Raw genomic sequence first — 288,358 nt, 5'->3', positions numbered from 1 at the left:
GCGATATCTCGCAACTGGTTAAAGTAACAAGAGAGTTTAATAAGACAAATTTGCACGGTTTGAGTCTGCTACAAAATGCGTGTAAATTTTTTTAATCGTGACCTTTTTGAATTATGAATCATCATCGTTTCTCTGAATGGTTACACATATTTTCTTTTACATATTTACATAGTAGGAGTCATTTGCAATTAAAATCAGATTTAGTAAAAATTACTATTATTGTTTACGAGATAATCGGCATCTTAAATGTTAAAAAAATAAATTGGATTGTATTTTTTAATTTGGTCTGGAATGTCAAAGAGGTTAAAAAAGTACACAAACAATGTTTTTTATGAAACATTTATTAACATATAATTGTTCGACCATCATGTTCGATACAGCATCCAAACTGTAAACGATAATAGCAATTTTTTACTAAATATGATTTTTAATGCAAATGACTCCTATTATATAAATATAATAAAAGAAAATATGCATGTGTATTTAAAAAAACGATGGTGATATTTATAACTCGAAAAGGTCACGAAGGAAAAAAAAATTACATGCACTTTATAGCAGACTCAAAACCGTGCAAATTTGTCTTATTAAACTTTGTTGTAACTTCAATTACGAGATATTTACCTCGACATCTGTGCACAGACATCCTGTATATATTTTTTTCAGTTTTTATATTTATTACTTCAAAATTGTCTTAGTAATTGTAAATAATATAAAATTTATAAGAGAAAACAATTTTAAACTTTAGAAATCTAATATAATTTAAATTTGATTGCAGGTTTAGAAAGTGCTTCAACGGTTAGAAATATTTCAAAATTCTTCCAATCATGCCGATGGAATTTTTAGACCGATTACCGGTTCCAAACCTCCGGTTATACACCACTATAAGTTTCGCCATATTATCCTGCTCTATATATTATGCAAGTCAAATAATCAAGGATCCAGCTTGGAGAACGAATCACACGCACATCGATGCTATAACCAGAGACGAAGCCCATCCGAGAAGTCTTGGCATGCATTTCAAAGAACTTCTAGAATGTATGGTGGATGAACCTGTCTGTATCTGGGTATGCTTATTCGAAATTACTGAATTCGAAAACATATGTATTGAAATGTCAAAGATTTTGATATTGCGCACATTAAATCTTCCACGTGCTTCCGTTTGAATTTTTCATATTTTTCTAAAATTTTATGATAACCATTAGTTTTTAACCCTTTGAGTCACAGCGAGTCACCCAGAGACCCACCTTTTTTTCGTAGTTTTTTATTGTTTTAACTACTTTTTTATCAACAAATACCGGATTTTTTGTTTCTACAGAGTTTCTAGAACATCAATAAGTGTAAAAAAAAAATATGAACAGTCATTAATTGTTAATTGCAAAAATACCATATATAAACAAACAGTCAAAATTAGTACTTTTTTGTGAAAAAATGCATTTTCTACTAATCTATTATGACAATAAGTACGGTAATTTTTTTATAATCTTAGTACACTCTAAAGTATTTTTCAGAATTTTTTTAGAATTTTCCACCGTGTTGTTTTTGTTAAATCCTCCTTTTTTTGATAAAAAATATATAAAAAACAATATTTTCTGTCCTAAATTGAAAGTAACAGTTGTATTCTTTTTTAAATTTTTTCTCTGAAGGTTTTTTTAGATCGCAGAATCTGAATCTAAAGGAAAAAAAATTTAATTTCCAAAATTTAATATATCCAATATGACGGATGTAAAATTTCGTCTGCCATATTGGATCCGTCATCTTGAATTTTGAAAATCTGACAACGGATTCGTAATCAGCGACGAATATATATATATAAATAATAATAATAAAAAAAGGATAATAATTAAGTATAATATATTTCTAAATTCTATCAATATCTGAAATATATATACTTCTAAATTTTATCAACACATACACACACACACACACATACATTATGTATATATGTAGAATATACGGGGTGAAGAAAAAGTATGGAAACCCTGAAAAATCTCAAAAAATTAAGTTTTACAGAAAAAAAATTTAAAGTAAGGTCGAGGAAAGATCCGGTTAACCAAGGCAAGATCATTTTTTATTTATTTTATATTTTATATTACAAGTATCATGACAAACTTTAAAATATCTCAGGAAATTTTTAACTAAAAGAAGTTTTATATATTTTTGGAAAGTTATCGAGATAGGATACAAGAATATGCAATTAAAAATAAATTCCATTTAAGAAATTGAAGGTGATCTTTACGTGACCTTCAAGCGAATATTCAACATCAAATCAATGACACGATCTTATGTCCCTTTTGAAACCATACAACTTTTGTCTGAAACATTTTTCGGTAAAACTTCTGTAAAACCTGTATACTCTAGAAAAAAATTTTATAGTACGGTTATTTATATCACTTAAAAATCTTTCCTAAAAATTGTGAGATCTTGTAGTATCTCCAGTATATCTCCAGATTTTACTTGTAATAGTAAAATGACGAAGCGTTAACTATATCGTGAAAATGCAGAAAATTATGACGATTACTCAAACGAAGGTTTATGTAACGAGAAATCTAATAATAGTTTTACATGATGTAAAGATTCGATCGCGTGCGGTCTAAATCAAATGAATACGTCTACTGATTTCTATTTGAAAAAAAAATCAATATTTCCCGGTTGTTACGACAATTTAAATACTTTACTTTTCTCTTTCTATATCATATGGATATGGCATTACGTGTTCTTGTTACAGGTGCAAAATTATGCAACTATCGCGATTATGTCTAGCTATTGTATTTGGAACGAACAGATATCCTAATTGAGTTATGCGTTATAATATATTTACGCTAGGAAACTTATAACACAAAACTCGTGTTCCGCGTCCGCATTCGTGTTCTATAAATGTAATAATTCGCCTTTATGTGTTACGCGCGACATAATAGAAGAAAAAGTAAATAATAGACTTTAAGATTGAAGGATCTCGCGTTATTACATTTATTATTTGATTGTGAAAATATAATTTAGTAATTAGGTGAATTTAGTAATTATTTGAATGAACATAAGTATCTGAGAATTATCCTATTTATTGTAAAATCTTGTGTTTAATAATATTAATCATTTTATTGTGTGAAATTATTTGCGCGAAAAGAGAAAGTAGGCAGTCAGCACATTATACAACATTATATAACAATATGTAATTTTTCAATATTTTTTAATTTGTAATATATGTTAAAAAAGCTAAATATATATTTTATAAATTTAAAAAAAGTATTTTATATTATCAGCAAGATAAAATTGAAGAAGTATTTATATATATTTAAAAAAGTCTATATTTTTCAACATGATAATATTAAAAACATGTGTATGTTTTTAAAATTTTATTTAGTTTAATATTAAATGAGAATAACAAAATAATAATTGATATAATTTTATCAAATTCTTTTTTTATCTTACAATGTCTCTCGATCTTGTATATCAAAATATTCTAACAATTTGCCCCTCGCATATTTCGAAACATTTGGCAGACATTGAAATAGTAAACATTTGAACCTAAAATTAGATGGCCTTTTTGCTAGTTGGCAACGATTAAATAATATAGTTATTTCGACTATTTATCTCATCTGTGTGTAACATATACTATGTCAAAAAATATCTGCGAATTAAAATTCTAAATGCATAATTTATTTTTTTTTATTACTCAAAGAGCATAAATACAATATTTATATATACGAAATACGAAATATTTATAATATAATATAATAATAATTATTTGAATATATGTTATAACGAATCATAAAGATTTATTATAACTATCACAATAAATATTTAAGAAATATTTACAAAATATTACTACAAAACATTAATTTTTTTTATTTATAAATATATTTGTAAATTTATAAATATTTTATCTATATTTTAATAATATGCTGAATACAGTTTTTATAATTTTTTAATCTTAATGTATGTATAAAATATGTATAAATATTTATAAAATATTTACATCATATTTTTAAAAAATAAATAGTAATAATATGAATATTTATTAGAAATATTGTGTGGGTATGCATAAAAATTAAAGTTGATTATCAATGCTAAAAAAACAAAGATTCATATTACAATTAATATTTATTCTATAATTCTATTAATTGTAATATGAACCTTTGTTTTTTTAGCATTGATAATCAACTTTAATTTTTATGCATACCCACACAATATTTCTAATAAATATTCATATTATTACTATTTATTTTTAAAAAATATGATGTAAATATTTTATAAATATTTATACATATTTTATATATACATTAAGATTAAAAAATCATAAAAACTGTATTCAGCATATTATTAAAATATAGATAAAATATTTTTATCAAAAAATTTTTAATATTTTTGAATCATCTTGAAGAATATATATATATATATATATATATATATAAGAACGATTTTTTAAGAAAATTATAATCTACTTTATGTTTTTTTTTATTTTGTAAATATTTCTAATAAATGATATATTTTCATGTTTATATTATATATTTTATAATTTTTTTTTTATCCATAGACTTTGATCAACATGGCTTATTGTGTGTTGATTCTTCTTGGCAAATCTATTCAGAAGCTAGTGTTTGGTGAACTACGTGTCTCGGAAAGGCAACATCTAAAGGACAAATTTTGGAATTTCGTCTTTTACAAATTTATTTTTGTTTTTGGCGTTTTGAACGTACAATACATGGACGAAGTCGTACTTTGGTGGGCATGGTTTACGGCGCTTGGCTTCCTGAGTCTTCTTAGTCAACTCTGCAAGGACCGATTTGAATACGTAAGTATAATAATAAAAATTAAATTGTGCAATAGAGATTAAAATATAAAAATTAAATAAAAATAAATTTACTTATAAAATGTTTTGTCAAAAATATTTAGGAATTAACAGTTGATAAACTGCTATCATATGTTTCAAGAAATAACGTTCAATTTCTTATTTGTGTATTTCAGCTATCCTTTTCACCCACCACACCAGGATGGAGTCATGCACGACTTTTGGGATTGTTGGCAGCAATTCTTGCACTAGCTTCCTTCATGCTTTTATTGTGCACTGCTGCAGCCTTTTTCTTCATATCTTTCAATACTTTTGCTTTTATGTCGGCTGAGGTAAGTTACTATAATGCATTAATCATTTCTTGTTAATCATCAAAATATTATTTAATTTTCAATTTTATTTATTTATACTAATCTAAAAAATATTAGATTAAATAAATAAAATAAGTTAAAATATAATATTTAGAAATGATTAAACTTAGAATTACATATTGATAGAAATATAAAAAATGTTAAATGCAAATTATATCAGCAATTGTTTTAATTGTTTGCGATTTAAGAATCTTTCACATGTATTTTAAAATAAGTTTAAGAGAGAAACGCAAAATTTATTACATAAAGACATAACTTAATATTTGATTTTAATCTTATCTTGTTATGTATAATAATAATTATTTATTCTGACCTTTGACAGTGCATCCTGCTTGGAGTACGTACTATTCATGTGATGTTACGTTATGTGATTCATTTATACGATACACGTGGTGCTGGCACTTCAGCGCAACGCTCTTGGGATAAACGTGGTCCTTTGACCTACTATACAGATTTGACTTCGGAATTGATTGTATTGGCAGTCGACTTTCTTCATCACAGTCACATGCTTTTGTGGAGTAACATCTTTCTGAGTATGGCATCGCTAGTGATTTGCATGCAACTTAGATATCTATTTTATGAGATACAACGGAGAATCACTAAGCACAGGAATTATTTAGCTGTTCTAAATCATATGGAGCAAAAGTATGTAATACATTTATATTAAAGTTATACTATATATTTATATATTTTATATATTTATAAATATATATTTTATTTTAAATATATTTATATTATAATATTAGTGTGATTATATTATTGTTAACTTTATCACAGCATTGATAGAACTATTTAAAGTAAAACTCAAACATTACATAAAACTTACTTAAACATTAAAATTTCCTGAAATAAGAAAAAATATAATTTTCTTTAAAGTAATTTATAATTTTATATGTTAAAATAATTTCTTCATTTTTAGTTATCCAATGGCTTCGCAAGATGAATTAGCCGAGAATTCTGATAATTGCGCGATATGTTGGGAAAAGATGGAAAGCGCTCGTAAGTTACCCTGCGCACACTTGTTTCACAACTCGTGTTTACAATCCTGGTTAGAACAGGATACATCATGTCCCACTTGTCGATTGGCCTTGAGTATGCAGGCAAATCACAGGGAGAATACTCCGGAAATACCACCTGAACCGCAGACACCTACGAGAAGAAACGGAAATCATTTCTTTCTTTTCCTCGACGGCTCAAGATATGTATCTTGGTTGCCCAGTTTTTCCGTTGAAGTCTCACACAACAGACTACGTGGTAACATCTCGACATTGGCACATACTAATTCCCAGATGGATGCTATGGCAAGACAGGTACTTTTTTCATAAAACTTAAGTTTTGAGTTATATAAAACTTATATGAATTTTTAAAAAATTTTATTTTATATATATTTATATATAAAATAGTATTTATACATATTATTATTATTTATATACATAATTTATTTATAATTTATTTATATATATATTATTCATATATTTTACAAAAAAATTTTATAGTCTTATAAAAAATTGTTTATTATTCTAATTCGTAAAAAAGAATATAATATATAAGCTATATTAGAGTAAGCTATACAGGGTGTTAAACTGAGTAGAAAAGTCCTCTACCATTTTTCGATTTTCGAAATAATTATTGAGAAATTAATTAACAAATATTGACAAATCTGGGCGAATACAAGTGCGCGGCGAGAAGGCCTATCCTAATCCTACGCGGTTAGGTTACTAGGCGCTCATTGAATGATAGAAGGAGCGGTTTACGACTGGAAATGGATGCGTATGAGTAGCGCGCCTAGTAACCGCGTAGCGGTGGGACGTGGGACGGCCTTCTCGCCGCGCGCGCTTTACTCGCGCGGATTCGCCGATCTTTTTTAATTAATTTCTCGATAATTATTTCGAAAATCGAAAAATGGTAGAGGACTTTTCTACTCAGTTTGACCTGCTCTACCTGTATATGAGCGGTGAGGCGGTTATTACCGGACATTCTGTATAACAGAAATAATAAAAAAGAAAAAACATTCATTGTTAGGTTCAGCAACTTTTCCCTCATTATCCTCGCAATGTGATCCTGGAAGATCTTAGAATGACCCGATCAATTGAATGGACAGTTGAAAATATACTCGATGGAGTATTAACTATACCACATCATTTAATCGAAGAACCACAAGCAGAATCCGTCCTACAGACGCAAACAAGCGTGACGAATATTATGCCCAGTTCTTCGATCCAAAATTCATCAGATCCTAGATTCGATATTCCATTTGCTGATAGGTAATGGAGATAAAAAATTCAGTGCATGAAAAATATTGTATATCCTATTCATCTCTATTTATTTATTTATTTAATGGCTTTTGTTAGAAATTTAAAAAAATATTAATCTTTTCTCGAGATATTAAATTGATATAGTTTGACAAATATAATATAAATTATATTCATTTGAAATGCATATATTGGAGATCAGGAACTTTAAGTAAGAAGTCAAGAAAGTCTAGAAAGAGATACAAAATTTTTTATGCTAATAATCTAGTTATCATTTCTTTTGGTAGAATTAATATTTATATATTCTGTTATTACTCTTGTAGTGGAGAAGAACCTTCGAATCTTGGTGGACGTTTCTCGAAATCATCTGCTGAGAGAGAACTTATTCTTCAACGGCGAAAAGAGCATATGCGATTAACAGCACGTAGAAGATATCTAGAGAAGCATCGGAAATCCGAAACTGAATCGATAAATTCATAGATAACTGAATACTGAAGATATAATCTTAGATATAATAAGCAGCCGTAAGATCTATTTATATTATTTTGAGTTCACAGAGAGTTTCTCATAGGTGATGTGAAATTGGAAGGCTGCATATTTTTTTTTCGAATATTCGAGACAAGATTGTAGACAACATATATACTCTTTGCTGATGACTGATCATTTAATACAGTAAGGGTATATCGAAAAATTTTTGCGTTCTTTAAAATTTCGAAAAAAAACAGCAAATTAAAAGTATAGACAGTCAAGAGATTAGGCATGACAATTTTGCTAAGAATATCGAGAGGTTGTGAATGATATACTCATGAATGATTATTAACGAGCATTGTGCTAACCACTCAATGCCATTGAATCTACGATGAGTCGAATAAATTATATTAGAAGACGAAGGATTAAGATTTTTACGCATACGCAATCTTACTTAAACATCACACCATTGGTGAAACTTACTAATGCCTACAGTGATGTAAAATTGTGTGTATGTATATATATATATATATACCGGGTGGACCATTTTAATCCATCCATCCGAATATCTCGAAAACCAAGCCCGGGAGAGAAAAATGTTTCAGACAAAAGTTGTATGGTTTCGAGAGGGCCATAAGATGGTACCATTGGTTTGATCTTGAAAAGTCATTTGAAGGTCACATGAAGGTCACTTCAAGTTTTTTAAATGGAACACCCTATATTATTGCATATTCTTGTAGCTCATCTCGAGAGCTTTCCAAAACACTTATGACAAAGTATTTTTCATTAAGTATTTTTTGAGTTATAAGGCTTCAAAGTTGCAGTATTTTGACATAAAATACAAGATATCTCATAAAATAATCATTTTTTTATTATCTTACTCTAATACTTTTATGCACAGAATAACGAGACGAATCAATTGGCATAATTAAAACACATAATTATGTTAAAGTAAAAATCTGAATTTGCAACTAACAGTTACACAATTTTACTTTAACATAATTATGTGTTTTCTTTACACCAATTGATTCGTCTCATTATTCTGTGCATAAAAGTATTAGAGTAAGATAATCAAAAAATGAATATTTTACGAGATATCTTGTATTTTATGTCAAAATACTGCAACTTTGAAGCCTTATAACTCAAAAAATACTTAATGAAAAATACTTTGTCATAAGTGTTTTGGAAAGCTCTCGAGATGAGCTACAAGAATATGCAATAATATAGGGTGTTCCATTTAAAAAACGTGAAGTGACCTTCACGTGACCTTCAAATGACTCTTCAAGGTCAAACCAATGGTACGATCTTATGGCCCCTTCGAAACCATATAACTTTTGTCTGAAACATTTTTCTTTCCCGGGATTGGTTTTCGAGATATTCGACTGGATGGATTAAAATGGTCCACCCTGTATATATATATAATATATACAGATTAGGAAATAAATTGTTAGAAGATACAGTTAATCTTGTTAGGGGCTCTTTGATAAAGCTTATTGAAATTGCATTGTCGTCCACTTTCGAACAGATTAAAATCTTCGTTTTAGATTATTTTACTTTTCTTCTACAATACTCCTTGTATAATTTTTAAGATAACAGTAAACAACTTATATATACGAATACATCAGAGTATATATATTCTCTAATTGTAATAATTATACCAAATCTTAATTTAATGTATGTATTTAGTGCCATAAGTGAATTAAAGTGTGAGATGTGCCAATTTAATAAGTATTGATTTAGTTATGCTCAGTATAACTTTAACAATTGTTTGAAGAAGAAAAAAGAATTTTATACATATACAGGATGTCCCATTTTAATTGATCACCCTTCAAAACTTTTTTATTTTTTATTTTAGAAAAAAATATTTTAGACAAAAGTTGTATGGTTTTGAAGGGGCTATAAGATGGTGTCATTAGTTTGACATTGGATAGACAAATTGTGTGATGCTAATGTCGGTGTTACAGTAACTTTGAAAATTTATATAAAAAAAATTTTTTTAATGAAAAAATATTCTATTATAGTGTTTTGGGAAGTACTCGAAGTAAACTATAAGAATATGCAATAATATATAGAATGTTCTATTTGAGAAATTGAAGATGACCTGCACGTGACCTACAAACGACTATCCAAGGTCAAATCAATTGCACTATCTTATGGCCCCCTTAAAACCATATAATTTTTGTTTGAAAAATGTTTTTCTAAAATGAAAAATATAAAAAGTTTTTGTCAAATGGGACACCCTGTATATATATAATTCTTTCAAAAATCTTGGATATATATATATATATTTTTTTTTTCAAGAATGTTTCCTCAAAATTTGACTGTACTTTTTAATTACATCCTGTATTATATCTCTAAGTAAAGAATTTCTTATCCTTTGTATTTTTCTTATATAAATCATGATTATTGTGCACTTATTGTGAACATGTACCTATATATATATATATATATATATATATATATATATAAAATGTATAATAATCATGATTTATATAAAAAAAAGTACAAAGAGTAAAAGAATTCTTTATTTGAAGATATAATCATCTGTCCTGCATTTATGCTTGTAATTAAAAGTCGATGAATAAGAAGTATATATACTTGTTTGATTATAAAATTCTTTATTTAAAAAAATAATAGAAATTTATTAATTTGTCAAATATTTCATACACAATACTAACACAAACACACACATACACACACACACACACACACACACACACACACATGTATATATATATATATATATATATATATATATATATATATATATATATATATATATATGCAGGGTATTCCAGAGTTTAATCGACTTAAACTTCTAGAATGTATTCTAGAAATTATTCTATTGTGAGCAAAAAAAGCTTAGGTATACTATAGACCAACTCTGCTTAGTTATCAAGATATGAAGAATTTAATTCTTGTCAATAACTTAAAGTTTTGATTTTCAACGGCCCTTGATTCTGGGTCAGAGCCGTTACAGATATTTTAGTTCAAAATATCAGTTTTTATTAGATACATAATTTGTGACCTGAAATATTTATTTGACATTGAAATATTGGCATACATAGTTATTATTACTACAAATTTCTGAATACATTTAGTAGACTGTTAAAAAGGTGTCAAGTAAAATCACATTATTTTTAAAACATGACCTCGATTTTAGCTTTAGAGAATAATATTCGTGTAAAATTATAAATGTTTAATATTTTTTATTTCAATATTAGTAAAACTGCCTATCTCGATAACTGAACCCAATTGATCTATAATGTACATAAACGTTTTTGCTTAGAAGGCCTTCTAACACATTCTAGAAATTGTTAGTTAAATCCCGGGACTGTATATATACCACAGACTTCTATGAAGTCTGATGTATACACAGAGTGAATTAATAAAGGTGTTTAAAGCTAATATTTCTGAAACTCTGAACGAGATATGAAATTCTTATTTTTTATCGTACTGTTTCGGACTTTTAATTTACAAACACCTTAAGACCAGACCCAATAAGAATTTTCTGCCATTTTATATTGTTTTTTCATTGTAACTTTGGTATGACTTTGACTATTGGGTCATTTTATTTGTCAAAAAACGAGTTAAAATCGTACGTAATAAAAAATATATGTAGATTGTTAAAAAAAGGTATTTTTTAAATAACTAAGTTTCACAATTATTAATAGCTTGTAATACTTTTAGTGATTCACTTTGTGTATATATATACATATATATATATATATATATATATATATATATATATATATATATATATATATATGTTAAAATTAATTTATTTAAATTGTACTTTTTTTTTAATTTTGCTTACTTTAATCATTATATTTTGATCTAAAATTAATATTTTCTAAAGTATATATAACTGCAATCTTTACACAAGATAATGTGAGAATTATAATAACGAATTGTAAAACTTGTATAATGCGGAATAGAGTTTGAGAAGTTTATTTAGTTTATTTGGCAATGAATATTTTCGCGGGGTATTTAATTGAGTATATTAAAATCGACGTAAAATTTCGTATAGCTCAGATTTTTTTTCATAGAGACACTCAACAATAATAATTGTAACATTTATTCACTGAGAAAAAATGTGACATTTGCACAAAAAGTTCTTTACTGATATTACATATGTCTACTATCAGAAATATTAAACTCGTTAAAATTATATATTGATTTTATTTTTATCGTTGTAGCAATATATGAAATATCCTAATAGTATAATTTATTGATTTATAGTAGTATGGTCCAAGATATAAACGATACCAATTACGAAAAATAAATAATTTGTCACAACTTGTTTAATACAACTAAAAACTATTCTTCATTGCTTTTGCATCATGAAAAAAATTTATTTCAATTGAAAAAATTTATAAAACTTCATCAATTTTCGAGCACTCTAATAATGAGAGTGATTTCTTTTGGACGTTACTCTTAATTTTATTAACGTTTACACATACACATAATACACATGTGTTTTCGATTAAAAATTTATATATATACATATAAAATTTTAATGAGTTTATGAAGTATTTTTATATTTTAGGATTATTAGTTTATTAATGCAAGATTAATAATATCTGCAATTTCAGTTTCTAATTCGTGATTATGATAGAATTTGACACAAAGATTTATGTATATTCACTCACATATACACATATGCATTCAAAACATATATCGAAAATATTTGTAGGATATAAATATGTAGTGTTCTACAACTTGCAACCCTAATTTTAATATAATAGATTTCTTCTGAAAGTCCCAATATTATATATCTTCATAATTATCTTTTGAATTAAAAATGTTTATCTTTCAAAATTTATCGAAAATATAGATTTTAATGTTTTGTTATCTATTCATTTCTCTGAAGTTTATAAAGTCTTTTTTTCATTAATTTATGATTATAATTCATAAATTATAAACTGGATATTTTTACTAAGAGAAAATCGGCATCAGATTCATCGGGATATTTTCAAAAATTAAGGTTGTGAATTGTGGACCACTTTATCTGTATAATATTCGTACATTATAAAAATTAGTGCAAATCTGCACCTAACAAATGAAAAAAAACTTATTTTATTAATATCAGCGTGGATATTTATTATTGTATTAGAACTTTATGTGGTATTCTCATCAAGCTATTTATTTGATCAATCTTTAAATAGATATATATAAGTAGGAAATAAGTGATAAACCATTGTAAGATAAATTTTTGTTTGAGGCAATTTTTTGCATATAAAAAGTATATAAAAAGTATAGCATATTCTTGTATAAAATTTACCAATTTTGTTATAAATCTCTTACAATATTATATTAATAATAATTACTTTTTTCAAAGTACTTTTTCAAATTATTTTGATTTATAACTAAATCTTTTATTCAAAAGAAAAATTAAATTTTATTTGCCTCAATATGTAAATAAAATATGTGGGAAATTAGAAATGAATATTTTCATAACTGAAGCAGCTTAATTGGATTTTATTACTTTTAAGGGACATATAGCAACTAGCTGGGTGAGAAAGGGTACTAAAAAACAGTCCAATAATGCTTTTCTAAGTATCAAAACGTTACATCTAGTACATTATGAATTTTTTCTTATAGAATCTTTGTAAATATGAGCATGAGAGGAGTCCTATATCTTCTCTATAGTAATATTTATCTTTCACTTGGTATTGTACACAATCGATAAGATAAATAAAGTGTATCATAGATTGTTGTAGTTATATTGTTGACCTATTCTAGATAATATATACAAATTTCTATATAATTGTTAGAGCATACAATAATAAAAATTATATTTTATTATATGCTAAAATAAAAAATTCACATGTTATAATAATGAAACAAATAAATGGCCAGTAAGTTACAAAAATACTACTTTAAAAATATAAAAAAACTAATCTTTAATTTTATAAAGGTAATAGCATAATATTCTCTAAAAAATATATATATGTTCATATAAATTCTAATGTATATAAAATAATGTACAAAATGTATAAAAAAAATTAGAAATTGCAATATAAGTAAAATAAATGTGATTTCATATAAATGTAAGTAAAAAATGTAGAATAAAGTTTTTTCATAATGTAGAAATAGCAAGGCTTTGTTTCAAGAAAATTGACCTTGTATGGAAAAATTTTATTCTGCACTTTTAACGATTTGCATGAGAAATTATTTCTATTTTACTTGTACAGTTTCTGATATATCCTGTATAGACAAAATATAGGATTCATCTATAATTTTTTTATACATATATTTTAATAAACAGAACAATGAAAACATAAAATAATTGATTGTTATTTTTGTGTTAAAAAAAAAGAGGAAACTAAATAATTATTTTCATTAGTTTTATTAAACAATTATGAATTATAATCACAAATACAAAAAAGCATGCTTCTATATATCAGAAATATAATTTAGCCTTTAACATCATATGTAATATGTTGATTTGCCTTAATAACATATTATATCCATTTATATATCCTTTCATCCAATAAAATTCATTATAACAATATGTAAAATAATATGTGCAAAAATAAAGTCTGCGAATCCTCTTTCTGGGCTTATACCATGAAATTGACTTCTATTTTGTGGGTTAACTTGCAATCGAAGGCAAACTGAAACAAAATATATACACACATATATCATTTACTTACAAAATATATATAAAGAGATTGTTAGTTTATATAATTATTTTATATATAAGATAACAGATTATGTGCGATCTAGAGGTTATGAGCTTCAAATTTATTTTTATTAATACTAAAATAAGTTGAATACTATAAAATGCTACAAAATAAAAATTTTTAATAAAATATATTTTATATATCCTTAGAGTATATATATATATATATATATATATATATATATATATATATATATATATATATATATATATATATATATATATATATATACATATAGAACAAAAATTTCGTATATGTTAAATATATATCATTAAAAATTTCCAATTTCTGAAGTATGTAAAAAAATGTAAACAGCAAATAAAATGATGCAAGTAGTAAATAACATTATAATTACCTCCTAGAATGAAACAAGATACACAGGATATGAAACCACTAAGAAAACTGTTGAAAGGAAATGTGCCGACAAGGCAACAATAAATGAATTGAATAACACCCGTAAGAAACACATACAATAAATACGCATCGATTATTTTGAGTTTCTTAGGCGTATTTTTCGCATAATCTAACGAAAATTTATGTAAGACTGTTAACGCTGTCATATTCGTCGATTTCTTCGTATAAGATGTTCGGAAATAATCTGCAATTTTCTTTCCGGACACGCGTAACAAATACCGGTGATACTAGATGACACGTATTATCAGAGAGAAGCCAGAAATCTGAAAGCTGAGAGAGGCGCATGCGCATTGACATGCGTATATTTGACGTAATGCGTCAATGCGCACGCGGCACGTCGCTGTTTTTCGAGAGATGCTTTTTCTTTGAAGTATACTACTGCCACCTGCATATATTTGATAGTTGGCAGAACTGTATGGATGAATTCACTTTTTGCTGACATGGTAAAATGACGACCGGTTGCGGTTTATCCATGCTGATCCACAAAAATACGAAATTATGGATTTATTAGCATGTTTTATTACATACATATTATTAACTGCATGTGATCTTTTTTACTTTAGTATATATTATAGAGTACAAATATATATATATATGTATATATACGTAAGCTTAAATATACATTTTTTCCTGTTTATTAATATTTTAAAGAACTAAACACACTACCCAAGTAGCACATATTCGTTTCAAAAACGTTTCACAAATGTTTCTGCAAAACGTTTTAGAACCGGCTTTTAAAAACGTTTCTGATTGGTTAAAATGTCCATTTAAAAAACGTTAAGGGAAACGTCATTTTCTAACAAAAAAAACGTTTGAGAAATTGTCAAAATACGGTTTTTTTTCTTTATTTGTAAAAAATTTATTTATTCACAAATTCAATAAAATAATGCATATATGGATATAATCCATCTATTTTCATTATGTTCTGAATCTCTTGTCGAGATTACATCAGAAGTCAAACTGATAAAAAAGACAAAATTTAAATTATACTTTTAGTACCTGTTCTTTTAAGCATGTTATGAAAACTTGAATACGAGTTATAGTTAAGTTTAAACACGCCACGTAGCGGCAAACAAAGGAATACGTATATTATAAAATAGATCTTTTTTGTCTTGTCGAAAAGATGATCAAAAAGACATCTTTTCGTCGACTAAAATTTATTATGACTTTTAGAAGATATATTTTAAAAAATTACTTTTTTTGTAGGTAGAAAGATATTCTTTTAGACATCTTTTAGCCTTGTCAGAAAGATAACTTAAAAAAGACATCTTTTCGTCATCTTTTAATTTTTTGTGCTATCTGGGGATTGTCTTAATAAGTACAGTCTTAATAATGTGTATATATATAATTTTGAATTAAAAAATTAATTTTTCTCCTATTTATAGAAACGTAAAAAATACGGTTCTTAAACCATAATTTTAAAAATGTTTCTGTTGAAACGTTTCTTATTGGTGCTTGACGGTTAAAAAATATTGGATACGTTTAGAAAACGTTTAGAAAACGAACATGCTACCTGAGTATGTTACAAATCACTTTAAAATAAATTGTAGCTATATACCACTCAAAGAAGTTCAATTTGCAAAATAGTTTTTCTTCGCCAGCCAATTATATTATTACAAAAAAAAAAATATACTATCTATACAGGGTGTCCCATTTTAATTCCTCCAGTGAAATATCTCGAAAAGTAAGCGTTGTTGGAAAAAAAGTTTCGAACAAAAGTTGTACGGTTTCGAGGGGGCCATAAGATGATACCATTGGTTTGACCTTAAATTTTTATTTGAAGGTCATGTGAAGGTCACGTCGATTTTTTTTAATGGAACACCCTATATTATTGCATATTCTTGTAGCTCATTTCGAGAGCTTTCCAAAACACTTATGATAAAGTATTTTTCATTAAGTATTTTTTGAGTTATAAGGCTTCAAAGTTGCAGTATTTTGACATAAAATACAAGATATCTCATAAAATAATCATTTTTTTATTATCTTACTCTAATACTTTTATGCACAGAATAACGAGACGAATCAATTGGCATAATTAAAACACATAATTATGTTAAAGTAAAAATCTGAATTTGCAACTAACAGTTACACAATTTTACTTTAACATAATTATGTGTTTTCTTTACACCAATTGATTCGTCTCATTATTCTGTGCATAAAAGTATTAGGGTAAGATAATCGAAAAATGAATATTTTACGAGATATCTTGCATTTTATGTCAAAATATTGCAACTTTGAAGCTTTAAAATTGGTGATCGTAGGCAATGGAGAGCTGGTATGTTTGTTAAACAAAAAACTAAAGAATAAAAATATAATTTGAAGAAAACATAATTGAGGTATTTAATAATATAAAGAAAACATTTTAAGTTTTTTACATATAATGCGAGAAAGTAAACATTGATTGACAAAAATTACAGTACGTACGTTTCGGCTTGTTTTCAAGCTATCTTCAGCGTTAAACATTACAAAGTGATTTGAAAAAGATTTCTCTTATGAACTAAAGTAAGTATTGGATAGTACATATTCGTGTTTTTAATCTAATAGTTCAAATCTATTATGGAACGCGTAACGTATTTGTTTTTATTTTTGTTGGGTGTGGTACGCTCACCGTTAATTTTCGAATTTTGTGGTCCATTGTTCGTTTGTCGATTTGGAAGTCCACCCTAGGATGTTGGTGCAATTGAAATTATTTCCATGGATTTGTATCTATAAATTTCACCATTCAAACAATCAGTGTAAATGTTGCGTATATGTTGAATCAGTTGATTATTGTAATTATATTTGATGTACTTCAAGGACGTGTGTTTCAAGTCAACGATCTTTCTCAAACAATGGATATGAGAAAGAATAGAACAATTTTTAGAACGTTAATTATAAATTAATGGTATCATTATGTAATGATCATGTCGAAATGAGAGTGTGAGTCATATTAAGTGTTATGTGTTAAAATTATAAATAATAGTTGAGAATTATGAGTCATTAAATGTCAAAGAGTTAAGATGTAGTCCGTGAATCTAAACAATTCGCATTAAGTGTGTATTGGTTGTAATAATCTAAATTATTATACATTAAATAACTTATAATTTTTTAGGAAATCTCGCCAGACGTGATGTCAATATAAATAGTTCGTCTTAAAAATAATAACGTCTTGTCGCAATTACGGTTGACTTGTAAATGGTAGAAAACATGAACAGTTCTAATATGTTTGTTTGTTTCTGTGTATGACTTTCAGTTTTGGTAGATTGTTAATAACATCGTTATACATCTCGAGGAGGCATTCCGTATCTGTTTGCAGATTAATGCTATTACGTTATCTTTTTATATGAAGCATTTCAGAGATTATTCTTTTATTATAACAGTTTCTTTGTTAAGGATTTTGACGTCATCCCATTTAAATTCGTGATTGTGACTAAATCTATGCTCCGTGATGACAGACCGATTATTAATGTTGCAGTTAATATTTCTTTTGTGTTTTTTGATTCATGTTGATAACTTCCTGCTCGTCTGTCCGACATACGAAGCATCACAGTCACCACAATCAATTTTATAAATGACGTTGGTATTGGAATTTTTAGGGATGGTATCTTTGTGTGCTTTAACAATGGAATTTGAAGCTTTATAAATCGAAAAGTACTTCACAATAAAACATTTGATTATAGTGTTTTGGAAAGCTCTCGAGATAAGCTACAAGAATATGCAATAATATATAGGGTGTTCCATTTAAAAAATATCAATGTGACCTTCACATGAAAATTTAAGGTCAAACCAATGGTACCATCTTATAGCCCTCTCGAAACCCTACAACTTTTGTTAGAAACTTTTTTTCCGGCAACGTTTACTTTTCGAGATATTTCACTGGAGGAATTAAAAAAGGACCCTGTATATAAATTATCTAATAAATCGCAATATACATGCATGAGAGAGAGGAAAGAGAGAGAGAGAGAGAGAGAGAGAGAAACTTTTTTGAAATAAATTGGTTTAAATTTGATAATAATATATCATCGGCTTTCACTACATGTGCTGATATCTCTTATAACTCAGTAAAATAGCATTTTTTTAAGGAAATAATTGAATAAATGCTACAATTTCGTGGAGAGGTGAGTTATGGGGTGCTTTTTGACATATCAAAATTCCCCATGGATGGAAACTACGGAAAGCTCACAGTGGTGACAAAAAGATCCAAAAAATCGGTTTTTCGTAAATAAGTCGAAAAGTATCAAGTTACAAGCAAAAACATACACATCAAATTTGTAGCTAATAAAATTCCGCACAATTTGATTTTTTATAGAACTTCGTACGACCAATAGAAGCCGAGATTTTTTAAAAATATGAATCATTTTGCGACGCGACGAAAACGCGCCTGCGCGTCGTGCATTTTTCGTTAATATCTCGAAAATGGCTACTTGGATCGCAAAATTGTTTAGATGAAAGTTATAGAGCACTAAACGGTGAATAAATTGCATTGTTTTTCATTCCTGTGCAATCGATATTTGCGGAGATATTTAAAAATTTTTTAAGTGCGCTGTTAGTGGCTAAAACTACAATTTTTGTGTGAAAAAGTCGATTATAACTCAAAAAGTACTGATCGTACGCATATAGCATGTATCATTAGAGTAATAGGGAATAAAATTTTGAAACTTTTCATGTATATTTGAATTTATTTTGGTAATGAGTGTATGAGATAAAGGCAAGAAAGTTGCAAAATTTGAATTTTCAAAGATATTTTGCAAAATAATTTACTTCCAGTTAGCTGTAGGCTATAATAACATATACATTAATTAAAGACAATTAAATTATCTTTAAAATGAGCTGTGACAGACCCTTCTACGATAAATTGTTTATGAGTTATAGGTGTTTAAAGATAAAGGGCAATATACATTTTTATTAAAAATTACAGTTATAGTGCAAAAACGTATGCGTAACAATTTTTTAAAAATTAGTTTCAACCTGTTTTTATTAGTTTATATACATATGAAAATGATCCAGCTGCGTGGGTCCATCACGAGATGTGTTTTACTAAAAAAACAGGCATTGGAAAAGTGCTGTTTTTCCGATAAATTATGCTAAAATTGCATTTTCATTCCTTTTCTTGTTTATATCTTCATTTCTGTCAATTTTACGAAGAAAATGCACAGGACCTAAATTGAAGGTAACAAAATTTCCTACAATTTACACTAACAGCGCACTCAAAAAATTTTGGGACTTTTGATATGTCTAAAAGCACTCCAAAACACACCTATCCACGAAATTGCAGCATTTGTTCAATTTTTTCCTCTAAATCGTGAAATATCGAGCCATTTTACTGGGCTATTAGCATCTCATAGACCACAGTAATGGGTCATCTACAATGGCCGTAGAACGTAAGGTCGCAAGCAAATTGACCAATGACAGTCAAGCATTTTCGAAAATGCTTGACTGTCATTGGTCAATTTGCTTGCAACCTTACGTTCTACGGCTATTGTAGACGTGGCTTAAGATATCTGTTTACGACCTTGGAAATTGTTGACATAACTTTACGTGCTTTTTATAATATTTTATATTTTATCAGTTTTCGATGGTCTCTCGGCAGTGTAAGATTGTGTCTTTGTAAAAGATGTATACTTTTAATATAATAGCACACAAACGTCGATTTTTGCAGTCAATATTTACAAAAGATTGTAATTATAGCATATACAAGGTAAATTGTAGAAATAGAAATATATGTCTTTAATGCAAATATGTAATAATAAGTATAATATAAAAATAAAAAATAAAAATAAAAATATACATATGGTCAAAGAATAATAATGTATCAAAAATACAAACACATAAGCACAGTTTATTTCTTCAAAATTATTATTGGCGATTTTGATATTGATGATTTCAAATGTATAATATATAATATTGTTGTGCGTTGAACGCTTATATCGTTTATTATCACAAATGCAATAAAATTTTATTACATCTACACATTTCATAGAACTCTATAGTTAATGTTTTTTTATAATTAAAACTAACATTGAGTGGAATTGTATAAAATGTCCGATTAAAATTGATTGGAAAATCCGTTTAAAAAGTAACAAAGGGATTTTACCGATCTCTTAAATCGGAAAAAAAACCGATGAAGGTCGAAATGACCGATCAAAAATATCCGATCAGAAAGTTCCGATTAGAAATATATTCGATTTAAAATATCCGTTTCTTACTTTTTGACACGGATAGTCTGATTACATCATATTCGATTAATAGACCTTACTCCTGATTGGAATTTTCCTATTAAATAATCAATGAATATTTTCAAAAAATCCGTTCAAATTACACTGATAATTGACACCAACATTGATGAGCTGATAAAATAGAGTATAGAGCTGAACAGAAAAATGCATATTAATTTATATAATAATTAATATGCATTTTTCTGTTCAGCTCTATACTCTATTCTATCAGCTCATCAATGTTGGTGTCAATTATCAGTGTAATTTGAACGGATTTTTTGAAAGTATTCGTTGATATTTAATAGGAAAATTCTGATCAGGAGTAAAGTCTATTAATCAAATTAGAAAATCGACGAATAAGTGTGCGTCTTGTTCGGAGATTTTCTTAATTAAATCTTAAAAATTACGAAAAAAGCAAAAATCGTGAACAAATAGAGTAAAACTTTTCTGTTTCGTTGAAAACACCCTAATTAACTCATGAGTGCTGTCGTGCTAATAATCAGACACTCTGTATACATAATACATATTATATTACAGGAATATTAAGGAAAATTCAAGAACAGATCTAATATTAGAACTGTGTTCATTCTTTTCTGTAGGCTCACTTCTCAAGAAAAAATAATTGACACTTGTATACACAGCACACACTGTTCACTGCGTTATACTGCCCAACGCTGTTTAGACAATGAGTACAGGCTCGTGCACGCTTGGTCCGCTTGATCGTATACGACTGTTAGCACGACCAATCACAGTCGAATTACCGGTACGCGCACATATATTTTCGAATACGTTCTGAACGGATAAATTGTATTTCATCGGATATAACATTTTATCGGACAATATTTTTTTGAATATTATTCGATTTCATTGTTTCTTACATTTCATCGGATATATTTTAATCGGATATAGTACATTAGATCGGACATTCAGCATGATCCGATAAAATGCCTTGTTTTTATCCGATCAAATGCAATGTTCGATCATATTGTATATTAATTTAAACGGATAAATAAATCATGGCTCATTTTCCGTTTAATTTGATTGGAAATTACATTTCATTGGATAAAGACATCTATTATTTCATCGGATAGTCACAAATTCATTCAAAATCGGTCGGATAAGACGTTTGAACGGTTTTTTCCGATTAAAAATGTTGGAAATTTTTCTCAGTGTAGTAATAGTAACGAAAACTGAAACTAATTTTTAACGGAAATTCTTATTATTATTGTTAGTAGTTATTATTAGTATTTATGATACTTTAAGTACAATCGAAACGATGTGCGTTTGTTTAGATTTATTTATGATATATTAAAAAAATGTAAATAAAGTTGAATTTTCTAAGTAAATCATGACAGAATATATGTATATGTATATAAAGAATAAATTAATAGAATCATGGCACACACAATTATATAAAATAAATATAAACAAAATAAAATATGCAATGATTGAATTTCAAAACGCAGAAATAATACTTGTATTGAATTACATACTGTGGGAGTTTAATTTGAATTCAAAGCGGTGTTACATTAAAGCTGAAATGCATATTATTATAAGTTTGTGAATTAATAATATAAATAGTTTAAAAAGTTTATTTACGATTAGACATAAAATTATTGGTATATTGATGTAAAGACATCATAACATTATCTTAGATATAATTTAGTGAGATAAAAACATGTCTGAAAAATTTTATCCTTCACAATACGAATTATTTATTAAGAGCAGAATGTAAATTAATAGATTTAGATTATGCAAAGATTAGAAAGTATTGCAAAATATCTTTATATAAAATATAATTTGAAATATCTTTATCAAAGGATATATTTGATATTTATTTATTTAATAATGCTTCTTTGTAATTATTTAAATTATACTAGTAAATTATACCAATTTTAAAATTATTTAAATTATATTATATATATGTATATATATGTTTTATGTTCAATCTCTTTAGAGGCGGAAAAAATTGTTTTATCTCTTTTTGTAAATTATATTTTTCTAAAATATATATTTATAATTATTAGATACAACAAAAAGTTGAAGAATCCTTGAAATCTCTGAAAAAAATTATGTACATACACATATATGACATTGCGTATTAAGATTTATTATTTGTGGAAAGATTTTAGACACTAAAATTTAATGTACATATATGTATATCGATGTGATCCTTGTGTGATCTTGAAAAGGTTAAAATTTAATGTACACATATGTATGTCGATATGATCCTTGTGTGATTTTGAGAAGGTTAAAATTAAAAGAGATATATTTACAAATTAGAACTTGTAATATAAAAGAGAGTTGTGTAATACAAAATTTAGTAAATTATAATATTATAATTTATAGTAATTTTTTTATGCCAAATATTGAAAGTTATTATTACTACTTATAAGATTATTATTTCTAACATTATAATAGTAATAAATAAAAATTAGAATTTCAACTATATAATTGTTTTTTTACTAATTATGGTTGGTCCTTTTTCTCAGTGAAAATTTTTTTTATACTTGCTTGAATTTGTTTATTTGAATTAAAAATCGTAATATACTGAAAACGGTGTAAAAAAATTCGGAAATTTTGCAGGAGGTATATGTTTATTTATCAATAACAAATATGACAATGTTAATTCTTACTATTTTATTTAATATATGTAGTATATTAATATTTAGTATACTATGTCTATATATGTTATAAAGTAATATTTTGTTTTAATTATATTAAAAGTTTGAAATAAAATCACATTAAATTATAATACAAGAATAAATATTTATTCATAGTTGATTATTACTAAATTGGTCGATTATTGATAATTAATATTGAAATAATTTATTTTAGATAAATGATTAATTAAAAAAAATTACGAAAAAGTTGATGTGGGACAATGAGTTTTAAAAATTCAAAAAGCAAAGTACAAATATAAAAAAGTAAAAGTCCAGAGAAGAGCGTAGGTAATCGGATGTAATTATGAAGACGAAGAAAAACCGCAAGAGCAGGAAGGATCATTAAACCAGTGGACAAGAAAAATAGTGCTGACAGTCACAATACTCATAATGACGAAATTGATGAAAGCAATCAGGAAACTCAAGAATGGAGTAATGAAAAACCAGAGTCCGATCTTCCAGCAACAACTGAAGTTCAAAATAAAGAAACGAGAAAGTTCAGGAAGGATCTTCTTAGCGAAAACCGCAAATCGTGAATTCAAGAAATGTATCGTAATTAATAATTGTAAGTATTTTATTTCTGCAATTGCATATTATGAATTAATTATGATATCACTAAAGTAAAATTTTTAATAACAAAAATGGTTTTTTCTTTTTTTAGTGTAGCTTTATCTATAGTAAATGTACTGATGATAACAACGGTGGGATGTATAGTAAATAAATGAAGCTACTTATCCCAGGGAAAGGAAATTATTTTTGTCGGCCACCTTGGAAGCATTTTGATGACTTCGTAACTTCTCTTCATTTTGCGGATGTGAGTCATTGTTCCTAAAGACATCGCGATTTCCAAATCTACGGCCATTCATGTGATTGCAACTACTACAGCTATCTCGGCCGTGACACCGGAACTACATCGCGAGTCACTAAATTGAATTTTATAATATATGCTTTTGCCTGCCAATGCGTTGAGGATACGCTGGACTATATATTGGAAGAGACACTGGACTATTGTAAGTGAAAAACGTAGAAAAGATATTAATATTTAATATTTTTATAATTAGATAGATATTTAGATTATCTTCTTTCTTCGTTATTGCGTAGAAAGTAATAAGTCATATGTATAGACAGTGTCAAAAATTTATTGAAGTTTTACTTATAAAGTAACAGTGGTATATGCTCTGAGAGTAAAACTTTTAGACTTGACTGTACGACGAAGACAGGCTGTTCCTAACTTTTTCTTCTCTGTCGACACGCTTCAGACAGTTCAGTGCCCAGTGCCTTTTCCAATATGTATATATTCTTCTTCCTCATTTTCGTCTTTGTTACTTTCTTTCTTCTTTTCAAGTGTATACATTTTCTTCCAACAAGAAATTCCAAATCTTCACCTTCACTGGCCTTTCGTAGAACTTATACTAACAATAAGATTTTGCTCGGTTGCTACGCAAAGCTTTCCATTCATTCAGAATAAGTTCGCATGTTCTTCTCCTTGACCGGTTTCTTTTCGCGTCTGCGGTCCGTTTCTTTATTTTTAACTTTAGTTGCTGGAAGATCGGACTCTGCTTTTTCATTACTTCATTCTTGAGTTTCCTGATTGCTTTCATTATGAGTATTGTAACTGTCAGCACTATTTTTCTTGTCCACTGGTTTAATACCAGTTTTATTAAAATCGGACTGGCGATTTAATTCGTCCGCCGCAATTATCGAAATTTACGTTTATATGGGTCACTACATTTGCGATCCATACCATGCATACCATTACGGTTACGGCTCTTCATAGTCAAAGCGTTGAAACTTGCTCGAATTCCTGAATTCATGCGGTTTGGGATTTTCACTAATTGTAAGAAGAAACCTTATAAATTTTCCTTGTTTTTATGGTTTTCTTCTTTGTGATTACATCCGTGATTATGCTCTTCTCTGGATTTAGTTGAAAACGTTACATTGCGATCACTACTTGTTCTTGATTGAGCTGATTTTTCTCTTGATTCCTTTTAGGATCCTGCATTTTGAACTCTCTCTCTATGGTTGCTGATCGTTCTAATCACACGACTCTTTGGCGTCTTGTTGTTGGCGAATTTTTGGCTCTGCTGCTGCTGTTACTGCTTGCTTTTATTTTTATTTTCAGAAATTCTTTCCTTCTTTTTTGTTTCCTTCTTTAGTTTTCTAATTTGTAATACCTCGAGAGAAGTCTCGCTTTCGTCGAGCGCAAGCAGCAACTTATTCGTGACTGTAATGTATTTGTTTTCCATCTTGGAAGGTGAATGCGCGTTGCACGACTTTGAAACATAGAAATGTAAAAGATATTCATTTGAATGAGTATCTTTATGTCGTCAAGGATTTTGTAGAGATTCAGCTACTTTCGAGCCTTTTTATAAGTTCAGACATTTACTATATTATCCAATATTTACTAATTTTTGTATTTCTATGTAAACGTGAAAGAATTGAACAATATAATTGACTATATAAACTTGTTTCTTTAATATTACAAAGGAACTTAATTGTTAAATATAATTACTGATTAATGTGTCGAAATATGCTATCTCTCTCCTTTAAATTATATTTTAATTTGTGTGTGTATATAATCTTTTATATCTGTAATATTATTTTTAATATTTTATTAATTTTCATATATTGAATTTATTATTAATGTGTGGATTAATAAATATGTGGATTAATGCATATTTACATATATATATATATATATATATATATAATGTACAGTGTTTTCCGTTATCTAAATAAAATTATCTAGATTTTTATCTAGATGACTTTATTGTTTATTTTATCTTTTATCTATATAATTAAAGTATATGACATTTTTATCTATATCTCAGATTAAAAAAAATAGTATCTTTTATAAAATATCTAAGATAATGTAATCAGTGCCATTTTTCTCATTCTCTGCGTTCGATCATATCATATCTACAAAATATAACATATATATAACACTATATATCATATATCTATAAATTATAATACAACATTACCATCATCCGCGCCAGTGGAGCGTCTTTTCAGTTGCGGGCAACAGATATTTGTACCTCGAAGAAATCGTTTATCCGATAATATGTTCGAAAAACTATTGTTTTTAAAAAATAAAAATTTGTAATTTAACTCTAAACCTTTAATGTATTGAACTGAAATATATGCTTATATTTTTTATAGTTTTCTGAAGTGTATTATTTTTATATAAATTGTAATTTTGAATATTATCTTAAAAGTATCTAGATAAAACACTCAACTAATTTATCTTTTATCTAGATATATTTAAATTAAGCTTATCTTTATCTTATCTCAGATACAGACGCATATATTTTATCTTATCTATATCTAGATTATTTTAAATTATCTAAGCGCAATACTGATAATATATAAAAATTTTTAAATTATAAGAATTTTACTAATTTTAATAAAAATATTTCAATAATAATATATGTATTGTTGTTTATAATATGGACTAAAATGAAAAAAAACATTACACACAACTAATGAAATATAGTACATCCATAATGTTTTCAGACTTTTGATTCACAATTATGATTCTAGCACGATTATGCACCAACTGATCGGTTTACCATGGCACCGAAAAGTGAATTTAGCCATGTAGTTCCGTCGGCTCTAAAATGGATCTAGGTGACGTTGCTGAAAAGTTTTGTGTACTAAACTATAATAATACTGAAATAGGCGCCAGCTATCTATAAGCCTTTGTTTGAAAATGAGCCGAGAGGGAGGATATAATATCTATTACTTTTTTTCTTGTACTTTCTGCGCCTGCTCAGTTCCCCTTGATTTTTCTTGATATCATTTAATTAAAAATAAATTTTTACATTGACTTTTTTTGAAAATTTTTGAGCACTGAACTATAGTAGTACAACTTATAGCTTAAAAACACTGAACTCTAAGGACTCTAGCACAATGAAAAATATAAGGAACAGGAAAGAGATATTAATGATTAGAATTAAGAAACGAGGAATAAAGAACAGTTCCTTATTCTTTTATTGTGCATGGCACCACCTTTTTATAAAGGTTGAAATGCACTATTCCTAAATTCTTATTCCTTATCTCTAATATCTATTCTTCAGTTCCTTATATGTTTCATTGTGCTAGAGCCCTAATAATACTGCTGTAAGTTAAGCAATAAGTTCCCAGTAAACACAAAGCAACAGAGTAATGTAACATCAATGTTATAATTTCCCACTCAACAATATAAATGTTATTATGTACAAAGCATGTTATATTGCAATTACATTGTTGAGTGGGAAATTATAACATTGATGTTACATTACTGTTGCTTTGTGTTTACTGGGTTGTGTTACGAATTTTTTGATAAGCCTGTACAGCAACTATCTCTCTTGGCGCGCGATAGTACTGCTGGCGCCTATTCCAGTATTATTATAGTTTAGTGTATTCACGGGAAATTTCCAGCAAAGAACATATATACAAAATGTCATACGATTGACTATTAAATAGAAATATTTTTTCGGGACTTTAAAAAATCTCTATTCTATAATCAATTGAGTGACATTGTGTCCATCTACGTTTTCTTGTTGTAAAGCTTCCTTTATTGTTTTAGGAATGAATATATAATTAATTCTTACAAAGAAACTGAAAAAAAGAAAAGTTAGACTTAATAAAATTCTAAATATGTTCAAAATTGTATAAAAACCGATATTGGCGCTGTGTGTTAACGCGCGTTTTGATTAGCTGTTGTCTTCTGCAAAAGTTTTTTGGTAGCCATATTGCTAAGATAGTTTCTACATCTATTCTTCTTCCTATAGTGACTGGGTCGCGAAACTCACAATTAAAAATTTTTTTTTTATAATTAAATGAGTTTTTTAAGTATTAATAAGGTAGTTACAGCCAAAACTGAAAAGGTGTATCAGATATGTCAAGTGTCTTTGAAATATTTTCAAGATATGTATGTTTAAGTTTTTGTAGAAATCATTGATGACTTTACATTAACTTTGAATACTTATCAAATATTTGCTCTATAATCTCTGAGGTTCTTCATAGAGTTGGTTCAAAGATCTCTTGTTTCCTTCAGCACATATAAAAACGTAATAAAACATTAATTTAAAAAAAAAATTGACCAATTCGCGAGCGTATAAACGCGAAGAGACAGCCCAATAATGCGCGATTGCAAGGCTTGCGAAACGTTAAGATTAATAATCAAGTTTAATTATACATGGTGTCTGTCCGTAAATGTCCGAACAAATTCCACTATCTGAACTGCTTATTGTCAGACTCTTGCCTAATGCCATTTTGCACGGTATTAAAGTAATACGACTCCAGAGGGAGCAAATGGTCCGGCGTCTAAGTTCGAATAATCTCTCACAGCTAGTTCATCGCGACTGGCTGCTGCCTATAGATGCAGCACTCATACTGCCAGAACCGAGAAATCCGTACTGCGGATAGCTACAGCGTGACTCTAGAGCGATGCAATATTTCATAATTTATGTAAAATAATATCAAAGTATGAAGTAATTTGTAAATTATTCAATTTTTAGCCACTATATCCTTATAACTATTTATGGAAAATATTGTGAGAAATTGATTTATAGTATAAAAAAATTAGAATGGTACTATTTTAAAAAATAAAGATGTATATCCTGCTTATAACTCGAAAAGGTCACGAGTAAAAAAAATTTTTTACATACATTTTGTAATAGACTCAATGCCGTACAAATTGTTCTTATTAAACTTTCTTGTAATTTTTACCAATTGCGAGATATTTGTTCAGACATTTATGACCAGATTTTGTACATTGTAAACTATTTAAACTTTTTAGATTTGATTTTAACATTTTTTTGTACCATTAATTTATATATATCTCTTTTTTAAAACCATAAAAAAAATGATTTTGTAATTAAGGATTCTATTTTTGTAAAAATTTTAAACATACTGTTTTTGTTATGATTTCAGCACTTTTTCCTGTGATTAATTTATTATATATTTATTTTTTTTATGTGTATGTGTCATTTTCGTAATTTTTTTTTTAATTAAAGAACTTTCATTTTTAAAACGATTCTATTTCTGTAGAGAATTATTATATTTAGTTAAAAGAAAAAGATGATACTTGATATCTTTTTTTTACATTTTTAATATTTTTTTTAGACAGATCTCACATATTTTAACAAAGTAGATAATACATTTATTTATAGTTTTTATAATTTAAATGTACTCTTTATATTTTTAGTAATTTTTTCATGTATATATTTATGTTTTTTAATTTTTCTTGTAAAAAACTCTGTTATATTTTGGCTGGAGAAATTACATTTTTGTACTTTTAGCTTAATTAAAAAAGTTATGTATTATGACATTTAAAAAATTTTTGATGTTTTTGAGGCAAATTTTAAATATTTTTGCAAAATCTATCAGATTTTATATATTTCGCAATTTTTTTCATTCAAATGGCAATATGTTATATACAAACAGTATTATTTGTGATTTTATTTTGCATATGTGCAATGATACAATTTTTAGTATTACAGTCGAACCTCTTATTCTACGACATTTTTGGTCCGGAATCTTCCCCTTAAACCTCTGATCCTACAACAAAAATTTGAGAGTGGGGGTATAATTCCCCTTTCGCGGTCGTAGCATGAGAGGATTTTTTGTCGTAGGATAAGAGGATTCGTAGCATAAGAGGGTCGTAGGATAAGAGGTCCGACTGTACATACTTTTCGAATCACGGATATGCAATTAATATATATATATTAAAAGTTCTTAGTTCAGTATATTATAGAAGTCTATGTTTTGATTAAATGTACTATAACAATTGATATTCGAAAAAAAGAAAAGACATTGCCGATGAATGGAAACGTGTGTTACTGTACCGAACGAAAGAGTGAGGTAAAAAGCGAAGCTCGGTCTTATGGAAAAGATTGCTTATCCCGTTGTCGAAAATGCAGAAATCCCAATCATGCATGAAACGGTTCAACTTCAAAGTCAAGTTGCTTTTCTGTTGAGATATTAGTCCTTCTTCTGTCCCTAAGTGCTCGCTCACATTCAAAGAATTTTGACAGCAAGGTAAAAATTTTTTCGAACTTTATAATTTATAATAATCTATATGCTGCAAGCTATCCAGAATGAATAATATTGTGGAGCAAGTATGATATTTATATTTTATTTTTTTTTTATTTACGTATCATAATAGGATTTATTTTACTAATTGCTTAAGATTTTTACGTTATTGTACTATTAATTCCTTTTATATATAATATATACATAATTGTATTAAAATATTATATTTATACATTTAGAATTTTTTTAGTGAAAATTTAATTAAATTTAATTAAAATTAAATTAAATTAAATTTAATTAAAATTTAATTAAAATTAATTCTCGTTAACTTATTATTTAAATTAAAATGTAAATAACTATAGCATAAAATTTGTTGTCATAAAATACTTATATTTAGTTTAAATCATTTTTTCTGGAAAACTTTACAACCTAATATAGAAATAACAAAAGAATAATATAATTCTTTTCTTGTAATTAATATTTGAAGAATTATTTTTTCCAATTTGGAGATGAAAAGATACTCAGCACCTTTCACATGCAAATTATGTAATAATTTTGTAACATAAAAATTATTTTACATATAAATTATCTATAGATATCTATTTCTTGACAATTTCGTACGGCAATTTAGTGAACACTAGGTCGAAATAATTAAACGATGTTAACGTGACCAGCAATGTCGGCAAATCGACATAGGAATGTAATCAAGTATGTACAATTTGACATCATGAAATGTTCAATCATTATCTCTCGCATGTACTGTCGGCCTCGTCTTAAATAAATTATTATAGATTCTCTCGACTCCGCGGGTTATATCGTAGAGAAGGTCCTTCAGGCTGGTTGCTACCTTGGAGCACAACCTGACAAGTGGTGTCCTGACAAGCAGCCTGTTGCGTGACCCGAGCGATCAATATCTGTGCAACACCCGCTGCTCGTGTCTTCGGATAAACTGACGCGCCTCTCGTACGGGGCCGCACCACATTTCCTTTCCTCTCTGTTTAATCTTTTTGAGCTTGAAGAAGTTCACCGTTTCGTATTACACGCTGGGCTGGCAGACGATGTGAAAAATAAGCCGACACTGTCAACGCTTGATAAAAATTTTTATAAAAATTCAAATTAGACAAAGTAGGTCACAAAATCGTGCTTTTGTTATTTTTTTGGAAAATACATATGCATTTTTTCTTAAAGACAGCTAAAGGAGAACATAAAAATAATATAAAGTATTTTTTCGAGTAACAAATTTTTTATTATGTGTACAATTTTTTATCTATATTTCCTTTAATTTAGAAATTTCATGACTAGTCAAGGACAAATTTTCTATTTAAGCAAAAATTGAATTAATTATTACTTTCATATTTAATGCCATTAATTAATTTTTTAACAGAATTATCTGATCAGGTTTTTGTCTTTTTTATTATAGATTAATTTCAATCTGCATTTTTATAAAAGTAATTACATGATATAAAAATTATTTATTTAGAGAAGTTTATTATACATAGATATAAAAGAATAAAAAGTAAATAGGTACGATTTACCATTTTGCATAACACAGAGATTATTTAGCAAAGATTAAAAATGATTAGGATTGAAAGATTAAAAGTGATTTCGATATCAAATTTCTTCATAAAGTTAAATATAGATAACTAGCAGTTTTTCTATTTTGCTGTTTATTCGTATTGTTGTTCAAAGCTTTCACTTTAATTTCTTTCTTGTCAGAATTCAAGGAGTTTAAGAAGTTGGAAAGGAGTGCTTTTTATATTATATATAGAGAGCATACTTTATCGTTGTAAAATAGCGAAAACAATATTCTCTGGTAAAAATTTTTATTATATAAAAAGCAATCAAAAAGATATAATAAAAGAGAAACGTAACAGTTATAACGTCCCTCGTATACTATGCCAAAAGAACCGTTCCCTAATTCACGTGTACCTTTTTAATTTTTTAATTATATATTATTTTAAGAAAAAAATGGAGATATAGATATTTGATAAAGGTTATCTTTCGAAATTAACGATGGCGCTTATTGTGTAGCGTCTCGCTCGTTAACGTCATTTGCAAGGCATACACACAAAGAGAGATAATAGAATGAATAGATATGAGAATAATATTCTTTCTCTTTTTTAAATATAGAAGAATTAAGAAAACTGTAAACACACAAATACAGTTTACATAATTTTCAAACATTCTTATAATTTATTTATTATATTGTTTTATTATTAATTTATTATTATATTAAATTATACGCAATATATATGTATAAAAGAGTATGATGTATTTACAAATATTCTGGACTTTAAATAAGTTAAAAATCTTTTTTTCTCGACAGAGATTCATATATTTTTAAATTTTTATTATAAGTATATATAATTATAAATAAAGATTATATTTATAAAAATATAAATCCAAAATCTTTGTTATAAGTTATATAATATAATCCGCTTTAATATATAATTATAATTTAATATTTAATTAAAATCTGTTCTTAAAATCTGTTTTATGTAATTTTAATTTTGTATTGTTATATAATTAAACTGTATATGCGTATGAATGCGAATGTAATAAATACGTATAAATTAAAGAATAAGTAGGAATAAATGAATAATTTTAATTTGTTATGTTTTTTTTAGATAGACAGAATACTATATATACAAAGATATATATATAATAAACACATAACAAAACAGTAACTAATTAATTATAAATTTATAGAATTTTTTTCAGTTCATTGATGATTGATACAAATGTTATCTTATAAATATTAAGGCTTTCTCTCTCAAGTTATATTTATAAATTTTGATCTATATGATTTAAATGTCAGAAAGATATGGTCAATGCTAAATACATTTTGTGGATCACGATATATATTTAGCAGGTTTATTTGTTACATTCGTACCTCGTGCGCCAGTTTGCCGTTCTATTTATAGTATAACTCAAATGTCATCTACAAAGGCTGTCATTCAGGTGCCGAACAACCAATTTTATGATTTTTTTATTAATTTATATACAGTTTCTATTTCATAAAAGTTTATGTATCATAAACTTCAAAATTAAATATGAAATTTTATATTAGATGTGAAACCTGAGTTTTAAACACAAAAACAATATGGTTTTATTAGATATTGATTACAAAAATGCAAAAAAAGTGATTTAGAATTAGTCAAGGAATTAGGAAATGAAAGAATTGATAAGATATTGCTGTGCTATGTACAAAAAATTAAAATAGAATATAAAATATGCATAAAAATTAAAATACATATTTGATTCCACCTTGAAATCTATTATACAATATTTCTATTTATTTTGTTGCAGCTGATGCGCACACGCACGCATATATATGCCTATGAAATTATACATATGTACATATCTTTTAAAAATGGATTAAAATATTTTAGTGATTTATATTTTATTTTAAAGAAAATTTTAATTTTAATTTAATTTTATTTGATTCTATTTAAGTAGTATTAATTTATTTTGATCACATGCTCTTTATTTTTTTTATTATATTATTTTGACAATGTAATGTAATTATTATGTTTGATCTAATTATATTTGGTTTATCGCAAAATTGACGCTATTATAGAAACCTGTTATTCAAGCTTCTTTAAGTCATTTTTTATAATTTTTAAATTTTAATTTGTCATTTTGTGATATATAATATGACAATCTTATATAAAACTTTTTATTTCTGCGTTTCAAGTGGATGGTATTATTTATTTCAGAAAAATATATTCATTATTAGAAATATTTTTCTCTCTTTCTCTCTCTTCTTTCGCGCGAAAAAACTATACTACGCCTATCCTATTGAGTTGTCGCACATTGAAATTATTTATACGACCGTGCATTAGACGAATTGACAATTTGGTCATACGTATTGCCATCTGTATTCATATCCTAATTTACATAGTGACAGGAAGTTCTAATAGCTCGCGATCGTTGTTTAGGCAAATGACAGGAACAGATGGCTAGCTACGCCAAGAAGTGAGATCGTATCGAACTTTTTCGATGGAGGCCTTTATCCACAATCCCGGAAAAGACCCCTGGATTCTTAAGGGGTTGGTCTCTTTGCCCTAGAAACGAACGCAAAGAAGCTACCGGCGTAACCTGTACGAGGGTGGACTGAGTTGCTGCCAGCAGGTGGCAGGTTCGCCGCGTATCGATTTCTTACGAATCTACCCGGGCTCGGAATCGCTGGGATGTTTCACGCAAGCGGCTCGACGAATCTACGTGATCGCACCCGCTAACAGATGAAGGAAGGTCTTAGGATAGACGTATGTATGATATCGGTTAAGAAGACAAGGAACTTTTCAAAAACGCCATACTCGCATGCTATTGTTATTGAAGAAATAAGAACGCGGGAATGGCGATTCTCTTTTGTCTACATTACGTAAGAAATATATGATGACAAAGTATTAGCACTATACCTATTGTCAACGACGTGGATACAACATATTTTTGGAGCGCTTGCTCAACATGAGTTTTCTTATTTTTCATGACACACTTAATGTTTTTTTCTTTCTCTCTCTTTCTTTCCCTCCTTCTCTTTATAACATTTATTCTAATATACTACCATTCGCTGTATATTTGAAGCTTGTGACGTAATAAAATCGCAATTTTTTTGAAGTACTTCTTTGGAAATATTTGCAAGAGCTCTGAGGAGAGTGATATGACTTCTTACATCAATCGGACTTTATAGTCAGACAATCCTTTCATAGAAAGAAAGCATAAGAAGTCAAGTCAGTTGAATTGGAAGTAAATTACTCTAAACGAAAGATGTTTTTCTTTTTTATTCTATATTTAAAAATGTTGGATCCACTTAATTTTATTTGATCTTTAGGAATTTTCTCTACTATGTCTGTTTGAAAATTGAAGAAAAGTTTCACAATTCCAAAATACATACATGTAATGAATTTTTCATAGCGCATATGTTTTTTATTATTTTGTAACATTATATTCATTCTTTTATATGTAAGATTATATATTTTTTTTTACATCTCTATAAAATTTTGATTTTTTGATAATTCTATCTTATAATTATCTTTTCTGTGGAATTATGGACAATCAATTTATGTAAGAAAAAAATATATAATCTTTAAAAAAAAGAGATAATATTTAAATATATAAAAAAATGCACGAACTATCAAAAATGTACATGTATCATATTTCTTTCTAAAAACTGTAAAACTTTTGTTGGGAACATTTTTCGGTAATTACACACACATAACAGTGAAAACTTAGATCATAAAGTTAAGTGCCCCACTTGTATAGCTTTTTATGCTTCATATTTTGTTTCTCATAGATTAATGTTTCTTTTACAACTTTTCTAATACAACACAAAAACAATTAGAATAAAGAGAGGTGTAATTTTCGATAACATGAATTTACAAAGTTTCTGTAGAACATCGATCGTTTAATTAACGAACATATTTTATATGTTAAAAAAATACCTAATATACATACAAGTCTTGTATAAATTATAAATAAGACTGCTAAAAATACTTTATAATATTCTTCACTATATTCTAATTATTTATTACAATAAGAGCCTTTTTCTTAAAAGTAAAAAGTTTTTTGAATGCATATGTTTATCTATGAGAAAACATATTTAAATCAATATTTAGTTTTTTGTTTATTGCATTTATTATTTATCTCATACATATTTCATCTCTTTCCTTTCTTTAATTATTTTTATTCCATTTTGTAATTATTTTTATTGTTATATTATATTATTCAAACACTCATATCAACATAGATCGTTGTTCTTTGATATAAATTCCCACGTATTTGAAATAAGAATAGTAAAACATAAATAAGAAAACAAACTTTTTCAATCACACTTTCTTAACTGTTCAATAAAAAAAATAAAGATTCTTGTTGACACAACCATCCTAAAAATTGCATCTTAGGCGCTGTAGTTGCAGTATAATTGCGGCTGCAGATGAAAGGTCAGGGTGCGCCGATCTTCATCAAAGTCGATTTGTGTGCAAATAAAGAAGGGCCAGCGTAGAGAACGCCGAATAAAAGTTGCTTGAGTCTAGTGACGTAAACAATGACCTGCATTGGCCCTGGTTATTTTCGTTTAACCTGCTTTGTAATTTCCGATTCTATCCCTGTCCTTCGTTGTGTTCTCGCATCTTGTTTCGCGAAAAATATTTTGCCCAATCAACGACGATTGCATTCAATTTATGACATATCATTACACCTGATTTTGATGTGTGCTGACTTTTTTTTATGTGAGTACAAAGTTTAGTCTTGATTACCGGTTATCTGTTATGTGTTGATCACACCTGTGTATCAATATTGTTGGAAAACATTCTAATAACTAGAAGATGTATATATATGTGTATATTTTTTAGGAATATAAAAATAATAAGAATAATATTGAAGAACGAAGGTCTCAAATAAACAAAATTATAGTAAGAGTATAAAAAAGAGTCTACAAAAAAGGAAATATAAGATAAGAAATACGCAATAAAAAAATTACTTTATTTTGGAAAAATGATAGATTAAATAATAGATCTAAAATAATCTTTTTAATTCTAAAATTTGAAAATATAGAAGCTTTAATTTAAAGTAATAGTAAATAATAGTAAGTATAGAAACTTACACTTATACTGTTAGTTATATATGTATACAATTATATTCTGTATTTTTATGATTACAAAGAAAGAATCTTTTTTTTCTGTGCTGGATACATTTTATTGGCCATATTATTATTAATAATTTTAATGCTTTTTAAAGATTTTGAGCATTTTTAGAAAGCAATAAAAAAATATAATAGGTTTCTTATAATAGGTGCCAAGTATTTATATCAATCGAAATGGTAAAAAATCTGAATTTATGTGCGCTAATATATTATATATTATTATCATATATTACTGTTTGACAAAAAATTTTTGCAAAAATTGATAAGTTAGTTTTATTTATAAGTAAAACATATATTTTCTCTAAAAAATTTTTCTAAAAATTTGTTCTCTAAAATTAAAGTATTACATCAACATTTAGAGACAATTCAGATTAACATTAAATAATGTAGGATGATATTGCAGATAAAAAGTGCTTTTTAAAACTTTATAATTAATAATTTTATCTTTAAAATGCATTTAAAAAATTTTTTTACAATTATTTTTAAGTAAATTGTCAAAATCTTAAAAAAAATGTGCACATACACATATCTATATTTTTATAGCTTTTATAATTGATTGTTTAAAAATAAGGAGGATTCTATAGTCAGGATTTGATTAAATTTGATAAATAATAGTTTGTAATGTTACACGCTAATTACTTAAAGTAAACCATTTGAAAAATTAAAATATAATTTAATAAATAAAATAATATTTGAAATTAAAAATTTAAAATTGTGTTAAATGGATTCAATATTAGCTTCGTTCAATAGAGACAACAATTGAACGTCTGACTCATGTTAATCAAGTATACTAATTTTATGAATAAGATAAAATCTAACAAAAACTTACAATCTTATAATTTTTTATTTATTATTTTATATACGTTACAACATATTTCGTGAATGTATTATAGTAATCAATTCGTAATCAATGACTCTTTCACTAAATCTATAAAATTCAATATACATACTTTTACAATTACTATATTTATATTATTCCAAAAATTATGTGTGTGTGTGTGTGGATCAAAATTTTTAAATTAGATAGTTCCCCAATTTAATAAAATTTGGAAATAAATATAAAAAAATTTCTTTTTTATATCACAAATATTTATTGAACAATATTGTATAATAAAATTTGCATTCTTCTGACACACACACACACACACGCACGCACGCACGCACGCACGCACGCACGCACGCACGCACGCACGCACGCACGCACGCACGCACGCACGCACGCACGCACGCACGCACGCACATATATATATGTGTGTGTATATAGAAAATATATCTTACTTAAAATAGATATCAAGTATAATTCTCACTTGAGAGATATCTTTTATGAAGCTTGCATTTTTCAGACAATATTTCGCGTATTACTTTATCGCGAAAGTGCATAGAATTCATGGTAGTGTGGCAATTCATCATACAGTTGCTTATCCATTTGCGCACTAGAATTTACTGATCGTGTTAACCATAGTAGTCAATGCAGTATTCATAAGCGGACTACAAAGAGAATATATGGAACATACTGACATTGCGAAATTGTGGACTACAAAGGTAAAATGAAAATATCGATTAATGCCTAGATTATAAGCAAGCTATATAAGTTGCTCATTAATATTAAAAGTTCAGATCAATTAGAGAGTGAGGTACGTTGTTTTTGTATTTCTGATAAAATACATATATTTCAAAACAGCTTTCAAAAGATAATTATTCCTTAGCTCTGTATTTTCATTTTTTTATGAAACCCGCGGACACACTATTTCAAATGTTAAGTAAAATTTTAAATTGTTTTATTTTAAATTGTATTATTAATATTTCTAATTTGTTTTCTGGTTTTAAGAGATTTACATATAGTTCCTATCATAATGTGGACAATAATAATAATATAATCAAATTAATTTATTAATTCATGCTATTTTTCTAATACTGTAACTAGGTTACATCAAAAATATTTAGTATTATTTTAATTAAAACATTAATTTAAAAAAAGGTACTAAAATTGACATATAAATCTTTTTCTTTCTCAACTGATATATCCTTATTTTTCAGCAATTAATTATGCTACACTTATTACAACTAATATAAATTTTAGTCTAATTCATTCATTTGAAAATAATTCGTGCATTACTTATTCATTATTTCTTTTTTGCTAAATTGATTTTGTGTCGTATAAATTCTTGAAAAGTGTTGTTTTAAAGATTAATTGAACAAAGGAACCTTGCGAATCCGACAATTCTGATTTTAATGAAACTTATATGTAAAAGAGATAAATAAGAGATAAATAAAATTTTTTAGTTGATAATAAAAAACGATTCTAAGAGATAAAATGATCTCTTATATATACCAGTTTTCGGATTTTCTTACTATATCTTAAACTATTCAGGATATCAAAAAATGTTTTAGGTAAAACTCTTGTTTAGAGGAGGATGCTCCAATGACCTTGACCTTGACATATGTTGTCAAAGTCATCATCCTGAGTAATCTTTAAAAGGTTTTAGCCGTCGCTTGTTAATTGTTAAAAAGTTATAAACAAGAAAAGTTTCATAAATAGGACATAATTTTTTCATATGTATATTTAATAAAGCGTACTTTTAATGGATCTATTTATTTAAATGTGATACATTAAATGCGCTTCTCCCCCTGCACCACCACCTGAAAAAAACTAACCTAACCCAACTTTTGTCTGAGGCATAAAATAGATTTTGTTTTGTTACACAGGTTGGGTTGGGTTAGTTTTTCGGGATGTGAGTGCAGAGGGAGGGGCTCCGCCCCTTCCCCGCCCACGTATTTAATGTATGTTTAAATAAATAGATTCATTAAATAAATAGATCCACGAGTGACTTTCTTCTTACACAAAAAATTCCATAAAGAATGAAAATTGTATGTTATATTAAGAAATTCGTGTAAACACATGTTGAAAATTCAGAAAATCGATAATTTTCCAACCGTCTGATATAGAAGTCTATGGCTGACTCTTCGATTCATACAATTTGCTATATGTTAGATATGTTATATTTCTGTACAGCAGATCGTATATTTACTTCTCAAATGTATACGGTGTCGAAAATCTATAGTCTTTTAAAATAAAACTTTTTTTGTTTATAATTTTTTAACAAATAACGAGCAAGGGCTAAAACTTTTTGAAGGTTACTTAGGGTAATAACTTAACAACATATATCAAAGTCAAGGTCACTGGAGCATTCTCTTCTAAACGGGAGTTTGTCCATGTTTTGTTGTAAGAATATTTCTATTTAACTGTAGCAATAAAATTTTGAAAAAAATGAAAAAAATTTTTTTGAAGCATATAATATGTTTGCAAATTATTACACTTTTACTTGCAAACTCAAAAGTTTTGATTTTAATGAAACTTTGCATAAATATAAAAAAAAATAAATGTATAAATTTTGAAATTTTCGGTTGTCTAAAAAATAATTTTAATGAGCGCAAGTAATTAGTTTCTTATGTTTCTTTTGCTTTTTTCAATATATATTAAGAATTATTTGAAATATCTTTATATTTAAAATAATCAAAAAGTGTTTTATACAAAAGATGTTTTATTACGTGAGACTGCGAGAACACTTTTATTTAATCACGATTATAACAAAATTTTGAAGAAAGTATTTTAAATTTTATTGAGGTGTTCTTTAAAAGATGTTCTTACGATAAACTGTATAAAACATTTTTTGATTTTTTTACAAACTAGGAAAAAGGACAGAGATAGTACGATTGTTCTTTTTGACAAAAAAAAACATTGCAGCACTATCTATCGTTATATAAAGCAACTAATTTATTGCTCTTTTCTTTATTCTTCTGCACATATTTATATATACAAATTTTTTCTTAAGCTATTGTATATTTTTACTTCTTACAATGTTATTTTATCGTATATTCTGCATACCTTACACGATCTTGTTTTGTATCAATTACTTTTATACAAAGTCAATATTGCTGCGAATTGATGGCTCTGGATGCTATAATGGGAAAAACAAAGAAAAAGATATTTATATTAAAAATTTTTTTAATATTTTGATAAATTTGATTGTTTATTCTATATTAATTCATATTCTTTTATTGTTAAAAAGAGTTTAGAAATCTATACAGTCATATACATAACTTAAAAAAAAATTGCATTTGGTCGATAAAACAGATAATTTGTAAGATCTATAACTGCGCAGAATGTAGTCGTAAGTCGAGTTCGAATGAGACAGAATTTTTGATCCTTAAATGCGTGTCTGTATCGAGCGTGACGAATCAACAGATTGGCGAGTGCATCCTGTACGACAAGATGCGAGCATCTTCTACTTGCGATCAGAGTAACTTATAAATGGATCATCGTGCAATTGTCGGCGGAAGACGCTTGTTATCCCCTCAACACCGAACCAGCCAATCGTTATTATTTTAAGTCACGATCATTGTTGGTTTAATATCTCTAACTACAGTGATCTAATGGGTGATTTTTTTTATTCTAGCGTATTTTGTTCTCTTTTAAAAATGACAAAATATACTGTATATAGATAATAATTATTATACATATAAAATGTATATTAAGTATCAATAAAACAGATTAGAAAGATTTGTTTGTAAAATTAAATAAAAACGATAAATAAAAGATATATTCAGATTTTATGTGACACGTATATATAATACATATAAATATATAGTAGTAAATATTTAAGACTATTAGCATAAGTGAACGCGAATTTTATAAAAAGCTAAAATGTAAACAATAAATCACAGTGATATAATTCAAATTTTTCGTAAATATTTTAATTGGAATAAATTCTTTCCTTCAAAAAGAATTATCAGTTTTATAAAATAAAAATTTATTACTTATCAAGAAAACATTAATAGTTTCTATAAATAAGTAATTAAACTATCAAATATATTGTATATAGGAATCTTGAAATATATACCGCGCAAATGCCATACATGCTAGATGTATATAAATAACGGAGGAGTGGGGATAACAGTACAGTCATGTAACAATGTGTATCTGTCTTTCCGGCAGTGTATTGGAAAATAATGTATGAATGAAACAATACTGCGCGCTACGACCCTGAATTTTACAGTTTAGGAGTGAAGAAGGGACAACCTAACCTCACTATTACATCCAGAGGGCGCTATTATATTTAAGACTTTCGTTCCCTAAGCTTATTTTAAAAATACCCTATAAATATAAAATTAATGCACACGTTGTAGTTTACAAATTTAGTATCAAATAAAATATGTATACAGAAAGAGAGGGGCGGAGAGAAAGGAAAAAGGGAGAGAGAGAGAAAAAAAGAAGAAGAGAGACATTATGTACGCGCATTTAACTATTGTTTTTCTCGGAAAACCTGGCCTTTTAGAAATGAATTGACCGAACTGCAATGGGTTACTTATTCCAATTGCACCTACGCGTGTAGGCACGCGTGTATATCGCCTATTTATATGCGCAGATCTGATATGAAGTATAGGGGGGCAAGCAGTGGTCTGGGAACCGGCGGTTTTATTGATGTGAGATTTAACACATAGTACACACCCACGGTTTCTACCGACCCCTCCGTACTATTATTTGACTTTATTATAACTGTGCGTCGGAATAATTTCGACTTGACTACGTCAGACATTTTATTGAAACTCCTGGATATGACATAAACTTAAAACATGAAAATTTTTTTTTTAATTTGATTTAATTTGAGCGTTTAACTCAAGTCTCCTTTAAACTTGCACTAAATCTTATTTCTTCATATAATCTAAAGTAAATTTCTTAAATTTTGCTTGGACTTCACTATGTTTGTAACTTTTTGTACATCATATTTTGATTATATTTGCTGTAAATTATTTTATTTTATTTTACAAATTACATATTAATTTATTTTTTATTTTATATATTTATTTTTAATATTTGTTTTTAATGCGACAAAATGTGCATTTTTATATGAATTAGGAGATATTTTTTATAAAATACTTTTATTAGAAAAACGCTTTCTTTTATTGAATATTTCGCAATTATTATTTAAATGTTTAATCTAATTAATATGCCTAAGTATTTAACCTAATTTATATATTTTTTTACCTTATATTTTTATGCTTCTATGCTCTTATATTTATATAAATTTATAACTCTTATATTTACTATTTATAATAGAGAATATTTTAATCCTTGTTAAAATTAGATTAAAAATATATTAGAAATTATTCGAAATTAAGAGACATATTTTGCTTTTCATATATATATATATATATATATATATATATATATATATATATATATATATATATATACACACACATAATGTATAAATAGTGAGTACCTCTGTGTAAGGGAAATTTATTGAGAAAGATAAGCAACTAAATCTGGAAATTAATTATTGATAAGTTATTAGTGGAATACGGTCTGTCTTTGGCTTACGCTCGAAGTAAATCGCAGCTGCTATAATTTTGATGAAAATGGTTACACAAAATCCATTTAAGCATAATTGGTGATATTTATTAGATTAATAAAAGATAAAATCTTGCAAACAATAAGAAGTACACATTCCGTAAAATTAAAGAGTATTTTTTTATTAATTTGAAGTATTCTTTAACAAATATATAAACATGTTTACGAATTAATAAAATTACAAATGCTCGATTGGATAGAAAAATTCATATTTAGAAAATAATTATCACGTCTATTATAATTGAGCTTAATGAAATTTTTTCTATGACAGATATATGATAGTAATATAGCTAACAGATTTTTTAAATTGAAATTCTGTAATACGAGACGGAACACTGCTATAAATTTGGCCGGTATGTTCTACCTTATCAGCAAAATCGGCAAGCGATTCACGTTCGACGTGTAATACCCAATCGATCCAATGGGCACGTCCGCGATTACGTGATACTTGATATTCCATTAAAGAACACAGATATGTACATCTTTATATAACGCACGGTTGCAATTGCAATTTTCTTTGTGTCTTACGTCAAAATTAATCGAACCTTGTTGAATGTTATCTTTATGAAATTCATTTGATTTTAATTTTCTTTTCATATAATAAACTTTCTAAAGTAAAACTATTAATTTATTATTAGTTTGGTGCAACGATTTTGTGTTATTTTTATTCTTATTTTATTTCTCACATTTTCTCGCAGTTGGAAAATGTCTGATATTTCTGCTTCTATGGTAAGAATATCCGATAGTTGGAAGGGCGTTAATAATTCTGCGTTTGACGATTTGCAGAAAAAAAAGAGATTCAGGAGATACAGTTTGATCGAACTCCTTTTGACTGAAAAGGAGTAATAAAATATCCACTCTAAATCTATCTATCGAGGCGGGAATCTATCGTGCGCACCAATTAATTGTGGTAAAAACGCCGCGCCGTAAAGATGCCTTTCAAAGACGCGTTTCAGATTGAATTGAAAGGTTCACGAGATTGTAATCGTCGTAATTTTTGATGAATCATGAGCTATTTCACACCCTGTAACCGCACTTATGCTAAAATTCGATCTAATTTTTACATCAAAGGACAAAAGATGGGATAAAAAGGAAATGAAAAGCTTGACGTGATAAGGAAGAATGTTACTAGCTCTTATATTAAAATGGAGAAATTAGGACATTTATATATGTCGGAAACTTTTGATATTTTTTAAATATCCTCGTATTCACTAATTTAAGCACAATATTATAATAACATGTAATAAAACTCGAAATTAAAAAGATGTGTAATTGGTTAAAATATAAGTATTCCTCTAATAAGTTGAATATTTTTCTGTTTATATTTTGCTGGCAATATTTTTATTTATATATAAAAAGTAATATCAGCTGGCCAATAAATTATTTATCTAAAAATAAATTAATTAATATATTTCTGTATATTAGAATTACATCTGTATATAGGGCTTAATTTAATAGATTTTGCGGTTGCGTGAGCAGTGAGTACATTTGTTTATTTATTGAATTGATTTATTGTATCTATTAATTTTGTTAAAGAGATTTGTTCTTGTTTGGCTAATTCTATTTTTAATGCATAAAAACTTTATTTTTCTCATATGAATAAATTACATTGGTTGACATGTGAAATGCGGATTTCTTAAGTCATTTTCTATAGATTTTTGGCCGCTGGATTCGAATCTGGCAGTGAAATTGTTTTATCGCATCTGATTTTTGAACAAAATTAAAGTTATAGATGCAAAAAATCTTTGTTTTTGACAAAGTATAAGTAATGAATCCGATGTGTTAATTGGTAAATATTGACATTAACGGGTCCAGCTCCAATGACCTTGATCTTGATATATGTTGTCGAGGTCATAACCCTGAGTAACATCCAAAAAGTTTTAGTCATTGGTCGTTGTTTATTAAAAAGTTATAAACAAAAGAATTTTTACGAATTATATACAATTTTTGGTACTATAATACAATACATTTTAGAAAGCGCATTTTTAACGTATCTAGTTATTTAAATGTGATATATTGAATGTGTAGGCAAGGGAGGGGCGGAGCCTATCCACCTGATAAAACTTAACTCAACCCAACCTTTGTCTGAGGCATAAAATAGATGCTCCTGAAGTAATGCAATTGCACGTTCTGGGAGTTCTCCCTAAATGCCAGGGTTGGCCACTCAAGGAGATTTTAGTGGTATTCCCTTCCGTATAATGGCGGAAGAGCAAGTCCCACATACCCCGGCCCACAGTCACCGGGCTGGGGATGCGTAAAAGCATTTCCTTCTTGTAAAAAAAAAAGGCATAAAATAGATTTTGTTTTGGGTAATTATACAAAATAACGGACCACCTCCCGATGTCAGTGACCTTGACATATATTATCAAGGTCGTGACCCTGAGTAACCTAACCTAATTTGAATAAGGTTTTGAAGGTTTTAGCTGGTGCTCGTTGTTTATTAAAGAGTTATTAACAAGAAATGTATAATAAACAATATATAATTTTCAGACACCGTGTGTCCATGCTTTTGCATTATATTGTTATATTGTATTGCTGAGAATAGTAAGTCGTCTTTGTTTATTTTTTTTACTAAAATTTTACTTCTATGTTCGTGACATTTCTTGTAAACTTGAAATTCTTTTGAGGACAATAATGCATCGTACTTTCAATGGATTAATTTAAATGTGATACATTGAATGCGTGAACGGGGGAGCGACTCCGCCCCTCTCCCTGCACTCCCACTTCACAAAAAAAAAACTAACTCAATTTAACCTGTATCTGAAGTATACAGGGTGTCCCATAACTCGCGAACCACTTGTCAGGTGCAGATAGAGAAGGTTAAATTGAGTAAAAAAGTTATCTACCATTTTGCAATTTTTGCAATAGTTAATGCGATATTAATTATAAGAGATCAACCAATCGGCGCCCGGCAAGAGCGCGCGGTATGAAGAAGCCTTCCACTGTTACTTGATACTAGACGCGCTGACGATGTGTTATGTGTTATGTGACTATGTGTGTGACTCTTCAGGTTGTCAATGCAGAGCGTTCCTCCCACCGCTTTGTCGGCGCGCCTAGTATCAAATAATAATAGGAAGCTTTTTCGTGCCGCGCGCTCTTGCCGGGCGCCGATTGGCTGATCTTTTATAATTAATATCGCATTAATTATTGCGAAAATTGCAAAATGGTAGATAACTTTTTTACTCAATTTAACCTACTCTACCTGCACCTGACGGGTGGTTCGCGAGTTATGGGACACTGTAGATTTTGCTTCGTAACACAGGTTGGGTTGGGATAGTTTTTTGTGGGGAGTGCAGGGAGAGGGGCAGAGCACCTCTCCCGCCTACGCGTTTACTGTAAAGGCACTATACATTGTTAAATGTTACTTCACTTTCGACAAGAACGAAAAATTACATCTCATTTTTTAAACTTTTTTTTGTTAATAACTTTTTAATAAACAACGAGCATCAGCTAAAACCTTCAGAACCTAACTTACCTTGATAATATATCAAGATCATTGACATCGGGAGGTGGTCCGTTATTCTGTATAATTACCTTGTTTTGTAACACAGATTAGATTGGATTAATTTTTTCGGGATGGAAACGCATATTCAATATATCCATTTAAATAAATAGATCCATTAAAAATACGCTTCATTAAATATACATGATGTGAGGAAATTGTCTTATTTATGAAATTTCTTTTGATAATAACTTTTTAATAAACAACGACCGACGGCTAAAACTTTTTGGATGTTACTCGGGATCATGACTTTGACAACATATGTCAAGGTTAAACTTATTGGGGCTAGATTCGTTAATGTCAATATTTACCAAAAAAAAATCTTGAAATGAAGGTTAAACAATATACTTTAAGCAAACTCATAGTTAATCCATAATTATCTATCGAGCTACAACATTTCTTTGTGGTGGATTTCCGCGCGTCTCACCACTCCTGACAATATACATATTTGCAGTTGTCAAAAACCATTACAGTTGTGTGACATAATTTTGTAGACATTTCTGTCAATTGTATATAAAAAAATGAATTTAAAAAAAATATACTCAGTATTAGTTATAAAATATAGTTATTACTTTTCCGCACAATTTTTTTTACCATAATAACATTGTTACCTTTATGCTCCAACCGCCAATTATTACTAATATCTTTTAATTTCAAGGAGCGTTTCTCTTTTTTTTTAAAAAAAATCCATAACTTATTTAAACTTCATTTAAGAAAAAAATATGTAAATAATTTTTTTTAATCAAGAAATCTCTTTAAAATTTTCTTAAATTAAAAAAAAACTTAACAATGGAAAGCATTTTCAGGATAGTTTTAAATATATTTAGAGCATTCTAGAAGATTTATAAAACGTTTTGAATTTTTGTACAAATATTATAAATATAAAAATTTCATGTGCACGATTATTTTCAGTTATATAAGGTTTAATTTAATTTAAAAATATAAATATATATTAATTATTTACAAATGTCTCCTAAAAGTTCTGTAATGGATAATCATTGAAGGTACATACATTCGATATCGTATTATCTAAGATATGTTTAGAATGAAACATTTGACACTTTTTTTGAATATTATAATGTCTAATTACAAATATTTGTATAATATAATTTTATGGAAACATTCCAAATAACGGTCAAAATGACCTCAAAATATGGCATTTTTAGTTATTTAGGCTCTATGATGTCTGGATATATAAAACCGAAATTAATGTATTAAAAATAACGGAACGTAATTTTAATTTATATTTTACTTTCAGAATTTGCTCCTTAAAACGTACAAAAAATATCCCTAACAAATTCTACAAAAATCCTTAGACTGTTCCACAGTATCTCCCTGGATTTCCCAGAAGCTAATACTTAGCTATCATTTTCTTTTCCTTAGGATATTCAGAAGAAATCCAAGGATTAAAATAGAATTCCTCAGGATTCTACATGTATGTCCAGCATGTTCTCAGGACAGTTTTGTGCTATCTAGGTTACGAGATATTTTAGACTTTAATTTGAGATAATTTTACATAAACTACGAAATATCTTGTAAAAATATTTATTGATTATCTTATCTTAATACTTTTATGTACAAAATAATGAGAGAAATTAATTGTTGTAAAGAAAATACATAGTTGTCTTGAAAAAAGAATGTAATTTTTTGTGTTCGCTACAAATTTATTAACAATAACTGTAGGTGTTTTCTTTACATCAATTAGTCTCTCTTATTATTTTGTGCATAAAAATATTGAAATAATCGAAAAATGAATATTTTAGGCGATATTTTATAGTTTATGTGAAATTATGTCAAATTAAAATATAAAATATTTTGTAAATTTTTTTGTGTATCAATTTTTAAAATGGAATTACCCTGATTTTTTTATATAAATCGATTTCTCGCAATATTCTATGTAAAAAGTTATTGTATAATATAATAATAGCAAAAAATTAAATATAAACTATTTAATATTAAAATTTTATAGTATGTAAAATTATGTCGAATTAAACTATAAAATATATATCTTAAACAGATATATATTTTATAGTTTAATTCGACATAATTTTACTTACTATAAACTATGAAATAATAAAATCTCATAAAATATTCATTTTCCCTCATCTTATCTTACCTCAATATTTTTATGCACAGAATAATGAGAAGAATTAATTGTACAAAAGAATTAATTATATTTTACAAGATATTTCGCAGTTTATGTAAAATTATGTGGAATTAAAGTATAAAAGACTTCATAAACTATTCAATTTTTTTTCTATTATACTTTTGTAACTTTTTACGTAGAGTATTGAGAGAAATCGATTTATGTAAAAAAATTAGGCTGACTTTCACATAAACTTGACACATACATCCAAGTTCAAATTAATATCTTCTTTTGAGACAAACAACATATCTTCCATATTTTTAGAGATATTTACCTTGGGCGTTTGAAATAAATTATATATACATAAATAAATAATACATTATATAAAATTAAAATATGACAATTATATATATTTATTATATATAAATATAAATTATTAAATATAAATTAAACATAAATTCTAATATATAAATTATTTATTAATAGTTTATAGTTATTGCTGTATGATTGCGAAGAAAAAAGTTCACTATGGGTAACGAGCATCATAAGTCATAAGGCGGATATGGATGGAGCGTGTATAATGATATGGAGATATTTCTAGCTTATTTTAAAAAAATACTTTTTTTGGAATACAACTTTATTATATATGATTGAATTTATATATATATATATATATATATATATATATATATATATATATATATATATATATATATATATATACAGGATGTCCCATTTTAATTCCTCCAGTGAAATATCTCGAAAAAAATGGAAAATTCGAAAAAATGTTTCAAACAAAAGTTGTATGGTTTCTAGTGTCACGTGAAGGTCATTTTGAATTTCTTAAATGGAACACCCTATATATTTTTGCATATTCTTGTAGCTTATCTCAAGAGTTTTTCAAAACACTATAATAAAATGTTTTTTCATTAAACACTTTACGAGTTATTAAGGCTTCAAAGTTGCAATATTTTGACATAAAATACAAGATATCTCGTAAAATATTTATTTTTCGATTATCTTACTCTAATACTTTTATGCACAGAATAACGAGACAAATCAATTGGCGTAATTAAAACACATAATTATGTTAAAGTAAAAATGTGTAACTGCTAGTTGCAAATTCAGATTTTTTCTTAAAGATAACTATGTGTTTTCTTTACACCAATTGATTCGTCTCATTATTCTGTGCATAAAAGTATTAGGGTAAGATAATCGAGAAATGAATGTTTTACGAAATATCTTGTATTTTATGTCAAAATATTGCAACTTTGAAGCCTTATAACTCGAAAAGTGTTTAATAAAAAAACATTTTATCAAGGTGTTTTGAAAAGCTCTCGAAGTCAGCTACAAGAATATGTAACAAAAAATAGGGGATGCCATTTAAAAAAATTGAGGTGACCTTTACGTGACCTTCAAATGACTCTTCAAGGTCAGACCAATGGTACTTTCTTATGGCCCCCTCGAAACCATACAACTTTTGTCGGAAACATTTTTCTCTCCCAGGCTTGGTTTTCGAGATATTCGACTGGAGGAATTAAAATGGGACATCCTGTATATATAATAAACATATTTATTATATATGATTGAATTTAGTGTTAAATATGCTTTTAGTTTTACTAGAAAAAATTTTTAAATTTTCAAAAATTATTGGGAAAGGAAGACTTAAAAAAATATATTTTCAAAAAATGTGATTACATTTATATAAAGTACATTATAACTATAAAATTATATTAAATTTATTTAAACATTTTAAAATATATTTTACAGTTTTGACGATATTCTCAGAAATATAAAAATCGATTTTTTTGTGTGCTTTACTCTTTCCAGGATCAATATCAGCACAAATAAAAAATATTTTTCTCTTGAATCTAAATTAGTTTAATTTAAATTACAACATATCCAAAGCTCATTAAAATCAGAGAGCAATCAATTTTGATCAGAACAGATTGAGTCCTTTATAAAGAAGTATATTAAGCCGTTTATTTTTTTAAATAAGTAATTTATTGGAAAGATTATATTACTTTTTATATAAAAATAAAAATATCTCTAATAAAATATAAACAAAAAAATATTCAACTTCTTTTTTTAAACAACTTACGGATATTTTTAATCTCGATTTTTATTACATATGTATGATGTTATTATATATTGTGCTTGAATTATTGAATACAAGGATATTAGATGTGATAAGTCAATTTCATTGTCAGATTCGAATTCAGAGGCCAAAAATCTATGAGAAATGACTTGAGGAACTTAATCCATCTAACATGTCGACTAGTGTAATTTACTCATATGAGAAAAATAACATTTTTGTACATTAAGAATAAAGTTAGCAAAACAAGAAAAAATCTTTTTGACGTGATGTTCAAAAATAATAGATACAATAATTCAATGAATAAACAAATGCACTCACACAATCGTAAAATCTATAAAGTAATAACCCAGTTACATAATTTTATTTTATAACTGCGTGTAACGTAATACGTACGTATTATTATAAAAGTATCCATCATTGCGAATCGAACTAGCAGTTTAATATATGTTCCATTCTGTCAGTAATTACAGTTCAGTGCGAATAAGTATAGATACGTACATATATTATGTATGTATTAATTCTAAAAATAATGGTTGTTATTGTTAATGGTTATTATGGTTATTAATGTTGTTTTTACATATTTATTTTTTCTTTAATTAAAGGATTTGTTTTTTTATTAAAATAATATCTTTCTTATTAAGTTATCATAAATTATGTATGATAAAACAAGGTAACATTGTGTAAAAAAGACGAATAAATTATAATAATACTGCATACATATAAAATTGAAGTAGAAGAATTTTCATACATTTAATGTAAATTAACCCTTTGAGTCACGAATTTTTCTAATTGTCAATATTTTATCATTGTCAAAATTTGGTATATAAGGGTTTTTGGAGTCTCTGATTACGAATCCGTTGTCAGATTTTCAAAATTCAAGATGGCGGATCCAATATGGCAGACGAAATTTTACTTCCGCCATATTGGATCCCTATATTAAATTTTGGAAATTAAATTTTTTTTTTCCTTTAGATTCAGATTCTGCAATCTAAAAAAACCTTCAGAGAAAAAATTTAAAAAAGAATTCAATTGTTACTTTCAATTTAGAACAGAAAATATTGTTTTTTATATATTTTTTATCAAAAAAAGGAGGATTTAACAAAAACAACACGGTGGAAAATTCTAAAAAAATTCTGAAAAATACTTTAGAGTGTACTAAGATTATAAAAAAATTGCCGTATTTATTGTCATAATAGATTAGTAGAAAATGCATTTTTTCGTAAAAAAGTACTAATTTTGACTGTTAGTTTATATATTTTTGCAATTAACAATTAATAACTGTTCATATTTTTTTACATTTATTGATGTTCTAGAGACTCTGTAGAAACAAAAAATCTGATATTTGTTGATAAAAAAGTAGTTAAAACAATAAAAAACTACGAAAAAAAGGTGGGTCTCTGGGTGACTCGCTGTGACTCAAAGGGTTAAAAAACATTATATATAATAAAACGCCTATTGAAAATAATACTATAAACATAAGGTATGTTTTTACAAAATACATATATTGTGTAATATTTAAATACAAAATTAATTTGCATTTGTTAATAAATTATTACAAAATGACTAACAATGAAAATATATGTGTTAGCAATAAAAATTGAACTTTTTATTACCCAAAGAGAGACTTCCCTTTTTTTCCCCCTTTTTCTTTTTCTTCCTCTTTCTTTTTCTCTTTCCTCCTTTATTTTTTCTCTCTTTTCTCCTTCTAATTTATTCTATTGTTTCTTTATTTTTTTCTCTAATCTCTTTTCTTTCTCTTATTTTTTTCTTTTTGTCTCTTTTTCTTTTTGATTTTCCCCTCTTTCTCTGCCTCATTTCCCCCTTTTCTCTCTTTCCCTCTCTTTCTCTCTTTTTTTCTTCGGCAAAATCTCCAGGAAATCCATATGATCATAGATGAGGTCATTAAATATTCCGTGCGCGTTCTACCAGATCTTCTCGTTAATAACATCACGCATCTTGAACATCTTTCCGTACTCACTGCAGCTGCGTGCCTATATACGGGTAGAGCGCAAATCTAGTCGAGTTTCATGTAATACTCGCGCATAAAATATTTTATTGTAATACAACGTACTTTTAGCTGTACATTACGTCAAAGAATATTTACAACCCCTATAATTATAGTATTACTTACAATCCGTTCTCTTTATATTGTATATTACTTGTATATTATATATGTACACTACGCAAAGAAATTAAAGGACCACTTTCTTCTATATAAAAAAAGTCAATTTTTAAGTAGTTACAACTTCCATAAAAATAATCGGAATAAGATCAATAAAAAAGTGTTTCAAAGCTTAAACTTTCTAGTTTTAGAATCTTTAAATAAATTTCGGTAAATATCCTGTTTAGGGGAGGATGCTCCGATGTCCTTGATCTTGACATATGTTGTCAAGGTCATCACTCTCAGTAACGCTTAAAAGGTTTTAGCTGTCGCTCATTGTTTACTAAAAAGTTACAAAAATTTTTTTAAATTGACATTTTTTACAATTATTTTATCAAATACTGAAAATTAAAAAAAAATGTTTCAAATAAAAGTTGTAGGTCTCTTCAAAATACACGTTTTATATCCTATCCATTTTCATTATACGAGTGATAGTTTTCGAGAAAAACAACGACAAAGACTATAAACCTTATACAATATTAATTATAACATAATATATAATATAGTTTCACTGTATCCGCGCATACACTTTCCTACCCACACAACAAATGGATAGGGTTAGGTTATTTATTTTTGGAAGTGGAGCCCCCCGTAGGGGGACGGAACCCACTATGCCCGCAGATTTTACAATATAAAATTTCTTTGCGTAGTGTACATATATAATATACAATATAAAATAATATACAATATAAAGAGAACGGATTGTAAGTAATACTATAATTAAAGGGGTCGTAAATATTCTTTGACGTAATGTATAGCTAAAAGTACGTTATATTACAATGAAATATTTTGTGCTAGCATTTTTTTAAATTCGGTATTCTTGGACAAACTTTTGAAAAACTAATTTTGTAACGAATAGAAAGAATTAAAATTTATTTTAAAATTATAAAACTAGAAACTTCAAACTTTGAAACGCTTTTTTATTGATCTTATTCCGATTATTTTTAAGCAAGTTGCAATTACTTGAAAATTGGCTTTATTTATATTGAGGAAAGTGCCCTTTAATTTTTTTTGCGTAGTGTATGTATATTTATTAACGGTGAATGAAATTATCTCTAAAACATAAGAGAATATTATATAAAAGAAAAGAAAATATATAATATAACCTGATATATAATTATCTTTATGCAAAATATTTTACTTAAAATTGTAGCGCTAATTAATTTGCGTGTTTGTCTTTTATTATAACTGGATATTTCTTATTGTTAGACTATTTGACAAAAGTTATTTTTAAATAATAGTTATAAAGGTTAGTAATGTAATTAAAATTTAAATTTAGAAAGAGAAAGAGAGATAGAGAGAGAGAGAGAAATCATCTCTAGTTTCCGAAACAAAAAATTATATTTTATAGTTATACATATATTTTATATTCACACATAGTTATATTTATATACTGAGTGTTTTTTTACAGAATTCTGACTCTAATATTTTGTTGTTTTGATAATAGGAAAAATTTCTTTTTTTGATGTTTCTTGTTTCTTTAACAGACTTTAAAGTTGAGATTATTGGTATTTAAATAGAAAAACATTTATTTCCATTATTTTTATATTTGTCATCAAGAGGAGTTTAGCGATCTCTAATAATATTACTTTTAAATGATCTTAAATATGAGGAATTACATACATATCAGAAAAATGGAAAAGTCAAAAATTGATGTGTCTTTTAGCATTAAAATTTATTTTCAAAATAAATATTAAATAATATTCAAAATGAAACGATACAAAGAAAAATCTGTGCTTCTATTAAAAAATGACATTAAAATTTCTTAAAAAAGAGATCTGAAGAAAACACTTTTTCTACCATTATAATTGTCTCTTCAAACAGTTATAAATCTAGCAACTTTGGACAATTTTTTCATATTATCAAAAACAATGGTAATATTGCAGGTTGTCAAGATACACGTAAGAAAAATACTGTATATATAAAATGATTTATTAATTTTGACGATGTTGAAATTTTGGATGAGGAGCTGTTTTTTGGAAAAAGATTGATATCAGAGATTATTCACATAAAACGCTAAAAGAATGCTTTAAACAATGCAGAATTGAATATAATTATGCAGTATTCTACACAATTGTGTAAAAATATGTATAATTATAGATGACACGGTATAAAACGTTATGTATATTTATATATAAATGGATTGATACACAATGCCTGCAACATTTTATATATAATTATATAAAATGGACAAATTTCATATATAAATTTGTATAATTAGATACGATCATTTTTGTTTGATTATACATATATATAAAAATTTTTTATCGGTGATAACAGTTTCATTGTCTCAGTGAAAACATAAAGAAGTTTTGAAGATCAATTTTACTTTTTTATTGATGTAACAATCTCTTGTAGAGGATTTCATAGATTAATAAATTATAAGGAAAAAAAGTATTAGAATACACGCGTATTGTGTCTCATTTTCAATTTAGTTACCAAAGTCAAAACATAAAAAGTAACAGAACAGAAATTTATATTAGTTTATTTAATGCTATGTTTTTATTTAAAAAATCGAAATTATGATCAGAAAATTCACATGAATACAATCTTTAAATTGCTGAGTCACATATTCGTCTTATCATTTTTAGAATTATTGTCAGATTTATTGTTTAGATTTAAAATCATTATAATACATGTGCACATGCACAATGAAATATATACTTTAAATAAAAACTCTTTAGCTTTTATTTGATGTATGTACGTTCGCATTTGCGTATCAGCTAAGTAAATGTCTTTATTTGAAATAAAAATTATTTTAAATTATTTAATTAAAAATAAATAATTTATAGAGAAATATATTTTACTGTACAAAATAGAATAGTTTATTATATACTTAAAATAGAATATTTTGTTTTATTAACTTATTTTCTTTTACGAAGCAATAATTGATTATGCAGTTTAACTCCTACTAATATTTTTTTAAAATACTTTTTTTGAAAATGTAATTTTTTTATCAATAAAACACTACCTTTTTAATAAATATAAATTTAAATATAATTTAATAGCTATTATACATTATTAATATTTCTTTTAACAACTTATCTTGTAAAATATTATTTTCTATGAAAAATAGACATTTATTGTAATAATATAAATGTTATGAATAATGTAAATAATTAAATAAAATGTTTATATGCATCAATTGGATAAAGTTTTATAATATGTAATTTATTTACTTCAATTAAATACTTTGCAATATAGTAACTATACATATGGTACAGTGTTATATCCTTTAGTTTCATATAATAAAAATCCAAGTAATATAAAATTATTTATTTATTAACAAGTATGGTCTTGATAGTGTACTATTAATAAGAATTTCAGATTAGATAAATAATACATTAATAATTAAATAGGATATGTAATTAATTATTATTAAATATTTAATAAATTTTCCAGGAATTTTTAAAAATGTACAGAGTGTCCCATTTTAATTCAGCCCCTCACGAAAACTTTTCTATTTTTGATTGTAGAAAAAATGACACACTATGACACATATGACTAAAAGTTGTTTGGTTTGATGGTGGACAGAAGATGCTGCTATTGATTTGATCTGTTAAGTATATAACTCGTAACTTCTTATGCAGAATATTGCGAGAAATCAGTTTAAATAAAAAATTAAGATGGTTCCATTAAAAAAAAAATATGGTTGACCTTGACACGTATACTCAAAGTTAAATCAATAGAATCATTTTATGTTTCCTCATCGAACAACTTTTATCTGAAACATTTTTTTCTACAATCAAAATTAAAAAGTTTAGAGAGAAAAGAGTAAATTAAAATGGGATACTCTGTATATTAACTGCATATTTGAACATTTTTAGTTTTTAAAGGAAATAAGTGATATATCTTTGTGCAGAGAAAATTATCGTAATACGAAAATAAAAATTTGAATGTATAATGTCGTGTACAAACATTATTATTCAACTATATCATATACAGGAAAAACATAATCAATTGAGAATTTAAATATTGAATCAATTTTCTTTGCCTTAAGCTACGTAATATAAAACAACGCGCAATATGTTTAACAAAGTTAAAATGATTTTAGAAATTTCAAATATTTTTAGCAAAAAAAGCTATAATGCTTTCCTTGAAACTAACAATAAGTAGATACATAAAAGAAAAGATTCGCTATCTTATTTTCACTTGGAAATAGAATTAGTCAAGCCGAGTAAGCAAAAAAAACCTGACACAGAGTAGATAATACAATTCTTTTAGTGGACATTATCCAAATGTAATAAAGAAAATATTTTCTTTTAGAAATATACGTGATTTACAAAAGTAATAAATAATTTTTTATATTAATTTTCAATATTAAACTAAATTAATGATTATGTGGTGCTGCAGAGGCTAATATTTGAAATTAGATTTAAGACTTGATCTTGAAATTACATGATTATTTTTTTTAATTGTAAGTCTTGATAAATATTTCATTTGGAATTTAGTGATTTAGATGTTAAAGCTATTAAACTTTTTTTCTTTATATTATTAACTTGTTTTTATAAATGCATGTAGCATCCAGGAGCGCAATTTAATACATAAATATCTAATTAATTAAAATTTTTATTAATCATTTAAAATCTTTACTAATTTAAAAGCGAGAAGTAAATCTATCGGAAAAGTTAACTCACAATCAGCGATTATTTTGATTTTTATATAGGTATATAGAATATATAGACTTGAATTATATGCACTTTGAATCATATTGTGGATTCTTCTTGTTTCTACGATTTCAAAATATTGTGTTTTTATTTGTGATTGTGTTCAGTTTTTTAGTATGTTATTCATGTTTCTTTGTTGACGGGAAAAATATAATACTTTTAATTCAAAGAGCACTTATGGCGGCATAACTATAAAAGTCTCCAGGCTTGTCTTATCATTTATATATTAGATATTAAAAAAAGTATATGATAAACAAAAACATATACATTTAAATATGTTTTAAACATATAAGATATAATTTTTATATGAAAGTTTTTTATTATTTTTTTAAGATTTATATTAAAATTACTATAATAAATAAAGAAACTTTAAATACTAGTTTTTTTATTGTAAGTACTACAAAAAATTAAATACATATATTTGTATTGGGATACTTTTTAATAGTAAAAAACAGAATTCTTTGGAATAATTCAGTATATTATAATTGAAAACAGAAAAGTTATTTCTAATCGCAATTAAAACAACGATGTTATGGTTGTCGCATAAAGACTATAATATCGATTAGGACTAAAACGAAATTCCGCGTAATCCCTTTCCAGATAATTGCTTCTCCTTGCTCTCGTAGCTGTAATCTCCGGATAATAATTACGTTATTTAGGATTTATGGTAAATTACTCCAATCAAAAAGAGGACAAATCCTTCAGGGTACAGAATAACATTTCTTAAAATAATAAAAATTAAATTTATACATATGTATACAGGGTGTCCCATTTTAATTCCTCCAGTGAAATATCTCGAAAAATATGGAAAATTCGAAAAAATGTTTCAGACAAAAATTGTATGGATTCTAGGGGGACACAAGATGGTGCCATTAGTTTGACCTTGAAGAGTCACATGAAGGTCACGTGAAGGTCATTTTGAATTTCTTAAATGGAACATCCTATATATTTTTGCATATTCTTGTAGCTTATCTTGAGAGCTTTCCAAAACACTATGATGAAATGTTTTTTCATTAAGTTATCTTTAAGAAAAAATCTGAATTTGTAACTAGCAGTTACACATTTTTACTTTAACATAATTATGTGTTTTAATTACGCCAATTGATTTGTCTCGTTATTCTGTGCACAAAGTATTAGGATAAGATAATCAAAAAATAAATATTTTACGAGATATCTTGTATTTTATATAAAAATATTGCAACTTTGAAGCCTGAACTCGAAAAATGTTTAATGAAAAAACATTTTATCATAGTGTTTTGGAAAGCTCTCAAGATAAGCTACAAGAATATGTACAGAATGTAATAAATTTTATGTAAAATAAATTTAAGAAAAATTTATTAACAAAAATATAATAAAAATTATATAATAACAATACGTATAATAAATAATAAAATACGTATGCACGCACGCATGCATATATATATATATTTGTGTATTTATATACATATAAATTAATTGTACAACAATTATTAAATTGTTAAATAAGAAAAAATATAAATTTTTTTACAAAGTCCAACAAATTTTTTTTTTAATACAAAACAAGATTAACCACTTATAGTTGACACAATAAATTCTTTTTAAGAGTTGAAAGTAACAACATATTTAATTTTTTTATAATAAAACTTCTCCAACAATTTTATATTATAGCTATAATATGATAAATTCATTAAAATAACCCATTTTTATAAATTCCTCGAAATTGTGATGTAATGAAATAATTTATAAACCGGAATCATATTTAGTATAAAATACTACAAAAAGATATTAGTCTTGTGTTTTTTTTGTTGTGTTAAATAGTGTAATCACAAATAAATCATGTCGTTTCTGTCAAAACTAAGATTGCTGTGAGATGAATAAAAATAAATAACTTGTAATAAAAAGCAGTTTTATTAATCTTATTATATAAAAATAATTCATAAAAATAAGAATATTAAATGAACATAATTGGAAAATATTATGTATTCTACTTTACCAGAAAAATATTCTTTTTAATAATTTTTACATTTTTTAGATCTTTTTATTAAATATTATCGTTATAATTCTAAATATATAATTTTATATTTGATTTTTATTAAAAAGAATTAATGACAGTAATAAAAGAAATGTTCCCTCTTTTACATCTATTAAATTACATAACTCTTTGTAAAATTGTAAATTATGTAACACTTAATATGATGTGTAAAAATGTAATAAAAATGTAAAACGGTACAATATAATTGCGATCAATTCTTATGCTATGTAGAAACGTGAGAATAATTTTTACGTTTATTAATTGTAATAAAGATACTACAAAATTAAAACATAAAAATAAAAAAATATGTTAATAAATTTTTATAAAATAATATAGTGGTTTATAAACCTTTATTTTACCTTAAGTTATATTTTAAATTTTATGTTTAAATATAACAAATATGAGAGAAAGAGTTTCCTATGTGTATTATTAATTTATGTGCATGTAGTTCTATAAAAATTAATTTTACAATCATATATAAGTGATATATTTAAATCAATAAATAAATGATAAATATAAAATATAATGAAATAAAAAATATAAGAATAATACAAAAATTAATAATTCCAAAATTGATTCTTATCTCTGTATTTGTTATTGATATTAATTAGAAATTAATTTTTATTACGAAAATTTTATGCATGAAAGTTTTTTTATGTTTTTCTCTTTTTCTAAACTGAACGATACAAAGCTTGTCAGTGCTTTATAAAAATAGGAAAAAGTATTAACGATTATTTTAAGCATTCAGCTTTTTTTTGTGTATTGAATCATTAAAAACCAAAAATTAAAGCTAAAATAGAGACAAATAAAATGTGAACAAAGAAGAAAGAGAAAGAAGAAAAAAGGGAAAGAAGCGACAAATAAAAAAGGAAGAAGAAGAGAAAAAAGAGAAGGAAGAAAAACGGATCAGTATAAGTAAAACAGAAAGAGAAAAAAGGAAAAATAAAAAAAAAGATAGAAAAAAATGAGAATGAATAAAAAAAAGAGAAAAAGGAGTAAACAGAAAAAGAGGAAGTTTAAGAAGAGAAAAAGTGGAGAAGAAAAGATAGACAAAAAATTAGAAATAAAAAGAAAAATAGAGTAGAAAAAGAGAAAGAGAAAAAGAAAAAGAAAAAAAGAAGGAGAACAAAGAGAGAAAAGGAAAGAGAAGAAAAGAAGAGATAACAAGAAAGTCAATAAGAATAGGAAAATAAAAGGAAGAAGAAAAAGCAAAGAGAAGTAGAAAAATAAAAAAGAGAAGAAAGAAAGAAAAAAGAGAAGAATGCAGAAAAAAGAGGAAAAAATAAATAATGTAAAGAAAAAAAGAATTAAACAGGAAAAAGAAAAAGTTTAGAAAGAGAAAATGTATAGAGAGAAGGAGGAAAAGATAGAAAAAAATTAAAACTAAAAAGAAAAATAGAGAAGAATAAGAGAAGGAGAAAGAGAGTGAGGGGAGAAAGAAAGCGGGAGAAAGATGAAAAGGAGATAAAAAAGGGAAGATAATAAAGAAAATTAAAAAAATAAAATGAAAAAAGATAAGACAAAAGAGAAAAAAACAAAAAAGAGAAAAAAGAAAGAAAGAAGAGATAAGAAGAGAACAAGAAAATGATTAAGATAAGAAAGTTAAAGGAAGAAGAAGAAATAAGAGAAGTAAGGAAACAAAAAAGAGAAGAAGGAAGACAAAAGAGAAGAAAGGAAGTAGGAAAGAAAATTGGAGATTGAGAAAGCGAAAACGAGAGGAAAGTCCGTAGCAAGCAAGGACAATGTTTGAAGATTGAGTCGCTTGTAGGTACGAGCGCACGGCTTATGCGCGAGGCGTACGCCACCACCACCATCAGCATCGCCACCACCACGGTTAGGACTGCCACCACCATCAGAACCACCTCCACTTCTACCTTCTCGATCAGTCGACCCCGTGCAACGCGGCACGCCGGTTGCCGCGTGATAACTGTGTGTACTACGTACGTAGTGTTCTCTTTGTGGCAGCCCGCCGGAATCGTAAAAAGGTCGAAATTGTAATTTCTAAGGGTTGTCACATCAAGTGGCAAAAGGAAAGGACAGGAGTACGTCACAGAGAGTGACGTAGGAGTCATCTCTGGAACGACACTTTGGAGGGAGGGGGTGAAAAGAGGGTCGAGTTAGCGGAAGCGATTTTGAGAGGTAAACCTCCATATATCCGGTGCGTGTATATATTGCGCACGGAAGTGTGTATATAGGACTGAAAATCAAGATGAGTTTATAGAATGGGCAGAAAAGAAGGGAAGAAAAAAGAAAGAAAAGATAGATCGCGACAGGGATGATCGCGTTAAAGAGTGAAAGTTGGCCGTTTGAAAAGTCGTCATTGATGAAGAAATAGCTTATTGCTATTACTGTGACTTTATGATAAAAAGGGATAACACTTTCTATAAAATAGTGTTTAAAAATTAAGCTACTAAGTCGAGAGTGATTATTTGACAAAATGAGGCTCTGAGAAATAGTTATCATATACTTACTGTGACGATAAGAAACTAAAAGTATATATAAAAGAGTACTACTCAATTATTTTATCCTCAGAACGTGGCTTCATGTTCAGTAAAATGTTCTTAATAAGACACCAAGATGTTACATGTTAAAGAATAAGACAGAAATATGAAACATATTTGATAAAAATTTGATGTATCAAGATGTAATTTTTTAATAGAAAAACGCAATAGGCGGGAAATGTAAAACAATCAAAAAAGGGGTATTCTTTGCAAAAGTAAATAAAAAATAAAGATGAAAATTTTGAGGCTTTATCTTTGCGAAAATTGAAAAATTTTGGAAAAATTAGAAAATTAATAACATATTTATATTTCTTTAGAGTTTAATAATTTTGTATTACATATTGTCAAATTTTTTCTCGATAACGATTACTAACACAAACATATAAAAATATAAATTATTACAAATTATATTTTATATAAATATAAAAATACAACAATATCCATTTAATAAAAATTTACAATAATTTAATTTATTAAAGAAGAGAGAGGAGAGAGAAGACAAAGACAGGAGCGAGAGAGAAAGGAAAGAGAGAAGAGAGTTATAATTTGTAAAATATCAAATTAAGTTTTATTTTTTAGATAATAAAAATTTTTTATCAGATTTTAATGGTAACTATCAATAAGTTTTATATTATGCAATATAATCTTAAAATCTTGATATTTTATTTCAATAGAGTTCATTGAAATAAAATGCTAATCAACTCTATTTTTTTTATAGTTAATAAAAAATTAATTTTTGCCATTTGTTAGAAACATGACAAGAGTTATTATTTTATAAAGAATATAACAAACCGATAATATCTATATTAAATCAATCAATTACAAAAAAAACATATCTCACATCTCGTTCAAGAAATGCTAATAAAAAAAATCAAATTAGATGTAATCAAGAAAGATCAAATTTTCGAAAATAAAGTCTATCATCATTAACAGTAAATAAAATATTAAACATAGAATATATTAAAGTCAGTTGAATATTGTTCTCTCTCTCTCTCTCTCTCTTTCCCTTAAGAGAGGAAACTATATATTTATTAACTATTTATAATTAAAAATTGACACAATCGACTTTTTGGTTAAAATGGATTCCAGAGTCTAAAAAATGCTGCAAAACTATATTCTTTCAAACAAAAGATTTTTTTCTTGTTATTCAATCTTGATGACATAACGGATTTCAGAAATAAGTTGCTAGAAATGTTAAATTTTATTTTCTAAATAATATAGCGTGTGGTGAGTGTTCAATAGCTAATAATGCTGACGCAGAATCTCATCTTCGGTTCATGAAGCTTTAATGATGATTCGTCGCGGACTGCATTATTGCAATCGACACTGTGCAGTATTCTGGCATTGTGGTTTATGACGGATACTACAATCGGAAGTAGAAACTGTTTCGCAAAATACGCGAAATTATTGTGCGATGCAAACAGTTACATAAATGCGATAGTCGGACAATTGTAAATAGGAATGTAATTACTAATATTAGTGTAATTTACGTGATTAGTGTTGAATCGTGTATGGCCGATTTTATACAAACGTCATTTAAAAGTTAAACATTAGTTATGAACATTATTTTTTTTCTTTTTTGACCGTAGCTCGAAAAACAAGGAGGAAAAAACTTGACAAATTAAGAATGTAGATTAATTGATTTTGGGAAAACTGAGTTTTAATTACGAAAGAAAGCAATTTTTTGCAACGTACACGGTGATAATGATTATTTTATTGTGAGAAATATTTTTAAATATGTAAAAAAAAAATATATATATAACAACAATTGTAATTCATAAAAATAATTTTATATCTCATAGGCATGAAATGATTATTTATAATTTAGAGTGTATTTAGGAAGTAATTATATATATTATAAAGTTAATAATATTCATATTTCCGCGTGAAAGGAATAAATTTACATAGTAATTATGACTTATAATCATATAAGAAATAATTTTACAGTCATAATAGTCATAATACGTCATAATAATGATTTTACTTCAATAATTAATCTAACTAGAATAATCATATTCTTCTTATTTTATTTACGCGTTATACTATTTCTTATTACAAACAGTAATTATTTCTCATAATAAGTTAATATATTTATTGTGAAATATATTTTCCTTTTTTTTTTCTCCTTAAATAGGGTTAGAAGTATCGGGAAGAGATGAGTTAGTATTTCTCCTACTGGCAGTCTTTCACTCGCTAACTTGTTGAGTCTCTCTCTTGGCAGATACAGTGCCCATGGGAAACGCTTTATGACAATTCTAAATCTTTTATGTGGATATTATTTTTTTTCAATGACCTATAAAAGTTTTGTACCAAAAAGAAGTATTCGTTGTAATGTACTGTAGCGTCATAGTGTATAATGTATATTTATTTTTTATGAAAAATTATAATTGAAATTGATATTTTAAACAATTTGAATCTCTTAATATTTATGTCTTGATAGCTATCAATAAAAAATAATAAAAATTAGAAAAATTTATGAAGAAATTAACTCGGTAAAATATCGATCGTATAATTTTCAGACCAAATGCGAATTAGCAGTACTATTGTGAAAGAAATGATTTTTTAGCGAAATAGGGAGACCACTTTGAAGGAATAAAGTTTTTTACGCAAACTGTAATTTTTTAACGCTACAATTAAAAATGATCTATTCTTATTGTTTTGTAATAATAATTACATCAAGTCTCATTTAATGTTACTAAAGTAATTATGTAAAAAAATGAGCCATATTTTTATTTTATTTTATTTGGCGTTTTGAGTTATTGCGCAAAAGCTAATAAATGCAAAGACTGAAGTAAATGTTGGTGCACAAATATTGTAGCTTTATGAAGATTTGTATTCTAATGTCGGTCTCAAGCAAATTAAAATTTTATTAAATTATATTTATCTATTAGTAATATTAACGGATTGTAAAAATTATTCTTTCTTTTTAAATCAATATTAAATATTTATATAAGATGGTAAAAACATGTAGAGTGTTTTATAGTTTTCCACAGTGTAACAAAGTTTGCCTCTGTTAAAAAGCAACACGCAAAGTGCATTGAATGCAACTTGTGCAAGATTAACGATTCACCTAAGGGAACTCTATCCTTCAAAATCGTCTTACTCTTCGCCAAAGAATCACTTTCTACTCCTATCTGCTCCAATGTTCCCGATACGCTATATACATGAAAGGAAACTTCTTTCCTATGTATCTTCCTAGACGACAACGATATTGGGATAGGCGATTCCTGAAGCGTTCAAAATCTTGATAAACTAAATGTGTGCTGAGTGAAAACTCGACGAGCTTATCTTCTTAGCGCAAAGGACGCTCAGTAGATTACTGCCTGCAAATAATGATGATTAAATAATTGAACTCTCACAGTGCTACTGCTAGTGACTACACGAATCCTGTTCATGAAATTAGGATTTGTCGATCAAGTCAATCGTGATCGATTAAATATCTGAAACAAGCAAAACGATCGTTTCTTATCGAGTAAAAGGATATTCAATTTGACCATGAGTTTTTGGATGAATTGTCCGTCCTTGTTGCTGTTGCTGTTAGGCCTAAGCTTGCACAGTGCATGCATCACGCGAGCGAATGGCGCCGGTCAGCATAATGGTGGCCAGGAGAATGGTCATGACGATCCTTTGTTGGTGGAGACTACGAGCGGCTTGATGCGTGGTTTCTCCCGTACGGTGCTTGATCGCGAGGTCCACGTATTCTACGGGGTACCATTCGCGAAACCTCCGATCGGGCCGTTGCGGTTTCGCAAGCCGTTGCCGATTGAACCCTGGCACGGAATCCTGAATGCTACGACATTGCCCAATAGTTGCTACCAGGAGCGTTACGAGTATTTCCCCGGTTTCGAGGGCGAGGAAATGTGGAATCCAAACACTAATATTTCGGAGGATTGTCTCTATCTAAACATCTGGGTGCCACAGAAGATGCGTCTGCGTCACAAACCGGAGTCACAGGATAACGCCGGTAATAATGGCATGGCAATATTGGTGTGGATCTATGGTGGTGGCTTCATGAGTGGTACCGCTACTTTGGATGTTTATGACGCCGACCTCATGGCAGCAGCCGGCAATGCAATAATCGCATCGATGCAATATCGCGTCGGTGCTTTCGGCTTTTTGTACCTCAATCAGCATTTTACCAACAGCGAGGAGGCACCGGGTAATATGGGCCTTTGGGATCAAGCTTTGGCTCTCAAGTGGCTTCGCGAAAATGCTCGCGCCTTCGGTGGCGATCCCGATCTGATTACGATCTTCGGCGAATCCGCAGGTGGCAGCTCAGTATCTCTACACCTGATCTCACCAGTTACGCAGGGTCTAGTACGCCGGGGAATCCTCCAGAGTGGCACTCTGAATGCCCCATGGAGTTACATGACTGGCGAAAAGGCGAATGAGGTGGCTCGAGTATTGGTAGACGATTGCGGATGTAATTCAACGATGCTGCAGGAAAACCCGGCACGAGTTATGGCTTGCATGAGGTCGGTAGACGCAAAAACTCTCTCCGTGCAACAGTGGAACAGTTATTGGGGTATCCTCGGCTTTCCGTCAGCGCCCACTATTGATGGCGTCTTTCTACCCAAGGATCCGTTAGACTTGGTCAGGGAGGCGGATTTCAAAGACACTGAAATCCTGATTGGAAATAACGAAAACGAAGGTAGGGACATCAATGTGTATGTACGTATGTATGTAAGAGAGTGTTGTTTTACGGTGGCATTTATTGCGACTCTATTTATGGTCAGTGGCGCAGTTAAGCCACCAGCATATTCTATGGCTGGCTTTTTGTGAATGAGAATATGTGTCTTGGCTTTACATGGCGTGCTTTGGATTACTATCAAAAGATGTGAAATAAGAGACTTATTAGATTTTTTGGTTATGATTATTTTTGTATGTTGAGAATTTAATTCGCGCACTCATTCAGTTTAGGATCTAAAAATATGAATATATGAAAATAAAGTAAAGATTATAGATTTATATGTTGATGATTACAGATATATGTATACGTTTGTTTATCATACCCTTCATTTAGTAGAAAAAAGCATTTTTCTGCATAACATGTATATATATATATATATATATATATATATATATATATACAAGATTATATTATAATTATTATATATAAAATTTTGTTAATACGCACATTTGAAATATATTTGATTGAGTTACATTCATTACAATTATAAGTCAATTTTATAATTATTTATCATTGATGATGTATTTTACTTTTAGCGTTATATATTTTTTTAGAAATAAATTTCTAAATACAATTTTTTCAAAGAGCTTTTTTATAAGTTGACTGAAAAATTTATATATATTTCTAAAATTTAATTAAAATAAATATTATTAATTTCTTTGTATTATTTAATTTTTTCACAGTAAAAATTAAAATTTGCTTTAATTTTTTAAAGAAAAAATAGATTTTGAAATTTATTAAAATTAATCGTAAAAATTCGATGCAAGATATACGTTGAATTATTATTACGTGGATCTAACAGAATATTCTTATATCTATAAAAATAATTAAAATATATGTATTCAAATTATTTAAGCTGTTATACTGTTAAATGCTTTCCCTAGTTAATTGTATCTCACGTTTATTGTAGTTAACCAACTGTTTTATTCATTGTTTTCTGTCAAAGTTGGTTTATGATTCAATTAGTTTGCGGTTATTTGCGGAATCACGAATTTGCTCATCTACTGCATACGTGCTTTTCGCAATAATCTTGTGACCTTAAAATAGTAGGAAAAATATATCTGTGTTTGTTTACATGTATGCACAACATTTATCTATCTGACATCTATTTACATTATATTAATGATTATCTACAGTGTGGTTATTTAGATTAAGTATATCAAGAAATGTGTTGTTGCCGAAGATTATCAAAGAATAAAAACATTTTTTTCGCTCAATGATAAACTCGGATTACTGAAAATAAAGCTACGTAATGATAAAAGTTATCAAATTAGTACGTGGTTCTGGTATACATTGATTAAGTGATCAATATGAAATGCGCGGAATGTATGTATGTAGTTTGATATTCGGATGCTCTTTTGTCGATATCTGAGAAGAAATATTATTTTTCATTAGTACGTAGATATTCTGTTCGTATATACTAATGATATTCATTTAATGAAAACTCCATGAATTCGTTACTAAATCACACTAATACATTTCGTATTGAAACTCAAGTATGTGATTTATAATTACAAATGCGGAGAGGATGATTTGATAAAATTTCAGTTTACTGAATAAATATAGACAAGCCAGGCGAAGTCAATAGAAACTTAAGAAATTATGTTCAATACAAAATTTTGATAGAGATTAATTTTCCAAACAATGAGACTGATGTTTTTGTTCTATATAACCATAAAACTTTAATGAAACATTTATCAAAAGAGGAGAATGGTTGAATATAAATTTTATGCATGTGACATATGTAATTCAATGACATATAAATCAAAAAATTAGATTGATTAAAATAGTTTTTTTTTTCAAACAAAATTATAATTTATTTTTCGCGGATCTCTTCACGCTTACGTTAAATATAAATTTCAACTTTAATTAAATTTAAATTACATCTGAAAGATTTAGGTATTATATTAGTATTAGGTATTATTTCTATTTTTATTAATTTTAATTTTTAATTCTTATTATTTTTATTTTCATTTTTAATTACTTATTCTTATTATCCTTTTTTTCCATACATAACAATTATCATTCAGCTCTTGATGCTTATCTTTTTCCCAATTACTTTTGAATTTATGTAGAACTAGATTAATACACGATTGTATTTAGGTATTATAGTTAATACATAATTAAAAAAAAATAATATGTAATATATTGTAAAATATAAAATATAAAAATAAAAAATAGAAATAAAAAATTTATGTAGACAATATTAATAGGAAATTACTCAATTTAATTTATAATTGCTTCAAAAAAGACTTTTCTTTTGTGAAAATTAAAGAATATTATGCATGTAATTTTTTTATTTTTAATATTAAATATTGATTAGCGATTAAACATTAAATACAATTTTATAAAAAAAAGTTTATCAATTACTTACTTTTCAACTTTTTTTATAAGTTTATAATTATTTGTATAATTAATATAACTTTATATATATGTACATTTTATTAATACTGAATAAAAGTTTAGTTAGAATGTAAATTATGGGTCTACATTGTAAAGTATAAAGAAATATGTTCATTTAATTCTCATGATAAATCGTTCAATTAATTCTGAAACAGTTTCGCATGTCAAATGATGTAAATTGAACGTATATTACAATTATTCACTCCACGTCTCTTGTCGTTTTTTGCCCTTTCTCTCTTATATTTGCTTATATTTTGTCCTTTATAATCTGATAAAAAGTGTTACGCGATGTCTTTCTTGCAATATATAGTGTACCTCAAAATCTGATCATTATTAATAGATAATTTAGTGTCTTCTTTTTTATCAATTAATAAATCATGATACTTCGTAATTTTATGATTTTTATCATTATTTAATTGTTTGCATTATATTGGCTTAGTGAGCCTTTAGTGGATTATCTCTCATTACCCTATTCTAGTTTTTGTTAACTGTTTTAACATTGGTTATTGGTACTTGAACACAGAGTAAAATCCTTGTAAAACAATAAAAATATATATATTAATATACTATTAATATAATATAATATAATATAATTAATATTAATATAATATTAATATATATATATATATATATATATATATATATATATATATATATATATATTAAAATGAAATTATATAAAATATAAATGCTACTTTTCTTTAAAAGTTTTAAAAATACAAGTTTTAATATTATATATATGTATGTTATTTAAATTAAAATAATTATACACATTAAATAATTACATTTTTTACCATTGACATTATTATAAGCATTATCTCTTGTGTTTCTTACAATAATTTTTTTATCAATTGTATCTTGTATGTTTTGTGCAAGGTAACACGTTATACAAAATAAAATTTAGTCAGTTTATGCTTTTTTATTTAATTGATTAAGTATCAAAAGGATTAATAACTATTGCGTCTTGCGTGCTTTTTTATAACATAATAGTTTAGTGTATCATCGCATAAGCGATGTTTTATTAACAATAGGAATAGACATTCACACACATCTGTCGTATATCTTCACTCTCATCGTACGAATGTTACTGTCGATTTAATGGCCATATTGCTTCCCACGCAGGATCGTTATCTTATGTTTGATTATCCAGGCGCTTTCTGTTGCTGGCGCATCTATCGAACATGCAAATGCCTATACCGAGATGATAAATCGGTATTGTCTGCAGAGGCCGCGCACAAACGCATACATGTTTATATATAGCGCGAGTTTAATTCAAAATATAGCCAAGGCTGCTCACTAAATCAGTTCATTCAATTTTGCTATTGACAGTCAGTCAGTACAGGATGCGACTGACCATTTCTATCTATTTGTATTTATAGTCATTTTAGAAAGCGAGAGAGAGAGAGAGAGAGAAAGAGAGATTAAATTAACAATTAGCGATAATTTTTAGAAACTACTAAAAATGAATAAGAAAGAGAGAGAGAGAGAGAGCCAAGGATAGAGTGCCAGAGCTATTGTTGAAATTGGATTGAATTCCGCATGTGTCACCAAATATCGGCAACAGGTCCCTAGCAATGGCAGAACGAGGATAGGATTTGTTGAATGGAAAGGAGGAGAAGTGTAATTTTTGCCGGGGGTCGGAACTCGATCACGAGCACGAAGAGATTTAATTAAGGATATTCTAGTGAATGATTGGTGCGATGCTACATTGAATTGTTATATCGTATGGGAAAATCCATATTTTCCGCGACACATTGCGTGAAACGTCACCACAATCACATTATTTAAGCACACTGACTCGCGACGTTTCGTTTATTTTCAAATTTTATTGAAAAATGATTAATATCATACATATATTTTATATAAAATAAAATAAAATTATTTATATAAATAATATACATAATTAATATATTTAATAATTTGAATTTTTACTGTAATGATCGTTTTAATTTATATAATAATTAAATTATGTAACAGGGAATTGCAGAGTAATAATTAACTTTTTATTGGTATTTATTTAAACAAAATACTTTGCATCAAGATCAAGGAAATGTGAATTATGAAGAAATATTATGCAATGATAAATATTTTGTTGGAATTAGTAGGGCACGGTGAATAATTTAATCTTTCACGTATAAGACAAAAATTAAGAAATTATTTTATCAATTTAAATTTCGAAAAGGATGACAAAATCTTTCTTGTTTTATGAATTTTAAATGGACTTTACTTTAACAGAGTTATAATCTGACGTTTAATTATCATGGTAGTTAATACCAAAGAATAAAAGTTTTCGAGAGACAGGTTTTTGAGAATAGTTTTTCATAAAATTTTCTTTAAGGGAAAATATTTGTATTACATATATGTCGAAGAATCTATTATTATACAAAATATATTTCGCCAATTTAGCAAAATCGATTTCAAAGCAGATTAAACAACGTTCGATCTAAATCAGAGGCTGTTCGCACTTTCCGATCCTTTACAACGATATCTCAGAGACGAAAGTGATGAACCCGATCATTAATAGCTGTTTCACGCTCGAATGGATCAGGGCAATTAAGTATCCAGTCCACCCTCATCCCTTCTCACCTCTTCGCTTCGTCCTATATTAAACCGAAATCAGGAATATTCTCTTTTTAACAGAATATACAGTCAGGATTATAACTTGATAATAATTTATTCTCAAATACTATGGAAAAAGTTTGCTATAAAATTGTGTATGTCGTATAATTTATCAAAAAATATAAATAAAGAATAGGCAGCTGCTTTTAAAATATAATATAAATATTTTCGATTTTTAAAATATATGTATATATTTACTTATTTATATTTAATAAATCGAAAATATTTATATTTTAAAATTCCTTGAGTCCTTTTTTTTAAACATATTTAGTATAATTATATATATATATATATATATATATATATATATATATATATATATATATATATACATATACATATACATACATATATATATATATATATATATATATATATATATATATATATACTTATATTTATAAATATACATATAATTACATTTATTACAAACACAATTTACTTTGTAACTATCGATTTATTTGAATAATTACTTAACACATATTTTGTTAACTACATTTTTATTAATATCATTTTATCAATATGTTAATTTATCAGAAAATAGCTCATGGCTACCAGCAGTAACTTGATATTATTCTACAATATATGAATATTTCGAATAATTGGAAGAAGGAAAATTGTAAAAAATTTACTTTGCTACCAATATCGCAAGCAATATTTTTCATTAATTAAGATATCGATGAATGTTATTGACACTGTACTAAATACCGTTGTAAAATACATTTGTATATCCTTTTCATTCTCTTAATTATTAACATCCATTTTAATTATCTGATATTTCTGTTTCCCGTGTAATTTGGGGAACGTGAAATGACAGGTATCATCGAATATATGAATAATACATTGACTTTATGAAAGCGAAATGTTATTATCGTGCACTAGTAGAAGAAATAAAATATCAGTAATTTACGATAAAACTCAATGTTAATTGTGGCAATGTAATAACTTCGACATTTGTTGCGTCAAGTAATGCAATTCTTCTTCTTCTTAACCAATTGGATTTTTACGTAAAACTTCTCACTTGCACTTTACATGCTGCTTGACACTTACACAACTCATAACTGTATTTTGGCGCCCAAGTTAGCTAATTGTAAGTGACATTTACATGTGTTACGTGATAGCTTCTAAATTTATGTTTTAAGTGCTCATATGTAAAACACTATTTCGCGAATTTACATTTGGGTCAAATCTCGATGATTTTGTTATGTATTAACCATCGATGAAAGTAAAACACACCAGTACATTATTGTAAAATATAAAAGATATGGCAAAAAAAACGAGTTTAAAAAAAAAAGTAAATTGGTATTTTTTTCCATAGCTTGCTCGAAGTTTAAAATGTATTAACAAATTTCATTAAAAAAACATTTATTTTTACAAAGAATTGTGTTTATCAAATGCATCTTTACAATCAATATCCAATGCAAAATATACGTATTTTATCAGATTGACAATCAACGCAATTTAATATTAAGAATAAACATAAAATAAATGCAAAATTCGGAAAATTGCGTTACATTGTGTGTTCCAAATCAAAAGATTGTAACATCCGTAGTAATGCATGGCATTTCTCAATAATGTCAAATTTGATAGTTAGATTCCTGCCACTGTATTCTCATTGTCAGTAACAAATACATGATTTGACATTTTGCACGTTTTATTTTTATCGAACATTTTCTGTTCTTGTGTGTTTCTCTTTAAAAGCATAAATAATTAAAAAGAAGCTCGAAGTAGTTTTAAGCTCAAGTTAACGATATTTACAAAAATAGTAGCGGTCTCGTTCTGACGCTGACGTTATTTTTAATTTTTTAAACGCAAAAACTCACAAGAGATATCGACGTTTAAATCTTTTAATTCCGAAATAACTTTATCTTCTATTTTAGCATTTTTGTAATTGAACGGAATTATTTTCTGTGATAACTTTGATATAATCTCAAACTGTCGTTTTATAATCCAAATATAATGTACTTATGTGGAACGTCAACTGTAAAATATGATCTATGGATTTATTGATTATGGACCTTTTAATTTAAAGTTTAAGTGAGAATGAAATAAAAATAGTAGAAAATTTTTACAATATATATGACATGTTTATTTATAAAAAATTAGAAATTTTTGTTATATATTTATATATAAAACTATATTTGTATGATAGGTTTAATATAAAAATATAAAATAAATAACACAATATTTTTGTTATTTTTTTTTAATCAACTTTTTCAAACTATTATATAAAATACAGAGTCAATAAATTACTATCTATTTTAATAACAATGCAATAAGTTATACTTAAGTATTAATTCTTTTTTTATATGTATCGAATGCGAATTTTAATTACTGGAAAAAAATAATATATTTTTATAATAATAAGCTTTTAAACATTTAATCAGTTTTATAAATTATTATATATGTTTTAACGAATTATTATATAGATCATAATTCAACGAAAATTAATAATAAATAAAAAATCATAAAAGTATACATTTTTTATAAAAATATCTTAGTATAAACTTTTGTTATTTATTACAAATATTTTTAAATGCTATGATGGTACTATTCAATATTGGTTAAAGATTTTTAGATTTAAATGTTTATTTTAACGATAATTTCATTGACATTGATTTTTGATCTCCCGAGATATAAAAAATTGTACGTGAAAGATTAATCAATACGGTGTAACTAGATATATTATTCTCAATAAAATAGAAAAAAAGAGTTTCCCGTTCACGCGAAAAAAAAGAATGAAGTCGATAATTGGTAAAACAAAAGGAGTTTAGTGTGATAAAGTGACATATATCCGTTGCATAATAATAAAGTTAAAGTGATTTTGTCTGTGTGTGTATTGTTCACTTGTGTAATTTTTTAATGGTAATTTATTGGTTAACGCTTAATAACTTAGCTACAATTGCACATGGCATTGTGTGTATTTTTTCTACTCATGCACAGTTAGTTATTTAACTTTTGCACTGCTTCGCGTTAGATTAATCGTGCAATGGAATTTGTTCCGTGTTTTTTTCTCGTGCAAACGAGTTTCGATCGATTCAAACCAATTTCTATCCGTCCAATTGCAGCCGCTAATAGTTAATACCGCACACGTTTAAATTAGCATTTGATTCAATATAATTAATAGTGTTGTCTTTAATGAAATAATAAGTTAGATAAAAAATTTTTTTATATCAAGAACAGTTTCTATTTAACTTGTGCCGATATATTGTTTTATTTTGTTTTACGTCGTTATCATTCATGAGATGAAGTAATAAGTAGCATCAAGTAATAAGAGTATTTGGTGAACTTTCGAATTAATTAAGATATTTGATAATAATTATTATTTCACTTTTTAATAATATACTCACGCTGATATACAAGATGAACCAATAAGAATGAGCACTTTTAATATCTTTGAAATTAGTTATCGACTAAAAAAGAATTTTTCCAACAAAGATTGCACATTAGAAAGGAAACTATCATATAATGATAACATTTTTTCTATGTCAACTTTTTTAAAGTACATACTTTAGTACAGCTTTATTTCTCTAGTTTACATATTCTTTGGAAGATTTGGGAGACATATTAAAAAATCTTAAATTAAGAGTTTAGGTTTAGGTTATCTTAGATCAGGTTAGGTCAAATTAAGATCTTCTAATTATGTATTAGTATCAAAAAATAAAAAAGTGCACATAATTAGTGTCTGAAAGTGAAAAATAATATTTTTTTTTGGAAAATTCATTCTTAATCGCTGATTGACCTGTATTTGTTTGTAATTTACACTGAATTTTTATATATGTAGATAGAGAATTGTTTCAAAGATGTGAAGATTGAATTTTTTCAAACGGATTTATATTTTTAAACTACATAAATAATAACATATTTTTAATTCAAATTATAAACTAATAATTTTAAAATAAACGTTTAAACAGATAAATTGATATGAAGATGGCAACAATAGATCAATATAAATTGTATTATTATATTATATTATTAAATTTATATTATATTATTTATTATTCCGAATATGATCATTTTCCTTATTTCTTTTATTTCAATAAAATATTTAATTAAAAATGACTTAATATAAATTATATAAATACTAAATATCTGATGTATGCACAAATTTTTTAATCTATCTCTCTCGGAAAAATAGATAGCGTAAAATTAAGAATTGTCATGAGAAATTCATATAATTCCGCAAACACACATCGTGTTTTATTGAATATTTTATAGGAAGTATAACAACGTTTTATTGGTTATGATGTTTATCATAATTTGGTCTTCCTCTCGTAAAATATTGTACAAAATATCGAAGCAGACGCCTATGTGTTTTCACTATTATTACACTTTGTTAATTATTTGGCTACTACTGAAAGCTTGTCGTTTACATACACACGGTATGTAACGGATAATTAAACAGGTCATAACGGATATTCTGGAAAACAGTACGACCTTAGTTAATACTCTTTTGCGCGCCTTTTAAGTTGGCTTCTTTACGTATTTTGTAATTTTAATTACACTGAAAGTATATCGCGGTTAATTACACCAAGGTTTCGAGTTCCCTACCTATGAACCACGTTAACAAATAAAAAAAAGTTTTCCTTTTAAAAGCAAGAGATCTCTTGTATAAAACTCTTTTTGTCTCAAATGTGTTTGCAATATGACGTGAATATTTAATGTAAAAATAATTACACTAAACGTATGGATTTTTTGTTCATGACAATTTTACGGTGAAAAAAGGGACATGTAACACACATACATAAAATAAAATAAAAATTTATAAATTTATTATTTAATATTAATAATAATAATAAAAATAATAAAAAAATAAATAAAAAAGATATATCTTATATGATTGATAAAAGAGAAAAAGGGAAGAGAAAAATGCGTTTTTTACTGCATATTATAATACATTAATCTTAATACATTAAAAAAATAAGAATAAAGAGTAAGTGGATCTATTAAACTTGATACTGTATACATATTTGATTAGAATTTATGTCATAAATTTTGAATGCAAATTTTTGAAAGGATTTGTATTCGCTGTACACGCAAAATTAATAATTTTGCCAGACAACGCGGTACGCATATTTTTCTAAATCCTCTCACCGGTCCACAACTTTGTTAACGCGCGGCTCTATTGTAAACGGAGCGGAGTATTTTTATGTAGTACAATTTTCTCTCTGCATTCCATGCCGCTGGAGCTGGTCACAGGGATGATCCGATCGAGCATGTCGGCGTCGAAAAAAATTCAAATTGTTTCTGGTGACTCGTCACCAGCTGCGCGTGCTGGTTGCTGAATCGATCAAAAACCTGAAAACAGGAAGAACTAAAAACGCATCGCTATTGGCAATGTAAAAAAAAAAAAAAATAGCACTCTATTTCTTCAAAGGCCAATTCTTGATACAGTACACGCGAAGTTAATTCTTGAACCTTTCTGACTATACCCTCGTGTTTGAAGCAAATAATATTAGCTTTCTTTTTTTGGTAATTGGATACGAAAAAAGGAGGTCAGAAGGATTATTTGTAGATTTGATATAGATTTGCGACGATGACAATATATATAAACATGCGACGATATACATATGGTCGCTTATGACCTCGATTATTTACTTTACCTTTGTTCCAAGGTTTTGTCAGTTTTATGTCATGTCTATTTGAACTGGAGAAGCAAACATTCCTAATTATTCGATTTTCTTACTTTTGTATAATTTTTTTACTTAAAGCAACAATAAATCATTCTCAATTTGTTGCTTAAATAAACTTTTCATTGACACTAATTACTCGATAAAGATTTATAATAAGAAATGAGAATTATTTAAAAAATAAGAGTAATCTTAAAATATGTTTTTAAATATTGATTTAAAAATCTAAATCAAATAGATACGTAAAATTTATTTTTCATCTAAATAATTATACAAAAAAAATAATATTTAAGATAATTATGATATTATCTTGCATATGTGTATGAGTATTATTCTCTGTTTTGAATATATTAATTCTGCGTGTCATATTTGTTTTTATTGCACGTGATTTTAGATATAAGTTCAACTATCTATGAAATTTTTGAAATGTTGTTTTTTAATGATATAATAAGTAATTTTGGAAAATTTATTTAAATTATTAATAAATATGCAATTTATCTTGATCTATCTTAATTCACAAAATTATTATCAATAAAAAATATTTTTTTCCAAAAAGCTTTTAAAAACGATAAAACTTAAAAAATCATGTTGCTTTAATTACGAAATAAAAATGTGTATAGTATTTTTATGTACCATATTTCTAATAATTTACATTTATATATATTTTTATGTTTTTTATATTGTGTGAATATAAATCGAAAATAAAATAAATATAAAAAAATTTTCAAAAGGAAAATTTCAGTCTTCTTGAACAGTCCTTTTATGCGTTTTGTTAAAACGGCAAGCTTCCGTATGCTATTCTAGAAGAGCGCTCCTTATTTTGTTACGTTTCTACTTTGGATTTTCTATTTTGTTTTATTCGTCTGATAACTCAACTTTCTACGCTGCTTTTCTTATTCTGTTCTTGTTCTACGGTAGTCTGGACCCCTAATCATCATTCTAACATGGTTTAACATTCATGTAAAAATTGCAGAAACAATCTTTTATATAAATATAATTTTGCTTGTGACTGCGTTGAATTGTTGAAAAACGTCATCATCAATTTAAAAATATTATGCAAAATATTTGTACATAGTATGTATAAATATCTACAATATTATATTAAAAAGAAAATGTTATTTAAAGACACGCAATTATTTATTTATAGTTTATTATATATTTAGTTTATAGTCTATTATAGTCTATTATACAGTTTTTATTCATATACAGATAGTTTTCTAGTCTATTTATAGTCTGTTATATAGTTTTTATTCTTTTTTACACACACAAAATTATAATATAATATAAATAAAATACTTAGACACAAACAAACAAAATCTGTTTTATTTTTAGCAACTAGAACTTAGCTTCAACTAAATTTTATTTACATCTTATATAATACTATTGAACTATATATAAAACTATTGGAAAAAAGTGTTTTCTTATAAAATATATAAAATAGAGAGTACTATAAATAACTAGAAAAACTTCCAGAATAATTTAATAACGTGTATCATATTTTTGCTTTATTGCATAACTTTTTTATGATTTAAGCTTTTTTCGTTATATGTAATAATAATTTTGAATTATTTTATGTAATTACGTAATTACATAAAATAATGTGCTTTTCAAATAGAATTGATAGAAACCCAGGAACTGAGAAACAAAAAAATTGTGTATTATAATATTACATTTAATGGATGAGATAAATGTCCTCTTTCTCTCTCTCTCTCTCTCTCTCTCTCTCTCTCTCTCTCTCTCTCTCTCTCTCTCTCTCTCTCTCTCTCTCTCTCTCTCTCTCTCCTTCTCTCTCTCTCTCTCTCTCTCTCTCTCTTTATACTCTATATTTATAATAATAGGTTTTTAACAATTATTTCTTTCTGATGTAATATTCTGTAAATAATTACTTTATTATACATTAACGTTTACACCGAACAATTGCTGAAGTTATTTTTAAATTCATTTTTATATACAACTTCAATTGGTGTTACATTTTCCAAGAGACTAATTAATGTACTTATATTAGAATATATATATATATGCAGATTGTCTTGGATTAACACATATAATAGAGATATCTGAAAGCGAAATATTTCATGGCAGAAGAGACAGCTCATATCTCTTGTCGTATCTTACATTGATCTTTTTCTTTTACTCTCGTTTCCGTCCACTCGTCCTTTAGGTTGACTCTGCACGTATCTCGTTCTACTTACGCTCAAGACGTCGCATCTCATGTGAGCGCACCTCGCGTCAAATCCACAAGAGGTACTTTGTGGATCAAGTCTGACAACTTCTTTCGTACACAGTATTTGGAAGTTACATCACAGAGGTTAATTATTTCACACATCAACATCAGAGCAATCTGGCTATATTTACCTAGTCCAATTATCTTTATTTTATTAATCATCAATTTTTTTATTAATTATTTAATAAAATAATTTATAAACATTTTTATAATATTTATAATTTTAATATTATAATTATATATAATATTTATAATAATTTATAAAAATAATGTATAAATATTTAATAAAATAATTTAATAATATAATTTGTTATTATTATTTTTAATATAAAGCATATATATATATATATATATATATATATATATATATATATATATAAGATCTCGGGTTCAAATCCGACTAGAAATTTCGAATTTTTATTCGATTTAATTTGATCGCCACCTCTCGGATGGGAATGGCAACCCACTGAAGAGTATCTTGCCACTAAAAATCCCTCTATCTAGGCCGTTCGGAACCACAGACTTCTATATATAACTAGACCGCTAACTCCGGCAAAATACATAACACCGAAAAGTATGTACAAAACTTATGTGCATGCGTCATCATTGGTGGTATGACAGTCACGCTGATTGGTTGAATTTAAAGCAATATCACTCGTAGAAACGAGTTTTCTATAGCAGCCATATTACATATCTATCCCTTCCTTTTCTATCCCACCAATGTTGTACATATTTTTCAGGGTCACTTTTTAGGTCTAGTATATAAGGAAGTTAGTGGTTTAGTTATATATAGAAGTCTGTGTTCGGAATCGGCATTAAAAAGTAGGTCCCTATGACTGCAGATAAGACGCTCTCTGCGGTCATATGCTAAAGGGAACAGAATGGGCTGCGGAAGGAGGTGTGGAAAAAGGTTGGAAGAGGTTGGTGTACCTTAAAAACACCCCGGCTAATCCCGAGAGAAGTCCGGTATAGGTCCTTAGTCTATATATATGTATATTTAACAAATATTTTCTAAAACTTTATATTTGTCTGTTTACATATAAACATAATGAATGTAAACTGCGTGTATCTGATCAAGCATGACGCCAAAATTGGAAAGAGAAAAAGGTTGGTCTAATATTTTCTTTTAACAGATTCTTATAAATTAAGTCCGTTTATGTACCATTGTACACTGATTCTAGTCAAGATAATTCGAAAACTTCAATGTTAATGAGACTTTAGTCTAGTTTTCTCTAACAAAGTTTCTAATATAAATATCGAGTTATCTCTTATTCTGTTTTATTCCGAAAAGGAGATCTTTAAGGATGAAAGCATCTTTCAAAGGATAATGAATGCTCGTATAATAGTGAGTTAAATTACATCTTTCGAAGTCATGCTACCACGATTGATGTTCACAGGTTTTGGAATGTGTTACGTACTCGAATGTAGGGAACATGTGCTTGAAATTTGATACGCATTCTAAAAAGATACTTTGAATCAGAATTTTGCAATACTGTAATGTGATTCTATGCAGCGATTTTAACAAATATAAAAAGTTTCTTTTGAAAGTTTTTTAGATATTTAATATTTTTAATATATTAGTAATTAAATAATTAAACTAAACAATTAAATAATCTTTAATAAATATTATTTAAATAATATTAATTAAATATTTTCCATCTTATAATACTTTTTTAATACTTTTTTTATATAGTGAATGAGTTCTTATATATTATAAATGTTATGACATTTAAAATGAGTGAAGAAAATAAGATACGCTCTGATTTTTTGGCTTAGCACACACAGACGAGATAACGTTACAAAATAATTTATATAATATGTAAATCATGTCCGTTGAGTATAAACCTTATGGCTTTATGGCTTGCCCAACTGAGTTGAATTTGCTGTAAACACAACACTCATAAATACAAGAGTATGATTGTTACTGTCATGGGATTGCCAAGTTTTTAAAGTAAATCCGTTTAGCAATAATAAATGAATTATTTTCTATATATTTCTTATAAGAAAAAACATTTATTTTATATAATTTATTTTACATAATTAATTACTTTATTCTCTGGCATATAATTATTTAATAAAGATAAAAGATACAATAATAAAAATAATAATTATTTAGTAAAAATTATTATTCAAAAATTATAGTCAAAAATAAACATCTTTAAAATTAAATCCGTGCACATCCATTTATATACACGAATGGTTTGAAAAGTTTCTGATCTAATCAAGCAAAAAACGTCTTTTCGGAGCAAAATAAAATTTATTTTTCAATGTAATCTCCTTTTAACTCGATACACTTATTTCAATATTTTCTAGATCTTACCTCTCTTAAATCTTTTATACCTTCGGCAAAAAAAAACTTTTGTCCAAACTAGAAAAATAGTCATTCACAGCACTTTGCACTTCAGAATTCGATGAAAATTTCTTCCCATTGACCCATTTTTTCAAATTCGAGAACAAGAAGTCGTACGAGGCCAAATCTCCGAGAGAGGATGGGGGGAATTTTAAGATATTTTATAAATTTAAAAGTTAATTTTCTTTTTTTTCTTTATTATGTATATAAACTAATGAAAAGATTATCTATTTTTATGTTATGGACATTACGCAAATTTATATAATCTACATATATTGAATGGCCAAGTTGAAGCAAATAACTCTCATGGAATAAATTATTATCCAAGATAGTAATTTAAATTAAACAAGAAACAAGGTTTTATTAAACGAGAGAGTAATTAAAATATACCATTAATCTCTTACTTATATAAACAAATATAAATAAATTAATAACTTAATTTTTTTATTTTTTATTTAATAATAATGAAATAAGTAATAAATAAAAATATTTTTTAAATTGCTAATAAAATGTTAAAAAAGTAATTTATGTGAAAAAGAAATTATATATTTTTTTTAAATAAAAATAATCAATAACTTAATATTTATTTTTCTAAGATTTTAAAACTATAGAATTATTATATAATGTATAATATAAAAAATATTTAATTTTCTTGCCATGTAATAAAATAATTCATTATATTTACATATCTTGTGCGCAAATCATATCCATGATATTTGCGAATATTTCATCCAAATCATACTTAAATCTCTTTTAGTAAGCATATTACATATTAATTCATAATTAAATCCTTATTAAAAAATAAGCAATAATGAATTAATAAAAAAATATTAATTTTAAATACGCACACCTATATGCACGCACATCTTTCTATTGATTATAAGATATAATAATTTTACATTTTGAAAAAGTTTGAAACATTAATAATGACAAATATATGTTATTTTAAAACGATTTAATACATGTGAAAGGATTTACAAAAATATGTTAAAAAATATAAAAAAAAAGATCGGGTAAAAATTTATGCGCAATTGTTTCTTGATAAGGATCAGAAAAATGGTTTTGAATTTTTGTCTGCCTTTCCGCTTTCTTCTGGAGGGTAATATCAGCTTTCAGATACACACGGCTCTGAATGATTTGCACACGGTGGTCACGCGGAATTTTAAATAACTGAAGAAAGGTTCTTTCGCGGGTCATGCCCGCGATTCACCGAGGGCATGCATACTTTAGAAGCTGGGAAGGTGCGAAGGTATAAAAGAGACTACCTGCCCTTTCGTGGACTTTAAATTATGATTCTCTGCCTTCTTGTCTTCCTGAAATGAAGATACATTTAACTTATATTAATGCCATTGTTTTTTCCTAGAGAATATGACCGGGACACTTCTGTCAGAAGTGATGGGTGTGGGTTTATATTTAAAAGAAATATTGTCCTTTTTTTAAAAATCGTATTTTTAATTTGACAGTAAAAATTATAACAGAATTTTTTCCGGCGTGAGGATTTCTATTTAATTTAGAAGGATTTACAGCTTTAGATTTCAAAAAAATTTGCTTCAATTATTATAGGGTAACGTCTAATTTAAACCAGTTTTCAATTTTTTTATAACTTGCGGAAGCTTAATAGAAATTGATCAAAAACTTATTGGGATTTATCTTTCATCTGTTTGTAATATTCTATATATTTTTGAAATTCTTTTATACAATAATATATACTGCGGATACATTTTTTTAAAACCTCTGCAAGTGATACAATTTTGGCAACCAGTTGCCTAGTTTCCTAAATTATACGATGTTTTCTTTGTTGTACCGATATTATTTATTTAAAAAGTGTGAGAGAATAAAAATAAAATACAAACAATTTAAGTAAATATGTGTTTTACTGAAATCACAATTTATATAAAAACCAAAAAATATTTTAATTAAAAATTAATTATTAAAATTACAAAACTAAAATATTTTTTATATTAAAAACTTAACTAACAAATTAATTTATAGCTGAAATTACAGTTTCTATAGAATCGCAGTTTTCTTTACAAAACTAAAAATATATTTTAATAAAAAAAAAAATAATTAAAAAAATTTAAGTATTTTTATAATTTTTTAACTAATTATAAGACACCAAAAGACAACTATTCAACAACAATCTGTTTTTTAATTAAAACAAAAAATATAAATAACACAAAAAAACAAATGAACTGCTTTCTCTCTTTTTCTCTTTCTGTGGGCTTTAAGGACAAAAATCACAGATGTAGTCTTTTTTAGAAACAATATTAGCACAAGATTTGTGTACCTACTTTTGACTCATTCTAAAAAAAAAAAAGAAATTCCTAAATTGTACCGATATAATATACCAATAAGTGATATGATTTAAGAGATCAGTCGTATTTTTCAAATTAATAAAATATAATAGAGTGAGGTTATATTCAAACTGTGTCATGCAAATATATCAATTTTAACGTAGTTTAATAATGACAACCAGTTCAATCAATGGATCTATTATAACTTACTAAATGTCTTATGTTAAAGTGGGTAAAACTTATTTCTAAAACTACAAAAACCTTTACTTGCTCTTTTTAACAGGATGCTTTTGTAGACAAACATTTACCTCCCTCTACTAACTTTATGAGATTAGACGAATCTCGCATAATACACGGATGACACTAGACCTTTGGATTTTATAAAATATAAAGATGGTACAATTTAGGAGTCGGTACGATATCGGCGATTTTCCCCTATTTAATATTAAAATTTAGGGACAGAAAATTGTTTATCTATTCTTTGAAAATTTTTTTTTATTCTTCGACATATACATATATATAGTATTTGAAGATTAATGTGCTTGTATTGTGTATTAACCCTTTGAGTCACGAATTTTTCTAATTGTCAGTATTTTATAAAATTTGGTATATAAGGGTTTTTGGGGTCGCTGATTACGAATCTGTTGTCAGGTTTTCAAAATTCAAGATGGCGGATCCAATATGGCAGACGAAATTTTACTCTGCTATATTAGATCCTTATATTAAATTTTTTTTCCTTTAGATTTAGATTCTGCGATCTAAAAAATCTTCAAAGAAAAAAATTTAAAAAGAATACGACTGTTACTTTTAATTTAGAACAGAAAATATTGTTTTTTATATATTTTTAAATAGGGGAAAATCGCCGATATCGTACCGACTCCTAAATTGTACCATCTTTATATTTTATAAAATCCAAAGATCTAGTGTCATCCGTGTATTATGCGAGATTCGTCTAATCTCATAAAGTTAGTAGAGGGAGGTAAATGTTTGTCTACAAAAAAGGAAGATTTAACAAAAACAACACGGTGGAAAATTTTAAAAAAATTCTGAAAAATACTTTAGAGTGTACTAAGATTATAAAAAAATTGCCGTATTTATTGTCATAATAGATTAGTAGAAAATGCATTTTTTCGTAAAAAAGTACTAATTTTGACTGTTTGTTTATATATGGTATTTATGCAATTAACAATTAATGACTGTTCATATTTTTTTTACACTTATTGATGTTCTAGAGACTCTGTAGAAACAACAAATCCGGTATTTGTTGATAAAAATGTAGTTAAAACAATAAAAAACTACGAAAAAAAGGTGGGTCTCTGGGTGACCCGCTGTGACTCAAAGGGTTAAAGGAACTTAATTAGAAAAATAAAAAATGAGCAGCAATAGAGCTGTTTCTTTCATTATACAATTTCTCTTATATTTTTAAAATATTCTTGAAATATAGAATATAAATTAGCAACATTTTAAATGATATGTTTATTTAATTCACTATATAAAGATAAATTAAAATAATATTATACAAAATGAAAAGTAGTTAAAACAATAAAAAACTACGAAAAAAAAGATGGGTCTCTGGGTTACCTGCTGTGATTCAAAGGGTTAAATGTAAACAAAGCAATATATTATTCAAGATGTAAATATATCGAGAATTTGCGTTTCTGGGAGATTCGTTTTAAGAACTACAAAATAGAACATCATTATGGGATTATCGGCTAAACATTAATACGGTTTATTAAGCAACTCGTTGACGCATAAACCTGTGCTCATCGAATGATGTAATTTACATACTCGCGGCAGTACATTATCGTTTATCTACGCTTAATTGAGTTTACGGTGTGAATAACCTATCTATTACGCATTTCTAAAGCAGGGCGAACTCTCAATACGAAACTGTACGTTATGTCTATTCGCGTGCACAAGAGCAAAAATATTTTAACATTACATATGTAGTGCGGCACATAAGGGTAAAAAATTAAGTGACACGTACGTAATTTGTTAATGGATAAAAGTATTTATGAGAATGCGGGTGTACTTTGTTTAATTGTATCGAGAATAATCAAATTATGTGCTTATTTTCTGTCATAAAAAGCATCAACTAAATTTTTTAACAATATTATCAATAAATTTCTCCAAATAATATAAATAAAATTTTTGAATTGTATATAAAGAGATTTATTAATATATATTAATGTAATTATAATTATAATATATAATTATTAATTAATATATTATTTTAAAAAATTCTACACATATTTTGTGACACTATTGGTTTTCTCGTAAGCAAATATAACGAAATTTAACAAGAGATTATATTTATCATCCAAGTTCAAGAAGATATGAGAATTTATCAATAAATTATTCCTTCGAACTTAATTTATTGAATTTAATTTTTTGAGGTTTATTTATTCATTTTTATTAAATGTGTATATTTTTAAGATGTATATGTGAGAACAGGATGTGCCATTTTGGTTTTTCGTAGTCAAGTTTTTTGTATGTGAGAGGGATTTTGAAACATCTGCATGTACCAAACAATATTTAATGTATTTGTAAACCTTTATAAATACACTGCGGATATTGGTTGTCGATATACGGAATAATATACGGATATTAAATAACTTGTACCATATCTGACATTAACTGTCTAATGAATGTGTATTTTTTTAATATTCACAATATTCATTTTCGATATAATCTATTGTCGAAATATTAATAATTATTGTAATAATTATAATTAACACATTTATACGGAAAGCGATCCTATATTGAAGATAGCGAAACCATTAATAATCCAGTTTAATTGATGTTTGACGCTAATTGGCTTCTCCATTGTGATGTGTGTATTTGTGTTCTTAATGCAAATAACCTAATTGTAAGTAAACAAGCCCGATGAAGTAATAGATACAAGAGAGATGAACAGCAACTTCCATTAAGAAATGACATAGCGGGGGCGTTAGATCAGAGATACCAAAGGTACGCCAATCAGGTTGCATCTCATATCTTTTGTATTTTTATTTTCAGCTTGACACATTGCTTGTCTTGAAAAGAAGATAATTAGAACAAATTTTAACAATAAATTTTTTTAAGTAAATTTTTCTTTTTTAATACTATCATTTAAATCCAAAATTAGCAAACTAGTAAATTATTTTAATAATTAATAATTAATTAATTTAATAGTATTTAATATAGATTAATTAATATAATATAAGAATATAATAATTAATATAATATAATAAATAAATATAATTAATATAGTAGTTTTTAACTTTTTCGAAAAAATGAAGAGAGGGAAAATTATTGCTCAGTATAATTGCATTTTACAACGCATCGATTTTGCGTTAAGCATATTTGATATTTGCATGTGATCCGTATATGAAAGAGGCTTTTAATCTAATACTAAGTTGGTATTCAGGATTTAAACGCGTCCATGATTAGTTCTTTAATTATGAGTTCTATAACTTGTTTAGCGGAGGAGTTAAAATGTACCGCACTTCAGATAAGCAATATTTTATAACGTTTCTGCGATATTACATCCTATATACGATATTTCATTTTATATAAAGCTCCTTGGTTTTAAGGCAATATTAATAAATTTCGTTGTGCATCCTTGCGACTAATAACTATAAACTGTAAGCTTTATAGCTTGACATGCTTTGTTTAAACACGATGCTTTATATTATAAAGGCGTTATAAGATTCGGGATTTTATTAGTACTTTTGAGAAACCACTTTTAAAAATCGGTTAACATTAACCATATAAATGCCAAGCTAACGTTTACTTAAAACTAGTATTTTTTAGTCTGTTTTGTTTTACATATTAAACATTAAAATATATAAATTTTATATTTATTTATTTATTTATTTAAAAACATATAGAATTTATATAAAAATATTTAAATTAGATTAATAATATTAATAAAGCAATTAAACTCATCTTTTTATCGAATAGTTACCACAAGTTTTCCCAATTTTAATTAATATTTAATATTAGTGATGCAAGTTATTTTGATATTAGCGTTAGAACTATTTCTAAAACAATTTATCAATTTTTTATATTCTTTTTTCTATATTTACATAAAGTATAATACAATACGTAGTTTAAGGCTAAGAAGAAAAAAAGAGAGAAATATATTTTGGGTTATTCATGTTCAATGATTCAATGACACTACATAAATCAGATAAATATTGCAAGATTTAAAATTAACTTCAAGATATATTATTATTAAATAAATAAATAGAAGTGATAAGAGAGACTACAAAGTACTTAAAAAAAAATAAAAAAATGATGATAATAATAATAATAATATAATGTTATAGATACACAAAAATTCACCCATTAGAATGGCTTAAAATTATAAAAAAAAGGTAAAAGAAATTATTTTAAGGCTTTATTTTAAATATTAAAAGAAAAGAAAGTATTTAAAGAATTTTTATGTAACGGAAAATGGATTGTGTAACTTCGTAGAAAATTTCTAACGAAATTGTTCATCAAGCGCTTGGCTGATAGGAATTTTCATGCAATCTCACGCGACTGTCACGTCGCAAAGGATTTGCTGGTACAGAATAAATTTTAAGTTATGACGTTGTCACCGGTTGTTTTAATAAATTCCATCTAAAGCGTTAAATAACGTTAAATATTTATCTTATTTATAACAGTTGATATGGAAAATAAAATTTTTCTACTTACAAAATTATTGGTAAAGAATAATTTTATATTGATACACATATATTGTAAAAATGAGATGTATTGAACTTCAAATTTCAAATCTTCAACATCATATTAATTTTTTTATGATATTTTACTTTAGAAAAAATGATACCTACAAGGTTAGTATTGATCAATTATCTTTATTAGAGATGGATTAAAAAATGTTATTTTAATATTGATTATTGAGTTATTAAAAAATATTCAGAATAAATTTAAAAAATCTAAAAATGCTTTGGAAATTTTATGAAAACTTTGTGTTTCCTGATTTTTGTTATTTAAAAATAAAATTGCATAAAGGAAGGAATGAGATATTAAAAAGTTGTACATTTCTTAATATACAGGGTGTTCGGTAATAAACTAGCGCTCGTGTGCAGGTAGAGCGCGGTAAACTGAATAGAAAAGTTCTTTACCATTTTGCGATTTTCGCAATAATTATTAAAATATTAATTAAAAATGCTCAGCGAATGAGTGCGCGCTAGACAACTTGTTTTTCGTTGTTGTAGCAACCGCGTGACACTCGCCGCTGATACGCCTAGAACGTACGGTCCATGGTCTCTAGCCGCGCAAAGCGCGCGCTCATTTGCTGAGCATTTTTAATTAATATTTTAATAATTATTGCGAAAATCGCAAAATGGTAGAGGACTTTTCTATTCAGTTTACCGCGCTCTACTTGCACACGAGCGATGGTTCGTTAATTACCAAATATTGAAATATAATTATAGAGATAAAAAATGAGTTCATCAGGATTAAATTAAAATAATAAAACAGAAGCATAAAGTTATTTCTGATAAATGCTGGTTGGAAATTTGAAATTTAATAAAAAATTTTATTAATTTTTTTTATTATAAGTTTATTATGTAGGTAACGTGCGCGCACACATACGCACAAACTTAGAATAGTTTGAACACATACATATATTGCAATTCGTACAGAAAATGTAACTTGGATGTTTAACGCTTTCCTATTACAGAGGCTATTACATACAAACTTCTTTTGCAACGTGGGATACAGTTGCTCAGGCAAGTAACGAATAACTGTCGAGGGGTCGATAGTTGTACGGCTTACCCTACATATATCTCAACCGTCATGTTTTAATCAACCAACCAATAAATTCTCAAGCCAGTTCTCACGGAGTTTAAAGTTGCGGAAGTCGCCTGGAACAGTACGAACTATCAATTGTTCTGCTTGACACGTGTTGCACGTGTACTTGGTTGTGACTGCACGTTTTATGTACGTGTGCACTTAGTTCGTGCGAATAACTTCTTGATTTCCTTTTATCTTTATTACGAATACTTTTATTGCAAAAACATTTCAATCCTCGAAATATTGTATAATTTTGAAATGTTTAATTTTGAAAAGTTAAAAGAAACATGTATATTTTCTCGACTTAATTCTTGATTAAATTAGAGAAAATAAGAAAACCTTACGAATCTGAAATATCTTTATAAAACTTTACACTTGTAGAAGGAGGGAGGGGGGGGGGCAAATAGATGAATTTAGAAATTTTTAGTTGTTGTTCAAAAATTATTTTAAAATTATCTATCACATGCCTTTTAGTTTTTCCTGATACATCTAAAAAATTATTCGAAATATATATCAAAAAATATTTTATAAATATTTTATCGTAAGAACACCTACATTTAATTACGCTAATAAAATTAAAAAAAATACTTTTTTCAAAAGTTTTTTCAAAAATTTATTTTCTTTTTCTTTTAAACTTTTATTAATGTGGTTCAATAGAGATATTCTTACAACGAACTTTTGTATAAAACAAAAATTCCTTATAAGAATATCTCTATTGAACCACATTAATAAAAGTTTAAAAGAAAAAGAAAATAAATTTTTGATCTCAAATAGTTTTCAAGAAAAGCAAGATCTTTTTGTTATCTCAAATAGTTTTCAAGAAAAGCAAAGTCTCGAGAAAAGCAAAAAACTAGTTTATGTATAGAGTAATTTTATCCCTTAAAATCTTTTATCTCTTAAATGCTTTTTGAACAACAACTAAAAATTTTTAGATTTATCTTTATTTATCCTATGTGTGAAATTTCATTAATATCAGAATTTTCGGCTTTGCAAGGTTTCTTTGTAAATTAAAGCATTTTCTATCCAATAAATACATTTATGTCATTTTAGTTTTAAATTGTTTTAAAATGAATAAAATATATATAGCAAACTTATATTGTAAATTTTATCTTTCATGATCTCAATACATTTTCTCTACTTTACATTTTAAAACTACTTTTTTCTGTAAGAAATTTTATTGTAGCCATCTTTCGATCTTAAATCTTTCGCAATTTCGAATGTTACAACATGGTTTTATATGATTCTAAAGAATTGTTTAAATGTATTTTATGATTGGTTATAAACTTACTTATTGACTATGTTTTAAATTTTTATTCTTACTATTGTTCAGAATAAAATATTTCATTTTTATTATCTTTTTCACATTTTTTTTTCTATGCAGTAAATTCATGTAATGATTAGTTCAAAATGAATAAATAAATAAATAAATAAAAATTTCTGTAAAAATTACTAGCGATAACGCAACATAATATCCAGATGATTGTTCAGAGAAACAGAAAGAGAGAGAGAGAGAGAGAGAGAGAGAGAGGGAGAGAGGGAAATAGATATAAAAATATTCATTATTATTACTACATGTTTCTGATGTAGTGACAATTTTTTGATTCAATATCATACTTTTCATACTTCTACATAGTTATTTTCTCGTCGTTAGGCTACCTGCTTGAAAGTTTTGTTATACACGTGTATAGCAAGTGATAGTAAAGACACTTTGCACAAGAGGAAATACGACAGTCAATTTATTATGTACAACGTGAATCATATCTTTGATCGATACTTGCACTGCCAGTACATTCCTGTTGTTATACTCTATAGCCTCACAGTCTTTGAAACTATGTAATGCATTTAAGGTATATATTCCCGCATGGTGTGCTTCGCTAACTTCGTCGTACAAACGGTCAGAGTCTCCTGATGACTTCTACAAGCTTTAAACGGGCCATGAAATCGTCCGAAATAAAAGCTAGGTTTCACATGTTTTGCTCGAGTTTTTTCAGAGACGAAAGCTTACAAAACGTATTAAGTTCTACTTGATTGATTCGATATCGTTTTATCTAAAAGTTGATACTATAGGATATATAAGTGTATTGCTATCAATGCAAACTATAAATTTTTAATTAGTAATAGTTTCTCAAACAAATATTTTGTCTAATTTTTGAAAATTTTATTTGTAAATTTGAAATTTTGATAATTATTTTAAGTTATGTTGTAGTAAACTGTATTACGCTATGTTTTGAATTTTATTAATAAACTTGACGATTGTAATAATATGCGTGCACATATGGTAAAAATACAGTAAAAATTAGAACATTAATTTTCAGACGTAATATCGTTATTTATTAATGTCCCGATCGATTTTGTTATCTGAAGCGGGTAATAAATAGTCTTATACAGAAAAATCTGACATTCTCAAAACTGAATTTATGTGCATTATCCTTTATCTTAACGTCAAAATGTTTCGACAACGACATACACATAAAGAGACAACGCCATACATATAAATAGACATTCGACATCTAGGGATCACTATTATCCCTCATAATATTCGACATAGTGGACATACAAGACATTGAAAACAAAGCTGTACAAAGATAAATGACAATATTTTATTTTATTATATATATGGAGACAATATTCTATTGGATGCATGTGAGAATTCGGTGGAGTTTATTGTTGACATTTTTAATTCGTACTATGAACGAATTTAATACACACGTGAATTGGAGAGTGACTGGAATATTAATTTTCTTGATCTTAAAATCAAAATCCAAAATAATTATCTATTGTTAGATTGTTAATACAAAAATTCATGTTTAGATAGATACCCTTTCGTATTATTCAAACCAACTCATATGCCATAAAATTGACATAAATATAGATACATCGATATAGATACAGATCTAATAAATAGACTATATTTTTGTCAAATTCAATGTTCCATGAAAAAAAATATCACATTTTGTATATATATACATGTATGTATAGCCTATTAGATATTGGGTATCCGTTGGATCTTATTTCCAAATACATAAACAATAAATAAAAAAAAATTTACGAAACTCAACAATCAGATTATTGTGACGGTAAACAACAGAATAAACAATAACAGAAGGTTGTAGCAGTTCCATATATATAAAAAAAACTATCGAAACATGTTTGTGAGGTGTTACAAAAAACCGAGTTTTCAGCGAGTTTCAAGTGTTTTAATCATTTAAATAGTTTTATTAAAATTCATAAAGATATTATGCCGTCTCAATACAAAAACAATATAACTTATAAAATAAATTGTAAGGAGGCATCTTATGTAGGACAGACAAAAAGGTTAAAGACACGTCAAAGAACATATAACATTTAACAACTAAAACTATCCATCACTTTTCAGCACATTGTTCACAACAATCATGCATCAGACATTAATGGACTAGAAAAATGTTTACAGAAGAACAGACCAAAACCAATATTCCAAGCATTTTATTTCAAAAACAATAAAACAAGAAAAAAAGAGTCCTAATATGATAATAATCTTTTAGATGATGTATATTTTCCGTTATTGGAATTGTTTTCAAAAAAATAATTGTGTTATAATTGTCTCTTGCGCAAGTGTTTCTGTCAACAAACAGGTATAAAACAAGATATTATCATAATATCTGCGTACAGTTATCTTCTTCCAAAGAAATCAATATCATTGTTAGGTGATCATAATTATATAAATACATTCAAATTTTTTGTCTGCCTGGAGAAGACATGTTCCAGAATGTAAATCAATATAGGACAGTCATCAATAGGTGAGCTAACTCAGTGCTGTCTTGATGAATAAGAAATAAAGAAATTTGTCATACTTGTGAATAGTTCTAATAGCTGATTAATATTTTGTGATATTTGACTCTGATGTTTTACAACATAACTTTATAATATGACCTATAAGACGACCAGAAAAAAACTAAAGTGGGAAAACCAGCATTCTATCGGAGATTAGAGACATAATAATATAATTACGCATATAACGTCTAACATTAAGCGTAAGAAAATAAATCGATAATGTAAATACTTCTATCCGACCACACGAATTTTATGTTTCTCGTCAACATCTTTATTAATTATAACATAACTGAAGAAGACATAATTTGTCAAAATATTTCATAATTTACGATTTTTGTAACATGTTAATTTGTGTTGATATCACAATTTACTGTAAATGACAAAACAAGCAACGTTTTTTATTGCTCTTACTTGACCTTATATTCACATGTTTTTTAATACAAACGAGCTTACATAATATATATAATTTATTGATGATAATATTGTACATAAAATTATTATATAATTTTTAAATTTTAGTACAAGAAAAATATTTACACTTTTCTTTATTATCTGAAAAAGAAACTATATATATTAAACGCTGCTCTTTTTCAAAATCTAAATTTTTCAAATCTGCATTTCTTTGTATTGTAGATATTATTTATTATATTATATTTTTTAGATCTTTAGAAACACTGAAAAAATTATATAAGAATATATATATATATATATATATATATATAATATATATTTAACTTTATCTTTCTCTTCAATTTATTTTATTTAAATTTTTCTATTTAAAATTTAAAAAAATACTTATTAATATAATGATATTTTTTTTTTTCTTAGAATGTAATTTTATAAAATAAGTGGATGTGTATGTATATATTGTTTATATAGCATGTATGTCAGTGCTTATTCAGTATAACTTGCAGGACACTTCTCATGAAGAAAAGCTAATATTTTCAATTTTCAACTTAAAATATGAAATTAAAATGTACATATATTTGCTGATATATTTAAAAGCATCGTAGTTTGTATTACATTACATTAAAAATTACATATTTAAAAATATACCATAATTTATATACGTCAAATTATATTAATTATTAAAATTTGAAATGTAGTTGATTTCTGTCTGTATTTTTCTCATGTATTTTTAATTAATGCCTAAAAAACTTATTATATATTTTTTTCGTATTTAATTTCAAAATTATGCACATTTATGTTTCATATCCTTTTACTCATATCATTATTATATTAAAATGTTATTATGGAATTATTCCAATGTGCACCTTGATGTAATTTTAAAACTCCTTGAAGTATATGCGAATTGTTGAAGATTTGCTATTGTTTTAAAAAATTTTTATGTTTAGAATTGATTTTTATTTATTTAAAATTTAAATTATTAATTTTAGCCTAAAGCTCTATTCTAGACAGATTGTCTTATAATTATTACATTATCTTTTCTAAATTGCGCGTGTGTAATGACGTTGAACATTGTTGTACGGGGTAATGTCGATAGTCATCTTGTTCCACGCATCTCACAGCTGACAGCGCTGTTATCGGCAGACCTCAATACGTTTAAATGCTATATCCGTGAGCAAGATTCTCACCCTAAATTTTATCATGTCACGCGAGTCCCGTATCGTTGATGGTGATTTAAAAAATACGTCTCAATGTATCTACGGAGTAAAGTACGTGAGCAGCGCGGCAAATGCAAGCTACGTGTTTCGAAACGTAAATGCATTTTCTTGTGAATAATAGTGATTAATAATGTTGTACATTTTTTATAAACGTACGCAAACGATATAATATTTTCTATGCACAATATATACAAATGTATATGTATACAAATGTTAATTCTGAACCTAGCATATTTGTACTTGTTACAGTTCTGAAAGCGTTGTTATACGTTACAATATTAAATATTTATTTTATTTTATACTATTATATAACTATTATACGCGCGAAATAATCTAAATCTCTGCAATATTAAAAATCTTTTTTTTATCAGATTTTTAAATGGCAAAAAAAATAATTTTATTATTTTTGATAATATATTTTTATTAATTATATATTGTATATATATTACTAATATATAATATTATATATTATACTATTATACTATTATATTATCTGTATATATATATGTAATTATTAATTTTATAGATAGTTATAATAATATAATGTTACTATATAATAATAATTATTAAATATAACTATTATTGAATAAATTTCCATTATCAAGAAATACCTAAAACATGAAGAAAACATATGTATTTGGGAAAAATTTTAAATAAAATTCTTTTTCTGGTGACTTTTCCAACTACATCGGGAAAGTATGATTTTTAAATCGATATATCGATTTGATTCCACTTCTTGATAGTCAAACGACAACGAGGTTAATATAGCACCGAGAAATTGAGAGCTTGCGTGGCTCCTTAAAATTCAACTGAAAAGTCTCTGCAAAGCCATGTGCAAGATTTTCCTCCGCCTAACTTCAGCAGTGACATACGATGCATCTTCGATAAGAATCCTCTGCACGCGCTCTTGTGTGCCTTTAGCACGACATACGAGCTCGAAAATTCGATAAGTTGGGATACAAATGAGGAATGGACTCCAGGGAGCTGATGTTGTATTCTCACGATTTGCCCCAGAATTTTTATTAAAGGCAAATAGTCTCGATTTGTGCCGTTCCTTCAGAAGCTCCTTTTTCGCATTAAATGTAGTATGTATTGAGCATAACACGAATTTCTCATAATTGTGTTATAGGGTAAATTAAGGTATGATGGTCATAGGCTGTAATTTTTCTAATAATCGCTATAATAATGCGTTTTTTTAGTCATTATCGATATTTACAATATTGATTATTTTTGATTATGACTAAAAAAGCGCACTATATAACGATTATTAAAAAATATATTATAACCTACTCTGGGTCAATTGTCGCTAACTTTGTGAAAACAAGTATTTTATATTTCCTTTGGACATTTTTAGAAACGTTTAACTTAAAATATAGGGTAAACTCGGGTAAGGCCATAGTTTTTTAAAATGCAAAAAACATACTTTTATTTTTGTTATTTTTTAATAGTGCTTGGCATATTATCTTCACTGAAGCTTAAATTACGTAATATTATCGAAATTAAAAGGAAAATATTTAATAGAAATTTCATATTATCAAAATAGTACGACATAAGCATTGGCCATCTTACTCAACTTTTAAGGAAAAAATGATCATAGTGACGGGAAGATGGCCATAATATTTATAAAAAAATAGTGAAACAAAATAAAAATTATAGGTCATATAACAATTTACATATTTTTATAATATGTCTAACGTCGATTACGATAGCTTAACTGTAATTTATTTGACGTTATAACAGTTTTTAGTGGACAAATGAAAAACTTTGCAGGTAGTAAAAATATGATATAAGATTCACAATATCGTTATTTCGAATAATGTATGCACATAAACTACTGTAAATATCGATTATTTTTGATAATGACTAAAAAAGCGCACTATGTAGCGATTATTGAAAAAATTACAGCCTATGGCCATCTTTGCCGTATGACCATCATATCCTAGTTTACCCTAATATTTAAGGATGTTTAGTACCTACAATCGGAGCAAAAAGTAGTCGAAATTGACGAATATATACTTTTTTCATATATCTTGATATATGATTATTATAAAGATTGCATAAAATCTGATTATTTATTCATAGTTAGAGTGTAGAAATGTATTTTCGAACTTCTGTTGCTTTTTTTCGGAGAATTTTCGTGTTTCTTAAATTATAATAAGAAACTTTTATCATTAACGGTACCTTGATTTCAACATTACAGCATAAAATTTGAATTATAAAAATAAAAGAATTTACTCGTACAGAGTAATTTAAAATGTCAGAATATAAATTATAATAGTGAATAATGACAAAATATAGGAGATTTTTAACTACTTCTTTGATAAATTTAATAATTTGTCATTTCTCCGAGAAGAAAGAAATGTGGCAACATGGTAATTTTTCATAAGTTGGTGCAATTGCAAATTAACATATGAGGCCTAGTCGCTTCTCGCTTACACGTTTGTATATAGAGGCTTTTTCAGATGAAAAGATAGGTTATTTAAAATGTCAAAAAAAGGCTCAGCTGAATGCTATGTTGCCACGTTTTCACAATAAATAATATGTCATTTCAGATAATAGAACGAAATTGAGAAAATTATATTCAATATCTTTTGAACTAGTCAGTACTTGATCAAAATTATGTGATCAAATATTTCCTTTATATTTAAACTATACTCTTGCAAATTTTGATAAATTCCTATTATTATTTTTATCTATTTTAGGTCTTAAATCAACACGATCACAGATTTTTTATAAGATAGAAAATCTGTAATCGTATCAATTTAAGGGCTAAAAAGGACAGAAATAATTATATTTATACTTATTTATATAAATAATTATATTTATAATTATATTAATACTTTTACTTATAATTAGATCCACAAAATAATTATATTTATAAAATATCGACGGGTAAATTCATTAGAAATTAAAATCCTTATAACTTTTGATTGCTTTAGTGAATCAACTCTAGGTTTTTTTATAAGTTTCTGAACATGTATCAGAACAATCTGTACAAATTTTATTAAATTCCTATATTTTTAAAAATAGGTACTAAACATCCTTAATAGTTATATGTACATTATTTATAGCTGTCATAGAGTCTTGTAAATAGTGACTGATAAAAAAAACGCAATTCAACTTTAATCGCATGATTTTTTCTTTATTAACTTGTACAGATCATTTAGTATCTTGCATTTTTTAAAAATTGTATGCGTTTTTTATCTATCGCTCTTATTATTAATTAATATAATATAAAACAACTTAATATAAAACAACTTCAAAGTCAATTAAGAAAAAATATACTATAAAGAGAATTAATATAGATAACTTTAATGTATCTATCCGAGTGTTTGAAATCCAACCGGTATCATTAGAGAACCCATAATCTTTTTCATCGAACCGTTATCCGACCATTGGAAGAAAATATGTTCGGCGATTCCCTTCTCGTTCACGTGACATCAACTTCAAGCTACGCCGGGAGTTAATGCGATCTTTGTGAACAGATGTAACATCGGCTGATCTTTTCAACACTGAGCTAAAATTTCCCGGCAAACTTTCGTCTCACCGTATCAACTTTACCCACCGACACATGATGGATATCCAATAAGAATTCCATTCACCGGTACGCATTTGATAGTTCTTTTCTTTAAGGATAACTCGCGGAACATACGACAATAGATGAGAAACGTTCTCGAGGGATCGAGCAACAACGACACTGCATTCCCGTGACCCTTTCCCGCCAAGTTTTTATATGCGCATACGTGATGCGCGCGGCCCCAGCACGGGTATTCCCCGACGTACACTCGCACAGATCATCCCGCCACTTAGTGAAAAACGTGTACGGGACCACGTGTGTGGAAGGATCGTGGCAGAATGTGTGAGGGGACGTCCTTAAAGGGGATGAAACAACCACCGATGCGTTCTAGTAACCCTAAAATCCCAAGAAGTCGAAATTGTAACTTCTCTAGCTTGCTTGTTAGCGGAAGTCGAGCCATTCGATTTAACCCCCCCCCCCCTCCCCCCCGAGTGGTGGCGAGCTATCGAACATCGTAACTCGTCGCTCCTAGGTTTTTCTCGTTTAATGTCTCTCGGGTAACCGAAATGGATATGTATTACGCGATGTTTTTAAAGAATTGTACAAGATTTGTGCGCATGTATATTGTCGAGATTTTGCACCGTTGGATTTTACATTGCATGTTTTATGAATTTAGCAATTTATGAATGTTTTTATAATTTAGCAATTATCCGTTTATATTGCATTACTTTATTTTATTATTTTTATGTTATATATTGATTTATTTTATAAATAAAATGTAAGAATAAAGAAATTATATGTGTATATATAAAAACTTTTTATTCTTTTAAATTATATATACATACATACATACATATATATATATTTAATTATATATATATATAATTCAAAAGAATAAAAAATGTTTATATTAGAATAAAATTTATATTATTTGTAACTAATAAACTAAAATAGGATTTATATTATTTAAATTACATATACATATATAAATGTTAATTAAATGGATATCACCGTTTGATGCATTTGTTGAAATCGTACAACTTTTATATGAAACATTTTTTCTCAATTGCCTTGTTTTCGAGATATTTTATCAGCCCCATATTTTTCCTCACTCTATATATATATGTAATTATTCATATATGTAATTATTCATACACACAAATAAAAAGTGATATGTTTAATATATGCATTAAAGTTTAGACACATCATATTTTTATTATTTCATTTATATGTATAACCTTAATATTACATAATCTTTATGTATGTATATATAATTAATCATCAATATGATTATTATGAAAATAACATTGAAATTCAATAGCTGGCAGACATCAAAGCAAACCTCCGTTAATTAGAGTTTGAACATTATTTGACAAATGGTTAATTAATATACTATAGACAAAGGTTAAATAACTGTGCCAATATTATTATTAATGGTTTAAATAGTGATTCTCTCTCATGAAAGAGATTCATAAGATACGAATTTAAGAATGATTCATGATTGTGAAAATGTAATTAGACTATATTTAAAATTAATTAGATGTAATATATCAGAGATTATCTATAATTATTTCCTATAATGTTTCGTTCATTATATTCTTAATGGTTATTTAGATTGTCATCTGAAGATAATATAATATAAGAAGATTGAATAATTATTAAGTTATTACATAAATCACCACTGACATTGATGTTATTATTAATTGATATTATCATTATTGCTATAATGCGAAATAATTATTATTAGTAATATTTGCATTGTTAATATTATTGGAAATCCACAATTGTATTGTAATAAATTATTATAATTAACATTAATCGTATTTGTATACATGACATATTTTAGTATATTGTACAACACAGGGTCATCATGCTTTAACGCACAATTTGCGTATAGGGCATATTTGACACATGTGATTCATTTCTATATAATATTCGTGTATTATGACTGTTGATTATTTGAGAAACAAATGATAATTTTTATTAATAAGATATTATTAATTAATAATTAATAGAGAACTAATAATAAAAAATAATTTTTTAAAATAATAATCCTATGTTCTGCTTTGAGATAGAGTTTCTCGAATAATTAACTGATTTGTATTCTTTTAGTGTAAATAATACAATGATAATACAAATAATGAATAATACAACTTTTATCAGTATTTATAGCGCAAATTGATCTGCAATGAGGACGATAAGGCATCTATTTTTTACAAGCAAGAAATCTTTCTTAAAATTAAAAGGTTTTAAATATAAAAGACTCGGAGAGTTTACGAGACAATTACAAAGAGAATCGTATCTCAAAAATTTATCTAGATAATTTTTTATATTTAGTAGTGACATGAGTGGTGACATCATCCCCATACATATTCATTGTCGCTACCAATAGTATAAACAAATACACGTGTGGTGTATATACATACATATATATATAGTATATATAAAGCTCGGTTGGACCAGGTTGTTTTGACGCCGATTTTCGTGTGGTTTACCACATTATAGGTGGCTTGTTACAAATTGTTTTCTTTTGTTTATATTAGATATCGCGTTGGCTTTTCGTGTTTTACTAGAAAATATGATTAGCCTCGTGATAATGATTGCGTATAACATCAACGTTATTTGTTTATTACAAACACTATAATCGGTATGAATTAAATTTCTTTGATGTTTGTAAATTATTATGTTTTATCTCTTTATATATAATCTGTTAGTTTTTATTATATATTAAATTAGACACAAACTGTATAACTTTCTCTGCAATTTATTGTATATTTCTTACGGAATTTATATTAATTTTACAAGTGCATAGATTTTTCTTTCATGTTTGCTTAAAATTAACTTTTTTATAATAAAATGAAATTGTCGAGTATATATAAAAAAATAAGTACATTATTATTATGATTAAATAGTTATTATTGATAGATAAATAATAAGAGTATGTTATTATTACAATAAATTATATTAAATTTATATTATATTTCACCGCGTTTTTCACAAAACTTATTTATTTTATCTCAAACGAGCGTGATTAATATCTGCAAAAATAAATACAAAATAGCCGCAGGAGTGAATTGCGTGATGTGTTTTGCTGTACATTTTGTTTATCTGTAAACCAAAAATTATTTTATCCATAAGCATATTTCCGCTAATTAACAAATGTTCACTTCCTCATTATTTATTCGTTTTCGCATAAGCATATGCGCGAATGCATCAATTATTTGACATAAAATACTCGACATTTGATTAACATTGACCTATGACAACATTCTGATAATTTGTCGTTGGTCGAGGTTTACGACGTCTGTTTACATTATATTACGTATTACACGGAATAAGCATTATAATGAATGATTTGAGAAAAATTATTAAAATATCTTTGCAATTTTTAATAATATTTGCAATAAAAATATTTGAAATAAATAAATAAATATATTAGCATATATTGTATATATGTATATACATATATATATATATATGCTATATAAACTTGTTATTATTAAAAAATAATGACATGTGAATTTGAGGACAAGTACAAGCAATAAAAAAACCTTGTTATTATTCATAGTAAAATATGATACAAATTAACAAACATGTTACAGAAACCGCAAATTATAAAATATTTTGGCGATGACTTATGTCTTCTTCAGCTATGTTATAATTAATAAAGATGTTGACGAGAAACATAAAATTTGTGTGGTCGGATAGAAGTATATTTACATTATCGATCTATTTTCTTACGCTTAATATTAGACGTTGTATGCGTAATTACATTATTATGTCTCTAATCTCCGATAGAATGTTGGTTTGCTTACTTTGGTTTTTTTCTGGTCGTCTTATAGGTCATGTTATAAAGTTATGTTGTAAAACATCAGAGTCAAATATCACAAAATGTTAATCAGCTATTAGAACTATTCACAAATATGACAAATTTCTTTATTTCTTTTTCACCAAGACAGCACTGAGTTAGCTCATCTATTGATTATTGATTTATATTGATTTACATTCTAGAACATGTCTTCTCCAGGCAGACAAAAAATTTGAATGTATTTATATAATTATGATCACCTAACAATGATATTGATTTCTTTGGAAGAAGATAACTGTACGCAGATATTATGATAGTATCTTGTTTTATACCTGTTTGTTGACAGAAATACTTGCGCAAGAGACAATTATAACATAATTATTTTTTTCAAAGCAATTCCAATAATGGAAAATATATATCATCTAAAAGATTATTATCATATTAGGACACTTTTTTTCTTGTTTTATCGTTTTTGAAATAAAATGCTTGGAATATTGGTTTTGGTCTGTTCTTCTGTAAACATTTTCCTAGTCCATTAATCTCTGATGCATGATTGTTGTGAACAATGTGCTGAAAAATGATGGATAGTTTTAGTTGTTAAATGTGTTATATGTTCTTTGACATGTCTTTAACCTTTTTGTCTGTCCTACATAAGATGCCTCCTTACAATTTATTTTATAAATTATATTGTTTTTGTATTGAGACGGCATAATATCTTTATGAATTTTAATAAAACTATTTAAACGACTAAAACATTTGAAACTCGCTGACAACTCGGTTTTTTGTAACACCTCACAAACATGTTTCGATAGTTTTTTTTTATATATATGGAACTGCTACAACCTTCTGTTATTGTTTATTCTGTTGTTTACCGTCACAATAATCTGCTTGTTGAGTTTTATAAATTTTTTTTTATTTATTGTTTATATATTTGGAAATAAGATCCAACGGATACCCAATATCTAATAGGCTATACATACATGTATATATATACAAAATGTGATATTTTTTTCATGGAACATTGAATTTGACAAAAATATAGGTCTATTTATTAGATCTGTATCTATGTTGATGTATCTATATTTATGTCAATTTTATGGCATATGACTTGGTTTGAATAATACGAAAGGGTATCTATCTAAACATGAATTTTTGTATTACCAATCTAACAATAGATAATTATTTTGGATTTTGATTTTAAGATCAAGAAAATTAATACTCCAGTCACTCTGTAATTCATGTGTGTATTAAATTCGTTTGTAGTACAAATTAAAAATGTCAACAATAGACTTCACCGAATTCTCATCTGCACTCAATAGAATATTGTCACCATATCTATAATAAAATAAAATGTTGTCACCTATCTTGTACAGCTTTGGCTTCAATGTCCTGTATATCCACTATGTCGACTGTTATGGGGGATAATAGTGATCCCTAGATGTCGAATGTCTATTTATATGTATGTCGTTGTCTCTTTATGTGTATGTCGTTATCGAAACAGAAATATTTTGACGTTAGGATTAACGAGAATGTACATAAATTCAGTTTTGAGAATGTCAGTGGATTTTTCTGTATAAGACTATTTATTAGTCATTCCAGATAACGCTACATCAATCGGGACATTAATAAACAACGATATTATATCTAATAAAATTAGTGTAAAATTATCTTCTAATTTTAAATTTGAAAAACTGAACAGATGAAATCTATTTTTTATATGTCTACTATTAATCAAAATATTGTATGAAACTAACAATTAAATATAATTGTTTAACGATAAAATTATCACAATATATAATACAATGGAATGGAAATCCTATTTTATGTATTTTAGGGATCTCATACTTTTTGATGATAAATCACCAAAACGGAGACAGTGATGTATTGTTGTGACGTAATGTAATTGTTGTTAAGTAATTTCTTTAAAATCTTATTTAGCTCCAATTTCATTTTTTTGATAGGATTTTTATCTATCATACGTGTTGGGATTACTCAACAAGTCTTTCATTTGTGTAATGTAAATGTCTTTATCTAAATGTATTTATCTACAATAGTATTACCCTTGTCAGCATGCATAAAAATACTATTTTTTACAACATAACTTCTACACACTATGCCCTATTAGATGAGCAGAAAGAAGAGCTAAAATAGTCTCTGTTTCGGGACCAACATTCAAAGCTTATTATCAGAGATTAGAGATAAATAATGTAATGCATACAACGTCTAATAGCGTAAGAAAATAAATCGATAATGTGAGTATTTTAATTCGACCACATGAAGTTTCCGTCAACATCTTTATTAATTATAACACAGCTGAAGAAGGCATAAGTCATTGTCGAAACGTTTCGTAATTTGCGGTTTCTGTAACATGTTTGTTAATTTGTGTTTATATGACATTTTACTATTAATAATTAAAAATATTTAAATGTTGATATTGGTTTGATTTATTGGATTTCTTATTTAACGTAAGAGTTGAGAAATGTTTTATTATTTACTTTTATCTAGCTAATATTTCCCCAGGCAAATCGTGAAAATTCATGCCGACTGTTGCAATGATTATCTAGCAGCTTGAACATTGTGATAATTTTGTTCAATTGAAATGAATCACGTCAAAATCAACACGCGACAATGAACTCTTTGCTCGTACGAGGACTATTATACGACCTCGTAAACGACGGCTTGTAATCTTACCCTTGAAATTCGTAGCATGACGAAACACCGAGTTGTCGAGGGCTGCTTTATTGATAGATCATGGTTAATTGACGTCTTGACTCGATAAGGAAGTGAATCGCCTTAATCTCTTGTAATTTTGCTAATAGTGTCAATTGAGATCGTGCGTAGATAAAGTTGTTCCACAGCACAACAACATGGGCGACGACATCTCTTTCCCTTTCAATTGACCAAAGTTAGGTTAGGTTAGGTTAAGTTGGGTCACGATTTTACAATTTAATATGGGAAATATATTTTCATGACATCTCATTCTGAATTAAAACGTAAGACACGATTACGATAAGACAATATCTGTAAATACGTTTACGAGAAAAAACTTGCGAAGTATTTTTCATTTTAATCGTTTTATTTTTGATTATTTAGAAAATTTAATCTTAGAAATGTGCCATTCTGACAGAATAGGGAGTTTGCATGATTTTGAAAAACAATTGCATTTTATAATTTATATATAGTTTTAAATGTAATTATTTTTTTCGTAATTTTTTAATGCAAATTAATCGAAAAAATTAATAATAAAAATTACATTATTTGAAATTGTCGAATACGATCCAGAAACGACCGAGTCCTCCCGAACGCGATGTGACGTCACAGTGCAATATCTGCATTCGGGGAGACGCTAATAGCGCTAAATAGCGTGAAATAGCGTCTCCTCAAACCTAACCAATATATACAGTGACAACACACTATTTTTATTTATTAAAATATCCAGTTATTGTGAAAATGGGCAAAGGTAACACGTTACAAAACCCGTTATCTCTATGTAAAAGTACAACAATTAAAACGCCCAATAAATTGTTTTTCTTTGTACCTTGAGATCAAGAATGACCGAATATCGCAATACAAAATACAGAAAACAAACGTTTGAAACTATTGCACTGTGACGTCACGCACTCCAACCAATCAAAATCGTTTTCTCACAATTTAGATTTTATTAAATTTTAATTTAATTTTTTAATATCTTTCTATTGATTAAAATTTAAAATTTTCTTATAAATAAATTTATAATAATATATATTTAAATTACATATATAAAAAAATGTATTTTTTTAATGCAAACTCCCTATTAAAATGCACAAAATTATTTATTTATTAATTAGTTAGTTATTTATATTAAAAATGTATTTATTAATAATTATTTATATAAAAATTTAGAATTATTTTATATAAAAATTTATTTATTATTATTTATTTATATAAACATTTTTTATTAATTATTATTTATTTTTATTATATAAACATTATTTTTTATTTTATATTTTATTACGTAAATTTTATATTATATTCTATAAATATTATTTTATGTTATTTTCGAAGATGTATGATACAAAATATACGTCATTGATATGAAATCCTTTTCAGAGTTTTCTCTTTTATATCATTTGCAAAGATGCTATGCAAACTTGCAAGTAATACAAGTACAATATTATTGATAGAACTAGAGTGGAAGAACTTTTTTTTGGCATTTTTCCAATTCCGACAGCGTTTAGGCGTGATCAAGGTCAGCTTTGTGCCTTAAACGTCATGGGGTTATTGGAAAACACGCGAGAGCGTTCCGCTTTACAGTAGATTTCCCTTGGTCTAAGCGAAATCGTTGATTCGGTTGCAGTCACGAAACATGAGAGTGTATTGCACCTGCTCTTCGCTTCAGGCCTGTTGGTTAGATGTATATTCCAGATTGCGCTTTATATTCGTGACCATAATGTTTAGCCTTCTTTTAACATTACATGTGTGAAAGGCTTTTATAATATATAGAAGCGCTGCTTTAAAAAACTAATAAGAATTGCAGACAAATATACAAATTTGCTTATTTTTTTATCGTAAAGAAAATTTTTGTAGTCTGGTTCCATTAATATCGATCATTTAATTGTATTTTGATTGATTTTTTTGCAATCTCTATTATTATTAAAATTATTAAAAATGAAAATATATGTACCTATATTACAGTATATACTCTCTCTCTCTCTCTCTCTCTCTCTCTCTCTCTCTCTCTCTAGCATATTTTTATATACGTGTATATGTATGCATACATACACACACACATATATATATATTTTTTTTTGTCTTTCTTTGAATTAAGAAAATTCATGTTAATTTTTATTTTCTAGAAAAATAAATTATAATACATAAATTTGTTTACTTAATTTTTTAAAAATGACAAGAAATAAAAATTTTTTAAAACAGTTTTTAAGCTAAAATTTCTATTTTTATTTTTTAAATAAAGCTATTTATTTTTTTGTTAAAAATTTTTATTATAGACTTCATAAAGAGTTCGATTTAATATCTCGAAAAAATGGACTTAGTGATTATATATAATTAAATCCGAAATTTGGTGCAATCTGATTATATGTAATATGATTTGTCCATATATAATTAAATCTGAAATTTGACATGATATGATCTGACTAATATATAATAATATGCGAAGTTTAGCGTAATATAATTTTATTCTTATGTAATCATATTCGGCTAGATCTGTTTTCATTGTATAATCAGATCTAGCCAAAAATGATCATATAAAGATATAGTCATGTAAGATCATATCGCACCAAATTTCAGATATTATCATATATGATCATATGAAATTGCATACGTGTATGTTATCAGATCTTTTCATATCTAATTATGTACATTTACATATGATCATATTATACCCATTTTTTCTCGGGATTATATTTCCGGGATTTTGAAATGACTTTTCGTAAAAAAAATTCAAGAAATGTACTATGATAATTAAATTCATGGAAAAATTTTACATTATACATATAATCAAATATAAATATTAAATATGTATACGTTATATAATTATATAATTATATAATAATATATAATATTATATGTATATGTATACATATATATATATATATATAAAATAATAAAAAAATGAAGGAATAATTAAAATTTCTTGAATTACTTTTTTTGAAAAAATAACATTTGAAGAAATTTCAAAAATTTATTCATATATAAAATATGGCAATTATGTGTGAGCAATTTTTTATTTTCATATTTTAATTTAAAAAAAAAACAATGTAAAAATTATTTTTTAACAATTCTAGAATACATAAAAATATTCCACTTTCTCGTTAAATCTGCTGAGTATTAATGTTAGGATTACGTGTAAAGTAGTTACTATACTAAAAAAATTCGTGTAAAGTAATTACTATACTAACGTGAAGATTATATGTAACACTAGTCAAAACAATTATTGTTTTTTTTTGTTAACTCTGATGATTTTTAATTGTAATAATACGTTTTTTTCGTTTATAAATACTTCTGATTTATGATAACTATCTTGTATGTAACTCTATGTAGGTTTATAAAAATATGAGATATCTTTCTGGGATATTTAAATTATATATCTTAACGTATATGTAATTTATATATCCACACTGCAATTCTGTTTTCATTATTACAATGTATAAATTAATAACATAGGTTAATGTTCTATTCTATTTACTGTGCGTTATTATTTGATCAAGTTTTTGCTTAGAAGTATTGATAGCTAAACGGCATTAAAGTTATGAGTATGAGGAAACTGACGATATTGCGAAGAAATTTAAATAAATTTTGATTATATATATATACAATATATATATATATATATATATATATATATATATATAATATATTAATATATATTATCAAATATAAATAAATATACTATATAATATTTTGATATGAACTTTTAGGTTGTCACATAAATTGAGAAAATTATGAAAATTGTATGTTAAATTAACTGCATTTATCAACTAGAACATTAATTTCATTTGCTTTTGATATTCTGCATTCTATTAGCAGTGAAATTATTTTAACAGAATTAAATTTATATTTAACTTTGCCTTAATAAATGTTGACGATCGGTAATAAAATTATCATAACAAGTTTGTCAAATTTTTTTATAAGATTATTTTGAGGTCACATAATATTAAATTGTTAGATTCTTCGTAATTTGCAATAAAGATTTACAACAAAAGGTAATTAAAAAATTTACTTTATAACTAATTTAATAAATATTTTTCTGTAACCAATAAAAATATATTTTTTTATTGGTTTTTCGAAATTGAATATAAAATTGATTTTTTGAAAATTCTATTCAATATAATATTATATATATATATATATATATATATATATATATATATATATATATAGAGAGAGAGAGAGAGAGAGAGAGAGAGAGAGAGAGAAATATGGACCGTCCTGCATAGTATAATAAATATTATATATAGTAAGAAAAAAAATTTAATTAATAATATCATTAATCACAATAATTGTAAAATCAATTGTAAAACTAGAGAACTAATAGAGTGCTGAAAAGAAAACTTTTAAAGTACAATAGAAATCGTAATGTGAGTATCGCGTGCATTTCATTTGAATGAATTATAAAAGCAATTTATCACACACAGAAATAATTATCAGATTTCTATGGATTCTAAATGAAAAGTCAGATTATAAATTTATATATATATAATACAAAATTTAAATTTACATATTTTATTTTAAAATATAATTTTCTTGATGTACATTTTAATGTTTTCTCTAGTATTACTTCAGCTAATTAAAACGTATTTCCACCCAGAGAAAATTTTAACTTAACACAAATCTATTTCTGATTAGAAATTAAAACTAGATTTAGGTTAAATTATAATTTTTTAGGGGGACAAGAGAAGGCAGGGGAAGAAGTTTAGCCTTTCATTTTCATGCATTTATTTAAATATGCAAATAAAGTAATGTGAAATTTATATTTGATAAAGTTTGAATTATCACATTTAACGCTTGTTTGCATCATCAATTTCACTTGTTAATAATTTTTTATCAAAAAACCGCCAAATCATTTTTTAATATTACTCACAATCATTATTTTGAAAACGTAGGTCAAGGTCAAGGTCATATTTTTTTAAGTCTGATTTTCTCTCAAGTTTAAAAATTACTGAACCTAAACGTAAAATACCTATCACAAAAACTATATGAGAACGCCGGCTGATTCCAAGTGCAGACATGAACTCTCTGTAACATGTATCAAGGTCAAATGCTGATCTCTGTGGTAAGTTTTCTGTTGAGAATTGATTTACAAAATTTTTATGTTTTTTTCTTTTTCTTTACAAAAAATTATTAACAAAATAACACAAGAAGTTCTAGCTTTATAAAATATTTAAAAAAAAAGAAAATAATAATAACTATTTGAATAAATTGTTATTATGAATTAGACTTTTAATGCTTTATAAATAGAAATAATTAATTGTATTATAAAAATAAAAAATAAATATTTTACTAGATATGAAAAATTTTCAATTAAAACTTTTAAGATAAACTAGACTTCGAAGAAACTTTAGAATTTAAAATCCAGCATTGTCATCTAATTTGATTTTTGCAAACAAAGTAAATAACTTTTGCTTTAAAGAAGTTTTACAATAACATAAAATTTATGTGAACATTTTTCTACTTCATTATATCAGCAAATAAATCATTTTTGTTTAAACGAACTATATATTTAAAGTAATTTCTTTGACAATACATGATGACCATTTGTTCTTTCTCTCTTTCTCTTTGTTTTATAATGGTTTTATAATGGTTGATATTAAAATCGGATCAAAGAGCGCAGAGAAGTGAGTATGCCAAATGTGAATGATTATATTAGTGATAATTTTACTTCGGTAACAATTTCTGTTGAACAATTATATCTCACAGAGACATAGTACTCACTTTAATTTCCCATTTGATTCATAGAATTTTTTACACTCCATAATTAAATTAGCAATTTTATTTCTGACTCTGTAAATATATTATTACATATTTATTATTTATATTATATTACAAGTATATTATATTACATTACATATTATATTACAAGTATATTATATTACATTACATATTATATTACAAATATTACAATTTCTTATATTTGTCAAAGAATATGCTTGATATACAAATTGTATTTTTAAAACTCTTGATCTGTAATTCGCAAGCAACATTGATAACGTACTTCTTATCTTGCAATTATTCTAGAATATGAGCGAAATTTCATAGGACTATTAGAATAATGTCCATTGAAAAGTTTTCGAAAGATCGTTCAAGATGATCGTTCTAGTGTTCTGTAGGGATTAATATGACAAAGTTTTCGTCATTATCTGTTTGCACCTATGCATTATACCAGAGTCAATTATCACATTGCGTTAAGAAGGTTTTCTCATTGTTTCAGAAAGATAGTAAACATAATGTGACACAATTATGCAATTATAACAGAAACTTACTTCCTTCTAATAGTATTAGAATTGATTTATAGTTTAGTATATATATAAATTTGATTGCGTTCTCTCTTTCGGTTGTGACGTATATTTAATATATTATATATTATATAACATATATTATTTAATATATGTATATTATTGTATATTTAATATGTATATTATATTTTGTATATTTTATTACATATATAATATACATATAATATACAGTAGAAAAAATAAATAAATATTTAGTTTGATAGTAAAGTAAATCTTTTTGATTGAGCGATTAAATTATCATAAATAAAATAATTAGATATAATAGAAAATAATTATATATATATATATATATATATATATATATATATATATATATACATATATATTATATACAGGATGTCCCATTTTAATTCCTCCAGTGAAATATCTCGAAAACCAAGCCCGGGAGAGAAAAATGTTTCAGGCAAAAGTTGTATGGTTTCGAGGGGGCCATAAGATGATACCATTGGTCTGACCTTGAAGAGTCATTTGAAGGTCACGTAAAGGTCACCTTAATTTTTTTAAATGGCACCTCCTATTTTTTGTTACATATTCTTGTAGCTGATTTCGAGAGCTTTCCAAAACACTATGATAAAATGTTTTTTCATTAAACACTTTTTGAGTTAGAAAGCTTCAAAATTGCAATATTTTGCCTTAAAATACAAGATATCTTGTAAAATATTCATTTCTCGATTGTCTTATTCTAATATTTTTATGCACAGAATAATGAGACGAATCAATTGGTGTATGGTAAAGAAAACACATAGTTATCTTTGAGAAAAAATCTGAATTTGCAACTAGCAGTTACACATTTTTACTTTAACATAATTATATGTTTTAATTACGCCAATTGATTTGTCTCGTTATTCTGTGCATAAAAATATTAGAATAAAATAATCGAAAAATGAATATTTTACGAGATATCTTGTATTTTATTTCAAAATATTGCAACTTTGCAGCTTTATAACTCGAAAAGTGTATAAAGAAAAAACATTTTATCATAGTGTTTTGGAAAGCAGATAAGCTACAAGAATATGCAAAAATATATAGGGTGTTCCATTTAAGAAATTCAAAATAACCTTCACGTGACCTTCATGTGACTCTTCAAGGTCAAACTGATGGCACCATCTTATGTGCCCCTAGAAACCATACAACTTTTGTCTGAAACATTTTTTCGAATTTTCTATATTTTTCGAGATATTTCACTGGAGGAATTAAAACACCTTGTATATACATATATATATATATATATATATATGTGTGTATAGTATTACTCACATATTACATTAATTATTTTCAAAATATGAACATATAAGTTGGAAAAGATAAAAAAGGTATTGATTTTTTTCTTTATTTATTATGTAAATTCTTTTTTTTCAATTATTTCTCTCCTTAAATATATCTGTATAGTATCTCTTAAATCTAGTAATTTCTTCCAGAAATATACCGTTTAAACAACAATTTATAATACATGAGTAAGTTACGAGAGTTTTAAGAAAATCTGTACATGCCTCATGAGTAAAGTTGCTGCTTGGGAAACTACGTGAAACGTCGCATGACGATATTCTAAACTTAAAAGGCGTCCATTACTGAAGTTATCATACCAAAAAAATCCTAGATAAACTGTATTACAGTAAATTTAATGTTTTGCATCATATTGCCATAAAAATTCAACGTTTCATTTAAAATACTGCCTTTTATATTTTAAATATTATACTTTAGTGTTTATCTTTTATTTTCATATGAATAAAAGTGTTTTGATAAGAGTTATTGGAGTTATTTTAAGTATTTACTTTTTTTCCTATATAAATATTATTTTATTCCTATATAAATAATATAAAATAAAATATTTTTAGTTAAAATATGTCAAAATGATATTTTAATTTTGTACATATAATGTTTATTTCTAATTTTTATAATAAAAGTCTTGTTAAATTTGTTTTGCTATTTTCTATGCAAACATTATAAAACAAAGATATATTTTAATTTTAAATATGTTGAGATATGATATTTTAATGAAAAATATTATTTTTGTATTTTTCGTTATTGTTATTACATATTATGTTATATAATATATATCCTGTATTTTGCAATCTTATTATTTTTTACAAAAAAGTAAATGCATTATGTACAAAACTATTTTAAGATATTGATAGCTTATTTTATTTAATAAAATTTATATTAAAATATATATTTTGACATTTACAAGTCATTTTTAATTACGAGTAATTGTAAGTCTAACACAAATGTAAATTTTTCAATAACTGTATCTCTCTATTTACGATCAATTTATAAAATAAAAATTGATATCTTATTTTATAAAAATTCTACAAATATATTTATATAAGAAAATACAATACATATATAATATTAGGAGTAAAACTACATTATTTTTCTAAAAAAATTTCTAAAGGAACATCTTGTTAATTTTTTTCTATTAATTTTAACTTTTAAAAAATCTGAAAATAATATATAGGTACTTATGCATTATATTTAAAATATTAAAGTAGAAATAAAAATTTTGAAATGGAATTTTATAGGAATTTACTGCTTCAAATAGATACTGAATTGCGTACAATTTTATAATGTTGCATTAAGAGCGTCGGTTTACAATTCATCGAATTTCCGGTTTAGGCGTGTCGTATATTTGTCGCGGCACAATGTTTCGAAAAAAATCAGCATACTGCGCGCGAAATATTCATACTTCTATTCCACGCATCTCGCAGAATAGAGGGAGTCCATTTATCCATTTATCGCTTCCTCTTTTATCTGCTACGCCGCTTACTTCCGCCGTGTCATAAATTCGTACCTCAAAGAGATACATAAAGCAGCATTCTCCGGATTCGTTTTCACCGAAACCATAAACAAGAATAGCCAGTCATGTATTTTAGTTGCACGCAATTCTCCGATATATCGATTCGAATCAGTATCGATAACCATTCATTGCGTTATTCGCCGCGAAATGAAAATGAATTTTGTAAGCGTAATTCCATGGGCGCGTATTACGAGTTTTGTTATTGCATTTTGCAAGTGAGATTACGCGAATGTGATAATGTCGTTTACAATGAACTTAATCGCGCTTTTAATTTTTAATTCCAATTATAAATTATTAAATTATTGTTTAAATTGTTATAGATTTTTGGGTGCTGAAAACGATGCTGCAAAGTAAATTTTACCAGCACGTCAGATTTCCAAAATAATTGAGATTCAATATGAAAAAAATGACTTTTTTATGATAATTTACATTTTTTATAAAAAAAGTCACTGTTTTCAAGAATTTTAAAATGACGTTACTAATTAATATTAAAACAATAATAAAGAATTTAAGGATGTTTAGTATCTATTTTTAAAAATATAAGAATTTAATAAAATTTGCACAGATTGTTCTGATACATGTTCAGAGACTTATAAAAAAACCTGGAGTTGATTCACTAAAGCAATCAAAAGTTATAAGGATTTTAATTTCCAATGAATTTACCCGTTGATATTATTATAAATATAATTATTTTGTGGATCTAATTATAAGTAAAAGTATTAATATAATTATAAATATAATTATTTATATAAATAAGTATAAATATAATTATTTCTGTCCTTTTTAGCCCTTAAATTGATACCATTACAGATTTTCTATCTTATAAAAAACCTGTGATCGTGTTGATTTTTCAAACTATGAATAAATTACCATGTTGCCACATTTCTTTCTTCTCGGAGAAATGACAAATTATTAAATTCATCAAAGAAATAGTTAAAAATCTTCTATATTTTGTCATTATTCACTATTATAATTTATATTCTGACATTTTAAATTACTCTGTACGAGTAAATTCTTTTATTTTTATAATTCAAATTTTGTGCTGTAATGTTGAAATCGAGGTACCGTCAATGATAAAAGTTTCTCATTATAATTTAAGAAATACGAAAATTCTCCAAAAAAAAGCAACAGAAGTTCGAAAATACATTTCTACACTCTAGCTATGAATAAATAATAAGATTTTATGCAATCTTTATAATAATCATATATTAAGATATATGAGAAAAGTATATATTCGTCAATTTTGACTACTTTTTGCTCCGATTAGGTGTTAAACATCCTTAAAATGTATCAAAAAGGTTTTAATTTTCGAATTTGCACAAACTGGTTCGCCGCAGCCTTAATAAAATATTAACACTGCTGGCAGCATTCTTATTGCAATTATAAATTATTAAATTATTTATTTGTTGTCTTAATAATATATAATTACAAATTCAAATTTCGCAGGTTGAAAGTTGTATGATCTAAAGAAGGACAAATAATGATAAAAATTTGAAGAAAATAGTTTTTTCCAAAGTCATCATTATTTTTTTAAATTGTATGAATTTTTTATAATACTTAATATTATAATATTAAGCAAAATTCTGTATTTAAAAGCCTTCATAATTTGGTTAAAATGTAAGATATCGAAATAAAAAAAATGCATTTTATAAGGAATAAATAATACATTTATAACTTCTGATTAGAATTTTAAAATAACGTTGACCGTTTTTATAAAAAAAATTCAAAATATCAAAAAAGCTCTTTTTTCCACATTTAATCTCAATTATTTTGAAACCTGACTCTGGTGAAAATTGGCTTGTGATATTGCTTTCAGCATCTAAAAATCTACAAAAAACTTAACTTATCTAAGTGCCAAATAATGAAAAAAAATATATTTTTTATAAACTAATTTTGTAATTTTTTTGTAATTTGGCAAATGAAAAGGGGTTCCCGATTCAGCAACTTCGTTTCAATATTTTTCTCGCTTACGTCTTCAGAAAGATAAAATAGCTCCATTAAAAATCTCAAATTTTCTTAGTATTAAAACAATAATAAGAGATTTACAACTTATCAAAAAGATTTTAATTTTCAAATTGTACAAACTTTGTCGCTGTAGTCTTAATAAAATATTATCATTCCTGGCATTACTCTTAGATATTTTGTTATATGAATTTCTATTTAATTCCAATATTTGCTGAGAAAACATGAAATCATCAATTTTTCATGGTGTTCCAAATTACCAACAATATCTCAAATCTGTTGCATTTCCTATAGTTTTCGATGCTCATTACTTCATCGCAAATTCCACAGCTATGTGATTGGATTCCAATTCTAAACAGAAGAATCCCGTGATGCAAATGGAATTGTCCCATGTGATTACTGCATACTTATCTCTTGAACCAAACCAGCGGGAGCGGAAGGTGACATGGTTAAGTTTCACCATCATCATCCATTCCATCGAATGGAAATTATGGTAATGCTCCCGCATGGTCTGCAATGCTAGGTCTTAGGCATGAGTAGAATGATTCAGATTGAGCTCAATGATACCAATCATTGCTCCAATGATGGGTTCACCTTCTGTTAGAATCCTTGTCGGAGGATACCCCTGTTGGTTGAACCTGATTAACCTCTTGATATATCTTGGAGCAAGGAAAATTCGTGCTTCGTACACATTATAAATCAGTTTCATAGAAAAATAATTATTTGCGATCATTCTGGCTCTGATTGTCCGTGAAATTTGAATTTATATTTTACATTGGAAGCCGTATTTATTTCTTGACTTATACCGGGTGACCCATTTTAATCTATCACCCCAAATATTTCTGTTCCTTTGCATTTTACAAGAAAATATTTCAAACAAAAGTTGTATGGTTTCAAGGAGGTCTTAAAATGATACCATCAATTTGACCTTGGATAGTCGTTTGAAGGTCATATAAAGGTCACCTTGAATTTTTTAAATGGGACACCCTATATATTATTGCATATTCTTGTAGCTTATCTCGAGAGCTTTCCGAAACACTATAATAAAATATTTTTTCATTAAATAATTTTCGAGTTATAAGGCATCAAAGTTGCAATATTTTGACATAAAATACAAGATATCTCGTAAAATATTTAAGAAATTTTTTTTGCTTATGTATTCTAATAATAATATGTATGCGCAAAATATGTAGTATATTAGTACAATTTAAAGTATACAGATTAAGAACTTGTGCAGTGACATTTAACATTTATCAAAACAATTATTTAAAAGTTTATTATTTTGGAAACATAATATTTTTTTTAATAAAACCTTAAAAAGTTTGTCTCTCTCTTTCTTTATTCTTTCTTTGATGATAGTGTGCAATGTTGTAATAGTAACTTTGATTATCGTCTTTCTTTCTCTCTCTCTCTCTCTCTCTCTCTCTCTCTCTCTCTCTCTCTCTCTCTTTTCTAATTATATTAAAAACTTTTTAAAAATTTTTGAAACATTTTATTCAATTTCGTGAGTAATTTTATCTAAAATCAACTTATAATATATAAATGGCAGATGGTCCGCAGAATATTCTTTCTCTCTTAAGTTTAATAATTCTGTTATTAAGATTCTTAAGTGTGTTATGTCTTAAAACTCTTGCAAGAGAAAATCGGTTAAAAATTCACAGTTTAATAAGATTGTTACGTAGAATTAAGTTAAGAAAGTAACTTAAAAATTCATAATAAAATATAAAAAGACATACAATTTATATTTAATACACTACAATCTACAACAAAAGCACATAAAATTTAGTTGTTACTTGAAAAATCAAATTAATATGAAAATCAATATTACTCTTGATTTAATAAATCACATAATTTTTGCCTTGTTTATTTTAATTTTTACACTATTTTTTTATTTTTTAAATTTTTATCATTATGTTATGTATAAAATAATAGTAGCTGCTTTTTATTTTATATAATATTACATAATAATTATTTATTACATAAAAAATGATAAATTATAAAATATTTTATATTAATAGAAATAATCACAAACAATACAAACATTATATAATTTATATCCGTCAACGATCTTAGTTGATACATACATAGTTTAAAAAATTAAATTAGAACACGCAGGAAAAAAATATTTGTTACAATTACAGTTTGTTACAGTTTGTTTTCATTACAAACACTAATCGACCGTTTAAATCTGTTTTATTTTCACTCAACTGCGATTAAAGTCGTTTTCAAGTACTAATTCAACTTGCAAATCGAGTATAATTTGTGCAACTTCTATCTTCAACACAAAACACGCTTTTACAAAAAAATATGTAATTAACGAGGTCTTTTCTTAATTGCTTTTCCTTTACTATAAATTGTTATGCACATTTTAAATATACAATCATTAAGCAAATATTAACATAGATTATTCATCCTTATCAGAGCTTTTGAGCACAAGATAAACAAAAGCTATCTGCTATTAAACAATAGCGAACTTATCTATCTGTTTTAATATATTTCTGATTAATCTTAAAATAAATTTGAATAAAAGAATTTATAAAGATAACTTTGGATAAAGCAAACCTATATCAAAGTGATTTAAAATTTGAAATATATTTCTATCTTTTTATATTTTTAAAAAATTATTAATTAAAAAAAAATATTAATTGAAGTAATATTGTTACATAATTATTTAATCACTATTTAAAATAAATGATGTAGTCACAAAACGTATTAATATTACATTTTTTTATAATATCTTTGTAAAATAATAATTTTTTATAACAATAATTTGATATATGTATATTTAATATATATATTTTTTTTAAATAATCTACATTATTAATCTACATTATTTATATAATATATATTTAATATATGTATATTATAATATCTTTTATGTATATAAATTTAAAGTTTCTCTCTCTCTCTCTTTCTCTCTCTTTCTGTAAATTTAAACGTTATATTTTACTTTATGCGAAACATCTTGTATATATGTGTATTTATATATATATATATATATATATATATATATATATTTATATATTAATATAAGGTTATATATAGCAACAAGATTATATGTGACATAATTTTGCAAATATTTTTTATAATAATTTTTCGTGCTTTAGCAAAAAATAGGATGCAAAATGTGCGCAATGCTGCAAAAGCTGAATAATCTAAACCTTTTTTAATCTCATGCAAAAACTCATGTGTTTTAGCAAATGCAATGTGAAACGATAATTAATATTCACGAGTCGAAAATATCGGCTTGAATGATTATCACATTTACCGTAATACATAATTCATATAATTATCCTCTATAATAAAAGATTTATATCCGCAGTTACCTTTGAATTGCGATTAACTTGTGATAGTTGTGCGTTTTCATTAATATGTCATACTATAAATAAATTGTTAATTTCTTAATCAAAGAAAAAATGTGTACTAATAAAAGTGTAATAACTTGAAAAATGGATATAATATATCATATGTAAATATACAATTAGATATAAAAAATCTGGTAACATATGTAATTTTATATTCATATATAATAATATCCGAAATTTGGTGAGATATGATTTTACATAATCATATCTTTATATTATTATATATAAAAACAGATCTAGCCGAATATGGTTATATAAAGATAAGATCATATCACGCCAAATTTCGGATATTATTATATATAATCACACCATATCACACATCAAATTTCAGATTTGATTACACATATATGAAGAAATCATATTACATATGACCAGATCGCGTCAAACTTCGAATTTAATTATATATCGCGCCAAACTTTGGATATTATTAGAAATGATCATATAAAATTATATATATATATATTAGATCTTTCTAAATTAATTATTTATTTATATCTGACTATATTATATATAAAAATGTACAGGAAAAATAATTAAAATAATAATTTTTATATCTTGTTGTCTTAGAAAAAAATGTACAAATTTTAAAATTCGAGAAAAAAATTGTCTATATGTATATAATTGTATTTAAATATATAAATAATTATATAATGAGCAATTCTTTATCATTTTTTCAAATTTTATTTTTTCTTTTAGAAAAAAACAATAAAACTGAGTTTTTTTAATATTTGTAAAATTAAAATAATCTAATAATTATATTTTAATTATTATCTACATATTAAAATTACATTGAGATTATTTAAGTCAAAATATTGAATTAATTTACTTTTAATAATTAATTAATTAAAATTAATTATTAATTTAAAATTTATAAATATGCGTGTAATAGTTTTGTTTATACATATATTATACACAGTATAGTTTTAGTCTATACCAAAACACAAAGCAATTTAAAATAATATATGTACGTTATTAATTTCATCGAGTATTTGTAATTGTAAAGAAAATTAATTCCGCTGCAGTTGTTTTCTTTAAGTATAAATAATGCAGATGAAATCCATTACTCTCTTATATCCCTTTCTCGTCGCGAATAACAGCTGGAAGATCCTTGTGAATTCTGATCCTTATCAATTTTCTGCATTACCAAGGTATCTGATTAAGAAATGCACCCGTACCGCTATGCATCGCTTAGAATCTCTTCGTCGTCAATGATGCTTTCAACCGGGAAAGTACACGCGAAGATATAGAAGAGCTTCGTAATTCATCTCATAGCTTTTATAAACTTAACACTTGTTTTAGTGAGAAGATTATCTGAATATGGAAAGGATGTTTGAGAATTATCTTGTAGAATTCGCGAGTGATTGTTACTTAAGCTCGCGTTTCTTTATCATATCACTTTTAATATATTAGATCTTTCTAAATTTAATTATTTATTTATATCTGACTATACTATATGTAAAAATGTACAGAAAAAATAATTAAAATAATAATTTTTATATCTTTTTTTCTTAGAAAAAAATGTACAAATTTTAAAATTCAAAAAAAAAATTATATGTATATAATTGTATTTAAATTTATAAATAATTATATAATGAGCAATTTTTTATCATTTTTACAAATTTTATTTTTTCTTTTAGAAAAAAACAATAAAACTGAATTTTTTAAATATTTGTAAAATTAAAATACAATAATCTAATAATTATATTTTAATCATTTTTATATACATATTAAAATTATATTGAGATTATTTAAGTCGAAATATTGAATTAATTTACTTTTAATAATTAAAATAAATATAACAATGTAACGCTTCACGGATATATAATTTCATACAATTTCTTTTAATTATAGATAGTACTTAATTAACTTAATAATTTAAATATATTGTCTTATGTATTTTATAAATAAAATTAGATTAAGAGATAAGATTACGATTTTATATCTATTCTATATCTATTGATATAGAAATTTGTATACTTCCGCGAGAGAGAGAGATAGATAGATAGATAGATAGATAGATAAAGAGAGAGAGAGAGAGAGAGAGAGAGAGAGAGAGAGGAGGGGAGGGAGGGAGGAAAAGAGAGGGAGAGAGATAACGAAGATGCTTGCTTATCAGTTGATTATTGATTAAACTCGAGTTCTGGCAACTTGATTAAGCCATGATTCAAGATTTAGCCATGTAATTCTTGCAATTGATTAGTTACTTAACTCGGTTAAGTCCTTAAAGCAAACAGGAACGCGAACTTATTGAGCGCAGTTAAATTGTCCGATGTGATCTTTTCAATTATTGTAAGAAAACTTTTTTTTACAAGCTCGGTTTTTTTTTTTAAGATCAATACATCAATGTGTATTACAAATTTTCGAAGGACGGAAATAAAAATGTGATATAAAAAAAGTACGTTAGTAAGGAAAAGATAAAAAGTCAATTTTTTCAAATATCAATCTTAAATATGTAATTAAAGAGAAATTAATATTATTATTTATTAATAATATTAATTGGCCTTTTTTATATGGAAGAAAGGCCCTTTAATCTTTTTTGTAGTGTATTATTATTAATATTATTTCGTATATTATCAAATTATTTCTACAAAATAATAGATAACTTTTTGATCAGATCACCATAAAATCATCATGATCTGAGTCTGCAGTGATGCCTTAGATTTTAATATATCTTTGAACTTCATTAGTATTCAACTATCGTTTCCGGTTATCGTACATAATCTATTTCTCGTCGCAAGTTTAATGATTCTCTTCCGGATTACGAATCAGTATTATTTCTGATCGATAAGGATGAATATTCTTTTAGATGTCGCAATTTATGAGCATTCATATCCATTCCCATCGGCATTTATCAATTTTTTTTAATTTACCTGTTGCAGAGCTAGTTGTTAATAAAAGTTTCAATAAAAATACTTAAATCTATTGCAAATATTCGAACTATACTTTGTTCTATAATTGCTCTTTATATTATATTTACAACAGGTTTGGATTTTCCTCGAGTTTCGTATTTTCAAGGTATATATTACCATATCTAAATTTTGCGAACTACCGTTGTATATTTTGCTCATTAGCAGTTGCTTTCCCAAATGCCAAATTAATTTAAGTTTAAAGCAGCCACACCTAGCTTTATTGTGTCCCAATTTAAACTCATATGAGAAAAAGTAATTTCAATTCTTTTAAAAATAACATTTTAACTAGAATTCTGAAAAAGGGAAAACTCATTTAAACTTTAACAATTAACAGACAATTAAAAATAACGATAATTTTATCAATTTTAATTGAATTATAGCAGAGTAATTATATGTATAATACAGTATAATTAATCTAGAATTATCTGAAATTCAAAAACTTTATAATTTTATAACAATATAATAAAATTATTAATATATTAATAATGTCATTTATTTCATAAAATTAATGAAAGAATAATCTTTTAATATTTCGTTTTGTTTTATTTTCAATACAATATAATATCATTAATCATGATGTATATATATATATATATATATATATATATATATATATATATATATATATATATATGTAAAAAATACAATTTTTTTTATGAAGAAATAATTATTTAAAAATATAATATATGGTTTTTTAAGCATTAAATTTTTTTTCATTAAATCCTTAGTTTCCAATTTCGATGTATGTACATTATAAAACTAAAAATAATATTACATTTTAAAATATTGACGCAAAAGAAAATAATAGGAGAGAAAGATACTTTAGCGATTTTTTCCATATTAATTAAATAAATAAAAATATGAATAAATTAAAAAATAATTAATTTAATTAATATGTATTTAATAATTTATTTTATTAAAATATTTAATAATATATTTAATTATCTTACTTAATATTTAATAATCTTACTTAAATAATATATATCTTTGTATATTATATTTTAATAAAGCATTATTAAAGAAGAGATTTTTATACAATATAAGAGCGTATCTTTTTATCTTTTTATCCTCCTATTTCTATAATTTTGTTTTTCTGTATCTACTTATTTTATCAATATGTTTCTTAAGATATTCATATAAGCACAATAACAATAAATATATGATTTATATTCACAGAAAAATACAAATATTTAAGCTGCTTTTATAAAGCAGTAATATACTAAAGGTTTCCCTTTTTTATTACAAGATACTGTGCGTGCACTCAAAGAAGCATTGTGTCGAGTGCGAAACACTTTTATCGTCTTCTTTTTTCAGGCTTTTTACAGTTTCATCGTACTCTTCTCTCTCTCTTTCTCTCTCTCTCTCTCTCTCTCTCTCTCTCTCTCTTTCTTTCTCTCTCACTCACTCTTTCTCGCTCACTCTCTCGTGTATGCGCTTGCATGCGTCGCATATTAGCAGATATTCATGTAATGTTATTTGCCGACAGAAACACGTTGTTCCTGTTTGTGAAACGCCGCGCGTAGTTTGTTTCACGCACCAATCGCCTGTTGTGGAAGTTGCTGACTGTAGCGTAGGTTAATGGAAACGACATTTTCGTTGAAAACTTTCAAACTTTTATAAATCTTGTTTGCCTTTTCCCAACAAGACATGGCGTGACATCGCCGAGGTAAATGCATTGCTAAATAATTATGCAAATTTCTACAATGATGTCAGAAAGATGACAGTCTGCGAATAAATTTCTCTCCTCTAATCATTGAAGTACCACTTTTTAGTACGGAAAATTTATTTACGGGAATAATTCTTTCTTGACTTTTAATAAAATCTACAGAGAGCGAGAGAGAGAGAGAGAAAGAGAGAGAGAAAGAGAGAGAGAGAGAGAGAGAGAGAGAGTAGTCAGTTTTTCTATGTACAATATCAAGTTTGCATTATGAATATCGGAAAGTAATCAATCATTTACTATGTTTGCGTAATATCTATTCAATATTACTTTTTGACGGATGATTATGCAAGTTACAATTTGGATAAAAATTATTTAGCTTTGTATATTCAATTTTGAAATAAATTATAATATTGTAACATATTAGATCTCAATATCTGTAACATGTGTAGTACAATAATATGTAAGTAAATTGCATTTACTCCTATTTCTTTTCGACTTTTTATATTTACATTAAATTAATGCACTTATATTGTGTAAAAATTCTCTTCAACAATAATGTTTTATCAGTTTTAAAATTTAATATATGTATAAAGATGCATATTAATTAAATACATTATTAAATATTTTAATAAAATAAATTATTAAATACTTGTTAATTAAATTAGTTAATTCTCAATTTATTTATTTATTGATATATTTATTTATTCAATATTTATTTAATTAATGTAGAAAAAATCATTGAAGTATCTTTCTCTTATATTTTATTCTTTCAAATTTTGTATCGATTTTAAAAAATGTAATATCATTATTTTTATTGACTATAAAAAGAAATATTAGGAGAAAAATTTTATTGCAATGAAAATTTAACATATCTTTCTCTCTCTCTCTCTCTCTCTCTCTCTCTCTCTCTCTCTCTTTCTCTCTCTCTCTCTCTTATTAAAAATAAAAGATTAAAATTTTAAATATCTTTATCTTGAGAGTCTCCATCTTGTTAAAGAACAATATTAATAATTATAAATTTTTATGATTATGTTAAGCTTTTCTCTTTTATTATTTAATTTGTTATATTATATATATATATTTCTATCTATATAATATCTTTTTTATATTTTATTATATCTTGTAATATATAATAAATATAAATTATTTTGAGCTATTTTAATTATTTTAAATTTTAATATAGTTATATTTTATATTTTATATAGTACATAGATATAATTCTCTTGAAATAACAGAATAGTGATGACGCAATTTTCTAAAAATATTGGTCTTGAAATTGGAGATCAATTCACTTATTATTTCCTGACACATTTTAGTGCTGGAAATGCCATTTATAGCTTGCTTGCATTTTGACTCTAATGGCTTAGTGTCGAGTAACAGGCAAGCAAAATGGAATGCTTAATAATACAGACAACCAACATTTTTGCGAAAGTGCTGCCTGTATCTGACAAAATGGTATTCTGAAATTATATGTATGTAGTGTACATTTACGAAGATCGACGGTTGATGTGTTTTTATATAGAACAGATACTCTGGAGTTAGAAAGTACGGAATTTTGATGACTATTTTAGATACATAGTTACTCTTGACTTTCCCTCTCTCTCTTTCTCTCTCGAATATAAAACATAGAATATAAAACAAATCATAGTTATATACATTAAAATAATTATAAATAAACATACTTATAAAATCTTCTCTAAAAATTTTTTTCTAAAAATAAAACAATAATATACGCTAATTATACAAGAAACTAAATATATAAAATTATATGTATAAGAAAGGTATATAAATTTGTATATATGTAACAAGTAAAAAAAAATAAAGCTAACATTGAAAATTCCTTGTAAGAGAAATAATTTAAAATAGTTATTTACAAAATAATTTTCTCTTCAAAAAATGTATTTATAACTCTATAAAAATAACTGCTATTATATATATATATATATATATATATATACAGGTGTCTCATAACTAATGAGCCAACGCTCGTGAGTGGGTAGAGTATAGTGAACTAAACAAAAAAATATTAAGTCATTTTGCGATTTTCGCAATAATTATTAAAATATTAATTAAAAACACTTAGCGAACAATGTTATACATATCTACAAGATCTTCGGTAATAATCGCCCCACCTCTCTAGGGCTGATAGAAGAGGTCAAACTGAACATAAAAATCCTGTATCATTTTCCGATTTTCGCAATAATTATTAAAATATTAATTAAAAACGCTCAGCGTATGAGCGCGCGCCACATATAACGCTTAGCATAACCTAAGTGTTTTTCGCTAAGTGTTTTTAATTAATATTTTAATAATTATTGCGAAAATCGCAAAATGACTTAATACTTTTTTGTTTAGTTCACTGTACTCTAACCATTCACGAGCGTTGGCTCATTAGTTATGAGACACCCTGTATATACTATATATATGAGGTTAATATTTTAATGTAACCTAAATTTTTTTTTTTAATTTAATATGTTAAAGATTTAAAAATTAAAAAATGAATAAGTAAAGAAGCTATAGAAATTTAAATAACATTGAAAATTCTTAAAATGATTTAACAAGTAATTTTCACAAGTCTAGATGCAAGAGAATTAAAATTAATAATTATTATTCGAATTTTCAATGTACTAAACACAATGTACTAATTTTCCACTGAATGGGTTTATTAACGTTATAATTATTTTAGATATAGTTAACTTTTATATATATGTATGCATACATGTATTATACATATGTATTTATGTATGTATTTATGTATGTATATTTATGAATAAATTTGTAGAAATTATTTACAGGAAAAAAACATACAGAAAATATTTCAATCATTTTGAATACATATAAATATTCTATTTTATATAAATGATTTTTCTGTGTCCATAAATTCAACCGAATGTTCTTTCCGCTATGATCATCCTCGCAGAAACATTCTCGATGAGACAAAATGATGCAAATCCCGATGCGAATTTTGTTAAACATATTCAATCTAATAGTTATGGATGGTAATTATTATGGATATTGAGATATGATGGTTACTATGGATATTCGTGTTTACGTGTCTGATTGTAGTCTTGATTGAATGTGCTACGTACTATCAGCTTTGCGGTTCTGGACAATGTATTTAGGGAGAACAAGAATTATCTCCCAGGTCTACTGACTCTGAGAAGCAGCACAGGATTTCATTAAGATAAAACTTATAAGAACAATGAAAATACGTTAATAAATTACGTTAATAAATTACTCTAATTTGATACAAAATACAGGAATATAACACAGATTATCATATTTACTGATGATTCATATATATCATTGAAAAGTTACAAAATCTTTTATTGATATTGAGCCAGTTTTATGACTTCTTAATATGCTGGTATTTATTTTTTAATGTTTAAGTTTGTATCTTATTGTTAATTAAGGCTTTCGAGTAGTCACTGCGGCCATTAGAATCGTGACGTTATAGGCGAGAAATAATACTTTGAGAAACAAAAAGATATTTCGATGAAACAAGACTACAGATCACTTTACCATACTTGTAAAATTGTAAATTTTAAAACTAAACTTTTCCCTTGACAGTTAATAAAATAAGTGCCAAAATAAGACTACTTACATGGGAAAAAAGCGATTTGACAGCTGTCTAAAGAAGTGCAAAATGTTCCTTTCACATAGTATATTCCTTGCTAAGCTTAATTTTCGGAGTATTTTTCAAATGTGCTGAAGTGATTTATAGTGTTGTTTCATTGAAATACCTTTTTATTTAAAAATGGCAGGCAAAAATAATTTAGCTGTCAAAACGCCACTTTCAAACATCAATGCGAGACAAAAAGAGAGAAAGAATGATTCAAACAATGCGAGATAAAAAAAGAGAACATAATGACAGGGTTCTCATTCCTACTGCAGCTATGGTTGTCGCCACCGTCAACTTAGAGTTTCTCGGCGACTACTCGGGAGCCTTAAAACTTATATGGTTTTAAGGATTTCACATTTTGAAAATAATGACATATACATATACATATGGATATGTTTGTGTATATGTTAATAGGCTTGTGTGTACAGTTAAAAGATTTCTTTTATATAATATTAAAAATATAAAGCATTTATCATGCAAGCCATTTTTTGAGATCAACTCAGAAAGTTTTTTTTGAATCTTAAAAAGCGCAAGTTTTATAAAAAAAACTATCTTTGAAATTATCTTTTGAAACTTTCTTCTTTAATCTTTTGGAAAATCGATGGGCAAGCAATCATTGAACTAACTTTATAATGTGAAAATAGTATAATATAAAAATAGCATCAGTATAAGAAGTTTTTTTTCTGATAAGAATAGTGAATTGACATTCATTAAACTGTATATCAGATGTGACATTTCAATTAATGAACTAGTCGATAAGATCCCATTTTTTAAAAATAACTTTTACAATTAAATTATACGAATCAAGAAAAAATAGCAATAGTATAAGAGATATTTTCTGATAAGAATAGTAAATTGACTTTCATTAAAGTTTATTTAACTGTATATCAGATGTGACATTGCGATTAATGAACTAGTCGATGAGATCCTGTTTTTTTACTTAAAAAGTAATTGCATGTTTCTCGCTATTTCCAGTAAATCGATTCAGAGAGAAATTTGCATTAAAAAATCATATTTAAAAGTACGCTTCAGATCAATCAAACTAAATAATAAAGCTAATTTAGCGAACACGTACAAAATTTATCCAATTTTTCCAATTTATTTATTTTCCAATTTTTCAAATTTATCCGAAATTTATTCAATGAATGTAATTTCAGTTGTTCCTGTATTAGAAAGAGAGAATTATGAGTACTTAAGTTTATAATGTTCAAGAAAATTATTCTCAGTTATTCCAGTAACATAAAATTTATATCAGTTTGAGCGCATAGTATGTTCGCGTCTTTTTAATTGTGCGCTGAGTCCTCTCTTTAATTGTTACATTACGTGCCGACTGTAATTTTTATAACATCCCTTAAATCCATGTGTGCGTGTAATTGCTTACTAACGAGTTGACGTATTTTACATGATATATCCTTTAAGTGATTATGAAGTGTATTTCTATATTTTTTGCCAAAATAATTTTATCAAATCAAAAAGATTAACATTGGATGGAATATTGAAAATAACTTGATAGCGCGAACTACTAAATTTTGATAATATTTAATAATTTGAAACATAAAAAGACTGTCATGAAATGTTTGTGAGAATTTTTGAATTAAATTTGTAGCTATGTACATACGTATTATACACACTCTCTCTCTCTCTCTCTCTCTCTCTCTCTCTCTCTCTCTCTCTCTCTCTTTCTCTCTCTCTTTTGTTTGTAACAACTTTATCTTATTATTATCAATTCTTTTGGATTTTATTCTTTGATTTAATCTATAAATTTAAATTAAACATAGTCACTTATTGACATTGCAAACTTTATCTAATTTTTAAATCTAATCAACTTAATCAAGATAACAAACTAATAATAGTAATATTCAATAATCCAAAATAAGGTGTATTTAGTTTATATATTCAATTACATTATTCAAAGTAAAACGCTTCCCATACAGCACGGAAATGTTGCAGAAACATTGCATAGATATTACACTGAAACATTGTAATATTGCATAGAAGTTGCGAAATATCTTTGCAATGTTGTTGCAAGATTGCGGCAACATTGAAATGTCCGCCCTGGGAGATATTGCAATGAAACATTGCAGCAACATTAAAATGTGTGACCTCAGAAACATCCCAGACAGCACAAAGTCGACTAAAAGTATTACTAAAACTGGGCATATTTTTGTCAAAGACATCTTTTAGTCGAAGCGTTTAGTCAACGGAAAGTTGACTTAAAGCTATCTTATGACCCGAATTCAGTCGCTTATAAGTCTATCCATATATTGACTAAAAGATGACTATTGTAGATATTTTTCAGTCGTCTTTATAGCTTCTTTTAGACATCTTTTTAGTCATTTCTAATGTTTTTTTTGACGTCTTAATTATAGGTTATTCTTATAGGTTATATTTCATATTTTGTATCTGTTATTGGAATTATACCAGAAATTAAATTGATAAAAAAAAATATACTTTATATTTTATATTTAGTAGTACCTGTTATTCTTTGTAGTCTTTATATATTACATGTTACGAAAACTTGAATACAAGTTATAGTTAAGTCTGAGCACGCCATGTAGCGGCAAGCAAAGGAACACATATATTATAAAATAGATCTTTTTTGTCTTGTCGAAAAGATGACTAAAAAGATGATCAAAAAGATATCTTTTCGTCGACTGAAATTAATTATGACTTCTAGAAAACATCTTTTAGACATCTTTCAAAAGATGACTTTTTTGTGGGCAGAAAGATATCCTTTTAGACATCTTTTAGCCTTGTCAGAAAGATGACTTAGAAAAGACATCTTCTCGTCATCTTTTAGTATTATGTGCTGTCTGGACTTTACCGCGTTGACATATGCGTGCGCCACTGAGCACTGAACACTGAACAGACGCACATTATAAAATTTAGCGCATACAGCGCCGCCGTTTACGCAGAATGTTTCTGCAACATTGCTGGATCATTTCGATGAAATATTGCAATTGTATGTCTCTGTAATATCCATGCAATATTATTGAAATTTGCAATGTAGCGACGTTGCTGTATGAATTATCTCATTTTAGTTTAAACATTTATATTAAACAGTGAAAATTTAAAATAAAAAATTGCAAATATATATGATGAAAATAGCGCGTATTTAGAAATTTAAAACCGACCGAAAGTTCGGACGACGATCTGGATTTTCTACATCTACGGCGCGATCCCGCGAGAGAGCATATGTATATGTATTCACGGAACTAATGAAACAGTGCTTTCCGTACCTTGTATATTTCTGATTGCGTCAGAGTTTACATTTCGACGAATCAGATTAGGTGACGTTATGCGCGGTCACGCTCGTGCCCATGAAGTTCGTATGAGTTTCCGCTCGTCGTAGGCGAGCATGGCGGACATGGTGCGGCGCGAAACGCGGCATGGGATTTGGCGAATATCCGAGAGATGTATGGCGTCGGGTCGGATGAATAGGTAACGCAACAAGGGGATACAACTCGTTCAATTATCCCGGGGACGCTACGGCCGTTCCGCTTTATGTCGCTTATGTTACACAGGGGCAACAAAGTGCGCAATAGACGATCGTTTCATTGTCATAAACCTTTTAACATTGTACAAAATTGCTGAGAGAGAATCTGCTGGCGTTTCTGACCTCGAAATATTTTGCTCCTTGATCTGATTTAAAAAAATATGACAATATATGTATATCGAATGATAGGAACCAAGATGAGTAAAATGCAGACGATTACAAGAAATGATCTATGTACTCGAGGAAAATCTAACGCTATTATTTATGAAGTTATATGTATGTATATTAGGATGGATCAAAAAGTAAAGTTCCCTGTTTTATTACTAATTTTATTTGCAACTTATGCATAAATTGGACTTATTGTATTAAAATAACAGTAAATGATTTTTGCAATAATATAGATCTCACTCTACACATCGAACTCAGAAACTTTTGAAATTATTTGATTAAAACATTTTAGAATAGAGTGTCCTCTCTACAGTCGAACTTCTTCATTTTGTTTGAGCCACTGGAGAAATATTTTTGGGCTAATACAGCGATGTGGCATACTGTTTAAAAATGGTTTAAACATCAAAAGAGCTGGATTTTTGCCGAGAGGGAATCTTGAAAGTCATGCCCAAATGAGACAAGTGCATCAATCTTATCAAAAATATATATTGAAATGTAGTCATCAACTTCTATTTTAATTAGGATTCCGATTTTATTTCGTTTTTCGAATAACGCATAAACCTTAAATGTTTACTCAACATCAGTAATTAACAATTTCAACAGACTTCAATTATGCATAAAAAAATCATGATCCAAACTTGGAGTATTTGATTTAGAATGAATATTGCCTATTAATGTTGCCTTTATTCGTTGGATCAACCTATAATCTTGCTTTTAGTGACCGGATCAATTTACTACTTTGTCTTCATTGGCTGTATCAACTTACTATCTTGTTTTCATTGGCCGGCTCAACTTATGATGTTTCCTTCATTAACCGGATCAATATCTTGTCTTGCTTTCATTGATCAAATCAATATTTAAACCTTTTTCTTTTTGAATCAGTTTATCTATGACCTTAAGTTAACCTTTACATTCCAAAGAAAACATTTACTTGAATATTTATTTCCCATTTCTATTAAAACTAAACACCTTTTTTGAAACTTTTTTTATACAACTTATACTTTAGAAGTTAATCAAATGATCAAAGTCCTAATCATTACGTGCAAAAAGCAATACACCAAGGTGACGTTAAGCTGCTGGTTTAACACAAGTTAATTGTAACAACAAGAGCAATCTGAATAATGACTCAATTACAAAGAGAGAGAGAGAGAGAGAGAGAGGGAGAGGGGAAAAGAGAAAAGCGAGAAGTGTGAGGAGGGGGGATAGAATTTAGCATGAGATGTGGGTGAGATACGAATTAGATCAGAGAGCTAAATCCTAGAGAGTGCCTGCATTTGAGTTATATCTGAATTACATCTGAGTTATGTTTGGCTTATGTTCGAGGTATATCTGAATTATGCGTGATATATGACAACGTTAGATCCATGTGATAGAATGATAATGTGAAAAGTATAGCGTGACATATGCGCGTGACATGTGAGAGGATATTAGATATCAGATACAGAAGCAGTCTCTGATTGCGTCTTTTTCTCATTTCCAGCGTTAGATTATTTTATTATTTTAACAATTTTGAAATATTACGTTTTTTAATAATTTTATAATATTGTATTATATTTTAATAATCCTTATATATCATATAAAAAATAATTACATATAATACTCTCTCTCCCTCTCTCTCTCTCTCTTGCTCTTTCACTTTTCCAGCTCTAGTTATTTTGATTCTAGCACGCGATTATTTTGATCTCATCGACAGTCTTTTTATAGAAAACAGTTTACTTGCCGTTCGAAATGTGAAATTCCTTGAAACATGTCGCAGATTCCGCAATTTGTAATAAATGCTCCGAACGAACCGGAATCCGTTAGACACGTAAAATAAAGAGTCTCAAGGATTATAATATCCTACGACTTTTGACCCAATTTTCATCGACTGGGAACGGGTAAACGATTCTGACGCACGCCAATTCGTGGTGCCGCGTGTCCGCCGCAGACTTCCATGATAAAATCGATTCTCACAAGCTCTCTCGGTCTCTCTCTCTCTCTCTCTCTCTCTCTCTCTCGGTCGCTCTGTCGTTCTCTCTGCTTCTCTCGTTCTCGTTTCCCTCTTTCTCTCATTTTCATTTCGTCCTACTCTCCTTTCGATATCATTTCGACCAAGCTATTTCGGTCCGGTCAAGCTTTAATTAATAATGGAAAGCTGTCGTGTCACTTTCGCGCTTTGCCCGATCCTCCTATCAAGTTTACTTATGCAGGGATTCTACTCTACTGCGACCACTTCGAATACTCCCGCGCCATATTTGTGATACTAAATAATTTAGCAGAAAGATACATCTTTTTCGTTTGTTCTCCAATTATATATTAAGAAAATGTTAGATTTTAAATAATTCTAGACATTAAATATCTAATCAATGTGTACTTTAAAAATATCTCTATAAAATTATATCAGATAATTAATTTTATATCCAGGTATCTTTTAGTGCTATTTAATTGGACTGCTAAAAAAAAGTAATAACTTAAGAAATTACTTAAGAAAAACAGTAATAAAAAAATTTCTTAAGAGGATTTTTAATCAGAAAAATTAAAATTAAATTGTTAATAAATTATCAATAATTTATTATTAATTTAATTTTAATTTTTATATATTGATTATCCAATTATTAAGAAAATATAAAAAAGAGAAATATTTATACTTATAAATATATTATAAAAAATATATAAACTTAAATCAGAAAAATTAAAATAATATTAGGTATTAATAAGTAATTATGCATAAGTATAACGTAATAGAAACATAAATGAAAATAACTTAAAAGACCGCTTCTAGCTAATTTTTTACTAGTAAAATTACACATCAGAGCATTCAACTAGATTTACAATTGAAAGAATTCGACAAGATTATTTTTGGACGTTTTATTACGAGAACTTACGGTTAATTTCGAGATTACTCATCCAAGCAATAACGAACGTTGGGTCTTTCTGAACATAACAATTTCAGACACTCTCCATAGAAGACCCTTGATGGAACTCTCATTTGGGTAGAATATTTGCATGCTACGACATGGCTTAGTCGCCATTACAGTGCTACAAGTGGTCAATCTCGCGCTGTACCCTATGTAATTCTCTGAAAGCGATCGCCTACCGCGTACCTAATGCATGCCACAGAAAGGAAAGCATGGCTCCACATGCGCCGAGCAATTCTAACGATATAATTAAATCATTACTCTTCTCTCTCTAAACCCAGCAATGTGCGAAACCTTTAAGATAAATGAGATAGTAAAAATATTTTAAACTAAATAAAGAAAGAATATATTTTTATTGAGACAAACATCAATAATAAAATGCTATTAATTATATTTATTTATGTATTAAATTTTATATTAGTAAATTTTAATTGGGTTCATTGTATAACTGTTTTTAATAGTAAATAGGCTAAAAAAGAATCCAGGACACATGTTACATTTACATTATAATATACAATTTATACATATATTATATGTATATACATATACAGGATGTCCCATTTTAATTCCTCCAGTGAAATATCTCGAAAACCAAGCCCGGGAGAGAAAAATGTTTTAGGTAAAAGTTGTTTGGTTTCGTGAAGGCCATAAGATGGTACCATTGGTCTGACCTTGAAGAATCATTTGAAGGTCACGTGAAGGTCACCTCAATTTTTTTTAATTGAACACCCTATTTTTTATTGGACATTCTTGTAGCTTATCTCGAGAGCTTTCCAAAACACTTATGATAAAGTATTTTTCATTAAATATTTTTTGAGTTATAAGACTTGAAAGTTGCAATATTTTGACAAAATACAAGATATCTCGTAAAATATTCATTTTTCGATTATCTTACCCTAATATTTTTATGCACAGAATAACGAGACAAATCAATTGGCGTAATTAAAATATACATAATTATGTTAAAGTAAAAATGTGTAACTGCTAGTTGCAAATTCAAATTTTTTCTCAAAGATAACTATGTGTTTTCTTTACACCCATTGATTCGTCTCATTATTCTGTGCATAAAAGTATTAGGGTAAGATAATCGAGAAATGAATATTTTACGAGATATCTTGTATTTTATGTCAAAATATTGCAACTTTGAAGCTTTATAACTCGAAAAGTGTTTAATAAAAAAACATTTTATTATAGTGTTTTGGAAAGCTCTCGAAGTCAGCTACAAGAATATGTAACAAAAAATAGGGGGTGCCATTTAAAAAAATGGACGTGACTTTTACATGACCTTCAAATAAAAATTCAAGGTCAAACCAATGACACTATCTTATGTATCTCTTGAAACCATGCAACTTTTGTCTGAAACATTTTTCTCTAAAACGTTCTGTTTCCGAGATAAAAGAGGTGTACGGGTGGTCTGGGACACCCTGTATATATCATATATATTATATACGTTAATTATATATTTACATATATATTCATACTTACATACATACATAAATACACACACACACCTATGTATGTATAATTTAAAACTTTCTTTTCTTTAATCTTCTTGTGATGTATGAGAAAAGTAGAAAATTACGTGTTGGTAGTGCAAATATATCATAATCCACATTTTGCAGAAAAATGGACTAGTAAGGTACAAAGCAATATGGCTGCGGCAATAGATCTTTCTTGATAGTAGTACGATGGTAATAAATATTCGTTTAAGAAAAGGCAATTGGTGCATGATATCATGTTCCTCTATTAGCAATTTAAACATTTAATCTCCGTTAATAATTCGATATCTGTCAAAAGTTTGCAGAGATTAATATAATCTTACTATTAATTTGCTTCTTTTATATATTTATAGAAAAATTTTGTATCATCTTCAGAAGTTTTTTCAGTAATGAAAAACCAATGTAAAGCAAAATAAAATTTTAATAAACAATATTTTTTAATGTCTGTACAAAAATCCAATTTAGATAATAAATATTTTACAGACGAAAAACATAGCTTATAATTATAAATCTGATAGAATATATAACGTAGAGAAATTTTTCTTCTGATTCCTGCTTGCTTATCATCGAAGGCGTAATATTTCAATTATTTTGTCAGAGTTTCCTATAATTCTTTCGATTCCGATCGTTCATTCTTGTTATCTGGTCAAAAGCATTACTTGATGTCTATTAATTCTGTAAAGAGTCCCCTAACTCTTCGTTTTCACAAGAGTACGCTTCGAGTATCCGATGCGGAAATGGCCGCGGAAATAATTTAGCGATACGCAAAAGAAATATTTCGAGGTATTACATTTTTTTTTTACGACGATTGATTTGATCGTTTTTTATAGATGCTACTCGATAACTTGTTCTTTCCGTTGCGCTGCACATTTATCGAGCAAAAGTTCATTGATTTTTCGATCACGATTCTATGTCTGGCGTGGAAAATTTAATTACAGTGCAGATTATTTATGCACTTGAATAAAAGATGTTTGACAGAAAACGATTCAGAAATGTAGCACGAAAAAGAAAAGGAAGAAAGTGAAAAAGAAAAAGGTTATATAAAATTTAAAGACAGACAAAGAAAAAATAAAGTAAGAGACTTGATTATTTTTCTATTTTAAATAAAAATATGATATATATATATATATATATATATGTATATATTATACATAAATGTCCAAGTATAAATTAGTATTATACATATTATACAAAGCTTTAATAAATTTTTACAATTGTTTAATTTGCATATTTAAATGAAGAAAAATACATATTTTCAAATTTACATTTATAAAGGTTAATTGTCACTTAAAATATTGCATGAATTTTCTAGAAGATCTCTCCCTCGCCCCCCCCCCTCTCTCTCTCTCTCTTTCTTTCTCTCTCTCTTTTTTTCTCTCTCTCTTTCTTTCTCTTTATTTCGTATAAAGTAAATTTATTGTATAAGAAATACTCTTTTTAGTTATGGTTTTTCTTTTATATATATAAACGATAATATGGAAAACACTGAGACATTATTGTCGCTCTCTAAGAAAAATTGTTGTTCTTTTGCTCGATGAATTTATAACAAAGTTGTAAATAATTAATGATAAAGTTCTTTCTCTCAATCCAAAATGTGCAATAAATAGAAAAATAATAAAAGCTTTTAAATATTAATTTACAGAAAAAAGAAAAACGTTTAAGCGGATATTGAATGTAACTATAACATTATTATTGCTTTCGATAAGGTAAAATATCCGAAGGTAAAATATTTCTTTTTTAAATCCCATGCACTACATAAAGATTTTCAGTTATTTTTTATTAAAAAATAATTATTTTTTGTAATTAATATTTAAATCATGTTATTTAATCATAATATTTTATCATGATATTTAAATCACTCCGTAGTAATCTTTAAATTTCTTTTAAATCGCAATTTACATATCAGCGGAAGCTAATACTTAATAAAGATTAATAAATATTTTATCTTTTTTATTACTTCTTGCATTCAATCTTATGATTTTCTATGTTTTATGGCGTTCAAAAACAGAAGTTTCTGCATTGATGGTTCTTCATTAAAATTATATAACACGAACCGAGATTCTCTCAATATTGAGTAATATTAAATCACAGAACTTGTGAGAGTTATTTGATATACAATAATATTTAATATGACAAGTATATATTTTATCATAAAGTTAGATATCTGATATATCTATATATCAGATATCTAACTTTGTATTAAAAAGCAATAACTACGCTTTGAAAGATCAAGGTTTATCTAAAAAGAGATCTTTCAGTTAAATTGAGCAAATTGTAACGGTTTGTTCTATTTTGAATGCGAATATTTTACGATATTTCAAAATGAAATGATTCTCAATTTAAATTAAAAAGAATCTTGAAAATTTGAAAAATGTAATTTTAAATCTTTTGGGAGAAATACAAATGAAATAAAAAGAAATATAAATAAATACAAACAATTTTTCTTCAAATAACATTAACGCGAAATTAAAATATTTTATTTTTTTCTGTGATACAGAGAAAAGGGCAGTGTAAATAAATAAATAAATAAATAAATATATATATATATATATATATATATATATATATATATATGTACACAAAGAATTACATTAAAATTTGAGATCATAAAATAAGACATTTTACTACTGTGTTTTTGTCTTGTTTTATATTTCAAGGTGACTATTCATTTTTCTTTGTTATACAGGGTGTCCGGTAAAGATTGAATCAACGCTCGTGTGCAAATAGAGCGGATTAAACTGAACATAAAAGTCCTTTACCGTTTTGCAATTTTCGCAATAAATATTGAGAAATTAATTAAAAAATATTGACCAATTCGTGTGAGTATTAATTAATTTTTCAATAATTATTGCGAAAATCGCAAAATGGTAAAGGACTTTTCTATTCAGTTTAATGCGCCCTACCTGCTCACAAATGTTGATTCAATTTTTACGCTCTGTACCTTTAAATATTAATCTTTTTTGTCAATTTAATTTTTTTTTGTCGAAAATATAATTGCGTTTTTAATTTCACTTTATTTGCTTGAAAAAGAAAAGAAAAAAGCAACAAGAAATCGCAAAACAGAAGATGCTCTTATCCCAAAAATTCCGGATGTTGGGATATAGATTTATTTTTCCTGAGATACTTTTTGAAATAATTGTCATAGATTTAAACAGAAAGTTCTTACTCTATCATTTTCAGGCTTTGAATACGCAATATCTTGTCATTTTTATATAAAAACGGAAGGAAAAGAAGAAACAGTAACAAGAGAGAGGGCTTTTATTCACACGCGAGAGTTCATCTTCTTTGAAATATGGGTACACTTTGTAAAAGACTGAAAATGTACCAGATGAAAATAGTGTCAGATTTTTCTTTTTTTTTCGATCACAGTCATATGTTATTTCAAGAGATGAGCGGGACGCACATGTAACGTAACAATACAACAATTATTATTAAACTGAGCTGGATGATTTGTCAACATTTTCGCTTCTTATAATATTGTAAGTTCTTAATTACATCCTTTAATAAAAATTATATATTAAATTTTATATTTATATATAAATTACATATTATTAATATATAATTATATATACATATATATATGTATATATATATATATATATTTATATATTTATTGATTTTATAATTTATATTTACGAAGATTTTAGGTTTTATCAATTACAAGATGTTTTTACTCTTAATCATCAATAAATAATTCAACTCTAAAACTCTTTCATTTAGACAAAAATATATGACATTTAATCCAATGACTTCGTTACAAGAAAAGGGTTCGTTAAATTTTCTAAATTTTTAAAAATTTCTATTAAAAAAATTTTTTGCTACTCTTTTATCTTTTTCTAGCTGCTTTATGACAAACTTACGTCCATTATCTAAACGTCCATTTATATTATGGAGCGATTTTAAATTGGATAGAAATCGATTTTAGAGAATTGACGATATGAATTATGTGAAAAGTAAATCGAAGATCTAAGTTTCTTTCTTAAATGATCTATAGTGCCATTCATAGTGATTTATGCGATAGATTCTCAAAACTTCCGAGATAACTTATATCTTCAAGATCTTCTATTTTTTTTAAGAGTAAAACGTATTATGTTCATCCACAGACTTTTATTATTATACTACCTTTCCACATATATCAACGTTTCACGATTACTTAACCTTTATACCCGGTAAAAAATTTCTCATATATAATTATATATAACAATATAAAAGTATATAGAAAATTCTGTATAAGTTATGTATAGTTATGTATAGTATGCATAATTTTGTATTATCGTTGACTGACATCTAGCCAACATTAATATAAAATTATATATAATTATACAATAAGTCATATATTATTATATATAATTATACATAACTTATATAAAATTTTATATATTTCTATATAATTTTATATGGTCATATATCATATATGATTATACATAACAAATTTTTTACCGGGTACTTCATTCGCCGGACGTTTCACACAGAGATTAAATTTTCGATCAATTAATAATTTCCTTATATCACAATTAAAAAATCAGAGTTAATGTTTAGTGTGTACATAAATATATAAAACTAATGTGGATGTATATAAATTGATAAAGAAAAATAGGTATAAGATTGACAAATAATTAAAAAATAATTACTGTATTTGCGTTGAAGAAGATATAAGGATTGATTAATCAATTTACTAAGCTTTTCTTTTTTTTCTCTGAAAGTGTTAATATTTTATTTAAAAAATATTAGATAAGTGAAACAAAATAAAACACCCAAGAAAAATGAGTATAATATAGTCATATGTAAATATACAATAATATAATTAGATATAATAAATATAAATAATATACAATAATATAATTAGATATTAAAAGATTTGATAATATATGTAATTTGATATGATTATATGTAATAATATCCGAAATTTGGCGCAATATGATCTTACATAATCATATCTTTATGTATTCATATTTGATTAGATCGAGTTATTATATATGAAAACAGAATATCATTATTAAAGATAAGATCACTTTGGAAAATTTCGAATATTATTACATATGGTCAGATCTTACAATTAGTCAAATTTCAGATTTAATTATATATAGACAAATCAGATTACATATGATCAGATTGCGCCAAATTTTAAATTTAATTATACATATATGATCATACATAATCATATTAACCCATTTTTTCTCTGACAGTCATATAGAGAAATAAAGAATTTATTTCCTTTACATATATATATATACAGGGTGTCCCATTTTAATTCCTCCAGTAAAATATCTCGAAAAATATGGAAAATTCGAAAAAATGTTTCAGACAAAAGTTGTATGGTTTCTAGGGGGATATAAGATGATGCCATCAGTTTGACTTTGAAGAGTCACATGTAGGTCACGTGAAGGTCATTTTGAATTTCTTAAAGCTCCTGAGTACTCGCCGCGAAACTTCGGTGGCGACATATAGTTCTGTCTCTTTCCTTCTTTTGGGAAATATGTCAGAAGCGAGAAATGACAACCCAATTTATGTTGCAACCTACGTCGTAATTATTTGCTTTTTACTAGTGTTGTGATGTGCAACGTATTTATGAAACTTGTGAAAATGTACGGCTGCCAAGCTGTGTAAGGAATAAACTGTGTAAAGTAACATTTTCCTCTCCTTTCGGCAGCTCTCAAATCGTATGTTTTTCTACATTTCAAGAGTTCATTTCAGACTCAATTTACAGTTATTTATCAATTGTCAGAAGAAAGGATTACTAGCCGTACATTAAAATACACATAATTATGTTAAAGTAAAAATGTGTAACTGCTAGTTGCAAATTCAGATTTCTTCTCAAAGCTAACTATGTGTTTTCTTTACACCCATTGATTCGTCTCATTATTCTGTGCATAAAAGTATTAGGGTAAGATAATCGAGAAATGAATATTTTACGAGATATCTTGTATTTTAAGGCAAAATATTGCAACTTTGAAGCCTTATAACTCGAAAAGTGTTTAATGAAAAAACATTTTATCATAGTGTTTTGGAAAGCTCTCGAAGTCAGCTACAAGAATATGTAACAAAAAATAGGGGGTGCCATTTAAAAAAATTGAGGTGACCTTCACGTGATCTTTAAATGACTCTTCAAGGTCAGACCAATGGTATCATCTTATGGTCCCCTCGAAATCATACAACTTTTGTCTGAAACATTTTTCTCTCCCAGGCTTAATTTTCGAGATATTCGACTGGAGGAATTAAAATGGGTAGCACATGTTTGTTTTATAAACGTTTTCTAAACATATCTTTTCGTATTAGATACGTTTAGAAAACGTTTATAAAACGAACAGTGCTCCCTGGGTATATATATATATATATATATATATATATATATATATATATATCACAATCTGCATTAATAATAATATATTTCAAACGAAAGCTATTCAATTACGTATTCAATGAATAGATTCGATAATCTCGAATTGATTAATTTGCAAATCAAAGCTTTGAGAACCGCTGGCTTCCTGACCGATTTTCCTGATCACGAACTGGTGCAAATGCCGAAGTTCTTCTTCAGGAACAAAAGTAAAACAGGATAGCCGAAGGTGTAACGATACTCGTATACAAATCCATTATCATGGGAAGCTCGGGGAATTGGAGATTCATGGAGTTTGTGTAGAATGGTTTGTATTGCTTTCAGATACTATCGCTCCTGGTAAATTCGTTGGCCGTTAATACCTACCCGATATTAAGTAGGGTCTACTGGTGTATCTGACGTAATTAGTTGACGCCCTTTACATCGTTACATCGCTCGAGGCGATCTCATTACCCCGCTCGAATTCGCGCGACTTTGAATTATAACGAGGTAGCGGGAGGCAACCGCGATCACACGCCCGACATCTTTGGGTTAATTTGTGGTGAGAGTATCATTAAGTGATCTAATGTGATAATTTAATTGAGGTGTATAAATATTATCTTAGACTATGGGACATGTTACTGACGAGAGATATCGAAAATATTACATTGCTAAAAAAATATTTAAATTAATTATAACAATTATAATATATACATATATATTGTTAGCAGACCGTTTTACTTATGTAATTATAATACTGAGAAGGAGAATCTCACTATCTCGTTGATCAGAAATACTACATTTATTGCAATAGCTCGCGGGCAGATTATACAAAGAAGGTCATAGAACAACAAAAGGAACTAGACAGAAACATAAAAATAATAATGACGACACTGCCATCTTTAATATTTGTTAACTAATCTTTAGTAACTTTTAGTCTATGATTTTAGAGTGTATAAAAATCTCTATCATATATATATATATATATATATATATATATATATATATATATATATATACCTATATGTATATATATATATTGGGTTAAACTTAAAATATTTATAAAATATGAATTTAAAATTCTACAATAAGTAAGAAAGTTTCTCTAGAGATAACAAACGCGACAAGCATTTGCAGACATATTTTATAAGAACTTTTTTACTTATTTTCAGATTCTAAACTCATTTCAAATAAATTAGTACATCTTTTTTTAATTCGCCTGGGAAAAAAAGTCCATATAAAATTAGCCATATATGGATTTTATCACTATCTGAGCATATCTTGCCAAATATAGTTATATATGATAATATGATAATTAAATAAAATCACACACATATATGATATCATATGATTTTATTTAATTATCATATAATATCATATATGACTATACTTGGTAAGACATGATCAGATATTGACAAAATCCATACATGGCCAACTTTTTTTCCCGAGTCTGAAGCGTGTGTAACAAAATAAGTATAATTAATAGATTCTTTAAATTCATATATTATCTCTTAATATATTTTTAAAATTTTTATACCAATTGTAATCATCTTATCAGGCTAACAAAGTAAAATTTAAGAAAATATCTATATAAAAATTAATTTTCCAGTATAAAGATCAATAAAATAAAGGTATAAGAAATGGTAGCTAATATATTGATGTCACATTCGTTTTTAAAACGTTATTAAATATGATAGTTAATCTAGTTATGTGCTTTAATAGGTATCAAGTAACGAAGCAATTATAGTTACATATTAATAAAGTTAGACATAACAAAGTTTGTAAATAAACTTGATTAATTTATAATAATTATCGATTATTTTGTTAGTGATTAATAATTTTAATTGTGAAACTCTATTCTAATAGTAATATTCTAATAGTAATATTTAGAAATATCAAACTTTTATGACTGTTTTAATTTCCAAAACTATGTTTTTATTGTATTCTGTTTAATAGAGAGAGAGAGAGAGAGAGAGAGAGAGAGAGAGAGAGAGAGAGAGAGAAAGAGAGAGAGAGAGAGAGAGAGAGAGAGAGAGAGAGAGAGAGAGAGAGAGATTTTTACAATTATATATTTTAAAATAATTTTTTTTAAATGCATATAATTACATAATTATACAAAAATTAAATAAAAATTATTTTAAATATAATTATAGGATTATATAAAATAAAATAATATATAAGAAAATGCTTTATTTTTATTCTTATATTTTACTTTAAGTAACAATATGTCAATATTAATTTTTTAAACTGTATTAATGTGTATTGAGTCTAATAATACTTTTTTAAATTTGAATATTAATTAAAAGTTTTTTTTACAACAAAGTTTTTTAAGTAATATAAATTATTATAATTTTAAGAATATATCTTTTTTTATATTAGTGCAAAAAAATTTCACTTTAATATCATTTAAAGTGATTAATTATTTGTTTTAATCAATTAAAGTTTCATGGATATTCTTTATTTTGATTTTAACGTTGACCTTGACCTCTATGACTTTGGTGAATGTCCTTGGTTTAAGTAGCTGTGATATTTTCTTGAAAAATTATGATATTATAAAATTAATCAAGTGAGGATAATCGGGAAAGTGGAAATTAAAAGTGGACATTTTTTTCTTTTTTGTTTGTTTTTTGAAATTTCACACAGTAATAAATTATAATGTTTTTTTGTAAAAGATAGTTTATTTATATTTTTAATTTAAGCTTCTTTAACTATATAATATTCTTAACTAATATTGTTGATTTAACTTTCTTAACTAGTTTATAACTTTTAACATATCTTCTAATCTAAAATAATGTTGATACAATTTAAAATAAAAATGTCAATAGTACATGGAGCGACACTAAAATATTTATAAACACACTTGTCTGTTAGTGACAGATTATCTAAATATTTTTTTCTATCAATAAATTAAAATACATTTAACATGTTTTAGTGGGCTCAAATTATATTATATATTGTGTTATTTTTTATGGATTTTTAAACAATATTATTTTTATTTTTAATTTAAAATAACAAATTATATTATTATATATTATTTTTATTTTTTATTTAAATTAAAATAAATTATCCATATATTTATTATTTCCATATATTTTTCAAGTTTTTATAATATTTATAAATGAATTTTTCCAGTATTTACCAAAAACTAAGCACGTTCCTATATCTATCTATACATATATAATATACATATAGTATAGTATACACATATATAATATAGTAGGACGATTTTTTTAGAATTCTAAATCTCTTCTAGAATGACAAACAGACATATCTTTAGCATGTAGGCATTTTTTAACAAATTTTGTAGCAAAATATAAATTAAAAAGGAACATTTAAGTACTTGTATACTAGTTTGTATTTTGTACGCATTGTACTTTTATATTCGTAGATATACATATTCAAATGTATTTATTTAAATTTAATTTTGTGTTTATCTAATTCAATAAAAATATACATTTCTAATAATAAATATTATATTATTTAATCAAAGCGTTTACATACGTGAAGTGGTTGGCATTCTTTCGTCTTGCGTTTAATTTGGTGTTTCAAAGAAAAGTGTATTTGCTTCTTATACACTACATTATGGATATTTCCAATAAATGGTTTTGCTTCGATTTGCGGGCATTTTTCCATTCCGAGCAAACTCAGCGCCGTTGGCGAGGTAAGTAGGCCTTCTATTTGAAATCATATTTGAAATTATCAACGAAGTAAGTACCAAGAACTAGGTTATCGAAAGTTTCCTTAACGGTTAATAATGATTCCGGTATACAGCCCGCAGCCTCTTTCCCTCATTTGTATTCGTTGACAAAGGAAACTTTGCCCGGCATCGTGTTCCAAAGCGACGCTTTCAGTCAATGTTCTTCAGATATCGACTTTTCCGCTGTAGATAGCCCGAGTAATTGACTGACGATTAATCGATGCGAATCGTTAGATAGTCCGAGTTTTGTCAAGACAATAGAGTTCTAGTGTCTTAAAAAAAATTTAATTTGTCATAAAGTAAGTTCTTTCTTGAAGATTGTGAATTCCCGAAAATAAGAAAATAAAAACGCGCGATGCCTGAAAATATCAATGTTCCAACCACGCGAATATTATTGAAGATTTGAAAATTTAAAATTTTCTTGAAAAATTTAAAGTTTTCGACATATCCAAAGAGATCTGAGATTCTCGGAATTTAAGAATCTTCAAGAATCATAAAATGTGCTGGAAGTCAAGTTTGCAAGAATATATAGGGCACTAAAAACTTAAAAAGAATAGATGTCCTATTAAAATATCAATGTAAAATAGGAAGGATTAATTACTCAAAAAAATATAGACTTTACGCAGAAAGAATATTAATTAATATTAATTAATATAAATAATATTATTTGTATGTAAATAAGTATTAAAAATTTAATTTGTAATTACCATTATAGTTTAAGCTATAAATTAATTGTTAAAATTAATTTAATTATTTTAATTACTTTAAGTATTATAATTATAAAAATAACAATTCTTGTAATAATAATTGACGTCTTTATTATCAATACAAAAACTTCTATTTATAAATATTGCCAATTCTATTTATAAATATGATCATACAATATAATATATAAGATATTCGTAGTTAGTTCACAGAATAAGAACCATAAATACAGATGAAGAATTTGCATTGTAACTGAAAAATTTCGTAAACCCCGAGTCGAGTTAACATGCTGATGCAATTTTGTATGCCCGGGTTAAGTTAACATGCTGATGCAATTCCTCGGTGCGATGTCGAGAAATGCATAATAATATGTCCGACAGAAAAGAGGACAGATCTCTAGAAATCTAGAATTAATCATACAAATCATGCAAGAGATTTTTCTCATTTCTTCTCCCAAGCGAGATGAAAGTATAAGGGGTGTCCTACTTTTGCAAACTGAGCTTATACTCTATACGTGATTCTACAAACTCGACTGAAATTTTGAACGTCTTTATTGTGGACACTTTCCTATATCTAGCGTTATCTTAATGAAATCAAACTACCCTATAGTTCTTCAGGAATTGTTTTTTATAATGGATATGGCAAATCTTCACTTTATAATGATTTTTTAATCTATGCTACGCACAAAAATTAAAAGGCCACTTTTTTCATATAAAAAAAGGTCAATTTTCAAGTAGTTGTAATTTTTTCTTAAAAATAATCCGAATAAGATCAATAAAAAAGCGTTTCAAAGCTTCAAGTTTCTAGTTTTAGAATCTTTAAATGAATTTCAAATCCTTCTATTCGTTACAAAATTACATTGTAAAAAAGCGACGTCTGTCGGTTGAACAAATTTTTCAAAAGTTTGTCCGAGAATACCGAATTAAAAAAAATTCTAGCACAATTTCATTAATTGGGTGTTAAAGAGCAAAATTTTAGCTTTAATTTCTTTTTTTAACGAATGTTCTATGGTTTTTTTCGCCGAGATATTCATTATTAAAGCAAAATCGAGTTATTGACTTTGAACGCTTATAATTAGTGAAAAAATGATCGTACAATAATCATTAAAAAAACAATTTAACCCTTTGAGTCACGAATTTTTCTAATTGTCAGTATTTTATAAAATTTGATATATAAGGGTTTTTGGGGTCGCTGATTACGAATCCGTTATCAGATTTTCAAAATTCAAGATGGCGGATCCAATATGGCAGACGAAATTTTACTTTCGCCATATTGGATCCCTATATTAAATTTTGGAAATTAAATTTTTTTCCCTTTAGATTCAGTTTTTGCGATCTAAAAAAACCTTTAGAGAAAAAATTTAAAACAGAATACAACTGTTACTTTCAATTTAGAACAGAAAATATTGTTTTTTATATATTTTTTATCAAAAAAAGGAGGATTTAACAAAAACAACACGGTGGAAAATTCTAAAAAAATTCTGAAAAATACTTTAGAGTGTACTAAGATTATAAAAAAATTACCGTATTTATTTTCATAATAGAATAGTAGAAAATGCATTTTTTCGTAAAAAAGTACTAATTTTGACTGTTTGTTTATATATGATATTTTTGCAATTAATAATTAATGACTGTTTATATTTTTTTTTACACTTATTGATGTTCTAGAGACTCTGTAGAAACAAAAAATCCGGTATTTGTTGATAAAAAAGTAGTTAAAACAATAAAAAACTACGAAAAAAAGGTGGGTCTCTGGGTGACCCGCTGTGACTCAAAGGGTTAAAAAGAAAAGTTAGCACTTTAAAATGCTCTTATCGATTTTTCAATCATTATTCATTTTTAAAGCGTAATTGTTACTTGAAAATCAAGTAAAAATTGTACTTTTATCTTTTTTGATTTAAATAAATAAAAGTTAACGAAGAAACGCTAAAATTTTTTCATGAACTCTACAACATTTACAAGTAAAAATCGACGGACGTCGCTTTCTTACAATGCAATTTTATAACAAATAGAAAGAATTGAAATTCATTTAAAGATTTTAAAACTAGAAACTTCAAGTTTTGAAACATTTTTTTACTGATCTTATTCCGATTATTTTTAAGAAAGTTACAATTACTTGAAAATTGACCTTTTTTAAATGAAGAAATTGGCCCTGTAATTTTGTTGTGTAGTGTGTAATGAATTTCTCTTTTTTTTTGCACGATAGCTTTTGAAAGGTCCGAATTCTAAAGCTCGCAGTACATTAATTCGTATCGTACAAGTTAATAACTGCGAGTTACATTGGTCGGATAGGTGAATTCGAGAAACTTCCGTAATTTCGAGATCTAGGAGGTCTCGTGGAACTTGATGTTTATCGAGTAAAGATTATCGGACTCGAAAGTTGCTACTTGAAGTTTGAAGTGATATGAACGAAGTTTGAAGTACGCGGTCTATTTTTACAATTTTCAACGATTGCTAATATTGTAAATTTCTAAAATCGCAAAACTACCAGAAAGAAAAAATATGATAAATACGGAAAAGAAATCACACTTCGCCGATTTTATCGTCATATATTGTAGAAGGAAACATGAGCGTAGTCAGGAGACAAAGGAATGAGCAATCACCTCCTCTTTCTAACATAGGAAAATTATTTTAAAAGAATTAAAAAATGTAGCTGATGTATATAATGCAATTCTACAAAATTTGACAACTAAAACTGGAGTTAAGTATATATATTATCATTTATAATCAAAAACTAATCATATAGGATTTACAATGTTTGTTCATAAAAATAAATAAAATGTTAGCAGTTTTATTAACTTGTTAAGATTTTATAATTCCTCATTGATTTAAATTTATTACAATGATTCTTATCGATGATTGCAATAATTGCAATGATTATAAATTTAGTAATAAATCACACAAATAAATCGCAAAATTAGGATTGTATGTTTCCTTTTATTTAAAATATTTTTCCAAAAAAATAAAACATGTCAAATATATATATATAGAATTTACTTTATATATTTTATTATTTTTATATTAATTTATTATTTTATTTTTTTGATTTTATAAAATTTCTTATTTCATATGTGACTATTATTTTAAATAAGTTAATAATGTATAAATATATATTTGAATTGTTTATATATTATTATTATTATTTAAATCGTGTAATTCTTGAAACATGTCACTGATCAATTTAAAAAAACATAACCACTACAATGGTATCTAATAAAAAAGTACTTGAAAATGCAAATTGTGTGTCGAGGGGAAGAGTCAGTCTAAAAAATATTGATATCATAATAAAATCAACGGTGTATGGGATTCTTGTGCGATATAGTCATCGCAAATCTCGAGAGAAATCAACGTACCGGGTGTGCTCTCGGGGAAGTGCGCGGCGGATTCCCCTCCGATAAAGTTTGCGAACTACAAACCGCAAACTGTCAAGCTTGGCTAAAGAGGAGGACAAAGGACCATCGCGGCAAGCCGATTAACTGATTGTGCCCAGCATAGAAATTGAGCTCCTAGCTAAGAACACGTATTCAAATCCCGCTATACATATACGTTCTACGTAAATTACTTCCGGTTTCGCTATTGTTAGAATAAGATTGAAGACGCAGATACAAGAGAAGTAATATCGTGCTTGACGAATTGATGAAAAATAAATTTTGTAAATTAAATATATTTTGATTGTTTATTAACATCTTACACAATTACTAATTTAGTGTCTATTATATATACATATATATATATATTTCTTTTTTTTAAATTTATTAAAATAATCTTATATGTACATTTTAAATTATTAATTTTATTTATATGTTATTTCTTAATAAATTAATATAAATATTTATTATTATCCAATAATATTTATTATTGTTTTGTTTATATTTAATGTTTTAATTATAATGTACATTAAAATAGTTTAATTTTCATTTTCCTATCTAACTATAACTTCTCTATAACTTTGACTAATAATTTTTCTTTGTAAAAAATTTAAAAAAATTAAAAGATAGAATAACAGAGTTATAACAAGAACAACGTTATTAAAAACTTGTTTAAAAACAAGAAGACGATTGCGTATAATTAATAATAAAAATAATAATAATATATGAGAAAAACGATAATAAAATATTGGATGACAACTTTGTTGTCGCTACTGAAATATATTTAAAATTTTATAATATAATTTTATAATATAAAAGACTGAACATTTTTTGTCTTCTTGCATTTCAAATTAATTTTAATGATAAGGACAACATATATTCATATAAAGTCTAACATTTGTTTAAATATTATAATTTATATTAGTTTGATCAAAAAATTATTTATATAAATTAATTTAATATTATCTATTGATATTATGGTTTCACCAATTTTCATATTTTGAGAAGATATTTCTTTTTAAATTTTAGTTTATTAAATAATACATGTATAGCGCAAAAAAATAAATGGTAAAACGTACTTTGTAATATTCAAGTATAGACAAAATTAGCGCTAGAAAGATAAAATCACGGAAAATATATAAACAGTTGAATTTTATTTAAATAATATTAAATGTAAGATAGAATGAATGTAATATAATAATGAAAAGCTAAATTTCTTTACTTTCATATTTTTAAAAGTGTTATAAAAATTTAGTTTTTACTAAAAATAGGTTATATCCGGAGAGAATATCCGATAGAGTTCAAGGTAATATATCCTTCAATGAAATTAAAATTACATTTTTTAAAATTTTACGTTAAAAATACAGAAATACGAACAATTCTCTTACATTATTACTTTCAGATTTATTTTCATAAAATGATGATAACGTAACGTCAAGAAGTACAGCAAACTGTGAAAAAAAACTGTAGAAAGTTAACGGAGCGACATCTTTCTTCAATACGTCTCTTATACGTAATAACTTGAAATTAAAAGTACGTAGTCTTGCCAACGTATCAACTATTGTATTTTATTAAAGCGAATGATATTATTTTTACTTTTATGACTAAATTTATTTATTCACAAAAATATGATTTTTAATTTTCGAAATTTTCATATTTCTGATAATTTCATAATTATTAATTAAGATGTTATTTAATTAAGATGTTAAATTAACATATTAAAGATGTTTAGTACCTATTTTTAAATATATAGGAATTTAATAAAATTTGCACACATTGTTCTGATACATGTTCAGAGACTTATAAAAAAACCTAGAGTTGATTCACTGAAGCAATCAAAAGGTTTTTAATTTGCAATGAATTTACCGGTCGATATTATTATAAATATAATTATTTTGTGGATCTAATTATAAGTAAAAGTATTAATATAACTATAAATATAATTATTTTTATAAATAAGTATAAATATAATTATTTCTGTCCTTTTTGCCCAGTCCTTTCTGTCCCAGCCCTTAAATTGATACGATTACAGATTTTCTATCTTATAAAAAACCTGTGATCGTGTTGATTTAAGAGCTAAAATAGATAGAAATAATAATAGGAATTTATTCAAAATTTGCAAGAGTATAGTTTAAATATAAAGGAAATATTTGATCACATAATTTTGATCATGTACTGACTAGTTCAAAAGATATTGAATATAATTTTCTCAATTTCATGCTATTATCCGAGATGACATATTATTTATTGTGAAAACGTGGCAACATAGCATTCAGCTGAGCCTTCTGTTGACATTTTAAATAACCTATCTTTTCATCTGAAGAAGCCTCTATATACAAACGTGTAAGTGAGTAGCGACTAGGCCTCATATGTCAATTTGTAATTTAAGCAACTTATGAAAAATTACCATGTTGTCACATTTCTTTCTTCTCGGAGAAATGACAAATTATTAAATTTATCAAAGAAATAGTTAAAAATCATCTATATTTTGTCATTATCCACTATTATAATTTTTATTCTGACATTTTAAATTACTCTGTACGAGTAAATTCTTTTATTTTTATAATTCAAATCTGTAATGTTGAAATTGAGGTACCGTCAACGATAAAAGTTTCTTATTATAATTTAAGAAACACGAAAATTCTCCGAAAAAAAGCAACAGAAGTTCGAAAATACATTTCTACACTCTAGCTATGAATAAATAATAAGATTTTATGCAATCTTTATAATAATCATATATTAAGATATATGAGAAAAGTATATATTCATCAATTTCGACTACTTTTGCTCCGATTGTAGGTGCTAAACATCCTTAATATGTACTATTTTGTTTTTATAATATAATATACTCGGTATTCAAACAGTAGCGTATATTTGCCTGTATGTAATATAAAGCGTTTGTTAAAGCTGTAATGATTTATTAAAGCGACAACAAAAAAAGTGTTTTTTTAACTGCATCACGAATTTTCCACCATAAATTTTATAATTGTTTTTTATGATTGTATCGCTTCCGATACAAGGAACAATATTGACAATACTGATATAATTTACTACAGCTATATTTCACGTTTAAATGGCTTGGAATCTGTGAAAACACAGCGCAATGCGCTTACAGTGCTCACTATACAGTTGGCTATACTGCATTACTAGTGCATTCGTTCATCCTGAGTTGCTTGGCCGTTGACAGACCACAATGTTTGTTCGGGTACTCCCTGATACACAGTTTTGATTGTCTCCCTCGGTCAATTAGAACTTCGGAGTGGTTGCTATTCATACAGTAGAATGCGAAACATTCGCGTTTCAAATATGTAGTATACTCCATCGGGAGTGTATGCGAATGTACTACATCATTATTAGATTAAAAGATGTTCTTCATTTTTAGTTAGATTAGAAGAATCTCTTTAAAAATAAAGAAACATTAATATTTTTTGTAATCAAATATTTTCTAATTATTTTGTTTATGAATATATAGCTGTTTTAACATGAACAGCGAAGATTCAAGAAATTAGAAGAAGTCAATAATACAAAACGTTTAATTTTTTTTTTTTGAAAAGATTATTTATTTTATAAATCTTAATTTCAAAAGATATATTAGTAAATATGCATAAGAAGTTACACATCACCGATTTTATTTCTACGTAGATATATTGTCGGGGGAGGTGGTCTGAACAATTTCTCGCAAGAAGTGGGGGATGATATTGGTTTAGGAGATGTAACAAATTAAAGTTTCATAATTTTAATGCTGTTCCTTAGGTTCTATAAACTGATATTACGAACAATGAAGTTTGTTTACGTCCTACTGATCTGTTTGACATGAAATGTATGAATGTGTGTATTCATATATGTATGTGTATCTGTGTATATTATATAGATAGATTTTGTTTTGCTTGAAAAGTTTATTAACGTGTAATAAATCGAACGCGTAGGCGGGGGAGGGCTCTGTCCCTCCCCCTGCACCTCCACCCCACTAAAAACCTAACCCAACCCAACCTATGTTTGAAACATGAAAAGATTTTGCTTCATAACACAACGCTCACGCATTCAATGTATCACATTCAAATAAATAGATTCATACTTTATTAAACATACATGTTATTAAAATATAAAAATATATTTGTTAATTTGTACAGGAATACTTTAAATAATGTAAATAAAAACATTTTCGAAGTCAAATAGTGCGATGTAAACAAACTTCACTGTTCGTATAAAACCTAAAGAACACAACATTATGCATCTGTCACATTATTTGTTGTTATATACAATATATTGGCCTTCAAATATTATGTAGAGACTTATCTAAATAATAAGATATATATATGTATTAAAAGAAAATAAAAATATAATAATTCGACGAGATAATTACAAGATATTTGACTGTTAATGCTTTAATAAAAACTGCCTACAAGAAGTCTGAAGAGTGAATTTTACGCAAAAACAACCTCTTATAGTCTTATTAAAATTTAATGACTTCTTTTGTAGAAAGACGGAGCTTTTATAAAAAAGCTAGATTTCTATTTTATAAAAGGACAGAATTTACAAACATCTGCGACATATTCATACGAGAAGACAGCATTGAGATGGCTATTAAATTTCATAATTTCCATCTTGGCATGATGATCTTCTTTTTCCATATATTTATTTAAATGTTGCTTGTTTATACGTCTCTTAAATAATCGTAAAGCATTTAACAAGTCCACTTTCGTTATCTTTGTTTTAATTGCTCTCCCGTTAAAGTTGCAAATATCATTACGGTACTTTAAAGCCTTTAAAAGTGTCACTTTAATTCGTAAACATTCATAATTTATTTATTTATTAAAAAAGCTAATCAATTTATTTCAATATTTGTCATATATTGTTATACCAACTTATATTTATACTAATTATAGTTTATATTAAAATAATAATTATACTGTATAATCGTTTATGATAATAACGGCAATAAAAATTCAAAACGCAATTGGCAGTCTATTTATTAAAATACTTGATCAATTGAGAGAGAGAGAGAGATATTATTTTAAAAACAAAGACAATTTTTTTTTAATACTTTACAATTTATTTCTGGATTTGATTTTCTAAATTCCTAGAGAAATACACATCTCTCTAAAATCAGATTTATTTTCTAATTATCGGCGAACTTTTCTCCTAAGCGGAAATTTAACACAAGTGTGGGATCTGAATAACTTAGCTTTAAGAGCAGCCGCCCGGAAAGCGGAATACCCGGATTTGATTTTCAGTTCAGTTACTCCTGACATTTTTCTCGTCTACCTGTCTGCTAAATTTCTTCTTGGGCGGATTGTTCAAAGATAAGCGGAGAAAATCTCAGATTAGAGATGTTTATTTCTTGGAGCTCGAAAGATAATATCGAATAAAAAATGTATATTGCATAGAAAATTGGTGAGATTTACTCTTTTGCGATTTTTATAAAAATTAGTGTCTCTTTTTAAGATCACCGAACCCAAATATGATATCAAAATTTAAAATGGCGGATCAAATTTTGGAAAAATACTTAGTCGGATTCTCATACAAATAAGTATTCTAAAATTGTTGAGGTTGCTATCAAAATCAAAATTAATATCAAACTTTTGTTATTCGAAATAACAGATCAAATATTGCTGTAAAGATTTATTTAAAAATAAGATTTTTAATTTCAGTCCGCCATATTAACTCCGCTATTTTGAGGTTAGAATTCTGATTTTATATTTAAATTGAGCGATCTTGAAAACCTTGATACTAAAATTATCACGTAAATCTAAGAAATTTTTTTCACACAATGGTACAAAAATCTCATTTTCGTGTCACTGAAGGGATTAATAGTTTATTTTTCCGTCAATAAATACCTACGATTATAAATCAAGAATATCATTTTTTATTTATTGAAATAAAATCGTGTCGCTAGCAGTATTATATATTAAGGATGTTTAGTACCTATTTTTAAATATATAGGAATTTAATAAAATTTGCACACATTGTTCTGATACATGTTCAGAGACTTATAAAAAAACCTAGAGTTGATTCACTGAAGCAATCAAAAGGTTTTTAATTTGCAATGAATTTACCCGTCGATATTATTATAAATATAATTATTTTGTGGATCTAATTATAAGTAAAAGTATTAATATAATTATAAATATAATTATTTATATAAATAAGTATAAATATAATTATTTCTGTCCTTTTTAGCCCTTAAATTGATACGATTACAGATTTTCTATCTTATAAAAAACCTGTGTTGATTTAAGAGCTAAAATAGATAGAAATAATAATAAGAATTTATTCAAAATTTGCAAAAGTATAGTTTAAATATAGAGGAAATATTTGATCACATAATTTTGATCAAGTACTGACTAGTTCAAAAGATTTCAAAAAATATTGAATATAATTTTCTCAATTTCGTCCTATTATCTGAAATGACATATTATTTATTGTGAAAACGTGGCAATATAGCATTCAGCTGAGCCTTCTTTTGACATTTTAAATAACCTATCTTTTCATCTGAAGAAGCCTCTATATACAAATGTGTAAGCGAGAAGCGACTAGGCCTTATATGTCAATTTGCAATTTGATTAACTTATGAAAAATTACCATGTTGTCACATTTCTTTCTTCTCGGAGAAATGACAAATTATTAAATTTATCAAAGAAATAGTTAAAAATCATCTATATTTTGTCATTATCCACTATTATAATTTTTATTCTGACATTTTAAATTACTCTGTACAAGTAAATTCTTTTATTTTTATAATTCAAATCTGTAATGTTGAAATTGAGGTACCGTCAATGATAAAAGTTTCTTATTATAATTTAAGAAACACGAAAATTCTCCGAAAAAAAGCAACAGGAGTTCGAAAATACATTTCTACACTCTAGCTATGAATAAATAATAAGATTTTATACAATCTTTATAATAATCATATATTAAGATATATGAGAAAAGTATATATTCGTCAATTTTGACTAATTTTTGCTCCGATTGTAGGTGTTAAACATCCTTAAAATAATAGACAACATTTCTTTGACTATACACATACATATGTATATTATACAATACATACATTTTCACGAGTAATCATCCTTTTACTTTTATTATAATTTATTGGATACTCTGTAGAAAGACAACATTAACACCGCATAGTCATTCAACTTTATCATGCCGCATTTTTTCCAGCATAATCGTGACTCGGGTTATCGCTTGTACGCGATTAAGCCCACACGCACACTAAATAATTACTCTCGCTTATCGGGAGGGCGGGCTCTCGGTTTACTTGCAAAGCGAAACCTCGCCTTCTTACTTTTCGCGATCTTATCAGGGAGCTTAAAGCAACGAATTTAACACTGCATCCGCGATAAGCGCTTTTTACACCGAAGAATTAAAGCGACCTGTGATGTAGCATGAGACTTCTCCTCATCGTATCCCCTGGTAACGAACTTTGTTGAGAGAGAGAGAGTCTAGAATTAGATGAATTGCAAACAAAGGGAGACACCGGCATATTTGCTGGCGCATCGACGATTCGTACCCAGGATACACACACACATACGCTTGCATAAACATAAGGACCCGTGATGTGCCGAGCTAGTGAAACGCCAACGATTTTACACGTGAGTGTGTGCACACGTTGGTGACGTGGTATGCACGTTAAACAACGTCAACTGATGTAATTCTCGCAAAGAGATTTCTCATGCGAGAGTTTTGTCGAAAATCATTAATTAATACGGTGTCCGGAGAAAGTTTTAAAGAATTTCAATTTATTGTATTAAAAATATAAATTATGTAAAATTATATTTTCTATAATTTTATAAAATTATATAATTATATTACATAAAAAGATATAAATTTAAATTATATTAAAAATTGTTTCGAATGTGCAAATGCGTTATGATTCGTAAAATTTTCCAATTTGTTAATTACTCAAACGTTACTTGTTTACAATGCTGTTAAAAAAATTATTTGACAGAATGATGTGAAACACTTCTCGCGATATCTTTCAAATTATATTGAATGTATAAAACTCAACATTAATCTTGGGATTTATACGAAAATATCATGGGATGAGCAGATTGTGTGTGACGTATAAAAAGTGCGCGAATTGAAGAGATATTTATATTTATATTGATAATCCATTTTTTACATGATTAAGTTTGCGCGATGTTTCATGTCAAATAGGTTTTCCTGGCAGCGTTATAAACAAGTAATTTAAGTATCTTTAAAATATAAAAAGTCTTTTTAAAATTGTACATTTACATCATAGTTGGAAAATTTAAATTTGTATTAAATTTTTTTTTAACACATATTTATAGCTTGTCCCAAATTGTCTACAGAAATTTTTCTGTTAATTTAACATATTAGGCATGGTTAAATAGTAACATCAATATTGTGCTATATTTTAACATAAAAATAAATGTAAATTTCATAATTTGACATAATTTTGGTGTAAAATTTTGTCTGTAAATTTTAATAGATAAATCTCATCATCAATAATAACATATTTATTGTATAAAATTAAATATACATGCACATTGTGCTATTTTTCACTTTCTTTTCATTTTAATAATTTAACATTCTTGATTTGAACCTGACACAGCAATGTTATATTAACAAGTAAATGTTAAATTTAACATAAAAATTGATTTTAACCAGCAAAATTTTTAACAAGAAAGCATAAATTTTTCAATTCTGTATTTCTTGTAAAAAAAGGGATTATTGTTAAAATCATGATGAAATGCATTATAAGTTACTGCATTATAAATACAACTCATAAATGGGCTAATTTTAAAAGAGACAATGAAATAAGCTTCTCTATAAAAAATTTGGTAAATATTTTATTTAAAAATTTACATATATACAAAAATTACTTAATAAATAAAGAGACAAACAGCTTGTTTAATATGGTTTATTCAATGAATCTAACAATTTACCTATTTTTCAATATAATCTCCTAATTATACATTCGTATCATCGCTCTAGTAGTTTTTATGCCAGCAGTAAAGAACTTTTTGTCATGAAGTCTAAGCCAGTTTTGGACATTTGTTTTTACTTCTTCGTTGTTGTGAAACTTGACTTCACGTAATGACTCCTTAAAGGGGTCAAACAAAAGAAGTCTGTAAAAATTCGCACAATTTATACAACTTTTACCATATTACTTTAGCATCCGAGAGTAAATTTCAGATGGTTTTACACCCTCAGAAGTCTTATCATTGAATGCTAATCTGTAAAAGTACACTTTTTAAGAGAACTCGTCATTGTTAAATAAGTGAGAGAGATCATGTATACTGAAATAGTTATCAAACAATTGTTTTAAATTAATGACAAGGATACCAATTATACCAAATTATACGGTTTTAAAATAATCATATGTATATCTAATTTTTTTACAAAATTCTTAATAATTTATATAAATTTTAATATATCATTATGTCAGATAATAATAATCCTAGATAACACTAAACGTCCTCAGAATTATGTCTAGAATATGTCTAGACATCCTAAGAGATTTATAGAACGTTTTGAATTTTTATAGAAATATTTATATGAAAATTATTCTGCATACATAACTATTTTTAGTTATATAAGATATTTAATTTAATTTAAAAACATAAATATATATTAATTATTTATTAATGTTCTCTAAAAGTCCTGTATGGGATAATTACTGGAAGTACATTCAACATCGTACTATCCAAGATGTGCTCAGAATTTGAAACATTTAACACATTTCTTGAATATATTGTTAAATTTCATTACAAATATTTGTACAATATAATTTTATGAAAACCCAAAGTGATGTCAGACGACGACATAATGATGTTTTTAGTCATTTATGGTCTACGATATGATACTATAATGACTATTGACTAAAAATACTATTATGGCTAACAATAAGTACTAATAAACGTTTAGATGTTATTTTTAGACCAGCCAAAAAAAAACTCCAAATAAGGTCTTTCTATTTATAACCTGTATTGAAGTTATAATACTTTCACTTAATCGCTATACGTGATGCGCTATTTATATCTGTTCAAGTTTTTTTTTACAAAAATATCAAAAGTTTCCAAAATTCGACTAATAAATTAAAACAACTACTTCTATTAGTTTAATATTTGATACAATCCCTTTATTGTTTATTAAAATATTTATATTTCAGTATTAAATTTTCAATATTGGCAGTGAATAACTGAACGTGATCTTAATTTATATTTCACTTTCAGAATTTGTTCCTTGAAACATACGAAAAATATCCCTATAGATATCCTGTAAAAATCCGTAAAATGTTCCATAGGATCTCCAGAGACTACATAATATTCGAACATTTAACTTTTCCTTAGGACATTCAGGAAAAATTCGAGGATTAAAATGGAATATCCTATGTATATCCAAGATGATCTTTGGATGTCTTAAGAATATTCTTGTGCTATCTGAGACTATGCTAACAATACAGGATATCCGGTAACTAACGAACCAACATTCGTGAGCAAGTAGAACGCAGTAAACTGAACAGAAAAGTCCTGTACCATTTTGCGATTTTTGCAATAATTATTAAAATATTAATTAAAAATGCTCAGCGAATGAGCTTTGCGCGACTAGACAATGGGCCGTACTAGGCGCTCTAGGCGTACCAGCTGCGAGTATCACGGGGTTGCCACGGCAACTTGTTTTTTTAGCCGCGAAAAGTGCGCGCTCATTCGCCGAACATTTTTAATTAATATTTTAATAATTGTTGCGAAAATCACAAAATGGTAGAGGACTTTTCTGTTTAGTTTACCGCGCTCTATCTGCTCACGAGCGTTGGTTCGTTAATTACCAGACCCTGTATATGTTTACACTATGACATATTTTCAAGGCTTCAACTTTCTTTCTTCTTTCTCTGTCTCTTCATATATATTTTAAGAGATATTAAGCGATTAGAGCTTAAAACCCAAACTTTATCTTGTCAAGTTCATCATTTCCCCTTAATCGGCTTGCCTCGGCAACCGCTGCTAACATTCTCACGCAGTCCTTTGACTGCCGTGACTCGTTCTTTCATCAAGCTTGCAGCTGCACGAAGGATTAAACCTAATCGTCGCATAAATCTCGCTCCGCCCGGGCGGTAAGCCTAGCGGCGTGTAAATGTAGCTCGACTTATGCTTGACACACAGGAGAGATACGAGTGGAGTTGAAGCCGCATGTAAATGCTTCGACAAACCGCCCTCTCTGTGCGCATCCACCCTCTTCCGCTCCACCCTCCTTGCTTGCTCTCCGGTCCGTTCTCCTGTATCCGGCACGTAGCACTTCCTGCACGTACCTACGTACGTGTTACGTACAAGGACGAACAGGTGGGTATGTACACACAGTGACCCGAGTACAGGTGCAACGGCATCGACCTATCATTTCCTCATTATCTACTCAAACATGGCGCCGCTCGTTTCCACCCCCTCGATCGCATTGCCGACGTATCGGGCATACCAACCAACCCTATAGTTAGCTCGTATTGCGAGCGTTCCTTGCGCGAGCTTTCGAGCGTGAATGCGTTTCACTCCAACCGAATTTTCTCGAAATTTTTAGCAAATACACTAATTGTCACCAAATAAAGCGAATAAAAGTTTTTTTTTTAATTTATAGTAATTTTTTTTTATTGTAAATTAGTAAGTAATTATATGGAAAAAAACAAGTATAATATATTTATTTCTTTTTGATAAACATGACCCATGTCACATATCTATATACATATAGTAATTTAAAATTTTATTGTTATTTTAATGTTTAATTTAATTTTAATTATTTTTCAAATATTTAATATCTATATTTTGATTATCTGTTAAGCAAGTTGCTCTTTTATTATTTTTGTTTTTTTCTAGATAGATTTGAACTAATCATTACTATATTTTAAATGTAAATTGCATTCAAATTAACTATATAGTTATGTATAATTAGAATTGTTAAATATGAACTTTAAGTTTTTTAATTATATTAACAAAAATGATTGTAAAGGAAAATAATGTAGTAATAAAAAAATAATAAAAAGAAACTTTATTTCTAAATTTGTTTTTTTGATGGAAACAAAAATTTTTTAACCTTTCATTTCTATGAAAATAAAGTTTTTTTTAAATAAAAAAACCATGTTTTTTAAATATTTGTTTTATGTTAGAAGACAAACTTTTTTACATCTCCACATAGAATATATTTTTTGAAATATTAGTTAATTGTGTTCTATTGTTAATAGAATAGTAATAATCTTTTTTTATATATTAATATTGTTAATTTTTATATTAATATTAATTTTTATGTAATAATATATTAATGTAATAATTGAGTCATAAATTTTCTAGTTTTCTAACAATTTTGTGAAAAATTTTTTAAATATATTAATACAATAGTAATGTAGAATATAAAAATAAAATTTCAGTAGAAATATCTATAAAAATATATTATTTATATATCCATGTTGCCTTTATATTATATACGTATCTGTATTTATTTTAATTTGTTCACTTGATAATTTTGTTTATTACAGATATTAATGTTTACTTTAATTATATAAATTGCACTGATATATAAGTGGGATATAAAATCTTGAGTTTCTTTTTAGTTTAAAAGTTTAAAATTCTCTTGGATGGTTTCTCTCTTGATTAAGGCATTGTATTTCTTTTAAATAAAACTTGTGCAAATAACGCAACAACTAAGCTGTGCGGTTGACAACTATCTCAAGCACGGACAAACTTCTTGCACGCTGTCCATAATACTCTTACTGTTCTCACACCGGATAAGTCTTACGTTAACTTAGCATGTCGACAATGCACGAATGTTATTCAACCACTACGTCGACATTAACGTTTAAGGTAAATCTTGTGATGCCACACAAAATACCGCACAAACTTTGTTATGTAACAATATAACAATGTATGTGTGTATTTATGTGTGTTACAATATATTTATACCTCCTTATTTCCTTTATGAAAAATGTGTTATTGAATAATTAATTAAGTAACTTTACTTAAAAATAATAAAAAGAATTAAATTTTATATAAAATTAATTTTTAAACATTATTTCTTAATTACCATAGATTTTTGCAAATCTCAAACTTTAATTAAAAAAAAAGAATTATAAATATTTTAATAAAAAATTACAGTATATATCTACGCGTTTATTGTATAATTATAATACATATAATAATTACAATATATAAAACATATGACTTGTGTCATATGTAATAATTTTTTTTAAGAAAATTGTGGAATCGATCAGGCATTTGTCCGATTTCGTTTTCATAAATTTAAAACCTCATGAACAGATGTTACATTGACGTGAAACAAAACGGTTTTTAAAATGCTTAGGTGATCCTCGTATTTGTACATTCCTAGGATGACACGTAAAAAGCAGCATAATAGAGTACTCCAGAACCGCGAAACTCAAGCATTCCCTAAAGGAATTCTCTTTATGTCTCTTTTCCGCGAAATAATGATAAATATTTAAACTTCTAAACGTTTTATTATACTTTTTTACTGCTATTTAGAAAAGATAAACTTGATTAGTTTTATGTTTTTGAGAGATAGAAGTAAAGTGTAAGACTATTTATTTAACTTAGATATAATTCATATAATTTGCAATAATATATATTTTTTGATACAAAATAAATTAAATTGTACATTTCCAATTAATATTAAAATGCAAGAAATATATTTTTGAGTTAAGAAATTAATATCTTTTACATAAAAATGATAAATATAATATAAATATAAATATAAAATAAAATAATATTGTAAAATATATAAAATAATATAAAATAATATCGTAAAACAGAGACCAAGAAAGAGAAAGAAATAAATAATGTTTACATGTATTTTTATAGAGATTCAATATAGATATAATATGTAAAGGATATACAAGAAATTGTGTACTTTTAATCATAAAATTGTTTTTATCGTCAATATAGAAAAACATTTAGGACATATATTATAGACACATATATATATATATATAAACACACATACTAAACCTATGAAATTAAATTCAAATAAGCGCATAAATTATTCTTAATGACATACTGATTAATAATTCCATAAAAATTATGCCGTTTTATTTTTTTTATCTATATGTTTTCTTTCAAACTTTCGTTATTCTTTTTATTTTAATATAACAAGTTATAGTGTGTCAGATTAAATTATAGCCGAATTACCTATTAAATAATATTAAACTTATACAAATATAATCAAAATAAATGTTTGCAATATATTTATCATGCTTAGATAATAATTGAAACAAAATTTTATGCATCTGTTGTACATATATACACATAAAATATATATCAGCATATATAAATGTTTAAATTATGTATTTGTATTTTAAATATATTTAAAATATAATTTTTCTTTTTTCTCAATTTTTTTTCTTTTTCTTTAATTATCATATCGCAACATATAGAATACGACCGTGGTATGATTTTACTTTTATATAATATATTTAGCTAGATCTGTTTTCATATAGATATAATCAGATCTAGCCAAATATAATAAAAATTATATAGAAAAATATTTATAATAAAGATATTATATAAGATTTTTGCGTCAAATTTCGGATATTATTATATGTATATAATTATATAAAATAACATATAATATGATATTACATATGTTATCAAATCTTTTCATATTTACTTAATTACATTGTATATTTACATATTATATTCATTTTTTCCCGAGAAGTAATATTTGCCTTATTAACTTTTGAGATAGAATAGAATAGGAGATACTATATATATTCAAATATAGATTCTGAAATTGTTTAATTTATTCTGCTTAATAGAATTAACACAAGGCCAAAGAGGAGAAAGAGTTTGAATCCTTTAAATAATAAATATTTAATGAAAAGAAGCGGAAAGAGAATCGTAATATTGTTGCGCAACAAAGTGGTGGATTTGGGTAAGGTAAACTTCGCGATTGGAAATGAGATGTAGAAATAGAAACGCGAAGTAGAGAGAGGTGAAAAAAACAATGTACTTATTGTTACGGTTTTCTCGATTTCTCTTGGCCATTTGCCGAAGCAACAACCCTTAGGTGAGAAAACCCTTCAGAAACCCCTGACCTACTTTCTTTTCCGGTAAAATGCTTCTCTTCGATGGCCTTCAGCTACGTGGCCGAGTACACCACCTTTCTTAAGATACATTATTTTAATCCGTTACAATCGAATACAATCCAGTAATCCAGTCGCAGAATAAGATATTTATTCTAATCGCTCAATTATAATGAGCATAAACTAAATTGATTTATTTAAAACTTGTCAACTAGAGCTCATTTTATATGAAGCTTTTTGTTTCATCAACTTATGTATATCTTGACTATTTCAATCAATATCTATTTTTAAGTTTTTTATTGAATATAATGTAACTTTATGAGAAATTATGATATAAATAGATAATATAGTTATATAATTTTATAATTATAAAATAAATTATAATTATATATAATTATATTATAAATACAATATATGTATACAATGTATACAATTGTTTTAAATAATAGATATATGTATATTTGGTACATATTTCTTTAAAGACTGGTCTAATCTTTCTCTCGTCGAAGATAGAGACGTACATCTTTTTAGCTTAACATTTTTTTAATTTTGACCTCAATTAAAATGATAGTTTGATATATAAATTGAACTTCAAAGATTAATTGTGCTTTAAAAAAAAGATTATTTTAATCTTTTAATCTTTATTTAAATAACCATCTGTTAAGCTGATTACAAAAAAAATAATATTAATTTTTTTAAAGAGCTTGGTTTCGGGCATTTGCTGGAGGGATGAGAAGGGAATGCGTATGCTTAAGTTAGGTAAATTTTTTTTGTTACAAATTGGAAACTAATAACAAATTTTCAATTAAAAAATTAAGTTTTTTTAAATAATATTTAAATATGAGTATAAGTATATAAAACATTTATATAACAAAATATGATATTTTTTATTGTAAAAATGTATTTTTTACTGTATCTTTTAAACAAAATGATAAGAAATTTTCATTTTCTTTTGTAATTATTCGTAAATAATCAATCTAAAACTGAATAATTTTTTTCATATATTTTGTTGTAACGTTTCACAAATAAATTTAATTTTTGAAATATCGGCTGAGAAAGCTAATAAAGAATATCATTTTTGTCTTTTTCGACAATAAGATATAAAAGTGAACTTCAGCGATACAATTTCGATCTGTAACTAACGACGCTATAAACTCAGCGTCCGATGCAGCAGAATTAATTTACTTTGTCGAGTTACGTAACTTGCAACAATTATTTTGATTAAGCATTTCATTTTATCTTCGCAAACAAACTCAATTTTCCTCGACAATGGGTGAACAGAGGATCAAGGGTTTAGATTCTCCGCAGTTTTCTCTCAATTCGAGTAAAACGTGATATCAAGCAGTAAAGTAGCGTAACTTGTGTACACCTCTTTTTCTTGCTTTCTTCATCCTTGCTAATCGAAACGAGGGACTGAGAAAATAGATACAGAAATTATTTTTACGCAAATGTTGCAAATAAATATCCCTGCCGGAATGGCTGCCCCGTAATTAAAAAAGACGGAAACGGAAATTGGAGGAAGAGCAGGAAGGTGGAAAAAAATGGGTGTGATTTAACGCACGTGAAACTCACGCACGGACGAGAAGGCTGGCCCGTGCGTAACGCATTTACGCCATCAAGAACAAATTCAATTTGTTGTCAGCATGTATGTATACACATGCATGCGCATGCACTACATATTTGCATTTTCCATCGGTTCCGACCGCTGAATGTGGATCCAATATCAGCTTGTTCCTCCCCGCATCGATGGAAACGCAGTTAGCGGACGCCTGCAACATTGGGCGCATTCAACTGCATAAACAGGAGGAACGGGAGTAGTAACGTCAAAATAAAATCGAAAGAAAATAACCAGAGTCGAAGAACTGAAATGCATTATACAGAATAATCTGTTAAGGAAGATAATTAAAGGTAAATTTTAAGATTAACTTACACCTCACGCATCAATTTCCTTTTGACATACGAGAGTCATTAGTCTAGAGACAAACGGCTCTAGTTCAAAAAATACATACCTATATACAGGGTGTTCCATTTTAATTCCTCCAGTGAAATATCTCAAAAAATATGGAAAATTCGAAAAAATGTTTCAGACAAAAGTTGTATGGTTTCTAGGAGGACATAAGATGGTGCCATTAGTTTGACCTTGAAGAGTTACATAAAGATCACGTGAAGGTCATTTTGAATTTCTTAAATGGGACACCGTATATATTTTTGCATATTCTTGTAGCTTAGCTTGAGAGCTTTCCAAAACACTATGATAAAATGTTTTTTACATGAAACACTTTTCGAGTTATAAGGCTTCAAAGTTGCAATATTTTGCCATAAAATACAAGATATCTCGTAAAATATTCATTTTTCGATTATTTTACCCTAATACTTTTATGCACAGAATAACGAGACAAATCAATTGGCGTAATTAAAACACATAATTATGTTAAAGTAAAAATGTGTAACTGCTAATTGCAAATTCAGATTTTTTCTCAAAGATAACTATGTGTTTTCTTTACACCAATTGTCTCGTCTCATTATTCTGTGCATAAAAATATTAGGGTAAGATAATCGAGAAATGAATATTTTACGAGATATCTTGTATTTTATGTCAAAATATTGCAACTTTGAAGCCTTATAATTCGAAAAATGTTTAATAAAAAAACATTTTATCATAGTGTTTTGGAAAGCTCTCAAAGTCAGCTACAAAAATATGTAACAAAAAATAGGGAGTGCCATTTAAAAAAATTGAGGTAACCTTCACGTGATCTTCAAATGACTCTTCAAGGTCAGACCAATGGTACTATCTTATGGCCCTCTCGAAACCATACAACTTTTGCCTGAAACATTTTTCTCTCCCAGGTTTGGTTTTCGAGATATTCGATTGGAGGAATTAAAATGGGACACCCTGTATAAGAAGAATGACTAACAATAAGTATACTTCCAAAGCCATAATTTAATATTTCTGTCATTGATTTAAAACAGCAGTTTGAGTTGACAACTATTTTAGTATACATAACATCTATCACTCATATAACAATGAATGGGAGCAGAGTGGTTCTACGTCAGAGTGTCATATTTGTTGAATGATTTGTGTGAAGGATTTCAAGATTGAATTTGCTCGTGTCCCTACTTTATTAAGAGTGCTTAATAAGTACTTTAGGCACGTGTGTAAGAAGAAGAATGCAAAGAAAGAGAAATTCTTTAATCAATTGCTTTTTAAAAAATTGATTAAAGAAACAATTGACTTACACCTCACGCATCAATTTCCTTTTGACATACGAGGGTCATTCCATAAGAGACAAATGGCTCTAGTTAAAAAATATGTATATATATATATATATATATATATATATATATATATATATATATATATGAAGGATGACTAAGTATACTTCCAAAATCATAATTTGATATTTCTATCATCAATTTAAAACAACAGTTTGACTATTTTAGTATACATAACCTCTATCACTCATTTAATTCTTTAATCAATTATTCTTTAAGAAATTGATTAAAAAATCAGAACAGCATATATGGGAAAAGTGTAATAAAAAATATTATTGTATATATGCTAGATAACGGTATAGGTTAGAAGCATAAAAGAAAGACCTCAGCAGTCCTTTAAAAAAAAAAAACGACAATGAGTCCTCTCGAAAAGTGCAAGATAGTGTTTAATAATAAAATAAAACATATCTGATTTTTGAAGGTATAAAATCATCTGAAATTTACTCCCAGATATTCAAGCAAGACGATAAAAATTAGGAAGTGTGGCATATTTAAGATACTGTTAGTAATTTGGAATACAAAAAATTGATGTTTTTATAATACCTTTATCAGCAAATATTAGAATTAAATAGAAATTCATATAACAAAATATTTAAAATTGTCGCCTGAAGTGCTAATATTTTATTATGGCTGTAGCGACTAAATTTGTGCAAGTTCGAAAATCAAATCTTTTTTTTTTATAAGTTTTAAATTTTTTATTATTGTTTTAATATTATCAATAAGTAAGTTTTTATAATATTTATACATTAATTACTTTGTGATTAATTTTGACAATAATCGTTTTTAATCCTTATGATTTATTGGTGTATTTTTTCTATTTATTGTTAGATTTGACGTAAAATGGTGTAAGTTTTTAATTTAAAATACCTAAGGTAATGTTAATATAATGTATGTATGTAATGCATACATATAATGTATGTAATATATACTTACTCAGTATTCAGCCAGTTTGGAAACTTTTCAGCTAAATCTAGGTGTTATGTATTTCTTTTGTGAAAGGCGCTTTAGTGATACATAGGAATAAATTATGAGTGATGTGCTTCATATGTAACCATGGGATGCACCGTGAATGTGTTGGCTACGATAGAGACACTTATATGTGTAATTTATTATAAATAGAAAAATATAATTATTGTATATTAATTATATATTATTATAATTTAGAATGCACACTATTCCAAAAATTACTGACATTTTAAATTTTGATTATTTAAGTGTTAGGTTAAATTTTTTAAATTTTTATTTTTTAAAGAATAAGAAATCTGTTATAACCTTCTATGTTTTCATTTTTTTAGTAACAAATAATTTGTTTGTCTATTAAGAGAGTTTCGAATTTTATAAAAAATTTCCAGATTTGGTTCCAGGACTATAAAATAAAACTGGTATTTCAAATATGCTGTACTTTTTATGTAAATCGCGCAAATTTTTATAAGTGGATTAATCAGTTCACAAGTGATTAAAAAATCTAATGAACAGTTATAACTAAAAAGATTTCAAGAATTCTTTGCTGCTGCTATAAAAAACTTAATAAAATAATGGAATAAGTGTATAATTATAGCAAGGGATTATGTGAAAAAAAAAGATAAATTTACTAGATTTATTAAAAATATAAACCGTATTAAAATAATAATCATTTTTCTCTTTATTTATTTAATGACGTATGTCTTGTATATTGTAAAGGGTTCATTCCTAAATAATGTACGATTTAAATTATTCATATCGTTAAATTATATATATCGTTCTTTTTCCTGAAATACGGAACTTTAAAATATTGTAAAAATACAATTTAAAAAAAATTAATTTAACCTCAAAGCTTAACTTCGATATATGTATATTTACAAGATTCTCAATAACTTTCAAAAGGTTATTATTATTATTAAATTACTAAATATTCATTTAAATATTTAAAATACGATATGTATAATAAAGATATCGAATTTATTTATTTCAAACTTTCCTTTGTGCGCAAAGTTTTGAACTTAATTCTAACTTAACTATATATTTTATATTGTAATTTTACTTTATTGTAAAATATTTCTGATTTTAAATTGAAATTAGGAATTAAATTAGACTTCCTGGTAAATATGCATAAAAGGTTACATCTCACCAATTTCATCGCTTGTTAGAATATTATAGGGGAGGGGAGATGTTTGAGTAATTCCCTGCAAGAATTAAGTAGCAGACGACATTAGTTTACAGATATAACAAATTAAAGTACAATTTAATAATAAACTTTGCATACGTTGTAACAATCTGTTATTTTTTTATTAAAAATATATTTATGACTTTCATTCGTGGACGGGAGATGATAATAGGATAGATATCGTTTTTTGCACAGTTCCATATGGGTTTTCAACTTTTCACGCAAAACGAGATCAAAATTATTAATGTGTACCAGTACAAGAGTAACCCAGATTGGGTTAGGTTAGTTTTTTATGTGCAGGGGGAGGAGCGGAACTCCTCCCCCGCCCACGCATGAAAGTCACGATTAAAATCGATATCTGCTTCACGTCGTGGACATTTAATGTGTCCGTGAATAACTTTTTGATCAATAAGATAATTTATTAACTTATTCCTTATAACCTCAACAAAGCTTAAAAATTCGTGTAGTCACATGTTGAAAGCTGTCAACGAACTGTGAGAAAGAGACGAAATCAGTTGCTGCACACAATAAATATGACCGTGTAAGAATCCTTTGTATGATGTAAACAAAAACTTTTTGTACTTATTGTTAGAATAGAACTAAACAGACAACGTAAACAAACTTCACTGTTCCTAATATCAGTTTATAATATCTAAAAGCATTAAAATTAGTAAATTTTTGTTATATCTCTTAAATCAATGCCCTCACTTAATTCTTACGGAGAATTACTCAGAACATTCCCTGCAATATATCTAACGATAAAATCGGTGAGATTTAACCTTTTATGCAAATTTACCGAATTCCTTCAGAGAGGAAGTGCAGAAAGAGGAGCAAAGATTATCCGTCACGCGTTTACTGTATAATATAATACGATGTTGAAATAAATAATTAATAAACTTATATGTTTATACACAAAGCTAGGGATTTGTAAGTTGTATTTATTTTGAAATGCTTAACGAAACTAAGTGATAATTTTGAAGCGTACTAATAACGAGTCCAATAATGAGTAAATGTAAACAAAAATTTTATTACTTAGAAATGCACCTCTACAATATATGTCAGAAGGAAAATGTAAGTCAATATTCACCTAATCGAATTATTTATCAACGTATCATTCGATATACGATGATAATTACTGATCATGTTCGAACATTCTTTGCAACTCGAGTTAAAACGAGTGTTTAAAAATATTGAGAAATTAAGCTTGCATATAATATTTTTGTGTAAAAACTCTTACGATACAATAGTCATATTACAATTTTGACATTTTTGCCCTATCAGTTCACGATGTCGTCACTGCCGAAGATCTTACAAGATACAAAATATGCAAGAAAAAAAATTATTTTTTTATTAAAAATATTTTGAGATTTTGTCTAATTTTTATTTCATTTTAAAATGTTATTTTATTTCTATTTTCCGACATATGTAATATGTGAGTTTAGTTATTTAAAAAAACCACCTATGATCGTTTCTCGATGTGTTTCAATCAGTGAATTTAATCCTATACTGAAATGGCTAGTCTTTTATTTGAAAATGTGAAGAGAGAGAGAAAGAGAGAGAGAGAGAGAGATAGAGAGAGAGGGGGGAGGGAGAAAACTGCCATCTACCTCTTTTTCTAATTTTGTACTATCCGAACTAAAAAACATTAGCTTATTCAAATGTGCAATAATAACCTCCACTACAACCAGCTACTAAGTATAATATCAAAGAAATTATAAAATAGAAAAGAAAGACAAGATTAACAATGTAACAATATTGTGCAATAAAGAATTGCATGAGCTATAAACAATATGGTTTAGAAAGTAGAAAAGATCATAGAAGAGAAGAAAAGATCATTGGCCAATCGGAATTTGTTAAACAAGGTGGAAGATGGCAGTTTTTTCCCTCTTGCTCTTCACATTTTCAAACAAAGGACAAGTCATTCCAGTATAGAATAGAGTTCACTTGTTTCAACTTAAGCGACGTGTTTGCTTAATTCTTAAATGCATGAAGAATAGAACCCAGGAAGACAAACTTTGGTTTCGATAACCCCAAATCTCGGTTTTAATGTTCCTTCAAAATACGTGCACCGATAACGCTATGATATGATCGACATACTCGTGAATACATACTCGTTTGATGGATCTGTATTGTGATCTGTTATTGCGAGTCCTAACATACCGTCACATTGTATACATGAGACGGAGTCATGAAACGGAAGCGACTCTCCATTAGCATTTCAAACTAGCGTTGCCAATCACTTTTGGGCTCATGAATCTGAAACATTGCCCGTATTAGTACGTCCTCTTGGTTAGGTTCTATTCTTTATGCTTAAAAGTTTATAATTTATGTGACACATTATTGAGGAAACAATGTTTTATATCCCTAAAAAATACGATTTCTTTTACTCCATTCCTTCTCTCTCTCTCTCTCTCTTTTTATTTCCATTAAACCTGTTTATCCCACAACACTTATTCGATACGAGCCGTTATTGTCGCGCTTCGGCGCATCCACTTAAGAGTTAACAGACGTCACCCCGAGCGAGCGCGGGAAGATTGTCGGCGGTCTTGACAGTGAAGATAGCCAACAAGTTGGTGGTGTTGAATCGATAGAGATGGGTGAGCCTGGGGGTAGGTAGGTAGGTAGGTAGGTAGGTAGGTAGGTAGATAGGTAGATAGGTAGGTAGGTAGGTAGGTAGGTAGGTAGGTAGGGAGCGAGGTCGTAGCAGGTCTCCGCTCTTTCGCCACCCTTTTCGCTTGAGCTCTCTACCCACCTTTTATCCGTGCAACCACCGAAGCTCCGTTCTTGCACCTCCTTTCGCGCCTTTTCCTCTACCTTTCTCTTTCCACCTCTCTTGCTCTTTCTCTCTCCCTCTTCATCTTATTCTCCGTCTCCTCTCCCCTTCTCAACTCCACTGAGCTATTCGTCAAGCTTGGAATCGCGCGCGTGGCTCCTTTCTTCGCTCCTGCCTCTGCCGAGCCTCGAGGGAGTTGCCCGTAATTGAGTTCTTTTGCATCGGACTCACCTTCGAGGCAATGGAAATATGCTTCCGCCGTCTTCATCGGAACGTCGGTGAATACTTTATCTTCTTTATTCGTTTCGGTGCCGATTCGATAATAAACGAAAATACACCTTCATTAACGTGATATATCTTCACCACCAAAACATTAAAATTCGGATGTATGGCATAATCAGGTGCTAATTTATTGCTAATTTAGCCCCAAAATTATTGCTACAATCGATAAGCAGGTAATTGATATTAAAGACGGGAGTGCTGACATGCCATTACGCTAACACCATCGAAAAACACTTATAATGTATCGCAAACAAAAAACAAATTTATCAAAATTAATTGCTAAATGATTGCTCAAACATACTATATATATAAATAAATTTTAAAACTTCAAAATTTTTATAGAGGAATGCACCAACAAGAAATAAATATTATTTAATATTTCGAATATAAGGCTCTTAATATTTACAAATAAGCAACTATCAACCTGATGAGTAAGAGCCATACGCAGATGTTAATGCGTAAATTTCTTAGAAATTAATTTTTTCCGCAAAAAATTATTAATAAATATTATTTATTTATTTGCAGTTTTATTTTTATGTGTTTACATTTAGAATATTTGTGAATATTTTTAAATTTATTTTACAAGCAATAAATTATATATGTTTATTTATTATATAAATAATAAACATTTGATTAGTATATTTTGAGAATAAGTAATTTAGGAAATAATTTAATACGTAGATATTTATATTGTTAATTGATTTTATCTTCTTATATTGTTATATTCGTGTTAGTATATTTATAGAAATTTAATAATGTTAAGATCTAATTGCAGTATCTTGAACCAATTAATTAGCAATTAATTCTAATGTATTTATATTTTCTTTGCGACTCACTACAAGTGTTTTTCGGAAATGGGGCTGCTAGTGTAAAGTCAGCACCTTTGCAGCTTTAATATCAATTTGCTGTTAATCGATTGAAGCAATAAAATCGGGATCAAAGTAATAAATTAGCATTTAATACCAAATTTATTTTCTTGTGATGGAGGTATCAGATTAACAGAGGTCAGAAAGGCACTTTAATCTGCATTTTTATCTTTTGGGAAAAGACAGCAAAAGATTAAGCCGAATGGAAAATAATTGTGAATTTCTTGTCCTACATATATTTAGCTTAGTCTCTTTATATCATGTTAAATATATCAACTTTATATCAACTTAATTTTTTTTTAACCTCAATTGTTTACGAATTATTGAAATGTATTAATTTATTTGAGACATTTTTTACGATATATCCGATTAAGACTATATTAAAATATATTTGCGATCTATTTAAATAGAAACCAAATAAGGCAAAAAAATAAAAAAATTCAGATAATACTATATAAAAAGTTTATTTTGCACAAAAATTTCAATGAAGATTTTTTTACGAGTTATTCTTAATTTTTTTCGTAAGTTTCTTCAAAGGTATCACGTCTTCGTTTTTTTATCTTTTATGCGGATTTTATTTTTTTTTTTGGCACAATTTTTATAAGTTAGAGCCGCGAAAGGACGCGATTCACTTATTCACGACTATGATCTTTTGTGATGGCCACGCTGAGTTCTGGAAACATAAAAGCGTGAACGAGGTGAAAAAAGACAAGTTCCTGTACAAGATTCATTAGGAGTATCTTCAAGAGAACCATAAGAGAAGCCGGGAACAGCAAAGCAGAGAAGGAAGTTTTTTATTTGCTTCACGGCTTCTCAAAGAGAGGAAAAGAATTTTTGTATTCCAGAATTATTTGAGTTTATATTCCGTGCAAGTCTAACAATTCTGCGAATAATAATATAAAGACGAAAAAACTTACAATATATACTCACGCGTAATTTATTAAATTATTTACATATATTAATAATTTATATTATTTATATTCTTTATTTACATTTATTTATTATTAGATATAGTACTATTATTATTCTACCTAATTTAATGTTATTAATATTATTATAAATATTATTAATATTAAAATATTAATTATTAGTATACGTATTATTATTATTATACATATATTTATTATTGTACCTAGTCAAATGAGTGCTGTTTAAACCTTTGAATCACAGTGGATCACCCAGAGACCCACCTTTTGTTCGTAGTTTCTTATTGTTTTAACTACTTTTTTATCAAAAAATATCGGATTTTTTGTTTTTACAGAGTTTCTAAAACATTAATAAGTGTAAAAAAATATGAACGCTCATTAATTGTTAATTGCAAAAATACCATATATAAACAAACACTCAAAATTAGTACTTTTTTACGAAAAAATGCATCTTCGATTAATCTATTATAACAATAAATACGGCAATTTTTTTATAATCTTAGTACACCCTAAAGTATTTTTCAGATATTTTTTAGAATTTCCCACCGTGTTGTTTTTGTTAAATCCTCCTTTTTTGATAAAAAATATATAAAAAACAATATTTTCTGTTCTAAATTAAAAGTAGCAGTTGTATTCTTTTTTAAATTTTTTCTCTGAAGGTTTTTTTAGATCGCAGAATCTAAACCTAAAGGAAAAAAAATTTAATTCCCAAAATTTAATATAGAGATCCAATATTGGAAGTAAAATTTTGAAAATCTCCATATTGGATCCGCCATCTTGAATTTTGAAAATCTGATAACGGATTCATAATCAGCGACCCCAAAAACCCTTATATACCAAATTTTATAAAATATTGACAATTAGAAAAATTCGTGACTCAAAGGGTTAATAATCAATCATATTTTAATGGAATTACAAATTATAAATGGACTGGGAAAAAAAAATTGTTATTTTTTTTTATTTCAATCAGACATTCTAAATTCTATATCTTTAATATCTTACGATAGTTGATATACGAGACAGGAAACTTTTGGATGGTACGCAAACGTGACGTTACCTAATCTTAATTCGTTACCATTTTGGGCAGCTAAGGGCACGCCGCAAAAGCCCGAATTCGCTATTTACTATAACGTTTCTCCTCTCGAAAGTCAATCCGCGCGGAGTTCGTAATGCTATGTCGGTGTTTGCGGTTAGGTTTCCTATGCCGTTTCGTTTCTAAACCGCGAATCTGTTTTCTCTTCTCGCGACGAAATATAACTCCTTTCCCTAAATCTTTCCGCAATTCTACGCCAAAGTTGATCAAGTACTTTTCTCGCCGATCTCGAAGGCTGCTTCAACTAATTTGTATCTAATTAGTTCCTAATTTGCATTTAGCTGCTAGCATCGTTGTTTTGGATCATAATGAAAAATTGATTGATAGTAAAATGATTCTAGATAAACTTTTTGGAAAAGTTATACCTCTTCAATGTTACTTTGATTTTCATATATTATAGTTGTTACTTTTAATGTTATAATTTTTTTAAGATTGCACCAATTCACATAAAAAATGTATCCGAAACGAATTACATGTAGAAGGAAGTAAATATAATAATAGAAGAAAATACTTTTAATTTACACAGCAAACAATTTATTTTATTAAAAGTAAATTATTTTACTTTTTTATTGTAAAGTACATGTGGAAGGAACTTCACCCCTCCTCTACTCCGAAAAATTCTAACCTAACCCAAACCTAATTTTTATGTAAAAAAAAACAGAAATTAGTTCAGGTTAAGTTAGGCTAGATTAGGATTTTCTGAGGGAAAACAGCAAAACACCTTCTCCGTTTATATATTTATGTTCTGTGCAGTAAAGTAGAACAATAAAATACAATCTTTCCTTTTATACTCAAAAGCTGTTTAAGAACAGGCAGAGAAATAGATGAAATCTGTTGACGATAGTATAATACAGTGATATTGAAGAGGTAGCGTATAACATAACGAAAAAACATCAAAGAGAAATGACACACAGTACGAAAAACTGAATATAAAAATGTAATTCTTTAATGTGTCATATCTCAGAAACTAGAAGAGCTTGTGATTTGAAATGCACATGATTCAGGATTCCATCCACTATAATGTATGTGAAAGTCAAGATGATCGGTGAGATGTAATCTTTTCGAAAGATTTATTCTACATATTTTCTCTAAGCAGTGCAGAAAGAAAGATAGAGAGAAAAAGAGAGTATTTGTGATCCTTGAACAAAAAAGATTTGAATTTTAAATGCATAATTGAAAATCAATACGTTTATTATGTATAAGATTTTTGTACTAATTTATTTAATTTTCAGATTATTTTAAGGATGTTTAGCACCTACAATCGGAGCAAAAAGTAGTCAAAATTGACAAATATATACTTTTCTCATATATCTTAATATATGATTATTATAAAGATTGCATAAAATCTTATTATTTATTCATAGCTAGAGTGTAGAAATGTATTTTCAAACTTCTGTTGCTTTTTTTCGGAGAATTTTCGTGTTTCTTAAATTATAATGAAAAACTTTTATTATTGACGGTACCTCGATTTCAACATTACAGCACAAAATTTGAATTATAAAAATAAAAGGATTTACTCGTACAGAGTAATTTAAAATGTCAGAATAAAAATTATAATAGTGAATAATGACAAAATATAAAAGATTTTTAACTATTTCTTTGATAAATTTAATAATTTGTCGTTTCTCCGAGAAGAAAGAAATGTGGCAACATGGTAATTTTTCATAAGTTAATCAAATTGCAAATTGACATATAAGGCCTAGTCGCTTCTCGCTTACACGTTTGTATATAGAGGCTTCTTCAGATGAAAAGATAGGTTATTTAAAATGTCAAAAGAAGGTTCAGCTGAGAATGTTATGTTGCCACGTTTTCACAATAAATAATATGTCATCTCGGATAATAGGACGAAATTGAGAAAATTATATTCAATATATCTTGAAGTCTTTTGAACTAGTCAGTACTTGACCAAAATTATGTGATCAAATATTTCCTCTATATTTAAACTATACTTTTACAAATTTTGAATAAATTCCTATTATTATTTCTATTTTAGCTCTTAAATCAACACGGTCACAGGTTTTTTGTAAGAAAATCTGTAATAGTATCAATTTAAGGGCTAAAAAGGACAGAAATAATTATATTTATACTTATTTATATAAATAATTATATTTATAATTATATTAATACTTTTACTTATAATTAGATCCACAAAATAATTATATTTATAATAATATTGACGGGTAAATTCATTGCAAATTAAAATCCTTTTGATTGCTTCAGTGAATCAACTCTAGGTTTTTTTATATATTTTATATATAAGTCTCTGAACATGTATCAGAACAATCTGTGCAAATTTTATTAAATTCTTATATTTTTAAAAATCGGTACTAAACATCCTTAAACTATATCTCTCGTAAAGATACATTTTTATTTTATTTAACTTTACTCTAAATCTAATCTAGGATAGATATTCCATTTATGTACCTGCGTCGAAATCGCGAGTGGGGAGCGGAATCGCAACTTTTTGCTTCACTACAAGTGCGTCGAATGAATTATTTATCGACACTATTTCGTTTCTTATTGAGACGACTGTAATGCAAGATTGTGTTGATCGGAGTTGTGTCGATTTGTTAGCCCGGTCTTACCATCTTTTTCGTCTAGAGGTTGTCCATTAACCCGGAGATCGAAACAAAAACGAAACCACTTCGGGCAAGTCAACCCGGTTTGCAGCTTTGTTGTCAGACGCAATATTACTACAATACACTAGTTTCCGGTAAACTAACACACGGAACATCCACGGCAACATCATATACAACCGCGTACAGTGTTTTGTTGTAATGAAAAAAAAGAAAAAAAAACAGGAAAAAGAACAGCCCTCCCTGTGAGATCGCGTCATTCTGCGACACGCGTCGCCTGCGTCGGACATAAAAACCGAATTCCGCTGCTTTTTCGAAGAAATAAATTTCACGCACGTCTTGCGCACGTGTCTCACATGGAAGATCATGCAATAAAACCCTCTCTCCGCTATTTGTCATAAATACCAATATCTTCGGCTTCCCGATATCGAGACGCGACGGGATTTACTTTCTTTTATTTATTTTTCTACGCAATCAGCAATTTCCTATGGTTTTCAACAAGTTACAGTTAGACTATATATGTATGTACGTATAAATCAAGTTGATGTGAAATTCGTTGCAAGAGCAATGAGATTAATTTTCAGAATGCATCGAATATCAAAAGCACAAGCTCTAATCTAGAAACTTTGCCAACTGTATATATAACTAAGTACGATTTAGTTAAGAGTCAAATAATTGTATATAAACAACATATATATTCATTAACAGTATATCACGAAGAATATAGCAATTTCATTGACGTAGAATATAATTTAAACTCAAATACTCGTAAATATTATGTTATATCGCACTAACTTCTTTATAGTGACTGTGCTACAAAAATTTTATAGTGTACGTAAAAATTGATGGAAATAAAAATTTTAATTCTACAAGTAAATCTTTACTATAACTTACATTATTTAATTATTAATTTTATATTATAAAAGACTAAAAGTTTACGTAATCAAATTCATAAATTTTGAAATATATTAGATTTGTTAACTTTTAACGAAGCTATTTCTTCTTAAATTTACCTAATTAATTTTATTTTATTGCATATTGTTTACTAAATATGTAATTGCTTCTCTACAAGAAGCAATTATATTTGAAATAATATTCTCAAAATATTAATATAAACCTTTACATTATAATGCTGAGAATCAGAGAAGCTGAATTTAAATTTCAAGCTGAATTTAAATTTCTTTACACTAGAAAGAATTCTCTAAACATATTTTCATACCTTTCCTGTCAGAAACATATGTATATGATAATCTATTTTAGTAATAAAAACAAAACTTCCAGAAAAGTAAAAGAAAAAATTATTTTTTGAGTCTTTTTAAATCGAACATAATATATTTCTCGCGCATCTTTGAAAAAAAAAAAACAATTTACATTTCTAATGAGCAATTATGTTAATTTATAAATCTCTTCTGAAAAGATTTAACTTTTGGATAAAACTTATTATTTTAATTAGTAAATATTCGAAATGATAAGCACAACATATTTAGAAATATATATTTATCAGGATTTCCTTTACATTTAAATAACAAAAAATATTTTTATTAGTTTTTGTAAAAAAAGAAAATAAAATTATGTATTAATATTAATAATAAAAATAAAAAATGTAAAGTATTAATAATAAAAATATGAATATAATTAACTAAAATATAAAACAAAATTATGAAATTATTAATAATACATATTACTAAATATTATTATTATTATTGCCTAACAATTACCAACGGTTTTAAATTACGCAGATCATAGTATACATATAGAACCATGCATATGATTCGCGATTGAATGATGAGAATCGAGATTGATTTTTCTTTTTGCGCAGTTATTATCGCCTCAGAGATAAATTTTTCTTTTGTCTTTATCATCGTAATAAAATGGCTTATCATCGTAATAAAATGGCCAATTTTTTGTTTTTAATATTGACACAATAAAGCAATATTTTTAATTTTCTTGCAATTTTTCTGATCAAGTATACTAGTAACAACGAGATGCTTAATTCGTAAATATATGCAGATAATAACTAAAAATTAAGAAAGCTATTTCGATCCAGATTAAATTTCATTTTGTTTGCTTGTTTATCAAATTTGCAATGTTTACTTTTGCCAAATATAAGATTTTTAATTAAAATTTGCATTAAAGAAAGTTGTTTGTTCTATATTGTACATTATAAATTAGCATGTTATAGATATAAAAACTTGTTCGTAAATTTTACATATTGAACATTGAATATGACTTACAATTACATAGTTTAAAAAATATATTAAAAAGTATTATTAAATTTTTTGTGATCTATAAATTGAAATTCTGATATTTACGAATTTTGATATAATCTGGGAAGAATGGCGTTACTATATAGTATTTTTTTATTATGAAAAGAGATATATTGTATAAAATACATAAATATCACTAAAGTACACAATAATATTTTGCACTTTATCGGATACGCAATATTCTTAATATCCAACGCTTTTGGCTCAATTTTCCGATATCGTCATTTGTGTGGAAAGGAGCAAATTTAAAGAAAACAAAATATTCCTCAAATATTGATGTAGTAAAGCAACATTTTTTAAACAAAAATTTTTTTTGACAGACTCGTGCATTTTGATGACTTTATCTTTTTTTAAAAAGTGTTATACATTTATTTTATACAATTCAGATGGCAATACACGAGCACACAGTTGCATGATAAAGTTTCATGGCTTCATGTAATTTTCAAATTAAGTTTAAATATACGCACGAGAATCCCATATGTCGCCAAATTCCCAATAATGATGTCATATGGAAGAAATTATGGAAAAAACACACTAGGCTTGTTTATTTAACAATGTTATTTCTGTATACATATGTGTATCGTTATTCAAATGCGAGACTGAGAAATTCTGAGAACTCTCTCGAAGCAATTGAAATGCGCGCATGCGTTTGTGTATCCGAGAAGTTACAATTTAATTCTAAAATGTTCCCCATGTGCATCCGACACGTTAATTAGTAATTTCCAATCCGTTTGTATATCTAAAGTCGCAGGAATGCAATGTGTTTACATCAGTCTCTTTTACCGTTCGATCGTGCTGTAATCGAGTTCGCAATTTCCTCGAATGAGTTAGTTCGATTAAGAAGCTCCCTTACCAGCAGGCACTACTAATCGTATCTATTTAGTGGCACGTTTTCTCTCTCTCTCTCTCTCTCTCTCTCTCTTTCTCTTTTAATAACTACTTTGTATATTATTTTGTTTATATATTTTACACATGTTTATATTTATTATTATTTATTATTATTATTATTACTATATATTACTATTGTTACTACTACTATTACTACCACTACTACTACTATTATTATTATTATTTATTCGGATTTCAAAGAGAAATAATTTATTTTATAATACCGATTATTATTAAAAAATAAAATAATAATTATATATTAAAAATTATGTATTAATGAACGATGTAAATGTTGATTTTTTAATTATTTTTTTGTTTTATTGGTGTTTTTGCTGTTGCATGAAAATTTCTCAGAAAACATTTTCATCAACTTTTATAATTTCTAAGACTTTCTTTTTTTTGTTTTTGAATTTGTACTAAATATAAAATTATTTTGAAGTAAATGAAAGCGCTCGGCGTTAAATTTTTCACATGAACGTAATTGAAATGAAAACGAAGAGTAAAAGAGATTCCTTCATTACTACTGGTCCTAAGAACATGCTATTTCTGTTCTGACGAAATTTAATCCCTTTATTGTCTGTTCATGTTTTTCTCTCTTTTACAGCTTGTATCTGGTATTATTGGGTAGAATGCATGATATATTTTCTTTTCAGCTTTTTTTCTGTTTGTATGCGCGTTTTATCCTTCGGCGTCATTCCGTATCGCGCATTTATTTTTCGAAAAGAGAGAAACCCCTCGCGCTTATATAAAGATATGCAGAAAATACTTTGATTTACGACTATGAATATAAAACATTTTTTATCGCCATGAATTATAAAAGACTGCTGCGGTTTTTCGGAATCGCAATAACATAAAATTATGGAAAAATATTTAACTTTTTGAATTTCGCAAATATATGTATATGAAAAAAAATTATTAACATTTTTAAAGAAAATTTATATGTAAAATAATTTAAATTATTGAATTAATTGTGGATTAATTGTGATAATCTCATGAAGCGATCATGTAAGCCAAATGACTCTTATTATCTTGAATTGTCTATCAAATACTCCTTGATGATATGATAAACAAAGAAATTTAAACATAGATTTTTAATCGCACAAAATAAAAGTTGAGACACATGCTTAGATTTTTTAGACCTTGCAAGAAGAAATGACCAGTTAAAAGATTTAAACGCTTCTGCTATAAAAGTAGTTGTAATTTTCATCTTCTAATCTTAAAGTTTACCACATGTGTGAAGTAAAACACCTCGTAGTAAACTTTCTCTTTTAATTAAAATCATTTATCTCTCGCTCGTAAAGAAACTTCTGATATGCGAAGATAATATTTTAAATGTTACAAATGATTGTGTCCTCGAAAATAGTACTAATATTAGTGCTAATGAGACTAGTTACTTCTAACAAGTCTTGGCGTAGAATGATTGCAAATAGAATTTTGTGATCACATATAAAAACTCATATTAATTGATAATAAAAAGGTACATAAAAAAAGAATTGTACTTATCGTAAATTTATTAAAAACTAAAATTAAAAACTAAATTATTAAAAACTAATACTCTTGTCATATCACACGTTCTGAAATTATTGTAAATATTGTTCACTGATGGCAATTTTCATGCAAATTTCATTTCAGTAATGTAATTAAAATTAACTTTGTAAAGTTTACTTTGTTAATGAAATGAAATTCTATTTTTTTTCTCCGTTTCATGCCCTTTGATGTGGAATAAGGGAAATAAAATTTTATGTACGATATATCATAATCTCGTTTATATTTTACAATTAAATTAATTACAATACACATTTATATTTTACAATTAAATTATGTGTAAAATATCAAATAAAATCAATTTATATATATTGTTTATACATATTTAACGTATCATATAAGATCAATTTATATGTATACACATTTATCCTATATTAAAATTGTAAATGTTATAAAATAAAATATAAAAATGTTTATAAAATAAAACAATGCACATTAAACATCAAATAGAGAAAAATATGAAAAAATTAATCTTGCATACTCTCTGTTTTTACATCAAATTTGTAACAATTTACAATGCGACTCACAAAATAAAAAATTATCAATCAACCATCTATCATGTATTATCAATTATTTGTCTTTTAACTGCATTATGTTCCTTCTAACGAGATACTGGACTGATAATTATAACTAGATAAATTACTCGACAATTAAAAGATTACAAACTTTTTTGTAAAGAGTCCGGATAAAAATAACACGCGTAAAATATTTACGATGTAAGTGCTGGCTGCCTGTTATGCATATTGCTCAACAAAAGAGAGAAAAATCCTTTGTATTGGAAAACTACATTTTCTTTCCAGGCGCGTGCTCTTTGAAGACCTAGTGCACAATTTCAAAGACAGTCGCACGCCCGAGGCGACACTTGCCCGGGGGGCAGGAAGTTTCCGCGTCGCGCGTATGTGTAAGCAGCGGAAATCCGGAGTTTCGCGCCGCTAAAAAAGCGAGCAAGAATGCGTGTATGATAACGCGCGGCGCGGTCAACTTTTCTTTTCTTTTTTTTCATTAAACAAAGTCGATGCACTCTCCGGAAACGCATATGCGCGTCCCTCTTTGCAAATTACGAGGCGGTACTTTTAGCAGTTGCGTTACGTCACGAAAGTCGCGATGTCGGAACAAATTGCTACCTGTATCACTTACGTGCGCGATTCCAAGAAAAACACATGTTTTTCCTTCATTTCTTTATGGATTTTAGATTTATTGCAAAACGACACACATGGTTTTTTACAAATGCTTTCTTACATATGTTTGAAATAAAACAAATTTTAAAGTAACTGGATGTATTTAATTTTAAATAATATGTATAATAAAAAATTTTATAAAATTTAATAATATATAAATAATAATAAATTGTATACATATAAATATTGTATTTATGTATTGTATAAATACGTTATTTATATATTATTCTAGATATTTATTCATATATCCATATATTTTATTCCAGATTTTCGTAGATAATATCTCGATACAATTTGAAAGTATTATAATTCTATTTATGTGTATCAATCAGAATAAATGATACAAACATATTTTTAAAATTTTATTATTTTATCAAAATACTATAAATACGTAAAGATTTTAACATAATATGAATGTGTATGTGTTTACGTGCGTGTTAATATTTTTTAATATATACTTCTTTCTTTATGATACAAGATTTGTCTTTTGTTCCACAGTCATATATATTTTTGTTTCAGGAACATACTTTATTCTCTACGATTTTATTGACTTCTTCGAGAAAGATCAACCCAGTTTTCTCGAACGAGACAAGTTTCTCAACATTATCAACACCATCTTCAAAAATATGTCGCAAATTGAGCGAGAAGCCATCATTTTCCAAGTAAGTTTTGCTATACATTTTTATGCATTGCATTGTATGACAGGTTTGATTATAAAAAACTATATGTACATAATTAAAATTTAAAAATAACACACACTACGCGAAAAAAAATTAAAGAGCCACTTTCTTTTATATAAAAAAAGGTCAATTTTCAAATATTGCAACTTTCTTAAAAATAATCGGACTAAGATCAATAAAAAGCGTTTCAAAGCTTGAAGTTTCTAGTTTTAGAATTTTTAAATGAATTTTAACTCTTTCTATTTGTTACAAAATTATATTGTAAAAAAGCGACGTCAGCCGATTAAATCAATTTTTCAGAAGTTCGTCCAATAATACTGAATTAAAAAAAAATTCTAGCAAGATTTCATTAATTGTTCGTTAAACAGTAAAATTTTAGCTTTAATTTCTTTTTTTAACGAATGTTATATAATTTTTCCGCCGAGATATTCATTATTAACGTAAAATCGAGCTGTTGACTTTGAACGCCTAAAACTAGTAAAAAAATGATTGTACAATAATCATTAATTTAAGTTTTTGAAATTCACAGAAAAAAAACTTAACACTTCGGCCTTTTGTATGAGTAAATAAAATGCTTTTTATTTGTAAAAGTAGAGTTCTTGAAAATTTTAACGTTTTTTTGTTAATTTTTATTGATATAATTAAAAAAGATAAAAGTGCATTTTTACTTGATTTTTAAGTATAACAATTACGCTTTAAAAATGAATAATAATTCTAAAAACGATAGAAGCATTTTAAAATGCTAACTTTCTCTTTAAATTGCTTTTTTAATGATTATTATACGATCATTTTTTCACTAATTCTAAGCGTTCAAAGTCAATATGAGTCAAGTAAGAGGGTGGTCGGCCTTACTCATAGCTGGGAAAAGGTATCGCCATAAATTTTTCGTTAAATAGAGGGAACTTTTGTCCTTGATGTTAGGAAAGACTACAGACTTCTATATAATACTAGACTGCTAACTCCTTATGTATAAGGCAGCTCTAATTTTACAATCAAGTATGTGTGGCATCCCTTTCTGCGCATGCGCTGTGAAGGCGCGTGTTGCACGCATGTACATACAGTCGGACCTCTTATCCTACGACCCTCTTATGCTACGAAACCTCTTATCCTACGACAAAAAATCTCTCATGCTACGACCGCGAAAGGAGAATTATACCCCCACTCTCAAATTTTTGTCGTAGGATCAAGAGGTTTAAGGGGAAGATTCCGGACCGAAAATGTCGTAGGATAAGAGGTCCAACTGTACATACATACTAAGTATGATAGACTAGATTAATATAAATAAACATAAGCTTACATAAAAGATATAAAATAACTGCGCATTTGTATCCCATAATTTAATATTTATATTTTTTACTTTTTTTACTAATACATGTGTTCTGACAAGAATTAAAGACCGAAAGAAGGTTAGAAGTACATGTACTGATCATAATGGCGTCGGCACATGTCAGCGCATGCGCAGAAAGGATCACCTTAAGGCGCGTTCGGGGAGACGCTATTAGCGCTAACAGCGTCTGTCTTTGTTCAACTTTTAATGAGTAACAAAAACAGAACGATACTGTTAGCGCTAATAGTATCTCCCCGAACGCGTCCTTAGTACATAAAATTCAAGAACATTTTATATAAGTAAAATCTAGGGAGTTAGCAGTCTTATTTTAGTTAGTATTATATAGAAGTCTGTGGGAAAGACTCAATTGTCGTTGATTGTTTGTAAGAGAAACACGTTAAGTGCCATGAGTACCAAATACGTGTCGCGCTACGAGGCTGTTTTCCTTTGCTTACACCCGAAAGGTCCGAAAATGTCGCAATCGGCGGCTGCTAAATATATGAGAAAGTCGAAAGCATTTGTACAGAAGTGGGTGCAGCGATATAAGCTGACAAAAAATATCGATGATTCACTGGAACGTGGGCTTGATAGGCAAATTGATTAACAAAAAAGATAAAACAAAAATAGCGAATCTGTTTTCGCGAAATCCTAGCTTAACACTGCGTCAAGGACAAGCAAAATTGAAGCAGAAAGGTTTAGATGTATCGTACGAAACTATCCGAACTTGTCTCCATGCTCATGATCTAAAATGGCGCAATGAATGGACACTGATGAATGGACTTCAGTTAACTGAAAAACATGTGAGGAAGCGACTCGCTTGGGCGCACGAGAACATTGATCGAGATTTTAGCAACGTAATTTTTACCGACAAATGTTCTATATGGGCAAGTTGTATCCTCATGCAAGCCTGGTCAACCTCCACCAGGCTTATTCAGCGGACCGTTAAACATGGAGTAAAGGTGCATCTTTGGGGCTGCTTCTCAAAGCAGGGGTTCGGCACTTTGCATCTGTTTACCTACAACCTGAATGCCGATAGAATGCTGACAATCTACAAAAAGGCTTTGTTACTGTCTGCCAAACGTTGGTTCATCGACAAAAATGAGGACTGGATTTTGCAGGAGGACAACGATCCTAAACACCGCAGCAAGCTCTGTATCGAGTGGAAGAAGCAATCTGACATTGTTACACTAGATTGGCCGTCACAGTCGCCCGATGCAAACTCAATCGAAAATGTGTGGACATACATTAAGAGCAAGCTTCGTGGAAAACGCACGTACACTTTGAAGCAGTTATCTCGCGAGATTCGTCGGATTTAGAGGTCCTTGCCGCTAGAACATGCCGTCAATTTGGTCGAAAGCATGCCTCGGAGATGCCAAGCAATTATCGACGCCAGTGGTGACTGGACGTCTTATTAACATAATTGCATCTTTATTCTGATCGAGTACAATGCATATATGTATTTAAAAATTATGTTTAATAAATTTTTTTATAAATGAACCCGACCACGCTCTTACTTGACAGGCTGTAGCTCAATTTTTCTTTAATAATAAATATCTCAGTGAACAAAAATCGTAGATCATTCGCTAAAAAAAGAAATTAAAGCTAAAGCTCTGGCATTTAACATACAATTAATTAAATTGTGCTAGAATTTTTTTTAAATTCAGTATTATTGGACAAATTTTTGAAAAATTTGTTCAATCGACGGACGTCGCTTTTTTACAATATAATTTTGTCACAAATAGAAAGAAATGAAATTCATTTAAAGATTCTGAAACTAGTAACTTGAAGCTTTAAAACGCTTTTTTATTAATATTATTTCGATTATTTTTAAGGAAGTTGCAACTACTTGAAAATTAGCCTTTTCTTATGTGAAAGTATATAATAATGAAAATATATAATATAATATATATATATATATATATATATATATATATATATATATATAAATATATACAGGGTGTCATTTTAATTCCTCCAGTCGAATATCTCGAAAACCTAGCATGGGAGAAAAAAATGTTTCAGGTAAAAGTTGTGTGGTTTCAAGGGGGCCATAAGATGGTACCATTGGTCTGACCTTGAAGAGTCATTTGAAGGTTATGTGAAGGTCACCTCAATTTTTTTAAATGGCACCCCCTATTTTTTATTGGACATTCTTGTAGCTGACTTCGAGAGCTTTCCAAAACACTATCATAAAATGTTTTTTCATTAAAAACTTTTCGAGTTATAAGGCTTCAAAGTTGCAATATTTTGACATAAAATACAAGATATCTCGTAAAATATTCATTTCTTAATTATTTTACCCAAATATTTTATGTACAGAATAATGAGACAAATCAATTGGTGTAAAGAAAACACATAGTTATCTTTAAGAAAAAATCTGAATTTACAACTAGCAGTTACACATTTTTACTTTAACATAATTATTTGTTTTAATTACACTACTTGATTCGTCTCATTATTCTGTGCATAAAAGTATTAGGGTAAGATAATCGAAAAATGAATATTTTACGAGATATCTTGTATTTTATATCAAAATACTGCAACTTTGAAGTTTTATAACTCGAAAAGTATTTAATGAAAAAATATTTTATTATAGTGTTTTGGAAAGCTCTCGAGATAAGCTACAAAAATATGCAATAATATATAGGGTGTCCCATTTAAAAAATTAAACATGACGTTATGTGACCTTAAAATGACTCTTCAAGGTCAGACCAATGGTATCATCTTATAGCCCTCTCGAAATCAAACAACTTTTGTTCGAAACATTTTCTCAGAAAATGCTTTCGTGCTGAAATATTACAGTGGCTAAATTAAAATGGGTCACCCTGTGTATATATTTACATAAAATTATTACAAAGTATATCGATAATTTATTTCGATAAATGTTTACTTTAATTTACATAGCTCGAATTATTTTCATTTGTACATGTGTTATAAAGAATATATTTCTTACACAATAAGTAAAATACGACAATAAGTAAAATATCGTTTGAATTTTGTGGCGCTTTCGTTCCTGAGATATGCGATTTTGAAGTATCATAATTTTGGTACTTACTTGTATCCTCTTTTCGTTATATTCTACGTGTGTTTACATTTTTGTGTTTACATTTGCTCGCCACGATTTCACTACTACATCTTTTCATTATTTTGCGTGTGTTTACATTTTTGATAAAACATAAAAGGTTATATTTCACCGATTTTATATCGCTTATTGTTACTATATGTTGTAAGAGAAAGTATTCTAACAATAAATAATTTCCGCGAGAATCAAATAGGGGACGACATTGGTTTAGAAGCTGTGACAAATTGAAGTTTCATAATTTTAATGCTTTTCCTTAGGTGTTATAAACTGATATTACCAATAATAAAGTTTTTGCAATATTTTAGTAAACGGATGGGCGTATTTTATAATAATATTAAAAATAGAAATTAGGTTATTTCTATCGGAGTGAGGGTGGAGCCCTTCTTCCTTCCCCCTCTCCATACGTTTACTTTATAATAAAAATTTTGAAACCATGTGTCAAAATTAAGGTCAAATTGAAATTAAATCTTTTTTCTAAAAATATTATTTTTATAATATTTCAAAATTGCGAAATTTCAAGAACCAAAAGAGCGAAACACAAAATTCAAACGATATTACTCAGGAATGCACCCTCTACAACATATATAAAAATGATAATAATACAAGTTGTGTAAGTTAAAATAAACATTTAAAAAATAGCAAATAAACCATGAAATTGATAAAATAAGAAATTAATAAGTAAAGTAATAAAAAAAATCATATTAAAATCATACTAAAAGAACTATATAGTATTTTGAAGACAAATGTGCAAAATATTATGCAATTAAAATATTGAGGTTAAGTTTTTTTTAAATTAAATAACAATTTACTTATTTTTCTAAATAATAATACATTATTCTAATAGTATAAGTAATATAAAATTACAGTCTATATCCTCTTAAATATTTATATAAATTGTAAAAATGTAATAACATTGTAATTCGTAGTACAGGTGCGAATTCTTTAACAATTTACAACACAATATTTATTCCTGTGTAAATAACAGTCACGTGTCACGCATAGTATATTGGAATAATTTCAATTTTACGATCGTTGGCTCACTTATTTATGCATTAAAATTTTACGGTTTTCTCTCTATCTCTTTCGCATACACACACACACACACGCGCGCGCGCGCGCGGCTTAAAAATCTACGCCAGCACAGAGTTTGTTGTACTAAAAAGGATTGGTCATGATTATATTATTAAACGTGCATTTCTCACTGCGTATTGCGTCGGATGCGGATGGACGTAGAGTGAAAAACCGTTAATTGGAACGCCTACCCGTCATTCTTTTATCTCCTTTTCCGTGGCTTTTTTCGTGCTTTTGTCTTTTTATTTTTTACGCGCGCGTTGATTTTTCGCTAACCAGAAACAGTAGTCCCGTGTAATTGCGATTATAACAAACCACAATTTTTTTTATTTAGAAAAAAATATTGCTCTTCTTCCTTCTTCTTCTCCAAATTTCTGTTCGATTTAAAAAGAAATATTTATCGATCCTAGCTATTGTTTTCAATGATAACAACAGAACGGTCGTAATTAAGCTGCTATACCTATATTTTTTTGTCACATGTTACAAGCGTGAATCATTTAAAAAATATCGATAAAAAAACCACATTTACAGAGAGATATTTTTTTAAACGATCTTTATTTAAAAAAATGAAATTTATTATTAAACGTGGCATTTAGACGTAAAATTTATTTTTGTATTAATTATCATTATTACATTTACTTGAGTCTGCTACTTTAATTTGATTTGTTATAATCATATCTCTTTCTCTTGCAATTCGAATTTATTAATTTAACATAATTGTCTTAATGGAATGGTCTTGCATGGACAATGCACAAAGTTTTATTACATTTCTCCTGGAGTCAACATAGCTGGAAGTGTAATCGCAGTGCTACAGCATCTCTGTCGGGAATATCTGTTTTGCGAAAATTCACCGTGGTGTGCAGTTTTGCTTCTTGAGTGATTTATGAAATACCCATATGCAGTTTCCAACGGCATCTCCTTATTTTTCCGTGGAATTTTGCCGCGATACGTTATAACCCTGTGTTGCCACGAGATACACACAATCGTGTTATACAAGGGAAGAAAACAAAAGGAAATAAACTAAAAAACAAGAGAAACTCATATAAGCATTTGCGCAAGAAATTATTGGTAATCAGCGATGTGTAATTTTTGCGAAGATTAAATTATTTATTTGAAGTTAGATTAATTAATTTATATCGCGTAAATTAAGGATGTTTAGCACCTACAATCGGAGCAAAAAGTAGTCGAATATATACTTTTCTCATATATCTTAATACATGATTATTATAAAGATTGCATAAAATCTTATTATTTATTTATAGCTAGAGTGTAGAAATGTATTTTCGAACTTCTGTTGCTTTTTTTCGGAGAATTTTCGTGTTTCTTAAATTATAATGAGAAACATTTATCATTGACGGTACCTCGATTTCAACATTACAGCATAAAATTTGAATTATAAAAATAAAAGAATTTACTCGTACAGAACAATTTAAAATGTCAGAATAAAAATTATAATAGTAAATAATGATAAAATATAGAAGATTTTTAACTATTTCCTTGATAAATTTAATAATTTGTCATTTCTCCGAGAAGAAAGAAATGTGGCAACATGGTAATTTTTCATAAGTTGGTCAAATTGCAAATTGACATATGAGGCCTAGTCGCTTCTCGCTTACACGTTTGTATATAGAGGCTTCTTCAGATGAAAAGATAGGTTATTTAAAATGTCAACAGAAGACTCAGCTGAATGCAATGTTGCCACCGTTTTCACAATAAATAATATATCATCTCGGATAATAGAACGAAATTGAGAAAATTATATTCAATATCTTTTGAACTAGTCAGTACTTGACCAAAATTATGTGATCAAATATTTCCTCTATATTTAAACTATACTTTTGCAAATTTTGAATAAATTCCTATTATTATTTCTATCTATTTTAGCTCTTAAATCAACACGATCACAGGTTTTTTATAAGATAGAAAATCTGTAATCGTATCAATTTAAGGGCTAAAAAGGACAGAAATAATTATATTTATACTTATTTATATAATAATTATATTTATAATTATATTAATACTTTTACTTATAATTAGATCCACAAAATAATTATATTTATAATAATATCGACGGGTAAATTTATTGCAAATTAAAATCCTTTTGATTGCTTCAGTAAATCAACTCTAGGTTTTTTTATAAGTCTCTGAACATGTATCAGAACAATCTGTGCAAATATTAAATTTCTATATTTTTAAAAATCGGTACTAAACATCCTTAATTAATTTATATCGCGTAAATTAAACTTCCGCGAAATAAAAATCATTTTTACATACAAAAGACATTTGTTATCCGATATGTGCACGAGTTGTGTACACAGCGGATGGAAAATAATGTATTTACCATATAAAGTTCAATTCTTCGTTCTCGATGCATATAAAAAATACATTAGAGAGACGTCGCATTTTCTCTTAAATATAAATTTCTTACGTATTCAATGTCTTTTTAAAAAGAAACTTGATTTAAGATCGCTATTAATTTAATAGTTTTTAGCAATAAATATCTTTGTAATATAGCACTAAATCAAAATTTTATTGAACAGGTGGCTATTTAAAAATTATTAAATATATACTTTATTATTTATTCATTGTTATATATAACTGTGTATTTATACAAAAGCCAGCCAATTGAGAGTATTTAAAATTTTAATAATTCAAGTAAATTATTATTAGATTTATCGATAGTTTAAGTTACAATTAGGTGAAAAAGGTATCTTTATTATTATATTTTATATGTGTACTATAGATAAAGGATATTATGATATAAAATCTTAATGACGCAAAGTTATAATGAAAAATAAATACGCAAGAATGCGCTAGTGGCACTCGCAACTGACATAGTAGACTGTAACCAATCGCATAATTGGATGTTATACGAGACAAGTGAGAGTTTATATCACGTTTGAAATAAATATTGATTTATACACATTTACAACAGTACAATGAAATTTACTAACAAGAGACATACTCGATTACTTTTTCCAATTTTAATAAGTTTTGAGATGTTGTAATATAGATCAAAATAAGATTCTCTTTTTCTGTCTTCTTTCAATTCAATAACTTTATTGCTCCGATATTTTTTACGCATACAGTTTGACATATGTTCTGCAACAATTTTCATATAATGCATTGTATCTTAATTAATTAATAAAATTTTAATATTTTTTTAAATCTCTACATATGTATATATCTTTTGTTTAAATAAAAAATTTTTAAAAGCTTTATGTATATGTGTGCGCATATTATTAAAAAGAATGAGATCAATCAAACATAAAAAAAGTTTAATGTAAGAAAGCTTAGACTATAAAATAAAATTAATGTTTTGATTGTCATAATTGCTGCCATAATGAATGGAGCAGCGTCAAGTTTCTTTGCATTACATTCTTTCACAATATTCTTTATGTTAATCTTAGACTGCTAATAACGGTTTATCTCACATGATGACAGATTAAGCCAAGACAGCCATTTACAATTGGATAGAATATATCTATATACACACTGATGTACACTTACTTTCCTACATTACTAACATGTATACTTATGTTCAACTCAATTGTAAATGGCTACCCTGGCTTCATCTATCACCATGTGAGACATAACCGTGTTAGCAATCTAGTATAATAAAAATCTGTACATTCTTTTTTTACTTTCAATTAACTTTATTACTCTCATTAATAAGAGTATATTCCACTTTTAAAAATTATTTATTTAAAAAAAATACATATTTATGTATATACAGAGTAATCCGATAATTGGTGAAAAACCTGTTAATGGCAGATTCTTGAGATCATTTGAAATCAATTTTTCTTCAGCGAAAGTATTGAGAGACGTCATCATTTTTTCCAATCTTTATCATTATATATCATTACAATTAAGCCTTAAATTAAAATTCTATTACAGTAAACTCTATCTGAAATTAACGGAAGAATGTAGTTTTGATAATTTTTTAACTTCAAAAAGTTTAGTTTGCAAAAAGCCTTTTTTCAATTGCTTATAATTCGAAAATTATTGATGCCTGAACATTTTTGTTGAGGAAAAATCGTCTTCAAATAATCTCAAGAATCTGCCAGATTTTTCACGAATTACCAGACACTCTGTATATACACTACGCAATAAAATTAAAGGGCCATTTTCTTCCATATAATAAAGGTCAATTTTCAAGTAGTTATAACTTCCTTAAAAACAACCAGAATAAGATCAATAAAAACGCGTTTTAAAATTTGAAGTTTCTAGTTTTAGAATTATCTTTAATTGAATTTTAATTAAAAATCATAGCACGATTTCATTAATTGGGTGTTAAAGAGCAAAGTTTTAGCTTTAATTTCTTTTTTTAACGAATGTTCTATAATTTTTTTCGCCGAAATATTAAAGCACAATCGAGCTATTGTCTTTGAACACTAATAACTAATGAAAAAATGATCAAACAATAATCATTAAAAAAGTAATTTAAAGAGAAAAGTCAGCTCTTTAAAATGCTTCTATCATTTTTTTTAATCTTTATTCATTTTTAAAGCGTAATTGTTACTTAAAAATCAAGTAGAAATGCACTTTTATCTTTTTTTATTTAAATCAATGAAAGTTAACGAAAAAACGCTGAAATTTTCATGAACTTTACAACATTTACAAGTAAAAAGCATTTCAGTTACTCGTACAAAAGGCCGAAGTGTTAAGTTTTTTTCTGTGAATTTCAAAAACTTAAATTAATTATTATTGTACAGTCATTTTTTCACTGGTTATAAACATTCAAAATCAATAGCTCGATTTTGTTTTAATAGTGAATATTGCGGTGAAAAAAAGTCATAGAACATTCGTTAAAAAAAGAAATTAAAGCTAAAACTCTGTTCTTTCACATACAATTAATGAAATCGTGGTAGGATTTTTTTTTAATTCGGTATTCTTGGACAAACTTTTGAAAAATTGGTTTAATCAATGAACGTCGCTTTTGTAATTGAAATTTTTTAAAAAATTCTAAAACCAGAAACTTCAAGCTTTGAAACGCTTTTTTATTGATCTTATTTCGATTATTTTTAAGGAAGTTACAGCTATTTGAAAATTGGCCTTTTTTATATGGAAGAAAATGCCCTTTAACATTTTATATAGTGTATATTAAACATAATTATACAATATTTCGAGTTTTAAAAACTAGTTTTTTAACCTTCTTAGAAGAGTAAATAAAATATCATTTTTGTATTATACTTAAAATTATTAATAAATTAATGATTCATTTATATTAACAAAATACGTTTCAAAGTGCGTACGCAATTTATTTTATAATCATGGAAGATATTAATATTGTTTTTATGTTACATAACTACGTTAATATTTTCACAAAGGGAAGATAGAATGCAATTTTCATCCTTTCGCAAAAAATTTTATAAAACAAATCGAAGATATGTATTATGCAACGACACGTAAGGTACTTTCGCAATACTTCCAACAGATTTTCTAGTGCGTAACAAAGGAGTTACGGTCACGGAAAATCAATATCGTTATGTACTGGGATAATGTCACTCTCTTCAAAGAGCTCCGTTCTGCTGAGCGACCGCTAATTACTTTCCGATCAGCAGAACGGCATGTCAAAGTTGCTTTGTCAAGAGCCGTTTCATGGCTGCGTGAAACCTCGAGTTCCGTGTACATTTCATTAAGTATCCGGGAACACAAGGCACCGCGAACGAGGATGCCTTTCGTTTACGATGATACATACCTATGTATGTACTAGTACGAGCGCATAAAGGTCGTCGGAAACTTGTGTCTTTGATATATTCATCACTGATGCCGCTCGCCCACGCGCGCCAGTAATCGAACGGAATAAATTCGTAAAAGCGCGCATTTTTTTTCCTGTCGTTTTGAATGGAAGAAAATCGATGATACAGAGTTATCCCAGCAGTGTAACTAGCATCGACGCCCGCAGCAATATCTTTTAACCCTCGAGCTATGTCGCGCAAAGGATTGTCGTGCGCTCTTAGGTAAAAAATTATTTCCTTTTAACATAATGAACAGCGAGGAAAAAAATGAGCCAAAAGTCGCATAGCATAGAGAAAAGATGTTCAATTTCCACGGTTAATGGCTATGTTTAATTTCCAAGCGCGTTTGAATTTTTTTCTCTTAATGATGCCTGGTCTTGATGATGCCTTGAAATTACTGATTAAGATTCAAATGTCAGATTCTTAGAAAGAAAAGCTAATTATTTTTTGTGCTCAAAATTGTTATAAAAAACAAAATTTCAAATAAATTGTAACATTAACTTACATTTCATAGATCAATTTCTTTTTGACATATTATTGCAGAGTGTCAAATTTCATATTTATCAATTTTATATATTGTTACGAATTTTATTTTCTAAAATGAAATAAAACTGAATAAAAGAATAGTTATAATTCTTGTATTTAAAATTTTTTTGTAGTTTTCATCCTATCGAAAAATTTTAAAAATAGATGTAAGACTTTTTCTCAAAAAAAAAAAAAAAAAAAAAAAAGTAAAATATGAATTTTTTAGACAATACACGATATTTAATAATTATTTGATAAATATTTTTAATATTTATTTTTTTTAAATATATAAATATTTTGTACATATTTTATATTTTATTACATTTTATTATATTAATAACAATATTATAAAAATTGTATTCAACATATTATTAAAATATGTATTAAATATTTTATATAATACTTACGGGGTAAAAAAGTAAAGAAACAAATTTTTGTAATAATATTTTGTAATAAATATTTTTTAAATATTTGCTGAGATATTTATAATAAATCTTTATGTGATCTGGTCAATTTAAGATTATAAAAAATATTTTGATAAATATTTATAAAATATTTAAATAATTATTATAAATATTTCGTATTGTTTGGGTTGAATCTGTCGCTGCAAATGACGTTTTTGAAAGCAAATTAACAATATTTAACAAAAATTCGTCCGTTTCTGTTTCAGTACACCGATTGGGATGACATAAACAATGGCTATAAAAATCAGGAAGCGGTAGCGGACGTCGTGGGCGATTATTTCTTCATTTGTCCATCCACGCATTTCGCACAATTATTCGCAGATCGTGGCATGAAAGTCTACTATTACTTCTTCACGCAGGTAAGCGATTGTTGCTGTCATCGTTATAGAGGCATTAGTCATTGGGGGCGTTTCACGCCCACACGTCAAATGACAATCACCAGCTGATAAGCCAACATTATATACGCATAATATTTCAAACTACTGTGACAATTTATCTTCATAATTTATGAAACGAGTAAGAAAAGTATTTCGCGCTTTAATCTGTCGAGCTTCTCATACAGCGACTGATACATAATTTATGAGACACTCTGTGTACGTGCAATCGAATATACTTGCCGATTCCTATTTTTCAGATTATTTATAACAATAATTTTTATAATTTTAATATAATAATATTAATCATTTTAAAGCTAACACGTCTAACAATAAGTATTTTCTTACGGTCGATATTATTTATTCCAGATTTTAATCTTAAGTATACTTATGAAAAATGTTTCATAAAATTTTTATAATAATTATACATTATACATACATATATATACATCATATTAAATTATATAAAAACAATGAAAAGTTTTAATTTCTATATGTATCGGTAAATTGCTTATCGTCTCAACATTTTATTATTTTTGAGTCACGTATGCACACACAATATAATTGTTGGTAGTGAGCTTTTGCGCCGCTATTCTGCCAAAGTGGTCCGAAAGAGCAGAGTTTACAAGACCGGGAAATTACCGCAAAAGTATTATGTAAATTGGATTCTGAGCCGCTTGCATAACGCAACAACAAGATTTCGCGATGGAAATAGCCGAGGGGGAATAGAACGGAAATATGAAGAAAAAGAGCAGTAAATGCGTCGAAATTAGTTGAACGTCGAGTTGAGTAGAGATGTAGGAGATGATATGGGGAGAAAGGGATAACAATTGTCCCACCACAATGTGTGTTATTAATATCTCTTTTTTTTTTTTTTTTTTTTTTCGTAACACGTGACGTTTACTCGTAATGTCAATCAATCATTCATTCACGTATAAAGTGTAGTAGTGAGAGAATATTTGGGTAGCGAATATTATAACTAAATGTCTCCCTCCGCGCGCTTTCCATTAAATCAATCACGCGTATTCGCGTGATTCATTTTGCCAGCATTTCGCTGTGATTTTGCCAGATGTAATCGTAGCGGAAGACAATGCGTTCCCCGGCAGCGCCATCGGAGTGTATAATATTTAGATCTAGAACGCGCGGCAAATTGTGCGCATTCATTCGACACTATATAATTATCGACCCGCCTCTCCTCTCTTCTCCTCTCGTGACCAACCTGATATTATATAAATGCAAACTCATGCGAGTGGGCGTTATAGACTACATATGCGAGTTATACGATGTCGCGTTTGCCATACCGTTCCTACTGTCATGTTCGGCTCTTTATCGCGCTTATCTCGCTCACGAAATCACCGTCGTCGTCGGAAACTTGTTGATTCTTATACATTGAAATTGTAGTGTAGCTTAGAAAATTGTATATAATATACAGGGTGTCCCATTTTAATTCCTCCAGTCGAATATCTCGAAAACCAAGCCTGGGAGAGAAAAATGTTTCAGGCAAAAGTTGTATGGTTTCGAGGGGGCTATAAGATAGTACCATTGGTCTGACCTTGAAGAGTCATTTGAAGATCACGTGAAGGTTACCTCAATTTTTTTAAATGGCACTCCCTATTTTTTGTTACATATTTTTGTAGCTGACTTCGAGAGCTTTCCAAAACACTATGATAAAATGTTTTTTCATTAAACACTTTTCGAGTTATAAGGCTTCAAAGTTGTAATATTTTGACATAAAATATAAGATATTTCGTAAAATATTCATTTCTCGATTATTTTATCCTCATACTTTTATGCACAGAATAATGAGACGAATCAATTGGTGTAAAGAAAGCACATAGTTATTTTTAGGAAAAAATCTGAATTTGCAACTAGCAGTTACACATTTTTACTTTAACATAATTATGTGTTTTAATTACGCCAACTGATTTGTCTCGTTATTCTGTGCATAAAAATATTAGGGTAAGATAATCGAAAAATAAATATTTTACGAGATATCTTGTATTTTATTTCAAAATATTGCAACTTTGAAGCCTTATAACTCGAAAAGTGTTTAATGAAAAAACATTTTATCATAGTGTTTTGGAAAGCTCTCAAGATAAGCTACAGGAGTATACAAAAATATATGGGGTATTCCATTTAAGAAATTTAAAATAACCTTCACGTGACCTTCATGTGACTCTTCAAGGTCAAACTGATGGTACCATCTTATGTCCCCCTAGAAACCATACAACTTTTGTCTGAAACATTTTTTCGAATTTTCCATATTTTTTTGAGATATTTCAGTGGAGGAATTAAAATGGGACACGCTATATACTTGAACTTTGACATAACTACACTACGCAAAAAAATTAAAAGGCTACTTTTTTCCATATAAAAAAGTCCAAATTTCAAGTAGTTGCAACTTCCTTATAAATAATCGGAATAAGATCGATAGAAAAGCGTTTTAAAGCTTGAAGTTTCTAGTCTTTTTTAAAATCTTTATATAAATTTTAATTTTTTCTATTCGTTACAAAATTATATCGTAAGATCGCGATATCCGTCAATTAAACAAATTTTTCAAAATTTTATCCAAAATACTGATTAAAAAATGTCCTAGCGATTTCATTAATTGTATGTATGTAAAACAGCAGAATTTTAACTTTAATTTCTTTTTTTTAAAGAATGTTCTATAATTTTTTTTGCCAAGATATTCGTTATTAAAGCAAAATCGAGCTATTGACTTCGAACATTTATAATTAGTGAAAAAAATAATCGTACAATAATCATTAAAAAAGCAATTTAAAAAGAAAGGTTAACACCTTAAAATGTTCCTATCGTTTATTTAAAATAACGAGATTTATAAATAAACCATATTTATTTATTGTTAATATTATTAAAAATCTGCATTAATTATCTCTTAATGTACAATAAAATTTTAATTAAAAAATATATTAACATAGCCTATTTCAAGTAGAGCAAAGATTTTATGTAACATATTTACTTGTTTTTACAAAGATTAATTTAAAGGAATGTTTTAATTTTCAATATTGAAATATAAAAATTTAATATAAATTTATTAATAGCCGTATTATCACTACTTTTGATCAAATCTGTCTTTTTTCTTCTTCATATAGAATTTTACTAATTAATACCAGAATGAGCGTATAATAGAGCAGTTAAATCAATGAAATCGACGAGCGATTTATCATTGAGTCGAATGACAAGCAACCTGTGGCCACGTGCCAACTCTAGCTTAACCGAAATCGCACAAGGAAATCCGACCTCCCCCTTCCTCTTTCTCTCTCTTCCTCAGATATCTCAATTCAAGCTATAGTACCGTGTTATTGAATTTTTTGTGAAAGCTGATAGCATTAAAGTTGAAGTTGAAGTTCAAGTTGAAAAGTAACTTCGTATGTCTTAAAACGTAAACTTGAATTGAAATGAATTACAAAACAAAACTTGAGCTTTTTTTTATTTATAGTCGTTACAAGATCAGTAGATTCTTAAAATTCCGAAGTTTACCGATCAACAGATTTATTATAGATTTTACGCATTACACATATAATATTTTTATTTTAATATTTAAGTAAACTCTCCAGGAATCCCGCACCAAAACACAAAGCAGTTTGTGTCAATATTATTTAGTCAAAAAAAAAAAACGAAAGAGAGAAATTATAACAGCAATGGCATTAAAAACACTTGAAAAAGAGATGAGTTTATTATTTCAATTGTTAGTTATCAATTGTTATATAAACTATTTTAATTTTCCTTTTTATGTAAAGTACGTATGCAAGTAATTTTTTCAGTCTCTCTAAATTGATTAAATTTATAGTCACAATTTTCTTTCGATAATTCAAGATATTGTTCTTTCATAAATACATAAATTACATAAATGCTCCCAAATTACATAATGGCTCCTTTATTTCGCGTTTGATAAATGCAAAGTTCGTGATAGTTTGAATGTCGTGAACGTTCATGGAAAATTATTTAAGCTCGACAATTCATTTCTGCGGTTGACATTCTCGCGTGAGAATGCTAGAAGCCACTGTGGGAAAGAAATAGAGTAAAGGGAAAGGAAAGGAGAGAAACAGAGGAAGAAGAAGAGCGAAAGAGACAGTAGAGGAAGAATGGAATGGGATAATGCTTGTGAAATTTAAGGAACGTGAGAGACTAACGATGAAAGTAATAATGATTTATTTTTCTTTTTACTTCATTTAACATTGTCGATTTTTTCGTTATGATGTTATTAAAGAAACATCAAAAAATATCTATGATCGCTGATAAGACAATATAATCGTACATTCTTCTAAAAATTAATAAGATTAATATTAATAATATTTTAATAAGATTTTTATTTTTTATTGCTTTAGTATATAAATTATTGCAAACTTTCTTAATCATTGGCAATAACCGCAAAAATATGCAAAATTATTATAATATTTTTTCACTTTTCAAAGTTTTGTGGAAATTTTTAATATAATTTTAATAAATAATTATAATTATAATTTTAATAAATAATTTTTATTATAATTTTAATAAAGAAATAATAATTTTAATAAAGTATTTTTGTTTAATTTTTTACAGTTTATATATATTTCCATTAAAAGTAACCTAACCTCATAATCTATGCAAGATGACAAATATTTATTTTTTTTTTAAATTTCAATTACTGAAGTTTGTTTTCTCTAAATTAAATGTTGAAATACCAATACTTTTTGTAACTTTAAAAGATAATTATTAATAAGATAAAAAACTGTTTTAAAAAAAAATTTTATTACATTTTGTTGAAGTATTTTTTTAAAAAGCGTCAATGAAAGTAATCAATTTAACAATAATAAAATTTTTATTCAAATAAAACAAAGCTTTTTTAGTGCAATATGACATTTATTGATATTTCATGAGTGTTGCAAGGTTGTTTAAAAAGATAGGTCAGGTCATCAGAGCAATCCACTTTTCCCTAGATAATCCATGTTGTTGAGGAAGAAATAAATTCCACATAACATTCATGAAAAAATCTGCGCGTGAAATAATAATGTCCCAAATGGAATGGAAATAAAAATACAGAAGCATAGTACGTGTATTGCGAGTAAAGCACTTGATCGGACATCGATAATAAATAAACGTTCCGTCAGCACGTTTATGTCGTTTTTGCAACTCGGACCTTCCTCACTTTCGTATTCCGGCAATCGCGATGTGTCATTCAATTTGATGCGATAACGTGATCTCGAAGTATTTCTCTCTCGTGTACTCGTGTCGTGCGTTTTCCGCTTTCCAAGGCATTTCGATAGCTTTTTCGTAGCTTTTACGCCAAAAGAGTCCAAAATTTCCCCAAAACGTATTAGTTATTATGTTAAAGAAGTAAATAAAAAATAAATGTTATCTAGGATTTGTACAATATTATCTCGATTTTTTTCCTTGAATATGGTGTGTTTAATGACGTATAGCATTATTGATTAATAATTCTAAAACAGTAACGTTCACAGAAGGAAATGTGCATGTTGTTAAAAAAAGTTTTAACACTAAAATTTTCAATAACACTTTCTTAGTTTTACTTTTTTATTTTATGTCAAAATGATGGAAGTATTCGATCAAAACTTAACTTTGCCCAATTATATATTTATTTCAGTATGATATTAATTTTATAATTCTCATAATAAACAATTTTACCCCAACATTAAAAGTACTAATATTTTTTAACATGATTTGTCAAGACATTACATTTAAAATGTGTTATTAAGTTTATTGAGTTATTATTAATTCTAAATAAAAAATAAAAATTTTGAAGTGATATATCTTCAGAAACCAGAGGAATTTGCGTTATGTGATTTAAAATTTATGTAATTTAGAACTCTACCCACTATAATATGTGAAAATCAAAGGGGGATCGGCGAGATTAAGTCAGGATAGGAGGGGTGTAATCTTTTCGAAAGGTTTACTCCTCCCTCCTTTCCTCCAAAGAGACTATATTATCTAAAAAGCTTGTGCGGGGAAAAAAATCTAATGTAGAGAGATTTAATAAGAAAAAAAAGATATCATGACTTGTGAGAAGAGATTGCAATAATTAAAGCAATTAATTTTTACTCGGCCGCCAGATTCGCCAGAGATAGGACTCAGAAATATGGGGAAAGTACTTTTAATGGCGTAGTATATCTTGCGAGACGTAGTTATAATACATTATTTTTGCGTAATTTTATTCGGCAAATATATTCGCGAGAATCAAGTTCTTCGAGTACGAAGAGAAAGAGAGTTCGCGAAAATAACACAATAATAACATTCGAAAGAGAGAGAGAGAGAGAGAGAGAGAGAGAGAGAGAGAGAGAGAGAGAGAGAGAGAGAGAGAGAGAGAGAGAGAGAGAGAGCGAAGTTGAAATTACAAATGGGAATCCTAACTCCAGCGAAGGAAACTTCGGCTTCCACTTCCATCCTCAATTTCAATATTATCTAGGTTGTCACGCTATATTTTCAGTTGCGGTTGTCACGTTATTTTTAACATTGCACATCACAAATATAGTCTCGGGTATATGCATGTATGTGGTGGGTTGTTTGACAGCCAACCGCGTAATTGCATTTCAAAGTTTGTGAATACTCGAGAAAAAATGATATAGTCGATGTAAATACATAATTAGTTATGGAAAGACCTGATAAAATGTATATGTTATTATATTATTTAATTATCATTTACTACTATTTAATTTTATTTTAAAAAATTGAGTTTAATTATACAATATATATGTATATAGCTATATATTTAGATTTAATTACATATAATCAGATTATATTTGATTATATAAGATCACGTTAAATTTTGATTTAATTATATACATATATATATGTTTTTATATAATAACACAAGTTTATTTCTTCGTGGACAATCTTTATAACCTAACCTATAGTCCTTATAGGCAGAACAAGGAAACCTGATAGTTCTTATAGTCACAAGAAGGAAAGACTTATAACCTCAGCAAAGAAACCTTAAAATTCTTATAGTTTTAATAAGGAACCTTATAGTCTTAATGATGAAACAATGTTATTGAAGAATATGTAACAATGTAATTACAACAAATTCTAAGAAAATAATGACACATATGATGAGAAGAAAATTAATTATTTCAGTTGATCAATCGACGACTGATGTTTACCTGAATATAATCTGCTTCATAAAAATGTACTCAAAAGTCACATGAAATTGTAAAACAATTCGCGAATATATATCTTCCTTGTCGTATATTATCCACAATGGTGTCTACCGTCAAACTCATGAACCAGAAGACAGTTAGCGTGAAAAATAGCGCTTTTATCTAATCCAGGCTGTTGATCACGTCACTCTTTTCTCTACCTACATTTGATACCGCTCTTTCTTCCCCCACTTTCGGCAGTTTCCCGCTCATTTACTTGGTACGTTCTCTATTTTTTACCACTCTATTTTCCCTCTTTTACGCTCTCTCTCAGCTTCCATTCGCGTTGCGCTTTTCAATTTGTGTAGCACCATTTTTTTTTCTTTTATTCCTTTCCTTTCGTCCTCTCGCTTCTATATTCTTTCTCTTTCTCTCTGTCTTCATCACAACTCTTGGACTGCCACGAGATGTGCGTAAAGCGAAATGCCGAGGTACGAGAAGGTTTGAGCAATTAGCGGAGAAGGTAATTTATCAGATGGTAGCGCTCTTGCTTCTCCTGAACGTCACTGGAAGTAAAGAGGATGTCATTACTCATGCCAGCCGTAATCTTAATAACGGCTTTAAGCTGGTTAGACGAAGCGCTTGCTTCCCCTTTTCTTTTCTTGTCCGTTCGCTGCCCGTTTCCGTGTCCCTGCGACAGTCCTTGTGTCACAGCCGATCGATATTCAATCACATGTCCCAATCACGTGCCGATCACGTCATTGCAATCCCAAACGCTTTCAGCTCGACTCTTTCGTCGTAAAAATACTGTTTATTGGATGCTTTACTACTTTTTAATTAAATGCTTTACCAATGCTTTTTAATTAAATTACAATAAGGCTCAAGAAAATGCCTAGTGTTATTTTTATGAAAAATTGATGTTGATTTCTTATATTCAATGTTCTGTATTTTATATATAAGTATACACACATACATATAAAAATGCGTTTAAAACTCTAAAAATTTAATTCAATGAAATAATTAATTTAGAAAGATCAGAGATGTATTGGATTAAATTTTTGTTAAGAATGTTTAGTACCTATTTTTAAAAATATATGAATTTAATAAAATTTGCACAGATTGTTCTGATACATGTTCAGAAACTTATAAAAAAACCTGGAGTTGATTCACTGAAGTAATCAAAAGTTATAAGGATTTTAATTTGCAATGAATTTACCCGTCAATATTATTATAAATATAATAATTTTGTGGATCTAATTATAAGTAAAAGTATTAATATAATTATAAATATAATTATTTATATAAATAAGTATAAATATAATTATTTCTGTCCTTTTTAGCCCTTAAATTGATACGATTACAGATTTTCTATCTTATAAAAAATCTGTGACCGTGTTGATTTAAGAGCTAAAATAGATAGAAATAATAATAGGAATTTATTCAAAATTTGCAAAAGTATAGTTTAAATATAGAGGAAATATTTGATCACATAATTTTAGTCACGTACTGACTAAAGTTCAAAAGACTTCAAAAAATATTGAATACAATTTTCTCAATTTCGTTCTATTATCTGAGATGACATATTATTTATTGTGAAAACGTGGCAACATAGCATTCAGCTGAGTCTTCTGTTGACATTTTAAATAACCTATTTTTTCATCTGAAGAAGCCTCTATATACAAACGTGTAAGCGAGAAGCGACTAGGCCTCATATGTCAATTTGCAATTTGACCAGCTTATGAAAAATTACCATGTTGCCACATTTCTTTCTTCTCGGAGAAATGACAAATTATTAAATTTATCAAAGAAATAGTTAAAAATCTTCTATATTTTATCATTATTCACTATTATAATTTTTATTCTGACATTTTAAATTACTCTGTACGAGAAAATTCTTTTATTTTTATAATTCAAATTTTATGCTGTAATGTTGAAATCGAGGTACCGTCAATGATAAAAGTTTTTCATTATAATTTAAGAAACATGAAAATTCTCCGAAAAAAAGCAACAGAAGTTTGAAAATACATTTCTACATTCTAGCTATAAATAAATAATAAGATTTTATGCAATCTTTATAATAATCATATATTAAGATATATGAGAAAAGTATATATTCGTCAATTTCGACTACTTTTTGCTCCGATTGTAGGTGTTAAACATCCTTAAACAAGAAAGGTAAACATACATTTCGTCCCTTTTTGCTTTTCTCCTAACAATGAAAGTTGAAAATATCTCAATATTAGTTTTTAACAAGACTAATATTATTTTCAATAATCTAAATATAGCAATGTAATTTTCAGTAATTTCAGTAACATTACCTCTTTGAAAATCCGAATAATGTGGAATGCATGCAGTGAGGTAATTTTCAGCTCCTATAGTCTACGTCATTTATTATTTAATACTGCTCATCATCTCTAGGTACATTTCAAGGCAAGGGAATATTTTTAACCTCTAGGCACGTGTTCATATATACTCAGTTAAAAATAACATTGCTTAAGAATTAAGAATATATTATATTATATATAATATAACATAGAAATAATATATTATGTATATGAATTAATACTATATGTCTTGTTTAAGAAATTTATTTATATTATATCTTTATTTTTATTAACGAATGTGTGTAGCGCTAAATTAAAATTAAAACCACTTATCTACATATTAAAACTTAAAAGTATGTATACAACAGTCACATTTTCGAATATATCTGCATAAAAATCAATAGCGTGATACATATTTTACATCGTTAATTTGAAAGGTTAAAACAGAAGCATATATTTAATAATAATAAAAATATAATATTTTTGGATGCAAACAATTTTTAATACAATCGAGAAACTAATGATGGAACACGTTTTGTGTTACAGAGGACGAGTACCAATGTATGGGGCGACTGGATGGGTGTAATGCATGGTGACGAGGTGGAATATGTCTTCGGGCATCCTCTGAATCAATCTCTGGTATACAACGCCAAAGAGCGAGATCTAGCTTCCAGAATAATTCGCTATTATTCGCAATTCGCGTACACAGGGTAGGTATATTGTAAATTCTGCTACATTCCATATATTGACTGATGTAAATAAATATAATACATATACGTAAACATATACAATGTGTTTGATTTAAATGTACACTTAGTCATTTTTTTTAAATAATAGAGTTGTAAATAATATTTTCAATAAGAGTTATTTTGTTCAAAAGGATCTATGTAAATGTGTCTAATTTTAAATTACTTTATATTTTTACAAAATTGTCCATGACAATTTTATTTTTTTTTAAATAGGAAATATACCTATTTTACTATAGTTTTGAAAGCTAATTTAATGACTCGAATAAATTTGATAATGTGTAATAAAGTGAGATTTTCAATAGCTGTTTATAAGATATTGTCACTTGTTGCTTTTAAAGTATGAGCGGAAAAACAAAGTATCTCCAATAAAAATTGGAGACAAGGACAACATTAAAAAAACATTTTAATTTTCGTTTATTTATTAATTACATAGATCTTCTTAATAAAATAACTTATATATATTAGAAACATTTTTTATAACTCTATTATTAAAAAAAACAAAAATAACTGAGTATACATACTTGAACCAAACACACTGTATATGTACTCATGTAAAATATTGATTCAAAAAATTTGTCGTCTTTTTGGAAGATTCTTCGAAGACTTTTGAAAGATTTGTTTGTAATTATATTTTATTTTAAATTACTAAATTGAGGTTTTTAAAACAAATTTATTTTGCATGAAAAAAATCAAAATCAAAATAATGATAATTAATAATAATTACTTCAAGAAACTATATTTCTTTATTTGTAACTATGTATGTATAGTGTGATTACAATCAATCTTTTTACTAATATAGAAAAAATGAATTGTTCAATTCATTTTGTTATAATGCATTAGTTATTAGTATTAAATAAAATTAATTGATTTCTTCATATAGAAAAATGAAACGTTTAATATTTAATGTATAATTGTTTAAATTTAGTGTCTAAATCTAATATCAAAAATATACTTTCCTTAAGTTCTGAATATATAATTATAACAGTTCAATAACAATCTGACAATGATAATATATAAGCTGATATAAGTTAGTTTTAACATATTATACACATAAAAAAAATAACTGTAAAATTTGATATTATATAATTACAATAATATAATATTCTTATAATTACTTTTTAAATATATATAATTTATTTATTTTTTAATAAATGTAATTTTAAATTATCACGATTTTTTTTAGTATTATAAAAAATGATAAAAGTCGACAAATCTTCTGATATTGCACGTCTGCATATCTGCAAAGTCAAATATTACAACTTTCACAATCTACGGCGTATGTTTGAGATCTGAAATTACTGATGTTATAGACATTCGATAAAGTTTAATGCGAAGGTTAGCAATATTTCTAACAAAGTCATGACTATACTTTATGAAAGACATATGGAGAAAACATATCGAGATCAATTTTGTCAAGGGCGATGTCTATGTCGCTCCACTGGTTACTACTTTATGCGAACTAAAGACCACAAATTATACACGCAAATGTAACAATTATCTATTACATAAGTTCTTAGACGTTTTCACGAATGTACATTTTTTTTTAAACTATTCTACAAAAAATAGAAACGCTTTATTTTTTTTGAAATTGTTTAACTTGAAAAAAATACTGTAATTGTATTATGAAAAGTTGTTAGTGTAGTTTAAAAAAAAGCGTCCTAAAGAACAAAGTGTTTTTTTCTAAAGAACTTGGAAAATATAACTTACTAAATTGCGCTTTTTAATGGATGTATTTTTTGAAAGTATTTAATTTTAAATATCTTGTATGTACAAAGCCAAAAAACTATTTTTCACCAAATTTATTATACTTTTATACTACATTAAATAATATCAATGCCGATGATTTGTTACTGATTTGTCAAAATATAAAAATAATTTAAAAATGACATAACTAGGTAAAAGAATTGCAGAAATTTTAAAAGATATATTGTACAGAGAAAAGTTTAAATTTTCTTAAAGATTTGTAGGTAATTATATTATTATTATAATTTTATTAAATAATTATAATAAATTTTACAAAAAAAATCTTTTAAACCTGGTATGTTATGTTAAAATGGAACGTTTTTAAGGAAAAGGACATTTTTTTAACCCCATAAATTTGTTAAACAAATTTTTTTCAAAATTCTTTAATATAAATATCTTTAAAATTTCTTAAAAAAGCATAAAAAAGTACTGTTGTTTGAATTTAGTTTATTTTCAAAACTACTCTAGCATAATTTTTGATAAATTTTAATATTAGCGATAAAAAAAAGTTTTTCAATGAAAAAAAATACTATAACTTGCAAGATTGTTACATTACTGCAATGTAATTGAAATATTCTATACTGTATACAGTACCGGCCAAAAATATATCACCTTTAGTATTTTTGAGTATAATTTTATTAAAAGTGCATGGATATTTATAATATCATAATATATGTTTTGATAGTAAATACAACTTAGCGAATAAAATATTTTTCATAAAATAATATAAAAACATAATTTTAATAATATAAAAAATTAATTTTATAAGTAAATTAAATTAAATTTATGCTCAAAAATCCTAAAGGTGATATATTTTTGGCCGGTACTGTATATAACATAAAAAACGGGATTAAATTAAATTTCTTTAATTATATTTAATATTATATATACACATCTTGATGAAACTTATTATAACCTGCAAAATAATAAAAATATAAAGAGCTGAATTTTTATTTACTTTCTGAAAAGAATAATAAAATAATAAAAATGTTTCAAAGATGATAGATAAAAAAGCTAATATTTAAAAAGGAACGTTATACATGTACGCTTATGTTTTTTAAATCATTATGTATGATGGTAATATTTTTATCCGTTTAAAATAGTAGAAAAGTAATCAAAATTTATTTTATAAATAGATCAGAATGAGATTAATATTTTTTAATATTATGGTAAGACAAATTTGTTTCAATAGTTTAATTATTTGTATTATAATTTATTTTTATAATCTTCTTTTATTAGAAATTAAGAAAATATCTCAAAATTAAACATTGTAAAAATGCTAAATCTAATTATTGTATAAAATTACAAATATACATTAATAAATATATAACTTTCTCTCTCTTTCTTCTCATTAAAATAACATTATAATTTCTATCAGATATGCATTTGCATCTATTTAGTTTAGTTAAAAAATATTAAAATAATTACAGAGAGAGAGAGAGAGAGAGAGAGAGAGAGAGAGAGAGAGAGAGAGAGGATCTTTTACTTCGGAAGTTTTAATGATTAAGCGTTAAGATAAATAGATTCTCACCCAATTATCTCTTACAGTAGATTCAAATTCTTTTATTATTATTAGAATTTTATAAATATTTAAATACATTATTTTTAAATATATGTCAAGAATAGATATCGAGTTCAAATTGAGCAAATGCCTTATAAAAAATTTCGCTTTCGTAAAACCTAAATATAGAAGGCTATTATTCTTTCTATTTTAAGATCTTTATAATATCAAAAATTCACGTGCTATTTAGGAGACAGACAGAATCTAAAATTTGCTAAAAAATATCTTTTTAAACTTTTATCTACTAAACTGACTTTTTTTGTCATGTTATATCAAATGTTTAATGCGTTATTTATATCTAATATTTAGCATTTATTTTGAGATATTTTCTTTTATTTCAACAATTTATTTTGACATTTTTATTATTTTCCTATTTTAGATGAATAAAAACATTATCAGCAACTTCAGCAATTTAAAAAATATAAGATTACATGTATAATTATATTTTTTAAAAATCAGTTTTCTTTTATTCATCTTTTCTCTTTGTATTTTAAGTTCCAAAAAATTTAAATATAATTGTTTTTATTACACTTTTTTAGACTAAAATTTTATAATCAAAAAACAAAAAAAATTGCTATCTTTATTATTATGCTAATAATATAGGAATAAAGCTAATATATATCTGTAACCTTTAAAATTATTATCAGCAACTTCAGCAATTTAAAAAATATAAGATTACATGTATAATTATATTTTTTTAAAATCAGTTTTCTTTTATTCATCTTTTCTCTTTGTATTTTAAGTTCCAAAAAATTAAAATATAATTGTTTTTATTACACTTTTTTAGACTAAAATTTTATAATCAAAAAACAAAAAAAATTGCTATCTTTATTATTATGCTAATAATATAGGAATAAAGCTAATATATATCTGTAACCTTTAAAATTATTCACATTAAATATAAATTAGATAACAATAGCTCTGAGATATTAAATATTACGCATAAACTAAAATCAAATAAAAGAATAGTACAAGTGAATAAATATACAAATCAATATATTAACACTTATGCATATATTTAATCAATTTTACGCAAATATGTAAGCGTGAAGTAGAAAGTAGACACTTAATCAAATTAATAAAATACTTGAAAATTTGTGTTTTTGATATGTTCAATGTACAATAATATAAAGTAATACGTAATATATCATAAATGCACCAACACACACATGTGAATAAGTTCGCCGGTATATAAAACAAAGTTAATTTAAATTTAAATTAGATAAATTGTAAATTTATATAAATTATATAACTGTGAGAAAAAAAGAATAAGTTTCAAACTGAAAATTTGTTGACATTCGTGTTTAAACTAAGACTTTCGTGTTAATGCAGACATTTTAATATCACCTACAGGCAATATGGCACAAAAATCTTTTTTGAAACATAAAAAACATCGGAAAAGTACTTAAATTTACTTATTGAATTCCTATAAAATAATCGATTTTTAATTTCATAAAGTTTTCCTTATACTTACATTTTGGATTTTAATATTAATTTTTGACACAAACATGTCTCACACACAATATTTTGACTGTAATCTATAATTATATTTGATCTTAAATATTTTATATTAAAATATAAAATTCAAAACAAAATATTTTAAAAATACGAGAAGTGTTAATTATATTCAGTTACAATGACGATTACTGAAAGAAAATCGATTAAAAATATTTATTGAGACGATAATTTTAATTTAATAATTTAAAAAAAAACATTACTATTTTGCACAAAATTCTTTTTATTATTTAAAAGATTTGTTAGATAAAAATTATTATTATAAAAACTATTATCCAAGTGAAAAAAGTATTTAAACTGATTAACAATGATTAAATTAAATTTTCAATTAAAAAGATTAAATTCATCGAGCTTTAATCATATTTCTCGCTTTTGATTATGTGTAAAATTAAATATGAGAGAAAATTATATCTATCTGTAAATTTGTTTTATTTAATACACAATTTTACGCTACACATTTAATTAAATTTATCACGAAATATTTAGTATTAAATTACACATCTATTTTTATTTTTTAATGAGATATTAAAACCGCAATAAATAAATTACTTTAATTATACAGTTTAGTGAAGTTTTATTCTTTTGCAATAATAAGATTGCTTAAATTTCTATGCATAAGGCATGCTTTTATTTATCAACTTTGAATAAAAAAAAAGAGTAGTTTCGTGTTCCGTCGTACAATCGTGAATTTATCGAGATTTAAAGTTATTATGACAAATCGCACTGTGTGTTGTACAGCTAGACTACGTCATTTCTTTCAACGTTTGATCGACATAGGTATTGCCTTCACACGTAATATTTGAAGCTTTTATTTTTACTATAATATACAATATAGCATAAAAAATAAAAACTCATCGGATAAGTAGCATAAAATATAATTCGTGATTTTAATCCTTAAAATTTTAAATTATATTTTTAAAATCAAACGATGTAAATAAAAAGATAGAAAAAAGTAGGAAATTACAATTATAAATTCTTTCTTAAATGTAATGTTATAATAATCTATAATTATATTTGATTTTAAATATTTTATATTATTAAAATACAAGTAAGTATAAAATAAAAAAAATTATAAAATATTTTAAAAAGCTTTTATACCAGTTTACTTTTAAATGTGAAAATGTTTTAAATAGAAAAAAAATCTATTTACTTTTCTGTGTGTTCCGCGAAACACTTTCTAAAAAACATTACTGTAGAGAAGACTCCATTACATTACACACATATATGTATATCTATGTATATATATATATATATATATATATATATATATATATATATATATATTTTATGTGTATATAAAATAATAACGCAATCTTTTCCAAATATTGCTAGCAAACGTAGGTGTTTTTTCTATTTATTTCGCAACGAATGTATGTATTTACGCGAAGATTCCAGGCAAACCAAGTCGTGCTCTTCCTTCAGACGCACAGATTCGGAGACAGATTCCGTTTGATGTCAAACGATTCTCCATCCGACTCACCGCGTTTTCTACTCTCGTTTCCCTTTTGATTTTCCATCGTTCGTTTCGCTTCGCGTTTGCCTTTACTCTTTCTCTTCGATCGCCACCGCCTCTCATTCTCGAAGCATTCGACGATTTGCAAACGACATTTCTATCCCCATCCTTACCTCTTCAATTATTTTCCAGGATGCCGACGCTGGACGAGTCCGATTGGTTGCCTTACACCAGGGACCAACCGCAATACTTTATTTTGAACGCGGAGAAGAAGGGCTATGGCAAAGGTCCACGCACGACGGCCTGCGCGTTTTGGAACGAGTTCCTGCCGCGGCTGAAGGGGATTCCCGGTACGTGTATATTGGCTTTGTTTAAACCGAGCACTTGATACGCGTACTAAGTACTATATTAGCCAATTATAGCTATTCTTTTAAAAAATGGAATGATTGTGATTGGCAGTAGTACTTATAATACGCGTACTAAATACTACACTAGAGAGCCTCTAATAAGAGTCTCGTCATAAGACAATCTGGGCAAAATTCTGCGAGAGAGAAAGATATATATTCACTATCCTTTTCTCTCTTACCTAACCTAACCCTAATCTCTTTTAACGCGCTGACCGCTGATGTTATAATGTTTGTGATAGTAGTTTATGTTTTCTCATGAGATACACAAATATTATATATGTTAGGTTTTTATAATGCTTCTGATAACAGTTTGTTTTCTCATGAAAATAAAGCAATTTATTATTTCATGTTTTATGTGTTTTTTTTTATTTTTATTTTATTTTGTTAATTTTTATGCAATTAATAAGAGTTAAATTTAATTAAGGATTTTATTTAATTACTAAAAATTAAATATAAACAGTTTTTTATTATATATATTATTTTGATGTTTAACATAAAAAGATTATAATATTTAGTTCTAAAACGTTTATTTTTTATTTATGTTACTGAAATATAATGTTTATGCTAATAGTAAGGTTAATATGATTCAAATATGAGCGGAAATTACCCAGATATAGAGGACCAATGAAAACTGGATATCATATGGCGAGACTCTTATTAGAGGGTCTTTATACTACATTAGCCAGTCATAGTCATTTTTGTAAAGAATGGAATGATTGTGATTGACCAGTAGTACTTAATACGCGTACCAAAGTATGTCGGTGTAAATAAGGCCATTAATTGAGAAAACGAGTCATTCTCTTTCTGCAAAAAATCGTTCGCGCGTAATTCGATATTAATTAACTCCCAGCTCATCGAGCGCGATTACTCTAACGAGTAATCGTGTTCGTGGAACGACTACTTGGACATTTATATACAGGGTGTCCCCAATTTAAATGGCAAAATTTCGGGAGCGTGTAGGGGACGGAAAAACTAAGACAAAAAGTCCTTTAGAGATTTGCTCGTTTTTGCTCCATTTTGGAGAAAATCGCAAAACAAAATAAGTTTTCGTTTTTTTACTTCTTTATTTACATTTTATTCATATTATCATCCATTTAATGCAAATATTGTTCAAAATGTCGCCCTCTTGCAGCAATGCAAGCATTACATCTAGCACTGACTACATTAATTACAGCTAGACATTGTTCTGGTACAATTGACTAAAAACTGATTAAGGACTCGTAGGAGAAAGCAATAATGTAAACAAACAAAAGAATAGAAAGGATAACATCAAGTGTTTACATATGTAAAGAACCATGAAGCAGAAAGTTTATTCGGTGCCAATCAACTCAAGAGAGCAATGAACAATAAGAGATTGAATTTTTTCCCCAAAATGGAGCAAAAACGAGTAAATCTCTAAAGGACTTTTTGTCTTAGTTTTTCCATCCCCTACACGCTCCCGAAATTTTGCCATTTAAAGTGGGGACACCCTATATACGTGCCAACAAGTCTGTCGGCGCAATAGACTGTCCTTGAAGAGATGTACTCATTATGATAATGAGGAGAATAAAATTTTATTTCTTTATCAGAGACAAAGAGAAAAAAGTCTATAAATAAAATTAATTAGCGTTCTATTTTTGTTAGTGAAAATTTTCGCAGGAAATTCTCACGTGAATATAATCTTTTTCTAATCTGATCTAATACTTATCTTGAGCAGTAATAAATTATCATAATTTTTTCTTAATAATCAGTATCTTAATAATCGCAAAAAAATGCTTCAAAATATGTATATTTTTAAGGGACATATAAGGAACGTAAATAAAGTAATAAGATTAGAATCCTATAAAAACGTTTCTGTAATCATCTTTCTTTTTTATTGCAATTTAATATCTAAATTGAAATTAAACACTTCTATCTTGTTCCATTCTTTGTTGTTAAAATATAATTTTTTTCAACGACATTATATCTTCCTTAATTTGATTTTATCATTATATGCAGTGACGAACAAAATCGATTAACGCAAAAAAATCTATTATATGATTCCCCATTCAAGGAAATATCCAACAGTTTGATGTTTCGAAAGAACTACAAGGAAAACTTGGCAAAAAATTTTCATCAATCGTAATGTGTTTTTGTAAGTTAAATTGCTTCTTTCCTTTCCAGATAGAAATTAAAAATTATTTAAATAACCTATACTTTGATTAGAACTGAAGAACTTTACTTACCAAGAGGAATTTGTTTTATATCAACTTAAATAATATTTCATCAAGTATTTTGTTATAAGAGTGTATTATAAAAGTGTGCATACATATACATACATATATGTCATACATATATAAAAAAATATATATAAATATATATGTAAAATATAAATATAAAAATATATACAGATAAATATATATATAAATTTATATATAAATTATATCTAAAATGATAATTAAGCATAATAACATTCATTAGACAATAAAGATACAATAATAATGAATAATAATAATTATAATAATATTGTCGTGTTTTATATATATATATATTATGTTATAAATTCGGATAGAGAGAGACTGTACCAATATTTTAGCGAAAGCAAAATCAAAGCAAATTCGCAGAATTGCCACGCTCAAATATTCCAACACTATATTAGTCACGTAAATATTTTACGTTAGCAATATGACGAAATGTGATACTAAAGGCAAGTTCAAATTCTGTCAATAGATGTACATTTTGATTTTTTGCATAGTACGTGAAATTACCCAGAGATATTTTTATGAGAGGATATATTTAATTATAATTACGATTAATTATAAATTTTTTGCTATTTTCTTAAGGCTCCCGAGTAGTCACCGTAGCCATGTTGAAATCGTGACGTCATAATCGAAAAATGATACTCTGAGAATTCTTGCGTACCATTTTTAGATAAAAAGATATTTCAATGAAACAAGACTACAGATCGCTTTAATAGGGAGCGTCCGAAATGGCCACGTTTGAATTGGACACCACCAATCATATCGACCGATGCTTAAGGTCACCATCAACGATTAGCCAATCAGAGAGTCCTATTTTGAATTGACTAATCAGATACGTGGCCATTTTATACTCACTCGTTTTAATACACTTATAAAATTGTTCCAAAACTAAACTTTTCTCTTGACACTTAATAAATATAGTCATAAAATAAGTGTGAAAATAAGCTTACTTACATGGGAAAAAAGCAGTTTGACAGTTGTCTAAAGAAGTGGAAAATGTTCTTTCCACATAGTATATTCCTTGCTAAGTTTAGTTTTCGGAGTATTTTATAAATGTACTGATGTAGCGATCTATAACGTTGTTTCGTTGAAATACCTTTTATTAAAAAATGGCACCCAAGAATAATTTGGCTGTCAAAACGTCAATGCGACACAAAAAGAGAGAAAATAATTTAGACCATAGACATAGTAAGAGTAAACCGAGCGTGAGACGTCAAACCTGAAACTCAGGTAGAAAAGGACATGAAGATGGTGTCGTATACCTTTCTTTTTCTAATGAGAAAAGAGTGAGGGTAAGAAAGAGTGAGGAGTAAGCTAATCAGCCACTATGTTATGGCGATCATCTTTCTTCTCACTCTTTTTTGTCCCCACCCTTTCCTCGTTAGAGAGAGAAAAGCATACGGCACCTACTTTCTGTCCTTTTCTATCTGAGCTTCAATACTTACAAGAAGACACGCTCAGTCTATTCTTACTATGTATGAATCTATGATTCAGAAAATGCGAGATAAAAAAAAGCATAATGACAGGGTTCTTATTCTTATTGCAGATAGAGTTGTTGCCAACTCAGAATTTTTCGGCGACTACTCGAGAGCCTTAATTCTAGAGTAATAAATAATTCAGTTATTGCACTGATCAATGGTAACCTGCTTTTCAATGCGTGTTGACTACTTCATTACATCAGATTATGCTATGAAAGAAAGAAAAAGAAAGAGAGAGAGAGAGAGAGAGAGAGAGGGGGGGGGAGAGAGAGAGAGAGAGAGAGAGAGAGTTTTGCCACATTGAGAAGACTCCAATAGTCGCAGTTGTTATTGCAAATAATTTTGATGTTTCTGTTTATGTATCCGGAACATATCGGATTAAACAGCAGCGATTGTTTGCGAAACGAAGCAAGCGATTGCACACGTATTCATGTCCAATAGTTTTCCGTTCAACGCTGCAACGCGTGATAATGGAAAATCACACATAATTGAAAACTTCCGCTTGTATAATAATGTTTGTACTTGTGTAGAAAATATATGTTGCAAATTACTTAATCATGTTATGCGAAATAATTCGATGTACGCTAAGCATCATTATGACTTTGTAATAACAAAACGCATATTTAAATAACATGTTATGCATTTTAATATCTTTTTATTCACACATATATACACACTGATTTATTTAAAATTATATATAATACAATAAAAATTATATACATATTTTTAATTTTCTTCATCTTTATTGTTTTATGGCTTAATATAAAATAGATATGTGTGCGTGCGTGTGTGCGTGTGTGTGTGTGTGTGTGTGTGTGTGTGTGTGTGTGTGTGTGTGTGTGTGCGTGTGTGTGTGTGTGTGTGTGTGTGTGCGTGTGTGTGTGTGTGTGTGTGTGTGTGTGTGTGTGTGTGTGTGTGTGTGTGTGTGTGTGTGTAAAACATCCCGTACTACATCTGATGATATAATTAAAAAGATAATGATTTTATATGAAGAAATAAATTAAAAATATAAAATAAAATTTGTCATATAATGCTTTATTTTTGAGAGAATTAATTTTGAAATTTGAAAAATTAATAATATTTTTACACTCTTTTTAACTCAAATAATTTCGAATAATTTGTAGTATTTTATGTCATCATCGACATCATTAATTAATAGATATGTAAAAGTACAATATTTTATTTAGTAAAACGATTTATATATAAAATAATTTGTTACCAAAAAAATTCTACAATGTAAAAATATTTATATAAATTTGATTTTTTTTAATAAAGAGAGAGAGAGAGAGAGAGAGAGAATGTTATATTAATAGTAACTATAATTACGATATAAATTCAATAATGTATAACACAGGATCGTAAGAAGATCAAATTAATAATGTACTCTGTCGCTTTTTTAAGCTTGACATCAAAACTTAAAAAAACGACATAGTACATTATTAATTTGAATAAGCCAACGTTGAAATAATATAAACTGTTAAATAATATAAAATATTAATAACGATGTTAAACGTTATAACGATATCAAAATTAAACGTTCAATTAAACATTCTAATATAAAATATAAATTAAGAGTTCTAAAATCAATAACAAAATTTCTTTAAAAATATGTCCGCGAACGTCTTGTCTGAAATATGTTGAATTTAAATGTTTTAAATATAAAATTATTATTATAAAATTTATTCAGATTATAATAAAGAAATTAGTAAAAATTCTAAAATAATTATAAGTTATAATTATAAGTTTTGTTCAATATGATGTCCTTAAACATAAAAAAATACACACACACACAAATCTCTCTCTTCCTCTCTCTCTGTGTGTATATATATTATATTATATATATATATATATATATATATATATATATATATATATATATATATCATATAATATTATAAAGTTTTCTATTTTATTACAATTTTTATTTACAACTTATGTACAAATTGGACTTAATGTTTTAAAGTATAAGCTAATGATTACTTTTCAATATAGTCTTCGAGAAGATTAATTTCATGTCCATTTGTTCACCATGGCACAAGAATTGGGAGATTGGAAGCTTTGAAGATTCTCTCTCGATAAAAATTCGATTCTTGATGTTTAAATCATTCTTGAACAGCACTCTGTACTGTTGCATCATCAAGGGAGCACTTTGAAAAAAGAGTCTTGGATTTTTTAAGAAGCCCAGACCTCTTATGAATTTTTCTCACGATAATGCTAGACATCACTTTGCACACTTTCAATTTAGGAACTTTTGTAATCATTTAACTGGAACACTATGGAGCATCTTCTCTACAGCTCAAATCTGACTTCTTTCAATTTGTTTTGGTTGCTGAAGGAACATTTTGAAGAAAAACGAATTCTAGATGATGGTACAGAATGCTGTTCAAGAATGTTTAATATTAAGGGCGAATTTTTCAGAGAGGGAATCTTCAATCATGTATCAATGGGATCAAGTACATCATCTCGAAGACTATGTCAAAAAGTCATTAGCTTCTATTTTAACATAATAAGTCCAACAAATAAAAGTCATAAAACAGAGAACCTTACTTTTTGATCCACCCTAATGCTCGCAGATTTGGATGTATTCGATTTTCACTCTCTTCATTCATTTCGTATTTTTTCAGATCCTACACCCGAGGCGTGCAAAGGCACAGTAATGTCGAGCGTTTTAGCGGGTGCCAGCGAGCTGCGTGGTTCACCAATCGTGTCCATCGTCTTACTTCCGGTGCTGGTGGTACATAGATTCATATAAGTGATTAATCATCTATGTCAACAAACCCTTTACACGGCTGGCAGGTGCCCGGCTGGACAGAAACGCCCCACTCTGGCGCCACCGTCCGACAAACAGGTCCTATAACGAGCGTTGTTTGCGCTTCAAGGTCGCGTTAGCGGTCGTCAACCATTCGTAGATCGATAATAAGCCCGCCGTAATAAGGACGTGCACAGCTATCGTCCCATCGTACAGCAGTAGTCCGTTTTCATTGTGTCGTTACGTCACCGGCACCAGTAGCACAGCATTTGCGACGTTTGCGAATGATAATCAAGACGTCCCTACTACCATGGGGATTCCGAAACCGCTTCGAGATAGTCGATCGATTCGCGATCGAAGAGGCGCGATTGTCGACTGAAAGAATCCGTAACAAAGTTGTCGAATGATTGACGTCAGCAGAATCTGATTCTGGGTTATACTCCACCTTCGTAAAATCGCGCATTTTGATCTGGATTCTAATTCTTTCTCTCTGATTCGCTGTCTCTTGCAAAATCCGCTCTCATCGATTCTCATCGATCTCTGGACTTGATCAATCTTATCGTAAATTTAATTGTGTTAGCACGAGATACAGAGACAAAAACTTGTACGAATTTATATCGTGATACCTCTTAACACAAATACTTTTAATCAATTGCCACAAATCTTAACACGGGCAATCGATTATCGAAGGATGATCGAGTAGGAGTCTATGCCTGATTGATTGTAAAAATGGCGATCGCAAAAAAAGCGTAATCGAATTAGAAATTATTCTTGATGCAACGAAGATTAAAGGAAGATGATCATGAATCATTTTATTCGACGTTTATTCGTGATCGTTCTTAGTCGTTCGTTTGATCTTGATTCGGGTTGCAAGAAATCAAATGCGAAACATTTTGCAACGTATTTGATCTCTAAGTTTGTGACATACACATAGTCAATCGTCCAGACTAGAGACCCTTTAATAAGAGTCTCGCCATAAGACAATCTGAGCAAAATTCTGCGAGAGAGAAAGATATATATTCACTATCTTTCTCTCTCTTACCTAATCTAACCCTAACCTCTTTTAACGCGCTGACCGCTGATGTTATAATGTTTGTGATAGTAGTTTATGTTTTCTCATGAGATACACAAATATTATATATGTTAGGTTTTTATAATGCTTGTGATAACAGTTTGTTTTCTCATGAAAATAAAGCAATTTGTTATTTCATGTTTTATGTGTTTATTTTTTTTATTTTTATTTTATTTTGTTAATTTTTATGCAATTAATAAGGATTAAATTTAATTAAGGATTTTATTTAATTACTAAAAATTAAATATAAACAGTTTTTTTATTATATATATTATTTTGATGTTTAACATAAAAAAATTATAATATTTAATTCTAAAACGTTTATTTTTTATTTATGTTACTAAAATATAATGTTTATGCTAATAGTAAGGTTAATATGATTCAAATATGAGCGGAAATTACCCAGATATAGAGGACCAATCAAAACTGGATATCATATGGCGAGACTCTTATTAGAGGGTCTCTAGTCCAGATTAACATAAGTTGTATACGCAAGATCACTTTCAACATACGAAAACAAAGGAGGAGAAACGACGAAGACGGTAAAACGTGTAGCTAAAAAAAATTAGCTGTCGTGAATTATTAACTCCGAACTCGTTAAATCGGAAAGCGACCAAGTTACGTCAATTTTTACCGCGTCGATCGCGATAGAGATATATTGCTGACGTATTGACAGAGATATAATTCTTTTTAACGAAGAAAGAAACTTAATTAAATATTTCAATGGATGCGTGAGTTTGAGGTTATTAGAAATATAATCCATGATCGTTGATTGTAATTAAAGATTTATTATATAGATAATTTTTATTGTTAAAAAAGACTAGAAAATGTTTAGAAAAATTTAGAAACAACTAATTATATCACCAAAACAACAAAAATATCTACTGGCTTTACCGTAAGCGTATTCTAACCTTTACACAAGTGTGACATCTTTAGAATATTACCATAAACTATAAAGCCTGTAGAATGGATGATTCCATTTGTTAGCAGTTATATTCTAGAACAAGCAACAGAGAGTAAAAAGCATCAATAAACCGATTCGATACACTAAATCAATTTTTAGAATACTATAATAAAAGATAAACTTAAAGAGACCTAATAAATAATAGCAATCTATTAATTAGGACTATTGCACAAACTGTCGGTGCTAAAATAATTTATTTCATAGTTGATAAAGTCAACGAAAGAAAAAGAAAATTGGTAAGACCGAGAGATAATTCGCATCAAAAGTTATATCCTCATCCAAGTGCTCAACGCGATTTTGCAAGAAATTTAACTTCTGCTCTTCATAATTTATTACGCTATAAGTTATCGTAAAATGAGCCGAGAGTGGAAGATTAATAAATTCCCATAGCAACTGCATGAGAAAATCGAGTAAGAGAGAGAGCGCAGATAGCAATCCATTGTTACGAAATTTTCAATTTCCAAGTAATTAAAATAACTTGGGACCCCGTTAGGATAAAATACGTTCTACATTAAAAGTGTGAAATTATCATCCTATTGTTTTCGACGCTTTGTGAGAGTTTTCATATATATATATATATGAAGTGTTACAAGGAATTTTCTTCGAAACTTGATGTTACACAAGAAAATGTTTTAGACAAAATTTATAGTCTTAAGTGAAAAAAAAATTGATAATCTTGAATCTCTAACTAACAATAATTTTTCAAGGTCATATAAAGGTCAATCTAGATTTTTAAAATTTTTTTGTACAAATCGATTCTCCTCGCAAAAAAACTATCTGTTTGCAACGACATAACAACTTCTGAAACAGAGTACATAGTTGTTGTACGAATCTTTGAATTATACAGCAATTATATTATCCGTCTGGAATTTAATTCATTAATCCCGTTAATTCGATTGAAGCGCGATCGAACGAGACACTTGTCCGTGACGTATCGTACATAAAAAAAAAAAAAAAAAAAAAAACGAACAATACCTACTCACAGCAATATTCTTATCGAGGCGAATTACAATGACGTCGTTATTCTCTCGTTTCTCGCTGAGTTCTCTTGATGCTGTCTCAGCGAGAAGTGCTCTCTTTGGAGTCTCTCAACGGAATCAAAAATTCCGGATGCTGAGATGAAGCAGACGACTCGTCGTGTTTCCGCGAAGCTTTTAAGAGTATCTTTCAGAGGAGACGACTGAAGACCTACGCGTCTGGGCTGATTTTCAAAGAAGGAAAACGAGTAACACGCCCGGTGAATTTTTAAAAAACTACTCTCTCTTGAAGATACACGCTACTTGTTACGCGAAATTGGACGATTATTCATTGTTTATCATTATCCGTGCTTTTTAAAGAAAGTTTGAAAATTTCTACTACTCTCCCGTGACTATAAAGATAAGTTTTTAATGTCTAGTTTTGCGGAAACCTAAATTCCTAACCTAAATTTATTCTAGAAAAATTTCAAAGGCGTTGTCGATGTATGATTAATACTAATATCGTGTCTTATATCGAATCAGGGAAAGCGAGAGGGAAGGAACTCGAAATCAATCGTCCGATTTATTCATTTTATTGCGAACGAACTCTTCCATCCGAGATAGGATCACGGAGGAGGTAAGTGGTTCCCGATGCAAATGCGCCTTGAGTTTAAAGGTTACGGGCGCATTAAGGCTCTCTCGGTTCGTCTCCGCGTTTAACATTTTATCGACACCGTAACCGCTCCCGCGGTGGCTTGATCTGGATAAAAGTCGTAAATTTCGGCAGTAATACAAATATCAGAGCTGTTAGCGTCCGAAAGAGTATACTCGTACCTCGCGTCTCTTTATCACGCTCGACGCGTGAAAAGATTTCAAATTCAATGTAAAGATTGTTGTTAAGGCTTCTTTGTCGTGATTAAGGCCACGCGATCGTACAGAAAGAAAAATTGGTGAGAGTTTAGTTAAAAAGCTCATTGTGATACACGACAGAAATATGTATGCACGAGAAAATTTTATTTATAATTAATTAAACTGGCAGTGTATGTGTGTGTATTTTTATAGCTGTCAAGCAGTTATTATTCATTTTTTTATTAAATTCTAATTAAAAACCATTTGTTTCAAATCCAAATATGAAATCTTAATTTCCTCTCTTTTATTTATGAAAAAAGAACAGAAATATTTTAGTTCATTTTACTTAATTAATATAAAATATGCAAATCTTGAAAAAATTATCTTTATTGTTTAAACAAATAGTAATTGATTTTATATATTACGAAATTTTTATACGTAAAAATTTATGAAATCTGTTACGTTTTTACATCATCCATGCTTTTGTATTTTTAAGAATTCAACAAATCAGAAAATTTATTATGTTTATTAACATTCCTGTCAGAAATAATCAATAATCCCATACACACACACACACACACACACACACACATACACACACGCACACACACACACACACACACACACATTTGCCTTTGTAATATATTAAACAATTGACGACAAAAAATGTTTTAAATTTATAATTGTATATAAATATATATATATATATATGTTTAACATTTTTAACATTGATAACATTAATCAATAATTCGCATGATTCTAGTAAATTAACAATTTACATATATTACAAACATCATAAATGTGTGATATATAATAGACAAACAATTAATGTAATACAGCACAATTTGCGGGCAATAAAATAGTCGCAGCTCAAAGTGTTAATAAAAACCAAATAATAAAATCATTTTATTTACATTAATTATCATTATCAATTTGACAAATTTAAATAACTGTTAAAAAATAATAAAGGAAATAAAATGTTAATAAAATGGAAATCGGAGAAATGAAAAAATAGGAAAATTGACAAATTTAATTATATCTAAATGTCTATATAAATCTGATCAATTTATTTATGTACAAAGATTTAAAATGTGTCTCGTTACGAATGGAGATCGAACATTTGTGAGAGATCTACGAGAATAAACGAGATTACCTCGATCGAGAGGGCGGAAGCAAAGGAGGCAGATTAACTTGTAAAATATTTAATATAATATTTATTACATTTGCACATTTGCGGTTTTACACTCGAATATTTTAACCGCGAGAATACATAAATAACAGAGGAGGAGGAGGAGGAGGAAACTCGCGTCGGAAATGCCGACGTCGAATCGTTATGTTAAGAAGGCGAGATATAACAATAAAAAGGAACCAGAATTTTTCGACTGATCAAAATCAGACATTGTTAGAGTCTCGCGACAGCGAGATACGGAAGCAAAAAAAACCAGAAATATACACACACATATATATATATATATATATATATATATATATATATATATATATATATGTGTGTATACACATACACATTATCGATAAGCAACAGAGATGTACATATAAATATATAGATATAAATGCAAATATAATTATATACTATATTGTATCCAGATATATAACGTGTGACGTCACGCACGAGACAAGGTCTAGCTGTAGGCTTAAGTGTTAAGGCACCGTACAACTCTTGTGAGCCGCAAAACCCGCTGCGGGACCCTAGGTCATGTCAGCGATTTCAGCTTTATCTAAAAAAATCGAATGCGAAGGAAAAAATGTGTGATAAACGGTCTCTTGTTTTTTTTCCGTAGCGAAAAAAAAATTAATCGAAAAAAGAATTCCGGTGAATTCTGGATCCTAGATTAATTAAGTCAGGACGTATCTGTCTCTATTTTTTTGCGTTTGTCGACTTGCAAATTTGATCTGACTTTCAATCAGATACGTCACACATTAATGTCACTTGATTAGTCATCAGTAGGTACAAAATGATCTGCGCTAATAAAACAGCCATTTATTCGTTTACTCGAATATCCCACACGTATAATATATATGTATGTACACACAGATACACACGCACCGCGCAATATATTCTTTAGATAAAAAATTATAAATTTTCAGAAAGGTAGATTATATTTTCTAAGTAGAGTGAGATAGAGATGTATATTTGCGCGATTAATTAAAGATTAGATCGTAAGAAGAGTCTCTGCGAAAAAAGCTAGTAAATAATAGATTTACTCGTAATTTAAACGCGTATATGCATACATATGCCGTATGTACAGGGTGTTCTATATGAATCGATATAGTAAAAAGTATGATTGTTGTAGAATTGAAAAGAAATTAACAAGCAGAAAAAAATACATAACACAAGAGGTAGGAAGGGGTGAGCGGGGGGGGGATATATCGTCATACATCGTAAGCTCATATGCATTAGAGAATCCAGCTTATTCATTCGGCTTTATATGCAGATTTATGGATTCTCTCGCAAGTTTGCGGACAGTTCGATTTCAACGCATCGCGATAAAATCATATAATCCGATTTTTCGTGAGATCAGACACGAATGAAAAATAAACTCTGAGATATTTCAGCGATTGTAACGCTCGCGCGACTTAATTGTCGAAAAGATAATACGGAGCGAATTCTACTTCGGAGAGTGGAAATTTTACAAGGGAAATTTCACATTTCGAGAGATGGCGCTGACGACACTGAAAATTGCAGTCGTGCCTTGTCAGCTCTCACGCGACTCTGCAATCAGACTCGAACACCACGTGTATGTGATACACGTCGCCGAGCATTTCTGTGTTCACAAGAACGAATTGAATTTCTTTCTCTCTCTCTCTCTCTCTCCGCTTTGATCTGAAATTGATATCTCTTGTACAGATGCCACGAGCGGAAGAACGTCACTGGAGGCAAGTATTTGCGAATCTTTCCGCTTTGCTCCCTGAAACTTAATATCCCCGAATTTCTCGCTTTTTATATATATTTTTAAAATTATCCAAATTGTCAGAAAATGATTTACGTGGATCTTATTTATTATGCACAATATAATAAATCAGAAGAGAGAGATATGTGCATTTATAAATGATTACGTAATATATAATTATTTTTGCAGTTATTGCGTATTTTATGTATAATGTGATTATTTTTTTTAAATGTAAACACAATACTAGTTTTGAGAGAAAGAAAGAGAGAAAGAGAGAAAAATAGAAATTGTATATATTACATTCTAAATTAAAACTAGAACAAATTTTGACATTAACTCACATCTGACGGATCACTTTTCTTTATATATATATTATAAAGAATGCATTCAAGTAATATATACTTTGAATTATGTGTTCTCTTTTCATTCCTGAGATATGCGGACTTTGAAATATTAAAAAATATTAAAAAAATAAAATTTTTTAAATAGGAAATTTACTCCCAATAACCTTAACCTTGACATATGTTTTTCACATAATAATTCTTAATAACTTTCAAAAGATTAGGTCATCATTAAATATTTGTCATTCAACTATTCATTATTATTAAATATTTATTTAAAGATTTGAACATGCAAGTGTCGGATTCCCTTATTTCAAACTTTTTTGTACGACAAATTCTAAACTATCTATTTTATAGTTTTACGAGGAAAACTAACCTAAACCAAACTTATTCCTGATTTTAAATTGAAATTAGGTTTGGGTTAGATTAAAATTTCCTTGAAGGAAAGGTGCGAGGAAAGGGACAAAGTCTCTCCTTCCGTGTGTGTGTGTGTCAGAGTTTATTTTAAAATAAATCACGTATAACGTGATGTTGAAGTAAATAATTAATAAGTTTATCTTTATAATGTAATAATGGCTAGAAATTTGTTAAAAAAATTGATATTTTAAAATCACATGTCTCAAGAATGAAAAAAGAGCCTCACATAATTCAAAGTATGTATTACTTAACAATGCACTCTTTACATGATCTATAAGATGTAAATTAAGATCAAAAGTTATCAAAACTATATTCATAGAAATTTTTTTATTATTTTCCTTTTATTAATTAACTTTTGTTTTTAATTTTATTTAACGCGTGTTTTCCATATAAGCTCAACAATATATTCAAAAATTTTAATTTTAATTTAATAAAGTACATAAAAGGAAAATGATAGAGTCTAGCAATAATGTTAATCAATCATTATTTGTGCATACGTCCTTTTATGATTTTTCTAATTTTATTTTCCCCAACACACAAAGCAACTTTTCTGCAAAATAAAATAAAAGATCATAAAAGGTGTACTCTGCTCATCTGAAATACATGTCTTACACAATTTATAGCTAACTGATGTTTATTTGCACGTTTTAGTAAAACTAATGTCTAATCAGCGCGTTTTATTTTTGTGTTTTATAGAGTCATATTTGTTCGTTATTTTAAAGTGCATTTTATTTTCACAGACAAAAGACGAAAAGAAGAAGCTAACAGATTATTGTCGCAAAAAATCAAACAAGTCAAAAAATTAAGGTTTTGGACCTGGCTAATTTAATCAGTTAAGCTGATAAAAAAAGAAAGAACAGATTTTATAAAGTATATTTGCTATTACTTCATCATCATTAATCGAAAGAATTAATGCAGGATTCGTCGTATATCGTCGACGTAATTCCAACAAGATCTGTTAATAAAAAAATAACGTCCGAGATCTGATTTTATTGAATATATATTTTAAAAAAATTATCAATATTTAATTTAATATGTCATTTAAATAATTATATTCATCGAAATTAAAAAGTAATAAAATCTAATTAAATTTAAAAGTAATTTTATTTTACTAATAATTGCATTTTTGTTGTCAACCTAATTGAAATTAGGTTGACAACAAAACGATGTGAACATCGTTATGTCTACAGTTTTAACATTTCTTTTTACAATTTCTCAAAATTTCAAAAAAAAAAAAAGATACTTGTCTGATTTCTTGCGATATTAACTTGATACCGTATTTATCGCAATTCATGCGTGAGCAACTCTCATAAAACGCTAATATTTGAAATATTTCAGAGTCAATATGACGATTTGCGTGATTGTCCGACTGACGATAGTTCGCGTCAATGACGTGGTTATTAAAAACGGGCATTTCGTTGACATACTATAAAAAAAAATCTTGCCCAGTTTCGAGGAATAAAACTCGTCGGAAATACGAAATCTTCCATTTACATATCATCTACATAGAAAAAGATAAATAAATATATAAATATATATATAGATATATATATATATATATATATATATATATATATATATATATATATGTATGTATGTGTGTGCGAATAAATGTGTGAACGTGCGTGTTTCATATATCAATGTTATAATCATAGAATATATATTATTTGTTACTCAATCGATAAATATGACCGTTAACTAGCATCGATCTGCGGATGTTGAATGAAAGATAAAAAAAAACAATGATAGATAAGAAGGAAGCAAAAAGGGATGATGTTAATTATGTATTTTAATTAAACATGCAGGACAAAACTATTTTCTACAGATTAATCATCGGCTCTAACGTCAATCGGCTTAAGAGAGAGATAGCATTTTGTCGTATCGACTCCAGCATTACATGTCAGAAGCATGACGGAAAAACATGGTATCTCTCGACAGTGAAATGAGAATGTAAATATATAACATATATATACCTACTCGCGCGATAAGTCTATACGGTGTGTCCCCAAAGTTACGCACTTCTTTTAAAAACATACTTTGTTTATATTAAAAATTTGTGTAAACACATGAAATATAAAATTTAACATTGAATTATTTTGGCAAAATAAGTTTGAAAAAGTATTAACATGAATAATGAAATCTCGTCTTTAAATTAATTTTAAACTAAAATTTATTTAAACTTTTTATTTAAGCTTTTAATTTAAACTAAAATTTATTATCTGTTAAAAAAATGTTAATATAAAAAATTTATAGCATATGACAGTTTCCACTCCAAGTTTCATCGAGAAAAAGTCGGTTTCAAAGTTAATTTTGACAAAAAATTCCGAGTTTCCAACTAACATAAAAGATGCTGTGTAGGTGACAAAAGAAAACATCACCCAGAAGTAATTTGTAGTAGCACGTGTGTGTTCTTTATTTCGTGTATGACTTTTCTAAAGAATATTTTATAAAGAGCATAAAAATTATTTTTTACTTATTTGGTATCAGAAAAGCTTTTCTAAATGACAGATATTACAACTTTATGTGTAAAATCTTTTTCATGAAAGCACAATCTTTTAATATGACACTTTTAATAATTTTATTCCAGATTTTAATCTGTTTTTCAAATTGATTTAATTTAAAATTTTAATATTTTAGATCAAATCTGTGCTGTGTTAATTGCGCAATTAACACTCGGAACACTCAGTTATATTTTATTGCTATTTCATTGGTATTCACAAAGTTTGTTTTTTTCTTGCTAAAAAAAGGGGAAAATAGTGGACAATTTTTCCAATAAATAATTTTATGAATATATTGTATAATAAATGTACGTCAATGATTCAGGAAAGATATTTTCATGACAAATTTTCCCGTTCTATATCGTAAACGAATTCTTTTTGTCAGCACGAGAAAAGTTAAAGCACGTCGAATTTTATACGCTTACTTTATATATATTAAACGCAAACACGTGATTTGCAAATAAAAATATTTCATGTCTTAAAATTAGATATGAGAAAAAGCAATGATTCACATAAATTTTATCAGAATTTGGACATTTTTTTCAAATTCGCCACCCTTTAGATAACGACTTTATATTTTATTGTTTTAAAAAGATATTACAATATATCAGTATTCTCTCTTTGTTCAGTAATCTATTTATAATAAAATGCAGACATATTACTATTCGTGCAGTAAAATCAGATAATCTTTTTTTATGCGTTCAGCATCCATTCTTTATAACCCGATTTTTTACAATTGGATTTACGATGGAAGAAGATGGTATCTATAAACGGTAGATACCCAAACACACATAACGGGAAAGTCCGAAAAAAGAACCGAGAAATAGGACAACGCATTTCCGGAGGTTGTATTATTCTGAAATGTCGTAGGATATATTTCTTCGAAATATTAAACGCTATGTGAAATCCGAAAACAAGATGTAATATTTAAGTCGAAAAAATAAGACGTTATTCGAAAAAGTTATTATTTTTGCAGTTATCTCTTTTTATATTTGCTAATAAATTTTTAACAATTTTTAAGAAACAAATTTTCTATTAAATTTGAAATTTTTTATCATCTTTCTCTCGAACAGTTTTTGCAAGAATACATTTTTATTAATTTATCTTGTTTTAATTCTAGCATTGTTATTTTTGCAGTTCTCAATAGGGATGCATTTTTTATTACTGTATATTTATTTTTATCTCGAAAAGTGCACGTCTTTTATATTCAATAATATAAATATAATGAATTAAATAATAAAAATTGTAGTCTCTCACAGTCACTTTAAGTAACGAATTAAAAATAAAATTTCTTTGCTATACAGGGTGAGGAAAAAGTATGGAAATCCTGAAAAATCTCGAAAGATATAAGTTTTACAGAAAAATGTTTCAGACAAAAATTGTATGGTTTCAAAAGGAATATAAGATGACGTCATTGATTTGACCTTAAATAGTCGCTTATTCCTTTGAGTCACGAATTTTTCTAATTGTCAGTATTTTATAAAATTTGGTATATGAGGGTTTTTGGGGTCGCTGATTACGAATCCGTTGTCAGATTTTCAAAATTCAAGATGGCGGATCCAATAAGGCAGACGAAATTTTATTTCCGCCATATTAGATCCCTATATTAAATTTTGGAAATTAAATTTTTTTTCCTTTAGCTTCAGATTCTGCGATCTAAAAAAAAACTTCAGAGAAAAAATTTAAAACAGAATACAAACTGTTACTTTCAATTTAGAACAGAAAATATTGTATTTTATATATTTTTTATCAAAAAAAGGAGGATTTAACAAAAACAACACGGTGGAAAATTCTAAAAAAATTCTAAAAAATACTTTAGAGTGTACTAAGATTATAAAAAAATTGTCGTATTTATTGTCATAATAGATTAGTAGAAAATGCATTTTTTCGTAAAAAAAAGTACTAATTTTGGCTGTTTGTTTATATATGGTATTTTTGCAATTAACAATTAATGACTGTTCATATTTTTATTACACTTATTGATGTTCTAGAGACTCTGTAGAAACAAAAAATCCGGTATTTGTTAATAAAAAAGTAGTTAAAACAATAAAAAACTATGAAAAAAAGGTGGGTCTCTGGGTGACCCGCTATGACTCAAAGGGTTAAAGATCACTTTCAATTTCTGGAAAACCCTATTTTTAATTACATATTCTTGTAGTTTACCTCGAGAGCTTTCCAAAACACTATAATAAAACCTCTTTTGGTTAAGAATTTCCTGAAATTTGAAGTTTGTCATAATATACTTTTTAATATAAAATATGAGATAAATGAAAAAAGATGAATAGATCTTGCCTTAGATTCTTTTTCTGTAAAACTTATATTTTTCGAGATTTTTCAGGGTATCCATACTTTATTCTCATCTTGTACATTAGTTAAAAGTCTAACAATGTTGATCTAACAATCGTGTAGAAATTTCTGCAAGTTACTGTGCTGTATTGTTTCAACTTTTTAATGCACATAATAATTCTGAGCAGTTTTTAATATTATCAGAGGAAGAAAAGAGTTGATAATTTCCGTAGCTCTGCAATTTTTAACTCTCTTGCAGAAACGATTTGCTATTCGGATGAATCGTAGCGCGATTTGAACCACATGCGGAAGGGCGGGAAATCTCTGAGATCCCTTCGCTTTACATAGTCGAGAGAATACGCGGTATGTAAAACGACGACTCCTCGTCGTCGCTTCCAGGGAGAGAATATTCTCGTCGAGAATCGCACGATCGATCGATAAATCGGGCGGATCGGCAATTTTTCAAAATTTACCCCCGCGCCGAGTACCTTAATGCCCATCAAAGAGCGAGTTACGGGCAATTTGCGCGTGGCGGACGCGCGCCGCCATTAAATCGTTCCCTTGAAATCCGGTGATGGATCACAAAGGCGTGACCTCGTTTCCTTCACCGATGCGATGGCACTGTCGGGAGTGTACCCAGGTGCACTCGCGCAACTCCGTCATCCTGACGAGCAATCTGCCGAGTCGAGTTCTTGCATCAACGAGCGATGTGACTAACATAAGGGACACGCTGAGCGAGTTTAATTGCACCGACGTATCTCTAATAGAAATTGCAATTGGGGACATTCTTGACATTTCTGATATTTTAGCAATTTTTTTTTAGACTTTTTGAATAACGAGTTGTCCTTCAGCATTTTTCTCATCGGAAAATTGCCGTGATATATCATTATAATGAACTCTCGCTACAATATAATACAAGAGTATCATGGCAAAAAGCAAACAGTTTATGTACACAATGAAGAGAAGTGATCTTTTGATTTATGGATGTAAATGCGAGAGATTATATATTTAATTAATACCCTGAATTATATTGGTTGTTCTGTAATTAACATATGTGATCGATTGTTGCTTGATTATAGTTAAGAAAATAAAGAAATTACGAAATTTTAAAAGTGCAAATCAACAATTAAGTTTTATTCTTTGTTTTGTTCAAAAATTGAAAAAACCTATTTTAACTAAAAATTTTTTATGTACAAATTAAATTTGCAAAAATATTTTATTTATCAAACGTTTCAACATTTATTAAATAATTGTAGAGTTTTATTAAATTATTAAAGAGAAATATGAGAAAATACTTCAGGTATTTTCGTAGGTCAAGACGTGCGCGATAAACGTGGAATATTCTGTATAAAAAATACGAGAAGAAAAGAAAATATATATATATATTTGTGTTTTAAAAAGATGAATATATTTGTGTTTAAAAAAAAAAGTGAAGAGGATAAAGGGCAAGATAATATTAATGAGGCCTACAGGCTGTTTAGCGTTCCATGCGCCCCTCTCGTTAATGATTAGCATGCCCTCATACATATCATTAGGTAGTGTTTTATTCATCGAAGCGTCCAGTGAAAATAAGTTAGGATTAGTGCCTCGACAATGCTTTGACACATGATCGGCCACACAGGGTGACACGAGCAAGAGAACGTCATGTTTTGTCGTTTAGGAATTTTTCAGATTTTTCCTGCGCAATTTCGAAAAAATTCCGCAATATATTATAATGCCATGTTTTTCGGAAATTATATCCATTATATAATATAGATATTATTTTATACATTTTATTACGAGCAAGATGTTATTTCGTTGCTGATAATAACAGTAAAAGTAAAAGAATTTAATGACTTCTTAAATTTTCCTAATTTATAATTTTCGAAAGACTAGCTTTTCAATAATGTAATACAAAAGCTAATTTATATGAATATGTATTTTATGTTAATTATCAGTGGATTTACATCGATAATTATTACGATGCGAGAGATAATTTCAAATAAAGATGTAACAAATATGGATATAATACTTTGATACATTTTTATTTGAAATGTTATTAATATTATTGGTTGGAAATTTTTCGAAAATATTATTTACAATAAAGAGACATTTCTTAAAAATCATCCAAGTTTGAGAGTTTGTTTGTTTTTATAAAAAAAAAAGTGAGCCTATTTTGCATGTAGCATTTAAGCGACAAAATCCCTTCTTAATTTGTGTCATCCTGTAGAACAGAGGTGTACAACACACACACGCATGATTTATTAACATTTCTCTTTTAAGTTTTCTGTCAAATTTGATTTATTTACGTAAAACAGTGTATATACAATTATAATAATTATTAGCCATTTTTTAATATTATATTACACATATATATAGCTTTATAAATATATATTTTTGTGATATTTTGTTACAAAAAATAGCTTCGATTTGAAAAAAAAATATACACTACGCAAAAAAATTAAAGGGCCACTTTCTTCCATATAGAAAAGGCCAATTTTCAAGTAGTTGCAATTTCCTTAAAACTAATCCGAATAAGAACAATAAAAAAGCGTTTCAAAGCTTGAAGTTTCTAGCTAGTTTTAGAATCTTTAAATAAATTTCAATTCTTCCTATTCGTTACAAAATTACATTATGAGAAAGCAACGTTCGTCGATTGAACAAATTTTTCAAAAGTGTATCCAAGAATACCGAATTAAAAAAATCCTAGCACAATTTCATTAATTGGGTGTTAAAGAGCCAAGTTTTAGCTTTAATTTCTTTTTTTAACGAATGTTGTATGATATCTTTTTGTCGAGATATTCCTTATTAAAGCAAAATCGAGCTATTGACTTCCAACCCTTATAATTAGTGAAAAAATGATCGTATAATAATCATTAATTTAAGTTTTTGAAATATACAGAAAAAGCTTAACACTTCGGCCTTTTGTACGAATAATTGGAATGTTTTTTACTTGTAAATGTTGTAAAGTTCATAAAAATTTTAACATTTTTTTTGTTACCTTCATTGACTTAAATAAAAAGAGATAAAAGTGCAATTTTTACCTGATTTTTAAATAACAATTACGTTTTCAAGATAAATAATGATTGAAAAAACAATAGAATCATTTTAATGTGCTAACTTTTTTCTTTAAATTGCTTTTTTAATGATTATTGTACGATCATTTTTTCACTAGTTATAAAGATTGGAAATCAATAACTCGATTTTGCTTTAATAAGGAATATCTCGACAAAAAGATATAAGTAGAAAATTTGTTAAAAAAAGAAATTAAAGCTAAAACTTGGCTCTTTAACACCCAATTAATGAAATTGTGCTAGGATTTTTTTATAATTCGGTATTCTTGGACAAACTTTTGAAAAATTTGTTCAATCGACGGACGTCGCTTTCTTACAATATAATTTTGTAACAAATAAAAAAAATTTTTTTAAACTAGAAACTTCAAGCTTTGACGCGCTTTTTTATTGATCTTATTTCGATTATTTTTAAGGAAGTTGCAGCTATTTGAAAATTGGCATTTTTTTATATGAAAGAAAATGAATATGAAGAAATGGCCTTTTAATTTGTTCTGCGTAGTGTATAATAAAAACACATACATTCTCTTAATATAATATATAAGATTATATATATTATATAACAGAATAAAAAGTGTGCTATTCAAAATTCTTTTATTTTAATACATATTGTGAGTTTTAACCATAAATAGAATAATCAATTCCCTTGAAACTTGCATTAAAACCTGTGAATAAATTGCTTTATAAACGTAATTACGTGCGATGGAACCCAGGAACAGTTTACTTGCAACAAAAACATTGTGAGGAAAAATTCATATGGCTCGACTGATTTTACTGAAACAGAAAACGCTGCTAGTTTTAATATATTTCGTGTTCTGCACCTCTGCTGCAAAACAGATTGTTCCTACTCAAGCCGAGAGCCCCGAAAGGAGGTCGCGTTAGTTATATGCGATATATATGCGATAGAAATTTTAACCGTTTTTTCTGTATTTTTGTGTGAGATTTAACTGAAATGTGAGTCGCTTCTCTGTCCAGAGTAATTCAAAAGACGACATACATACATATCGAGCATCCTCTCGTGAGAGAAAGAGATAGTTAAAGAGGAAAGAAAGAACAAGGGAGAATCGAATATACATTGAATGCACCTCGCATACATCAAGCATTTGCATTTTACGCTTTATGTGATGCACAATTTGGTATTTGAATAATTGTAAAAAAAAAATACATTATATGCAAGGTGAGGAAAAAGGTTACAGAAAAATGTTTCAGGCAAAAGTTATATTAGTTTCGAGATTGACGTAAGATGATGTCATTGATTTAACCTTGAATAGTCGCTTGAAGATCACGTGAAGGTCACCCTCCATTTCTTAAATGGAACACACTATTTTTAATTGTAGATTTTTGTGGCTTACCTCACGAACTTAAACACTATAATAAAACTTCTTTTGGTTAAGAATTTCCTGAAATATTTTAAAGTTCGTTATGATATTTTATAATGTAAAATATGAAATAAGTGAAAAAAATGAATAGATCTTGCCTTAGATTTTTTTTTACTGTAAAATTTATATTTTTCGAGATTTTTCAGAGTTTCCATACTTTTTCCTCACCCTGTATGTTTAATAATTTGTTCGATTATTTAAAAGAGCGTGAAAGTCTATGAAACGGTGTGAAAAATTAATAGTGTCGCGTTACATATAATTTATTTTATTTTTTGATAAACTTTATTTTACATTACTTTCAAATATTTTTCTGCGAATCAGTTGAAATCGAAATATGATAAGCGTAGGAGAACCGTATTTTATCGAACACATGCCAAACTTTAAACTCTTCTATCCGTTTAATCCTTTGCCTCCCATCTAATAATTCTCGAATATATTTTATAGACCACGATTATTATTATAGTATAGTTTAATCTTGTACGAAAATAAAATTGCGCTAATTAAACATTGGCTTAATCATTTCGTAAGAAGTGAAATTAAAAATATTAGATTTCAAGCGATTTCTGTGTACATGATGTGTGTAATATCATAAGTTTATTCTCAATTAATTATCGTCACTTTTATACACTCTCTATTAGAAATTACGTTATTAATGCAAAGCATTAATAAGATTTGGGCGTTGTTAGTTTATCGTTAATAGCGATCGAAGTAAATGTATAGTATAAATACAATTTTAATATATCAAGAAAAATGCTATTAATTTAAAATAATAATAGATAAATAAAGTTCTTGTATAGATTATCGACACACAGAGAGAAACAACAAAAATAGGATAACGAATAAAAATACAATAAAGAAAATTAATAAAATATTTTGTTCCTGTATTAGCAGCGGCTATAGTATACTTTATAATAGTTTGCTTATCTTCTATTTTAGCATACATTCCTCGTGCGATTTTGTGCATTTAAAAATGAAAATTAGAGAATTTAAGTTATATTTAATCGAAAGATTATTTTGTATATGTTTACTTATAAGTGAGAATTGCGCATCAATCGTAAATAATGGCGTGTTAAAATAAAAGTGCGATCTGTTAATAATCCTTCTTGTGTTCTTTTATTTCGTTGTACAAAAAAAAAAACCGATCCATGAATAGTAGCTCGTTATTTTTTTACCCACTCTTCCTGCTTCTGAATGCCACTTGCAGTGTGCTCGCATGCCCACTTGTTGAAAAAAAACGCCGATCAAAGAACAAAAACTGTGTAAAAAAACTTGTTCCCCGATTTTATGAAAATAAATTAACAATCGAGGAATTAAAGTCTTTTTTTTTTTTTTTTTTTGTAAAAACGATTGCTTACTTTTGTTATTAAATGTAAAACACACAATTTCTATTCATAAAAATGGAAGAAATTTCAATGGTGGAAAAATTGCAAGTACAATTAATATCGGTTGTAATAGAGGCAGGTATAAGCAAGCATGGTTTTTATTTATATCAAGACCGAAATTGAGAAAAAAGTCAAACTTTTATTTTTACTTTAAATTTAAATATTTCGAATATTTACAAATGATATTTTAAAATTTAAAAAGAGTTTAAATGAGAGATAAACAAAAAAAACCATTAACACGTAGGCAAACAATTTTTGAAAACAAAGATATAAAAGTGTAAGGAAAATAAAAAATGCTTAAAAATATCTTTTGTAGATGACAAGATAAAAAATGTATAATCATTTCTTGTGTAAAATATTGCATGCGATAAATTGAAACAATCTGAAAAAAATCACCAGTATCATTAAAAATTTTACTTTTAATTCCGACAACGTTAATTTTTTAATTTATATTGTTTAATCATTTTTTTATTTAATTCAATAAATGCTACATATTTTCTCTAAGTTTACTTTTTTTCATTAACAAATCTTCACATTAGTGTACTCTGTTCATCCATTGACTTCAATGAATTGAGAGTCAGATTATCGAGGACCTAAATAATTTCAAAAAGATTTTAGATATTGCTTAAATATTAAATGTTATTAACAAATAATAGTTTATGGAAATCAAGATTCAAATGCAGATTGACAACAAAATATTCAACATTTATATGAATATTATTACTCGCGTATTATGTTTGTGTATGTGAAACAAACACACAAAGATTTTTTGTTCAAAAATGTATTAAAAATTTGCAGTACTTTCTTATTAATCCAAAATAAATAAATAGAAAAAAGATTTTACACGTGAATTTGCAACTTTTTGCAGGAAGTAAAATCCATTGCCTGGTACTTTTTGGTGTGGTCGAAGTCTTACAATTGTACGATTTCACATGGGCTTGCAACTTTTCGTGCGAAATAAGGTAACTTTACATTGCCTGATGCTTTCAGGTCAAAAGTTACGGTAAAAAAAGAATGGCTTTCACACTAGTGATACGGAGCAGACCTCGCACCTCGCATGAAAAGTTGCAACCCACATGAAACCGTATAATTACATAGTTAAAAAAAAACAATTTATTTAACGCAAAAATAAGATTAATGATTTCATGGAATTTTTGTTCTTTTGACGCTGAATGTGATTTCGATTTCGAAATTGTTTTAGCATATCATAATTTTAAATTGCAGTTAAAGTTACAAGAAATGACTTTATTTTAATGTGTTTTGTGTTGAAGAAGAATTTTATTGCGACCATAAAATTTAGTACGTTGTTAAAACTTTCAGCCTTCAAAATAAATTTGTGGTTGACGATAAAACATAAAGCATCTTAATATAAAATATGTATTGTTAAATATGTGACGGGACAATTTGAAAACCGGAATCATATTTAGCATAAAAAATCTAGGAAAATAAGTAATCTTGTTTTTATGCATTTTATTTTAATTGTTTAATGTAAAGTGAATTTTTCATTGTCAATCTATATTGGAATATTAATTTGCATAAACTTTTATTTGTTAATAAACGGCGAGCAACAGTTAAAATCTTTTAGAGATTACTCGATTCAATTAAAAGATAATTAAAGCATATCAATATACACTACAAAAAAATTAAAGGGCCACTTTCTTCCCTATAAAAAAAAAACCAATTTTCAAGTAATTGTACAATAATCATTAATTTCAGTTTTTGAAATGTACAGAAAAAACTTAACACTTCGGTCTCTTTTGTACGTATAACTAAAATGCTTTTTACTTGTAAATGTTGTAAAGTTTTTGAAAATTTTTTCTTGAACCTTTTTTTCGTTAACCTCTATCGATTTAAATAAAAAAAGATAAGAGTACAAGTTTTACTTGATTTTTAAGTAACAATTACGCTTTAAAAATAAATAATGTTTGACAAAACGATAGGAGCATTTTAAAGTGCTAACTTTTCTCTTTAAATTTTTTAATGATTATTGTATGATCCTTTTTTTACTAGTTATAAACGTTCAAAATCAATAGCTCGATTTTGTTTTAATAATAAATCTATCAACGAAAAACAAATCATAAAACACTCGTTAAAAAGGAAATTAAAGCTAAAATTCTGCTGTTTAATATATAATTAATGAAATCGTGATAGGATTTTTTTTTAATTCGGTTTTCTTGGACAAGCTTTCGAAAAATTTGTTCAATCGACGGACGTCACTTTCTTAAAATGTAATTTTGTAATGAATAGAAAAAATTGAAATTGATTTAAAGATTAAACTAGACTTCTAAAACTTCAAGCTTTGAAACGAAAAATATTTTTTATTGATTTTATTCCGATTATTTTTAGAGAAGTTGCAACTACTTGAATATTGACCTTTTTTATATGGAAGAAAGTGGTCTTTTAATTTTTTTGAAGTTAAAAACATACCACTTTTCGGTATTTAAAACGTTTTTCGTAAAATATTGCTTTTATGGCATTCGTGAAATTTTTGTAGAATTGTTTGTTTGCAAAAAATTTCAAGAAAATCAAACGACACGCGAAATGCTTTTTATTAAATTAGATCTTTTTACTTCAGTGCCATACACACGTAGTGAATACAGTGCAACAAGTGATACCGTGTAATGCTTTCACTATTATGTAATCGACGATAATACAAAGACATTGATGATGATGAATGCATGACGTTTAATGCATATATAATTATGTATATACCGTAAAAGCATTACAAAGACAATTCACCAACTATGTAATCAATTATCGGCCGAATCTATTAACACATATGTTTTTATGCATTTTTTCTAAGTAATAAAAAAATTAATTAATGCAATATATTATATATATTTTTGTTTTCAATTTTATTCAATAAAGACTTTGATAAATATCTAACGATTTAATACATTTCTTATAGTTATATTTTTTTCAAATATGTGTATAAATATATATATATATATATATATATTTTATATTATAATTATATTAATACAAAGTCGCGTGGTTTACTGTACTATAGGCATAATGTAATATTATTTTCCTTATGCAAAAATCTTTAAATTTTATAATCATTCTGCATTACTTTATGACCAGTAAAATATGCTAGACGAAGATATTGCGCCGAAAAGTTAAAAAACTAAATATTATTATGATATAAAGGTTTTTTTTTGTCATCTTTTAATTAAATAATAGTTTAAATGTAAAGTTGTATGTAGATATCAAGTTTTGAATTTATTTTTAAAATTGAAAAACTTTTTTCTAAATAGGAAAAAATGTATTCAAACAAAAACTATTTTTAATAAAAATTATTATTCGCGCGTTTCATAAAATTGTGTAATTTTTGTTTTATCAATTTTATCCGATAGATACAATAAATTTTTACAATCTTTTGTATTAATGAATAAAAGAAAATTGATTCTATTCTAAAAATAAATTGTTCTAATAAATACAAATACATGACAAATACACTTCTCTTGACATTTATAGATCTTTCGAAACATGTGATTGATTAATCAGGATAAAAAAACTTCTTCCTCTCGATTGATTGCTCGAGTATTTTAAATTTTAATTCGTAATATCAAGTAAAGAGAGAGCACATAAAATCCATCGAAATATTGATGAAAAATAAGAGGAAATGAAAAAATTAAACCGAGAGTTAATATTGGAACGTTGCGTGTAAGATGAAAATAAAACGTCACATCCCAGTGAGAGAGAAAAAGAGAGAGAGAGAGAGAGAGTGTTCTCGGTTAATTAAACTATACGCTCGATCCGGAATGACATGAAGTAGTTCGTCGACGAGCGATTTTCGCGGTTGTTCCGGAAACTAACACCGTCACGTCGGTGTGCTTCGAATTTCTGCGCTCCCTCCCCCCACCCGCGCTTACCTCGCGCCGTCCCCCCCTCTCTCTTCCCGCCACCACGTCACGTCCCAATCTCACGTTAAATGGATGATTTTAGAAGACAGCTCCACAAATGAAAAGCAGCTCGTGTATCTACGAGACGAATATAACGCACAACTCGCGGATTATATTCTGTAATATCTTACTAAAGTAACCGAGCTTCCGCGAACTTCGTTAAGTCTTCCTCACGTTGAGAAAAAAAGTTTCTCAAAGAAAATTTCGTAAATCGAAATTCTACACAAATGTCTCGTGCATTTGCTGTTTGTTATAACCTGACAGATATTAACAAAAACCATAGACATAAAAGTATAGACCGAGCATTTGCCTTTATTTGAGGAGTGGGAGTAGGACCCACGTAGAAAAAGACAGATTGAAAAGTGTGACCGTGCGTTTTCTCTCATTCGCACAAGCGCACAACCATATAGAAAAAGGAACGAGGAACGAGAACAAGAAAACCTAACCACGTTTTGTATATGATGAAAATTATTGCAAAATTGTCTTCTATTATATATTTTACTCTAACTGGAACAATTCTCTCACAATGAAGTGTGTCGTATGCTGGGAAGAACATTCTCCTTTTTTACCACGACAATTTCACAGGTAAGTAATATATGTATAAATGTGGAAGTTATATTTTATAACTTATATATAGATTTATAGATCTTATATTTGCATTATACAGGGTGTCCCATTTTAATTCCTCCAGTGAAATATCTCGAAAAATATGAAAAATTCGAAAAAATGTTTCAGACAAAAGTTGTATGGTTTCTAGGGAGACATAAGATGGTGGCATCAATTTGACCTTGAAGAGTCACATGAAAGTCACGTGAAAGTCAATTTGAATTTCTTAAATGGAACACCTTATATATTTTTGCATATTCTTGTAGCTTATCTCGAGAGCTTTCCAAAAACTATCATAAAATGTTTTTTCATTAAACATTTTTCAAGTTATAAGGCTTCAAAGTTGCAATATTTTGACATAAAATACAAGATATCTTGTAAAATATACATTTTTCGATTATCTTACCCTAATACTTTTATGCACAGAATAACGAGACAAATCAATTGGCGTAATTAAAATACATAATTATGTTAAAGTAAAAATGTGTAACTGCTAGTTGCAAATTCAGATTTTTTTCTGAAAGATAACTGTGTGTTTTCTTTACACCAATAGTTAGAGATATATATAATGTATAAAATAAAATTTTCATTATTTGCAACTTAAATAAAGTGGAAAATGAGCTTTTAGTTTCCGATATCCATAAATGTATGCACCTAACCTATTCTAACTCAATCTCTAACCTGACTTGACTTAATTACTCATTATCTTAATTTTCGCTGTATACTGTACTTTGTTTCACGCGGAAAATAGGAAAGTAAATAATTACAATAGATTTAGTTAAGTTTATTAGTTTATATCTTTTTAATAATAATATAACATACAATAAAACATGTATTTAAAAAACAATAAAAATGTAATAAATAAAATAATAAAAGAAAATTTATTTTTAACTTTTTAATATTATTTTTATTTGAAAGTAAAGGATAATGAATGATTAACATTGAATTTTAGAGTCGATTTAAAAAACTTAATTTATGTCTCGTTTTCTATGCCAAAATCGATGTATATTTTAAATACATCTCAGAAATCAAAAGCGATCTTATTTAATTTAAAATGCTTTGATTTAATGTTAAAATCACACGAGTATGTTCCAAGATCAAGCACTAGATACATAATCTCATAATCATTGCTAAAATGTAACTTTTTAAATTATTGAAAGTTGTAATATTTTAAAGTAATATATTTTTTAAACTTTTTCACAACTCCGTTATAGTTGAAAGCGTAAGTGATTCTTCTATGAAAAATCAAAGTAATGTGTAAGTTTTTGTAAATAATTACTTCACTTTCTTACACGTTTTTTTCGAATTAATAAATTTATTAATTAATAAATATTAATTTATATTATTTAGAAAGAAAATAACAGAAAACTTCTAACGTAAATATTTTTATTTTTGATATTTTATAATTTTTATTATATTAAGTTTCTTAAATTGTAAAAGGGATATAATTATGTATACGATAAAATATGCAGGTTTTTGCACGTTGTTTGAAGATATTTATTTTTATATTGCATGTAATGTATGAATAAAATGCATATCGTAAAAAAACTAAAATTTAGCAGCAATACTATGTATGTATTTAAAATATTTTAGTCATTGATTATAATTTTTAGTTTAACGCATTTATGAACAGAATTTTACCTCTAATTTTTGTAAAAAAATGCATGCGCATAGATACTGTCTATTAAAATTATTTTTTACAACATAAATGCATTTGACAATATATAAGGTGAGCCAGACCAGCCATGCCAGTTGTTTTTCTCCAAAATGGAACACAGGAAGTTAACGAAAAAATTTTTATTACTAAAATTTTTTAACTTTAGTAATAGAAATTAGAAAGCTAAAGAGGGAATTCAAAAGAAAAAAATTTTTATTACTAATTATATTAAAATTTAAAGCGTCAATTAAAAATAAAAATAATTAGCTTTCTTCTTGAAACCTGCACATATATCTTTCCTTCCTGCCGTTAAAATCTTAAATGTATATACAAACGTGCGGTCGCATTTACACGCACTATTTAAATGTCGTAAGAACACAAGCAAATTGCAAGCAAAATAAAACTTTACACAGCGAACTGTTCGATAATCACGTTACGAAACACAAATTAGTGGTGACTATATTCAATCCCGGAAAATAATACCATTTATATGAAATCTGATTAGAAGAAGTTGTTGCGACGAAAATACGTGAGTTGAACGCTAATACACACACACACACACAGAACACATATATATATATATATATATTTTAGTAATTTTTCTCCAAAATGAAGAGATTCTGTTTCGATTCAAGTTTCTCATCTAAATTTTCCAGTTCAATCGCGACCAGATGACAACGCTAATATTAAATCGGCTCCAGAAAAATATATTTATTGAAGCGCATATAATGTCTCAAAATTAATGTTTCTTAGCAAAATGTGAGAGAGGGAGAGAGAGAGAGAGAGAGGGAGAGAGAGAGAGAGAAAAAATTGTACAACACCCAAAAAAATTAAAGGGCTACTTTTTTCTATATAAAAAAGCCAATTTTCAAGTAGTTGCAACTTTCTTAAAATAATCGGAATAAGATCAATAAAAAAGCGTTTCAAAGCTTGATGTTTCTAGTTTTAGGATCTTTAAATAAATTTCAATTCTCTCTATTCGTTACAAAATTACGAATAGGAAGAATTGAAATTTATTTAAAGATTCTAAAACCAGAAACTTCAAGCTTTGAAACGCTTTTTTATTGATCTTATTCCGATTATTTTTAAAGAACGTACACCTACTTGAAAATTGACTGCTTTTATATAGAAGAAGGTTACCCTTTAATTTTTTGCGTAGTGTATATCTGTTCTTAATTTATGAACTATATTATTAAATGTTTCGTTTTTTCTTTTTTTGATACAGAATATCTATTTGTTTTAGAAGAAAATCTTCAATTTTACAATAAGTATTATTTCCTGTTTTAAGTGCAGTGATTATTTTTAACGTTTATTGTCTTCGATATAGTTGGCAAACATTCGATCGGATTTTCTACTTTGCATTGTAAAATTTACAATGTTCTCGCTAAAACCACCAGAACGTTTCGGCTGTCGCATATAGTTTTGCGGCTACTCGCTTATTGTTATTCCTACCAGCTGCGACAAGTTAGAGAAAGAAAGAGAGAGGAGAGGGGCATTTCAGTATATATATATATATTTCGAATAAATAAAAATTCATAAATGCAAGAGAACTTTGTTCGCTTCGATAGCGCTGCGGAATAATCGAGATACATGAAAATCAGGACAGATCGGTCATATTTTTGCTATAGGGTCACGGTTTCAATCGCCAATTATTTGTAAATTCAAAATACGAAAGGAAACGTATGCGGGGGACAGAAGAAAGAGGGAAAAAAAGAGATAAGATAGTAGCTGGATAAATCGATAGAAGAGACAAAGAGTCTGAATTGACCATTGTTCTCTTATCAATTTCGTCTCGTCCGAAAAAAAAGGGATGACTTTTTGATTAAACAGGCAATGATTATCAAGAATACCTCGAAAAAAATTCCATCTTTGTAAATATATACAATGCAACTAAAGAGCATATCTTATATCATCTGCTGAACGCTTTTGACAGATAATAAGAGAAGAAAGAAATGCAAAAATGAGGAAAATTATTTCTTCATCGGATGTAACATAATCTTATTCTCCCTTTATTCGAGCTTATCAAAGATTAATTTAATATCTGTCCATTCTTTCGCACTCACATGATATAAAATCGATTCGGTAAAACCCTTATAATCCTTATTGTATAAAAATACATGTCCAGTAGATATAAATGATATTAGACGCACTATTTCGTGCATTGTTGCCGAAACGAGACGACCGAAGCGGTTGACCTGACGACGCGATAAATTTTCTTTCGTCTTTTTTTATCCCCCTTTGCCTGAATAATTCATGAAAATCGGATATCAGTTCGACGTCTACTGCGTACCCGACCCATAACATCTGCGCAGGTCATTTCGGAAAGGTGTCACTACATTTGCGACCGTATTTTACACCTTGGAACTAAAGAGTGATCTGACGTCAGATGTGTGTCATGCAAATTCTTCCCCTTTAAAAGCCGACTTGCTTGTCATGAATGTTTGATTATTCAAAAATTTGCATAGTAAACGCACTGAAGAATATGAAAGTATTGTTACAATATAGCTACTTGAAATAGTTTTGAAGACACTATAATAAACTTTCTATAATCCTTTTAACATTTAATTAGATTTAATTCTATTAATAATTAGTTACACAAGAATATAAAATAATATCACGACAAACTAGAAGAAAAGATATCAAGATTTATACAGATTTCTTAAATCGACATCGATATAAACTAATATAATCGACATGTAAAATAATATTATAATATTATAATATTAATTAAAAATTTATGCATTTTATTGTTAGTTAGGAATGATCTTAAATATCAGTAAGTTTAATTTTTGTTTTAAAATTTTAGCTAGACTTAGAATGTAGAAATAAAAGTCAAAAACAAATATTGCTCTTTTTCTTTGTATGTTTTAATATATCTTTAATGTTTACATACATTAATAAAATATCTATAAAAAGATACAATTTATAACGTTTCTATCTCGCCTGAATCATTTGTGCTTTGAACTACCGAGTCATACAAAAAGTTTAAAAAATATATATATATTGTTTTAAAATATTACTATGTAACTTTTAATAATTATTTAAAAAGTTACATTTTATTAATGTCTATGAGATTACATATCTATATTGCACTTGATCTTAGAATATACTTGTGTGATTCTAACAATTATATGTAATAGAATATTTCACGATTGCAAATAACATATATTCCAGTTTTTATTATTATATTTTGTTTGTGTGGAAAAAAAGATTTTGGAAATTGAGTAATATCAGGTACGAGAATTATCCTCTTCACATCCATTTCCGCTACTGAGGTCAGCTCCGACATTTGCGCGGCACAGTCGCAGTTGCACGGTGTCCACGACCGAGTTGAGTCAAATCGAGTCGATTATAATAATAATTTCACACTTTTTTATCGTGGCGTGCAAGAGATATAATTAGTATTCTGAATTTGATTACTTCGTGTTTCATATTTAAAAATTCATATTTGTATTCTTACACATTCTGTGCTCAACAATGGTCTGAGCTCACATGTTTTTATACATGTGTTTGTATTCATTTAGAAGTACATTTAGCGATAAATATAAACTCAGAATACGAGCCAAAGATATTTTTATTTTACTATTGTTTCGCCATCGGTGAAGATATAATAAAGGCGTTGCTCGAGCCGCGCTTTTTTATCTTTGTTTATGTTATGAATAAGTTATACTCAGGTTTCTTTTACGTGCTCACACATCGAGATGGCACGTTCCCGCTTTCCATTTCACCTCATTATTATTTAATCTTAAATTCACTACAATGTTCAAGTCTCTTTATATTAGCGTGGATATGAGCACACACACGTTTTATGTTTCTCGCATCTTCTTATTTGTCAAAGTAAATTTTGCGTACAAACGAGTGTCGGAAGCGCCGAATTAAATAATGAACGATTATTTAAATACATCTATTAATAGTCTAGACTGATATAACCAGAACTTTGTATAATTGCGGAAGCAAATAAAATAAAGGGATAATAAAGAGCAAAGGATAATGAGAAATGGAAAGTAGTAACGATTGCAACGCACTGATGAGTCAGTTTATTTACTCTCCGTAATATCTATTTATATATAATTGTCAAAACTTACTGCCGATACGTTCACATTATGTGCGAAAGAACTTTAAGAATTATTTGATTACAATAATTACATTTTTGCTACATGTTTTCGTGATGTTTATTGCAAGAAATGATATTATGTTATGTCGTACTCTCATTTTAAAATTCATCAATAAGTAAATATAATTAAATAGTAAAATATAATTAATCTAATATAATTAATATAATTAATAAAATATACATTAATACATTATTTAAAGTTTCTAAAAAATATTTCAAGTGACATTAGACAGATTACTCTGAAATATGTATATACAATATTTTTAAGCCAAATCAAAATTAATTTAATAACAATAAAATGTATGTTTGCCTTTTTTAAATTTACTTCACATTTCATACATGTCATAAAACATAAGGTCTTTTTAGTTCATCACGAGAATTAAAAATATTGAGAAAACAAAATTTTCAAGAAAAATAAATAAGTTTATTTTCTCACAGAATATAAACTCGTATGATATACACTCTCTTTTTTTTTGTTAAAAATCTGTTCTTGTTTGTCGTGAATTAATTGATATCTGGATATTGACATTATAAATTGCTTTATTTATCAATCTCCCCATTTAATAAATAAAGCTGTACAAATCAAATTTTTCTTGTTCGATGGAATTTTAATGACAAAAATAATCCCGTTTCTTTTTAGTTTTCATCCTAATCTTTTTTGCTATCCTTGTTGATCCTCTGCCAATAATATTACGAATAATTTTCTACGAAAGTTATTGATTAACATAAATATTATATAAATTCAAAAATGTATACTTTTTATACATATACATATAAATTATTATTATTTTATATATAAACACAATTACTAACATTTTATTAATGATATAATTAATTAATTATTTTTATCAATAATAAAATACCATGATCATTTAACGCCAGTATTTAATATTTTATATCCGTATACACAATATGCTTTACAAATATGTTCGTTTTATTATAGATTCTTTAGTCAAATTATAAATAATTTTTACTAAAATAAGAAAACTTCTACATCAAAACAAAAATTCTTTTAAAATAACTTGAAAGTTAATGATAGGTTAAAAAAAGGGATTTTATAATATAAGCAGTTTTTTCTTCTAAAGCTTAATTTAGATTTATCTTTTTTATATACATATAGTATGTATATATATATGTATATATATATATATATATATATATATATATATATATATATACATATATATATAGTATATTTTTTATGTATATAACATGTAATCATTAAAAATTATAAATAATTTAACATTTTTATTTGAGAGAATTTTTTATTTGGTAAAAAAAATGATCACCGAATGATATGTAATAAAAAATGGCAACATTCTATATTATGCAAAATAATATAGATATGAGTTGACAGCGTAGAGGATATCTTTTTAAATATAACCCGTGCAATTTACTTGCAACAGCTACAAGCTTTTTTATGTGAAATTTAAATTTAATGTTAAAACGTGTACCACCTACACAGATTAAGACGAAAGTCATCGCCCAAAGCACTTGTTTGATACACAGATTTTTCGCAGCCGTAAGAGAATAACGACCTGTAATTTTCTACGTAGTTATGTTATGATTAAAACCAAACACACAACAATGTAAATACAAAAAAAACGTACAGAATTTGTATCTCGTGTTGCACCTCTCTTCCTCGAAAGCATATCAATTTTTTCTTTTTCTATTTTTCTTTCATGAATATAAATTTTATTACCGACTATTATATTTATGAACTATTAATTTCGATGTTACAGAAATTAAAATCTAAATTAAATCTTAATTCAAGTAAAGTTTGCTTTAATATTGTTTAATAATTAAATTTGTGTTACATATCTATGTTTATAAAAAAATCTCTCTTTTGTTTTAAAAAATTTTAATGTAATAATTATTAGCCATTTTTTAATATTATATTACATATATAATTTAATAAATACATATTTTTATGATATTTTGTTGCAAAAATAGCTTTTGATCTGAAAAGAAAATATACACTACGCAAAAAAATTAAAGAGCCATATAAAAAAAGGCCAATTTTTAAGTAGTTGCAACATCCTTAAAAATAATCGAAATAATATTAATAAAAAACCCTTTCAAAGCTTAAAGTTTCTAGTTTTAGAATCTTTAAATGAATTTCAATTCGTTCTATTCGCTACAAAATGACATTATAAGAAAGTGACGTCCGTCGATTGAACAAATTTTTCAAAAGAATGTCCAACATATTGAATTAAAAAAAATTTTAGCACAATTTCATTAATTGGCTGTTAAAGAGCAAAGGTTCAGCTTTAATTTCTTTTTTTTAACGAATGTTCTATGATTTTTTTCGCCGAGATAGTTATTATTAAAGCAAAATCGAGCTATTGATTTTGAATGCTTATAACTAGTGAAAAAATGATTGTACAATAATCATTAATTTAAATTTTGGAAATGCACAGAAAAAAATATTTCGGCTTTAGAACGAATAATGGAATGCGTCTTACTTGTAAATATTGTAGAGTGAAAATTTTAGCGTTTTTTCGTTATCTTTCATTGATTTAAATAAAAAAAGTTAAGAGTGCAATTTTTACTTGATTTTGAAGTAACAATTATGCTTTAAAATTGAATAATGATTAAAAATACAATTGGAGCACTTTTCTAATTTCTCTCTTTAAATTATTTTTTTAATGATTATTTTTAATGATTATTGTACGATCATTTTTTCACTAGTTATAAGCTTGGTAAAAGAAAATTATAAAACATTTGTTAAAAAAATGAAATTAAAGCTAAAAATCTGCTCTTTAACACCCAATTAATAAAATTGTGCTAGGATTTTTTAAAATTCTTAATTCGGTATTCTTGGAAAAGATAAACTTTTGAAAAATTTCTTCAATCGACGGATAGCGTTCTTACGATGCAATTTTGTAACAAAAAGAAAAAATTGAAATTTATTTAAAGATTTTAAGAAACTTCAAGCTTTGAAATCACGCTTTTTTTATCGATCTTATTCCGATTATTTTTAAGGAAGTGTAACTACTTGAATATTGGCCTTTTTTTATATAGAAGAAAGTGGCCCTTTAATTTTTTTGCTTAGTGTATATAAATTAAATGTATATATAACATAAATTTTTATAAGGAAAGATTTTTTTTTCATACATTCATTATTACGGGGGAAAAAATTGTATGGTCCCTGATACACTTTCGACCTGAAATTGAATGCGATTCAGTTTTGTTATTTTTCGTCGCAAATTTGTTGCATGAGAACGAAAGTGTTATTTCAGCGTGAAAAACAGAAAGTATATACAATAACATTCTTTACTCTGATTTACATACTTGCATATACAAACGGTATTTCTCTCACTTTCTACAACGATCATGAGAAGCACTGAATATCAACCGAATAACATTTCATTTAGTTGATAGTGACTATTTTATGATAGCCGGAACGACTCTGGAGAGAAACAAAAGAATGAAAGGAGACGATATTTTCACGAAATACGAGTTTCCATCTGTCTGGATAAACATATGGAAATGGATATTTCATTCTTCGGGCACACTTTTTGAAAGCGCAATATATATAACATCAATACTGTAGATCGAGGAAGATATGCTTGTATATAAATCGGATATAGGCACCTCGAATCTATCGCGGAATGCAATTTTTGCGCGATCCGAAAAGTTTGATAGACCGTGATTCTAGAAAAAAAAAAATTCAGTCTCTCTCTCTCTCTCTCTCGAAAACAATAAATAATAAATACAAAAATAATAATGAAAAAATTTACGTGAAATACGCGTCAACAAAATAATAATTATCAAGAGGATAGAGCTCAAAATGACGCGATTAAAATGCGATTGTAAGCGAGAGCCGCGATTTTAAATCAACGAAATCCGAAATTAGTCCGGGTAACTCTTGGGCGACAATTAACGACGGTATATAAAACAGATGTATCTCGGGATCAAAATAAATTATAGCGTCGGTGAATTGTCCCTGGAAAATGCGTGGAAAAATACTCTCGTCCTCCGACCGTGATAACGAATTTTCACAAAATTTCGAGCAACGAAAATTCGAACGAATATATTTCTCTCATGGAATACAAATTTCGAGATTAATTAAAGTTCGTTATATTATGCGTATAATAAAACGCGGCAAAGAGATAGATCGTCGTGTAAGAAACACATTTTTACAATTATTTATTAAAGAGCGATGCTTTACACGATATTATTCTTCTTAAATTTTCGTGTCAAGCACGCGAACATAACGTCTTAATTATCGCGCAAATCGCTTCCATTTGCTGTACTAAATTATTCACATATTAAGTGCCGTTTTCCTTTGCCGATTAAAATATCGGAAGGTGCATCGCGTGGTGAGAACATTTGCAATGCAAAAACCGCGTATCGTAGTCGATCGGCTGTATTCGACAGAAATTGGTTTCGTTACGTTAATCGCGCTGACAAATCGATATTACAGAGAAAACTTATATGTGTAAGTACAGATAAGCATATATTGTGTTTTGCTAACAATGCGCGAAACACTTGAATTGCCTTGTCGGATAAACGATAGAAAAAAATTCAATTTGCTAGAATATTGTATCAATTTTTTATTAACCCTTAAGTAACAATGTAGAAAAAATTAACGTACTTAATGAAACGTCACGCACAGATTTTTCATCTTTTTAAATATTTTTGGCCCTTTCAATATATATTAGTTACTTTATTAATTATCTAAGAATATCTAAAAAATATCTAGAAACTCAAAAATAAAAGAAAAAATTATTGCATTAAAATAAAAATATTTTATATTATTTAATTATATATTTTCTTACAAATAACAGCCAGAAGACAAAGTTCAAATTTTAAAGTCTAAGAGTTATTGTTAGCATATCTTGTTAAAAATTAATTAATAAAAATTGTGTCAGAAATAGTTTAGCAAATTGATTTTTATAAATTAATCAAGATCTCTCTCTCTCTCTCTCTCTTCCTCTTTTCTTTTTACCTCTTTTTCTGACTCTTTTTTCTCCTTTTTTCTTTCTTTCAATATTTTTGTAAAATTAAGATGTAAACTTGCTTTCTAATAATTCAAAGAATAATTAAAATATCGAACTTATAAGAATCTGAAAATTAAAATATATTTAAAAATTTTATTTTTTAAATGTTTGCCAGAAAAAAATAGAAAAATGCTTTTCAAATATCAAATGTTTAATTAAACTTCAAGCAATCCAAAACTTAATAACAATCAACTTATTTGAGAGTTTGGCACAGATAGGATTCCTTTTAATTATATTCCTAAAAAATGTTTGTATTAATTATCATTATATTATTAGCAGAGAAATCGGTTTTCAAGTAATAAAATATTTTTAGAGAGCGTACATAAACAGCCTTGATCTACGTAAAAGCACATGACAGCACATTCGGAGATTTAATAATAAAATTTAAATAAAATTCTTTCAAAATAAAAGTATATTTATTTTAAATAAAAGTTTTTGTTATTTTTATGATATCAAATTCTAATTTTTTAAATTAATTTCTGTTTTTTTTATATATTTTAAAAATAGACAATAAATAAATAAAAATGCGCGCATATATAACTTTAAATAAAAAAAAGTGTAAAATAAAAATATTTTTAAAACAAACATACGTAATAAAATGTGTATTTATTTTATTTTTTTTAATTAATAATTAAATAATTTAATAATTTGTATAAATAATTTTTATATGTATAAATCCAGCAAACTTAAAAATTTGGGAAGAGAACTTATAAAATATAATATTCATAGAAACAAATAAAAATAAATAAAATAGCAATGTAAAATAATTTACTCATAATATGGTGGAAAATATTCATCTGAATGATGGTTTTTGTTATAATAAATTAATGCTGTAATTTAAACATTTAATGCAATTAGTTAAAATGCAATTAAAGTTAGTTAAAATATAATTAAAGTTAAAAATTAATAACTTTCTATTTTGGTGCAATACATCATAATATTTTTTGAACAGAAGGATTGTTCGTTTCAGAAAGAAAGATTTTTATTTCTTTATTTGTCGAGCAAGCGAGTTTCGAGCCTTATCTGTTCATTTGGCCAACATATGGCAGCAGCATTAAACTCAATACAAACTAGAATGAGCTTTCCCATATCACCTTCTCGCAAAGAAAAAAATAGTCTGTGGTATCTCTCTCTAAGCTCATACCCATTGACAGCGTCATAAAATTTCCGTAAGCCAGAGTTTATTATAACTAAAGAGATCAATCATGTCTCTTTCTATAGAATAGAAGATAGATTTTCTTATGGGATTCTTATGGGACAGCATATCACTCTTATTGCCACGCATTTCAGATTGTATTGAAGTTAGTTTGGCAGCGTTTGAGTTTTTCTCACTCATTCATAGATAGATTAGACTTTGATACTTTGATATGATCTACATATACGTATTTATAAGTTAAATAAATTAGATAAATTAATTAATGCCCTAGAAGATTTTCACAAAGTAGACATAACATATGTATAAAAAAAAGAAATGAGAGAAAAAAAGAAACCATTGGGCTTTTCAATCATATATTTGGGTCAAAATAACGACAAAAAATTTGTTTTCCTAAAGAAACAGATAAATAAGAGATAAAAAGTGAGAAATATTTATCTCGTTAATAAAAAAAACTGTATTAATTTTAAAAAACAATTATTTTACAAACTAAGAACATACTTTATATATTTTTTGTTTTTCGTATATTTTCTTATAAACTGATATAAAAAATAAAAATTTAAATTAACAAATCGAAATCATTAATTTATATTAATATTTATTCAACTTTCAATAAAATCTGTCAATTGATGATAGTCCTTAAATGTTGCGATGTACAGTTAATGTGACAGACAATCTAATGCGATGATGATGATAAATGACTTTGTCAATTCAAAGCGATTAATTATTTGCAAATTTAATTAATTTTCAGTTAAACATTATGAAAACTCTTAATATTTGCCATGTGTAACATAACTATTGATATTATGTTTATATCATGAATTTTTGATTCAAATAAATTTTTTAGTGGCTGCAAAAATAAACATTATTATAATTATAATGGATTATATTAGTAATTCATAACATTACTATAATAATTTTCTTACTGTATGTCATTTTCTGATAAAATTTATATTATATGATTTAAACTTTATAGAAAATTTAACAATATAAACTTATGTAAATTAAAATCTATTTTTTATACATAAATATAAATTATTTTTTTTTATTTTTGCCTAATTTTTTAATTTATTTATGCATTAAATATACATACATATATTATAAACTGCTTTAAATTAATAAAATATATAAAACAAATACAGAAATAATTATGCAATTATATCTTTATGATTAAATAATGTTTTATTTATATTAAAATCAGCAGTGTTGTGAGTTTTAGCAAATGCAATTAATTATTTAGGGGCGATGAATCACTATGTGTGTCAACATATTTCTCATTGAACATTTTAAATTTTTATACACAAAATAATTTTAGTTCTTGCACCTTAAACAGCTGATCATAATTCACATGCTGTGGGAAAAATCATATATAAAAAGTAAGATGTAAAAAAATATATAATAGTCAGATCTAAAATAATCATATTTTTCTCACATGAATATCTTCACTCAAGCTAAGTCAAATAAAATGGAAGGTAAATGATTTTTTGTAACTAAACACGTATGTAAAACATTAAAGGAAAAAAGTTTCAATTATCATTTTACTTGTACTTCTACTTTTGCGTTTCAAATTTTCGAACGTTAGATTTAAAAATTAAAATGATATATTAATAAATTGTCTGTAATTTTATAATTATGCTAATTTAGCGAGTTACACGTTTTATTTCCATCTATATGTTATAAAACAAATGCGAATATTTTTTTCTCTATAAAATTATAAACAGAAATTTCAATTTTAGACTGCACTTCGCATCATATATCTGTTTGATCAATTATTTATTTAAAATTTTTAAGAAAATGACAATTTGCTTTTACTGTGCGTGTCTTATTGTCAATTTCAGCAAACATAAATCTAGAAATCAATAATTTTCTAGTTATAAAAAATGTATTTTATTATGATGGGTGTTTAAAATGTTTTCTACCTCTTTCGATTTTGATATGCTTTCTCATGAAACTTTATATATATTCAAAATTTTTTTATAAAACTGTCATTTTATTAAGAAAATAATAAAATGACTCTTTCACGCCTTCATCCACAACTATATTCATCATGACATGTATCTCAAAATTATAAAATCTTTTAATTTTATTTCTTTTTTCTTATTGTTTAATTTATTTTATTTATTTAAAAATGCAGAAATATTTCAAGTGCTTGGACAGACTGGATTTACCTTTACACATATGTATAATGACGTTCGCAGTTAAAAAATTAAAAATTGAAAAAGTATTTTACAAGATATTATAATATTTATATTTTATTTTATCCTAACTATTAATGTAGATTTGTTTATTCGAACGCAAATCTACATTAATAGTTAGGATAAAATAAAATATAATTGTTAGAATAAAATATATCTATATACCAGACCACACAAAATGTAACTTGTAACTGTGCAATAAAATATGTACAACAATATTTCATATACAAGTTTATATAACTGTCGGTTTCAAAATAATAAAATATGATTAAACATACACAGCATCTATATATTAATCGCAAAATGCAACGCTGCTGTTTGTAATATCGATTTATGTATAATGATTATTTTATGTAATATAATATAATAGAATTAGTATTATATGTATATATAAAGTGTGTTCTACAAAAAAAGAGAGCTTGAATATTCTTTCAATTTTTCTTCCACTCAAAATCGATTTTTTTTAGCGATAATATTATATATCAAGCTATATCTAAAACACATACATATATATATATATATATATATATATATATATATATATATATATATATATATATTTTTAAGGTGTGACATATGTATACCTTATGAAACATTTAAATAAGAATCGTTTATTTAGATAGTTATTATAATAGATACGTAAAATTACAATGCTTATTTTTTTTAGGTAGACATTTTCCATTTACATAACAGACGATGCATTTCTTTTTTTAATTACATAAGTCAAAAAATATTTTTTTACACACATTTTTATACATTTATAATAATCATTATTATATATCATGTCATTTTTTCATAGCATTGTTCGCAAAATTCAGTTTTTTACGTCAAACATTAAATTATTATTACATCAATTATTAATTATATCAATTTGATGGAAGTCAAAACAAAAAGAAGGTCAAATTTTAAATCAAACATTAAATTATTATTAGATTAATTTGATTAAAGTCAAAAGGAAAAAAAATAATTCTACCATTTTTTCATAAAATTGTAGCAATCTTTTAAGAATGTTTAGTACCTATTTTTAAAAATATAGGAATTAAATAAAATTTGCACAGATTGTTCTGATACATGTTCAGAGATTTATAAAAAACCCTAGAGTTGATTCACTGAAGCAATCAAAAGTTATAAGGATTTTAATTTGCAATGAATTTACCCGTCGATATTATTATAAAGATAATTATTTTGTGGATCTAATTATAAGTAAAAGTATTAATATAATTATAAATATAATTATTTATATAAATAAGTATAAATATAATTACTTCTATCCCTTTTAGCCCTTAAATTGATACGATTACAGATTTTCTATCTTATAAAAAATCTGTGACCGTGTTGATTTAAGAGCTAAAATAGATAGAAATAATAATAGAAATTTATTCAAAATTTGTTAAAGTATAGTTTAAATATAGAAGAAATATTTGATCACATAATTTTGGTCAAATACTGACTGGTTCAAAAGATATTGAATATAATTTTCTTAATTTCGTCCTATTATCCGAGATGACATATTATTTATTGTGAAAACGTGGCAACATAGCATTCAGCTGAGCCTTCTTTTGACATTTTAAATAACCTATCTTTTCATCTGAAGAAGCCTCTATATACAAACGTGTAAGCGAGAAGCGACTAGGCCTCATATGTCAATTTGCAATTTGACCAACTTATGAAAAATTACCATGTTGCCGCATTTCTTTCTTCTCGGAGAAGTGACAAATTATTAAATTTATCAAAGAAATAGTTAAAAATCTTCTATATTTTATCATTATTCACTATTATAATTTTTATTCTGACATTTTAAATTACTCTGTACGAGAAAATTCTTTTATTTTTATAATTCAAATTTTGTGCTGTAATGTTGAAATCGAGGTACCGTCAATGATAAAAGTTTCTCATTATAATTTAAGAAACACGAAAATTCTCTGAAAAAAAGCAACAGAAGTTTGAAAATACATTTCTACACTCTAGCTATGAATAAATAATAAGATTTTATGCAATCTTTATAATAATCATATATTAAGATATAAGAGAAAAGTATATATTTGTCAATTTCGACTACTTTTTGCTCCGATTGTAGGTGCTAAACATTCTTAATCTCACAGCATTAGAATCTTATATTAATATAAAAGAATTTTTGTATTATTATTACTATAGTAGGTATATTTTTTATAAGTAAACTAGTGCAATCACTCAATTAAAAAGAACAGACATTTTTTCAAACATATCCCCCACTCATCTCTTTAATCTCATAATCTTAATTCGTTTCTTTTTTAATCCTAATTTTCCGTGACTTCCTAATAAAGTGCTGTTATAAAAAAAAATCTACATATGAATGAGATAAAAGTTTCGCGGCGCTCCGTGCAATCCGTTTGCGAGGAGAATTTTCCGCGCGTTCAATTTCGATGAAGCGGTCTGATCCGGGCGGGGAACACGCTACTTAAACGGGTAATTGAAGGAGCGAACGCGGAGGAATCGATGGAACGCGATTTGTTGAAGAAAACTATAATGACTCGTCCGCCAATCGATCTGCTCGAGGAACGAACGCTTAAATCTTTCTCACGCCCGTCGCGAGCTTTCTAGATATTAAACAAAAAGACACACACGTACCTCACACTTTTGCATCGCACGGCACCCGTTTTCTCACCACCAAGGAGTACAGTACCGGTTAAAAATATTGCGTCACCTTCTTCCTGTCAAAAAATACAGAAAACACCAATAAATAAGTTTTTTCTTTCCCCTGTGTTTATAAAATTATTAAAGCATAAAATAACAACAATCAAATACAATTTGATAATATTTATATATTTATATATTAAGATTTATCATAAATATCCCAGCAAATATTTGGGAAATATTTAGAAAATATTTTTACCAATATTTAATTTTTTTACTTTTATTGTAAGTATTATCTGTATAAAATATTTAATCTATATTTTAATATGTTAAATACAGCTTTATCAGGTTAGGTTTTTGTCTCTTAATATATAATATGTATAAAATATTTATGTAATATTTAACAAAGATAAATAGTAATAGTAAAAAATATTTATGAATATTTATCTTAAATATCACTGAGTTTTTATTAAAATATCAACATGCTCATTTCTATAAGTAATGCAATATTTTTGATCGGTACTTTACTTTCTTGAATCTCATCTTTACTTTCAGAATTGTCAATGAGATGCGACAAGAAATAAAAAAATAAGGGAATAAATATATGTATAAAATATATTTTTCTTCTTTTTATTTAATTCTTTTTTTTTAGATTCAAATATATATAAGTACATATATATCAAAGATTTCGTTCGATATACGTGCATCGAGTACAGAGCGAGCGTATGCTTTATTCATTGTACGTGCATAATATTAATGATAGTACTAAGTAGAGCGAGTTGTCAGTAGACAAAATTATGACTGGTCCTAATTATAACGATAACGATATCACGTGCGATTTAGAACGGCCTAAATAAGCGACATATCTGTAAGAATACATCTTATTCGATCGCATTCATCAAAAATTCGAGAAGATAAAAATGGAAAAAAACAGATAATCATGGTAGCAGAATAGTAAATTATGCAATCAATCCTACTAGCAAATTTCTCTGAAAAGAGTACATCAATATTCTATATAAATCAAATTGTCCGTAATATGTAAGTCATATATATATATAGGGTGTTTCATATATAAAGTTACAAGAGATTTTCTCTCCAAAACTTGACGTATCAAAAAATGTTTCAGACAAAATTTATAGAGTTTGGAAAGAGAAAAAAAAAGTTGACAAGATTGATCTAGTTTTTTTTAAATGAAAAGTCACTCTAATTTTTTTATACATTTTTTATACATTATCAATCCTTGCAAAATTAGACGTAAAAATTTATAATAAATAAATTTTATAATTAAAGATAGGAATCACAGAAAGAGATTCAACCGTTTAATAATGTCTGATTTGTTATTATTCTTAAATTAATTATCAGATTCTTATTAAAATAATAATTTTAAAAATTATAATAAAGGAATAGTCAACAACTGAAAAGCTCACGAGATATTTTATATTCTTATTTGACATATAATTTTATACAATATTTATTTTTTGATTACATTGTTTCAATATTTTGATGCAAAAATATGAGAAGAATCAATTGGTGACCCTAAAAAAATAATTTTAGTTAAAATTCAAGATTATTCATTTTTTTCCTCTAAAACTTTATAAATTTTGTTTGAAACATTTTTTAGTAGACGTCAAAATTTCGGAGAAAACATCTTGTAATATTTTATGTGAAACACCCTGCATATTTACAATGTACACACAATTCAGAGCCTCTCATATCTCTTTTATAATTAAAGATAGGAATTATAGAAAGAGATTCAACCGTTTAATAATGTCTGATTTGTTATTATTCTTAAATTAATTTTCAGATTCTTATTAAAATAATCATTTAAAAAATTAGTATTTTTATTTTTATCTTATTATGTATAGAAACCATTTCTGTGAATGCACTGTACAATCTCCTAAAAAGGAAAAAGAAAAAAAACAATTGCACTTCCCTATATTTTCCCTATCATCAAAAAGACATATCTCATCCGTCACAAAACGCTTATATAATTTATCTTGTATGCGCATGAGAAAACTGCTTTTTCTTAAAAAAAAAGAAAAATAAAGATAGAAAGAAAAAAACACAAAGCGAGGGTAACGATAAAAAAAGAAGTGAAAAAGAAAAAAAAGAAAATGTATATATTGCATTAAGTGTGTTAAGTAGTACATAAAAGTATAATAAATGTTACACTATTGTATGTAATTATTATATAAAAAGAAGATAATATATATAAACAAAATTAATGTAGTTACAATAAATAAGTAATGCGACAATTGCTATGGTCAGGACTCATTGTTAGTGCTATTATTATTTCAACACACTTTTAGATATCGAGTTTGATATAATTTCCTTCTGACTTATCATTTAAAAAAACAAAAATGCATCAACAAGATAAAATTCACGTAGAATTTATTGCAAATATTTTTACAGAATATTCTGTCTAAAAATAAATTTTACAGGAATAGTATATTTTACACTCTGTTAAAATAAAAGAATGTCATCAATTATTTATTGCATATACAGCGAAAGTAAAATTGTAGATAAAAACTGTTTAAAGTTTTGAATAATTATTTACGAATAATTACAAAAAAATTTTTAACATCTCGTTTAAAAGATGATACGATAAAAAAATATTGTATTGTGTAGTATATATATAAATATACTTATTATATCTTACATACAACTATTATTATTGAAAATTAAATACATAAAAATAATTAAATAATTAAATAATATTATACAAAAAACCAAAAATTTTTTTAATTAAAACTTTTTGACTAGTTTCCAATTTGTAATAAAAAAATTATATTCAACTAAGCATAGGCATTCCGTTCTCGCAAAATAATCATCCTTCTAAAATATAATGACAATTCTTTTGCCACAATAATATCTAAGAGTAAGTTTGTATATAATTTTATGTAAATATATTTTTACATAAATTTACATAAAATAGCAAAATATTGAATAATTCGTAGAAAAATGTAATCGTTCTTATGTCAAATATGCAATAACTGCAATGGTTCTGTTATAAAAATATTCTTCTTACGTAGAAATAATACATATACATATATATATAAATCTTACATTTGTTTTCTCACTTTTACATGCCGAACGCGAATATTCCTAATCCATAAGTAACTTTTATCGGCAATCACCTTTCGTTCTCACGCGTCAATAAAGAAATCACGCCGAGTTCAGAGACCGTCCAACCAATACTAGACTGTTTTTGTTTTCTTTTTTTTTTTCAGCTCTTCCCATCTCGAGGCGCACTTCCTCCCTTTTAACGGATAACTCTCGGCGATGTTCGCCAGGGCGGAAAAGAAAAAAGAATGACGTCGACCTGCCACCTCAACGCGTTTGATTCCCAACCCCTTTCTCCCCCCCCCCCTCTCTTATACAGTGTTCCGATCCAATATTACGTTCCCGTGTTTGAAGGACGCACTGCACCTGTAGCGTACAACTTTAATTTGCTCTGCTTCAACCAATGCGTTATACGTACGTTCCTATAATCCAGCTGACTGCATTCTCGTTCAGGAAAGCTCGAACGGATATGAGTGTCGCGTGTTTGCATCCAGTACGTATTGGATCCGCCTGTCCGATATGTTGCCGATTACCAGGAATGTTTATTGGCGTAACCAGGTCGGGTGCAACGAGGCTGCGTTTGCAGCCCTCTTTCCTTTTACGAAGGTGGGATAATACTCGATTTAAAACTGATTATATCCGACTAAAAAGACTTATGCGTTTCGTGCAGATCTTGTATAAAGTACCCCTAAAATACACTACGCAAAAAAATTGAACAGCCACTTTCTTCCATATAAAAAAGGCCAATTTTTAAGTAGTTGCTACATCCTTAAAAATAATCGAAATTATATCAATAAAAAAGTGTTTCAAAGCTTAAAGTTTCTAGTTTTAGAATTTTTAAATAAATTTCAATAGGGAGTTTGCATTAAAAAAAAACATTTTTTTATATATGTAATTTAAATATATATTATTATAAATTTATTTATAAGAAAATTTTTAATTTTAATCAATAGAAAGGTATTAAAGTTAAATTAAAATTTAATAAAATTTAAATTGTGAGAAAACGATTTTGATTGGTTGGAGTGCGTGACGTCACAGTGCAATAGTTTCAAACATTTGTTTTCTGTATTCTGTATTGAGATATTCGGTCATTCTTGATCTCGAGGTACATACAAAGAAAAACAATTTATTGGGTGTTTTAATTGTTGTACTTTTACATAGAGGTACAAAACAGGTTTTGTACGTGTTACCTTTGCTCATTTTCACAATAACTGGATATTTTAATAAATAAAAATAGTGTGTTGTCACTGTATATATTGGTTAGATTTGAGAAGACGCTATTTCACGCTATTTAGCGCTATTAGCGTCTCCCCGAATGCAGATATTGCACTGTGACGTCACATCGCGTTCGGGAGGACTCGATCGTTTCCGGATCGTATTCGACAATTTTAAATAATTTAATTTTTATTATTGATTTTCTCGCTTAATTTGCATTAAAAAATTACGAAAAAAATAATTACATTTAAAACTATATATAAAATAATTACATTTAAAACTATATATAAATTATAAAATGCAATTGTTTTTCAAAATCATGCAAACTCCCTATTCTTTCTATTCGTTACAAAATTACATTTTAAGAAAGCGACGTCCGTTGATTGAACAAATTTTTGAAAAGTTTGTCCAAAAATATCGAATTAAAAAAATCCTAACATGATTTCATTAATTGCATATTAAAGAGCAAAATATTAACTTTAATTTCTTTTTTTAACGAATTTTCTATGATTTTTTTCGCCAAAATATTTATTATTAAAGCAAAATCGAGCTATTAACTTTGAACGCTTATAACTTATCATTAAAAAAGCAATTTAAAGAGAAAAATTAGCAAAATGCTTTAATCGTATTACTAATCATTGTTCAATTTTAAAGCATAATTGTTATTTAAAAGTCAAGTAAAAATTGCACTTTTATTTTTTTTATTTAAATCAATGAAAGATAACGAAAAAATGCTAAAATTTTTATGAACTCTACAACATTTACAAGTGAAAAGCATTCCAGTTACTCGTACAAAATGCCGAAGTGTTAAGTTTTATTTTGTACATTTCAAAAACTTAAATTAATGATTATTAAACAATCATTTTTTTACTAGTTATAAGCGTTCAAATTCAGTAGTTCGATTTTGATAAATATCTCGGCGAAAAGAAATCATAAAACATTTGTTAATAAAAGAAATTAAAGCTAAAACTCTGCTCTTTAACACGCAATTAATAAAATCGTCCTAAGATTTTTTTTAATTCGGTATTCTAGGACAAACTTTTAAAAAATCTGTTTAATTGAGGAACGTCGCTTTCTTACAATGTAATTTTGTAACAAATAGAAAGAATTGAAATTCGTTTAAAGATTCTAAAACTAGAAACTTTAAGCTTTGAAACGCTTTTCTTGATTTTATTTGGATTATTTTTAAGGAAGTTGCAACTACTTGAAAATTGGCCTTTTTTTATATGGAAGAAAGTGGCTCTTTAATTTTTTTGCGTAGTGTATTTTCGGCCCACTTTTTTATCTAATATTCCGTTTTTCTAATAACAAATTGTCTGGAGAAAAGATTTATAAGTAAACTCTCTTTCGGCGTTATAGGCATTGACAGTTATATATCAATGAAAAGAAAATTCTCTTGACACATTCGATTAAGCTGTCAATAACGTAAAAATTATTTAATGCGATTTAACACAATAATAAGATGTATAAATAATAGAAGATATCGGATAATGGATAAGATATGTAAAAGAAAACTTTTTTGCGGACTTATATTTATAAAGCAATATTTTAGCAGTGTAAAATATATTGATAAAATATGTTCGGATAAAATTTACCCAAATATTTCTATAATTCTACATAAAATCTGCATTTCTTCTGCATTTTGTTTTACATAAAAGAATCTTTCCTAAGAATATAATTATTTTCAAATGGACGCGCTAATTTAAAGTACATGGTAGATAATTATACGGTAGATACTGAAAGAAAAGATAAACATGCAATGAAAGAACAAAAACTTATTTCAAATACAACAGCTTCATTTATCTTTTATCTTCTTCTGCTCTTTTGGTTATTTACCAAGTAATTACTAACTTATGTATCAACAAAAGATGTTCAAAGTAAAGATGTTAAGATTTACAGTTCGTTAATTCAAACTCGAAATATAGGTAAAAACACATACTTTTCTTTCTTTGTCTTCTCTCTCTTTCTTTAAGTTCCTTTAAATTTTTTTGCTCTTTTTAATTACATTTATGTTATTTATTTTAATATAAATTATTGCGTACTATTTTTATATTAAAATATAAACAAAAAAATTTTCTATAGCTAAAAATAATTACAAACAATACCAAACATAACATTTCTACCATAAACTCGGCACAAACGTTCATGAATTTGAGTGACTAAACAATTTTCAGCTGTTAAAAAAATGAATAACGATACTTTACAACTTTCGAACGTTTTGAATGACATCTTTCGTCTTTCACTGTCACCTAACTTGCACAGTTTAAATAATTTAAATTATTATATTTTCATTGTTAAATTATATTTTAATTATTAAATTATATAAAACTTAAGTAATAGCTTCATACAATTTTTTTAAAAAAGCATTACAATAAAAGGCATAAAGGAGCTTGAAAATAATGGATTCTTAACTAAAAACAAGTTATTATTCATAAAGTAAATATAATTAAATCAGAACAAATTACTTGAATAACATTGTCACAATAATATAATCGAATAAAGAAGTAACATTGTCACAATAATATGATCGAATAACGAATAATAAAAAGTAAAAATATTTAAAATATAAATAAATACGAATAGAGGCGGTATACAGATTATAATCTAAACAAAATAGGAGAATTTTTAATAAACATAAATGTAAATAGAAATAAAAAATAAAAATAACGGCGGACGTTTCGACCCAATCATTCAAGTCATCTTCAGAGCAAAAATTAACTTAGTTTCTAAACGGTTATATAAAGTAAAAAGCTGACGTTATATAAAGACCGAAAGTTAAGTACAATTTGCTGTAACAGAGACGCGAAGAACGCATAATGTCAAGGATTAATAACTGCTCGCAATATGTCAAGGAGGAAACGCAACGAACATATATTGACGAGGATGTAAACGTAGGCAACATATTTTCAGATAGTGTAATTGATCCTCTCTCTAGTTCGATAGTTAGAGAGATCAATTTTTCAAAAAAATTGTCATATTTCTGGAAATAAAGTTCTCAGAATCAATAGTTATGAATAAAATAAGTTAATCTTATTAGCAGAATAGGAACGATCTTTGAGATTTTTCAAAAAACATCCTAATGATTAATTAAGTCAAACAGTTAGCGTATTAAAATTAAATGACAAAAATCTTTTTTCTTACTCGACGTTGCAGTTCGGTTGACATCCCAGCCTCTAACAAATGGAAAACGAACTTCTTAATTTTTAATAACTGGTATCGCGTTCAAAAACAAAACAATAATGTTCCTCCAATGCTTCAACCTTCTTATATATAACTCAGTCATTAGTTTAAAATTTTCTTAATAATATTATTGTAAATGTCAGGCAGGTTATCTGTGTCGGTTTGTAAATTCAAACTGTTCTCTTGTTTTTTCTTACTCGACGTTGCAGTTCGATTGACATCCCAGCCTCTAACAAATGGAAAACGAACTCCTTAATTTTTAATAACTGGTATCGCGTTCAAAAACAAAACAATAATGTTCCTCCAATGCTTTGTGTATCATCTCCAAGATCAAGCGCTTATTATAGTATGATTCATTATCAAGAATAATAACGTCATCCCATTTAAATTCGTGATTGTAATTTAGCTTATGATCCGTGATGACCGATTTTACGGATGTGTTTTTGTTAATATGTTTTCGGTGTTCGGCAATTCTGGTCTACAATTTCCTCCCCGTTTGCCCCACGAATCCATTATTTTCAAGCTCCTTTATGCCTTTTATTGTAATGCTTTTTTAAAAAAATTGTATGGAACTATTACTTAAGTTTTATTATTAACGCTAGGCTGAAAAAGATACGTGTTATTAAAGGAGTTTTCTCTTTTATTAGACTATATTTCGGTCATTTTTCTATTAAGTTATTAAAAAACTGGATAAAATATCGCAAAAAAATCATTGCACATCGATTAAAGGTCATGTTTTTACGAAACTGTGAGAGACATAATGTTCTTCCCTCTCACCTTTCACAATTATTAAGAAAACTTGATAATAATTTCTACAATCAAAAATATGTCAAAAATTTCCAATAACAAAGAATTTGTTTTTTAAAACATTTACTCAGGTTGGAAATTAATGACATTTACAGCACAACTTTGAGAACATATAAATATTTGTACAATGTCACACAGGTTATTGAACAGAACATCCCTACAATTTTTGCGTTGACTTTTTCAATAAACAAAGTGGCCCGTTATTTGCATTTTACCAAAAAAATCAAATATTATCTTGACATGCGATTTCACAACCTTATAAGGCAATTGAACGCGGATGATAATATAAGACCTATTCATTATATTCCAGCAACTCATTACGTAACCAAACACATAAATGATAAACAACAGAAGTCGATCACTGCAGATTTCAATGGTCATAGAATTTCTAGGGTATGTGATAATTCAGAAGTCATGATCCTTCCTAACTCGTTTAAAAATAGCCCATATAATTTAATTGTCAATAACGATAAATGGTTCATTAATAAATCATCTACTGTAATACCTGAGGATATCATTGGTTTGTTGCAATTAGGAGAGAATTTTAGCTTACAAACACATAACGAATCGAAATTGACAATAGACTTTATAAAAAATTTCGAGTACAACTTAAAAAAATTACCACCAGAGAATCGTATTGATGTGAGGAATGCATCCATCAATATAATCAAATCCTTACCATCCTTTCACTACCCGAGAAATACTTATAATAAAACTTTACAACGTCTATGTACGGCTACTAACACTTTCCTAAAAAACCTGTCTAACATTTACAATAATATTATTAAGAAAATTTTAAACTAGTGACTGAGTTATATATAAGAAGGTTGAAGCATTGGAGGAACATTATTGTTTTGTTTTTGAACGCGATACCAGTTATTAAAAATTAAGAAGTTCGTTTTCCATTTGTTAGAGGCTGGGATGTCAACCGAACTGCAACGTCGAGTAAGAAAAAAAATTTTTGTCATTTAATCCTAATACGCTAACTGTTTGACTTAATTAATCATTAGGATGTTTTTTGAAAAATCTCAAAGATCGTTCCTATTCTGCTAATAAGATTAACTTATTTTATTCATAACTATTGATTCTGAGAACTTTATTTCCAGAAATATGACAATTTTTTTGAAAAATTGATCTCTCTTACTATCGAACTAGAGAGAGGATCAATTACACTATCTGAAAATATGTTGCCTACGTTTACATCCTCGTCAATATATGTTCGTTGCGTTTCCTCCTTGACATATTGCGAGCAGTTATTAATCCTCGACATTATGCGTTCTTCGCGTCTCTGTTACAGCAAATTGTACTTAACTTTCGGTCTTTATATAACGTCAGCTTTTTACTTTATATAACCGTTTAGAAACTAAGTTAATTTTTGCGCTGAAGATGACTTGAATGATTGGGTCGAAACGTCCGCCGTTATTTTTATTTTTTATTTCTATTTACATTTATGTTTATTAAAAATTCTCCTATTTTGTTTGGATTATAATCTGTATACTGCCTCTATTCGTATTTATTTATATTTTAAACCTTTTTCTTTTTATTATTTGTTATTCGATCATATGACAATTTTTTTGAAAAATTGATCTCTCTAACTATCGAACTAGAGAGAGGATCAATTACACTATCTGAAAATATGTTGCCTACGTTTACATCCTCGTCAATATATGTTCGTTGCGTTTCCTCCTTGACATATTGCGAGCAGTTATTAATCCTCGACATTATGCGTTCTTCGCGTCTCTGTTACAGCAAATTGTACTTAACTATTATTGTGACAATGTTACTTCTTTATTCGATTATATTATTGTGACAATGTTACTCAATTAATTTGTTCTGATTTAATTATATTTACTTTATGAATAATAACTTGTTTTTAGTTAAAAATCCATTATTTTTAAACTCCTTTATTCCTTTTATTGTAATGCTTTTTTAATTAAATTATATGTTTTATAAAAAAATTGTTACTTATTAAACTTGCATAATTTTTAAGGAAACCATCAGTACATTAATTTTTTTATAAGTAGAAGTGTTATGGAGATTTAAAAGTCAATATAGTTTTTATTTAATGGAAGCACTTTAATTTATATATAATTCTTGTATTTAGTTCTTATATTTAGTAATATTTAATTCTTAATAATATTATCTGTAATATTTAGTGTAAAAAGGATAATGTATAAAGATAAGATAAAATTGAATAGATTTTGAGATATTGTATTCCTTAATTTGTGATATAATTTTATATAAACCGTAAAATTTCGTAAAATATTACTTTTTCGATTATCTTAACTCAATACATTTGTCCACCAAATAATGAAAGAAATCAATTGGTATAAAGAAAATTCATAAAATATGTAGCTGCTCGTTATAAATTATTATATAAATTCATATTTTTTATAAACAAACTATTTGTTTTCTTTATATAATAATGCGCCTATCCTTAATGAAATCGTCAAATATGCCGTTCTAGAAACAAAACTAGAAAACTTATATACAGGGTGTCATCATTTTAATTTCTCCAGTCGAATATCTTGAAAACCAAGCCTGGGAGAGAAAAATGTATCAGGCAAAAGTTGTATGGTTTCGAGGGGGCCATAAGATGGTCTGACCTTGAAGAGTCATTTGAAGGTCACGTGAAGGTCGCCTCAATTTTTTTAAATGGCACCTCCTATTTTTTGTTACATATTCTTGTAGCTGACTTCAAGAGCTTTCCAAAACACTATGATAAAATGTGTTTTCATTAAACACTTTTCGAGTTATAAGACTTCAAAGTTGCAATATTTTGACATAAAATACAAGATATCTCGTAAAATATTCATTTCTCGATTATCTTACCCTAATACTTTTATGCACAGAATAATGAGAATCAATTGGTGTAAAGAAAGCACATAATTATGTTAAAGTAAAAATGTGTAACTGCTAGTTGCAAATTCAGATTTTTGATGAATATTTTACGAGATATCTTGTATTTTATGTCAAAATATTGCAACTTTGAAGCCTTATAACTCGAAAAGTGTTTAATAAAAAAACATTTTATCATAATGTTTTGGAAAGCTCTCGAGATAAGCTACAAAAATATGCAAAAACATATAGGGTGTTCCATTTAAGAAATTCAAAATGACCTTCACGTGACCTTCATGTGACTCTTCGAGGTCAAACTAATGGCACCATCTTATGTCCCCCTAGAAACCATACAACTTTTGTGTGAAATATTTTTCTTAATTTTCCATATTTTTCGAGATATTTCACTGAAGGAATTAAAATGGGACACCCTGTATAAAGGTTCTACCATGATTGACGTTACGAGATGGAGACTGACAAATGTACCAAGTTGTGCGACTACAAGTCTGAAAATCAGAAGGGCAGTCGTTAATGACGATCAAGTCCTAAACTTTGCAACCTCTTCGTGATGGATCGTAAAACAAGATACTTCATTACTAAAGATTCTCTAACATTTATCTACATACGCTGATGCAAGATTAATAGCAGGCAAATTTCTACAAACTACATAATAAGTGCATACACAATTACAATGTACTGCTCGACGATAATTCGTTCCGTTCTCCTAGTTTACATAGGATGTTACATAACCTATACTTATCTCGCTAGGGGAATGGAACGAATTATTGTCGGACAGTGTACGAATAAATCACAACTACAACTGGATTTTGACCTGAGGCAAGCATTTTCATAGCGTAATGGTCAATCTTAATAGCCAATCAAACTTTTGCTGTCTTTATAATCCCTCTCTCAGACATCAAAAAGAGGCAAGTGACAGCCAATAAGACTGATGTCTCTCCACCCCAAGCTTATTAGCTACGAGCATCATCTGACCATTAAAGGCTACGTATATTAAAGTTATTCTGAAAAAATAAGATTTATTCAATTTAACAAGAGTTTAATTTAGGTAATTTCTTATTTTTGAAGAGAACTTGAACAAAAATCAAAACTAATATTGTTATAGAGATCAACTCGTTCTAAACTGTGGAAACGAATACTATGAGAAATATAATATATAAAATACTTATATTAAAATATAAAACTTGTTTTCTTATATTAAAATAAAATATGTTTTCTCTTGCACATAAAAAAATATATTTACATATACATATATTTGTAAGTTCAGAAACAAAACCTAAACGTCTTCTAATTTAATTTTCAAATGAGACTAATATATATTAATGTGTATTCACGGGTTAGGTTTTTTTTATTTCCTATTTTTAACTACATCAATTATTTTTACAAGCATCAATAATAAGATAAAAACTTATTAAGAAATATTATGTAAATACATATAATTTTATACACACCCACACACAGACACATACGTGTCTGTCTGATGATTTCACATGTCTGATAAAACTCGTATCACTGCGCACATAAAAAATATCGAAAGATTTTCCATTTAAACTTTGCTTGTATCCAAAGAAAGTCTGCAACTACTACGAAGTAGGTCGTCAATGTCTGAAATTCTCGATAAAGGCCTCGAGTATCGCTCCTCGGTTGGTCAGTTTCTTTCTCGTACTATCTACTTGAGTATTTTGTTTAAATCCCCGTTAAAAATAAGTGTAAAAACATCAAATATTTTATTTATATATATATATATATATATATATATGTAAGGATTTTCATCCAAAACTATTTATTTATAAAAACAATACAATATATAAAGCATTATTTTTTTTTTCAACCAAAACTTTTTTAATGGTTTTAAAATCATATTTTTCTTAGAATATCTTAGAAAATCTTTTTTTGATATTCTCTTAATGTTTTTTTAGTGATTAAATATCTCGCTAACTATTCGTAAGTTACACGTAATTTAAATTATTAATTATTTAAATCTGTGTTAAGATTAGAAATTTAATTCAATTTTTAATACGCTCCTTACATTTATTTATTTGAAGCATGAAAATTATTCTACCAAGTCTAATTTTAAGTGTAAGTTTAATTAATTTTAATTTTAAATTGATTTTAATATGTTAAATTCAATTTTTATTTTCAATTCTAAGTTTAATTTTAATTCCTCCAGCATTCAAAGAAAATAAAACTAAAACACCCTCTATATTATCATATCACATTGTGAATGTGATATGATGATCCAAAACGGAGAATAGTCTTCGGTGCCTGGCTGTCTGCTCCCGTCCGACAAATCACAACTTGATTAATTGACCGAGACCGGTCGGTTCGCCGGTTAAACGTCGCTCATTAAGCGAAAAACGTGATCTTAGATGACCTCCGAGCAAGGTATTACAGAACGAGACAGACTTTTTTTTACGAGGCTCTAAATATGCTAAGCAGTTGTAAAAACCTGGGAAACGCCCGATGGAGAAAAAGTTCCATCGACGCAAAAAGAGAGAGAAATAGAGAAAGAGAGAGAGAGAGAGAGAGAGAGACAAAGATACATTAGGCAGTTCATTCACTAGTTTCAGCTCCAACTCTTCGAATATAAATAGATAGGCAACGAACAGCGAATAATTATTTAAATTTCGCGAATCATAAAATTGACTTATATTCGGACTTAAACTTTTCTATCAAAAGTATGACATTTTCTATGCGACTTATTCTTGATTCTCACAAACAATAATATATATAACAATTATATATATTGTATATATAAATATATATATATAAATATATATGTATATTTATTTATATTTATATTTAATTAATATTTAATATAATATTTAATGTAAATATTTATATGTAATTAATAAAAATATAAAAAATATAATAATTGCAAATATTTACTATTATTTAATAATTAATGATTCTCGTTTCTATACATTAGGTAAAAATCTACTCTTAAAATATTTTTACAATAAGTTAAACGTTCTATATAATTTTATAAAAAATTAAATGTTGAGGATAACAATATAAGTTAACAAAAAGTGTTTTAAATTAATTGTAGAGATATTTTTTAAGTGACAATATAATTAAATAAAATAATTAAATAATTAAAATAATATTTAATTAAAATGAAATTATGATAATGTAACTGTGAATTATAATAATGTAAATTTTTTTGTCTCCTAAAAAGTTTAAATTGGTGTTTTTTATGAGAAAAAAAGAAAGAGAAAATTTTCATTTAAATTAATTTGCACGTTTTATAATAGAATGACGTAAAAAAAGACCTTGAAAGTAATTGAAAAGATACTTTGCATAATATCGTTAAATATGAGCATATATGTATATATATAAAATTTCTTTACGTATGTTCAAAAACGTTGAAAATGGGTTGTGAACTATCAATATTGTAATATTCGATAGATGTCACTATTTTCATTTTACAGTAATTTTCTTAAGATTTGGTTAAATTATACATTTTAATTTATTTTTGATAATTTTAGAAACTTACTACATAAGCATATATTTAAATAATTAGGCGCATTCAACTTATGTATTTTAAATACAGAAATGATCTAATACTATTTATACGATAAAAGAATATAAAATAATATTTTTTCTCACTAAAAATTATTATGAATTATTATCTAGTATAAATATTATTATCTATTATTATATTATAATCTATTATTATCTATATAATATATAATTATTTAATATGTAAATTTAATTTATTTAATATAAAATTATACGTTCTTTCATCTGTTTTTTTTATTTGCAAATTACTCATCTTTATATATTTTTGTAGAAGTGTTGCGTTCTCTATCTTCAAGAATACTCGTTGCAATACAATGAAACATCTCCATTTTTTTATTCGTATGATTGAGTATACCCAAGAGCGGTCATCTAATTAATTAGACCGTAATTAACTGCGCAAGATCAATCATTTGACCGGCACTTCCATAAAATCCTCTCAAAGCCGGTTTACACGACTAATTGAAAATTAATATTCCTCCGATTCCGTTACTCGTCAAGGCGAAAATTTTCGCATAAAACGATCGGATATTCGTAAGAGTCAAAGTTATTTGTGCGAAGACACGAGCCTAAACCTGTTCCGGCTGGATAGCTAGAAGGAAGAAGCGACTGGAAATAAATCGTCCGGAATGAAAATATTGGAAATATACAACATCGCCCGCACTCGAAGAATAATCGATCTGGGCCACAACGGGTTTTTTCGTCCTCGATCTCCAACGAACAAACAACGAGATTAATCTCCTCCCTTGCGAACGAGAGCAAAAAAATAGACACGCGACAGTTGTTGACAAAACTATTTATCAAAGGACGCGAATTTCGTGAAAGTATTTTTTTTGAGGTTTAATCATCAATCAAATCGATCAAATGTTATTTAAATGCAGTATTGTTGGTAAACAGAAGTAAAAATCAAGTATTTTCTTTATATTAGTACAAAAGAGGACGCATTTTGCAAAAAAATAGAGTATTTTATTATTTTGTTATTAATTATATATTTTATACATTTATCTATTATTGTATAATTATAAGTTAATAATAAAATTTTATTATTAAAAAGAAATATGACACATAATAATTAAAAACTGTCATTATTTGATTCACAAATGCAAAATTCTCTTTCTCTACAAGATCTTTAAAATTAATAACGTTATCTAAAAGAAATTAAATTTAAAGTGAGATGTGTCAAAATTTTATACATAAAAATAAATTAAAAATAATAAAGAATAAAATTAATTATAAAAATTATATAAAAAATAATAAGATTTAATAATTTTTATATTAAATAATATAAATAAAATTTTAATAAAAAAATAGTTTTAAAATTTGAAATTTTTTGGGAAAATTAATAATTTACTTATAAAAAAATTTTTTAATTAAATTTTTATATAATAAAAATATAAATTTAATTTATTAGAAAATTAACGTTATCTAAAGAAAATTAAATTTAAAGTGAGATGTGTTAAATTATAAGAATGTATTATACATATATATTGTAGACAAACATATTAGTTTTTTTAATATCTTATAATAAAATTTTTGAATTTTTAATTTTCTCACTTTTACACAATATGTAATTTAAGGATATTCTTATAGAGATTAATCATGCTCAACTTTGTTCTGACGATTTTCAACGGAAGTATTACGACCATCTGTGCACTTTAATCTTTTCTTCTATGTTCCGTTCTTATCTCAAGCATTCAGAGCTAGCTGTGCAAATCTGTACTCTGCAGCTTTCCAGTTTCAGAATAAATGTATTAATATTGTCCGTGTATATCTATTTCTTCTGTTTTATCCATCTCTTTTTATACGTTTCACACATTTCTTAAATATTTCTTACCGAATTATGAAAATGAAAAATACAAGTTTTTTATATTTATTAAGTTTATATTTCATAATATTTATTTTGTTTATAATATTAATAATATTTAGTTAATATTAATTATGTTTACATTTATACGTTTCACAAAAAATTGCATTAATTTATTTTATATAATCTATGATTATACTAATATATGTACAGTAATATAATAATTATATTATAATAATATAATATAAAACACAATATTATTGTATATAATTACAACTTGATTTTATTCATTTAACATCTCTTTCTCTCTCTCTCTCCCCTCTCCTCTCTCTCGAATTATTTTTAAAGTTAATATAAAATTAGATAGAACATTTTGTCAAAAAATCTGTCTCAAATTAATTAAAATTAACATTAAATGTTCAAAATCTAATACGTACGAATGATAAACGAATCATTGCTGAATAGCTGATTGCTTGTATAAATGCAAACCGGATAGACTTTTACACTAGGGAGTACCTTCCGGTCTTATTGAATTTCGGTCCAATTGCCATAACAAATCCTTGAAGAAGAAAAGCAAGCGCTTTGAAAGAGGATGAGGAACAAAAGAAGTAAATTTTAGCGGCGACGTGGCTACTTTGTTCCCAATTTGCTCCGTAAGTCCACGGAAGAGACAAAGAGGAAACGGAAGTATACGTTCGTAGTAATCAGTGCTAGAAAAATGCCACGACTTCTCTTGGCGATTAATTCTAATAAACCCGCCGACAAAATGATTTCTCACCGGCCATCGGTTCTGCTAACGCGCTGATGGTCTTATTACAAAAGTAAATTTTTCCGCCTTTTCGACGGTCCTCTGCTCATGTCTCGTGCAAAATAAGATTAATAACAGGGCTCCTCATACATACACACGCACACAGACAACAGAGTTCATAGCGTGCTTCCCTGAAATATAAATTTGACAGTTGTACTTACGAGAGAAGAGAGAAACCGAATTTTCAACGTAATACTGTTCTGTAATAAATGAGTTTAATTATTTGAAGTTAAGCAATAACATTCTCTTTAGGATGAATAAGATTGAATGAAAAACAGAAACCACGAAAGAGCTCTTGCAATTTTAATCATCTATTATGTCATATGGATTAATGTACATCATAACGTATATACTGCAATTTTTGGACTAAAGTGATATCCTAGAGAAAAAATAGATACAATTAAATATGGAAGGAGCTGATATATTATACTACGCAAAAAAATTGAAGGGCCACTTTTTTCCATAAAAAAGCCCAATTTTCAAGTAGGTTCAACTTCTTTAAAAATAATTGGAATAAGATCAATAAAAAAGCATGTTAAAACTTGAAGCTTTAGAATCTTTAAATGAATTTCAATTCTTTTTATTCATTACAAAATTACATTGTAAGAAAGCGACGTCCGTTGATTGAACAAATTTTTTAAAAGTTTGTCCAAAAATAACGAATTAAAAGAAAATCCTATCACGATTTCATTAATTGGGTGGTAAACAGCAGAGTTTTAGCTTTAATTTCACTTTTTAACGAATATCTTATGATTTTTTTTCGCCGAGATATTCATTAAAGCAAAATCGAACTATTAACTTTTAACGCTTATAACTAGTAAAAAAATGATTATTTAATCATTAATTTAAGTTTTTGAAATATACAGAAAAAAAACTTAACACTTCAATCTTTTGTACGAGTAACTGGAATGCTTTTGACTTATAAACGTTGTAGAGTTTATGAAAATTTTTGCGTTTTTTTCGTTAATTTTCATTGATTTATATAAAAAAGATAAAAATGCAATTTTTACTTGATTTTTAATTATTTTAATTAATGTACGATTATTTTTTCACTAGTTATAAGTGTTCAAAGTCAATAGCTCAATTTTGCTATAAAAATAAATATCTCGAGGAATAAAATCATAAAGCATTTGTAAAAAAATGAAATTAAGGCTAAAACTCAGCTCTTTAACGCCAATTAATGAAATTGTGCCAAGATTTTTTTTTAATACGATATTCTTGAACAAACTTTTCAAAAATTTGTTCAATCGACGGACGTTGCTTTTTACAATGTAATTTTGTAACAAATAGAAAGAATTATAATAAAATTTACTCAAAGATTCTAAAACTAAAAACTTTAAGCTTTGAAACGCTTTTGTATTGATTTTATTCTGATTATTTTTAAAGAAGTTGCAACTACTTGAAAATTGACCTTTTTTATGAAAGAAAGTGGCCCTTTAATCTTTTTGCGTAGTGTAATATGGATATAAATATACAATTAAACATGGAAAAATCTGATATATTATTTTATATGATCATATATAATAATATCATAAATTTGGCGTAATATGATATTATTTAATCATATTTTTATATAATCATATGATGATACTGTAATTAATTCTATTATTACGGGAAAATAATTCTGTTATATATTCTTAAAACCCTTTCTAGACGAGAAATTCAGCTTTTATATGCTTTTAATCCATATCGATTTCTCCCTTTAATAACACTTTTAAATTTTAAATATTTAAACGTTAAAGTTTATTTTTCAGACTTTATAATAAATTCAGAGTAAATTCCTTTTTAGGATATTTGTTGAATTTTTTAAATAGATTTATAAAAAGAAAATCTTATAAATCTATATAAATAAATCATCTAAATAATTATAAATAAAAATACTGATATTTTAATAGCCAAATATATTTTAAATTATTTTTTGTCACAAAATAATTTCAAAAAATATTAGAATGTAAACTGTTTACTGTATAAATATTTTATCGATAAAAAGTGTGACTCTGTTATTTAGAATCTAAGAAACGTCATTTTGTTCTATAATTTTACGAATTTTTCGGACTATTTTAGATAAATCTCTCTTTAATTCAGACACAAACTAGCCAGCTAGACGAACTATTACAGGCTAAAGTTCTTGAAGAAATTGCTGCTAACTTCTTTGGAACTTTGCGGGGATTTCGATCTATCGTTGCAAAAGCGCACGAAGCGGCGAAGTAGTAGTAGAAGATGTAAGCCGATGAGGAATGAGGTGAATCAGACGTTCGAAAACCGATAATCAAAGTTGTACGGCGATTCGCGCTAAGCTTAATTAATGGAAAGTCATTTTGCGACTTTTACTTATCATTAGAGATTTATTTAGTCACAATCAATGAATTAATCTTCTTTCATCGGTGAAAAATGTGCATCAATTACCAATGCCTTAAGTATTTCACATAACATCTTATTGTTCTCGTAGAATAAAAATTTATACACTTTTTTTGTACTTGAAATTTAATATGAGATGATATTTTAATAACATTAATAATATAATAATAATAATATATTAATTGTATAATAAAATTTTTATAAAACTTAGAAAATTGAAATTTTAAAACACATGTACAAAAGTAATTATTTAATAAAAAAAATATATTTGTGTATATGATGTGAATATGTTTGACACACACTATTGCTTTCATCTCGTTTAAAAATGATCAATCATTTTCAATATTAAATATAATAAACTTTGCATGACAGATTATTATTTATTTGCATGACGATTGTGACGTATTATTTTATTTATTTTTACAAAATGTTGAAAAAACTGATAGAATGAACGATAGAAAACAATTTTTATATTTATGTTGTGTATTTTAACATTAATTGAAATATATATATTTATATAAAGAAAGAAAAATTAATGACTTAAAAGTAAACAATTTAAGCGTTTTATAGTTCAGTCGAGCCATTTTATATTTTCTATAGAAAATAATAAAAAGTATACATTAATATCAAATAAAAGAATCATAGGTGTATTACGTATCAAAAATAAAGAGTTGCAGAAGTTTAAATTTTCCCATATTATTTTTACAGCTATTTACAAAGATCCAGCTCAAGAGTCCGGACAAAAAATACACTACGCAAAAAAAACTAAAGGGCCACTTTCTTTTATATAAAAAAAGCCAATTTTCAAGTAGTTGCCACTTCCTTAAAAATAATTGGAATAAGATCAATAAAAAAGCATTTCAAAGCTCGAAGTTTCTAGTTTTAGAATCTTTAAGTGAATTTCAATTCTTTCTATATGTTGCAAAATTACATTGTAAGAAAATGACGTCCGTCGATTAAACAAATTTTTCAAAAGTTTTTCCAAAAATATCGAATTAAAAAAAAATCCTACCACGATTTTATTAGAGCAGAGTTTTAGCTTTAATTTTTTTTTAACAAATGTTCTATGATTTCTTTTCGCCGAGATATTTATTATTAAAACAAAATCGAGCTATTGAATGATTATAACTAGTGAAAAAATGATTGTACAATAATTATTAAAAAAACAATTTAAAGAGAAAAGTTAGCACTTTAAAATGCTTCTACCGTTTTTTCAATCATTATTCATTTTTAAAGCGTAATTATTACTTAAAAATCAAATAAAAAATTGTACTTTTATTTTTTTTATTTAAATCAATAAAAGTTAACGCAAAAACGTTAAAATTTTCATGAACTCTACAACATTTACAAGTAAAAAACATTCCAGTCACTCGTACAAAAGACCAAAGTATTAAGTTCAATTTTGCTTTAATAATGAATATCTCAGCGAAAAAAAATCATAGAACATTCATTAAAAAAAGAAATTAAAGTTAAAACTTTGGTCTTTAACACCTAATTAATGAAATTGTGCTGGGATGGTTTTTAATTCGGTATTCTTGAACAAACTTTTGAAAATTTTGTTCAATCGACGGACGAATTGAAATTCATTTAAAGAATTTAAAACTAAAAACTTTGAACTTTGAAACGCTTTTTTATTAATCTTATTCCGATTATTTTTAAGAAAGTTGCAACTACTTGAAAATTGATTTTTTATGGAAGAAAGTCCTTTAATTTTTTTACGTAGTGTATATATATTTATATAAAGAAAGAAAAATTAATAACTTAAAAGTAAGAAATTTAAGCATTTTATAGGTTTTCAGTCCAGCTATTTTATATTTTCTATAGAAAATAATAAAAAGTATACATCAATATAAAATAAAAGAATTATAGGTGTATTATGTATCAAAAATAAAGAGTTACAGAAATGTTTCGGCTTATTTTTTATTTTTACAGCTATTTCCAAAGATCCAGTTTAAGACTGAAAATATATCCGGTGTTAAAAACGCTTTATGGATTTGAAATGTCAAAAAAGGATCGCACCCAATTAAATCCGTCGACGCGGCAACAGATTTTTCAGATGACCGAATTGAACCTTGAGCGCACATGTGCTAAATCAGAGTGTCACCCTGCTCTCCTGTATGAGCAGCAGCACTCCCCACTGCACCTGCGACTGGTTCATTAACAATTACATGGACACCCATGGCACACAGGTGGCACGATATATAAAGTCACGAGGAATCGGCACGGCCGACTATTAGTTCGGCTCGTTCCACCGACCGGTTCGCAGTTCGCAGTTGCGGTTTCCGCGATTCTCTCTATATATCTTTCGGTCGATCGTAAATCGGCCGATTTAATCGGCCGATTGGGCCAACACGTGCCGGAGTGAACGACTTCGAGAACGTCTTCTCGTTCATCCCACACCTACAGATTTAAGGGAGACCAGAGCCCTTGATTGCCTTGAGGTCGTTACGAGGTTCGCAAAATCCGAAATCCTTCCTGTTACGCTTCCTGGCATCGTGTTTCTCGGAGCCCAGATTCAGAAACCCCCGTCTGTCACGAGATGATGTTCACCGAGAAGAACGTTGATTTTGTCCTAATAATAATTGTCACGTGTCTCCTAGTGGTACACTGCGAAACGTCATGTGTAGGAAAGACTCTGCTGAGTGAGTACGATGTCTGGACAATTCGTTTTAATATTATTTATCAATATAAATCAGAGTGTTCCATGGTCAGTTGACGACAAATGAATAAATAGCGATTTTATTCGATTCATCTTTAACAAAAAATGTCGAGAAATGGAAAAAAAACTTAGCTCAATCATAAGAATTTCTTAAATTTTATTATTCAATATCTTAATAATTTTAGTTTCCAATTATAATTTTATTAACATAAAATTGATCTTAAATAATACTTCAAGTAAAAATATATTTTTTCATTCATACAGCCTCTTGAAATATGATTTCTCTTCCGAAATGGTGAAAGAAATATAAAATTTTCCATTTTGTGATTACAAAAAATAGAAAGGAATTAAATTTAGCACTCGAAATTTAAAAGGAAATTTGTAAACAACATAAGATATTAATTTAAAGATTATACAATTATTTATTTTTTATAATTTCTTATAATTTTTTATATCTTTTTTTACGATAAAATAAAAATTTTTTTTAATTCAGTTTTTTATAGAATTAAAAACATATTATGTATATGATATGTATAATTAACATTTCTCCATCTCTTTCTGTCTTTTAATATTTTAATACTTAACATTTATTTTTTTATATCTTATTATTTTATAATTAAAAATGCTATTCCTTAAACCCTTTAAGAAAAATGTAAAGCAATATAAGATTAGGAATATAAATCAAGAAAACAAAAGGCAATAAAATTATTTTAATATCAAAAATAAAAATTGTTAAGTCAATAAAATAAATACTTATCGGTTATTTTTAAATAATTTATTGCATTTATCATATATTCACCGCACATGACATACAAATTGCATCATGCTTTCTTCATCGATTAATTTTTTTAAGTATACATGGTTGCAACATATTTTTGTCGGTAACAAAAAATTAAAATAAAAACCCAGTCCGCTGATTGTGAGAAAAAAAAAGTTGTACAAATTTGTCAACAATAATTTAGTTCCACTAAATTCAATAATTATTTAGGTTCATTAAAAAAAGTATAGTTGACTTTAGTCCGCACAATTAATTTTTTTTCTCATAGTAAAAATAAAATGTCAGTGTCAAAATAAATGTTATATTTTAATTTTTTATATTTTTAGCATTAATATATGTATAACTTTTTTAAAATTATATAAAACAATCATAAAAAGTTATAAGTTTTATAACTGAAAAGAATAAAGAGATCAAATTCTAAATGCTTTATTTTTATAAACAGAGAATATCTTAATCTTTTATAAAATAGTTTAATTGTTTTATTTTTTTAAGAATATTGATAAAATATAAATATTAAATAGTAAAAAATATATAAAATAATAATAATAATCATGAATAATAATAATAATAAATTCAAGACTTGCATAAAAGAACTCGAATAGTAATAATTCTATATATGTTCAGCAAATACTTTATTATAATGTTCGTTGCATATGCAGCTGAATTTTTTATGATAAACTTAATAATTTCAATAAAAAAAGAAAAATTTAGCAACTGTTATTTTTTTAATTGTAAAACAGATTTCGTTATCAAGGAACATTAATATTCATTTTTGTGCAATTGATGAGAACCGCAAAATCTATAATTACTAAGTTATTTTAATGTAATCCGATTTGTAACAAAATAGCGGGTAACGTTTCCATCTGATATGTGTAATATAGCTTATCTTTAATGTAATTAAAGTTATCGTTTAATTATATAATTTATTGAAGAACATATGAAATACTTGACATGACACGTGTGTTATGACAGATTTAACATGTCATTAACAATATGTACGATGACAGAGCTGAATGAAATTTAGCATAAAATTATGACAATATAAGAACGTGATTTATTTAATCACTTTAATTAATTCCGATATTTAACTTCCGTCCGTGTAGACTAGAGGGAAAAAAAGAGAGAATAAACGATCCCGTATATATTATTATCTAAAAAGGTAGAAACGGACGTATCTCCGAAATGACTCGTACGTTTCAACTTGGCCGAATGAGTATCTCTTCCCTCGAATAATCCTCACCGAGAAAGTTCGAGTTTGCAGTTCTCCGACTCTCTCGTCCATCAGCCTCCAGACAACATTCATCAGATAAGAACGGACGGCGGGATATGAATCGCACTCGTGCGAATTAATTCTTCTCGCTGTAAAGTCTCGCGACACGACTTTACACCACGAGAAAGATATAGAGTTGAATGATTTATAATTAATAGAGAGAGAAAGATGAGACGATATTGAAAGAGAAAAAAAAATTCATGGCCGAATTTTTCGAACTTTGTGCATGTTTTCATTACTGCGTCGCCTTCGATGTCCAATATCGAAAAATAAATTACAAGAACATTTTTAATATCGCAAGTTTTATGTTATACACAATTTTTCGTTACATATTAATGTTTTTTTTTTTTTATGCTGAATATAATTATATATTATATTCAGGTAGAAACTAATTCTCTCACAGAATCATAAAATATCTGTTAGCTATTAATATATTATAACAAATATTTTTAAACTTTGCTAAATAATAAATAATTAAAAGAATTAAATTATATCAGCTGGCTTATTGAATCTCGAAAAAAAATTTGTTAAGAAAATGTGCATTAATATATAAATAAAAATACTGAGAAGTGTTATAAATATTTATTATCAAATTAAATAATTTTGTTTGCAGTTTTTTAGTTAGTCTTTCTTTATCTAATATCTAATGTTTCTAAAAAAGTGAAACTTTTTTATAAATACACTTGTAAACTAAAGGACCCTAATTTTTTAAATATAAGAAAACAAATTTAAATATACACTATGCAAAAATATTAAAGAGCTACTTTTTTCCATATAAAGTAAGCCAATTTTTAAGTAGTTGTAATTTTCTTAAAAATCTATTATTTTTAAGAAAATTACAACTACTTAAAAATTGGCTTTTTTATATGGAAAAAAGTGGCTCTTTAATATTTTTACATAGTGTATATTTAAATTTGTTTTTTTAAATTTTAAAAATTAGGGTCTTTACTTCTATTAAATAATATCAATAAAAAAGCGTTTCAAAGGTTAAAGTATCTAGTTTCAGAATCTGTAAATAAATTTCAATTATTTCTATTTATACAAAATTACATTGTAAGAAAGCAACGTCCGTCGATTGAACAAATTTTTCAAAAGTTTGTTCAAGAGAATACCGTATTAAAAAACAATTCTAACACGATTTCATTAATTGAGTGTTAAGGACCAAAGTTTTATCTTTAATTTCTTTTTCTGACGAATATTCTATGATTTTCTTTTCGCCGAGATATTCATTATTAAAACAAAATCGAGCTATTGATTTTGAATGCTTATAACTAGTGAAAAAATGATCGTACAATAATTATTAAAAAAACAATTTAAAGAGAAAAGTTAGCACTTTATAATGCTCCTATCGTTTTTTCAATTATTATTCATTTTTAAAGCATAATTATTACTTAAAAATTAAGTAAAAATTACACTTTTATTTTTTTATATTTAAATCAATGAAAGTTAACGAAAAAAAAACGCTAAAATATTCATGAACTCTACGACATTTACAAGTAAAAAGCATTTCAGTTATTCGTACAAAAGGCCGGAAGTGTTAAGTTTTTTCTGTACATTTCGAAAACTCAAATTAATGATTATCTTGGATAAGCTTTTGAAAAATTTGTTAAATCAACGGATGTCGCTTTCTTACAATGTAATTTTGTGACTAATATAAAAATTGAAATTTATTTAAAAGTTCTAAAACTACAAACTTCGAGTTTTAAAACGCTTTTTTATTGATTTTATTCCGATTAGTTTTAAGGAAGTTGCAACCACTTGAAAATTGGCCTTTTATATGAAAGAAAGTGACCCTTTAATTTTGTTTGCGTATCATGTATAATGTAAAATATAAATTAATAATATAATTCTTTTTAGATTTTTTAAAATATATTACTTAATTTTATATAAAATTAATAAATAAAATAAATAATCAAAAAAATTTCTTTAATGTAAGAACTATGCATAATTCAAAATTAATATGTAATATCTAATATATATGCCGTATAAAGTTTGTTTTTTTTTTTTACCGAAAGAAGCGCGTAAAAAGTGGAGAAATAGAATTATTAGCAAGTTAAAGCTTAAAGCGTAAAAGATGGCCGATCGAGAGCTATATTTATTTAACACATAGTCACGAG

At 27.1% G+C, this 288,358-nt stretch overlaps 4 protein-coding genes and 1 pseudogene across 6 annotated transcripts in view; 3 read left to right on the top strand and 2 right to left on the bottom strand.

Annotated features, from left to right (window-relative positions):
* The window catches only part of LOC140669992 (E3 ubiquitin-protein ligase AMFR), a 23,779-nt gene extending 15,317 nt beyond the window's left edge, over positions 1-8,462 (top strand). For both annotated transcript variants that reach the window (XM_072900284.1, XM_072900285.1), the window contains exons 2-8: positions 776-1,064; positions 4,532-4,789; positions 4,963-5,118; positions 5,480-5,802; positions 6,077-6,467; positions 7,180-7,421; positions 7,733-8,462. In XM_072900284.1, the coding sequence (XP_072756385.1) occupies positions 825-1,064; positions 4,532-4,789; positions 4,963-5,118; positions 5,480-5,802; positions 6,077-6,467; positions 7,180-7,421; positions 7,733-7,889 (1,767 nt within the window). In that variant the 5' untranslated portion in view covers positions 776-824 and the 3' untranslated portion in view covers positions 7,890-8,462. The remainder of the gene's footprint in view (positions 1-775; positions 1,065-4,531; positions 4,790-4,962; positions 5,119-5,479; positions 5,803-6,076; positions 6,468-7,179; positions 7,422-7,732) is intronic.
* A 5,751-nt stretch (positions 8,463-14,213) lies between these two features.
* Dad1 (dolichyl-diphosphooligosaccharide--protein glycosyltransferase subunit) lies at positions 14,214-15,232 on the bottom strand. Its single transcript, XM_072900771.1, has 2 exons — positions 14,922-15,232; positions 14,214-14,497 (listed from the first exon to the last, which is right to left on the bottom strand). The coding sequence occupies exons 1-2, from the start codon at positions 15,124-15,126 to the stop codon at positions 14,367-14,369; spliced, it is 336 nt and encodes a 111-aa protein (XP_072756872.1). The 5' UTR covers positions 15,127-15,232; the 3' UTR covers positions 14,214-14,366.
* A 9,272-nt stretch (positions 15,233-24,504) lies between these two features.
* Positions 24,505-26,083, bottom strand: LOC140670346 (uncharacterized; annotated as a pseudogene).
* A 36,349-nt stretch (positions 26,084-62,432) lies between these two features.
* Positions 62,433-240,390, top strand: LOC140670485 (acetylcholinesterase 2). Of its 2 annotated transcripts, none has more exons than XM_072901097.1 (7): positions 62,433-62,576; positions 66,138-67,589; positions 186,536-186,678; positions 199,113-199,265; positions 209,245-209,408; positions 215,912-216,069; positions 222,448-240,390. In XM_072901097.1, the coding sequence occupies exons 2-7, from the start codon at positions 66,434-66,436 to the stop codon at positions 222,573-222,575; spliced, it is 1,902 nt and encodes a 633-aa protein (XP_072757198.1). In that variant the 5' UTR covers positions 62,433-62,576; positions 66,138-66,433; the 3' UTR covers positions 222,576-240,390. The 2 variants fall into 2 exon arrangements, with proteins under 2 accessions (XP_072757198.1, XP_072757197.1); XM_072901096.1 differs by having other exon boundaries at positions 62,433-62,929.
* A 43,395-nt stretch (positions 240,391-283,785) lies between these two features.
* The window catches only part of LOC140670161 (venom allergen 5-like), a 22,143-nt gene continuing 17,570 nt past the window's right edge, over positions 283,786-288,358 (top strand). The window contains exon 1 of the mRNA XM_072900720.1: positions 283,786-284,176. Coding sequence (XP_072756821.1) covers positions 284,074-284,176 — 103 coding nt within the window. The 5' untranslated portion in view covers positions 283,786-284,073. The remainder of the gene's footprint in view (positions 284,177-288,358) is intronic.

Source organism: Anoplolepis gracilipes, chromosome 10, assembly GCF_047496725.1.
Source record: "Anoplolepis gracilipes chromosome 10, ASM4749672v1, whole genome shotgun sequence".
Lineage (NCBI taxonomy): Eukaryota > Metazoa > Arthropoda > Insecta > Hymenoptera > Formicidae > Anoplolepis > Anoplolepis gracilipes.
Note: the sequence above shows the minus strand (reverse complement) of the source record. Positions and strands in the feature narration are given on the sequence as shown.

Bases quoted from the DNA above. Each gene is read 5' to 3' on its own strand.
- Dad1 (XM_072900771.1), bottom strand. From the start codon at position 15,126: ATGACAGCGTTAACAGTCTTACATAAATTTTCGTTAGATTATGCGAAA. The intron at 14,498-14,921 runs GTAATTATAATG...ATTTTGTTTCAG, and splicing joins ATCTTGTTTCATTCTAGGAG to TTTGCCTTCGATTGCAAGTT.
- LOC140670485 (XM_072901097.1), top strand. From the start codon at position 66,434: ATGAGTTTTTGGATGAATTGTCCGTCCTTGTTGCTGTTGCTGTTAGGC. The intron at 186,679-199,112 runs GTAAGTTTTGCT...TTTCTGTTTCAG, and splicing joins GAGAAGCCATCATTTTCCAA to TACACCGATTGGGATGACAT. The intron at 199,266-209,244 runs GTAAGCGATTGT...TTTGTGTTACAG, and splicing joins ACTATTACTTCTTCACGCAG to AGGACGAGTACCAATGTATG.